Source organism: Lynx rufus, unplaced genomic scaffold, assembly GCF_022079265.1.
Source record: "Lynx rufus isolate CCGP_SWC_20201006 ecotype Redwood Valley unplaced genomic scaffold, mLynRuf1.p SCAF_13, whole genome shotgun sequence".
Classification (NCBI taxonomy): Eukaryota; Metazoa; Chordata; class Mammalia; order Carnivora; family Felidae; genus Lynx; species Lynx rufus.
In genome coordinates this window covers 23,689,451-23,920,859 of record NW_025814827.1, presented here as the reverse complement: position 1 = coordinate 23,920,859, position 231,409 = coordinate 23,689,451, and the positions used below count along the sequence as shown (strand labels likewise).

The window sequence follows — 231,409 nt, the reverse complement described above, 5'->3', positions numbered from 1 at the left end:
GGGGCGCCTGGGTGGCTCAGTCGGTTGAGCGTCCAACTTCTGTTCAGGTCATGATCTCACGGTTTGTGAGTTTGAGCCCTGTGTCAGGCTCTGTGCTGACAGCTTGGAGCTTGGAGCCTGCTTCGGATTCTGTGTCTCCCTCTGTATCTCTCTCTCTGCCCCTACCCCACTTGCACTCTGTCTCTGTCTCTCAAAAATGAATAAACGTTAAAAAAAATTAAAAAAAAAATTCCAACCAAAATCCCTATAGGATTCTTCAAAGGACATGACAGGCCTATCTTAAAATTCATATGGAAGATAAGAGCTAAGAAGAGAAGATGTTTCTGAAGAACTGAGGAAGAGGGACTTACCTTCACAGCCATCAAGACTTACGGTGCAGCCATGAGAACTACACCATTGCGGTAGTGCTGCCAGAATAGACAAATACAACAAAGGGAAAACGAAGAAAGCACAGAAACAGGCCCATCCATATCAGAGAAGTTAATCTATGACAATGAATGCTGTTGGCACAGTTAATCCTGTGGGAAAAAATCAAATTAAATACCTTCCATACCATGTATCAAAATCAGTTACAGATTGAAGATCTAATTGGAATCTTCTTTAACAAACTTTAACACTTTTAGAACAATATCTTTATAACCTTGAGATAGCAAAAGATCTCTTAAGCAGGATACCAAAGTACAAACCACAAAGTATAAAAAAAGGCTGGTAAATTCTATATATCAACATTAAAATTTTCTCTGCCTTGAAAGGTACCTTAAAAGTTGAATAGATAGGTATAAAATGGAAAAATATATTTGAATACATATAACTGACAAAGTATTATTATCCAGAATATATTAAAATGACAATGAGTTATAAAAAGACAAACACTAAAAAAATGATCAAAATTTTTCAGGAGATAAAACTCAAGTGGCCAACAAACCTAAGGAAATATAATGTTACCACTAAGCAAAGAAATTCAATTTAAAATTACAATTTCATAGGCATGAGATTAGCAAAAATTAAAGAACTGGACAGTTCTAAGTACTGGTGAAATTGTCAAACAAAATGAAATCTCACATAGTGTTGGCAATATAAATTGGTGCAACTGCTTTAAAATGCTACCTGATAATATCTAGTAAAGTCAAAGAAGCACCTATCTGGAGTTCTGGTTCTGGCAAGCTGGAAGGTCTCAGCTAGTATGAAGTCCTCCTACTATAAATATTTTCAATTTAGATTAATTTTTCAAATAAAATTCATAACTAGGCTGGCAATTTAAAAAGGGACAGCTTTATATATCAAAACAAGAGGAATTTGAAAGCTAGAACAAGAAACAACTTGCCTAAACTAATATATGAAGACATAAAAAGTCTGAACAGTTGTTATAACCATTAAAGAAACTGGATCAGTACTAGAGTTAAAAATCTTGTTACCAAAAAAAAAAAAAAAAAAAAAAAAAAATCAGCCTCCAGAAGATCTTGTTGGAAGATTCTATCAACCTTTCAAGGAAAACACCAGTCCAATCTTATATAAACTCTTTCAGAGAACAAAAGTAGCAGGAACAATGCCCAAATCAGTTCAGTGTATAACCACACACCCAATCTTATAACTATGACCCAAACCAGCTGAGAAAGGCATCCCACTCAGAAACATGGGTCTAAGAATCTTAAGACATTGTGAAGCCAAATCAAGCAATGCTTACAAAAAATAATCCATCACGAACATGGACTTTATCCCAGAAATCCAAGGGTGCCTTAATATTAAAACATTAATAGATTAAATGACAGAGTAGATGGAACCGAGAAATGAAGAAAGGATAAGACCTTTAAAAAGAAAAAAGTTTTAAGTTTATTAAAATATATTAAAGAAGACTTAAATGAAAAAAAAAAACCCACTATGCTATGTTTATAGACAGGAAGACTCAAAATACAAATTGATCTGTATCTTCTGTGCAGCAGCAATTAATATCCCAATATAGGTTTGCAAGAAACATGACAAGCTAATTCTACAGGTGATATTGAAGAGCAAAGACCCACAGACAGCCAAGATACTTCTGAAGAATAAGCAAAGGGAAACTGCCTTACCAGACATCAAGAATTATTATGGAGCAATATTTAGGACAGGATGTTATTCATGCTGGGAGACTAATGGATACCAATAGTGCATCCAGAAATAGAATCATAAATGTATGAGAACTTCATCTATGACACAGGTGGCAGTGTAGATCACTGGGAATGGCTATGAAATAGAAGACTTCAGGACAATTGGTCATCCCCATGCTAGATCTCCACTTCCTACCACATACAAAATTTAACTTACGATGGATTACAGACTTCAATATGAAAGATAAAACTTTTAAAACCTTCAGAAGAATATACAGAAAAATATCCAAATGATCTCAGGATAAGAAAATACTTCTTGGGGCACATGGGTGGCCCAGTGAGTTAAGCACCAACTTCCGCTCAGGTCATGATCTCACGGTTCATGAGTTGGAGCCCTGCTTTGGGCTCTGTGCTGACAGCTCATAGTCTGGAGCCTGCTTCAGATTCTGTGTCTCCCTCTCTCTCTGTCCTTCCCCTGCTCACACTCTGTCTCTGCCTCTCAAACATGAATAAACATTAAAAAAAAAACAGAAAATACTTATTTATCAAGACAAAAAAGCATTATTCATAAAAGATTGGTAAGCATGAGAACATTAAAATTAAGAACTTCTGCTAACAAAAAGATACCTTAAAGAAAAATTAAATTAGCAGCTAGAAGAAGATACAGATGTCCCAGGAAACAAAAACATTTGAATAAAATCTTTGAATTGTACTTTAGTATTCAAACCTTAGCTAACTCTTAATTTTTTTAATGTTTTTATTTATTTGGAGGAAGGAGGCAGAGAGAGAGAGAGCGGGGAAGAGGATCTGAAGCAGGTTTTGCTCTGACAGCAGTGAGCCTAATGTAGGATTCGACCTACCAACCAAGGTCATGACCTGATCCAAAGTTGGATGCTCAATCAACTGAGCCACCTTGGTGCTCCAAACTCTAGCTAAGTTTTATATGAAAATCAGGAACCAAATAGATTCTGAAAATCTAGGTATTCTTCATTATTTGAACTTAGGCTATCTGAATTTAAAAAGTGCATAAATACTGATAACAAAGAATGTTTTATTTGTAACATATACAACCAACCAAAGGTTAATATCTAGAATATTTGAAAAGCTAACTCCTACATAACAAACAAAAAAACCCAAATACCTCAATGGCACAACTAGAATTTTATAGAAGAGAAAAATCTTAGTGGTAAATAAACATATGAAAAATGCTCAACCTCATTAATAATCAGAAAAATTCACCTTAAGGCCGCAAAGAGTAACAATTTTATGTTCATCAGATTGGCAAAAGTTTGGCAAGACCAGTTATTGGTGAAGGTAGGATTCTATGCAGTGCTGGGACAAGTACAATTGGTACAATCACCTGGAAAAGTACTCTACCATTATCTTGCAAAACTGTACATGTTCATTTCTACAAATCAGAAATTCCAAAACTAGAAACTGTATATGCCCTGTTGAAAACCTTGCACCTACACACCAGGAAACATGAGAATGTCCATTGTAGCAATGTTCAGAATAACAAAAAACAGGAAACAATTACACATCAAAAGTAGAATAGATAAGCAAATTGTGCTAAACTTATATAATTGCATGGTTGAACAGCTTTTTTGAGAAATAAGTCACATGCCATACAATTCATCCATTTAAAGTATGTGAGTCAATGGTTTTTGCATATTCATATAACATTAGCTTTTTTTTAGTTGTGGTAAAATATATAAAACATAAAATTACTTAAAAAAATGTTTTTGATGTTTATTTTTTGAGAGAGAGAGAGAAACAGAGCATGAGTGGGGTAGGGGCAGAGAGAGAGGGAGACACAGAATCTGAAGCAGGCTCCAGGCTCTGAGCCGTCATGACAGCACAGCGCATAACGTGGGGCTTGAACTCACGGACCGGAAGATCATGACCTGAGCCGAAGTCAGATGCTTAACCAACTAAGACACCCAGGTACCCCTAAAACTAACTACTTTAACCATTTTAAAAAAGATTTTAAGTAAGCTCTACACCCTGTGTGGGGGTTGAACTCATGACCCTGAGATCAAGAGTCACATGCTGTACTGAGGCAGCCAGATGTCCCCACTTTAACCATTTTTAAGTATACAATTTGGTAACATTAATTACATTCACAGTGTAGTGTAACCATCACCACTGTCTATTCTAAAACCTTTCATCACTTCAAACAGAAACTGTAACAGCTAAGCAATAACTCCCCATTTTTGCCTTTCCCAGTCTCCAGTCACCTCTAATCTACTGTCTCTATGAATTTGCCTATTCTAGATATTTCATGTAAGTAGAAACTTAGAATATTTGTCCCTTTGTGTCTGGCTTATTTCATTTAGCATAACATCCTGAAGGCTCATCCATACTGTAATATGTATCTGAACTTCATTCAGATGAACCTAGAGGGTGTTATAAGTAAAATAAGTCAGACTAAGAAAGACAAATACCATATAATTTCCCTTATATGTGGAATCTAGGAAAGAAAGAAAGAAGAAAGAAAAAAGAGAAAGAAAAAGGAAGGAAGGAAGGAAGGAAGGAAGGAAGGAAGGAAGGAAGGAAGGAAGGAAGGAAAACTCAAATACAGAGAACAAACTGGTGGTTACTAGAAAGGTGGGCATGGGGGATGGATAAAATAGGTAAAGGGGATTAGGAGGTACAAATTTGCAGCTCTAAAGTAAACAAGTCACAGAGATGAAAACCAAAGTATAGGAAATAAAGCTAATAATACTGTATTAGGCTGTATGGTGACAGATGGTAACTACACTTACGGTGAACACTGGGTAAAGAATTGTTGAATCACTATGTTGTACACCTGAAACTAATATAGCATTGTCAAATACATTTAAATAACAAAAATGTTTTTAAAAGAACTTCATTTCTTTTTATGGCTGAAAAATATTCCATTGTATGGATATATCACATTTTGTTTTTCCATTTATCTGTTGATGAACAATTGGGTTGTTTCCAACTTATGGCTATTGTAAATAATGCTGCAATGAACACTGATATATAAGTATCTGTTCAAGTGCTTGCTTTCAGTTTCTGTGGACAGATACTCTGGAGTGGAATTGCTGGGTCATATGGTAATTCTATGTTTAGGTTTTTGAGGAACCGCCTAACTGTTTTTTATAGCCCTTGTAGCATTTTACATTCCCACTGTTAACATGTGAGGGTTCCAACTTCCCCACATCTTTGCCAACAAATATTTTTTCCTCATTCTGTGGCTTGCCTTTTCATTCTTTTGACAGTGTCCTTCTGAGAGCAAAGGGTTTCAACTTTAATCAAGTACAACTTACCAATTTTGTCTTTCATGGATCTACTGTTGGTGTTGTCTAAAAAGTCCTTGCCAATTTCAAAGTCACCTAGATTTTTTCCTATGTTATCTTCTAGAAGTTTTGTAGTTTTGTGTTTTGTATTTAGATCGCTCATCCATCTTGAGTTAATTTTTGTGAACAGCAAAAAGTCGGAACACTTTTGGGTGTTCAATTGGGTGTCTAATTGTTGCAGCACCATTTGATGAAAAGACTATCCTTTTTTTTTAAATTTCTTTTAATTTTTACTTATTTTTGAGAGAGAGACACAGTGTAAGCAGGGAAGAGGCAGAGACACAGAGGGAGACACAGAATCTGAAGCTGGCTCCAGGCTTCAAGCTGTCAGCACAGAGCCCAATGTGGGGCTCAAACTCACAAGCCATGAGATCATACCCTGAGCTGAAGTCAGACACTCAACCAACTGGGCTACCCAGGCGCACCAAAGCTATCCTTTCTTCATTAAATTTCCTTTGCTTCTTTTTCTTTTTCTTTTTTTTTAATTTTTTTTTCAACGTTTTTTATTTATTTTTGGGACAGAGAGAGACAGAGCATGAACGGGGGAGGGGCAGAGAGAGAGGGAGACACAGAATCGGAAACAGGCTCCAGGCTCCGAGCCATCAGCCCAGAGCCTGACGCGGGGCTCGAACTCACGGACCGCGAGATCGTGACCTGGCTGAAGTCGGACGCTTAACCGACTGCGCCACCCAGGCGCCCCAACCTTTGCTTCTTTTTCAAAGATGAGATAACCATATTTGTATGAGTCTATTTCTGGGGTCTCTGTTCTGTTCCATTGATTTATTTGTGTTTCACCAATACCACATTATCTTGACTACAGTAGCTTTATAGTAATTCTTGAAGCTGAGTAGTGTAAGTTCTTTGACTTTGTTCTCCTTCAGTATTGTATTGGCTATTCTGGATCTTCTGTCTTTCCATATAAATTTTGGATTTTTTTTTTAAGTTTATTTATTTATTTTTAGGAGGGGAGGGGCAAAGAGAGTGGGAGAGACAGAATCCCAAGCAGGCTCTGTGCTCTGAGCACAGAGCCCGACATGGGGCTCAATTTCATGAACTGTGAGATCATGACCTGAGCCAAAATCAAGAGTCAGATGCTTAACCAACTAAGCCATCCAGGCGCCCTTTTCTATATAAATTTTGGAATCAGTTTGTTGACATCTACAAAATAACCTGCTGGGATTTTGATTGCATTGCATTAAATCTACAGGTCAAACTGAGAAGAATGGACATCCTAACAATATTGAGTTTTTCTCTCCATGAACATGAAATATCTCGTCATTTATTTAGATCTTCTTTGATTTCTTTCATCAGAGTTTCGTTGTTTCCTCTCACATAGATATTATAAATATACCTAAGTATTTTCTCTTTCTTTGCTTTTTTGTGGGGAGGAGGGTACTAATGTAAATAGTGTTGCATTTTTAATTTCAACTTCCAATTATAGGAAAGCAATTGACTTCTGTATAGGTTGTATCTACAACCTTGTTATAATGACTTAGTAGTTCCAGGGTTAATTTGTTTGTTTTTTCAATGATTATTTGGGATTTCCTACATAAAAATTATGCATCTATAAACAAAGACAGTTTTACTTTTTCCTTCCCAATCTGTATATAACCTTCCCCTAACCCTTCTTCTCACATTGCATTAACTACGACTTCTAGTCAATGTGGAATAGAAATGGCAAGAGGAGGGACACCTCAGTGGCTCAGTCAGTTAAGCATCCAACTTTGGCTCAGGTCATGATCTTGAAGTTCTTGAGTTCGAACCCCAAGTCAGCCTCTGTGCTAACAGCTCAGAGCCTGGAGCCTGCTTCAGATTCTATGTCTCCCTCTCCCTCTCTCTCTGCCCCTTCCCCACTCACACCGTGCCTCTCTCTCTCTCTCTCTCTCTCTCAAAAAATAAATATAAAAAAAAAAAGAATTGGCAAGAGGAGACAACCTTGCCTAGTTTCTGATCCTAGGGGAAAAGTATCTCACTTCTCATCATTAAGTATCATGCGATCTGTATTTTTTTTTTTTTTTAGCCGTTGTTTTTCATATTAAGGAAGTTCTGGGAGCTTTTTATCCTAGTTTTCTGGGAGCTCTATTCCTAGTTTTCCTGGGAGCTTTTTATCATGAATGAAGGTTGAATTTTGTTCAATGCTTTTTCTGTATCTATTGATACGATTACATGATTGTTTTCTTTAGCCTGTTGATTTAATGGATTACAGTAGTTTTTTTGAATGTTGAACCAGACCTGTATACCTGGAAAAAATCCCACTTGGTCATAATGGATCATTCTCCCTATACATTGTTAAATTCAATCTATTAATATTTTGTTGAAGACTTTTGCCTCTATTTTTATGAAAGATATCGGTCTGTAATTCCTTTCTTGTAATGTCTTTGGTTTTGTTATTAGGGTAATACTGGCCTAACAGAATGAATAAGGAAGTATTCTCTGTGCTTCCATTTTCTGGAAGACATACAGAGAATTGGTATCATTTCTTTCTCAAATGCTTGGTAGAATTCACAGGGAAACCATCTAGGCCATGATAATAAAGACTACAGTAGAAATAAATTAAATGGAGACTAGAAAAACAATAGAGAAAAGGGGGAAAAAGTTGGTTCTTTGAAAAGATCAACAAAATTGACAAATCTTTAGCTAGACTGACCAAGAGAAAAAGAAAAAAGACTCACACACTAAAATTAGGAGTATAAGAGGGGACATCACCATTGACTTTACAGAAATAAAAAAGATAATAAATACTATGAAGAATTATATGCCAATAAAGTAGATAACTTAGATGAAATGAATAAATTCCTAGGAAGACATAAACTAATGAAACTGACTCAAGAAGATATACATATTCTTTTTTTTAAGGTTATTAATTTTGAGAGAGAGTGTGCATGCAAGCAGAGGAGGGGCAGAGAGAGAGAGAGTGAGAGAGGTTCTACACTCTCAGTGCGCAACCAAATGTAGGGCTCAAACCCACGAAACACGAGACAATGACCTGAGCCAAAATCAAGAGCCAGACCCCAAACCAACTGAACCACTCAGGTGTCCCTACATATTCCGAATATATGTAGAAAAAGCAAAGAGACTGAATTAGTAATTTTGAAATTTCCAACAGAGAAAAGCCAAGGCCGAAAGGCTTCATGAGTTAATTCTACTTAACATTTAAAGAATTAATACCAATTCTTCACAAATACTTCCAAAAAATAAGAGGGAATACTTTCTAACTCATTCTATAGGGCCAATATTACTCTGATACCAAAACTAATTAAAGACATAAAAAGAAAACTGCAGACAAACATTTCTCATAAATACGGAGGTAAAAATTCTCCGCAAAATATTAGCAAATCAAATCCATCAACATGTAAAAAGGATTATATACCATGGCCAGATGGGATTTAACCTAAGAAAGTTCATTGAACATCTGAAATATCAATATAATATACCATATTAATAAAACAAAGGGAAAACCCCACATGATCATCTTTATGGATACAGAAAAAAAATTTGGTGAAATCCAACACCCTTTCATGATAAAACTATCAAACAAAGTAGGAATAGGCAGAAACCTCAAACTGATAAAGGGTACTTATGAAAAGATACCATCAAGAAAGTGAAAAAAAAAGAACAATCCACAGAATGGGAGAAAATATATGCAAATCACATGTCTGATAAAAGATATATAACCAGAACATATTTAAAAAAACAAAAACTTTTACAGATCAACAATGAGAAGACAACCCAATTAAAAAGAGACATTAAGAAAACAATCCCATTTACAACTGCATCATAAAGAATAAAATACCTAGAAATAAATTTAACCAAGGAGGTGAAAGGCCTGCACTCTGAAAACTATAACACATTGAAGGAAGAAGCTGAAGATGACACAAATAAATAGAAAGATGTGTTATGCTCATGGATTGGAAGAAATAATATTTTTTAAATGTTTATACTGCCCAAAGTAATCTACAGATTTGATGTAATCTCTATCAAAATATTCATAGTATTTTGCACAGAACTAGAACAAAAAAATCCTAAAATATTTATGGAACCACAATAGACTCCCAATAGCCAAAGCAATCTTGAGAAAGGCAAAGCTGGAGGTATCTATAATCCCAGATTTCAAACTGTACTACAAAGCTATTGTAATCAAAACAGTGCAGTATTGACACAAGAATAGACACATCGATCAATGGAATAGAATTGAAAGCCCAGAAATAAACCCATATTTATAAGGCCAACTAGTCTAGGACAAAGGAGGCAAGAATGTACACTTGGGGAAAAAAAATCTCTTCAATAAATGGTGTTGGGAAAACCAGACAGCTACATGCAAAAGAATAAAACTGGGCCACTTTCTTACAGCATGCTCAAAAATAAACTCAAAATGGATTAAAGACCTAAATTTAAGACCTGAAACCATAAGACTCCTATAAGAAAAATAGGCAATAAACTCTCAGACATTAGCCTTAGCAATATTTTTCTGGATCCATCTCCTTAGGCAAGGCAAACAAGAGCAAAAACAAACAATTGAGACTACATCATACTAAAAAACTTTTGCACAACAAACCATCAACAAAATGAAAACACAACTTTCTGAATGGGAGAAGATATTCGTAAATGCTATATCCAATAAGGAGCTAGTATTCAAAGAATATATAGAACTTCTACAACTCAACACTAAAAAAACAATTCAATTTAAAAATGGGCAGAGGACCCAAAGAGACATTTTTCTAAAGAAGACATACAGATGACCAACAGACACGTGTAAAGAAGCTTAACATCACTAGTCATCAGGGAAAGACAAATCAAAACCACAAGGAGCACCTCACACTAGTCAAAATGGCTAGTATCAAAAAGACAAGAAAAAACAAGTGTTGCCAAGATGTGGAGAAAAGGGAAAACTTATGCACTGTTGGTGGGAATATAAATTGGTGCAACCTCTATGGAAAACAGTACATGGAGGTTCCTCAAAAAATTAAAAATAGAAATACCACAAAATCCAGTAATTCCACTACTAGGTATTTACTCAAAGGAAACAAAAATACTAGTTCAAAAATAATATTCACCCCTATGTTTATTGCAGCATTATTTACATGAGTCAAGATATGGAAGCAACCTAGGTATCCATCAATAGTGAATGGATAAAGGAGATGTGGTGTATATACACAATGGAATATTACTCAAGATGTGGTGTATATACACAATGGAATATTACTCAGCCATAAAAAGAATGAAATCTTGCCATTCATGATAACATGGGTAGACCTAGAGAGTAGCGTGACAAGTAAAATAAGTCAGAGAAAGAGAAATACTATATGATCTCACTCACATGTGGAATCTAAAACACAAAACAAACAGAAACAAACTCATAAATTCAAAGAACTGATGTTTGCCAGAGAAGAGGGGTGTCAGGGGATAGATGAAACAGGTAAAGAGAATTACAAGGTACAAGCATCTGGTTATAAAATAAGTTAGTCACAGGATGAAAGTACAACATAGGGAATATAGTCAATAATATTGTAATATCTTTGTATGGCAACAGATGATAACTAAATTTGTGGTGAACATTTCATAATGTATAGGATGGTCAAATCACTATGTTGTACACCTGGAAAAAAATGGAAAGGATTTGAATAGAAATATCTCCAAAGGAGATATAAAAATGGCCAATAAGTACATTAAAAAATGCTTATCATTAGTCATTAGAGAAATGCACACCAAAATCACAATGGGCTACTACTTCACATTCACTGGAATGGCTATAATAAAAACAAAAAAGACAGACATTAACAAGTGATGGCAAAGATACGGAGAAATTGGAACCCTCATACATTACTGGTAAAAACGTCAAATGGTTCAGCTGCTTTGGAAAACAGTTTGGCTGTTCCTCAAAATGCTAAACATAAAGTTACCACATGACCTACCAATTCTATACATAGGTATATACCCAAGAGAAATGAAAACATGTCTATACAAAATGTACACAGATATGCATAGCAGCATTATCCATAATATCCAAAATGTGGAATCAACCTAAATGTCCATCAACTGACAAATAAAGAAAATGCGGCACATCCATAGAGTAGGATGTTATTTGGCCATAAAAAAAAATAAGGTACTGATATATGTTACAACATGGATGAACCTTGAAACCATTATGCTAAATGAAAGAAGGAGTCACAAAACACCACATATCTCATTTACGTGAAAAGTCCAGAACAAGCAAATCCAGAGAAGGCAAAATAGATTAGCAGTTTCCAGGGTCTGGCATTATGGGAGGAGGGGGAATAATGTCAGCTAATGTGCATGGGGTTTTTGGGGGGGATTTTGAAAATGTTCTAAAGTTAGATTGGGTGATAATTAACTCTGTGTATGTACTAAAAACCATCAAATTGTATACTTTAAAAAGGTGAATTTATCATAAATTAAATATATCTCAATGAAGCTGTTTTGAAAAATGTAGAGAGAATGGGTGCATCACCCAGCTTCAATCATTATCAACTCATGGCCAATCTTGTTTCATCTATACCCTGATGCTGCCACCCTACTACCACTCCCACACTGGATTATTTTTAAAGTACCCAGATATTATTTCTTCTTCAAATATTCAGTATTTTTTCACTAATATCCAGTAGTATCTTTCCAAAAGATAAGGAGTCTTTAAAAACAATATGGTACCATTATCACATCTAAAAAATTTAAAATATCTTAATTTAATATAATCAAATATCCTATATTCTAATGTCCCTCAGTTCTCTCATAAATGTGATGTTTTAGACAGCTGCTTTGTGCAAATCAAGATGTACCACGCATTGTATTTCATTATTTGTCTCTTATGTTTCTGTGTATCCATAAACTCTCCCTCTTTTATTTTTCTTGCAATTATTGAAGAAGTGGGTTGTCGTGTAGAGTTTCCCACATTCTGGATTTTGCTGATTGCATTCCTGTGATGTCATTTAACATGGTCACTATTATATAGTGATTCACTTCTAGATGCCTGCTGCCAGGTACACTATAAATGTGAATTAATTCATAGTGCATCAACATAGTTGCCACTCCTGCAGTGCTTACTAAGCACCATGTCCTTTGTAGCATCCTTAACACAAATTATCCTATTTAATCTGTATAACAACCCAGTGTGGTATGTATTACTGTCCCCAGTCTAGAGATAAAGAAAATGAAGCTTAGAGAGGTTTAAAAAAATTGATCACAGTCAACCAGGCAGTAAATATTTGGGTTCAAACCCAGGTCTGTCTGATGTTATAACCCATACTTCTATCCATTATGTGATAATATCCCCATCCTTTGCCTGCGGCTGTAGTTGTTGTTTGCTTTTATTAACTCTGAGAAGCAGACCTTCAGTCCATTCAAAGAATTCACTTTTACCTTTCATTTGTAACATGTAGGATGGTTTCAGCTTGAAGTAACAGAAAAATCCATCTCAAACTGACTCATCAATACGGATATTTATTATCTCATATAACAAGAAATCTACAAGCGGGGCAGCACCAGTTCTGATTGATTTACTGACTAAACAACAACATCACAGACCCAGGGTCATTCTGACTCTTTACTGTGTCATCATCGGTGTGCTGGCTTCCTAAAGGGCCACTTTCAGATAACATGTCCAGATGCAACAACATCAGTGGAGATGGTGGCATGTTTCCCTGTATGTCCCTGTTGAAGAGCAAGAAAATCTTTCCCAGAAGGCTTTCACAGACCTCTCCTCAGTCTCACATACCAGAACTGGTTTGCATGCCCACCCCAACCTCTCACTGGCCAGTCAAAAGGATCTTGCCCGTGATAGTTTAGGAGTGTACCTCTGAGATGGTAATAGGGTCACCTTCCCTAATAGGTAAACACAGCTATACAGACTTCTGTAAAGAAGGAAGAGACGTGAATGGATGTTGAGTATCTGCTATATGTTCCTAATGAGGTATACTACATATTCCATTGTGAATAATGAAAATATTTCATTATAACTGCCACACAGAATTTTTTACTTTGTGTCAAGTGACATTTACTGTTGACGTATCAGCTTCCTCACCTACACAAAGACATTAGATAAGATCATATGTAAGGTCCCTTCCAGCTCTACCTGTTTCAATTTTACATTTGCATTTTCTAAAAAGTTGAAAGTTAAACCTACAAGATATGGTCCAAAAATGATGATGGGTTTCAGCTGATAAGTCATAGGTATGACTGACATCCATTTTTCCCTTAAAAAGTTTTAGATGTAGATATTAAAGAACTAAACAAACTGGAACTGATCATATCTTTCCATTAAGTTTCAACATTAAAAAGAGAAAGGTTCATTGTTGTACCTTTCTGCCCCATCCATTAACATCTACTAGCTTCTAGCCCTCATGGTACAGAGATTGATTAGAAGTTCTTTTTCACAACTTACTGTCTTTAATTTGGTGTCAGCATCCTCCTGGAGCTGGTGCATGGCTCTGGGACTGTCACAGAGCTCTAATATCTTTGCTTTGGCTGCCAACTATGACTTTAACTTAAGAAACCATTTCTATGCCTGCTTCCTGTCGCAGTCTTCATCTGAAGTAATGCTCCATTCATTTTATCACACGCAGACGTTTTCCTTGTGGGGAACCACAAGAAACCAAAAGAGAAAGATGGTACATCACTGAGTATCTTTCATATATCGAACCTTTTCTACTCTTTCTTCCAATCTGAATAAAACTGTTTTATTATTTTCAGCTTATGCCTATCATCAACTTTCTCTGGGGAAACTGTTGGCTTGATCTGTAAGTAGTCCTGTTCTTATTTAACAGAGGCTATGACTTATGATAAATGCACAACATAAAAAAGTCAAAGATATCATGTCACATAGGATATGTGGAATAACAAATGACAAGAAAACTTGGGAACATGATTTCAGCTGATTTGGTCATGCCTCCATTTCATTTCACTCTTTCTAGACCAGATGTGTCATTCTGGTGAGGAGGCAGTCCATTACCACAGTTGATAGTGGAAATCCCACTGGTCTCTCAGTCAGTATCCCCTGTATGTCAATGTTCATCATGCTAGTTCCAAGAGCCTTAGAGAATTAACTTTGTTTTCTGATTCAGCCCACCTTCTGGAGGAAGGCATGGCCCATTCCTTTGAAATGTACAAAGGAAAGACAGGGCTAACCCTCTTCTGGGGCAGGGTGGAAGGAGAGAAGATAGGCTTAATGATCTACCAGGTGACCTTGAGTAAGTCATATCACTTCTCTGTGCCTCTAAGAAATCGGGGGAAAATCCTCATTCTGTATCTCACAGATTGTTGCCAAAATCAAGTAAGAACATTGAGTAGGAAAGTATTTTCACAAATGCAAAGTTGTGTTATTATTTTCAAATATGGAATTTCCTCTGTGGTTTTGTTTTTTGGTGGTTTGGTTTTGGGGTTTTTTGTTTTGGGGAGGGTTTTGGTTTTTTCTTTTTTCCACATGATAACTGCACAAGTCATGCTAGATCATGATGCTGTTTCACCTCGATTCACCCTTTGCCTATTTCAGGCAAATTACACCAGCAATGCTGCATCCATCCCTTTGGTTTATTTCCCTTCCACCACAACCCTAAGATGCAAATCTCATCATAATGTAAAATACTGCATAGCAGCCACTTACAAAACTCAACATACTTTTACAGTTGAGATAAATGCTATATACAAGAGTTGCAGTAGAAGTATGCAAAAAGCATTCAAAAAGGAGAGACAGCACATCTAATTAGAGAAAGCTTCTGGAAGATAACCCCATTATGCCATATATTTGAGTAATATCTGTCTTTGTCCTATGTCACCCCACCCCACCCGACTTTCATGCTTCAGAGACAAGACTGTATTTTCTCTATCTTTGTAGCGCCCAAGAACCTGGCAGACAGCACATTTCAGTACGTTCCGGAAGTTAACGGGCTAAAAGGCTGACAATAACAAGCTGAGCGGGTTTTAACATTTACCCAGCCCAATGAGGCTCACCTGTTTTTAACTTAGTATTGTAGGTAGGACTTTCCAGGCGAGAAGTGTGCCCGGGAACCCCTGTAACCCCCAAGGAAGGGACCTTTATTACGGGTGTGTTAAGTGCCTAACAGAGGTGCTTTCGTACACGCACCTAATATGGGTTTAGTCCTCACAACACCTGTTTAGGTTTTAAGCCTATTTTACAGATGAGGTTGCCAAGACTCGATAGGCATAGTTTCTAGTCTCACATCTAGTAAAAGCCACTGCGCCTGCATGGGCTCTCCAACAACCTAACCCCAAAACTTTAAATCAGCCTTGCTAAACCCCACTGTCTTACCTTAAGCCGTCCCTGCAGGCATCTACCCTAGCTACTCCTCCTTCCCGGGTCCCCGCCCTAGGCCCCAGTAAAGCCTGTACAAACTCATGCTTTCGCGTAAAGATGCTCACTCACCCAACTGCTCCTCACAGGCTTGAAAAGCCTTTGCCACCCACCCTATCCGTAGCCCCGAGCTTCTCAAAAGAGGCTGCACAGCTTTCTCCCAAGGCTGAGGTCCTCGGCGCCTGCGGAGCTGGGACGGGGTCCGGACGTAGATTCCGGGAGAGGACACCTGCAGGGGAGGACCCGGCAGGGGGTCCCGCCTCCGCGCGGCCGCGGCGCGCCGCCTAGAACTACGCTTCCCAGGCTGCTCCGCTGCCGCCGCGCGCCCCAGCGCCGCGCCCGGCCGGGAGCCGCCTGTTGATCGCCGCGCTCGCCCGGGCCACGGCGCCGCCCCTGCACGGTCGGCCCCGCTACCTCGGGGCAGACGGACTTACGGCCCGCACCGCCGGCTCCGGGATGGGCGCACGTAAGGGTGAGCGCGCTGCGGGGGTGAGGGCCGGCCGGGGCCAGGCGTGGTCTGCAGACCCCGGCCCACAGCTCGTGGGCGGCCGCGCCCTCCCCGCGGGGCTTGAGGATGCTCCGCTGCGTCCGCGCTCGGCGGGGCGGGCGCGCGGAACCCGGGCCGCTTCTAGCCTCCGCGGCCGGGCGGGTAGTGCGGGGCGGCGGGGGGCGGCGGGGGGCGGCGCGGGCCAGAGGCGCCCGCCGGGGTGTGTGTCCCATGCTCCGCACTGCGGCTCCGCAGCCTCGGCAGCCCGGCGGGCCGCTGCAGTGAGGGCGCGGTCTCCCGTCTTCGCGCTGCGGGGCTGGGTTTTTCCAAGCTGGGCTTTGTTCCCCACTTTCTTCTCTCCGGTGAACGTTAGACAAGCTCCTGGAGCGTTGTGCCTGTCACTGCATCGTTAAAGCGGGAGATGGGGAAGGGTGGATTCTAGCTGGCATCTTTTTTTAAGATCCCTGGAGCTGTCACCCGCCGGGCGTTTCAGCCTCCGGGAAAGCGGCAATCGGAGCGGCCTGATGCTGCAGGTCCTCAAGACCTTCATTTTTTTTTTTCCTGGTTAAAGTAGTGGTAGCATGTGCTCCCTGAGTCTTCCTAAATTTTCCCTGTTGATCTGCAGAAAGGAAGATTGATTTTAAAATAATAATATTAATAAAAGGCTTCTAATGGGAATTTATACTTAAAGCATTCAAAGGTGGGAAGGTGATGCAGGCAAAATGCAAATGAGCAATGAAGGAGGCCGTGAATGCAAGGGCTTCATCTTACCCATTAAACGGCCGAATCACAAGGCACTTGGGAAGGGAATGCAAAAGAACATCGCAGGAGGTATTTTTTAATCCGGGTTCCTGTCCTAGCTGTACCATTAAGGAGCTGAGCAAGCCCCTTCACCTCTCTGAGTCTCTTTCTCCGTGTAAAATGGGGCGTTTGGGCCCATCATTTCCAAACATCTGTTCTTCCTAGATGCTCCTATGAGGGAACTGAAGGGATGAGGTCGCTTCTGTTCAACACCATTACAAAAAGCCTGATTGTGACAGAACAAGTGACTTTACCCTAGTGAAGAGGAAAGATTTTTTTTTTTCAGGGCTTAGGAATCCAATTTAAACACAAAATAAAACTGATTTCCTCTCTCTACTCTCTTCAGTCGAACCCAATAAATATGTATCACAGCCACTTTAATGTTTGTAAATTACTGTAAATTGGTAGGCAACTTGTGTTTCTTTGCTTTTGTTTTTAATTTGCTGAAGGCGAAGTCATGAGATCTGCGGGTAAAGGGAGAAGGTCTTGCGAGGCTAGTTAAATGTGGTCAACAAGGAGGTGGGGGGGGGAAGCCCCAGTAAGAAGTAACCAGAGAGCAAATGCACTGAGGAAAGAGAGGACAAGGACTGATGGGTCATTGTTTGAATAATACACAACAAAGGGAATAAGAGAACCAGAAAACCGGCGCTGTGCAAACTCTTCCATAACTGATTCAGGCAAGGACTCCTCCATGGTTTCAGAACCTTTGAGAGGTTGTTAGAGAATAGGATTATCTCACCACAAATTACCTAGAGAAAAAGTGGCCATCCAATGGAAAAATGAGGTTATCACCTCAGCCTAGTGCTCAAGCACACCAGCACCTATTATGAGTCTCCTGTGGGGATGCAATAACGTCATGATTTCACCTATGCAGTGTTCCATAAAGACTGGAAAGGTGACTGTTGGGAGAACAGGGAGTATTGCAGATTACAATACTCAAGTGATGTAACAACCACTTGACATTTGTGAACTTTGGATCCTAGATCAGAAAAAAAAAAAAAAAGCTATAAAAGATGACTTGGAGACAACTGGAAGAATTTTAACTTAACATGGGCTGCATATTAAATAATATTATGGAATTACTTTTCATTTTCTTAAGTGCAGTAGTGGTACTGTGGTTATGTAAGACTCTGTCCTTAGTCGTTTGAAGTACAGGTATTAGAGGAAACGTGTCATGATATCTGCAACTTTGAGCTAATTCAAGGGCGAAAAGTGAAAAGTGTAAGGGTGAGGGAGGAAGCTCAGGAATGTAGCAAAATGATGGCAGTGCATCTAAGAAAATGGTATCCTCGTATTTATTATACTGTTCTTTTATACTTTCTGTAAGTTTGAACTTTGTAAATTAAAAAAGTGGGAGAGATTAATAAAATTGGAAAGTCAATAAAGAGAAAGGATTGTGGAGAACTGTGCGGTTAGTGATACCTAGCCGCAGTGAATCCGTGGCTTTGAGTTTCCGAGATTAAAATCCTGTTGGAGGTGTGAGTAGGCTCAGGGGAAGTCCCCTTTTTTGGTTTTTCTTGGCTCCTATCAATCATTTATTCTGATGATACTACATCCCCTAACTCCAACCTCAAAGTATTGATAATTCCCAAACCTTTGAAATGCTAGCCCTACTCAAGAACCATCCTGAAAGCACCGTTCTTTCCTCTCTACATTCAAGATTTGTGTCCGTATAGAAGGAAGTTCCAGGGGTTGTTTTTATTTTGAGTTAGGGGAGTGTTGAGGAAAGAACAGATCCAGCCTTTTGATAGAACAGAAGTTGTTCTGTCAAATGAGAGGGTTTCCTCTCATTCTCTTTATTAGTAAATTGCATACCACCAAATTGTTTCTTATAGACCATAAGTGAGTGGTTCAAAGAGGCTCATAGAAGGCATGTGCAGAAGAGACCTCCTGTCGTCCATGCAGGCAAACAGAATGAACTCTGAAGAAACAACACAATTTTATACAGAGCCTTTTGCTGCAAAGATACTTTTGCTATGCCTGGAATATACATACTTCTACGTTTATGTTTTGCCCTCCTGTTCTGGCCTCAAGGCTACCCCATCTCTTTAAGTAGGTTGCCAGGTTTCCCCTATTGAAAGCTGGGTAGAGTGCTAATGAGAAGGTCAGCTCTAGGACGGTGGGTAATAGGAGCTCATGAAACAGGGTACAAGGCCAGTCGTGCCAAGCCTGGAGTTGAGTAGGGAGCAAATATGAGGCACCGGCCCTGAGAGGCCTCTCATCAGGGCAGTTGAAGGTGTCTAGAGTCTAGTAAGCTGGGCTGCTGTTCAGCCAGTATGTACAGAGACAGCCATCCCTGATATTTAGAACTGACAACCATTCTGACTGGGCAGTGCTCATTCCATACCATTTGCTAAGTATTTTGCATATCATATTGATAAGCAGTCATGAGTTGAGGTGCACATAGTACCTATAAGTCATAACAAAACATTGATCAAAACCTAGCTGGAATACAGATGCCAGAGTAAGAGACAAAATAGGTCAAAGACTACATAAGCAGGCAGAAGCTGGGAGGGCATGTGAATCAAAAGACAGAAAGTAGAGAACCCATAGTGTCAGTCAGGAAGTGAGAAGCCATCAATTCCTGAAGGCAAGGCAAGGGAATATGGCCAGAACCAATAGGCAGTTAAAAACTAAAAAGGCACATATACCCAAGTGCAGTGCAAGAAGTCAGGAAATAGAAACTCCTTAGAAAACAGAATCGGGCCAAAGGGATAAGGCAGCAGCAGGAAGCAGGACCTGCCAAGAGAATTACAAACCAGGTAGCAGTGTGGCAGAGAGTCTAAGACTTCCATGTGAAAGAGCTTCTGCCCCAGCCAGGAAGCTTCTTGGCTGCTGTCTGCCCATGTGGAAACCTATCTCCTTCTTTGGCCAGGCTATACATGGTGGCTTGCTACACCTGGCAACGCTGACCTGGAACTCTTAGAAGCTGCTGCCTTTCTATATTTAACAGATCCTGACAAGTATAACAGAGGGAACAAATACCCCAAATAAAAGACTATTCCCAGACCAAGGGCAAAAATGAAATGGCTTTGACTGAGGGCTTGCATGTGCTAGGCACCGTGCCGCTACGCACATTATCCTATTGTCACCTCCACCTTCTGAAATAAGTACTATTCTTTGCCTGTCTTGCGGAGGAAAGAACAGAGGCTTGGAAAAGCTTCTCTTGCACACAGACCTGTAGCCATCACACCCAGGGCTGGTTGACTCCAAGGCCCTTGCTTTAAGTCTTATGAACCTGGAGGGGATGGCTCACCGGTAGGCACATGGTCTTAAAAGGAGACTGTTTTCAAGCACAATTTGAGCTATGGGAAATTTTGTGTGGTAAGTTTGGGAAGTTAACAACACATAGTCTCAGAGACAAAGTCTTCAGTCTGGTGAGATCTGTTTCTCATTCCCCTTTCAGCTTGTTCCCTTCAATTGCCTTGTCTCTTTTTTGCCTGAAATTCCTCCGCATCCTACCGCATTCTCTGTCCTTCATCCCCTGAAAGTATTTCCCAGAATATGACAGGAGCCATTTGCTTGTTAAGGAAGAAAGAAAAGAAAGAAAGAAAAAGAAGGAAAAGAGAAATAGACATGACTGGGCCATCTTCAAATAGCTAGATTTTAAAACACAAGCTATGTGGTTATTTAAAAAAAAATGTTTATTTTTTTTTGAGAGAGAGACAGAGATAGAGCGTGAGTGGGCAAGGGGCAGAGAGAGGGAGACACAGAATCCGAAGCAGGCTCCAAGCTCTAAGCTGTCAGCACAGAGCCCAGATGAGGGGCGTCAACCCACAAACTGTGAGATTATGACCCAAGCTGAAGTCGGACACTTAACTGACTGAGCCACCCGGGTGCCCATAGACTATGTGTTTTGTACACATTTTTGCATTTGCCTACAGCTAGAAAGGAATTAAATATATAGGAATAACTCATGTCTTGTTGGAAGATACATTGATATGCCGATTTTGTTCTAATTTACTATCAGAAAATGTAGATTTGACCCTTGTGCATGTTGGTTCACTGGTTATTTTTAAACTATTATGAAATATTGAAGATTTATAATAAAGAATAGCAACTTCTCACTTCCCCACCCCTACTTGGGAATAAATCATCACCAGTATAGTTGAAGCCTGAGTCCCCCTTCTCCAGCCCCCTCCCTGGCCCCCTCCTCTCCCAGTGCGGCGTCTGTCCTTTCTATGAGCCTTCCTAGAGATGTATACTCCAAAGTAACTTAACGGCACAGTTTTGCCCATTTAAAAACTTTTCACTGTGTTTTTAAGAGTATTTTTTTGCGTAGTCTTTTGTAAAAATTCGCCTTTGGTTTGGACGGGGTTTAATAAATCGGACTGCTTGTTTTGGCTTTGGCTCCAAGTCTTTGTGTGTAGGCAGGGCCAGAGGCTGGGCGCTTGGTGTGGTATCTGCTTTTCCTCTCATACCGCTGTTGTACAAATAAGGTAGTGGACAAAGAAGCAAAGAAAGCCGCACTCCTTGTTTTCCTCCCCAGGGCTTGTGTCTTTGGGTAATAGAAGAGTGATTGGAAGACCCAGGTCATTTGTCCTTCAGCTCTAGTCCTTCCTCCGTTTTCCGTTCTCCTAACTGACTTGGTGTGCGTGCCCACCTGGACTCTGGGAAGGCTTGCTTGGCACTCGCTTCATTCTAGCGTGTACATTTGTATCTTGTTGCACATTGAGTGCTTGCCATGGGACAGACGCTGTGCCGGAGAGGAGGCTGAAGCAGCGCTTTGCAGACTTTCCACTGTGGCATCGCCAACGGGAGGAGTGACCAGATGTGAGCCTTTGTGGGGCCCAGCACAGAGCTGAAGCAGGCCAGACAATCATGAGCCAGAGATCTGCAACTTGCCTTTTACAATTCTGTGAATGCTGCATTCTTCTCCGCAGTATACCTATGTGTTTTATTAAATGATAGTAACTAGCTTTCCCCCAGATCTTTAAGTCACAGTTGTGCTCCAGGAGGATGCACTATTTTTTCTCTCTTCTGGCTTTGACACCCCTTCATTAAATGCAGTGTATGCGGTTTGTTTTAAGGGTACCATTCTATTTATTAACACGTTACTGTAGCTAATTAATTAACATCTCTTGCCCTGCCAAACTGTGAGCTTGGTTGGAGCACAGGATATCATTTGTTTTGTTCAGTGCTCTTGTCCCAGCGGTATCTGAAAAAGGTGAGCGTTCAGTACTTATTTGTTAAATGAATATACAAACCTGAGCTTGAGAAGCATAAGAATATAAAGAATTATGATGTTGTCCCTGTCCTCTGGGAGTTTGTGGTAAGAGTTGGAGAGAAAACCATATATGTGACAAACATGAAAAGATAATGAGAGAGCAAGGGATGAATACCAAATTGGTGACATAGTGTGAATTTAGGAAGAGGAGTGATTCCTGTGGTCTTAGGTGGTCTCAGTTCCATGGCACAGAGTAGAGGCATGTAGTGGAATGAACTCTGAACCAGTGGGTCACTTCACCTCTCTGAGCTCACTTCCTTCATTTGCATTTGTTGGATGCCTACTCTGGGTCAAGACTTGTGTTGAGAGCCAGGATTATAACACTGAACAAAACTGGTATAGTTCCCACCCTCACAGAGATTAGCAAGGAAGACAGAGGTAAAACAAGCAGTGGTAATGAAGTCAAGAGGAGCTGTGATCAAGGGTGTATGCCATGGGAGAGGAAAGTGACCCCGACCTTGTCTTGGTGTCTGAACAAGGCCTTCCGGAGAAATTGAAGCTTACATGAGGCGAGAAGATGAACAAGACAGCATTTAACTGAGAGTGGGGTGGGGTAACTAGTGCTCTGAGCAGAGGGAGCAACATAAGGCATGATCCAGGAATTGGAGGTGGTCCAGGAGGCTGGAGCCAGGAAGGGATGGGGAGTGCAGTGCAGGATGAGGCTGATGAGGATGACAGAGGCCAGACTCTGAATTTGATCCTTATCCACAAGGCAATGGGAAGCCATTGGAGAATTTTAAGCAATAAGGCAGAGTTTTTTAAAAAGATCATTTGTATGGAGAAAGGATCAAAGGGTTAAGACTGGATGTGGCAGGGCAGACAAGTGAAATAGGTGGATTCTAACATGTTCAGGTAAGGACAGGGTTTGGTGATGGATGAGTGAGGAGAAGACAAGAAAAAGAACGTGTCAAAGATGGCTCCCTAGTTTCTTGGCACCAACTGGAAATTCTAGAGGAGGAGAAGCTGTTTGGTAGGTCAAATGATGAGAGTACTCAGTGGTGCTTGAGACAGCCAAGGAAAGATGTTGGCTTGGCAGTTGGAAATATTTGGACCTAGGCCTCAGGAAGAAAGTCTAGGACAAATATATGGATTTGGGGGTCTTTAAGATATGGATTATAGTTAAAACTTTGGAGGTGTTGAGTTCCCTCAGGGAGATTCGTAGGAGAGAAGTTCTAAAACAGGACCTGAATATGCCAGTAGTTAAGATGGAGGAAAAGGAATTGCCAAAAGAGACCAAGACGGAGTGACCGGGGAAGTAGGAGAAAAACCATCTATGTTGCTGGACTGGATGCTCTTTAAGGCTTCAGTCGGCTCTGACATTCTGTGGTCCTGCAGAGCTGGGATTTGAGCCAGGTCTCAAAAGCAGAGCACATGGATAGGCCATGAGCATAGAGCAGGGCATTCCAAGGAATATTACTGTATCAGCCAAGGTTTCAACAAGAAACAGAGGACACACTCAAACTGAACAGTTTGAAGAAGTTTTAATAAAGAGGCTATTTACAAAGATGCAGAGCGGGTTTAGGGAATTCAGTAAGACAGAAATCTGGCACTAGTCACAACAGGGACCCTTCACCACCCCCAGGCCTGAAGTCAGCTAGATGGGAGAGCAGCTGTGTATAGAAAGGACCTTCTGGACCAACCTCCTTGTTCCCTGCTCTCTGGTTTCTTTGTAGAGCCTCCTGTTGGCCAAACATAAACCAGAGAGCAAGAGAGCCCATTCATGCAGTAAATACATTATATTCCTGGGGCACAGAGCAAGGTGGGGAGTGGATGTGGAGGGGCAAACAAGATACTCAAACAATTATCTTGAAAAATGGAAATGTATGGGTAAGAAAGTGTATTAGGTTCCTATTGCTGCTGTCACAAATTCAGTGGCTTAAAACAACAAGAATTTAGTATGTTACAGTTTTGGAGGTTGGAAATCCAAAACAGGTTTCGCTGGGATAACATCAAGGTGTCAGCAGGTCTGCCCTCTCTTCTGAAAGCTCTAGAAAATAATCCATTTCCTTGCCTTTCCCAGCTCCTAGAGGGCAGTCACATTTCTTGGCTTTCACCCCCTTCCTCTCTCTTCAAAGCCAGCATCACCCTGACCCTCTGCTTCTATCATCATGTCTTCTCTGGCTCTTCTGCTTTCCTTTTCCATCTTTTAAGAGCCCCTGTGATTACATTGGGCTCACCCAGATAATCCAGGATAATCTCCCTATTTTAAGATCCTTGATTTAACCCACATGGTCCCTTTTGCCATGTAAAGTAACATATTCTTGGTCCTGAGGATTAGCATCTGGACATCTGTAGGGTGTCATTATTCTGCCTATCACAGAGAGCGAATAAGCCTTTTTGGCTGGAGTAGAGTAACTCCCTGGAGAAAGTAATGAAGACAGAAAACAGAAAGTGCATATTGAAGCCAAATTATGGGAGTTTTGGATGCTAGACTGTCTGAATTTTCATTCTGTAGACAAGAGGGGGCCATTGTTAAGTCCTTGCCCAGAGAAGTGGCTTGTTAGCAGTGTGAAGAAAGATGATCTGATTGTCTGATTGTGGTGCGCTGGTGGCTTAGAAGGAAGAACAGAAACCTTTCAAGATGTGATTAGAGTAATCCAGGCCCAAAGGACAAAGGTCCAAAACAAGAGTGACAGGAAGGCGTGGTGTGAAAAGTTCTGTTGCAGTAAGAGTCTACAGGAGATGCTAACCAAGTGGACATGAAAAGAAGGGGGAGACAGGCGCCTGGGTGGCTCAGTCAGTTAAGTGTCTGACTTTGGCTCTGGTCATGATCTCGCGGTTTGTGAGTTTGAGCCCTATGTTGGGCTTTGTGCTGACAGCTCAGAACCTGGATCCTGCTTCAGATTCTGTGTCTCCCCCTCTCTCTGCCCCTCCTGTCTCTCTCTCTCTCTCTCTCTCTCTCTCTCTCGTAAATAAACATTTTAGAAAGGTGGGGAAGAATCTGAGGGTGGTCCAAGTTTTTAATGTGAATGACTGATAGATTAATGGTATGATCTAGAAAATCAGGAGAGCAAGTCAGTTTCACAGGAAGATGTGAAATTGGGAGGATAGTTGTAGAATCCTGGAATAGAAACAAATAGAATCTTATCAGCTCTAAGATACCACTGACTGTAAAACATCAATATTTTGTGTACCACTAAGGAAAAAATGCTGTCAATTAAAATATGATGCATTTTCTTAAAAGTATAATTTTGACTTTATTGAAAGAGCAGCTTTAGACTTACACGTAGACTTTTTTGACATCTTTTAATTTACATATACCAAATTGCATATATTTATCTTTTAAAATTGCATATATTTAAAGTGTGCAGTTTGCTAAGTTTTAACATGCATGCACCTGTGAAACCATCACCACAATCAAGGTAGTGAACAAACATATGTATAGCTCAAAATTTTCCTCATACCCCTTATGGATCCTCCCCTCTGCCCCTTGCTACCTCTCTCTCTTCCATTCCCAAGCAGCTATTAATTTACTTTTCTGTCATATAGATTAGTTTACACTCTCTAGCATTTTAGTAAGTGGAGTCATACCATATGCATTCTTTTGGGTCTGGCTTCTTTCATTCAGCATAATTATTTTGATGTTCCTCCATGTTCTAGTGTGTTTCAGTAGTTCATTCCTTTTTACTTCTGATAGATTCCATTATGTAGATATACCACGATTTGTTTATGCATTGACCTACGAATGATCATTCAGTTTATTTACAGCTTTTGGTTTGAAATAAAGCTTCTATGAATACATTTTTTAAGTTATAGATCACCCTGGGCATAAAAAGGGAAAGTGCAAGTGAAACAAATTGGTTAGTATTCTTAAAAGTTCTTCACCTTTAGAGTTCAACCTTTGGGCCACTTTTTGATTCAGTCATTAATGTCTGTTTTTTTTCCACACAGTATCTCCTCTGTGCCATTTAGAGTAGTAATTGTTTTGGGGCGCTCAGACGGCTAAGCAGCCTACTGTGGCTCAGGTCATGACCTCATGGTTTGTGAGTTCGATCCCCACATTGGGCTCTGAGCAGCTGTCAGTGTGGAACCTGCTTGAGATTCTCTCTTTCTTCCCCTCGCTCTCTGCCCCTCCCCCACTTATGCATTCTCTCAGGATGGATAAATAAACTTAAAAAAAAAAAAGAGTGGTAATTTTTTTAAAAACCTATAAAAGAACTAAAAGGCATTAATGCTGGGTCCTTAACCCTGCTCTGTAATTATGTAGAGCTAGCTTAACCTGGGCCTTCCTTTGGGAGGGTTGCTAAACATGCCTGAATCACCACCTCTCTCACTCCTTCTCCATTAGGTTTAAAAAGAGTGGTGTACTATTTTTTAAAGCCCTGTGGATTTTTTTTTTTCCAAATCCCTGACACTCATTCTTCTAGTTTTGAAGCTGGTACTTTTGATATTTATGCATTCGTAGGCAATGTCAAGTACATCTTGACTGCTGCTGGGCCAACAGTAATCGTAGGATCATCCATTGTAAAACACATCTCAATTTCAGAATGTTAAATGTGGAAAACTATGTAACTTTAAGTAGGATTGTTCAACCAGTTCATTTGATGGTTAAGGCTCTGGCAGATTTAGATCTATGCCCAGTGTCACATGATAAATAAGCGGTTGCAGAGACCAGAACAAAGTGCATATGATCCAATTGTTCTCTGACTTTAGTGGGATAGTTTTTGCGGGAGGGTTTTGTTTGTTTGTTTCACTGGACTATAGCAATGGAAGCTTAAAAGAAGTCTGGCTAGGGATGGCTGGGTGGCTCAGTCAGTTAAGTGTCTGACTCTTAATTTCGGAGTCATGAGATCAAGCCCCACATTGGTCTCTGCATTGGGCGTGGAACCCGCTTAAGATTCTGTCTCTCTCCCTCTCCCTCTGCCCCTACTGGCACAGTGCCTGTGCTCTCCCGTGCTCTCTCTCTCTTTCTCTCAAAAAAAAAAAAAAAAAAAAAAAAATCTGGCTAATGAGAGAGTTATGTTGTATATGGAAAAGACACCCAAGTAGAAAACCACAAACTTGAATGTGGTGAGCAGTTGAATTAATAAGACAGGGGAGCAACATTCTAATAGCCCTTTAGTGGCTCACTTTCACCCAGTCTCTTCCCATGCCAACCCATTCTTCATTCTTACCTTTTGAATTACTTTCTATAAAAAAACAGCACTTCTCAGATCATTCCTTTACTTTAAAAATTTGTGGTGGAGGGGTGCCTGGGTGGCTCAGTCAGTTGAGCATCCAACTCTTGATTTTGGCTCAGGTTATGATTTCATGGTCCGTGAGTTTGAGCCTTGAGTGCACCGTGCTGACAGTGCAGAGCCTGCTTGGTATTCTTTCACCCCCTCTCCTTCTGCCCCTACCCCCTCATGTTCTCTCTCTCTCTCTCAAATATAAACATTTTTTAAATAAAAAATAAATAATAAATAATAAAAATAAAAATGTATGGTGGCTCCCCATCTCCGACAGAATAAAGCCCAATGTCCTTGGCAAGACTCATAGGGAAGGCCCTGCCCAAGTGTCCCTGTCTTGCCTTTATTTTCTTCCTCTCCCCATAGCACATCAACCCTTCACCAACATACCACCTACCTTCTTATCTTTGTGCCTTTGTTTATGCTGCTCTTTTCTCTGGAATAATCCTTCCCGACCCACACCCATCTATGGTCTTTTTCTTCAGGGCTCAAATGCAACCCCTTTTTCACAGTTTCCCCTCAACTCTCCACCTCTCTTACCTGATGATTACTTCCTCTTGTGTTTTTAATTTTTTTTTAATGTTTATTTTTGAGAGAAAGAGAAAGAGAGAGTGAGCAGGGGAGGAGCAGAGAGAGATGGAGACACAGAATCCAAAGCAGGCTCTGGGCTCTGTGCTGGTATTACAGAGCCCAACATGGGGCTCGAACTCACGAGCTACAAGATCATGACCTGAACCAAAGTCGGATGTTCAACCGACTAAGCCACCCAGGTGCCTCCCTCTTGTGTTTTTAAACCTATTTAATCCTTCTGTTATAACATTTATCAAGTGGTGTTATCTCTATTCAGGTGTCTCACTGAGCTGTGATCTTCTTGAAGGAAGGATCACATCTTGCTTATCTTTGTGTTGCTGCTGTCTAGACCCGTGCCTGACAAATGGTAGGCATACAGCAAATATTAATTGCCTTGAAAGATCTGATTGAGGTTAATACTGTCTAAGGAGAAACACAATCAGCTAAGTAAGCACCTTGCTATTTCCTAAATGCAATATTATCTTTCTAGAGGAGAGATGAAAAATCCTCTGCAGGAAAGATGGGATTGAGTAAAAATTTCATTTTGAGTGAAAGTTTAGGAGTGAGGTGGTATAAAAGAGTGGGTTGGAAGGAGAATGGACTAGAGGTATAACGAGATAGGGAGCATGACTAAGGAAACAAAAAGGAAATGGGACTAGGGGCTGCTGGGTGGCTCAGTCAGTTAAGCATCAGACTCTTGATTTCAGCTTAGTTCTTGATCTCAGGGTTGTGAGTTCAAGCCCATGTTGGGCTCTGCACTGGAAGTGAAGCCTACTTAAAAAAAAAAAAAGAAAAAGAAAAAGAAATGGGACTATGGGACTAGAAAGAGAACAGAAGATGAGGGAAGAAGAAAAGAGAAACATGGAGAGAGTATGTAGTCAGGATTTTAGAATCTTACTTAGATGAATTGCAGGGAGTTAATGAACAATGCTTTCTCACACGGACATTCCAGACTCTTTCCTGAATGAGCCCCATTTTGTATTCCTCACATCACTCTCTCCCTGAAAAGACACAAGTATGCTTCTTACAACGGCTTTACAATTCATGCATTGTTTTTCACTGTTTTCTATGGAAAGCTGGAGGAGGCAGAGTAGTGTGGTAGAAAGGCTCTCTACTCCACTGGGAACCAGGACGCCTGGCACATGCCAGCTCTGGAGCCTCGAGCAAGGCACTTAGCCACCTTTGCCTCAGAATCTTCATCTGTAAAATGGGATATTAATATCTGTCCAGGATTCCTTTCTAGACTGCTTGGAAAGATCTAAATAAGTGAAAGAATGCATATGAAAACCCTTTGTAAGCTGTCTGGTTGCTCTGCGGAGGGAGGTGATATTACCTTTTCTTTGAATTATTCGTCCAATAAAGACTCCGTTGGCAGATAGCAGAGCCCTGTCTCCTGTCAATAAGTCCAGTTCATGGATTAAAATAACAGTGTCTCTTTCTTATTTGTAGTATTCTGAAGTCCTGGGAAGCTGGTCTGTTTAAATGTTCATGACCCATGAGAAGGGCATATAAGAAACCATGGCACTCCCTTTTCAAAAAGAGCTGGAGAAATACAAGAACATCGATGAAGATGAGCTTCTTGGCAAACTCTCAGAAGAGGAACTGAAACAGTTGGAAAATGTTCTTGATGACCTAGATCCCAAGGTTAGTGACCTGGAACTGAAGCAGCGTGGGTCATGATAGTATGGGATAAATGGTGTGGCTTGGTCATTAAACAATGGTAGAGAGATCCCTTAGCTCCAAATGCAAATTCTGGGTTCTTCCCCTGATTGGTTCTGGGTGATTCACTCTGACAAATTCATAAAGAACCTCAGTAGCCACATCTGTATAATACGGCAAACATATTTCTCAAAAACCAATTTAATGTAAATAGTAAAAAATATTTTCCATTTCTTAAGAAAGGAACAGTCTGACTTAGGGAGGAAGAAAAGAAAGAGGGAAAGGGAACAAATCTTACCAAAGTTCTATTGTGAGGTCATACAGTCTACTGGGCACAGAAGCCATTGGAGTAAATTATATTATTCCCATTCAGGAGCACCTGGGTGGCTCAGTCAGTTGAGTGTCTGACTTGATTTCGGCTCAGGTCATGATCCCACGGTCATGGGATCAAGCCCTGTGTCAGGCTCCATGCTGAGTGTGGAGCCTGCTTGGGATATTCTCTCTCTCTCTCTCTCTCTCTCTCTTTCTCATTCTCTGCCCCCTGCCCCTCCCTTTGCCCCTCCCCCACTTGTGCATGCTTTCTCTCTCTCTCTCAAATAAATAAAATTTAAAAAATTAAAAATTACAAAAATTAAAAAATTTTATTCCCATTTCATATATGAGGGGGACAAACTAGGAGAGGTAATTGATATAAAATCCCATATTAGTAAACACCAGAGGTGGTATTTAAACCAAGTCTTTACCCCCAAATGCAGATCTGTTTTATATCTTATTTATAAAAACTGCATAAATAACTTGAAACCTTTGGTGATCTTACAGCAATGGATAGATTTGAGTTATTGTAACAACAATATCATGTAAATTTAAGTGGAGCTTCTAATATTTTTATCAGCTCTTGAAATGCTAAGTAGCTTGTTACAGTGTTTGTTTAGCAAACACTTTCTTCAGCCCTGATAGTGTTATCTTAAACTTAGAATCAGAGGCATCCAAAATAGTGGTTTTTACTATAAATAAAAATGTCGCTAAAAATTATTTATATGATATTTTGATAGGCCAGACATTGGATATTTTATTTACTTAAAAATTTTTTTTTAGTTTTGAAACTTAAGGAATCCCTAAGCTTCATCAAGCAAGTATCAGCATCTACCCTATTTGCTCACGTGCTTGGATGTTTTCCTAGGAGAAAGGCTAGAGATAGGAGAGGATAGCCATGTTGGCTCCTCATTTGTCTCCATATGCCTGCCTAGGAGCACATTGGGTACAGAGCTGGCCAAACCTAAGTGTGATCTGTGAGGAAGGAGGCCACGAAGGGTGGCTGGACTTTTGCCACCACATTCTAGAAAGCAGCTACAGAAGATTCAGAGGCTGCTCGAGCCGTTTATGTTCTGCCTGCACTCACTGGGAGCCTTCCTCTCAGCACAGGATGTTAGAGCAAGTAGGGCCTCAGAGACATGCCAGAGACCTCGGTCCTCAGTTCACGTATACGTCTCTGCACAGGTGCCCTGCCTCCCCAGTATCAGCAGGGCTGGGGTGGGGGGCGGGTAACAGAGCATCAGTAGGGCAAACACCTTCCTTCCTGCTCACACCTCTGTGTCATCAGAGCGCCCTGCTACCGGCTGGATTGCGACAGAAAGACCAGACACAGAAAGCAGCCACTGGCCCATTTGATCGTGAGCACCTCCTTATGTACCTGGAGAAGGAGGCTTTGGAACAGAAAGACAGGGAAGACTTTGTGCCCTTTACTGGAGAAAAGAAAGGTAAGGACCACAGGTACCACATCCTGGGACAAAGGGACTCCGGATACCTTGTCACAGGGGGTCCAGCAAGGGAACTGACCTGGAAGTGGGAAGGAAGCCCAAGAACTGGATTCTTTATTAAAAGAATCATGGCTGGTAGAGACATGTCAGTGTATATTTGTCCAATCCTGTAGAATGTGCACCACCATGAGCGAACCCTAATGTAATGTATGGACTTTGGGTGATAATGATGTCAATGTAGGTTCTTCAGTTATAACAAACGTACCACTCTGCTGCAGGATGTCGATGGGGGAGGGTTTGTAAGTGTGGGACAAGGAGTATATTGGAACTCTCTGTACTGTGCTCTGTGAACCTAAAACTCCTCCAAAAAAATGTTTACTCAGCAAAAAAAATACGGCAGAATATATAGGCTAAATAAATGAATACTTAGAGTGTGATGGTACTCAAGTTAGTTCTATGAAAAATATCTTCAACCCCAAAGAAAAAGCTTTGGCAGTATGAGGTAGTGTCGTGCCTCAAAGGTTTATAGGCATTAGTGTGTTTCTCTTAGCCCAGTGCTTCACCAGCTGCAGACGTCCCCTCAAGGCTTTTCTACTCCATGTCTAGGATAGTGGTGGCACCAGACCCCTAACCTGAGATGCTACCGTTAGAGACCAGTGCAGTCAACCATTCCCTCAGCCAGGATTTACCAGACACCAGGTGCTGGGGCCACAGTGAATAAGACCCTACCTTGCCCTCCAGGAGCTTGTGGTCTAGTGAGAAGAGCATTGTGATCGTCCTGGTGAGGCTCTGAGGAGCAAAGGGATGTTTCTCCAAGACAAGGAAAACCCATCCTCCTTAGCTCTTAACCCTGGGCTCCCATTTGGAGGAAAAATGGGTCCCAATAGCCTGTGCAGTTTCCACAGCTGCAGACAGTGACTTGGGCCCACGGATACTAATGGAATCATTGGTAACCTCATGGCAACTACAGTCTTTTTAAAATGCAAATCAGATCATGTCACTCCCCTGCTTCAAGTCTCAAATCCTTACTGTGGTCCTCAGAATCCTGGGAGAGCTCACCTTGCCCACCTCTCTAATCTCATTTCCCCTTCTCTTGCTAAGTCTTAGCCCCATTGTCGTTGTTCATTTCCCCAAATCTGCCAAGTTCCTTTCCCATCCCAGGGTCTTCTCATGGCCCCTTCCTTCTGACCCACATTCCCATTTCTCACATTCTAAACATCTCAGCTTAAATGTCAGGTCCTTGGGCTTTCCCTGACCTTCCCTTCTTTCTGCCATGACACTCATTTATTGCTTTCACAGCACTATCTCAGTGTTGTTCATCATTTTGTCTATTTACTTTGGGTTTGTGTGTTTCCCACATTAGATGAGATCCCTACAGTGGGACTTTGTCTCTCTTGCATCCCAGCATAGAAACTGGCACTGGGGAGGCACTTGATAAACAGGGGTTCGAATGAATGCCACCTCAGAGCTGCTGTTCGGGGTCGTGGGGGGCAGGAGCATAGCTCCTCAGTTGGCATGAGTCAGAGCAACATCTGGCAGTCCTCTGAATTGTGCACATTTGATGCATCAGGCACCACTGATAACGTCAATTTATTAAGAAAGTGAAGTTGGACAGTGACAAATTGGGCAAATAACTAAGGAATACCATAGAAATATGTAGCTGTTTCTAAGGCAGTGTAGCTGCTGTTGGATCGATTTCATTGTGAAAGAAACAATGTCAAATCTTCAATAAAATCCCAATTAACATCCAGTATTAGGATAGTGACAGAATAATAAGAGGAAAGTTGTGGTTGCTTCTTCTCAGAGTACAGGTCTGGGGGAGCAGCAATGGTAAAGTATCTCTCAATCCAGATTAATTTCCAGATGTTTCACATGGGAGTTAGGAGTCCAGGAGCAGTCTGAGTAGTAAATGGTAATACAGAAGGGGCACACAAATTGCATAGTGCTTAGGAGAAGGTTGAGAAGCAACACAGTTGGACAAAATGAGCAGAGAGCAAGTTTTCCAAACAGAGCGGAGGGATCAGAGCAGAGTCTGCAGCGCCCCTGGAAGGACCAGCAGATGACCTGGTCCCAGCTAACCAACTGGGAGCAGTGGAGGCAATCATGAAAGCCTCAGAAGAGGGGCTGTACAACTTCAGTTCTGAATACCGTGTGCCCTGGGCCCTGAGGTTCCTGGGCCACATTTAACTTTCTGTGATGGTTTTATTCACTTAGAACATGATGTGTGATTGCCCCGCCCCTAAAAATGGATATGCAGCAGCAGTTGTCCTAAATTTTGACAACTGGGGGCCACCTGTGTACCTGGTGTTTTGGGTAATCCTAAACACTACCAGGAAGGAGAAATGTAGAAGCCTATTTGACTCTGGAATCAAGATCATCTGAGCCGCAAGGAAAATGCTTTGGGCTGCAGATACTATGAAAAATAAGTCTGGGATGCACCCCAGCATCTGAGATGTTATTGATTGGTTATTTTCTTTTTCATTTTCTATCTTCTAGTCATTCTCCTTGTATTTTTCATCATTCTCCAGTGTATTTTCCTTCTTTCTGGGAAATGTGGCAGTTTATGTGATGCTGAGGCAGGAAGCAGGTTGATGGTCAATAGTAGAGACCTTGACCTCAGATTGACCACAAGCAGTGGTGTCTCTCTAGGGTGCCCAGCTCTACCTAGTCCCTGTTAACATATGCAAGCATTTGAAGATCTGGTAAACTATCAGGAAGTCTGTAGCCCCTGCAACCAGGGACATCTCTTGGAGAGGATTCATGAAGGAGAGTTACTGACTTTGGGTTTGACCTTTACCTTTCCAATGGGAGTAGGGAAGAGTGGCTAGCCATGGAGACCTAGAAACAGTGTTGGTCCCCATTGGCTGAAGCTGGAGCCAGCTGTCTGTTCTACCCAAGGGGACAGAGGAGAGGGCAATTGAAGGGTGTGTCTTTAGGGAACTCCAAAGATCAAAATGGAGGAGAACAATGTCAAAGATCATGCCAAGAAGTAAGAGCAGCTCCAAAAAAGAAACCACAAATCAAAAGCTGGAAGGAATTGGAAAAAAGTGCAAGTAGGTCTGGAGTATTGCTATGGCAGATCTGGAATGTCCTGGGTTTCCCTTTATGAGTCATTGCACATGTGGGATGTGGGTGCATTGACCTGGCTAAGTGTTAGGAGCAGGTAACATGCGATTCTCCCACTGATGTGATCGTCAGTCCAGAGGTTGAGGCTGGTGAGGTAGGGCATAGATATCGACATATTCAGAAGTAAGTCAGGGTCAAAATAAATGGAATCTGGCTGACAGGATGAAGCAGGAGATGCTGGCAGAGTATGTGCATATGGGAAGCACAGAGTACCTTGCTGTTCACAGACCACCATAGTTCTAAAAATGTCAACCCTGATTTCTCCCTTTAAATCTGACTTCCTTTGGTATGTTCTAGAGAGGTGGCTGTGTCCCCAGTTCACTACACTAGTCCAAGTGACCCTAGATACAGCATCCTAGTAGTCAACAATATCAGTCTAGGGGGCAAAACTCTGGAAGAGCACCAGTTTGTTCCTCAGGAACCTCCAATTTGCAAGGTCCAAAGCAAGAACACAAATAGAAGTCCATGTGCCATTTTTTATATTTAAAAGCTAACCAACTGTTGGGGCGCCTGGGTGGCTCAGTTGATTAAGTGTCTGACTTCAGCTCAGGTCATGATTTTGCAGTTTGTGGGTTCGAGCCCCACATCAGGTTCTGTGCTGACAGCTCAGAGCCTGGAGCCTGCTTCAGATTCTGTGTCTCTGTCTCTGCCCTTCCCATGCTCATGCTCTGTCTGTCTCTCAATAATAAATAAACGTTAAAAAATTTTTTGAAAAAAAACTAACAAACTATTAAAATATGTTTTATACTGTGGGGTACCTGGGTCTTTCAGTTGGTTAGGCATCCAGCTCTTGATTTCAGCACAGGTTATGATCTCACAGTTCATGAGATTGGGCTCCGTGCTGACAGTGGAGAGCCTGTTTGGGATTCTCTTTCTCCCTCTCTCTCTGCCCTTGCCTGCTTTCATGCTCTTTCTCTCTCTCTCAAATAAACAAACTTAAAAAAATATATATGTTTGGGTCACCGGGTGGCTCAGTTAGTTAAGCATCTGACTACTGATTTCAGTTCAGGTCGCGATCTCATGGTTCATGGGATCAAGCCCTGTGTCAGGCTCTATGCTGATAGCACAGAGCCTGCTTGGATTTTCTCTCTCCCTGTGTCTTCCCCTCCCCTGTTCATGTATGCTCTCTTTCTCTCTCTCAAAATAAATAAATAAATAAATAAATAAATAATACACACACACACACACACACACACACACACACACACACACTCCTACAAATACACCTAGAAAGCCAGGATTCTTGGACTTCTAAAAGTTTCATGCAAGCATATGAGTCTGTCTTACGCTGCTGGGCTTCACCATACATATTTGACACCCAGCCTACATACCCAAGCTTCATCTATACTCATCCACAAATAGCCTCCTCTTGGCCTAGAGTGACATGGGGAAGGGATTCATGCAGGCCTTGGAAGCAGGTTTAGGTGTCTTTGGGCAGAGAATTCCAGGGTTCTAGATGCGTGGAGCATGGTCTAGCAGGTAGCCTGGATTCTGGATGGTAATGTCTCTTTGACCCCATGACTCCTTCCTCGATATGGGGAGGAGGGAGATTGCAGGAGAGGAAGACCAGAGTGGGGCCCTGTAAAGTGTGGGGCTTGTGGCAGGACCTCTCTTGTCCAGGTCTAAGGGCAATGGTGGCGATCAATGGTAGAGAGGTAAAAACTACCGTTTCCCTGTCTGTTTAAAGACTGTTGTCTCCTCACATCTTTGTGTTGCCAAACACAGGATTCCTCCTCTGACATTTCTTCCCTCTGATAGTGGATTAATGCTACTGCCATCCCAGCAATTAAGGAATCCCAGTTGGGCATGCAACTTTTAGTGGCCAGAGCTGCATTGTCTGGTCAGTCCTTTTACCCTACCCTGGTCAGCAACACACAATGGTTTTTGTTTTTCTTCTGATTTAAAGGGAGAGTCTTCATCCCCAAAGAAAAGCCAGTAGAAACTCGTAAAGAAGAAAAAGTGACCCTTGACCCAGAACTAGAAGAAGCTTTGGCCAGCGCCTCTGACACCGAACTCTATGATCTTGCAGGTTAGTCCTCAACTCTGGGAACCTTGCCTGTCTGGCTCTGTGACCTCCAGGCACTCACCGGCACCCCAGCAGCAGCGTTTGAGCTTCTCTATAAGTACTGATAAGGATTGCAATACCAGGTTGTCTTCTGTTATTATATGGCTGTAAGACTCAATGCAAGTGACTTAACCTCTCTGAGCAAACCTTACTTTGCTGTATGTGTCTCAGCTATAAAATTTAGAGTCCTATCTCAGATGTAAACTGTCCCAATAATACCTATGTTACAAAATTCAAGAGTTTGAGAAACCAAAGGGAATAAATCTAAAGGAGCACTGAGAATTTAAACAACAAAATAATAGCCCTCACTCTTTCTAAGGAGCTTTCATATTTGCATTTTATCACATTTTATCCTCATAAAATATTCATGAAGCTCTTGCCCTTCCCCACAGTCACCATTCCATTCTGATTGCCACTAAGAGGTTTGTTAGCCCCACAATGGAGCAGGAGTTATTTACCATTACATCCACGCAGGAAGTAAAGCCAATCAGCCTGATCTCCTCATCTTTTTCTAGTTTTCTTAACGATAGCAACAAAATAGTAAATGTTGTTATGATTTGAATTGATTATACATGCAGATAGGCAAAACACAAATAGTATAGAAGAATGGGAAGTCAAGATGGCAGTAGATTAGGGGTCAGCTAACTGCGACCTGCCTCCTGTTTTGGTAAATAAACTATTACTGGAACATAACAACAACAACAAAAGGCTATGTACTGAAAGTAAGTTTCTGTGGCACCTGGGTGGATCAGTCGGTTTAGCACCCAACTCTTGATTCTGGCTCATGGTCGTAATGTCACGTTTCGTGGAATTGAGCCCCGCATCCTGCTGTGTGCTAACAGCACAGAGCCTGCTTGGGATTCTCTGTCTCCCTGTCTCTCTGCCCCTCCCCCAATCACTTTCTCTCTCTTTCTCTCTCTCTCTCTCTCTCTCTCTCTCAAAAATAAATACATAAATGTTAAAAAAAAGAGAAAGTTTCTTACCCTAATTAAGCCTCCTCCCATTTCTAATATATCCTTCAAGAAAGATTCTATGCATATACCAGCATATTTGTGCATTAATGGGATGTGTTTTTTTTCCAAGTGGGATGTAAATATGGATTATTAGGGTTATTAGGTCACCACAGGATAAAGGTGCTTTCAGAAACAGTCCACAAGCTTTGGCAAAAATTCTCACATCTTTATTCCACTGAAAGACATTTGTAATAATAATCCTCCCTCCCAGGAGAACCAGCCATGCCATCTCAGCTACATTTCCATTCCTTCTGTGATAGTCATCAATATTAAGTTCATATATTTGAACCTGTCTCAGAAATCACTGCAGGAGTTAAGGCATCTGCATCATGCAGTTAAGAAGGTGCTTTGCAGTGACCTTTTTTCTTAGCCCTGTGGTTGCTGTGGAGGGATCTTGTTATGGTTACTGCTCCTCTCAAGGGTTGTCTCATGGACATGCCCAAAGGGAGAATGCATGGCTGGGCTCGAATTCCCAGGAAATGCTGAAGAAAGGAGAAAGAGAAAAACACCAACCATTTGAAAAAATCTAGATTCTGAAATTCATATAATAATAATACCAGGGGAATAATCCAGAAAGAAAACTGTGTTATTATCTCTACTCAGCCTCACTCCATCGTCAGGTGCTCCCTCAGAGCTCACGAAGCCCACCTGGGGGTGGGTGACAGCATCTTCTCTAGGGTGGATCTTTCTGGAAGATCAAGAGCAGCCCCGTGAGTGGATGGGCTGACAGCCAGTGAGGTTTAGATAACAATGAGTATCAATGGCCTGCACATGTTATGATGGCAGGTAGACAATGGCAGGGGAGCAGCAGCTGACCGCCAAGGCAGCATTTCTCAGAGCGTCTGTACCTCAGCTTGACCACCAGCTCTGCTGGTCTAGAGATTTCATCTTGTCTATGCACATAAGGGCCATCAGTTTGGGGCGGATCCACTAGCCAGATTCCCAGGAAACAGATAAAATAAAAATTGAAACTTGGCAAGGGGAGCCAAATTATAATTAGAAATTGCTCAGTGAAGGGGCGTCTGGGTGGCTCAGTGGGTTAAGCATCCAACTTCGGTTCAGGTCATGATCTCATAGTTTGTGAGTTTGAGCCCTGCATCGGGCTTTGTGTTGACAGCTCAGAGCTTAGAGCCTGCTTCGGATTCTGTGTCAACCTCTCTCTCTGCCTCTCCCCTGCTCACACTGTCTCTTTCTCTCAAAAATAAATAAACTTAAAAAAAAAAATCTAAAAAAAAAAAAAAAAGTTGCTCAGTGCATATAGGGCCAAAGCAAGATATATTTGGATGACCTAAGTGGCCTGTGTCTATCAAATAGGGCATCTTCTGCTCAATGTCTCTCCTCATCAGGGAAATACACACCAAAACCACACTCAGATATCACCTCACGCCAGTCAGAGTGGCCAAAATGAACAAATCAGGAGACTATAGATGCTGGAGAGGATGTGGAGAAACGGGAACCCTCTTGCACTGTTGGTGGGAATGCAAATTGGTGCAGCCACTCTGGAAAACAGTGTGGAGGTTCCTCAAAAAATTAAAAATAGACCTACCCTATGACCCAGCAATAGCACTGCTAGGAATTTACCCAAGGGATACAGGAGTACTGATGCATAGGGGCACTTGTACCCCAATGTTTATAGCAGCGCTCTCAACAATAGCCAAATTGTGGAAAGAGCCTAAATGTCCATCACCTGATGAATGGATAAAGAAATTGTGGTTTATATATACAATGGAGTACTACGTGGCAATGAGAAAGAATGAAATATGGCCCTTTGTAGCAACATGGATGGAACTAGAAAGTGTTATGCTAAGTGAAATAAGCCATACAGAGAAAGACAGATACCATATGGTTTCACTCTTATATGGATCCTGAGAAACTTAACAGAAACCCATGGGGGAGGGGAAGGAAAAAAAAAAAAAGAGGTTAGAGTGGAAGAGAGCCAAAGCATAAGAGACTCTTAAAAACTGAGAACAAACTGAGGGTTGATGGGGGGTGGGAGGGAGGGGAGGGGAGGTGATGTGTATTGAGGAGGGCACCTTTTGGGATGAGCACTGGGTGTTGTATGGAAACCAATTTGACAATAAACTTCATATATTGAAAAAAAAAAGAAAAAAAATTAAAAAAATTAAAAAAAAAATAGGGCATCTTCTCCTTAGGCAGTGCCAGAAACACAGCAACAAATTCTTATTTCTTTAACAAGAATGTGTAAAGCACTTAGAACATTGTCTGATGCATGGGAAGTCATTTAATCTTTGTAACACTTGAAGAATAATTATTATCCCTATTTTACAGATGAGGAAACTGATGTTCAGGGGCATTTAGTAACTTCCCAAGTCACACAGGTAGTTTGTGATAGAACCAGGATTCTAACTCTAGGTGACTGCTCCTGAGTGCCACTCTTAACCCTGGACTTGTTGGCTCTACACCTTTGCCCTTTATTGGGCTGCTGCTGGCTGCCTCCCTCCTCCTGATGTGTCGATTACGGTACAGCTGATGAGGAGCTCTGAGATGCTCCTCCACTACCTATTGACAGAAGACTTGTCCTGGGATTCTTCTCCAGGTGGCCAGTCTCATCTGCACAGTTTCATCGGAAGATGGGGCAGTTGTGTTTCAGCCTGCCCAGAGCTCGTTCTCGCCCAGTGCTGTTTCTTGCGTCCTGTGCTGCCTCCTGGTGCAAGCTTCACATAATACAGGAGACTGAAAATCTCAGTATGCTTATGTGGCCTTTTATTGCTGACATCTCTTTTATTTACCACCCTAGGATGCTGTAAACTGGAGAGGAAAACTGTTGGTCCTGAGAAAGGGGTGGCTTACATTGAAAGAGGCCCATGATCTTTCTGTTATTTGCCTCTGGGAGAGTACATGCTGTAATCTATATAACGTTAGATCTTAAAATATCCTTAGACTCAGTCCCACCTTCACATTTTACAGATGAGAAAACAGAAAGGTTGAGTCTACTTAACTAGGAGGTCTAAGCAAGTTTTCAGTAATTTGGGGGCATAACTGGACCATTGTCCCCAGATGCTAAATGATTCTACCTGTATAGCCCCAGAAAGACATCTGAAGATTGCTGGTGGCCTTGGAAAGAGATTTTTTTAATATATAAACTTATTTAACACTGTATGTGTCCCACACGCTATGCAAGGCTGGGGGGGCTCTGGACACTTACCTTTATGATACGAAGAATTGTTCTTCAAGGAAAATTAACATTGTGGACATCCTAATGTGCCTTCCCAAACTTAATGTATATTCACTGTTAATCTTTGTTTTTAGCTGTTCTTGGAGTACACAATTTACTCAACAATCCAAAGTTTGATGAAGAAACGGCCAGCACTAAAGGTGGCAAAGTGCCCGTGAGAAGTAAGTTGATGTGGAGTCTGTGGTGTGTGAAAATTGAGAGCTTCAGGTGGTGTTGATAAGAGGGATGCCTGTTGAATCCAGAGTTCCATCCTGTAGGCTTTGAAGGTAGATTCTGTCAACACACTAAGGATCACTGGGCTCTGGGCATTCAAACCAGAATAGGGAAGCCAATAATCAAAGTTTTTGCAGCATAATGGATCAATCAGTGTGTTTTGCCCAGAATACACTCTTTTGGTGGGTCTACTCACCCAAAATATAAAATTGCTGATAAAAAGGTTGCATAGTCAACATAGATTGCAGAGTTTCATGTTCCTGATGATGCTTTTTAATCAATAATAGAATTTTCAGTAAGTTCCCTTTTCTATTAGGTATCTTTGTTTTCTCAATAATAGACACAGGTGATTAGAATTTGAATTCCTACTTCCCCCTGAGAATGTGAAAGACACACTGGCATGGACTTAGCTGGCACAGAAAGTTCAAGACCACAATTCTCTGTGTCAGCATTTCCAAGAAAAGCGTACAGTTTATTAGACTTTCGTATTTACTCATTCATTAGTTATCTACTGAATACCTTATGTGTCAGGAATGTTCTAGGTATGAAGATAAAAAATGGTCTCTGCCTAAAGGAACTTATCTGTCCATGGGAGGGACGGACCAACAATCAAGTAATTTTGCTACAGTGTGAACCAGGTGCTGTAAAAACTTGGAGAAGATTACAGATTTTTCTTAGGTGAAGTGTATTTTATTCTCTTTGAAGGAGACTTAGCAGGTACTTTCTAGTCTGAGCAGCATATTTACAGACCATCATTGATACTGAGCTATTTATCCAAACAATGAGCAGTATTTTTTTTTCATTTTTGCCTATTCATATAGATGAAAAATGTTTATCCTTTTTAACTTCAGTATCAAAGGGTAACATTCTGACAACATGTTTGTTTTTAAAAATCTGGCGCATAATCTTCTGGGCTTTTATGCACAGACATATCATTAACTTTTTTTAAGGCTTTTTTTTTTTTTTTTTTTTTTAGAATTTTAGGTACACAGCAAAACTGAGCAGAAGGCACACAGATTTCCCATATACTCCCTGTCTTCAATTCATGCATAGCTTCCTCCATGACCAACATCCCCCACCAGAGTGGTACATAGGTTACACTTCATGAACCTATAGTGACACATCATTATCACCCTAAGTCTGTTGTTTACATTAGCGTTAACTCTTGGGGTTACATTCTATGGGTTTGGACAAATGTATAATGACATGGATCCACCATTATGATATCATGCAGCGTAGTTTCATCTATGCTTTCTTCTAGGGGGTTTATTGTTTTGCATTTTACATTTAGGTGAAAATTTTTGAGTTAATTTTTGTGAAGGGTCTAAGGTCTGTGTCTAGACTCTTTTTTTATGCATTGTTTGTGTATGGTTGTCCAGTTCTAGCACCATTTACTGAAAAGACTCTTCTCCATTGCATTTTTTGCTCCTTTATTGAAAATCAGTTGACTGTATTTATGTGGATCTATTTCTGGGCTCTCTACTCTGTTATATTGATCTGTTTGTCTATTCTTTCGCCAATACCACACTCTTTTGATTACTGTAGTTTTGTAGTAAGTCTTAAAGTTGAGTAGTGTCAGTCCTCCAACTTTGTTCTTTTTCAGTATTGTGTTGGTTTTTCTTGGTCTTTTGCCTCTTCCTGTAAACTTTAAAATCAGTTTGTTGATGTATACAAAATAACTTGCTGAGATTTCATTGAATCTATACCTCAAGTTGAGAAGAACTGACATCTTGACAATATTGGTTCTCTTGCAGTTATCCCTCCATTTAGTTCTTTTTGATTTCTTTCAATAAAGTTTTGTAGTTTTCTTCATCTAGATCTTGTACAGATTTTTTATACGTACAAATGAAATACCTAAGTATTTCATTTTTCATTAACTTTTTTTCAAATTGTGGTTCTCTTCTTTTATCAGTACATGTCGGTTTGCCCCCTTCTTTTAATGAATAGATCACATCTTATTATGAGAGATTATGCTGTAACTTAACCATTTTCATATTGATAGGCTTTGTGTTTATCATATTTTGCTGCCACAAGTAATATGTCAGTCAACATCCTTGAAAAATACCTTTATGTATTTGTGCTTTTTTTTCTCTGTAGATTAGACTCCTAGATACAGAATTACTGGGTCATAGAGTACCCACATTTTACATGTTGATAAGTAAGGCCAAATTACTCTCAAAAAGTTTGTACCAGTTTACGTTCTCACCATCAATGTAAGAGGATGTGTTTGACTTCACAGTTGTTGCCAATTCTACGTGTTATCTTTTACATTTTTGTGCTAGTCAAATAGTGTTCCATTTTTTAACTTTACAATTTAATTACTTTTTATATTTTTGGTTGAGTGACAGATTCTTCTGATCATATTATTTGTTCATTTTTAATTGGATTGTCTACTAATTTGTAGGAGCCCTGTGTATATTGGGATAGTAACAGTTTGTATGTTAAATATATACTGCAAATGTTTTCTGTTAACTGCTTTTGAGAATTGTTCCATTCTGCCTTTCTGTCCCTTTCTCTTCCCATACCTTCCTCAAAATTAAAGCTCCAAATGGAAATCAGAGAAGGATGAGGTATGGTCAAGAGGCCAGAAGGGGCACCTGGCTGGCTCAATTGGTAGAGCAACTCTTGATCTCAAGGTCATGAGTTTGAACCCCACATTGGGTATGGAGCCTACTTAAAAGGAATAAATAAATAATATTAAAAAAAAAGAGGCCAAAGGAATAGTATGGTTTTGGAAATGAAGAAACTTATTTCTTTTTTGAATCTCAGCTCCTGTAGCTTGATGATTATAGTCTGAAAGTGGTCCATATACAGCAGCAATAACTGCTTGTGGATTTGGTGGGGCGGGGGGGGGGGGTAGGTTGGAATTTACTATAAGGCCTTCTGAACTTTTGGTTCCATGTAGCATCAGCCACTGAGACTTCTTTGCATTGCAGTTGAGAAACATCAGTGTTTGAAACTGTGACTCAGAACTGTACCATTCCCATGTTTGTTTAGTTGAGAATCATCAGCTTTACTATCACTGATATTAGAGTATTATTGGAATCGGAGCATGGGAAGGAAAGGTCGTTTTGGGGGAAGTCATCTCTGATTTTGGCAGGAGAGCCCTTACACTTTCTTTTTAAAATTAAAACTTGTGTGTTAGATGTGGTCAAAGGTGAGAAGGTCAAGCCAGTATTTGAGGAACCACCCAATCCCACCAATGTGGAACTGAGTCTGCAGCAGATGAAAGCCAATGACCCCGGCCTGCAAGATGTCAACCTCAACAACATTAAGGTATTGCGTTATGATTATTGTCAGTCACTTGATTTATCATGAGGTTAAAAAATGTAATGGAGATAACTGCCAGTTTTCACACCTGTTTCCAATCCTCTGTAGTCACTGACTTTGAGGCAAGCTATCCTACTCAAAAGAAGAAATTTTTAAAAAGTGACTTCTAGAATTTTTTGCAAAGAATCACAGTATTTGCGTTAAACAAAGAATGTTGGTTATCTACTGCTGGGTAATAAAGTACTCCAAAACTTAGAGGCTTAAAACAATAAACATTTGTTAGTTCGCACAGTTTTTGAGTATCAGGAATCAGGACTTAGCTGGATAGTTGTGGCTCAGGGTCTCAAGTGAGGCTGTAGTAAAACTGTCATCAAGGGCTGCCATCAGCAGAATGCTTGACTGAGGTAGAGGGGTACACTTCCAGGATGGCATACTCATGTGGCTGTTGGCAGGAGGCCTCAGTTTCTCACCACATGGGCCTCTCCATAGGGCTGCCTGTGTGGCCTCACATCATGACAGTCTTCTTCTCCCAGAGGGAGTGGCTGAAGAGAAAAAGAAAGAACAAGCAGGAAACCACAGTGCCTTTTATGGCCTATTCTCTGAAGTCACACATTGTCACTTCTGCCTTATTCTGTTTGGTAGTTAGTCATGTTACTCTCAAAGGGAGGGGAAGGAAGTGTGTGTATGTGTGTGTGTGAGTGAGAGAGAGATGAGAGAGAGATGGAGAGAGAACATTGCCTGGTATCCATTCTATTCATGTTGGGCCAACATCTGCCATTTAATAATAACTGACTTGTGTTGAGTATTCACTGTGAGCCTTATCCTTTGCTAAATACTTGGAATTCATTACAGGAGTTCCATTCTATCTGCGGTTTTGCTTTCCATGGTTTGCAGTTAACCGCAGTCAACCGCCACAGTGCAGAAGTAGGTGATCCTCCTGACAGACTGTCAGAAGGTCATTAGTAGCCTAACCCTCTATCACAGTGCTTATGTCATTCACCTCACCTCATTCCATAGGCATTTTATCATCTCACATCACAAGAAGAAGGGTGAGTATAGCTATCTTTTGAGAGAGAGGGAGGGACCACATTCATGTAACTTTTATTACAATATATTGTTAAAATTGTTGTTTTATTATTGGCTACTGTTGTCAATCTCTTACTGTGCCTAAGTTATAAATTAAACTTTATCATAGGTATGTGTGTATGTATAGGAAAAAACATAATATAAGTGTTCAGTGCTATCCGTGGTTACAGGCATACACTCAAGGTCTTGGGACATATCCCCCATGGATAAGGGGAACTTACTGTATCTCATTTAATCTGTAGTGGCACTTAAGGAGATTAAATTGCTCACGGCCATGGAGCTAGTCTGTAATGAACCCAGGATTCATATCAACCTCTAGTCTACCCTGTATTGCCTGCCTCCCAGTGATTGGGGCTGTGCTAAGTGCTGTGAAAGATGGAGTAAGATTCATTTTGTCTTAATTCTGAAAAACTTATATTAGGAGAAAAATACTAAATCAATAACTACAACATGATGTGGTAAGCCCCCAAAAGTTGTGGAATTGCAGATAAGGAAATTTTTTATCTTGCCTAGGAAAGCCAGTGAACAAAGGAGGTGATATTCAGCTGCCTCTTGAAAAATGAGTAGGAATTAATCAGAGAAAAGGACAGAATTTCCAGGCGAAGGGAAAAGCAGACATAAGAGTATGGAGGAGAGAAAGACCATGGTGTATTAAAAGAATGGCACATAGATCAATCTGGCTAGAATATAGAGAATGAAAGAGAAAAGGAGTGGAGTTTGGTATGTGCATAATTTCTTGGTCAGAGTGAACAGAACAGCAAGGCCAGAATGTCATGTTGTGTTAGATTCCCTTGTTAGATACTAAGTGGTGCTGTCGGCCCAGGATGACTTGGCTGCTGGAGGATGGGTAATGAGTATTTTAGAAGGGATGTCACACGTTTAGCCATCTAAACACATAAGGTATTTAAAAGCTGTGGGTCTTGAGTTGGGGTGGGGGAGCTACAGAATGGTCTATCAACTCTCTGTGCCTTCCCCCATTTTAGAACATTCCAATTCCAACCCTGAAGGAATTTGCAAAGGCTCTGGAAACCAACACTCACGTAAAGAAGTTCAGCCTGGCTGCAACCCGCAGCAATGACCCTGTGGCAATTGTGAGTAAAATTTCAGAAATATTACATGAAAATATTTAATTTGTTAGAAACTATTTTTAATGTGTTCTATAAATTAACAGTTTTTAGGTCTGGTAATTTTCTACACAGTTAAAGACATTAGTTATAATAAGACAATAAAACAGAACCCATCTGTCAGGCACTTTGAATTAACTAAAATTTTGTTAGCAGTACACTTTGAGGAGAAAGAAATAAGATTAGATTAGGCATTTAACTACATAAATATTAGCTTTTGCTCTGTACTTAGTACAAATTTTCTGAAGCTTTTGCATCTCTATTAACATAATGTCACAGTCAATGGATATTGGAAGACTCCCAAATCCTACAGGAACTGAGCATGTATAAAAGTATTAAAGTGTATTTCATTTTAATCTTTGAAATGGATTAGTATGTTTCAAAAATATTTTAAACAACTAGATCTTAAAACATTTTTTGTTAACCAGAATACGAAAAAAGTAACCAGCCAAAAGCCCTGTTTTAGATAATTCCATGCATTTTAGATAATTCAGCTAAATAAGGAAGGCCCTTGGCCCAAGTAAATACTACAACTGTTGCCACCATCAATGTTATTGCTATAAATAGCTAACATTTCTTCAGCAATTAGTAAACACCAGCAGTAAGCTCTATGCATTACACACGTCAGCTCACCTAATCCTCACTATAATACTATAAGGTATGTGCTGTTATTAGTTCCCACTGTAACAAATGAGCAATCTGAGGCTCAGCAAGGTTGAATATCTTTTCCAGGGTAACACAGCCAGTAAGTGGCACCACCGGGTCCTCCCGATTCTATAGCCAGGATGCTTTATTTTTTTTTTTTTAATATTTTTTTTTTCAACGTTTATTTATTTTTTGGGACAGAGAGAGACAGAGCATGAACGGGGGAGGGGCAGAGAGAGAGGGAGACACAGAATCGGAAACAGGCTCCAGGCTCTGAGCCATCAGCCCAGAGCCCGACGCGGGGCTCGAACTCACGGACCGCGAGATCGTGACCTGGCTGAAGTCGGACGCTTAACCGACTGCGCCACCCAGGCGCCCCTAGCCAGGATGCTTTAACCATCAAGCTATGCTGTTTTTATACACAATGCCTCAGCTTTCATACTTTTGCTAAAGTATATCGGTTTTGGAGAGCCTGAACATCAGCCTGTAATTCTGCACCATCTAATGCTCAGCCTTTGAGTCAAGCTAGAAAAACAAGTTTTCTTGACGTGATGATGTGATTTAAAGCAACATGTCTGGGGGCGCCTGGATGGTTTGGTCGATAAAGCATCCGACTTCGGCTCAGGTCATGATCTCACTGTCCGTGAGTTCGAGCCCCGCGTCGGGCTCTGTGCTGACAGCTCAGAGCCTGGAGCCTGTTTCAGATTCTGTGTCTCCCTTTCTCTGACCCTCCCCCGTTCATGCTCTGTCTCTCTCTGTCTCAAAAATAAATAAATGTTAAAAAAAAATTAAAAAAAAAAAAGCAACATGTCTGTTGGAAGATCTAAAATAGCATTAAAAACGGAAAGTAAAATGAAAGTAATGGCTACCTATTGCAGTGTTAGCACAGAGTAGATGTTTGGACACTTGTTAAATGGATGAATACCATGCCCTCCAACCTCTCAGCAATAGAAAATATTTCTGTGATGACCACAGCAAATATAAAATAAGCACTCATGTAAGAGGAACTAAGCTACAGAATTGATGTTTTCACCAGCAGTAATTATATCTCAATTTGTGGGTTGAAAGAAGTTTCCAATTTGAAACCTTATCATTAAAATAGTAAAATAGCAGAACTAGATCATTGGTAAAGGTGAAATCAGTTATTTAAGGACTTTTATCGGTATATGATTTTATGTAGTCTCTGTCGTTCAGTAGATAGGTTCTCAATAAAGCAAAATATTCCCAGTACCTTTTGTATGCAAGTGACTAGGGTATGAATAAAGAAATGATTTGTCACTTCAGTGTATTGCATGACAGTAAAACTGCAGGGATGAAAATAGGTTATAGTCCACTGTCAACCCTACTAGCAAATAATGTAACTCTTCCACTCAGTCAAATAGATAACTTGCTAAGTGGTCTAAATAAAATCCAAATAATAATCATCTCTTTGATACTGTTTTTAGTGCAACAGCTGTGTGTTGAAAGCATACCGTGTGACTCTGGCTCATCACACAATTGTAAGGAATAGTTGCAGTTCTTCAGGGTGTGAAAACATAAGCCTCTCTGGCCTTATTCCTAGATGGCTTTATATTGTCCAGCCCTCACCTGGCTGCCCCCATGGCTCTCCTTTCAGTCATGCCAGAGTGGAGAAAGCTACTTTTCAACCTACTGTAGATTGAAAATTGGCTGATTACCCCATAGGCAATAGAGATCTTCAAACTTTGATTATCCCTAGCAACTGCCTTCAAAGAATTAAAGATGGGAATGCCTGGCTGGCTCAGTCAGTAGAGCATGCAACTCTAGATTTGGGGGTTGTGAGTTTGAGCCCACTTTGGGTTGAGAGATTACCTTAAAAAAAGAGAGAGGAAAAAAATAATGAAAGATCAGTGTTAAAGCAAAGAGTTTTAGGAGACTTCTTTGAAAGATTCAGGAACAGATTCAATGAAGTACTTGTGGGATTACTGTAAAGGTAGGCAAATTATGTGTATGTGAGATGGCATTATCCCCACTTTGCAGATGAGGCACCTGAGGCTCATAGATGTTGAGTAATTTAACTAAGACTACACATCATGTAGACAAGCCAGGAAGTGAATTTAAGTGACCTGTAATTAGGTTCAGTTCACCATGCCCCAAGTACTTACATGCAACCACATCTCTAGCAGGGAGCAGAAAAAGTCCACATACATTAAAAAATGCTCTTTTAGACAGTACTGTCCATAACAAAATGAGATAGCCACAAATGTAAGCCACATGTATAAATATAAAAATTTTCTGGTAGCCACATTAAAAAAAAGACATAGGTGGAATTCATTTTAATAATATATTTTATTTGAACCAATATATCCCAAATATGATCATTTCAAAATGTAATGTGAAAATGTAATAAGGTATTTTACATTATTTTTTTCATACCGCATCTTTGAAATCTAGTGCGTGTTTTATATTTACAGCATGTCTCAATTCAGACCAGCCGTTTTTCAAGGGCTCAATAGCCACATGTGCCTTGAGGCTACCCTTTGGATGAGGCAGGTTTGGACAATGCAGGAAATTGGATTTCCCTACAATCCTGTGAAGTACAGAAAGCAAAACCTTCTCTTTAAAAATGTATTTCTACTGTAATTATTTATATAACATTTAAGAAATCTGGTCTTTGTTTTACCGATGTTATCCCCAGCACATGTAATAGATGCTTAAATATTTGCTGAACTGAAATTAACTTGGGCCTATAGCCCAGGGTTATGTTTGGCTGTGTCTCCCTTGTTTTGTTCAGTATGAGAAAAGTGTTTTCTCAAGTTTAAAAGAAATTGGCAAGGTCCTGGCTACTTGCCAGGAAGTCCTGCAACTTTTTTTATAAAGGCCTAATTGCTCCGACATTTTGTTATTCTAATAATGAGCGTAAATCCTGAAGCCTGGGGCGTCCATGAGGAAAAGCCTGATGCATTTCCTTCTGATGCTGTAATTAAAATGTGTGCGTTTAATTCTAATTAAGGACCTAGCAGGGAATAAATACACTTTAATTTATGTGGTGTACAATAAGGTTAGTCCAAATCTTTGAGCTTTCTTTGCAGTTAAAGCAAGTGCTTGTCTAATACACAGGATTCTTCTAGTCTGGTGCTTCTCAGCTCAGGGTAATTTTGCTCTCCGGGGGACATTTGGCAGTGTCTGAAGATATTTTTGGTTGTCATGACTGGGAAGGGTACTATTGGCATTTAACGGGTCTCAGAAGCTGCTAAACATGCTGCAATACACAGGACAACCTCCCACAACAAAGAATTCTCTGGCCTCAACTGTCATTGGTGCCAAGGTTGAGAAATCCTGTTCTGATCCCAAGTTAGATTCCTTCTCTTCCTTCTTCCTGTGTTTTCCACCATAAAAATAATTAAAATAATATAGAAGTTCCTGGTTCCATTCCCCAGAGCAATCGGTATTACCAGTTTGTTTTTCATTCTTCTAGTTGTTGTCTTTATAACTTTAATTAAAGTGGTTGTCAACCCTGGTGAACATTAATCACCTGGAGAGCTTTAAAAAAATTTAGCAGTCCAGGCTACATACAGCCTGAGATTCCGATTTACTTCATCTGGGGTGAGGCCCAAGCATTGGTATACATTTTGAAGCTTCTAGATCATTGTAATGTACAGCCAGAGTAGAAAACCACTGATATGCACACTTTTTTGTTTTTGATATATCATCTTAGATGATCTTTTGTTTCTCCATTAGAAAAGCTGATGGCAGTTCTGTACTTTGCCTTCATCCCTTTTCCTTTTTCTGCCTCAAGTTGTAGTTATTCCATTATGTTCACACATTTCAGCTTTATGTGTGTTTTATGCCATTATATTCTATGTTTTGTTAAGAGATTGATTGCAGAAATTTAAAACTTACCACCAGTATTTACAATTACCTAAATATGTAAATATAGAAGTCTCTTTCTCATGGCCCTTACAGTCTAGTGACTAATGCTGGTCTGAGTCTTGTTACTTTGTTAAGTAACTTATTTTCTCTTGCTAGAAACTTTTCTGAAATTTCACTTGTATGTGACCACTTATGAGACTTTTTACTCATTTTGCTGAGCATCCAGTGCATTCTTTTTTTTTTTTTTTAATGTTTGTTTTTGAGAGAGAGAAGAGAGCTAGAGTGAAGGAGGGGCAGAGAAAGAGGGAGAAACAGAGAATCCCAAGCAGGCTCTGCACCAGCAGTGCAGAGCCTGACGTGGGGCTCAAACTCACAGACTGTGAGATCATGGTCTGCACTGAAATCAAGAGATGCTTAACTGACTAAGCCACCTAGGTGCCCCCGGTGGGTTCTTTCATATACAAATTCATAGTTCTCTTCAACTCTAGGAAATTTTTTCCTATTATTTTATAATTTCTTCCCCTCTGATGTCTTTTTTTTTTCTTTTGTCCTTCTGAAACTCCTACTAGATAAATGTTGAACTTCTGTATCTTTCCCTGTATCTTTTAACATTTCTTTCCTATTTTCTCTATCTTTGTCTTTTTACTCGACATTCTGGGGAATATCCCAGATTTATGTTCTCACTTACCAACTTGGTCTTCAGCCGTGTTCATTTTGTAATTCTGGATGTCCTTTACTTGTCTTTATTTTAATGTAATATTTAAATTTTTCAACACATTTTCATGTACATATTCTTCTTTTTCCCCCCATAATAGCCAGTACTTATTTTATTAATAGAGTACGTTTTCTTTCTTTTTTGGGGAGAGGGAAGAGGGACAATAACAATTAAAATGTTTATATTTGTTTCTGTTCCCTTGAAAGATCTCTGCTCCCTCTGGGGCATGCTGTGCTATTGGTTGACTTGGCTTTTCTCTTCCATGATGTTGGTTTTCCTAGTATGTCTGGCAATCACTGGTTGCCAGATTTCTGAATAGAGAATGAGGTTGTTTTGTGTAAACCAGGGTCATTTCCTCCATAGTTGTGTAGATCTGTTTCATCAAGAGACCTCTCCCTTAAAAGGGAGACCCTTTTGGGGCACCTGGGTGGCTCAGTCGGTTGGGTGTCCGACTTCAGCTCAGGTCATGATCTCACAGTCCATGGGTTCGAGCCCCGCATCGGGCTCTGTGCTGACAGCTCGGAGCCTGGAGCCTGCTTCGGATTCTGTGTCTCCCTCTCTCTGCCACTCCCTTGCTCATGTTCTGTCTCTCTCTCTCTCAAAAATAAATAAAAACATCAAAAAAAATTTTTAAAGGGAGATGCTTTCTATTTCTCCATTTGTCACCATCCAACAGGCTATGTATTTTCTTTATTGATGTATCAACTGCCCTCCTGCTCAAATATAAGCTCTCTTTTGACAGGGATTTTTATTTCCTCTGCTGCCAGCACACTGTAGAAACCCAATAAATAGTCTTTTTTGAATAAGTGAATGAATGAATGAATGAATGAATGAATGTATGAGTGCTTTTGTAAGCAGGCAGGTGAATTTTCTAGCAGCCTTCTCTTGAAGGGTATATACGGGGAGCTGACAGGTGGCTTGGGAGTCCCCCACAACTCTACAGTTAGGAGGGGCTTCACTCTGGGAGGGGTACATTGCAGTATATTTCATCCCTGGACATGGCTGCTTCTCCTCTCTGTTTCTCCCACATGGTATCAGGTGGTAGGTCTGAAGGTGCCCTGTTTCTGTGTGGCTTCTGTCTCAGGGAAGCTATGGGGAGGGGCAATGTGCTCTCCATCTGCTCTGGTTATTCCATTTGTTCTGAAGGCAGTTCTTTGATGCAATGCCCCAGTCAGGACTTACCTCTGGCATCTCAGGCAACAACTTTTTTTGTGTTCATTTCTCCATCAATCTTTATTTTTTTTCCTGTGCGTGAGCAATTTTTCAAGGGAATGGCCCTCTGTTTTGTTTGTTTCTTGTACTATGAGAGTTCCAGTCACTCAAAGATTTTATCTTTTCTTTATGATAATGGGAAACATTGGGCACAAGGGGAACAGGCAGGTGCATGCATTTGTTGTTTTGAACTGAGAGTCTCCAGTGGGTTTGCCACTCTGAGTGGTGATTATATTCCAAAAGTTATCTTTGAGGAATTCTGATTTATAGATGACCTGAAATAATATCAGTAGTGCCCATATGCTAGTCAACAGTAAAGTTTTTTTTTAATCTATTCATAGCAAAGGGGACAAAATAAAACAATTCGGAGATCATGTCCTTTCTTTGTTTTTCCTAATGTTAAAATGCTTTTTCTCAGAGAAAAAACCGCAAAACAAAACTGACAATGATAACAGATGGTAGTGGGATTTTTTTCAATGTCCATACCTTACAAAGTTGGTAATCCTGTGTCAGGATTTTTTGGTTTTATTTTTTGTTTTACAGGTATGTAAAATTCACAGGTCTGGTCTGAATTATTTTAAATTACTATCTTTGTTATTTGGAGGTGAAAGTTTGATTTGACTCACTTTTTCTTTAAATACGTAAAAAACATCTGTGTTTCATTTGGCGGTGGGGAGTTCAGTAAGTAAATCTTTAGCAGCATTAATGGTTATTTCTTTTTTCATAATAAGGCTTTTGCAGATATGCTGAAAGTAAACAAGACCTTGAAAAGCCTAAACATCGAATCCAATTTTATCACTGGGACTGGAATCCTGGCCCTGGTAGAAGCACTGAGAGAAAATGACACCTTGACAGAGATCAAGATCGACAACCAGGTGTGACTCACAGGGTGCATGTGAAAGGGGGGTGCTGCAGGGGACTGAGTTAAAAGCCAAAGTCCTGTGACTCGATTTGATGTTCTGGTTTTCCTGTAAGTTGTAATAGCTTCTGGCCTGTGGAGGGCGTGTGGGAGAGCATGACAATAACTAAACCATGCACAGTGAGGCAGCCTGAGACCTAAGGAGCCAGCTCTCCCCTAGGCTAGTCAGGCACCAGGGGAGAGAGGAGGTGGGGCCAGAGGTGTTGACAGCTGCCTTGTGCAGCCATCATCACCCATGTCCCTAGCAGGAATCTCAGCTCAGAATGTCCCAGCCCACCTGAGACTGTGGCTACAAGGAGAAAGCAGACGGGCCATGCCCAGAGACAGACTCTTTGCTCTTGGTCGAAGGCTGCCAGAGCTGGAGAAAAAGGACTCCTGCAGTCTGGGGCAGGCCACAGAGCCTGTTTAGAGGAATCCGGGTTCTAGAAGATGATCTGGCTTCGAGTAGCAGGCCACACCCACGATGTGATCACAGTCCCAGCTCTGTTGCAGTGTTTTTTAGGTTCCCGTCAGCAACCAAAGCAAGCTGCTTTTCTCCAGGACCACATCTTCCTTACCCTGAAGGCCTCTTTTCCCAGAATCAGCCAGCAGTGTTTCAAGTTGCTCTGCTGGCTTTGGCTGGCTCCTGCTGTCAGACAGCAAATCTAGGTTCTCGGCCTAATGCTTTTGCCTTGCCACTTTTGCTATGGGGAACTGTCTGCCATGGGACTCAGTGAATCTGAGGGGTCTGGACACTGTCTAGTGTGAAGAAAGGGCCCTGCGATGTCCCAGAGAGAGGGGAGAGCACAGACCCTTGTGCAATGAGTATTCTCCTGGGGGGTGATGGGAGGGGCAGTGGGAGAGTACCCCCTGCATGTCTGGAAATTCCCGATCTAAACCCTCCAACATCTGATAGAGCCCCAGGCTCTCACCCAGGACTTTTGCTTAAGCCTGGAAACCCCCACCAGGCCCCATGAACAGCTCTACTCTCCTTTTTTGCTGTCAGGACACATGGGCTGCTTCAGTGCATGTCCTCTGCCCCTCACCTCCTCTCAAGGCTTGTTGCCAGGGGAGCAGGGGAACCGTGCAGAAGACAGATATTCCTTTACTCACCCTCCCCAGACAGGGTACATCACCAAAGTAGCTTTCCCAAATGAAAGTATGCAAAGGGGATATGCATACCCAGCCGTACACACTCAGGAAGCTCAGTGCTGTGTATCCTGGTGTGTATCCAGAGACATGAAGGGAGTGGGGGAGTACGAAATAAAGAAAGGGGCATCAGGGAGTAAGAGGTTAGGAAAATGAGCCAGAGAGAAATATAAAGTGAAAGAAAAGAAGTGATCCTCAGGAATATTTATCAAATGAACTACTATAAGGAAGAAGTTAAGTGGGCTCTTAGTAAATTCTTTCCAGGACATCTATGAAAGAAATGGATACCTTATTCCAAAGTATATTTATCTTCTTGTATAATGTGAAACCCCACATCTGAAGTAATGTTCCAGATACTCTGTTCCTAGTTCCTTGTAAGATACCACCTAGTTAGGATTGCCAGATAGAATGTAGTTAAATTTGAATTTCAGATAAGCAACAAATAATTTTTAGTAGAAGTATGTATCATGAAATACTTGAGACATACTAGCCTAAAAATATGTTTATTTTTATTTATTAAAATTATTTATTATCAATCAAAATTCAAATTTAACTAGGTGTCCTATATTTTTATTTGATAAATCTAGCAATCCTACACCTAATGAATGAAATGGAATCCTGTACGTTGAGAAAGAGCAGCTTTTTTTTTTCTTAATGTTTATTCATTTTGGAGAGGGCAGGGGACAGAGGATCCAAAGCAGTCTCCACCATGATAGCAGCAACCCCAAGCCTGATAAGGGGCTCAAACCCATGAGATCATGACCTGAGCTCACATGAGATCAAACCTGTGAGATTGTGACCTGAGCTGAAGTTGGTCGCTCAACCAAGTAAGCCACCAAAGCACCCCAGAGCAGCTTTTATAATGCATGTGAATACAACCCTGAAATACAAAACCTGAATTTGCTCTCTTAAATCCCCTTTATTAATTTTTTTAGATAAAGTCCTTATTTTATTTTATTTTATTTTATTTTATTTTATTTTATTTATTTTATTGTTTTACTTTATTTTATTTTATATGTTTTTATTTATTTTTGAGAGAGAGAGCGTGAGCCAAGGAGGGGCAGAGAGAGACTGAGACACAGAATCTGAAGCAGGCTCCAGGCTCTGAGCTGTCAGCACAGAGCCCGACGTGGGGCTCAAACCCACATACCGTGAGATCATGAACTGAGCCAAAGTCAGACGCTTAACTGACTGAGCCACCCAGGTGCCCTATAAAGTCTTTTTTTTTAATTATTTATTGGGGCTCCCAGGTGGCTCAGTTGTGTAAGCGTCCCAACTACAGCCTAGGTCGTGATCTCATAGTTCGTGAGTTCAAGCCCCATGTTGGGATCTGTGCTGACAGCTCGGAGCCTGGAGCCTGCTTCAGATTCTGTGTCTCCCTCTCTTTCTGCTCCTCCCCCGTTCACACTCAGTCTCTATCAAAAATAAATAAACATCAAAAAAAATTTTTTTCAATTATTTATTTTGAGAGAAAGAATGAGTGAGGGAGGGGCAGAGTGAGGGTTGATGGGGGGTGGGGGAGAGGGGAAAATGGGTGACAGGTATTGAGGAGAGGGTACTTGTTGGAATGAGCACTGGATGTCGTATGTAAGGGATGAACCATGGGAATCTACCCCAAGAACCAAGAGCACACTTTATACACTCTATGTTAGCCAATTTGACAATAAATTATATTTTAAAAAATTATTTTTTGAGAGAGAGAGAGAGAGCGAGAGAATGAGTGGGGGAGGGTCACAGTGGGAGGGAGAGGGAGAATCTCAAGAAGGCTCCACACTGTCACCACAGAGCCCTATGCAGGCTCTGTGTGAGTGAGATCTCACAAAGTGTGAGTGAGATCATGACCTGAGCTGAAATCAAGAGTCAGATGCTTAATCGACTGAGCCACCCAGGTGCTCCACTTAAATCCCCTTTAAATTATCAACCTTCTCATCCTTCCTCAGTCATCTAGAATGGAACTATGTAATTTTTCAACCTTATTCCCCAATATGCCTCCAAAATAGCTGCTTTTTACTTGCGACAAGAAAGAGCATTGAGAAAAAAGAAAGAGGATTGAGACTTTGTAGAGCAACGAAAAATGCTTTGCTTTATTCCAAGAAAGAGGAAATTCAGAGTCAGACTTGTCTTCCATCCAAATTTTTTTTATTGACTGATAGGCTATTAGAAATAGACCTCGGTTTCTTCATCTATATAACAAAGGGTTTGAAGTAATCTGTAAGTTTCCTCAAGCAGGACCCATAGCCAAGACCAATTTAGCATCCTTGCACCAGGCACCTGCACCAAAATGAAGGCCTGCTGAGAATCCATCACTGGGGCAGGCTGCCGTGGCTAGGCTCCAGGTGGATATGTAATGATTTAATCAGATGCCCCCTGTGAGAAGAACAATCAGTGATGCATATTAATGAAACAGATGGGTGACTGCTAAATAAATTTGAGTAAAAAAGGTCATTTAAAAAAGACAACAGAAGAAATGTATGCTTAACTTTTATTTCTTTTTTTCTTTGTATTTAGTGACTTATAAAGGGGAAATATATACAAATTATAAGAAATTTTGGCCTCCATTTGTTACCCTGGGTTTATATAACGCAAAAGACCTCAAAACGACTCAGGCTGACAAAGAAAGATGACCTGTGTTACATTACTTTCTCCCCTTTTTTATATGCTCCTTCCCCATGTAATTTTCTGCAGCTCCTACATCCTTTATATAGCCACCAGTGTGCCCATGTTGACAGGAAAGTACTGCATGTTACCCAAGCGCAGGACTCCAAAGGCTTGAGATTTGTGAGGGGGAGTAAAGGGACTTTTAGCTCGTCCCTCCCCGCCAGCCACATCCATCCACCCTTCTGCCCTTAGATAGCACCACTTGGCCCCTTCCAGGGGTATAAGGCATAGCAATGGCAGCCCCAACCTTAGCTCAGGTCTCAATACATCCCCACTGTTCTAAAACGTGTCATGAGCTAAAGTTGTTCATGGAACTGAGGTCAGGATCTCTTTTTTGCTGTCTGTCCCTCCCATTAGCTTAGAATGCTAATCTCTACACCGTGGATGCCCAGAGTTGTTATTGTCTGACTGGAAATACCACATTTTGTTAATTTCTTGGGGAGAGACTGGTTTGACAGGTTGCTGGATGAAGAGAAAGAAAAGGAGCAGTTGGATCTGAGGACTCCTAGGACACAAAAGTTCCTCCCTAAACTTTTCTCCTTCATCTACTCAATATTTAAAATTTCCGAATCTAAAAGGTATATTTTTAAAATATAATAAAGCAATCAAAATTGCATGATGCTGGCACAGAAATAGACTTGGCAGAGCAATGGATTCCAGAAGCCCATCTAAGTACGCCTGAGAATTTTGCAGCAAAGTAGTATTTCAACTCAGTGAGAAAAGGATAAAGTAAAAGATAATTTGGAATAATATTACTTTGGGACTCTATCTTAATTCTTATACTAAAATTCATTCCAGGTGAAATGAAGATTTAGATATGAAAATATATGAAGTCATAAAACAAATGGAGAAATCAGAAGGATTTCTGGTAGAAGAAATCAGAAGAGCCTTCCCAAACATGATATAAAATCTAGGAGATTGGTAAATTTAGCCATATGAAAATTAGGAAAGGTCTTTATAGTAATGAAAAGGAAAGTCAAAAGACAAACTGAGCAAAGTATTTTCACAACACATTTGACAAAAGGTTCATTTCCTAATATATGAGAAACTTACAAATCAATAAAGAAACAAACACAGGAACCATAAGCTGGTAAAAGAAAAAATATACAAATGACAGAGATTGGTAGTTTCCAAAAAGAGAAATACAGATGCATAAGAAAATTAATTGTTCTGATTCATAATTTGAGAAATGCAAATTAAAGCAATTAAATAAATACAAGTAGAATATAAATCTTCACCTGTTAGAGTGACAAAGATGAAAAAGATTCGTAACATCCCATGTTGGCCAGGGTGGGAAAAACAGTAAATCTCAAACACTGTTAGTAGGAGTAAAAATTGTCATATTTTTGAGGATAAGTCATGAACATATCAAAATTTGAAACATGCTTACTCTTGCGCACAGCTCTAATTTTCCCTACAGGCACACTTGCAGAAATGCCATAGGATAGACTATGTGTGCGAGGGAAGTTCACTGCAGCATTGTTTGGAATAGTAGAAATGGAAAGCAATGTAAAAGTAAGTAGGACCTAGCTAAATAAGTTATTCTCCATCACCACAATGGAGTACTGGAGAGCTGTTTATAAGTATGAGAGACATGTATATTTACCCGTGAAAAGGTGTCCTTAATGTTAAATGAAAAATAAAAACACATTTCAGAACAATATGCTGGTATAATCCATTTATGTGAAAAAAAGAATAGATGTACATGTGGTTATGTAGACATACGAATGCATAGAAAATGTTTTAAAAGAATGTATATCATATGCCAAACAGGCTTTCTCTATGGGGAATGGAAATACTGGGGGAAGGGGGCTTTTGTTTTTTATACACTTTTTGTGTGCTTTTTCTAAATAAGCCTACACTTTTTACTTAAAACTTTTAATAAATATATTATGGAAAAATTAAATTTTATTTTTATTAATTGTTAAATTTTGATTAATTTTAAATACCTGTATTTACATGCCCCCATATTTTAAAAAAAGTTCTAGTTTTAATTTTTTTTTAATTCTGTATTTCAACTTAACAAACACACACTAAAAACCAAGAACCCTCTTTCCACCAAACTTAAAAAACTTGGGGATTTTTCTACAGCCCAATAACCCCTTCAGCATTTGATAATTCTCCTGGCCGTGGTTCAAACCACAATGAAGTTTCTCTGGGATCGCCCAGTGAGACTCTGCTAAGAAAGAATAGCCATCCAGCAGATGATCTTTGATTAGTTTTGGATATAGATCCCAGAATAAAAAATTCAGCAACTGGATTGATTGCTGTAAGATAGTTTCACTATTTAAAAACACTCTTTATTTAAACCACAGAAACTGGGGTAAATTGGAAACACCGAATATTAGCTTTGCTTTAATTTTACGTGCGGAATCAACTTTTCCTTCATAAGTAATTTGCTTAGTCTTTTCAGTTTAGCATGCCAGCAGATTGGGCTGTCTGTTGGATTTTGCTTCTAGACAAGGAGCCGGTCTCAAGTGACTGCAAGGGAGAAAATCTCAAGTGACTTTATTCCTTTCAAAGTGAGACTTTACCCCTTTACTCTTTTGTCCACCAAGTAGCTATGCATCTTTCCCATGCAAGTAACTGTTTCCTTGTCCTTCTTGGTCGTCCTGTATATGTGTCCGCACCTGCAACCAGAGGCAGCAGTTGGGAACAGCTGTGGAGATGGAAATTGCCCAGATGCTCGAGGAGAATTCAAGGATCCTCAAGTTTGGATATCAGTTTACCAAGCAAGGGCCTCGAACAAGGGTGGCAGCCGCAATCACCAAGAATAATGACCTGGGTAATGCAGCCCTATCGTGTGCTGTTAGTGATTAGAAGAGCATGATGACCGTTTCTTTCTCCACTTCAGATACAATATGGCACAGACATCGTTCCACTGGCCTTTGGTGTCAGCCCCTGATCAAAGGAACATTGCTACATTATCCTAGGAATTCTCATCAGCTTCATAGTGTCTCAGTTTTATAGTAGCATTCTCTCAAAAACTCTTTGTTCTTTTCTTCCAGACAACCTTTGAGTTTTGCTTGGTTTCCTTTATGTGTTTGGTTTGCCTTTACTTAGTTCTTACATGTAATCACCCTGTGTTGTTATCTGCACCAGAAGATGGATGCAGTGATGTGGAGATTCCCAGTTCACTTATGTTTGACTTCTGACTATGCTTTGCACTTGGGTTCAAATGTCTGATACTTTGGTGATTGCCATGTGAAGTAACCTAATGGAACTATGTTATAAAGGTTAAACTTAGAAGTAGCTCTTTCAGTTAGTCCCTCTTTCATTTTTCCTGCTGCCTACTCTTTGCCAAGGATCCATGCCATTTCTTCTGTTAGGATGAGAGGGGGCATATGTCAACCAGAGCACAGAAGAATGGGACAGATTGGGAAAGCTCGGTCTGGGCACGGCTCAGTCACCTGAAGCAGCATGGCAAAAGGACATCCAGGGAGCAGACAGTCACCTGACAAGCAGTCAGCCAATAGCGAAACTCAGTCCTCAGTTTGAGTTTCAGGGACAGAATGCGAGACCTTGGACAGGAGAACTGGGCCCAACATTCCACTAAGTAGAGTGCTGGCCACGGGTTGGATTCAGATGGCAGATAAGACGGAAACCAAGGGTTAGAACCAGAAGGGGGCAGGTGAAGATTAGTGTCCATTTCCCTGCCCAGACATGCTTAACCAAGATGCTGAGTCCCAGCTGTGGCATGGTGTGTGGCCTCCAGAGGCTGGCCAGGCATATGGCAGTGCTTACCCTTGGGATGTAGAAGATGGGAGCTGGTGGGGGGTGGAGGGGGGCAGGGAGGGCGGGCAGCCCATTAAACAGGGCTTTGGGGAAGGGTGAAGGCACCTAGGAAGGGCACATGGAGACCACAGCTGATCAACATGAGACTAAAGAGAAACAGGCAAAACAAGAGGCTTGATGTAAATGGAGAAGCGATTTTGAGCCCAAGAGTGGTAGCTGTAGGCAATAGCTTTTGTCTAATTTTCTGTGGACTGGGCTATTTAAAGTTGAGAGTTGGGGCAGGACCACAGCCACGGCACCTTTTTGCCAAATCCGGGAAGGTTAGAGTAACCCTCTTCCTATGCACCAGACAAGCCAGCCGGTGAAGAGGTGAGAGGGGGAAATGGCTTGCAGAAACTGGAAATGGCCAGTCGAGGCAACAGTTTTGATACTAAACACCCGCTTAAGGGAACCTTAATCTCTGAGTTTACCTGCCATCTGAATCACCCCTTCCTTGGAGGTGGATAATTGGGAGTTTTTATTTAAAACAGGTTTAGAAACTTTGAACATCTGTTTGCAACTCCTCCTGGTCTTCATGCCATAAGCAGAATTCATAGATTGTGAATATGTCATCCTGAGGAGTTAAAGCCAGCTGGGGATCAGGTTGCACAGAGGTCGAGATGTGCTAGAGATAAGTGACCGTGGAAACCTCCAGAAGTTCACTGTTCTGTGGGTCTATTCTGGACCTTCTACTCCATAGAAATTTCTAGCATCCCAGTTCCCAAATGTCAGACATAACTTGATTTAAATGTATGTTCCACAAGACTCTAGATTATTATATCATTTCCATTTATATCATTTATTGGATAATTGAGTATTGAAACTTAAGATCACTACACCCTTACATGTGTGGGATTGCTATTCTGTGTGATGAATGTTGTTTGTCAGGAATTTAAGGATGATTCCTTCAATTTATCTTTTAAATTTTGTCTTTCTTTTTTTCCTTTATTTCTTACCTAGTTCGTAAAAAGCGAGTTGAAGGAGACCGAAGGTAAACTTCCACGAGAGGAGGCAAAGGTTCATCATGGCTGCCAATTAAAAATAAGCAAGCAAAAACTATTCTCCTTCCCCATCAGGACCATTTTATCAAAGGTTGTTCATTTCCGTTAACCACACAGCTCATAGTCTGTTGTTCTTTTTTAGCACTACTTATTTATCTTGGATTTTTTAATGTATACAGTTGTGTCATGTGCTCATGGGCCCCTCTGGCGACTTGCACCAGTGGACTTAAGCAGATCTTAGTGCATAACAGCAATGGAAAATGATTTAACCACTTTCATATTGGGTTGTCTGGCTTTCTTACATGAACTTTTTTTTTTTTTAATCACTGAAAGGAATTTAGTATATAAGTGTATTTGTAACTGTGATTACGATAGAGGCCTATCTCTGTTTACATGCATAGCTTTGAGTTAGGCTAAATACAACAGAAGTGTTCTTCTGACCACATAAGAAGTTAGTATTGCCAATCTTTCACTGGGTGAGAACATGTGACTGACTGAGCACAAATTCTCCCCTACCTCCAGAAAAATCACCAAACTCACATGCCCCACTGTTTGAAGAAGTGCACTAAACGCACGTGTCCTACTGTTTGAAGATCAGTGGTGTCATCTTCATAAAAGCAAGGCAGCATTGTGATACTTTAACACAGCATTAGCAAATAAGTGTGAAATATTAACCCATGAATAGTCTTCAAAGCAGACTTACAGGCAGCAAAGTTAATTAGCACACCTACCTTTATTGATGATTCAACATAAATTCGATCTTTAACATGACTCTACTAGATAACTTTTTACAAAGCTGTTTTAAACTTTTCCAGACATGGTGGGAAATTTTTAAATTTTAGTAAGAGGGCGGCTTTTAACACAGTACATTCCAAAATAAAACAATAATAATTGCACCTTAGAGTTGTCTGATACAGATGATTGCATCATTTTGGCAAATTTTAGAAGCATTTATTGCTTTATCTTTAGTATAGCAATATCACAGAATGACCTGTGAACGTTCAAGTTAATTTTACAGACATTTGTCCATATGGTATGATCCTTCCAGACATTTGCAAACATCAGGAAAAAATGTGAATTGTCACTTTTCCAGATGTTTGTCATCTCAAGGACAAAGCCTGTGAAAGTACAGCTGGGATGATTGTGTGGTTGTGTGCATTAACTTTTCATCTAGCAGTGCAACAGTGTGATCCCAAGTGAAGGAAATGTGTGTCTATAGCCTTTGGCTCAAGTTCACGTGCCTTTGATGACACTCAGTGCCTGAGGCTGTACCTGGTGGCATTCTGACCCTGCCTTGGGCACTTCACCCTCTCTTCTCTCCTCCTTTCCTTCCAACTCTTTCTCTTTTTTTCTTCTTTTCTCTGAAATTCTGAGCCATGTAAAGGTGACATCCCTTGGTTGGTGACACCTGGAGCTGAGGACATTGGTGACTCAGGCAGAAGATGGACCCAAGTCAGAATTTGTTTAGTAATTGAGTGTTCCTGAGTTGCTTGATAGTAGTAAAACAAGTTAATGGGAAAACAATGTGTGTATTATCCTAGTTAGCTTGTAAAACACATGGAATCTAGTCAGGAGAGCTAACCTTCATAAAATTGGACATTTACCTGTCTTAGAAGTATCTGCATCCGTATCTCTAAAATCCTTTGAAACATTTCACTTTCTTGACAATATTTTACATTTTTTGAGGAAACAATGAGCAGAACATGTTGACGCATTTGGAATCCTAAAAATCCTTTAATTAATAGCTTTTGACTATCTCTCCATAGTAAATACCATTTGATGGTTTTCAGTTTTATTTTTACTTCCCTCTTACTCACTTAGGTGTGGTATGTTGGAGCCAACTCATACAGGCTTACCAATTATTAAATTTTCAAGAATTTTGCACACTTGTTAAATATAGCCATTATTAAAAATTAAATGGCATGCACCTACAATTAGTTAAATTATTTTAAAAACCAAAGTAATACTCAAAAATACCTTTTACTGTTTTCTCTGCTCTCAAGATTATTCATATCTACTGTGTCTGTGTGGCAGAAATACTGTATAATGATGTGCTTTTGCGCGTCTTTTCCCATCTCAGAAGTTCACAACTTCTTGTTGACAGTTTGAAATTGTCCGTGGTGGGAGTACTTATACTATGGAAATGAGCAAATGTTACAGATCAGATGTTTCCCACCCCTTGGTTGCTGGTTGGCAAACATTCATCAGTATGCCCAGAGTTCTTTTTCTGTATATATATGTTTCGGTTACCATGTTGCCACAGGGAAGAATCTTTCTCTTAAGCGTCTTTATCCTATCTGTTTAGATTTGTTGCAGATATATTATAAGTGCTGAATCCCTGACATGCCCTTCAAGTAAGACTTTTTCCTTTTCTCATTCACTCTCTTTCTTGCCTTCACCGCTAAGAAATCTTGTATTCTACAGTGTTCACTAAAGCTCCAAAGTGCTGTGGATCGGGGGCTAAAGCAGTTCCTGACAAGCCTTAGCAGAAAGCAATGAAAAAAAAGTCAGAATTTGATGCTGCGGCTGTTGAGAGTATTAAAGCAAGATAGTGGGATATTACCAAAATTTAGCCCTGTTTTTAGCTTGTGAAATAGTTGGGTCACATGTAATAGAGTTTATAAAATCAAATATTTATGATAAACAGTTTATCTTATCATTACCTGTGTTTTTAAAATAACTTGAAAGGTGACATTTCCATGAGTATTCACATATTAAAGATAACTATTAGAAGATAAACTTACACTTTTGGGAGCCTGTGAATCATTTCATTAGCCCAGGACTTCATTTCTCCATTTGCCCAAAATGTGTAAGTAGAAGCTTTTTCATAATCCTGAGCATGACTAATCCCTTACCATCCATCGTGGTGGGGCATAATGTATATAAAATATTTTTATATGTGTGCATTTTGCCAAATACTATGTTGAGATATTTGGCAACATCTGGACAACTGATTGAAGAGAGATAATTCTCTCCGCACACCACCCCCTTTCCCTTTTTAGACTTGTACAGGCCCATGCTAGTATCAAATCACTCATCAGGACTTGCAGGCCCCTATCACCAACACCCATCACAGCGTATGTGGAAGATAACTTTTAGGAGAGAATTTTGGAAGTCTAGAGACCATATGATTAGTCCAGCACTACATCTCCCCCTGTGCCCAAAGCATGTAACGGAAGCTATTTTATCCTCATTAGCATGATTAAATCCCTTTCATCTTGGTAGGGCATAATGTAAATAAACGTGTGCATGTGTGTGTGAGTGTGTGTGGCCACCTATCTAAATATGTAACGAGGTATGTGGCTACATCTGGACCACTGATTGAAGGGAGATTCTCTCTCCCCAGCTCCATTTCCCTTGTCCGTTTTAGCATTGCTGCAGGCCCAGAGTCAATGCAAATCACTCCCTGGAGTTTGCAGCTTGGGTCACCAAACACTAAATCTCACAGCACGTATGAAAGATCACTCTTAGGAAATAAATATTAGAAGCCGGGAAATCATTTTATTGTTCCGGCACCAAAACCCGTTATATGCCTGAAGTGTGTAAGTGGAAGCACTTTTCGTCTTCATCAACATGATTAAGCCCCTTCCTTCCATCTGGGTAGGGTAAGCTGTATATAAATATTTTGTACATAAAAATCGCCAAATACTGTAAGTGGTATTTGGCTGAAGCTGGACGCCTGATTGAAGGGAGATGCTGTCTCCCAGTCCCTCTTCCCTTACCCCTCTTGGAGCTGCCGTGGGCCTAGGTTACATAATCACTATCCTGGGGGGGGGGGCACGTGTGGCTCACCCATCTTAGAGCACGCAGCCCATCTCCATTAAAAACTCCAAAATCATCCCAATGCCTATACTCCTCAAAACAATTTCCCTAAGGGAAGCCTGGTACACCAAACCAAAAGAATAGCTGCTTCTCTTCCAGACAGAAGCGTGGCCCCTGGCAGGGCACCAGCATTAGGGAAACCAGTGTGCTCTGAAGAACTACCATGAGAACATATCAGACACTCGAACTTGAAACCAGCGTGCTTTAAACATAAAATAGCCCTTTAAATTTACAAGAGTTTGCAGATGTTTGCTTTTTTGAGGGATATGAGGTACTTGGCCCTCTCCCAGGCCCTGTAAAGGAGACAGAGGAAGTATAAGAATTCTGGGTTAATATAATTTGCTAGGTGTTTCTGGGTTTGGGGGGTAGAGTGCCTTTTTGCAAAGTGGATACCATCTTTAGTTCAAGTATTGATAGTATCAACAGAAATGGGCAGGGGGCAGTAAGTTGGGAATACTGGGTTCTGTGGTATGTCGTTACCTCTGCTGAGTTGGATATATTTCTGGCGTCAGCTTTTAAGTCATGATCCTGAAACTCCCTTCTGCTCTTCCACTGATGATGCAATAATTGCCATTTTCATGTTAATGAGCAGAGAAGGAAAAAGAAATGTCTTAGCTCCACCTTCCAGTAGCAGGTTCCCTTCATTGCTCCTCATTTCAAATATCCATGCCACGTACCAGGCCATCTCCAAAACTAAAGGCTTGGGACACATACAAAGGAAAGGTGTGAGATGCTTGGCAGCATCAGGCTGCACCCAATGGATAGAAATCATGTGATCAGGCCTCCTGGTAACAAGCTTGAGAGAGAAAAGTACCCTAAACCTCAGGACGTGTTTATTGTTTTCTTGCTCCCAACTCTAGATTAGATTGAATTTTGTTTTGTGGTTCAGAGGTTATTAAGTGGAGGGACTAAGTGAGGTGGGGAAGGAAGGTGGTAATTAAAGGTCCTAATTTGCTTAAGGGGAGAAGCAAGTTCTGCTCAACTTATCTCCTTCCCGTCTGCCCATAGCAGCAATGACGAAATACCCAGTAGATGGATGGAGGGAGTGTTTCAAAGTTTAAACTTGTAACCTGGCTCTGGGTACTGTTCTAGGAAAGCCATCCACTTACCAGAAGTTATCCCAGTTTTGTGATGCATCATTGATTTGGGAGAGGGTGAAGGGGGCCTGGACTTTTCTCTGACATCTTCCATGGCTGTCATTTTGAGCACACTGGCTCTGCTTGTTGGTATGGTGGCAGGGCACCGTACTAACAGACTTGGAGACTGACTCCTAATCCCATCACCAACACTTAGCAGGTATATGATCATGGGCAATTCATTCAATTGCCTGACAATTATAGACTATATAGGGGGAAGAGCACTGGATTTGGAGTCAAGGAACCTGGACACTTGGCTCCACACTTTCTTAGCTGGGTGACTTTGGGGCAAGCCACTTAGTCTCTCAAGCCTAAGATTCTTCAGCTATATTATAGTGGGAATAATATCTTCACTAACTACCTCACAGAGTTGTGGTGAGAATATAATCAGATAATGGGATGAAAACACTATCCTGGAAAGGGCGATACAAAAGCGGGAGATCATTTTTATCATCTATTCACTAATGGTTTCCACTGCCTCTTAAATCTGTTTTATTTTCTTCTGACCATTGAGTGTGAGGAATCACAGCATGGGTATGACGTAGGGGATTGGAATTATTTTATTTCTAACACAGAGGTGGGAGAGTTAGTTGATGGGTGGGTGGGTGTTACATACCAGTGATGTGTGTGATAGAGCATTTTCTTGGGTCGTTTTGACAGTACCCTAGGACATGGTCAGGACCCTTGCAGTGAGTCTAAGGCTGGACACAAGTAGGGGAGCAAACAGTGATTAAGAATTGAGGGGAAGGTTTGGGGCACTGCTGCCCTCCAGCCAGGCTGTCACCGCAGGGGAGGCTATGACTTGAGGTGTGACAGGGGACCTAGGAAGAAAAGATTGTCTGTAAGGTTCCAGCAGCTGCGTGACAGGCTTAAGCCCTGATAGTGAAGGGGAGAAAGTGTCACCTGTGAGATCAGCTCTCCCTGGCAGCAACTGCCTTGTTATCACCAGCAACCTTAGCTCTAGTCAGTATTCTTGTGCTAAGATACTGAAACATGGCCGCACAGGACTTTCATAAGCACGTGGAAGCATGGACTCTCTCATCAACCTTTGTGTCTTCAGTAGCATCTAGTGAGGTGCTTTGTATATAACAGGTGCTTTATAAATGTTGCTTGAATTGAATTGTCCTCCGCCCCACAAGAATTATGCTCCATTCGCCATCATGTGATGTTTCGAAAACAGTACTGATTCAGATATCAGCTGTGTGTCACTTTGGGCAAGACTTTCCATCTTTCTTCTATCTTGTCTTCACTTCATCTGTAAAATGAAGTGGGTGGATTAGATGCTCTCTAAGATCCCTTCCAGCTCCCAAAGGTTACAAGAATCCTGTGATTCTGAAGTTCCCATTGCCTCTGAACGTGTGTGAATAATGCCTCCATTGCAACTCCATCTGTCTTCAAAAGGCTTTGTCCAGAACATTCCACAGACAGTTACCTGTCCCTCTTCAGCGGTTTTTACTGTTTTCAGAATAGTTCTGGAGGAGCAGCCTTTTCTGAAAGGAGATTTTTAAATGTATAGTATTTTCTCCTCAAAATTGGTGAAGAGGAGAAGGAAATGCAAAGAAGGAAACTGAGCACAGTAAACACAGCATATCTTTCATAGGCTTTTATTTAAAGTGTAAGTGTGTGTGTGTGTGTGTGTGTGTGTGTGTGTGTGTGTGTTTCTGAGCACATATTGACTGGATGACAAAGAGAAGCCAATCAGAAATACACTGTGCAATTGAGAGAAGCTGGCCCAGGATTTAAAATTTCCCATGGTTGATCTAAATGCAAATAGATAGGACTTGGCCATGTGGTGAAATGAGATGAATAGAAAATGTGCTTCTTATGGAAATTTTATTTTAGTACCAAACATTGCCAGTGACAATCTTTAGTTAAGAAAGAAATTATTCTGACCTAAAATTCTTATCTCTGCCATTTTGGTTTTTAAAAAACCCACTAAATTCGTGGAATAATATTTATATTTCAGTTAAACCTTTATCTTAATTTTGTTTCATCTATTCCAGGAAAACAAGCAGCATTTTTCATTGCATTTAAAAATGTAAAATACTTGCATGCCACCAGTCTGTAATATCTTACCAGTTTGGATGCCTGTAATGTGTGACTTTATGTGTATCTGTATTATTTTAAAGAGAACAAAGGAAATAATGCTTTGTAAACTATTTAGACTTATATTGGCAACATTTATTTGGCTAAGCAGTTATTGAAAAATTCATATAGTTTCACTTTTCATTTTGAAACTTTTCAATCAAAGGTAGATATTATATTCATTAAGGAATTAAAGACTAATTTGCCTTTTAAATGTGAAACTGAACATTGTGGGAAATAAGCGTGTGATAAAGCAAAATGTATGAAGTGTGAAATCCTTTCACCCCGATAATTAGTAAGAATCCAGGTTAACACAAATAGGTTGCAGCGTTTGACCCTTTGGGATTAGCCAGCCAGACCTAATGCTAAGGTAAACATATACTGTTTTAACTCATCAAGATCTTTCTGCTTTCAAAGATATAATGTATTCATTGATGTCCAGAATGAAGCTTCCAAGTGAAAATGTACAGAACATTAGGAATTAATAAACTTTCCTTTTAAAATGAAAGTAAAGACTGATTTGATCTGGCTAATTTTTAGACGTCTTTTTAAAATGAACAGTCATCACCATGTTCTCATATTAAATGAGTCCATTTGCAGAAAGGACTATAAAGTGTCTTTATTATGAAGAAGATAAGAAATAGATAAACAATGAGAAGTAGCCAGAGGGAGAAAGGAGAACTCATTATTAAAACAAATATGCACACATTTGGCTAAACAGTTGAAATTTGTTAGAATAAATGGGAGCAGGAATATAGATAATCCCAATGGGTTCATTGTTTTACCTTGAATTTTTTATATTAACTTTGGGTTTAGTTTTTTTCAGCTATGCTGGGATTGATAACACAAAACACTAAAAATAACAAAGTTATACTATAAAGGTTTGCCCTGGAAAAACAAGAAAACCCTTTTCCTGCCCTCCTTCTGAACTCTACCTTCTTTGACGCATAGAGGAAAAGTCCAAGGAGAAGCACAGAAGACCTATGTCTAATTTCTGTATTTGCTGTTCCACACCTTCTCATGCACAAGGAAGTATAGTAATTATTTTGTATAAAGGATTCCTTCACGCTGTGGGGCTGTAATGAATAGGAGTTACAAGTATGCACTTTGAAGTCAGACTTGACTAGTTCAAATCTCACTTCTGTGAGTTGTGTGAATTTCTGCAAATCTCCTACCTCAGTTTCTTCACCTGTAAAATAGGAATCATAATCATACTTGACAGTAGTAACAGTGGTACTGTTGTAGGATTAATGTGTAAAACACTTAGGACAGTGCCTGACATATAGAAGGCACGTAGGTATTACTATGCTAAATTGTAACTTAAATAAATACCCACGGATATTAATGCCAACAAAGTGGTCCATTTTATGCTGACAATGTCAGGAATTTAAGCAGGAATACATCTTACTTTTTTGTGTGTTTCTACTGTCCATTCCTTCTGGCAAACAGGCCCTCCCTCAGCACTCCAGTAATTGAATATAAACAAGATAGAGCTGACTCAGAAGTTACTCCTGGTATGCCCTCTCATTTAGCTCTGCTCTTTGTGATTTCCTTGATGTTTCAACTTGTTTGTACCTGCTCTGCTTTTTGGGTGCCTTCCTTTGCATTTGGCAGTCTGGCTTCTGAAGCAACTCCTTGACTTTTGGGTCTGTTTTGTGCTGGACTTGACTCTGTTATAGACCTCCCTCTCTCTGATTATTCAGCCTTACCCGCCCCCCAGCCCCCCAAGGCTATGAGAAATGGTGCCTCATGCCTCCTCTACCCCAGTATTTACCCATACCCTAGTCCCACCAGCCAGGGAACATGACCAGATGCCCACAGCCTCCAGCAAGTGTCCCAAATGTCACAGGACCTCAGTAGGAATTAGATATATGTGTGTTTGAACGAGATTGGGCTCTGTGTGGATCCCAACCAACATAAGGAGATGATATAGGAAAATTAGGCAGTTTCATGACTCGAAATATATGTGTGTGAGGGTGGAGTTCTCCAAATTGTAGACCACTGAACTTACCAAAATTTTAGAAAAATATGTCATCTGCTTTAGTGGTTTTTGAGCACTTAGAAGTGAAACAGTGGTCTATAAAATGAAGCACAGATTCATTTAGAGTAAATGATAGGAAATCATGAGAGTCCAGGGAAAAGAACACACTATATTTTTCAGCAAGACATTTGACAAAGTCTCACAGCATCCTTGAGAAATGTGGGTTGCATAACAGTGCAATTAAATAGTTAAATGACTGGTTTAAACAATCTTTTTTGACTCTTGATGATAAATGCTGATGAGTGGAAGAATTTCAACCAGAAGGGCTTAGTAGGCACCACAGGGCTCTTTCCTTGACATGTTTTGATCAGCAGTTTAACAGTAATTTGGATATAATACTGATAGAATACCAATCGAGTCTTCAACCAATGGGGCACTGGGAGGGACAAGGAATACTTTGAGAGGTTCAGAAATATCTGACAAGCCAGTATAAGCCTGTATGAAATCAAGTAAAATATAATACAAGTACCAGTATAGTTGTCTACCTTTAAGACAGAAAAAATAAACTGCAAAAGATAGAATGGGAAAAATATGACTTAACTGCCATCTGTGTGGATAAAGATTTGGGGGTTGACTAAAAGCTTAACTGTGAATAAGAAGTAGAATGTCCTGCCTAAAAAGCTAAGTCTACCTTAAGTCACATTAAAAAAAGAATCTTGGTATTTGGTCCCAAATCTCCTATTTGTCCTGGGCTTTGTGCCTCAACTTTTGGAATGTCTACTTCAATATTATTTCCATTCTCCTTGAACTTTAGCATGGTAAGTGTTTATGTGTTTATAAGGGTTGTTCTTATATCTAATCAGTCAACAGTGTCACTGATATAAACAAAATATGTAATTTATATTTGCTATTATTATATGAATATTCATTTCCAGAAACAGACAGGTGTTCTAGATATAATATAGGTGAGAAATCTCTATATTATTTATTTGTTGAAATTCTATCAAAGTATAAATGTATACTAATTCCTGGATAAATAAAATGTATAATAATTGCTGATTGTGAAAGGTTTATTTTATGTTCAAAACTAAGTTAAAAATCAATTCAAAATTATTAAAAATTTATTAAGAACTTTCACGTAGGTAGGGTAGGGGCATCTGGGTGACTCGGTTGAGTGTCCAACTTCCGTTCAACTCAATCTCATGGTTCCTGAGTTCCAGCCCCACATCCGGCTCTCTGCTGTCAGCCTGTCAGCACAGAGCCTGCTTTGGATCCTCTGTCCCCCTGTCTATGCCCCTCCCCTGCTTGTGCCCTCCCAAAATAAATAAATATTATTAAAAAAAATTTTTTAAAGAAATTTCAAGTAGGTAAATAAACAGAAATTAGTTGACAATAACTACAAATATAAAGAGAGAATGCATTAGCTAGATAACTTAGGAAGAACAGCATATTTTTTTTAGTCAACAAATGTTTATAAAAATTTAAATAATACAGGGGCATGTGGGTGGCTCAGTCAGTTAAGCGTCCAACTTCAGCTCAGGTCATGATCTCATGGTTCATGGATTGGAGCCCCGCATCAGGCTCTGTGCTGACAACTCAGAGCCTGGAGGCTGCTTCAGATTCTATGTCTCCCTCTGTCTCTGCCCCTTCCCTGCTCATGCTCTCTCTCTCTCAAAAATTAACATTAAAAGAACTTTTTAAAAAATAATATAAGAATAGGTAGAAGTTACATCATATCATAACTGTTCTTTGTAGAAGTGTTTGGTATAACTTGCATTTATAATTTAAAACCAGAATTTAATTCTTATTTAATTCCTTTTAGGGCCTGGATCTTCTTTATCCTCTTAAATCAGCTGAATTTGACTCTACAGTGTCTGTAGGAGTCTAACAGCTGACAGTACTGGGAAAAAATTGTTCCTATACTACAATGTTAAACTTTACAATTTTAGAACTGACATTTTAGGTAATAATATTAAAATAATAATTTAACTTTTGGCATAAAATTTGAGATTTATTTGTGTATTCTAGAAGTTTATTCTTTGATACTGATATTTGTCAGCAACCTTGGCTTCAACCGAAAATTTTAGTTCTCAGTTCTTTGGTATTTGGCTGAAGTATGTATTCAGTGCATCCCAGTGAAGGCATAATAGGGTATGAAAATAGGAGAAACAGCAATATTAATTCCAGATGGCATTAGGGAAGTTTGAGTGATAAAGAGGCATTTGAGAGGACAATGAAACATGAGGAGGCTTCTAACAGACAGAGGTGGGTGATAGTTAAGGACATTTCAAGCTGAAGAGTTTGCTTGAATCCTTTCTATGAAATTGTATGTCCCAACCATGGTGTTTGTCTTCTCTGATTCCTACCTCCCACTTTAATCAACTCCAAGCTCCCAGAATGAAATCCTTACCTTTTACTTTCAAGTTTATTTGTAAACGTATGAATATTTACATCTTTAGCTTAAGATTTCTCATCTCTCCTATAAAATACATGTTTAAAAAAAATACTTAAGTGTATCAAGGAAACTATTTCCTAATGGAGCCCTTTGATAACAAGAGAATTGCTGCTGACATTGATTTGCATATGCTGATTCAGCGTGACATGCTTTATGAGTTATTCTGGCTAGAAGTTTAAAGAAAACAGTAATTAGGGCTTATACTACATTAAGAAGAGTTACAGTGTCATTTTATCAATCATGTTTACTCTGACCAAACCCTGAAAACTAATAGGAACCATATTCTGTCCTTTATTCAGATATTTTACCTAACAGTCTCAGATTTGTTCTCTGCAGTATGCTGACCTTACTGTTTTCCATTATGCAGAGTTGGATTAACTGTGTGGGGGAGGGGTGCCATACTACTTCCATTTCTATTGCCTTGCACTGAATGGACCCTGTAGCAGTCCACTCTGGCTAAGTCAGTCTCCAGTGGCAAGCAAACCTAAATGTCAATTTACTTCTTGTCACATTACATGTCAGTACCTGTGTTTGGCCGAGACACTGATCTATGTAACTTCTCATTCTACAACCCCGGCAGAAGGATCAGCCTCTGTTTGGGACATGTCATTTTCTTGGTGGAGAGAAAGAGGAAGCATGCTAATGGGAAATACCAGTGACTCTTGAATTCCACTCAGAGCTGTCCTGTTGTCTCTTCCATTCACATTTCATTGGCCAAAACAAGGCCCATCCATGTTTGTAAACTTTGGGATTACAATATGACAACATCTGTATGAAGAAAGACGGAAAAACACGTTACTAGATCATAGCCAAGCCTGACAATGTCTACAGGGAGGCACTGCACGTCACATAGCAGTGGGTACGGCTGTTCTGTCCTTTAGAGGAGAGCAAATATTTGGCAACAATATTTCAATCCACCACAGACCTTCAGTGGATTTATCTTTTCACTTACTTATGTCAATCTAATTTTCAGGTTTTTCCTTTTTTTTTTTCCTCTTTAAGAATTGTGTCTTTCTAACTTGTAAGCTACTAATGGCAACCCATAAAGTATAGTCTTAGCTCTGCCTCCATTTCAGGATGAACTTTACTATGTCTTGTCCTATGGAGCCAACTCTCTCAAAGCTGGTGTTTATACCTGCATCACGTCACTGGCCAGCACTTAGAGGCAAACCCTCTTGTTCTGTGTCCCAAAATGAGAAGAGGAGGGGGAGGGAAGGATTCAATATTCTTTTTTTTTCTTACAAATATTTATTGAATGTCTATTGAATGTGCCGTGTCATACACTGTTGGAGATGTTAAGGATACAGGAGTAAACAGCACAAAGTCCTCCAGGAGCTCATATGAAGTATACAAGCAAGATGATATCAGGGAGTGAGAAGTGCTATGAAGACAGTAAGGAAAGGGGAGAAAGGCAAGGTAAGGTGATCAGAGGAGGCCTTTCAGAGGTGAACCTTGAGTACAACCTTCATAAAAATGAGGGCATGAGCCATGGGTATTTGGGAGGAAAAGTATCCTCCTGTGTAGTGCAAAGAAAGACACTGAGGTGGGAATATACTTGGCAGGATGGACAAACCTCAGGGAATGGATTGTAGCAAAAGTGGAAGCAGCTAGGAAGGTTCAATTTTTCACAGTTTTATTCAATATTAGGGTATTGTTCTTAACACCTTTGGTCCCACGTGTAGTATTTAGTACACATGGGTTTAGGAGATTCATGTCTGTAAACCTTGTGGTTATAATACATTAATATTTGTCTGAAGAATGGAGCAAACTCCAGCACCAAATCACATTATTTTAGAAAAAGCAACTAAAATAGTATTTAGATATTTGTTAGGAAAACTTTAAAATGAATAGCTAGCAGGGCACCTGGGTGGCTTGGTTGAGCCTCGACTCTTGATTTCAGCTCAGGTCATGATCTCACAGTCATGAGCTTGAGCCCCTTATTGGGCTCTGGGCTGAGTGTGGAATCTGCTTACGACTCCTTCTCTCTTGGGGCACCTGGATGACTAAGTCACTTAAGCATCTGACTTCTGCTCAGGTCCTGATCTCATCACAGTCTGTGAGTTCAAGCCCCGCGTCTGGCTGTGCTGACAGCTCTAAGCCAGGAGACTGCTTTGTATTCTGTGTGTGTGTGTGTGTGTGTGTGTGTGTGTGTGTGTGTGTGTGTCTGCCCCTTCCTTGCTCGCATTCTGTCTCCTTCTCTAAAAAATAACATTAAAAAAAAAAGATTCATTCTCTCTCCATCCCTCCCTGCTCCCCACTCATGCACATGCTCTCTGTCTCTCAAAAATAAATAATTAAATGGAATGAATAGCTAGTTAAAAGAGAAAATACATTGAATACATTGACACCCCGTATTGGAAGATCAGTAAGAGAATGTGTCGTAGATTAAGTCAGTCAGACACCGAATTAAAAGCCCTTTCTGCCTTAAAAAAAAGAAAAAAAAAGTAAAAGAAGTCGTATTGCAGGCGAAACTCTTTTTTGTTTTAAGTTTATTTATTTACTTTGAGAGAGAGTGCCAGAGAGCACAAGCAGGTGAGGGACAGAGAGAAGGAGAGACAGAATTTCAAACAGGCCCCACACCATCAGTGCAGAGCCCAACGTGGGGCCCAGCTTGGGCCGAAATCATGAACCGTGAGATCATGACCTGAGCCAAGATCAAGAGTTGGATGTTTACCGGACTGATCCGCCTAGGCGTCCCATGAGGAAAAGCCTTCTTAAAACAAACCATATCTGGATGGCTGTAGCCCTCTGTTTTGCTTGTTCAGGAATTCCATTTTGTCACTTTCCCCAGGAGCAATACCCCAGAGGTGTTGCAGGAATTCTCAACAGACTTGATGGTAAGTCGAAATACCTATATGTTAATTTATAATGACATATAGAACTATCAAATGGATCCAGATCAAATAAGTCACCTCATCCAGTTAGAGTACAATCTTCTTGGACTGTTAGAGAATTTTATTCATATACCATGGATATGGTCACAGATCACCTTACTTTAAAGAAGTTGATGAGAATCACTCTTGGCCTTTCGGCTAAGATGAAGCGTAAAGAATTTGATGAGATTTACGAGACACATCAGTCTGATCAACAATGGAAAGCATGCTAGAATTTGAGTCAGAATATCTGTGCTTCATTTCTTTCTTTTTTTTTCTTTTATAATTTATTGTCAAGTTAGCTAACATACAGTGTATACAGTGTGCTCTTGGCTTCAGGAGTAGATTCCTGTGATTCATCATTTACATACAACACCCAGTGCTCATCCCAACAAGTGCCCTCCTTAATGCCCATCACCTATTTTCCCCTCCCCCTTTCCCCCACCCCACCAACCCTCAGTTTGTTCTCTGATTCTAAGAGCCTCTTATGATTTGCCTTCCTCTATGTTTGTGACTATTTTTTTCTCTTTCCCTTCCCCCATGGTCTTATGTTAAGCTTCTTAAATTCCACAAGAGTGAAAACATACGATATCTGTCTTTCTCTGACATATTTCACTTAGCATAATACCCTCCAGTTCCATCCATGTTGTTGCAAATGGCAAGATTTCATTCTTTTTCACTGCTGGGCAGTATTCCATTGTATATATGCATACTACATCTTCTTTATCCATTCATCACTTGATGGACATCTGGGCTGTTTCCATAATTTGGCTATTATTGATATCTGTGCTTTATTTCTGGCTCTCCAATTGTTGGTTGTGTGCTCTTGTGAAAATTACTTAACTGTTCTGAGTCTTAGTTTTCTCATCTGTAGAAATGGAGTATACTCATATATTCTTTGTAGAGTTATCTTGAGAATTGGATGAAATATTAGTGCTGCTACAGTGCTTGGTGTGGATTAAGTACACAAGAAATGTATTAGTTGAATCTGAATTCTGTAGGAAGTTGCTCTCAGAAAGCTGTTATCTCCAAGAATATTTGAGAAATCGATAAACACTAAGATGCTATAGAGAATACGATGTAATGGCCACAAGGTGTAATGTTGATGGTCCTCTAAGAATATTCGCAATTTATGGGGCGCCTGGGTGGCTCAGTTGGTTAAACGTCCGACTTCGGCTCAGGTCATGATCTCACGGTCCGTGGGTTCGAGCCCCGCGTCGGGCTCTGTGCTGACAGCTCAGAGCCTGGAGCCTGTTTCAAATTCTGTGTCTCCCTCTCTCTGACCCTCCCCCATTCATGCTCTGTCTCTTTCTGTCTCAAAAATAAATAAACATTAAAAAAAAATTAAAAAAAAAAAGAATATTCGCAATTTAGGAGGGTTTTTTTTTTTCTTAAAAACTCCAAATCATCAGTGATCTTCATTTCAGGGATTAATGTGTACTATTGTACAAAATTCCAGGGTGTTTACCTAGGGTGCTTCCTGCTCTCAAGGGCAGAAGTAAATGACAGGAAAGGTTTAACCATTAGTTGGTTTCCACAATAGGTTTGGCTGGAATGTACCTCAAGTAGGCACTTCATCCTCTTCCTGGCTACTTTTTTTTTTTTACGTTTATTTTTGTTTTGAGAGAGAGAGATAGAGAGCAAGCAGGGAGGAGTAGAGAGAGGGAGACAGAATCCTAAGCAGGCTCCACACTATCAGTGCAGAGCCTGATGCGGGCTCAAACTCACAAACCATGAGATCATGACCTGAGCAGAAACCAAGTCAGACGCTTAACCGACTGAGCAGGTACCCCTGGCTGCATTCTTGAAAGAAGGCGTATCAAAACTAAGCATTACTCCTGGGAATGGTTTAGTCATGAAGAGCAGGCCAGAAAAACTACCAATGAGTGACTAAGGGAATGAATGGAAGGCCATTGCCGTTCTCTCTCCACAGAGCCCTGCATAAAAGACAGTCATTTCCTAACACACAGAACTGTCTTCTGAGGTATTGCTACTCTCTTCGTCTTCCCCTCCAGGCTACCCATACGCCCCAACACCCTCCTTTGAGCAGCACTTGCTTTTTTCTCCCACTTCTATTAGCTGAGCTTCACCATCTGGTGTAGAGCTTGAGGCTGATATGGGAAGGTAGGTTGGAGCCAAAACTGCTTGGGAATATTGGGGCTATAGCTGCGACATCATCCCTGGTTGTATGCTTAAGGAAATTACTAGGGTCACAACGCCCTTGAGATGACATGTGCTTGGTTTATGCCCCTCTCTTCCTTCGCCTTTGTTTACTTTTCTATCAGTTTTTCATGATGAGTTTATAGGGCTCTGTGTCGCGTGCTGGCATTAGCAAGCAAGGGCAAAATATAAGCCCTGCCTCACGTGCCTCTTTAGTCAAAGCAAAGTGGAACTCTATACCAAGGAGACTCTAGTTGCTGTTTATAGCTCCCAGAGGGTCAAGGGGAGATATTCCCACTAGTGAAGATTGTTGTCCCCGGCTGGACGAAGACTTGCTATCCGCAGCCACTTCCAACGTCCTGCAGATTGTAAAAACCAGGATCAGCGCTGAGCGTCGCTCTCCTCGCTCGAACTACAGCTCCCAGGATGCCCCGCGACCGGGGAGTGCGCACGCGCGTCCGTAGCGGAGGGGGAAACTGGCCGCACGGACAGAGCCGTCGGATTGGGGCAGCAGCCGGCGAGTGGATCCGGCAACTCCCAAGAATCAGACGCAGGCGGACCGGCGGGTGCCGGGTGCTGGAAAACGAAGGGCAGGCTTTCCCCGCGGGTCTGTGAAGGTCAGCAGCTCCAGCGGGTGCCAGTCAGGTACGCTCGGCCCGGTGCTTTCCAGGAAGTCCGTCTGCAGGCGCAGACAGGGAGTCGCACCGGCCATGGTGGCTGAGGAGGGAGAGGTTTCTGTCTTCCAGACGCCAGCCCTGGCCTCCTTACCTCCTGGTCTCTCCGGGAGTGGGGAGGCGTTGGGTGCTGTTTTGGGGGCGAACGGGCCCGGTCTGGGGCCGTGGGGCACGCTGGGCGTCGCCCGGAGGCGCGTTAACCCCCGGCTGCTGATGAATCACTCGGGGGCCCAGCCTTCTCGGGTTCGGGACCGGCCCCTTCCTCTCCCGCCGGAGCCCGCGCCTGTCGAAGCTGTGCGAACTCGCCGTGCCTACTCGCCCCTTCCACTCCACCCAGGCGTAGCTGGGGGGACGATCCTCGTAAAAGGGTGTTCTCACCCAGACTCCTGCAAAGGCTTCTGCTAGTTGAAAGTTAGAAAGAAAGAAAAGAAAAAAACCTTAGGTCACACCCTTGGGGGGGGGGGGCACTAAAATCTGGCTGGTCTTGCATTCATCGGTTTTGATCTATCTCCTTTGCCTTAAAATAAATTCCTGGCTCCTGCGCAGCACAGCTGGATCCGGCTGTGAAGTTTGTGTGTTGATGTGTTTTGAGGACGTGACTGGGTCGTTGTATTTTTGCTTATGAGGTTGGTGTCTTTCCTGTGCAAGCCTTCAATCTAATTACAAACAAATGGGAAACAGCCACTTTTTTTTTTTTTTTTAATGTTAAGAATTTCATTTCCAACTTGCCGTTGGCTTCTCTTAAAACCAAAAGTCGTCTGGTAATGAACACTGCAGTAAAATTTATCCCGGGAGGTCATACTTGAACAGGAAATAAGCCTGTGGAGATTTAAGTTAGTTATGTGCAGTCTCCCTTGGGTTGTAACATTTTCATGCAGCTCATGTTTCTTTCTCTGAGAATCCTTCAGATTAATTTTTTGGCAGATTAGGTTGATTAATTAATTGGCCTGTGAAAAAAATATATCGGGCTTCGAAAAATAGTTTTGTCTAGCCTCATTTACTTTTGCTAGTCTCTTCCTCCTAGTCTTTGGCACATTTTACCCTACCACTTCTTTCAGACTCCACAGTGCTTTTATTATAATATTTAAAATCCCCTTTCCAACTCATTTCTAGCGAAGAAACAAAAAGATAATTAAAATGTAAGATCCAGTATATTCTAAATCTTTTAGCCTGCTTGCTCTCCAACCACTCAGGATTCCTAATTTGCTCTTTATTTTACTTTTTTAAGTAATCTCTGCACCTCACTTGGGGCTCAAACTCACTACCCGAAGGTCAAGAATTGCATGCTGTACCTACTGAGCCAGCCAGGTGTCTGGAGTTTGCTCAACTTTAAAATGATGTTATCGGACCAGGTGACCCCAAGATTATTCTAGCCCTAAATGTCTCTGATTTTTAGAATTCATTTATTCTCTTCATTCAGGAAGTATTGGCCACATTTGTCATTCCAAGCCCTGTGGTAGGCCTGAAGGAACAAAAATGATTTCCTTAGGATGTTACTGTCCCAGTGCTCAATTTCTTTTTTCTTTTTTCTTTTTATTTTACATTTATTTATTTTTGAGAGAGAGAGTGTGAGCTGGGGAGGGGCAAAGAGAGGGGGACAGAGGATTGGAAGCTGGCTCTGTGCTGACAGCAGAGAGCCTGATGCAGCTCTGAGTCACAAACCATAAGATCATGACCTGATCTGAAGTCTGATGCCTAACCTACTGAGCCATCCAGATGCCCTCTTTTTTTTTTTTTTTTTTAAGATTTTTTTATGTAATCTCTACACCCAACATGGGCCCAAACTTACAACCCCAAGATAAAGAGTTGCATAATCTTCCAACTGATCCAGCCAGGCGCCCCTCAGTTTCTTTTAATCATATTTTTTGACTAATTTAGAAGTTTTGTGGTATATCCTCCAGGCCAAATTATTTTGCAATTAAAAACTTCACCTAAAGTTAAATACATACATAAAGTTAAATACGTAAATACATACATAAAGTTAAATACGTGCAGGTCACATCCCATTACAATGATTGGTTTTCACTCTATTCAGAGACTTTTCAAGTCTCAGCTACTGGTCCATTTAAATAAAGCGTAGGTTCCCTACAACAGAAAGGACTTGAAGGGTGTAGGGTGGTGCTCTCAGACTTTAATATGCATAAATGACCCGGGATCTTGTAGGTTTAAAGAGGGTCCCTGCATGTCACATAAGGAATGCTGTAGTCTCTCACACTGTATATATTTATTTATTAATGTTTTATTCTTGAAAGAGAGGGCGTGAGTGGGGGAGGGGCAGAGAGAGAGAGAGAGAGAGAGAGAGAGAGAGAGAGAGAGAGAGAACAGAGGACTGAAAGCGGGCTCTGCGCCGACAGCAGCAAGCCCGATGTGGGGGCTTGAACTCACAAACTCTGAGATCATGAACGGAGTCAGAGTTGGACACTCAACCGACTGAGCTACCCAGGTGCCCCTCTTACACTTTAAATATCAAGGATGGGACGTTTTATGACTGGTCCTGATTACTGTGATACTAGATACATAGCAATGGCTTTTCTCAGTTCTCAAAATTTTTAAAAATAATCCTCTTCATTCTAACAAAAATAATTGCCTTCACAAGTTTTTTCTATTCTTTCTCCTTTTTTCCTCCTCTCTTCTTCTTTTCTCTTTGCTGTGTACTTTGAGCTTTTTTTCCCCTCTCATCCTCGTCCATCCTCAGCTGTTTTCATTCCCATTAATTCAGTATTTCACTAATTCAACAAATACATGTTTTGACCCATCCTGTACAGGGCGCTGTCATAGGCTTCTGGTGAATACAGACATATAAGACCTGGGTTTTGTCTGGGAGCTTACTCTCTCTGATACTGGGCACGTGTACTTGTTTATAGTTCAGAGCACTGTATGAGCCCTGTGTAGGGAATAAAAGCCTGCAGTGGGTGTTAAGGAGAGATCTTTTACAGTTGTGGAGGTGGGGAACAAATGAAATCACCTTTTTTTCAACTCACTTCCCATCACTGTCCCTAGGCTATAGTCTCTGTACTATTTGGTTGTGTGACAAATGTACATAGAATACAGTAAGATTTTGTAAATTTATTTATTTGGATTCTGGGGTGAGCTGGCTATATGAAAATCATTTACAGCAATAGCAGGGGAGTGAGAGGCAATAAGGGATAAAAATACACCTGGAAAGAGACCAAAAGAGGGAGGGGAAAAGATGAAGAAAAAGAGACCAAGGAGGACCTAGTAAAACAATAGGAGAAAATGGTTCTGTGGCTTTTCAAGTGTCAGTCCGATGTACTAATGTAATAGCTCTTGTTATTTAGGCTCTGTTATCTTTTAAAGATCAAATTAGCTGGGAAACTATTCATCAAGCTTTTCAATTGCTCTTAAATTTAAATATGTGTGGACTCTGTCTTGATTAAAATAGTTGAGGGCAATACTTGAGGCTGTCATAATGGCTAAAGCACTGTTCTGTCAGTGACTTTCCTTGAAGACATTTGATTTACATGTCTCACTTATACTCATTTAAAAAAAATTTTAGGGGTGTCTGGGTGGCTGAGTTGGTTGAGCATCTGAGTCATGATCTCATGGTTCATGGGTTCAAGCCCCGCATCAGGCTGTGTGCTGACATCTCAGAGCCTGGAGCTGCTTCAGATTCTGTGTCTGCCTCTCTCTCTGCCCCTCCCCTGTTCATGCTTTGTCTCTCTCTCAAATAAAAATATTAAAATTAAAAAAAAATATATATATATATATAAAAGTATTTTATTCTTTTAAGTAATCTCCACACCCAACGTGGGTCCTGAACCCACAACCCCTGAGATCAAGAGTCGCAGGCTCCACTGCCAGCCAGCTGCCCCATTTATTCTCATTTTTATCTCAGATTCACACAACTATAAGATCTTATTGAGAGGAAAATGCTATAGAAAACAGAAAAGTCTGCTTGACCTCTAACAGTCCATTAGGTACATATTGAAATTGTGAAGAACCAAACTAGATTTGCTATTTATGAAAAATGAAACATGAACATGTATACTATATGTATCTGCCTGTATGTGTCTGTAATCCGTTGTTATTGGCAGTAATAGAGATGTGAATAATCCAGAGTGGCAAATAATTGAAAATGTATGTGTCTATTCTGTCGTATTCTAGAATTTTACTTGAAACAAAATCATTAGCTTTTTTCTTGAAGCAGAGTGCTACTTTGTATTTTTATTGAGGTATAATTAACATTCAGTAAAATGCTGAACATTCCTATGTTACGTGTCCAGTTCGAGGAGTTCTAAAGTTTTATACACTGTAACTTCAGCCAAAATAAGATAGAAAACATTTTCATCACTATAGAAATTTTCCTCATGATCCTTTCCAGTTTCCCTCACCTACCCTCCTCCAGTGGAGGCAACCACTTTTGGCTGTATTTCTGATGCCATAGATTTGTTTTGCTTAGTCTTGGACTTGACATAAATGGTCATACAGTATATGCTTTTTGTGTGTGTCTGGCTTCTTTAATGTAATATAATTTTTTTTGTTTTTTTGAAAGGGGACTTGGGAGAGAGCGAGTGAATAGGGGACAGGGGAGGGGGAGAGAGAGGGAGGGATACAGAGAATCTCAAGCAGGCTCCGCACTGGCTGCACAGAGCCAGAGCCAGACATGGGGCTCCATCTCATGAACTGTAAGACCGTGACCTGAGCCAAGATCAAGCTCAACCAACTGAACCACCCAGGCGCCCCTGTAATATAATGTTTTTGAGATTCATCTTTGTTGTGTATATCGGTGCTTGGTTCTTTTTTATTGAAGACTAGTATTCCATTGTACGAATACACCCTAATTTCTTTATCTGTTCTGTTCTTGATGGATGGTTGGGTTTTTTTTTCCAGGATTGGGTTATTAGAAATAAAGTTGTTGTGAATATTTCCTTTATAAGTCTCTTATGGATAGATGTTTCCATTTCTTTTGATAAACACCTAAGAGTGGAATTACTGAGTCATAGGGTAGCTGTATGCTGAACTTTATTAAAAAACCACCACACAGTTGTCCAAGGTGGTTTATATATGACTTCCAGTTTCTTCACATTTTTTATGTTGCCTAATTTTAATGCTGTCAGCCTTTTTTGTTTTACCACACTAGAAGCTGTAAAATGGCACCTCAGTATGGTTTTAATTTGTATTTTTTTTTGATTAAAAATATTGAATGCTTTACTGTGTAGCAATTGGTTTTACTTCTCTTGTGAAGTATCAGTTAAAGTTTTTGCCTATTTTTTTTCCAATGGATGGTTCATCTTTTTTATTGCTGTTTGTAGGAGTTATTTATATATTCTAAAAATTTTTTTAATGTTTATTTACTTTTGAGAGAGAGACAGAGCATGAACAGGGGAAGGTCAGAGAGAAGGAGACACAGAAATCTGAAGCAGGCTTCACGTTCCGAGCTGTCAGCACAGAGCCTGATGAGGGGCTTGAACTCATGGACCATGAGATCATGACCTGAGCTGAAGTCGGATGCTTAACCAACTGAGCCACCCAGGCGCCCCCATAGGAGTTCTTTATACATTCTGAGTATAAGCCCTTTGTTAGATATGTATTTTTTACCCAGTCTGTGCCTTTTCTGTTTATTTTCTTGATGATGATGTGATAAGCAGAAATTTTTACTTTTTATAAATTTTTACCATTTTATCAGTTTTTAATTTTATGGTTAGTGTTTTTGTGCCTAGCTCCAGGGTTGCAGAGATATTCTCAGTTTTATTCTAAAAGCATTCTTGTTCTAGATTTTACATCTAGGTCTGTGATCTGTCGCAGATTAATTTTTGTGTCAAGATGGGAGGTAGGGGTTTAGGTTCATTTTCCCTCCGTACAGGTATCTAGTTGTTCTAGCAATGTAGGTTTAAAATTTTTTTTTCCTTTCTCCATTAGATCAACTTGGTATTTTAACCGAAAATTAATAGAGCTACTTTGTATTTTGGTTGTGCTTTTATTTTTAGTTTCTTAAGCATGGGCCCTGTATCTTTAAACACAAAAGGTAAATACAAAAAAAGACTTTTATGCACCTCTTTGAGACTGTAGCTACATTGAGATTGATCCAGGGCTGGTTACCATATATTTTCTGATGGAGGAACGTTAATAATGAATTTGAATTTGAAATGGCTTTCCTGCAGTTGAAGTAATGGATGCAGTGTTAGTTTCAGTATTGCTTGTACCCTATCCATAAGCCAGGCTGATACTGGGCGGGGGGGGGGGGGGGGGGGGGGGGGGGGGGGCGCGGGGGGGGGCAGGGAAGGAAGGAGATTCAAGCTCGGAGAGATCATCTGGTACTCTATTAGAGCAAGCTGTAGAGACCTTAATATTTTCTTGTTTATTGATTGGTCAAAATAGATGTAAATATATATAATCCACGTGTTTTGGTTTCCATCTTTCTACTACACTACTCCAGTCCAGTCCTTCGTGACAAACAGTTCCTGAATGTGTCCTGGAATAATTTCTAAGGAGACAGGTTGGTTATTGTTTCTACCAGATTTTATTGACTGATAACACAAAGCAGTATTATTTTTTTTATTCTTTAATGCTTATTTTTGAGAGAGAGAGAGACAGACTGCGAGTAGGGGAGGAGCAGAGAGAGGTGGAGACACAGGCTCTGAGCTGTCAGCACCGAGCCCCATGTGGGGCTCAAAACTCACCAGTGGTGTGATAATGACCTGAGCCGAAGTCGGACGGTTAACCGACTGAGACACCCAGGTGCCCTGAAAGCAGTATTATTATTATTTTTCTTATTTTTTATTTTTGAAAGAAGTATTATTTTTTAAAGACATCACCTCAACTATATTACTCCAGTGTAACTGTTTTAATTTTTCCTCATTTCCTTCCAGGTTTTGTTCATCCATTTACATATTTTTATATGGTTGTAATCATAGTGTATCTGTTCTTTTCTGTTCAGACATTGAGTGATAATCAGTAAACACTTTGCCACATGTGTGTCATCCTTGTTAGTAAAGACACAGCTGGAGACAGAGACTATACCAGTTGGAGAACTTAGCAGTGGGGAATCTTGAACCCAAGCTTAAGTAAAATAGAAGCAAAGTTAAGATTTTCAAAGACATGTTACCCCTCTATGGAAATATAGGACAACTCTGGTTTCCTTATTTTCTCTCTTTAATATGTAACAGCTTTATTGAAATTCACATCCCATATAAGTCACTCATTGCAAGAGTACCGGTCAGTGAATTTTAGTATATTCACAGAGTTGAGCAATCATCGCCACAATCCATTTTAGAACATTTTCATCACACCAAAAAGAAACCCCCTACCCATTAGCAGTTGCTACCCGCTTTCCCCAGTCCCCACCAACCTAGGCAACCATTAATCTGTTTCTGTCTGTATGGATTTGCCTATTCTGGATATTTCATAACGATGAAATCATACAGTATAGTCTTTTGTGACTGATTTCTTTTGCCTTTATACTCTTAATAATTTGAGAATATTGAAATACGGACAAGCAAGTTTCCTTCACAGATGTGCACGCTTTTTGACCTGTAAAGGTATACACTCCCTCAGGTACATATGCTCAAACACCTACACCTACTCATTAAAAAACACAAACACACCAAGACAAACATACAGACTAAGGTAACTGATAGAGATAACCCTTTCCAAATAAACAGTTTCATATCAGAACATATCTAAGCACTAATACCACTACAAGTACATCTAGGTGAACACAGTTCCTGAAGTGTGTAAGAGAAGACGGTTGAAAATGTGGCAAGCTGGGAGAAAATGAGGGCTCACACAAGACAAGAGACATTAGAATGTGATGGCAAGTTGAATTTATTTAACGTGTACAGAAGCAACAGTCTGACATTTATTTAATATGTATATAGGCATACAAGTAAGAGTCTTGGAGCTCCTTAGTCTATTGCATAGCAGTCCCTTTGAGCAGGATGTTATTAATTGTAATTATAAGGTAAAGGATTTCCATATGGAAAACTATAACGAACAGAATATTTTGGTTCTCTGGGTGTGGTGTTACCATTTTAATGAGTCGTTAAGGAATATTTCTTTGATATGCATACAGTGAAAAGAGATGAGTCCCCTCAAATGTATACATTATAAGTCTGTCATCTATTCAGGCAGCTCTTTCCCTGGAGCAGGCATGGCACAATTTGAAATAACCCCAAGATTTGTTTTTGGTCTTGGTGGGTAATTATTAACCCAAGTTAGTATTCTTAAAGAATTCTTTTGTTTCCTTGTTTGTTTCCTCTTTAATATAGCCACTGGGGTATTATACCTGCTTAGTGGGAGAGTGGGAGTAGGTGGGGGTGGGATGGCAGTGGGGCAGAATGCTTAATTAGATTAGGAAATGTCAATAAATATGTGATTATTTGACAGTCAGGCACCCATTTTCACCTCGGCAAGGCCTTGTTAGTTATCAGCACACCCTTTACACCTGCCTTTCCTTTGCCATTTTGTTTGAGCCCCCATTATTACTTCTTATCAAACCATCTCTAACTTTCCTAAGACATCAGACTGCGTTCCCGGGTGAACTCCTGGGTATAGTTTGCTCTCCAGAGTGTAGTACTCATCCCTGCATTCAGCCCCTTAGCCTTCCCCCTGCCATATCCTCTTCTTCCCCCTCCCCCCCCCCCCCCAACTGCCAAAACCTTAGCTCTGGTGTATATTTCCTTTTGAGTAGGATACCAGGGAAGGCTCTTCAAAGAAATGTTGTTTGAACTGGTCTCTGAAAGATGCGAAAGGATTTGAACACGAGAAAAGGGGAGAAAGGTATTTCAGGTGTAACGAACATTGTGATCTGAGGGTTGGAGGCAGAAAAGCATGGAACTGTACTTCTTTCACCAGAAAACAGGGTGTGTGAAGATCACTCCTTCCCCTTTACTTTTCTTCCACTCCTTTCCCTGGCTCCCTTCTCATTCCTCCCCCACCCCCAGCATGTACTTTGATCTCTTTGCTTAGTATATACTTCTCTTCTATCTAGCTAAATCTATCCTTCCCTGACCACCCACAGTGATCTCTGAACTTCTCTAGTACTAATTACCAGCCCCATTCTTTTGTCAGTTAATTTTATATTGCTCTGATTTAAAAAAAAAAAAAAAAGCTTTGTGTGCATGTCTCATTTTCAAATAGAGTGTGTTAGTCAAGATTCTTAGGTCTCAGGGAACACAACCCACTTAAAGCTAGCCTTTCACAAGGTATGGTGGCAGGGCTGGGAGTTGTAGTGGATTGTTATTGTAAGATAACTGAGCTCCCTTATAGGTAGCTGGGTTCTCAGCTGGAACCCAGAGCAGGCCCTTGGAAAGCCCCTGTGCTCCCTCCTCTGTCTACAGTGTACATGGATTCTCCTCAGCCTCGTTCTGTGCCTGTGCTCCATTATAGGACGTTGATTTGGATTTTTATGAATACTTTGCGTTACAATATTACCTATCTTTTTTTTTTTTTTTGTAAGTAATCTCTACACCCAACGTAGGGCTCAAACTCATGACCCTGAGATTAAGGGTCTCACACTCTTCCAACTGAGCCAGCCAGGCGCCCCATAATATTACCTCTCTTGATTACTGAGTTTTTTGGCACTCTTAAATCTTGCACCTGAGGCAAGTGCCCTTCTCTGTCTCCCTAGCCCCAGTCTGTTGCATCCTCTCCTTTATGGGCTGGCTTTCTCTGCTTTCGAGGCTTGTGCTTACCCCTTAGCTTCAGCTTAAATGTGGCTTAAACTCACTATGATGCTGCTCCTAGACTGATGACATGTGATCTCTCAGTTTAGATTTTGTTTCTTAGCTTTCCATATTCCTGGTGAAGAATTGGATTTGATCTTTCCTACTTGGGCTAGGGATCCCCCCCTGTGCCAAATATCTGGGAGGGAGGAGGCATTGATGGCTGCTTAGGCTGTATATTAAACAGGGCCTAGGGTAAAGGTTGTCCCACACAAGGGGGCTTAGGTTTGGACATCCTCGAATGTGCTTGCTTTGGTACCTGAGATCAGAGGGAAGTGAGTATGCCTTAACTTTTTTGTACCTGCACTGCATCCAGGGATTAACAGCTGAGAGGTGCCTGTGTCTCTTATTTAGTACCCGTTTATTGCTATGATTCTCTGACCATTTGACCATTAGGATTAACTTTGGGCATAACAGACTAATCAGAACAATATTTTTAATGTTTAAAATAAATTACTGAAATGTGTTTTATCATCACTTGGATGATTTCTAATTTTAGAACAAATTAACTATTTTTTAAACATTTTTGAAACTTATTTTCTGGTTCAGAAAGAAAGGGAAAATAGAATGTTGATAATCAATTGAGCAAAAAGTGATAATCAGCCTTTGTTGACTGACCACTGGTCCAAATAGGGTATGGTTAAATCAGTTACTCTCATCATCGATTTCAAAGCTTACTGATCCCCCCCCCTTATTTTATTATACATTTATTATCTATTATGTTGCAGGCCCAATGATGGTCTGATAATATAAAAATAAGTGCCTGTCTTCAAAGTCCTCATAGCCTGTAAAGGAAACAGATATGACATAGCTGATTATAGTATAGTGAGATAAATCTTGGTAGAAGTGGGGCAAGGTGGTGACTTAGCACCTCCGTTCTACTGTTGTCTTTGTGTATATCTATCTTTCACATTGTTTTTTTTTTTTTTTTAGTTTATGTATTGATTTTGAGAGAGAGCATGCATGCTTGAGCAGGGGAGGGGCAGAGAGAGAGGGATAGAGAGAATCCCAAGCAGGCTACATGCTCAGCTCAGAGCCCTGGCCCGATCGATCTCATGAGCAGGCTTGATCTCACAATGATGAGATCATGACCTGAGCTGAGTTAATGAATGACCTGAGCAGAAATCAAGAGTGGGATGCTTACCCGACTAAGCCACCCAGGCGCCCCCATCTCTCACTTTTTTATATTCTCTTTTTTAGTCTTTATCTCTCTCATCCAGTCTCTGCAATCAACTGTATTGTATGGATCACAGCATAGTAATATCTCATATACCTAGTATGAGCTATGAAGTATTTCTTAAAAATGAACTTTGAGAATAATTAATAATGACTTTGTTAGCTAACAGCAAACCCTTGCTCTATGTCAAGAACTGTTCTAAGTGATTTATATGTATCCATTTAATGAATCAATATATCAGCCTCATGAGATAGGTACTGTTATTATTTTTGTTTTGCATATGAGAAAACAGAAGGACAAAAGATAGTTGACTCTGTTGTCCAAGGTTATAAACTGACATCATTGTAGGAAGGTTGAAATATTTTTTTAATTTATTTTTTAAAAATTTGTAATGTAGAGAGAGAAAGGGAGAGAGAGAGAGCACACATGCACATGTGTGCATGCAAGTGGGGGAAAGGCAGAGAGAGAGGGAGACACAGAATCTGAAGCAGGCTCCAGGCTCTGAGTTGTCACCACAGAGCCTGATGAGGGGCTTGAACCCAGGAACCACAAGATTATGACCTGAGCTGAAGTCGGAGGCTTAACCCACTGAACCACCCACACACCCATTAAATCTATTTTAAATGTCATTGTTTAAAAGTTTATTTATCTTGAGAGAGAGTGAGTGTGATCAGGGGAGGGAGAGAGAGAATCCCAAGCAGGCCCCCTACTGTCAACATGGAGCCTAATGCAGACCTCTGTCCCATGAACCCTGAGATCATGCCCTTAGCCAAAATCAAGATTCAGAAGCTTAACTGACTAGGCCACCCAGGTGCCCCTAAGTGTCATTTTTTGTAAAAAGTATTATAAAGTTTTTTCTTTCTTTCTTTCTTTCTTTCTTTCTTTCTTTCTTTCTTTCTTTCTCTTTCTTTCTTTTTCTTTCTTTCTTTCTCTCTCTCTCTCCCCCTCCCTACCTCTCTCCCTCATTTCTTTCTTTCTTTCTTCCTTCCTTCCTTCCTTCCTTCCTTCCTTCCTCCTTTCCTTTCCTTTCCTTTCCTTTCCTTTCCTTTCCTTTCCTTTCCTTTCCTTTCCTTTCCTTTCCTTCTTTCCATTCCATTCCATTCCATTCCATTCCATTCCATTCCATTCCATTCCATTCCATTCCATCATGGTAAGTGTACTGTTTAATCCCCACCATCCATTTCAGCCATCCCCCCACCCACCACCCCTCTGGTAACCATCTGTTCCCACCAACATCCTAGAATTTGTATTCTCCACCTGGGAGATTTCATTGCTGCAAATGGCAAGATTTCATTCTTTTTTATGGTTGAATAATATTCCATTGTGTATATATACCACATCTTTAACCTTTAATCTATTGATGGATACTTGGGCTGCTTCCATAGTTTGGCTATTGTAAATAATGCCGCAATAAACATAGAGGTGCATGTATCCCTTTGAATTAGTATGTTTGTATTCTTTGGGTAAATACCCAAATTCCTGGATCATAAGGTAGTTCTATTTGTAACTTTTTGAAGGACCTCTGTACTGTTTTCCACCGTGGCTGTACCAGTTTGCATTCCTACCAACATTGCACGAGGAATCCTTTTTCTTCACATCCTCTCCAACACTTGTTTCTTGTCTTTTTGATTCTAGCCATTCTGACAGGGGTGAGGTGATACCTCATTGTAGTTTTGATTTGCATTTCCCTGATGAGGAGTGATGTTGAGCATCTTTTCATGTGTCTTTTGGCCATCTGTGTGTCCTCTTTGAAGAAATGTTTGTTCATATCTTCTGCCCATTTTTATTTGGATTATTTGTTTTTTGAGTGTTGTATGAATTCTTTTTATATTTTGGATACTAACCCTTTATCATATATATGTTTTGCAAATCTCTTCTTTCATTCTGTAGGTTGCCTTTTAGTTTTGTTGATTGTTTCCTTTGCTGTGCAGGAGCTTTTTATTTTGATAGAGTCTCAATGGTTTATTTTTACTTTTATTTCCCTTGCCTCTGGAGACATATCTAGAAAAATGTTGCTATGGCCAGTGTCAGAGAAATTACTGACTGTGCTCTCCCCAAGGACTTTTATGGTTTCAGGTCTCACATTTAGGTCTTTAGTCCATTTTGAGTTTATTTTTGTGTATGTGAAAGAAAGTCCACTTTCATTCTTTCGCATGTAGCTGTCCAGTTTTCCCAGCACCATTTGTTGATGACTATCTTAAATGGAGTCCTTCAAATTTAATTTAACCAAAATCATTTGGAGGGTATAGAATTTATTTTTACAAATTTTTTTAATGTTTATTTATTTTTGAGAGGGAGAGAGAGAGTGAGCACAAGCAGGGGAGGGGCAGAAAGAGAGGGAGACACAAGATCTGAGGTAGGCTCCATGCTCCCAGCTGTCAGCACAGAGCTGGACAGGGGGCTCGAACTCATGAACTGTGAGATCATGCCTTGAGCCGAAGTCTGGGGCTTAACCTACTGAGCCACCCAGGTGCCCCCATGGAAGTTAGAATTCATTGTATGCATTTGGTATTATTCTGTCCTATTGACTTGCCTTCTGAGGTTGTTGACTTTTATAGGCTGTTGGTAATTGCATTAAATAGTTTCACACTTTTGTGTTTTATAGTTTGGTCTTCCCTTTTGCGTCCACCTGTGGCTTCTTGTTGCCAATTACTGTCACTTCAGTAATTTGCTTCTGTTAATGTGTAGTGTGTTGTAACATAAAAGTAAAACCATGGTAGAAAGTGTTTTATAGAGGCAGTGTGATACAGTGTAAAAAGCATGGGTGTTAGGGTCATGTTTAAATCTCACATCCACTGTTGAGAAAGAAGTTATACATCCTGGGGCAGGCTCTTTATTGTCTCAGCCTCCGTTTCTTCATTTATGAAATGGGGATAGTGATAGTTTGCAGAGTTTTTATGAGGATATGTATATGGTAAAGTACCTGGCATATAATAGGTATGCAAATGAAGTTGATTCTTTCCCCCCCACTACCCCCATTATATTGGAATATGGCATATGGCCTCCTCGTTAATATGAGAAACTCAGGTAAATGAAAGAAATGTGTTAAGATGTAAGATAAAGACAGTCTTATTCTCTCACTTAAAAATATTATTTTTTCAGTTGGTATGATAAGTGTTAATTTGAGAAAAATTATCCTCAACTTTCGTTTTGGGTCCTCTCAGCAACATCCTCTTCTTCCCTGCATTAAATTGCCTTTACTTCTATGTGACTCTCTCAATTTCCCTTGTTTGCTCTTAAAGGAAAACTTTCCATCAGCCCCTTTTAAAAGAACCTGTTCCAGGGCAAACCTTATGACCCTGAGGGCAGTAAACCAGGCTTCTTGGCCAATAGCAATAATTTCTAAAACTTCCCTTCTTTCATCAGTTCTGCTTTTTTCAGCTATCATCAGTCTTAAAATATTAGTTTTTCATTTCATCCCCACTCTCTTCCATTTCTCCTTTCCCAGCAACTGTTCCCACTAGTTGCATGGTCCTCATTATTTCAGTAGTTTTATGTGGTTTAGTTTTTATTATATGTATTTTTCAAAGGTTGTCTTTTTGTAGTTTTAATTATGTATAGGGAACTCTCTTATCTTAATATCATGAAAAATTTCAGTTTTTTGTACCAGAGGTTTTTTTGCCTTCTGTCTTGAAACCCCAGTAAAAACCTGTAATATTATGTGGATGCTTCACCACATAGAAATATTCCAGGTCAAGTCACCAAATTTGTTTTAAACAATTTTATTGAGGCTTAATTAATATGCCATAAAATTCATCCATTTTAAGTGTACAATTCAGTAATACCAAATGACTTTTCCTATCAAAAACTCTTCAGTGCTATCTTTGGTCTAGAAGATGATAGTTGCCCTCTTCCCGTTTTGTTCCCAAGATCACTTATGTGGGATGTGTGGCTGTTGTTCCTGGTTGCCATGTGGTTACTTACAAGTATCCATGTGTTGGTTATTGCTTCGATTATTCATTCTGAATAATATAGTAACTTGTTAAGATCGAGGTTATCTACACTTGGGACTCAAGGTCAAGGTTGAGGGGGTAGTGCCATTTTCTTGAAGAATGTTTCCTTTTTGCCTATTGACTGGTGTAAGTTACTCTCAATGTTCTTCACCTGAAGATAATTATACCCTCACTCCAGGGCCTGCAATCCCCTTGAATGGTTCTGTAGGCTCCATCTTCCCCTTGAGACATCAAGACACATTATGCATATTGTAGGCATGTGCCTTTTAAACCATTGTAACTGCTTTCCATGTTAGTCTGAAAATTAATTTAATTGCCGTAGCAGAGCTTAGTATGACCCTAGTCTCCTGAAATTAATTAGAGTAAAACTGGTAGTATCTTTAAGAGTCACAAGTGTGCTGTTTCTGTGAAGGTGTATGAAATGTCTTCACCATTATAGGCGTGAGACGTAGTCTAGAGGAGTGTGCATTCATACCAGTCAGGGCACCAGACACCTGGTGCAAATATTGGCAAACATTGAGGCTAAATGCCGTGCATCCTGAGCATTGTTGACCTTCAGAAAAGAGACCAAGTAGGGTTGGAAGAGCTAGGAAGTGATTTGGAGAGGGTGGACTTGAGCTAGTCTTGGAAGGGTGTGCAGAGTTTGGATAGAATGTAAAAGTGAAATTTGAGGATGGGGTAGGGAGGATTGTTGAAGAGAAGTACAGACCGTTGTGGGAAGCAAGTGAGGCAAACGGGTGTAGTGAACTTAGGAGACTTGTGAGACTCTAAGGAAGCCAGCCAGATTAGAGCAGAGGATTCCTAGTAATTCTTTTTTTTTTTTTAATGTTTATTTATTTTAGAGAGAGAGAGAGAGAGTGGGAACAAAGGAGCGGCAGAGAGAGAGGCAGACACAGAATCTGAAGCAGGCTCCAGGCTCCGAGCTGTCAGCATAGAGCCCGACTCAGGGCTCGAACCCACAAACTGTGAGATCATGACCTGAGCCGAAGTCGGATGTTCAACCGAGTGAGCCACCCAGGCTCCCCAAGGATTCCTAGTAATTCTTAGTGAAAGTAGGAAGGTAGAGTTTTATCAAAATCACCTGAGAAACTGTCAAAATACAAACACCTAACAAATCAAAGATTCTAAGCAAAGGAATGAAATGTAAAAGCACTATTACAGGAAGCCTAGTCAGGTGACTGTAAGCAAGCTCATTAGAGCAGGAAAACAAGAGCTTAGAGTTAGGCAGGGAGTTTGCTTGTCCCTGGGAGAGAAGGCTTGGTAAAGCATTGTTTTTACTTCCTTTCATTATGAGGCTCCAGAAATTTCAGTAGGTACTGGAATCGTTCCTGGGAAGGGGCAGGGTTCAGAAACACAAGGCTTTGAAGACCTGCGCATAACTTCAGAGAAGTTGAAGTTATTTCTCTTGATGTTTCTTTAGGGAAAAGGAAAAAACATCCTAAAACTGGCCTCAATCCCAGTTTCAGAGTTTTCAATTAGAGGGCCTTTGGTCCCAAGCTGTGAAACTTGGGGGGAATATTGGTCTCATAGATTGTTAGGTTTTTTCTTAAGTAACATTCTGAAATTCTTTTAGTAGGACTTTGATGGCTAATGCTTCTTGTTGTTTTGCTTTTACACCAAAGTGGAACTTTGCATTTATTTTTATTTTTTTATTTTTTAAAATTATTTCTATTATTTTTTTAATGTTTGTTTATTTTTGAGGGAGAGAGCGCAAGCAGGGGAGGGGCAGGGAAAGAGGCAGACACAGAATCTGAAGCAGGCTCCACAGGCTCTGAGCTGCCAGTACAGAGCCAGATGCAGGGCTCCAACTCAGGAACCATGAGATCATGAGCCACAGTCAGATGCATAACTGACTGAACCACCCAGGCACCGCTGCACTTATTTTTAAAAGTTGAATGATCTTAAACTCTTAGATCTGGAAGGATTTTAAGAGTCATTTGTTAACCCTTACAGTCACTCATTGTAAAAGAAAAGTGGATCATATTTGAGGAATGGATGTACATGAATAATGGGGTTGGTTGACCTGTCTAAAATTCCTTAGGATATCACCATCTGCAACTAAAGCCTATATGAAGACTGCTTCCCACACATCTCTTTCCTAAATTCCAAATATACTTTCCTAACCTATTTTCCTTACTCTAAAGTCTTTTTGGTAATATCTTCCAGTACTGTCTGCTCTTGAGTATCTTGGTTTTAAAATTTAATTAAGGGGCGCCTGGGTGGCGCAGTCGGTTAAGCGTCCGACTTCAGCCAGGTCACGATCTCGCGGTCCGGGAGTTCGAGCCCCGCATCAGGCTCTGGGCGGATGGCTCAGAGCCTGGAGCCTGTTTCCGATTCTGTGTCTCCCTCTCTCTCTGCCCCTCCCCCGTTCATGCTCTGTCTCTCTCTGTCCCAAAAATAAAATAAACATTGAAAAAAAAAATTAAAAAAAAAATTTAATTAAAATAGTGACAATAGTTAGATACTTTTGAATTTTAAAAAGTGGGAGAAGGGGGTGCCTGGATGGCTCAGTCCATTAAGCATCCGACTCTTGATTTCAGCTCAGGTCATGATCTCATAATGCATGAGTTTGAGCCCTGTGTCAGGATCCATGCTGGCCGAACAGAGCCTGCTTGGGATTCTCTCTCTCCCTCTCTTTGCCCCTCCCATGCTTGCTCTCTCTCTCTCTCTCTCTCTCTCTCTCTCAAAATAAATAAATAAACTTGAAAAATTAAAAAAAATAGGGGCGCCTGGGTGGCGCAGTCGGTTAAGCGTCCGACTTCAGCCAGGTCACGATCTCGCGGTCCGTGAGTTCGAGCCCCGCGTCAGGCTCTGGGCGGATGGCTCGGAGCCTGGAGCCTGTTTCCGATTCTGTGTCTCCCTTTCTCTCTGCCCCTCCCCCGTTCATGCTCTGTCTCTCTCTGTCCCAAAAATAAATAAACGTTGAAAAAAAAAAATTAAAAAAAAAAAAATTAAAAAAAATAAATTTAAAAAGAGAAAATGAAATAAAGAACAAGCAGAAATGAATACTACTCTAGTGTTTTTACTGTATTAATAAAATTTATAATTTGCAACTAAAATATTTTTGCATCTATTCCTGTGATTTATGATGTTTTGGGAATACATGTTTTTATGAAACATTTCTATTTTATTACAAGAAAATAGGAAATAAAAATTTGCTTTATTTGGTGACTTTTCAGGAAAACATTTATTAATATGGTCATTCCACTTTAACTTTTTCTCTGTTACACAACAACACTGGCCCATGTTTGACTTCATTATTTACTTTTTTCATTGTTTAATCTATCTGTTCTGGTTTTTCAAGTCCCTTTCCTGAAATATTTTACTTTGTTTTTGTGCTTATCTGGCATGATTCAGCTTTCATATATTTCCTTCCTACTTGTAACATTGTTCATCTTGGCAGTGATGAGAGCACGTTGCTATTTTTTTCCAAGATTGAGTTCAATAGGGTTTCCTTAAGGTAATAGATTATTAGAGCTAGGAGAGACCAGAGACTATTGAGGCCTATGGTTAAACTGAACAGGCTTCATCCTCTTGCCACTTGTCCTCTGTTGGTAATGGCTGCCCAAGGACTGAGGCCGAGTCTGCGTTCCCTGGGGAAAAGGCTATTTGATTTGCTGTGTCCGTTGTGGATGGGTCCATTGTCAGAACTGGGACCATATTTTAGTTATTCTTCATGTACCCAAGCAAATTGAGACTTGCTCATAGTCACAGAGCTCTTAAGTCCATAGATCTACAGACTTCCAGTTCAGTGCTAGGAGCTAAGTGCTAGGTGTTTTCTCCTTAAGAATTCTGGTATTCTGGATTCTTTGTTGTCGTTTTTCTTCCTTGAGTAATAATTGAATTCTATCCGCTACTTAAGTTTGTTCTAGTTTGTTATATCTTCAGGAAAGATTGAGAAATATTCATCAGACAGTCTAAAGGTAGGATTTTCCTTATGCTAGCAGAGAAAAGGGACTTGAGTTACCTAGTCTACCTAAAATTGAGAATTTTCTTTTCATTTGTTTTTAAGACTGAAGGCTTTTCCATTAAAATTTTAAAACTTGCTACTGTATTATCCCCATTCTAATCCAACCAGACCCACCTTCTCCCAAAAGGGAGAAAAGTAGAATTTTATTTCGAAAGAATGAATTTTATTTGAAGATCAGTTGTTGGTTCAAAACAAAATCTGGTCAGGAAGGATTAAAACACTAGTAGAATGAGACAGAATAGGGAGATACTTTAAGAACTTTTTTTTTTTCAACGTTTTTTATTTATTTTTGGGACAGAGAGAGACAGAGCATGAACGGGGGAGGGGCAGAGAGAGAGGGAGACACAGAATCGGAAACAGGCTCCAAGCTCCGAGCCATCAGCCCAGGTCCTGACGCAGGGCTCCAACTCACGGACCGCGAGATCGTGACCTGGCTGAAGTCGGACGCTTAACCGACTGCGCCACCCAGGCGCCCCAAGAACTTTTTATTTTAGGCGTTTGTCTACTGAATTGCTTGCCATTTTGACCAAAGTAGTGCGTTATTTTGCAGTTACAAATACAAATAACAGTAAACAACACAAATAACAATAGTAGCTATATACTGTATATACATTAGTACTTTTTTAATAGTCATTGATTTGGAAAATCTTCATATAAAAAATATTTTCCACATCTTGTGGGTTTATTTTGGTGATCTAGATTAGTTCTTGTAATCCCTTAAAACACTTTCTCCCATATTTTACCAAAATCTTACATTTTTACAGTCTCTAAAATTCTGGGATAGCATTCATACAAAATATTTTGATGCCTTATTAACTGTTAATCAGCAGATGTGCAAGTATTGCCAGCAACCATCACGTACATCTTCATGTAGGCACATTTTGTTGAAAATAGTTGATTTCTCCCAGGATAGTTTCCTCATTTGGAAGTATATTTTTCCATATAAACATGTTTTCAATTTAACAGCAATTTGCTTCTTAATCTTTATTGTGGCACAATTGTTGATATATAGCACTGCTAGAGGATAGAGTTCTGCGTACCCGTGGTTGGAAAAAGGGAGTGAAGAAAGAGACGTACCAGTGATGGGTTCTTTTCGGTATGCCACTCAGGCGATACTCTGATGGAAGGTGGCAGGAGAGGCCGAGGGAGAATCAGATTTACTTTTGCTGTATGTCCAACTTTGCTGGTCACTACTTTTGAAAATTGAGAGAGAATAACAGTGTAACAAAAGAAAATTAAAAGTATTAAGTATGTACCTACATTTAACATTAAATCTACAATTGAGTATTACAGTTTCTGTGCCCTGTTTGTGCCATCTTTGATTCTTGTGATGTCTTAAATTGCCATTTGAGAAGCATTTATAAAGCGGGGAGAAAAACAAGTATGTAATAGGCACTTAATAAATGCATACAAATATATATTTATTTAAAAATGTGGAAATTGGTAAGGTTGAAAAAGGAGAGCTTTTCAGAATGAAGGGAAAAAAGAATCTGATCTGAAGCCCAGGAAATTCAGAAGGGATGAAACTGAAGAAAGATGTTACCATTCACCTTTTGTTCACTGCATGAAATTCAGATTGCTCTCAGCATGATTCCTTTTAGACCTAGCCTCGTTTATTTTAGGGTTTTGTATATAGTTCAATGCTTACTAACTCTGTCGATTAAGAAAATTCTTGAAAGAGGAACAATGAGTCATAGTGATACTTCCCTTTGGGAGAGAAAGAGAAAGAAAGCCCTCAGATTGGTCTCTCCATTATATACTTGGAATGGATTCAGCATTTTGATTGATAGCTGAGCACTGTTAAGCTTCCCCTAGCTACCTCGTATCATATTTGGTTCTGTCCACAGTATGACTGGTAGAAGACTCTGGGTTAACCAGCAAAGATAAAGAGCTCTGTAACCTTATTACCCTAAGAGACTTGTTCATATGATGTCATTTCTATTTTAAGATTTTTGACTTTACAACAATTTTTAGAAAAGCTCCAGCATTTCCTAGCCTATCCAATTTATTAAATAAACAAACCAAGGAAAAGGAGAAGACTGAAAAATATTTGGTCCTGAGAAACTGAGTATGCTAAGGGTGTGGCTGTTTTGGCATTCATCAGTGGTGCACACAGAGTGGGTTCCTCTCTGGCTTGGCCTTTTATCCCTGATGCCACAACACCACCAAGAAGAATGAAAAGAGAGGAGGTAGGCTAGGACTGGGAGCTGGTTTGGCTGCTTTGAGCCAGAGAAGGAAGTAGGGTACATGGGAGCCACAGAGTCTCTCAGTAATATTATTGAAAGATTGTTTTTGAAGTGTTGTGAGTAACCTGTGAAGTATTTTCTTGTAATAGTCACAAATTATCTGGCTGCTTTCTACTTTGAGGATGCCCTCAGTCACCTTCCAATTAAATCTCTTCTTTTTTCTGGCCCTAACAAGTATATCTGGGATGCCTCCAGACTTCAGATTTTATTTTCTTTCTTTGTGCTTTTGGGATCTATAGATCTCATTTTAAAAATTTTGAGGTGGCATCAGTAGCAGTGGCAGGAAATATGGGGCTACTTAGCTAATCTCATATGTGGGTTGGTTCATTTCCGTGGAATTTTTACACAGAATAATCAACCACCATTTTCTTAAGTTTCTGTGTGCAAAGCAACTACCTCTCTCCAAGGTGGGTACATCTAGGTCAACAGTAGCATCCCAAGAACGCTACAAAATTATTTAAATGTACTGTCTTTTAGGCTTCATTGTATAGAAGATATAGTGAACAGAAGGATGAATTTAGCATCCATTTTTCCCTTTGAAAAAAGCCTTATTTGCTATAAAAGTAATACATATTATGTACAACTAAAATAAAATGGTTTTTACTTTTTAGAAGGTAAATACTGTGTGCATAGTGCTTTGGATGCAGTGGACAGGAAGTACATGTTTGGGTTATAATTAGTGTTATCTAGAATTCATAAGCTCATAAAAGGGAAATGATCTTATGAGAGAGACTCTTAAACTCTCTTGCAGTTGAAGAGTCTGCTGCACACTGTCCCTGACAAATATTCATACTTAGCCTCTGCTTTAATAATGCCAAGAAAAATAGATGACTTTCTTTACTCCAGTCTTCTCCATCAAAGAGACTGTTCCTCAAAACAGCAGAGATGAAACTCAAGTCTAATATTAAATGAGAGAGCATTTTAGATGCCTTAAATGTTAAAATCTCCAGGTGGAATTAAGTTACTTTAAAATTGTTTCCGAATTTATTCTGAAGCCAGGTTCAAACAAAAAAGAAAATGCAATGTTGATTTTATTTTATTTTTTTTTAAGTAGGCTTCACACCCAGCATGGAACCCAACATGAGGCTTGAACTCATGACCCTGAGATCAAGACCTGACCTGAGATCAAGAGTCGGATGCTTAACCGACTGAGCCACCCAGGCACTCTAATTTGACTATTTTTTTAACCAAAGCAAGTTGAAGTAGATACTTATGAATTATTGGATGATGAGCCATATCCAGTTCCAATGATTACATGGGTATTTATCTAGAGGGAGTATTTTGATCCTAACTACTATTATCTGCTATGTATCAACATTGAAATACTTTTATTTAAAAATAAACACATGTAAGGACTAGAAGTTTTCTTTAGCATGAAAGGATAATGAGACTATCAGTCAGTAGTCAATATCTGAACTGAGAAGACAAAGCTAAACAATACTTACTATGATGAGGGAAAACTTTGTTGGCTAGGTATAGTCTATCTGAGCAGATGAGACCAATCTTTTATTTATATAGGGTTTTTGGGAAGTGTGGAATTTCAGGCCTGGCAAACTTTTCCCAGGCCATAATGACATCATCTGTAGAGACATGATTTGGTTGGCATTCAGGAGTGTTTACTAGAGTGAGTCTCTTTCTGATTGGCTGACGTTCAGAAGTGAGAGACTGATGGTGATTGATTGGCTTACAAAGGCAAATTGTTTTTTGGTTTTGTTTTTTATGACTACTTGTTACCATGGCTAAAGAAAAATCAGTCTGTTCTATGAGGGGACTTTAATTCTCAACATCAGATACATAGTTACTTGCGCAAAGCAGGTGTATATTGAAATATTTTGAGGTATAACTTAGAGTAAAGGAAGAAAATTTTAAGTGGACAGCTTAATAAATTTTATTCATGTATATATACTTGCATGTATATCACCCAGTTTAAGATATAGCATTTTCATCACCTCAGAATGTTTTCCAGTGTCCCTACCTAACCTATATCCCCCAGTAGCTATTCTGATTTCCATCCCCATCGATTAGTTTTGCCTGTTCTTGAATTTCATATACATAAAAGCGCACAGTATATATTATCTCATGTCCAGTTTTTTATATTCCTTTTGACATATTACATGTGAGAGTCATTCATGTGTTTGCACATGTCCAGTACTTTATTATTGTGTAGTGTTCTGTTTGTGACTGTACCACAATTCATTTGTATACACAAATAGTAATGGACATTTGCATCATTTCCAGTTTGGGAATATTATGAATAAAGCTGCACTGAACATATTTGTACATCTTATTTTATTAACAAACACTAATGTCTCTTGGGCATATGAAATTGCTATATCATTATGATTTGAGTATGTTTAGTTCTAGTAGATACTGTCAAATTGTTTTCTGAAGTGGTTGAATTGATTTGCATTCCACTAGCAATTTATGAGAGTTTCAGTTGCTTCATGTCCTTGTCAACACTTGGTATTGTCATCATTTTTATTTTAGCCATGCTTGAGGGGTGTGTGTGTGTGTGTGTGTGTGTTTATTTATCTAAAAATTTTTTTTAATGTTTATTCATTTTTCAGAGACAGAGAGACAGAGTGTGAGTGGGGAAGGCCAGAGAGAGGGAGACACAGAATCTGAAGCAGGCTCTGGGCTCTGAGCTGTCAGCACAGAGCCCACCAAGGGGCTTGAACTCATGGACCGTGAGATCATGACCTGAGCTGCAGTCAGATGCTTAACTGACTGAGCCACCCAGGAGCTCCTATATTTATTTTTAAAAAGACAAATTCTGGGGGCACCCGGCTAGCTCAATTGGAGGAAAATGCAACTCTTCATCTCAGGATCATGAGTTTGAGCCCCACGTTGGGTGTAGAGATTACTTAAGTAAATAAAACTTAAAAAAAAAAAGGCAAATTTTGAAGAAAACAAACCTAGGCTTAGTAATTTAACATGAGAAACTTAAGAATATGGAGTTACCCATGTTAATCGAGGTTTAAGCTTCCTATTAATTCTTAGTGTAAAGAAGAAATAAACATTCTTGATTTTTTTAGTTTCTTAAATAGCTTCCTAATTTAGAAAAATCTGATCTAGGAAGAATCATCCTAAAACAAAGTTACTATCGTATAGAGTTAAGAAGTTAGTTTCAATAATCTTGGATGACTCCAGGTTAATGTAAATAACTTTTTTACTGTTAGCCTTGAAAATAATTATGTTGAGTATTTTTTAGTACTTAGCATGTTCCACAACCTGTTCTCTGTTGATGATGCAGTAGTGAACAAAAAGTCCTTGCTTGAATAGAATTTAGATTTTAGTGACAGTACAGACAATGAATCAATAAATATGTAATGTCAGGTAATGATATAGAGGGAAATATGGGGTAAGAAGAGATTGCCTAGTACAGCATTATGGGAGCCTGTGGGGTTGGAGCAGAGGAGGGGCAGAGAGAGAGGGAGAGACACAGAATCTGAAGCAGGCTCCAGGCTCAGCTGTCAGCACAGAGCCTGATGTGGGGCTTGAACTCACAAGCCATGAAATCATGACTTGAGCTGAAATTGGACGCTTAACTGACTGAGCAGGTTATTTAGCTGTATCAAGGAAGACTGTTGTAAGCAGAAGGAGCATTAAGTGCAAAGGCCCTGAGGTAGGCGTGTGCCCAGTTTGTTGGACGAAGAACAAGAACATCAAGTGCTGTGAGCAAGGGATAGAATGGTTGGAGATGAGTTGGGGCTTGCAGGGAGATCATGTAGGGCCTTGTGGGCCACTTGGCTTTTATTCTGAGATGAGATACCATTAAAAGATTGGGAGCAGTAGAATTAATCTGATCCCACTAGTTATGTTCACACAAAAACCTGTACACGAATGTTCATCGACACTTTATTTGTAATAGTAAAAAGTTGGAATCATTCTCGAAGTTTTTCAACATCCTAATGGTTACACTGAGGTATGTATATACCATGGAATACAATGAAAGGAATGAACTACTGATACAGAAACTTGGATGAATCTCTAGAGATTTATGTTTAATGATAAACCAATTCCTAAAGATTGCATTTTATATGATTCTATGTATATAACATTCTTGAAATGAAAACATTTTAGAAATAGAGGGCAGATCAGGAGTTTGCCAGGAGTTAGAGAAGAAGGTGGTTTGGTCACAAAAGGGCAACAGGAGGAATGCTTGTTTTGAAACTTTTAAGTATCTTGACTGTGGTGGTGGATATACAAATCTACAAGGTGATAAAATTATATGGACCCCCCCCACACACACACACGAGTACCAGTAAAACTGGGGAAATCAGAATAAGATCAGCAGATTATATAAATGTCAATGTGCTCATTGTTGTATACATTAGTTGGGCAAAATGTTATCACTGAGGGCAACTGGAAAAAGTGTACAAGAGATCTCTGTCCTATTTTACTATTTCTTACAGCTCACCTGTGAATCTATAATTATCTCAATAAAAAACTTCGGTTAAAAAGGACAAGATTGTTCTGGCACCTTTGCAGAAGATAGACTATAGGTTGTATGGCCATTAGAGTGGGAGCATGGTTCCCAGTTAGGCTGTTGCAGTAGGCCAGGTAAGAAGTAATGACTTGAACCAGAATGGAGGCAGTGAAGATAGTATGACATAATACTTTAAAGTTAGAACCAAGAGGATTTGCTTGATGGATCAGATGTGGAATGTAAGAGTAGTCACAGTAAACACCCAAGATTTTTGGCCCAACCAACTGGAAGAATGGAGTTGTTGTTTATTAAATGGTGAAAAATACAGTAAGAGCAAGTACAGGGAAGAAAATTAGGAGTCTGTTTTGTACATTTATGTTTGAGATACGTGGTAGTCATCCAAGTAGAGCTGTTATATAGCCTGTCTGGCATTCAGGATTCGATCAGGAGGTCCAGATTGAGAATATAAATCCAAGAATTGTCAATGTGTGAAATCACCTGGGGATTGAGTATAAAGAGAGGCTGTCCAAAGAACTAAGTCCTGGGGATACTCCAACACTTAAAGATAGGAAAAATGAGGAAGAACCATCAGAGGAGAATGAGATGGCATAGCCAAAGAAGTAAAGAAATAAAGGAGGACCAAGAGAAAATAATGTCCCCAGGGCCAACTGAGGAAAGTGTTTTAAGACAAAAGGAGTGATCTATTGACAAATGCCAACAGGTCCCATAAGATGCAGGGTAAGAATTTACAATTGGATTTGACATTGTGCAGGTTATTGCTAACCAGATCAGTTTGGGTGGGGTGAATGCTGGGGACAAAAACTAGATTGGAGAAGGTTTGAGAGAATAAGAGGGAGGGGGCTAGGGACACTGAAATTTTCTTTCAAGAAGTTTTCTGTAAAGAGGAACCAAGAAATAGGGTAGTGTCTGGAAGGGGTTATGAAGTCACTTTGGGGGATATATTACAGCCTGTATGCTCATGGGCATGATCCAGGAAAGAAAGGTCACAGTTACCGGAGCAGTCATCTATAGAGAAGCAGGGATGGGATGTGGTCACAAGAGGTGAGATTGACTTTAGATAAGAGTATGGACAGTTCATCTGTAGAAGCAAAAGGGAAGGTACAGTATATGGATATAGATGTAGGTAGGGTGGTAGATGTAGCAGTGGAAGCTTAGATGTCTGCCCTCTTACAATTGTTTCTATAAATCTCAGTGAAATATTAAGATTGAGTCTTTGAGAGTGAGTGATAAATATTAAAGGTTTGAGGGAAAAGAGGCAAATAGTCATGTAAGAGAGCAGGAGAGTGACTGGACTAGGGACATGCCAAGGATTGCTAGGCATGTTAGTGGTGATAAATTTTAAATATGACCAGTCAGTATGTATGTTTTTCTCCCACTTGCTCTGCCACCCGGGTGCAGGGGAGGAGTAGGAAGAGAGTTTTACCCAGGTTTGGGGTTTTGCCAGAGGAGTTCAGAGACAGGTAGGCTCAAGGTTGTTAAAAGTTGTGGAGGGGTATAATTATTGGTAATGAGAAGGACTAAGTTACAACCATAGGGATGTCAAACTGAGGCAGGGCGAAGACTGGACCATCAGGAGAGAGAAGGTCGAGGAACTCAGAGTTGAGGTGTTGGAAGGGTCAGCTGTGTAGATCTTAAAATCGCGGGTTGCTGGGTGCCAAATTCATGACCGTCTCTTCTTTAGCAGTTTGACTCTAAGCATGGAAAATATTGGAAAGGAAATAATTTAGAGTAATTGTATAATGTTTTTTTAAGAATCATGACAAATTATTTGCTTCTTTCGTTTTTTAGATTTAGCTCTTTGCAGAAGATGATACCAGAAATGGTATTAACCAAAACACGTGCTTTGGTTTAGCATACAAATATGTTAAAGACCGTAGCCAACAGTTGTTTTATTTAGTAATTTGTAGTTGGCTTATTTATGTTATTTGTTCAGTTCATTGGTGGACATTCAAAAATTTGTCCAAAAATTATTCAACAGTTGTCATATTAGAGCAGTTCACAATGTGGATCTCAAAACCATCCTGAAAATACTAGCCAAGAAACTTTGTTTTAAAACCAGACTGAGAAATAGAGGTGACATAGAGCCATATTAAACTCTTCAGAAAAAAACAGGTATGGAACAAAAAATTAATACTAAGTATTAACTGAAAATAACATGTGAGTCATTCCTGAGTACATCTCTCTCTCTCTTTTTTTTTTTTTTTTAAAGAATAACTACTTTTAGGGTGCCTCGGTGGCTCCATCGGTTAAGCACTGACTTTGGCTCAGGTCATGATCTCGAGGTTCGTGAGTTTGAGCCCTGCGTTGGGTTCTGTGCTGACAGCTTGGAGCCTAGAGCCTGCTTCGGATTCTGTGTCTCCCTCTCTCGCTGCTCCTTACCCACTCATGCTTTGTCTCTCTCTGTCTCTCAAAAGTAAATAAACATTAAAGAATACTGTTTTTTTTTTAATGTTCATTTATTTATTTTGAGAGAGAGAGAGCACACGCACAAGTTGGGGAGGAGCAGGGAAGGAGGGAGAGAGAGAATCCCAAGCAGGCTCCACACTGTCAGTGCAGAGCCTGATGCAGGGCTCCATCTCATGAACTGTGAGAGTGATCATGACCTGAGCTGAAATCAAGTCGGATGTTTAAACAACTGAGCCACCCAGGTGCTCCTCCCTTTGTATATCTTGTCCTTACCTCTGATAACGAATCTGTGAAAAGTCCTTTTAGTTTGCTTACAAAATATGTCACACATTTATCCATTTCTCTCCATCTCCACAGCTACAACCCTACAACCATTGCTTCTCACCTAAATAGTAGAGGCCTAGAGTGGGAGAGCTTGTAGGGAGGGACCTTTTGGTCCTGACTCAAAAGTCACCTTTCAGAATGGTCTTTTTTTTTTTAAGTTTATTCATTTTTGAGAGAGAGAGAGAAAGAGCACAAGCAGGAGAGGGCCAGAGAAACGGGGGGGGGGGGGCGGGGAGAGAGAGAGAGAGAGAGAGAGAAAATCACAAGCAGACTTCACACTCCACGCTGAGCCTGATGCAGGACTCGATTCCACGACCCTGGGATCATGACCTGAGCCAAAATCGAGTCACGCTTAGCCAGCTGAGCCACCCAAGCATCCCTAGAACAGTCTTTCTGAACCATTTGAAAGTAACCTTCCTGACCCTCGTCTCACCCATAGCATTGTCCTTGGTTTTTAACTTGTAGTATCTATTGTATCTGATATTATGTTGTTCCTTTGTCATTTTTTGTCTATGTGCCACCTTCCAAGTAAATTAGAGCAAGGAACTTATCTGTCTTGTATATTGTGAATGCCTGTCGTTTGGAACAAGTCAATTCCAGGTACAGGGGATGCTCAAAAGTATTTGTTGAATGAACAGTAAATGTATTGGAAAACAAATATTCATATGGGATCTTGAGAGAAAAATTTCTGATCTGGTAGGTAACCTAGTTCAGTATCCAGGGGTCCTAGAAGAAGCCACTGAGGAAAAAATGCACAGTCTTGAGCCTGGTACATCTGAAGAGTGAGGCTTGGTGCCTCCTGAGGAGGAAACTCGTTTCTTTACCCAAAAGGAAATTTTAAAAATTTTACTTCTAATTTATTTATATTTTTTTAGTTTGTTTATTTTGAGAGCATGAGCAGGGGAGGGGCAAAGAGAGAAGGAGAGAGAATCCGAATCAGGCTCTGCACCATCAGCTTAGAGTCCGATGCAGGGCTCAAACCCATAAACTGTGAGATTATGACCTGAGCCAAAATAAAGAGTTGGAAGCCTAACTGACTGAGCCACCCAGGTGCCCCCTCCCCAATTTTTAAAAATATTTAATTAATTATTATTATTTTTTAAAGTAGGCTCCATGCCCAACGTGGGGCTTGAACTCATGACCCTGAGATCAAGAGTCACATGCTCTACCAACTGAGCCAGCCAGGCACCCCAAGAAAATCAAATTTTTAGAGCTCTGATGACTGACAATCAGATATGTTTTGTTTTGTTTTAACTGGGGTAATTAGACTGTGGAGAACTTTGAATAACAAGCCAAAATGGGTTGACATGAGGAAAGAGAAGGTGAATAATACAGAGGCTCCATAGGATTAGCAGAAGTATCAAAGACTAACTATCAGTGCTTTTTTTTTTTAAATATTTTTTTTAACGTTTATTTATTTTTGAGACAGAGAGAGACAGAGCATGAATGGGGGAGGGTCAGAGAGAGGGAGACACAGAATCTGAAACAGGCTCCAGGTTCTGAGCTGTCAGCACAGAGCCCGACGCGGGGCTCGAACTCAGGGACCGCGAGATCATGACCTGAGCCGAAGTCGGCCGCTGAACCGACTGAGCCACCCAGGCGCCCCTATCAGTGCTTTTTTAATTGCAATAAGGGGAATAGAGTTAGGGAGAAAGAAGGACACTAGATATCTGGGGGGAGGAAGGGGGAACTACCAAAAACGGGAAAGAGAGCCTGATGTATGATCCAATTCAGTCAAATTTGACTTAACTACATGCACCAGGTACTGTCCCTGGTGATGGCAAACCAGTAAGGAGGGAGATATAGGAGAGAATGTCTGCTTTTTAAGGGTCTTATTGTGTCTAGCAAGGGAGACAGACAAATGATGACTTATAATATGGGGTCATTGTTGGTTTGACATGAGATGGTTATCTTTAGGAGTTACTGGCCAGCCAGTCCATGTGTAAGATTTCACATGGTGATCCTCAGCTTTGCTTTTGTAGAAACCGGATTCTAGTAGGTGCCTAATATCTTAAAAAGTGACCCATGCTGGGGCGCCTGGGTGGCTCAGTCGGTTAAGCGTCCGACTTTGGCTCAGGTCATGATCTCACGGTTCGTGGGTTCGAGCCCCACATCAGGCTCTGTGCTGACAGCTCAGAGCCCGGAGCCTGTTTCAGATTCTGTGTCTCCCTCTCTCTATGCCCCTCCCCAACTCATGTTCTGTCTCCCTCTGTCTCAAAAATAAATAAACATTAAAAAAAATTAAAAAAAAAAAAGTGACCCATGCTAACCATGAACATACAAGAGTGGTGCATAAGCCAAAATATCAGTTTATTAATTTACAGTGAGGAAAGCTATGTGAACAGCCAAGTTTTAATTAGAAGATTACTTAGCATGGAGAAGAATAAAGGGAAGTAATGGGGTGATGTAAATGTCAAGTGATATCAAGCTTTGGTTGTCTGATGCTTCTCCATACCAGGACTGTACCTGCAGTGGGAGCTAGTCACTTTGCTGGTCAGGACACCATGCCTCCCTTGTGATTAATGAACATGGTCACAATTGTTTGATGAACTGCATTTTCTTACATCTGCATGCTTACTGCCTTCTTTAGTTATGTTACTGCCATTCTGTAGTAATTTATTCTATCTGCTTCTTTGGGAAACAATCTCTTACCATTGTATGTTGATGTTATCAGCTATACCCTTAAGTTTTGAAGATACTTAGGCATAATCTGTGGTTATAATGGAGGTATATACAAGGATAGTGGCAACATAAATAAGGAAACCATTAATACCAACAGTTAGCAAGGATGAACAACTTGAATTGTCATGCACTGAATCTTCTAGGAATATAAATTGATACAACCACTTTGAAAACAGTTTAACATTACCTAGTAAAGTTGAGTATTACCATACCCTTTCCCTAGCAATTCCATTCCTAGGTTTTAATAACTTGGAGAAACTCTTGCACATGTATACCAGGAAATAGGTAACAAGATTGTTTATAGCAGAAAAATAGAAGGGGACAACTACAAGTTCAGTCAAATGTTCATTTATACAATGACACACTCTACAAAAATGAAAATGGAAGTGCAGCTCTAAAACAGTATTCAGTGAAACAAGCAAGTCACCAAAAAATACATGCTGTATGAGTCCATTTGTATAAAATTCAAAAAAAGAACAGATCTAAAACCGTTAAGGACATGTCATGTAAGGTAAAACCAAAGAGGAAAGCAAAAGAAAGGTTAATTCTTTGGTTAATAATGGTTAAAAGAATGGTTAATTCAAAATTCAATCCAGTCGCTACTTTTTTGGGAGAAGGAGATGCAATTGGAAAGGGGAATATGCAAGTCCTTGTAATGTTCTCTTTCTGAAGCTGGATAGTGCATTCATGGGTATTCATCCTGTCATATTGTCCACAGTGTCCACTAGTGCCTTACTAGTAGGATGACTGTTAAACTTATGGCCCCTACTGGAACACCTTTGAGAGTAAAGGGAGGGGATGCTCAAAATAATTAAAATAATATTTCTTTGGAAATATTTACTAAGAAATTTGTAACCCCCAAAATAAATATATTAAACCACATTAAAAACTTTTTTATAATGATTGTCTAGACATTAAAAAAATAGCATAAGCTAAATAATTACTCTTGGTATGTGTTCATATACTTTTATCAGTTTCTTAACAGTTATCTGTCTCAAATACCATGTCATTGGTATTTTTATGAAGTGAATATTTTTTTAATGTTTATTTATTTTTGAGAGAGAGAGAGAGACACAGCATGAGCAGGGGAGGGGCAGAGAGAGCAGGAAACACAGAATATGAAGCAGGCTCCAGGCTCTGAGCTGTCAGCACAGAGCCCGATGCAGGGCTCTAACTCACAAACCATGAGATCATAACCTGAGGCAAAGTTGGACGCTTAACCAACTGAATTACCCAGGCACTCCTATGAAGGGAATATTTTTTCAAAATGTTCTTATTTTTTAATTTTTCCACCTAAAATTGCCTGCCACCTTCAAGGTTGTATTTGTTGGCTAATATATTTGAAAATGCTTATACCTTCTATTGAATCTTCTCTGCAGAGTGTTTTTTTCTTTTTTTTTTTTTGAGAGAGAGAGAGTGCGTGTGTGTGTGTGTGTGTGTGTGTGTGTGTGTGTGTGTCTTAAGCAGGTTCTATGCTGAGCGTGGAGCCCAACTTGGGGCTCAATCCCACAGCCCTGAGATCATGACCTGAGTCAAATGTTCAACCAATTGAGCCACCCAGCCACCCCCGAGTGTATTACTTTTAATTAAGAAGATACATTCTCAAGATACTTTGTGAGCTTAGTATCTTAAAGTTGGAAGTATACAGTGGAGGTTTACCAAACTTAGTAATGACAACAATGATGATAATATGTTCAAAAAAAAAAAAAAAAAACACGGAAAAAATCCGGAATAATTGCTAAGCCAAGACAGATGAGATGCCAAGTAGAACAGGTATAAGCCAAACCTGTCTTGGGCAGTTACACAAAATGCCTGCAGTTTAACATCTGCATAAGCACAGTTCTGTTAATTTGCTTGTTATTGGACCCAGGTGGCTGCTAGTCAGGGCACTAGCTGACAGACCCCTGTGGTGAATGTTCCTTTCTTCTTAAGAGATGAAAACACGTAAAAGGATCCATAAACTGTTACTGGTTTGAGAAGGAAAATATATTAGTTTAAATATTAAGTTGGAAAACCTTGGGAGAGAGGAGTAGTAAAGGGAATACATCCACATTTTGAAGTACTGAGTGTTTTGCAGCTGAGTAAAATCGAGCAAAATCTCTAAGACTAAGGATTATTTCTTGTTCACATAGGAACATTTTATGAAACAAATGATCCACATTTATGGCTAGAACTTAACAAATACTTTATTTCTACTTTGCATGTTTTGTGGAATTTATTCAAAGTATCTTTTCCTTAAAAAAAAAAAAAAAAAAAAGGTTAGAGTGGGAGAGAGCCAAAGCAATAAGAGACTCTTAAAAACTGAGAACAAACAGAGTTGATGGGGGGTGGGAGGGAGGGGAGGGTGGGTGATGGGTATTGAGGAGGGCATCTTTTGGGATGAGCACTGGGTGTTGTATGGAAACCAATTTGACAATAAATTTCATATATTGAAAAAAAAAACAAAGTATCTTTTCCTATGGAACAGTTCTGTATCTGGAAAGAGGCTGCTTATTGAGTTTTACCTCATTTGGGAAAGATTCACATGGTGAGGAAATGACAAAGGTCCTTTCCTATAATGAGACTTTGCTGACCACCTTTGCCAGTCAGTGGGTGACGTATCCCAGCATGGTTTTAAAGAAACATTTTCAGAAAGCTGTACTTTTTCCTGTAAAAACACTTTTTCAAAAAAATTTTTTGTGCCTTTTCAAAACCTATTTTTTTCCAGTGGCAAGTGGCTACTCCTCAATGGGGAGTGTATTAATATCCCCCTTTATTAATAGTGAGTCAGAAGATAATGTTCTCCTACACAATTTACAGTAAAACAAATGTGTCTTAAACATATTGTGCTTAAGCAAAGTTCTCTGGTAGCAATAATTTGAAAGTCACTGATGAGAAAATTTTTATTTTGGCACACATAATGAGTTATTTCCTCCTAAAACTAAGTTATCAGAAATTCTAAATTCTATCAAATGGTTCTTTTAATACATTTGAATAAGAGGTAAGGACACTGAATGATTCATAGACCAGGGTAATGTGTGATGGATAGAGACTATATGACACATAGAAATTACATTTCACTTAATAATAGATCTAAGTAGGTGGAGATGACTTAATATTTTAAATGTGTTTGTTTCTTCTCTCCATAGCTTTAAGAAAAAGTAGAAATCACTCCTGACTGTACTGAATAGCAAAAATTAAGTGACTTTTCCTGTACTGCAAATCATGGCACTACCATTCCGGAAGGACTTAGAAAAGTACAAGGACCTGGATGAAGATGAGCTCCTTGGAAATCTATCAGAAGTAGAACTGAAACAACTGGAAACTGTTCTCGATGATCTTGACCCTGAGGTAGGTGCTAATGAAATAACTTTTCAAACCCTTTGAAACTAAGTAACTTACTTGAGCAGTTAGCTTTTTCATGACTTTTCTCAGATACCCCTACATTTTCTCTTTATCCAAATTAATTTTTTGCCTCTTCTTAGTTCCCTCACTTCTGCCCCCACCTCTCCACTCACATGCCAATATATCCTAAACCATTTTCACCAACACCCTTATTTTCAAACATCTGAAATTTCCTGTCCTGTACGAAATCTTTTCTCTTTGGGCAGGGAGCAATGTTTTTGGTAAAATGAAGCAGATAATTAGGTCTTTGATTTATGTCAACCTCTGTGCCTCTTCAGAGCTTCTATACTATGATGGCCCTTGTGTAGAGTGTCTCTAGAAGGTTCTTTGTGACTTTAAATCCTTTTTTTTTTTTTTTTTTGAGAGAGACAGAATGTGAATGGGGGATGGGCAGACAGAGAAGGAGACACAGAATCTGAAACAGGCTCCAGGCTCTGAGCTGTCAGCATAGAGCCCAATGCGGGGCTTGAACTTGGGAATGGAGAGATCATGACCTGAGCCAAAGTCAGACACTTAACCGACTGAGCCACCCAGGCGCCCTGTGACCTTAAATCTAATTGTTACCATTCTAAAAGCTGCTGACCAAATTGAGTAAGTTTCTAGTCATTAGTAGAGTAGACCTAAGTAGATTCTCAGCAGTACTGCAGTCCATATGGAACAGACCTGAATATATGTATATACGTTTTAATTTGCAAAGCAGGGGGCGCCTGGGTGGCTTGGTCGGTTAAGCGTCCGACTTCGGCTCAGGTCATGATCTCACGGTCCGTGAGTTCGAGCCCCGCATCGGGCTCTGTGCTGACAGCTCAGAGCCTGGAGCCTGCTTCAGATTCTGTGTCTCCCTCTCTCTGCCCCTCCCCTGTTCATGCTCTGTCTCTGTCTCAAAAATAAATAAACGTTAAAAAAAAAACAAAAAAAAACTTGCAAAGTGGGTGTTATTTGTCTTATAAATTACACAAGGCTAAGGTAGAGTCCCTTAACACCTGAATTGTTATTCTCTGGTATGTACGGGGGGGGGGGGGGGGTGGGCGGGGAGTCCTTGAGGGGAGACCCCTAAGGTTATGGCTACTTACCCTGAAGGTAAGGGTCATTTGCTAGGTTTCTTCTCTTTACTACATGCTCCTTTATGCTGAGACATTGATTTTTAGTGTCTTTTAAGAATTGAGATAGAGTTTGTTTTATAAAACTATTCTTGTTACTACAACACATTTATTTCCTGCTGGAATGTTTTTGAATTTTTATTGAAAATTATCCTTTTTTCAGCATTACTTCAGCACTTCATTAATGTGTCTATACCGTAGATCAAAACCCTTAACTGTAATTGTTATCACAAGGAAAAGTTTGTGGTACTCATAAGTCTGGGGATAACCGAGGATAACAGTGCTGTTTTGATCCTGTCACAGCAGTCTCTTCTACAAACAGTTCAACCTATTTAGACCTGTTTCAATCAAGTGGTTGTATAAGTGGCAGGAGCCTAAGAGCTCATCTAGTCCAGAGTTCCTTAACCTTGACACTACTGACATTTGAAGCTGGATAATTCTTTGCTATGGGGGCTGTCCTGTGCATTGTTAAGTTGTTCAGCATCCTGGCCTCTACTCACTACATGCCAATAGCACATCCCCCTGTTTACAAATGTACCTGGGATTTTTTTTTTTTTTTTAATTAGCTCTGGTAAGATTACAGACATGGAGGAAAAAAGAGTGTATTTCTTATAGTCCCCAAGAGGGAACATGAGAAAACACCTGGTTTTGTCAGGAAGCAGAAGCAGCAAGGAGCAAGTATGGCCCAGAACCATTCTTGTGGTTTCGGAGGGAAGAAATGGGTGAGACAGGATTGGCAAGTTTGAGCAAATTTAGGATTGGATAATTTGAGTAATTTCAGTGGTCTCTGGACCACAGGAGTAGTCTCCAGTTGTCCAGTTACCTGGTCCTGGGTGATTTAGGGCAGGAGCAATAATGGTTTGCTGAGTGAGAGATAAAGGAGGTGGTTGGGATATGGGCTTCGGATTGGTTGGTTTTCATTTGGAAAGCCCAGTGCTGGGTGGAGGGCCGAGGAAGTTGTTTGCTATCCTTAGGAATTAGCCAGCCCCCATGATGGCAAAGCATCTTAAAATACAGAAAATAGAAAACATGATTAATGCTTCCTCCCCTTAGTCATGACAACCAAAAATGTTTGCAGACATTGCCACTTGTCCCCTGTGGGAGCACCTTGGTTGAGAAACATTGATCTAGCACTTGCCCTGTGTTTTATAGATAGAAAACAAAAGTTAGGTGACTTGATTCAGTTACTACAATTAAGGAAAGAACTGAGACTAGATCCCTCACTGCCTGATGGCTCCCTGGCAGAGTCTAGTGACCTTTCTGCTAAACTGCAGTGAGTACCCTATTAATACTTGCACTATGCTATACATGTGAAAACTGATGGTTTCTATTTTCTTACGTGCAAAACCATGAGGCCTGCTTCGTTTATGGGGAGGTTTGAGTTCAAACCTCTGGGTGTATTTTGCCGGTTCCTCAGCCCCAGTTGCAACTCCCCCAACCTCAGATACTGTTAGTTGAGACTGGAAGAACGATGTTTATTGACAGCATGCCGCTTGTGGGTAAAGTTTTGGGCAAGAGTGCCAGTGAAAGATGAGGTATGAAAAGAGTGCAAGGGTAGTAGTGTCCACTTCTGGCAGAGAAAAGCCGCTGTAACTTACAAATCTCAGAAGATAAGAGAAGGGCAGATAGAGGTTGTATATGGTTCCTTGTTACATTTTGGAGGGCTGTTTTACTTTCCATATGCTGCATTCAGTATATTTATTTGCCAACCTACTGCATTTTCTCAAAACATCTATCTCTACAAGACAGCCAGCCAGCCTAGGCAAAAGCTAATTTTTTTTAAAATTATTTCCAAGGCTTGGAGTATATATCATTACAACAAAATTGTACTGTGAGGAAGAAACATACTTTTTAGTGGCAGTCATTTTAATGAGATCTTTACCTGTTATAAAATAATTATGATCTAGTAACTTGAGTAAAGTATACTCCTAATAAAGCATGGTTGATGAGTTTATAGCCTCCAAAGCCAGTTACCTGTCACTTATTTTGTGTTCAAAAATGTATTTAAGGAGCCAGGATTCCAGCTAATGTATCATTTAAAACCTATGTTTCGGGGCACCTGGGTGGGTCAATTCGTTGAGCATCCGAGAGGTTGGCTCAGGTCACGATCTCACTGTGAGTTCGAGCCCTGCGTTGGCTTTGTGCAGACAGCTCAGAGCCTGGAGCCTGCTTCGGAATCTGTCTCCCTCTTTCTCTCTGCCCCTCTCCCACTTGTGCTGTTTGTCTGTCTGTCTGTCTGTCTGTCTGTCTGTCTTTCTCTCTCTAAAAAATAAACATTAAAAAATTACAAAAAAAAAAAAACCAAACAACCTATGTTTCACATGATTTTGACCTGGCAGGTGGAATAGTGCAACTCCATTACTACCCCCATGAAAGAGCAGTAGGTATTATTGATGGTGATGGGAAGTAACTTTGATTAATTTGCCTTAATGAGCATTTTTCTTTAAAAGTGTTCTCAAATCTTTATTCAGTAAATATTTGGGGAGCAACCAATAGATTCCGGTACTATGCTAGGCTTAAGGTTATAAGAGTAAGCAAAACAAATGTGGTCTTTGCCCTCATGATGCAGATTGGTAGGAGTGGGGGAGGTAGGCATTAATCAAATAATCGTACCATATTAGTATAAGAGCATATAATGGGAGGTTAAGAAAAGCCTCTTTGGGGGAATGGAGCTGCATCTTAAAAATGACTAGCAAAAAATGGTGGACAGAGCATTCTAGAGAAGGTCTTTGGTAGAACGAAGTGTGTGGCAGGCACAGGGGAGGAACTAGGGCTAGTGTGGCTAGAATGAGGAGGGTATGTGAGGTGAGGCTAAGGTAAGAGATAATGGAATGGGAATGAGGGATGATGTGATCCAGGGAAACCATTCGGGAAGTTAGTATAATATTCCCTGCCAGCTTGATCATAGCTTGGACCAAAGTAATGTTGTTGGAGACAGAGAGAAGTAAATAGACAAATGAGTTTTTTAGGAAGTAAAAATGGGTAGGATTCTTCATGCATAGTTCTCAATTTCCGAGTTGGTGGTAGAAGTCTTGTTTCTTTATTATCTTCTTGTAGACAATTTTGCATTACAAAACGCATTCTTAGTGCAGGGTTAGGAACAGACCTCCTTTGTATTTCATATTTATAGATGACCTTTCTGTATAATGCATACCATTACATGAGGAGACCACAAAGGTGAATTTTATGAAAATTATTATGGATCTCAGCAAATGGCCACAGTTGAAGTGCTGTATTTTCTAGTTATAAAATGTATATTCCCTATTATCTATATAAGATCTCCCTTTATAATGAAAATTATCTTATAACATCCATGAGATTCAGCATTATGGAAGGTGTTGGCAAAAGAAGGCTGGCCCTTTTGTGTGACTTACTGGGCTGCCTTCCATTTCTAAAGCAAAGAATATCTAGGAACAGTGAGACAAGGCAGTATCACCTCTTTGCCTTTCTTTCTTCTTTTTTATTATTATTATTATTTTTTTTTTGAGGGCAAGAGAGAGCATGAACAGGGGAGGGGTAGAGAGAGAGGGAGACACAGAAACAGAAGCTTCCTCCAGGCTCTTAGCTGTCAGCACAGAGCCCAACGTGGGGCTGGAACTCACAGACCAAGAGATCATGATCATGACCTGGGTTGAAGTCAGACACTTAACTGACTGAGCCACGTAGGCACCCCCCTTTTTTTTTATCAGAATTTTTTAAATGTTTATTTATTTTTGAGACAGCACAAGCGGGGGCGGGGGCAGAGAGTGAGAGGGAGACACAGAATCTGAAGTAGTCTTCAGGCTCTGAGCTGTCAGCACAAAGCCCGAAGCGGGGCTCGAACTCACAAACTGCAAGATCATGACCTGAGCTGAAGTCAGAGGCTTAACTGACTGAGCTACCCAGGTGCCCCACCTCTTGCCTTTCGATGAGCAAAAGGATGGAGCTCACATTGTCTAATCGCCACTTGCTATTCCTGGACTTAGTGAAAATTCAGAGTAGGAACTACAAGAGACAACTTTAATCCATGACCTTGCACCCCTTCCCCACTCTCAGTCCCTCCATGCTCTCAAAAAGATTGTACCCACATGGAACCCCAGAGATATAGCTCTTGTTAGGAGGACATCCATGTGCCTTGGTGCGTGAGTAGCAATGACGGTGGTTGCTGCAGTACATCCTAGTGCTGATGTACATCTATCCATACATTTAACCTTTCACATTAATGTTCTGATATCCTACTGTATGGAATGCATGTGTTTATATGAAAAAGCCTTTACCACGAAATAGAAGTCGTTATGAAGGAATATGATGTATATATCATTTAGAATTCTTTTGTAATAGAATTATTTTCTGTATATGCTTATATGCTGAGCAGTTGTTAATCATTAAGAAAACTATTTTTTATTACCATGCAGGACATTTAAAAAGTAAGGAGTGTTTCCTTCTAGTAGAACTTTCTGAAGAAAATGTTTATGTGCTTATTTTAATAATGGAAGTGAATTCTACCTAATAAAGAAAACTTTGTGTACAACACTTTTACGTTGCTGCCCTAAAATGAAACATTTAATGCCAGTATCACATTCTGGTCTATAAGTCTTTCTTAAATGGGTGATCTGTGGAAGCATATAATGTTGGCATTCTTGGTGGTCATAATGGCTGATTCATTCTCTTTGGCAGAATGCCCTTCTGCCTGCAGGGTTCCGGCAGAAGAACCAGACGTCAAAGTCCGCCACAGGGCCATTTGATAGAGAACACCTCCTTTCATACCTGGAGAAGGAGGCATTGGAGCATAAGGACAGGGAAGACTATGTGCCCTACACTGGAGAAAAAAAAGGTAAACTTTGAAGTCATTATTCGATAGCATTTGATTTTTCTTTTTATAGGTAAGGTAGGTCTGGAGAAATAATGTTTTTAGAGATGCATCTGACACTGTTGACTTAGAAACTTGTCAGGTAATCTGGCACTTCATTTGCATTTTTCATCAACTTGGCCAGTAAGTTCCTTCTGAATGATTTCTGAGATTTTATTATACAGTGATTTTATATAACACTCTAGTGTGCTGAGGTAAACATTTTAATTCACTAGTATATTTCAGAATGGAAATGATGTCAAAGCAGTGCTCTGTTCTAACTCCTGTCTTTAAGGAGAACTGTCATAAAATAATTCAGGCCATATTTTCAAAGACTCTTTTTAAAGGAGTCTTCCTTAGTAATTCATAGTTATAATTCCTACAACCTTCCTTAGTAATTCATAGTTATAATTGTCAGTGCTTCATAACCATTACTTTCAGGAGAGTTTTCTAGTTTTCTTAGTAATTCATAGTTATAATTCCTACAGCCTTCCTTAGTAATTCATAGTTATAATTGTCAGTGCTTCATAACCATTACTTTCAGGAGAGTTTTCTAGTCCAGGCCCCTCCCATTGCAGAGTTTGACCTTAGGTAGCCTCAGTGGAGACTGAGTATAGCCATATATTTTAAAGTTCTATATATAACACAACATGAAGTAGATTAAGCTACTCAGCTTTCAGTGCGTGTTGGCCTGCAGAGCCAGAGTCTGCTTGCACCCTTGTTGAGGAGATCATGTGTGGAATACTGGCGAATGGTGGCAGCGGTTGCAGGATCTGCAGATTACCTCTTCCAGGCACTGTTTTTACACCTGAATCCTTAGTAATCCAGACAGGAAGAAGGTTAGAGCATAGTGCTTTCTTCTAGTTAGGCTTTAGCTTTTTACTTGGGAAGGAAGCCCTTCTCAGGAATTTGGCCACAGCTCTGTCACGTGGCTACCCCTTAGTGGCAAGGGAAACTTGAAAATTCATTTTAGCATTCTAGCCTCTGTAACAGAGGAAGGCTAGTGAATGATTTTTGAGTGGGTAATTCACGAGGTCTTCATTAAACCTTTTTAAAATTATCTGTCATCCCCAACTCATTTGCTCTTTCACTAGTTTATCTAGTTCAGCCCTTTATCTCTAGTTCAGCATCGTTATCTTAGCTGCTTGTATTAGAGTTCTCTAGAGAAACAGAAACAGAACCAAAAGGCTCTGTGTTGGGGAGGGGGTGAGATTTATTTTAAGGTATTGGCACGTGTGGTTATGGAGGCTTATTAAGTTTGAAATCTGCAGGATAGGCCGACAGCCTAGAGACCTAGGGAAGAGTTGCAGTTCAAGTCCAAGGGCAGTCTGCCAGCAGAATTCCTTCTTGCTCAGAGACGATCAGTCTTTGTTCTGTTAAGCCCTTCAGCTGATTGGATGAGGCTCACCACATATGGCTTTACTCAAAGTCCACTGATTTAAATGTCAGTCTCATTCAAAAACACCTTCACAGAAACACCCAGGATAATATTTGACCAATTATCTGGGCACCATGCCCAGCCAAATTGGCTCATAACATTAACCATCACACTACTGTTAGAGATGGGAATGTCTTGTCCTCAAATGTTTAGGGCCAGAAAAAGGATTGAAAACCAATACATAGTTTTAAAGTATGGAGAATCACAGAGATGAACAAAAATGTCAGTTCCTTTGTGTTTATAACAGAAAAGACTACTGGTTATGCTTTCATCCAGACAGCCATACCTATAACGTCACAGTGTTTATAGCTTCAATCCTATTTATACAGGAGAGTATGAGTCTATGAGAATAAACATTGGTTGATCACATTTTACTGTTATGTGTGTTTTAGATGGACTCAAATGGAGGTAGAAATGGAGGGAGAGATATGGGAAGAGAGATGGCAGAAAAAAATAAGGAATTTGAGGACAAAAAGAGAAAATAAGAGATGTGAAAGAGCCGTGTTTGTCCTAAATTGACCCAGGAAGCTTCCCAGTATGCTCTTGTTTCATAATCTCCAGTTGCCTAGGGAAAGATCTTGGAGGATTAGAGGGAGTAGGAAAGAAGGTAGAGAAGAATTGTGGAAAACAAGAAAATATCAGAGGGGAGAAATGCTAGAGGCGAGGAATATGGGTGGCAAGGAAAAAAAAATGATGTATCTTCCTTCAGCTGGAGTGTATAATAATTTTGTTTCTTTTTATAACTTATTTATTTATTTTTGGTTTTTTTTTTTATGTTTGCTTTTGAGAGAGAGAGAGACAGAGCATGAGTGGGGGAGGGTTAGAGAGAGAGACACACACCCAGAATCCGAAGCAGGCTCCAGGCTCTGAGGTGTCAGCACAGAGCCAGACACAGGCTCCAGCCACAGACTGCGAGATCATGACCTGAACTGAGGCGGATGCTTAACTGACTGAGCCACCTAGGTGCCCCTATTTTATTTTTTTAAGTTTATTTATTTTATTTTGAGAGAGAGAGAGATTGTCCCAAACAGGCTTTGCGCTGTCAGCACAGAGCCGGATGTGTGACTTGAACTTATAAACCATGAGATCATGACCTGAGCAGAAATCAAGAAGAGTTGGATGCTTACCTGACTGAGCCACCCAGGTGCCCCTAAAATTGTATATATTTTTTAAGATTTTATTATTATTTTTTTAATGTTTATTTATTTTGAGAGATTGAGCAAAGGAGGGGCAGAGAGAGGGAGACTGAGCAGCCAAAGCTTACAGTGCAGAGCCCTGTGTGGGGCTTTAACTCACAAACCGTGAGATCATGACCTGAGCTAAAGTCGGATGCTCACCCAACAGAGCCACCCAGGCACCCCATTTTCTAACTTCTAAAAATTTTTATCTCATTTATTACACTTTGGATGGGTATGAAGTAAACAGAAGTAGTTGAGTTAAAAAGCAGGTAATTTTGCATTCATAGTCAGTTTTTATAATACATTCACTATTTTTACTGCTTCTTGTAGCTTTGTTGAATACTATTTATGGGCAGCTATGATGCAATGACTAAGACTAGCATTTTTAAAAATAATGAACTTTTTCCTGAAGCGTAACATGCTTACAGAAAATGCACAAATCAGAAGGTTATAGCTTGGTTGATTATATAGTGAGCACTGCCATGTAGTCGCTACCCGGCTTCTTCCCACTTTTCTCTTTGTTTTTGGAGGTAACCACCATCCTAGCTTCTTTCTATCTTTGTTTCTGCACATGTGCAAGTAAGGTGGGGGAGGAGGGAGAGGGAGGGACAGAATCCAAAGGAGGCTCCATACTCAGCATGGAGCCCACCACAGGACTCAGTCTCACAACTGTGAGATCATGACCTGAGCTGAAATCAAGAGTCGGACACTTAACCGACTGAGCCACCCAGGTGCCCCAACCATCCTAGCTTCTAATACAATAAATTAGTTATGCCTGTTTTGAAATTTATGTAAAAGGCATCATACAGGCTGAATATCTGCTTTGCCTCATTCATGCAGTTTTTGTGTGGACCAGATTTGTTAATGGGTATAGTGAAATCACCATAAAAATCCTTTATGGTGTAGTCATTTTATTTTATTTTTTTTTAAGACTGTGAGTGGGGGGAGGGGCAGAGAGAGAGAGAGAAAGAATATGAATCCTAAGCGGGCACCATGTTGTTAGCATGGAGCCCAATGTGGGACTGCAACTCATAACAGTGAGATCATAAACTGAGCTGAAATCAAGAGTTGGATGCTTAACCAGCTGAGCCACCCAGGTGCCTCTGTGGTGGTGTAGTCATTTTAAAGGATCGTAAGTGTGATGTTATTACCAAACAAGGGACTTTAATTTCTGTCATGGAGAAGTGGTCCAGAACCACAGAAATGAGGTTTGAATTTCAGGAATCCATGTGATGGAAGCAAATACTACCACCCTAGACTGGGTGGGTCAAGTCTTAGAAGCCATGTTACAGTGTCGTAGACCTGGAGAAGCACAAATTAGTCTTCAACAACTGGGAGACTTTCGTTGTAGAGCTCTACTTTGAAATACTGTAGAGCTAAAAGCCAGCTCATGTTCTCTAATCTACCCTAGGCTCTCATCCTTAAATCAGTTAGCTTTAGTTATCCTTAGTCACTAATATGCCTTCCTTTCTTTGGGTCTCATCCTCAAGATCTTGATCACATTCTAGAAGATCCTGAGAATAATTCATCTACATCTTATTAGCATACCTTCCAACTGAGCTAAATGTGAATCGCCTTCTTAGCTCTGAACATCCCAAAGCTTTTCTTTCTTTTTAAGGTGTATGTTTTTTTAAGATTTTTAAGATGCCTCTCCTATGACTTTTTATCCTAAATACCTAGATTGAGTCCCAAATTTCTTAATAGCTTATTTCATAGGAGATAGATTTTCAGATTGAGGATGCTTTTAGGCAGTAGAGGTTCTCCTGGTTCTTTATTTTAAAAAAGTTTGCAAACCTGTTAAGGCAAGCATTTTACTTTTTTGTGTACTTGGACTAGTTAGAACATGTAAAATCTGCCATTAATCTCTAAACTTAAAAAAAAAATTTTTTTTACACTGAGATGCTATGTTGCAGAATTCAGTGCCCAATGACAGTATTAGCTGTCTTTGCCAGTGCATGTTATAGCAATGTCCATTAGTTCCAAGTTATGTGCCAAAATCACACAGTGATCTCACATTGTAATTATTGTCAAAGATTGAAAAAGATGACCACTCATTTTTTTAAGCAAAAAATTGGGAACCACTAAAAGGATTATCCAATCATTAAAGTTGACTGCTTCTCCTATTCTGAGACTAATTAAATGATTAATTATACTTGTTCACTGAAAGACACGCCCTCTTTGTGGAGGTAAAATTACACAGAATTGGTGTGACCAAAGGGAATCAACGTAAAACTGAAAATTGGACATTTCAGGATTTTTTCTTTGGACAGAAACTGTATACTCATGCCAAATTTTGTTTTTCTAGATCATCTCAAAATGGTTTGTTTTTTGGTTTTTGTTTGTTTTTGTTTTGTGTTTTGTGTGTGTGTGTGTGTGTGTGTGTGTTTTGAGAGAGAGAGCAAGCACAGGTGGGATAGGGGCAGAGAGAGAGGGAGAGAGGGATAATCCCAAGCAGGCTCCATACTGTCAGTGCAGAGCTCACTGCAGGGCTTGAATTCACAAACTGTGAGATAATGACCCGAGCCAAAATCAAGAGTCTGAGACTTAACCAACTGAGCCACCCAGGCACCCCTCAAAATGTTTTAAAAAGACATCACAGACTAAAAAGGATTCTTGAGAGTGGTTATATATAGATAAATGAGTAATTTTATTTTGTGATCTGGGAAATGTTTAAAATTGTACATTTTACAAATTGAAAGTGTATGCCAACGTCTGAGAAGAAGAAATTAATCCTGGATGCATTTTGGGGAACATTTTGTGTCCTACACTAGTAAATGTTCTGCTTTTAATAGTGTAGTTTTTTTTTTTTTTTAATGTTTGTTTATTTTTGAGAGAGAGAGTGTGAGTGGGGGAGGAGCAGAGAGAGAGGGAGACACAGAATCTGAAGCAGGCTCCAGGCTCTGAGCTGTCAGCACAGAGCCCGATGCGAGGCTCAAACTCAGGAACCGTGAGATCATGACCTGAGCTGAAGTCCGATGCTTACCGACTGAGCCACCCGGCGCCCCAATAGTGTAGTTTTATTAATAGCAAAACGAAGGTATTAAGCAGCTAGTAAGGGATAGCTGACAAAAGATGTATTAAGGATTGTTTTTAAGTGCATCATTACAGTAGAATTCACAGTATGCATATATGCATCTGTTAAATTCATCTAAATCTAATAAGCTCGTGCTAGGTATGATACGGTAACAAGTAATCTTGGCAAGTATTAAAGAAAATGCCTTTCTTACGAGTCTACTGTGTTCAAAATGTTGAGAAACTAAGCACCTAAGAAAATTTAAACAACATTCCAATATTCATTCCTTTTACTTAAAAACATAATATTAAAATGTTTGGAAGCTTTTTACCTCTTTTTCCTTGAAATTCTACAAAACACGTAACTGTGGTAGAGACCAAGACAAGGGTGAAGGAGAGTGTTCATCCTATTCTTTCTCATTCCTGAGAACAGTGAAAATGCAGAGTGCTGGCTATATAGCTGATTAGCATTTCCCATTATATTTTTACGTATCTTGAATATTCTGTCTCCAGGATAGATAAGGCATAGATCTTCGCCATGAATTTGGCTCCTGGAGAACTAATTTGCCCTACTCTTTAATATTTCTTACCGACTCTCATTTTGCTTTTCTTTGCCAGGAGTCTTCCTCTGCATTTCTAGTATCACCCTTCACCCTTACCTAGCTTGAGTTTTGTCCCCCAAGTGTCCCTTATTTTACAGATGAACCAGAGCCATGCTGCACCTTGTATACTACATTCAGGTGCACCGGAGAATTCCCTTTGAGCCACTGACTCACCCAGATGGGGCTCCTCCATTCCTCACAGAGCCTCCTGTTCTCCCTGTTGGCTCTTAGGGAAGAGCCATCTACGCTTTTTGTTGTTTTTCCTTCCCCTCCCTGAGAAAGGAATGCCCTTGGGTTTTAGTGTCACAAATCCCACCGGGCCCTACCTTTCCCTGCTTGTTACTAAAGGTGAATTTAACCTTATTGTTTTAAACTAAAAACTTCTCATACGCTTTCCAAGTTCTTTATTCATAATTATATCAGCTTTCCGGGAAACTTATTGTAGTTACTCTTACACTAAAAGAGGCTTCCCTCACCTTGCTGCATACATGATTTCTTTGGAGAAAAGGCAGACCTCATCCCTTTATAAACCAAAAAGATCATGATTATAACCTGCCTGAATCAACAGGCTTACGTAACTGCCAGTGGGTAATTCGTTGCCACTAATTTGAAGATAAAGATGGGCTCTTACTTTTGTATGCATGTCTTATAAATCTAAACTTCCCTTATATGCACATATATAAAGTGGTCATCACCGACACTGTATAAAGTTCTCTTCCCCACCAATGAAGCTGGTATTTGAAATGGGCTGCTTAAGTTTAGTAACACAGACTGGTGTCTCCTTTTCAGACCAAGCACTCTGTCTTTTTGAATGATTTACTCATTATTCCTTTGGGGTCAGGAGTTAGCCAGATGGATCGTTCGTCGCTCATATTAAGACCTCGTTTTATGGAAACTTTCCTCTGGGTAACCATACCCAGGGAATGCATATTCCTTTCCCTCCAACATTTAGTGTATAATTTACATACTATATAGAATACTGTAATTAATTGTTCCAGAATCATATACTATGCAGCTCTGTTACTAGTTTTTGTTCATTTAGGGATTGGTAAGTCCTCCTGATGAAATGACCATTTTGTCACTATGACGTGATCTTCCTTACCCCTGGTAAAGTATTCTTTACTCTGGTATTCTTTTACCCCTGGTAAAGTATTCTTTACTCTGAAATCTACATTGTCTTATATTAATATAGCCAATCTTACTTTCTTTTCGTTAGTGCTAGTATGGAATATCTTTTCTGTTGTCTCATCAGTTCTTTGTTCCCTTTTTCCTCCTTTCCCCCCCATATCTTCCATGTCTCTGCTTAACTTTTTGAATATATGGAATATAATTATAATAACAGTTTTAATATCCTTACTTGCTAATTTTACATCTGTCATTAATAAGTCAGTTATATTGGATTATTTTTCCTAGCTTATGGATGGAATTTTCCTGCTTCTTACATTCTGGTTATTTTTTTAATTGGATTTAGACATTATGAATTTTAACTTGTCGGGTGCTGGATATTTTGGTTTCCCTGTAAATATTCTTGAATTTCTTTCTGGGACATGATTAAGTCACTTGGAAACAGTTTGATTTTTAGGGACTTGTTTTTAAGATTTGTTGGATGAGACTGGAGCAGTATTCATTCAGTCTAGGGCTAAATTTTTCTCCACTGAAGGAACTTCTGAGCTGCTTACCCAATGCTCTATGAATGATGAGGTTTTATAGTCTGGTTGCTGGGAACACGTCTTACTCTCAGCCCTGCATGAGAACAGGCACTATTATCTGTACTTTTTTCAGGTGTTTTTTCCTTGGCCCCAAGTAGTTCCATCACACACATGTGCTGAGTACTGCTCTGCTGGGTATGAAAAGGCAGCCCTCTGCAGAGCTCCAGAGCTCCAGTTCTGTGCAACTCTCTCCTCTCTGGGATTCTTTCTTGCACATGCACAGCCACTTTGGTCTTTCTGGACCTCAGCTCTGTCTCCTCGGTTCAGAACGTTCTCCCAGCCCTGCCTGGGTTCCCGCTCCCTGTGCTGCAGCTAGACACTTTCTCCAGGCAGGAAGCTGAGCAGTCACAGGGCTTCCTTTGTTTCTTATCTCTCTGGGATCGCTTCCCTTGGTTGTGTGATGATTATTAGTATCTTGAAAACTTCTTTCACATATCTTGTCCATTTTGGGGTTTCAGGCATGTGGGTAAATCCTGTCTTTATTATTTCATTTTGGCCACAGATGGAAGTCTCTAGAATTCTATCTCCCCAAAATAAAGATCTCTTACTTTCCATACAGTGTCTTTCTAGCTCATTATCTAGTGTATACAAACTCACTAAACATTTGTTGAATAAATGAGCATTTATTGCAGTATTGAGTAAGTTCATGTGTCTTTGGGTGAAACTAAAAATGCCTTTCCAGGATCTGCCCTTCATTCTTGAGTTTGGTTGATTTGAAGTTTATGTGCATCTGATCAAAAGGTGGCCTAATTGCCTGGAATCTGTTCTGGAACTGGTAGCTTTTAAACAAACACTAAAATTAGCTAGCTAGGGGCCTTTCACCTCTGTAGAAATGAAATAAATAGGAGCCATCTCTGTTTCTTTTTATTATACCTTATATATACTCAGCAAGGCTGGGAGCTATGACTAAGATAATTTCTTTACATTTGTGGTAGCTGTAACTTGCTATCACAGCAAAAGAGAAGAGATGAGGACTAGTGAAGAAAGGTCCCGGCAATAAAATTGTTAACATGGTTAACAGTATCTCTTACTGATGGGTGACAAAAACAAGGGTCTTGGCAAGATCGTCCCTTTTTTTTTTTTCCCTCTTGGCACAAACATGAGTTTGGGTAAGTGCCATGCATTTAAATCACTATTACATGAATTCTTATCTTGGTTTCTTCTATTTCCTTAGCTGTCATTTGTAGTTACATAAACATTACTGAACTGTTCTAACATTAGCAACCAAGAGTCATAGCTCTGTTTTTGTTTGTTTTGTTTCATTTGGGGGTTGGGGGGGCATGTCATTTCATACTTGTCTGAGAGATGTTTTCTGACCTAGTCATTGTTTATTGTCTTATTTTGCCTCAGTATAAAGAATTGTCATTTCAGTTTTTTAAAAATTGCAGTTTTAGACTTTGTTACGTTAAATAAAGAAATTAAAGTCACTTAGATAGAGTTATAAGTTAGGGCTTTTTTGACCATATTTCAAGGAGAGGAAAAACAATTAGATTAGTCCAGGGTAACTCATACTAATCTTTTCAGAACTATAATCATCCAGATTAGTGGTTATCAATTTAAATAAGTAATTATCAGAATCGCTTAGGGAACTTTCTCAGAAATACCATGCATAACCAGTTTCCATTCCCTGAAGTTTAAGAACCACTGATAAAGATACTTGGAGCTTTATGTTTTTTAATCTTATTGGGTTGTTAGTTTGTCTTGGAAAACTGTCTCTATCTCTCTCTGTCTCTCTGTCTCTGTCTCTCTCTCTCTCTCTCTCACACACACACACACACACACACACACACACACATGCACACACACATACATGCACACACATGCAAGAAATTCCAGGGGAAATAAGAATAAAGAATTAATGTGTTGGGGCGCCTGGGTGCCTCAGTTGGTTGAGCGTCCGACTTCAGCTCAGGTCATGGTCTCACGGTTCGTGGGTTCGAGCCCCACATCGGGCTCTGTGCTGGCAGCTCAGAATCTGGAGCCTGCTTCAGATTCTGTGTTTCCCTCTCTTTGCTCCTCCCCCACTCATGCTCTATCTCTCTCTCAAAAATAAATAAACATTAAAAAAAATTAAAAAAGAATTAACGTGTCTATTATGTTTATTATATACCAGTTCCTTTATATATATTAAATCATTTTATCAGAATGAGATGGAGAATTCTTTAAAGAAATAATCCATGATTTGAAAAAACACAAAGGAATCAAGATAACCATAATAAAGTAGAATACTAATAAGTTTAAAATTTTTTTTAAAAGCAGTATCAAATTTGTTGTGCATTTCCTTACTCTGCAAAAAACACCACCATACAAAATACCTATCATTTCACTCATCTTGCACGATTTTGGGGCGCAAACCAAACTAACCATTATAAAGATCTATTATATTTGTCAGCATCTCATGGTCATTAAGATTTTTAACTTAAGTCTAACTGATGAAAGACTAAATTAGGACACATGTTAAGAAAGGCATTTCCTGTTTTATGGGATCGAAGCAGTGTGCTAATGTATTTCTCAGAAAACAGCTGATTTTGATTAAGAAGTACAAACCTGCTGTATGACTCAGTACGTCTCAGAAAATTATCTTTTTTCCTTTACGTTTTAGGGGGTGAATATAAGTTTACTCAGGCAGACAGAAAACCTATATTTAATACATTTTTTGAATGTCTTTATTAAGTATGCATCATAAAATTTCCCATTTGGAGTATACAGTTTAATGACTTCTGGTGTATTTGCAGAGTTGTGCAACTATCACCACAGTCTTCAGGTTAGGACATTTTCATCACCCAAAAAGAAACCATGTATGTATCCATGAGTAGTCAGTCTTCATTCCTCACTCTATTCCCAGCCCTAGGAAACCACTTATCTACTTAATTTCTCTGGTGCTTATACTACCATATCTAAAAATCCTTTGCCTAACTCGAGGTCATGGAGATTTAGTCTTACTGCTTTTTTTTTTTTTTTTTTGGAAAGAGAGAGGGAGAGAGAGAGAATGAACCCACACAAGTGGGGGAGGGGGCGGGAGGGAGGGAGAGAATCTTAAGCAAGCATGATGCTCAGTGCAGAGCCCAACACGGGACTCGATCTCATGACTCTGAGATCATGATCTGAGCTGAAATCAAGAGTCACATGCTTAACTGACTGAGCCACCCAGGTACCCTTCTTATCACTGTTTCTATGATTGTTAGAGTTTTAGGTCTTACATCTAGGTCTGTAATCCACTTTGAATTAATATGGTAATTAACATATGGTAAGTATGACATAGGGGATTGACTTCATTATTTTGCAAGTAGTTATCCAGTTCTCCCAGCATCATTTACAGTTCTTTCTCCATTGAATTGCCTTGGTACCCTTACAGACTTCAATTGACCATTAACAAAAAGGGTTTATTTCTGGACACTCAACTTCTATTCCATTGATCCAGATGTCTTTCCTTATGCACCATAACACTGTTGATTACAGTAGTTTTATATTAAGTTTTGAAATTGGGATGTGTAAGTCCTTCAGTTTTGTCCTTCAGTTTTGTTCTTCTCTTTCAAGGTTACTTGGCAGTCCTAGGTCTCTTGGATTTCCATATGAATTTTAGCATCACCTTGTCATTTTCTGTAAAAAAGTCAGCTGAGATTTTGAAAGGGAGTGTTTAAGTCTATAAATTAATTTGGGGGGATCTCCTTAGGTTTTGTACTCATAATATTAAACTTCATTTCTGCCTAGCTTATTTTCTTATGAAGTTAAATTTCCTTACTGTTACTTTTCTATAATGAGATTTTGTAAAAATGCATTAAAATACAAGTCTTACAGGGTTAATGTTAAGCTAACCATGAAGGAATATGAAGTACTTAATTTTTATACTGTTAAAAACAATATCGTATAGACTAAATACCTCTACAACAAAAATCTCTATATACAGAGAATTTATTATAAAGAGGAGCACCAGCTGAGGTACCAAACTGTTTCAGAGCTGTATAAAATAGAAAAATTGTATATCACAGGAAAATTTCCATAAGCCCTCAAAATTTTGTTGTTTAGCTTTGTTGTTTTTTTTATGATGAGATTAATTTTGTATTTATAAGTTTGGCAAAAGTTTATGGGAAAATTAGATATGAATAATGCCTCTATGGAATGTAGATGAGGATTACAAAAATAAACATTTTAGATTTTTATAATGCTTTAAATTCCGTTGGTCCCTAGAATAAGACATGGGCAGCTATTTGATAGTTTGTGTAGTTTTGTTTCATAAGTGAATACCATAATCCAGTGGTTCTCAACCTTGACTGCTATGCATTAAGGTCCCTAGAGAGTTTATAAAAATCCAGATGTCTCACACACCAGACCAATTAAACCAGAATCTCTGGGACTTGGACATCACAATTTTTTAAAGTTCCACAGGTGAATCCAGTGTGCAGCCAATCTTTAGAAGCCCCTCCCATAGACAGTTGAAAATGTAGTGAGACTAAGCTCAGGAAAATGTAATTATCCTGAAATGGCAATTAAAGGCATGAATGGTATGCTACTTTAAGTATACTATCAACCACTGAGAAAAGTGCTATGGAATTATCAGGATGTAATGATTTGGATTTGCCTTTGTCTGTGAACCAATAATAAAAGATTGTCTAATCAGAATTCCAAAATTTGGTACTAACATGATCAGTTATGGATGCCATTATATATTTGAGGTATTTGTTTGAGGGGAAAAGTCTACTGTTAAAAAGTTAATTTGAAAGCTACCAGTTTAGGGGCGCCTGGATGGCTCAGTCAGTTAAGTGTCTGACTTCAGCTCAGGTCACGATCTTGTGGTTCGTGAGTTTGAGCCCGCATCGGGCTCTGTGCTGACCGCTCAGAGCCTGGAGCCTGTTTCGTATTCTGTGTCTCCCTCTCTCTGCCCTTTGTCTGCTTACACTCTGTCTCTAGCTCTCTCTCAGAAATAAACGTTAAAAAAAATTTTTTTTAAGTGAAAGCCACCAGTTTATTGGAAGAAACACTTTAGTATTAACTCTGCTGTGTAAGTTATTTAAGTTAGACTTTATAAAATGAGGTGATTGAACTGGAGGTGGTCACCAAATTATTTATTCAATAGATTGTCTTGCCCACTTTGTGCCAGGCAAGGATACAGGGATAAAGAGAACATAAACCATGCCCCTGAAAAGCTCACAGAAGGCAGACAAATATGCAGAATGTGTCTGTGTAGCTATAGCGAAATGTTCAGGGAATCCAGGGAGCACAGAGGTGTACTTCAGCTGGTCCAATATTGGAATACAGTCTGTAGTTGCCTATTAAGTAACAATGCAAAAATCCCTTCATTCTTACTGGCACAACCTGTCTCTGAAATAGACTGAAAATGCCACCTTTGCAACTGGACATACGACCATTGCTGGTCGGTGACACCAGAGGAGAAATCTGGACAATTTTCCTTATAAACATTATAAAAAGTTTTCTTTATAAAAATTGACAATTGTGCCCTTCCTTCCTGTCCTGACCTTGTTGCTTGAGGGCTTGATACTTAGTGTTACAAAGGTTGTCTTGAGACTGATGGCCTGAGAACAAAGGCTTCTATGTTGATTAAAGCCAAAGAAAAAAATGGAAAGAGCCTAGATCCTTGATGTCAGTACTGAGCTGCTGAACCATCCCTATAGCCACCTACATGTGGAGTTACTGAAATGATAAAAATACTTATTGTTGGAACTCTTGCTGTTTAAAGTGGTCTGTAGTTCAGTATCGGCATCACCTGGGAGTTAACTCTCATCCCATATCAGACTTGTGGGTCAGAATCTGTACTTTAAAGATCACCATGTGAGTGAGGTGCACATTAAAGCTTGAGAAGCACCAGTTTAAACCCCTTTTAATTGGGTATTCTGTTATATGCAGTTAAAAACATCTTTACTGGGGTGCCTGGGTGGCTCACTTGGTTAAGCATCTGACTCTTGATCTCAGCTCAAATCAAGATCTCATAGTTCATGAATTCAAGCCCCGAGTTGGGCTCTGCACTGATGGTGTGGAGCCTGCCTGGGATTCTGTCTTTACCTCCTTCTCTGCCCCTCCCCTGTTCTCTCTCTCTCTCTCTCAAAATAAACAAACTTTAAAAAAAAAAAAAAATAAACAAACTTTAAAAAGCAAACAAAAAAACATCCTTACTGATACAAATACACTATAAATTGGCCAAATACAATTTTTTAAATAAGAAAATACTTGACCAGAAAGACTTCTAAGATGTATAAAGTTGTAAGAGACTATTATTCTTACATACCAACCCAAACAAGCAGTCTAAGCTCATTGTTACAGGTTTTTTTTTAATGTTTATTTATTTATTTTGAGAGAAAAGAGCACATGCATGTATGTGAGCAGGGGAGGGAGGGGCAGAGAGAGGTAGAGAGAGAGAGAGAATCCCAGGCAGGCTCCATGCTATCAGCACAGAGCCCAACTCGGGGCTCAGCTCAGTCTCACGAACTGTGAGATCCTGACCTTAGCTGAAATCAAAAGTCAGACACAACTGACTGAGCCACCCAGGTGCCCCTAAGTGCATTTATTATAGTTTTTAAAAAGCTATCGGAGAGCTTGAGGACACAAAACATAAATGATTCTAGAAAGTGACAAACCCTTCTTGAGATTGATGACCCACTTCTCTCTTTTCTGAATGAAATGTAGGGAAAAACAGAAAACTACCATAGAAAGGAGTAAGGAGAAATCAGCCTAACTTTTAACAAACTTTTAATGACTGTGTATGGATTGGATGATAGATTAGAATCCAGAGAAGCCTTAGAGCAGTGCTGTCCACTAGAACTTTCTGCCATGATGGAAATGTTCAGTGTCTGTGTTAACCAGTGTGTAGCTCCATCTAACTAAATGCAGCTATCAAGTATTTGAACTGTGACTGTGGAACTGAATTTCTAATTTTAATTAATTTAAATTTAAATAGTCACATGTGGCTAGTGGCTACCGTATTGGATAGTGCAGCACCCCCAGTTCTTTCCTGCAGCTCTTCATTTAGTGCCAGGGACACTACAAGAACAGACGCAATAAAGTAGAGCAGAGAGAAAATTCCTGAGGCATAGGTTTTCAGCTGGGAGAGACTGAGGGAGAGGCAGGAGGGGTGGGACAAATCCCTTTAAGGCCAACCCCAACTTCACAGAGTATAAAGCAGATAAGACGAGAGGGCCTGAGAGATCTGCCAAGGCCCCAAAATTAGGGGATGGGACTGGAAAACAAAGAGAGCTCCGTAGTCATCCAGAAAGCTGATGGCCTAGGCCACATATCAAGAGAAATCTCTCAAAGTTCACCATTCAAAAAGGGAAGATGCTCAGGACATCTCCAGAACCTCACCGTGGTTATAATATAAGGTCTTGCTGAAGAGAAAGTCCTGATCCTATATTCAAAATGTTTGAGGCCAATGAGGAATTGAATCAAACTAAAGTTGCAACAAAGGCCAGATTTTCCTTCAGTTTCTGCCATACTTTTACACAAAAATGCTTAGCTTGGAGTCAAAGATCATAAGACACATAGCCCCATACTCAAGAAAATAACAGTCAATAGAAGACTCAGACATGATCCAGATACTGGTGTTATCAGCTAGGGACTTTAAAAATAACTGTAACAAATGCCAAAAAATCTGAGGGACAAGGTAGACAGCACACATGAACAAATGAGGAATTTCAGCAGACACGTGGAAACTATTTTTTTTTAAAAAGAACTAAATGGAAATGCTAAACATAAAAAACATACAATATCAGAAATTAAGATCCTTTAGATGGGCTTAGCAGAAAATAGCTGAACAGTTTTGGCCAGAGTCCTGGGAGCAGTCTATTGTGGTGGGATTCCTTATGGGTACACTAATTGATGTGTACCTTGAAGAAGTACACAACACTCACTGATTCTAAACCCACATTCTTTTGATAGAGCACTGCATAGATCCATCAGGCCACATATTCTTTCATATTTCTCTGGTAGTTTCTTTGGCACATCTGTGAATCTATGCATAGGCCTTTTCCAGATCACTTAGTAAGACTTTTCACTTGTCCTGGGAGAGAAACTGGAGGCAATCTTAGTAACTCAGGCTCTGCCATGTGAGTACATCTTATTTGATCAGCAGTTGTGTCATTATCACTTCTCATTCTCTTCATGTTTTCAATCTTGCGTTGGACATATGGTAATAAAATACTGATTTTCACATAATAGTTTCTTATCAGGTAACCCTTGTTAGTTTCCATCGAGGCTTAGATGAACAGTGACCTAAAGTTTCACAAAACCACTTAGAACATACAGGAATTTCTTTGCAATTAGATCTTGAATTTCTGGAATCAAAATTGCCTCTGCCATCCCCTAAGTGACTGTAACAGCTTGTTGCTTATGAATAAAAAAGTGGAGGGGCGCCTGGATGGCTCAGTCAGTTAAGCGTCTGACTCTTGGTTTTAGCTCAGGTCATGATCTCACAGTTTTTGATTTTGAGCCCCACGCCAGACTCTCTGCTGTCAGCACAGAACCTGCTTTGGATCTCTGTCCCCCTGTCTCTGCCCATCCTTTGCTTGTTCTGTCTCTCTTAAATAAATAAGAACTTAAAAAAATAATAATTAAAAAAAGTGGATTTTGCAGGGTCTTTTAAATCTCTCTAAAGTTTTATAGATTCTTAAAATTTATTCCTATATTCATCTTTTAGTTCGCTATTTATTTAGTAATTCATAATTACTCCAAAAAGATCCTATTTTTAATTTCACAAATAGAATTCCTCAGGTGTGTTTTTTTTTTTTCTTCATTTCAACTTGTACAGCCAAATATTGCCCTGGAAACTTATAATACATATTGAAGATGAAATGTTATTGTAATTGTTTATCTTGTTGACTTTTTCCTTCAGCTTCAATTGTACTTTTCATAATTTTTGTTAGAAGAGTAAATTTTTAATAAGTTAGTTCATAGCAGTAGTATTGGAATTAACAAACTGCTTTATTTTACAGGGAAAATATTTATCCCTAAACAGAAGCCTGTACAGACTTTCACAGAAGAAAAAGTATCTCTTGACCCAGAATTAGAAGAAGCTTTGACAAGTGCTTCTGATACAGAATTGTGTGACCTTGCAGGTATCCCTTAAAACACATTTGTGAATGAGTGTGGAGGGGAGGGGAGTACCAGCACATCCCTGTATACGTCATACAGATGCTTCCTTTGCCTAGCAAAGTGCTGTTGAATCAGTGACCACATATTTGGCTTTGTTTTGTAGACTATAAATGTGACATAAAGGATTTCAGTTTTTAAAATACTGTCAGTGGTGAACTTTTTATGTTAATGGAATGTATTGTATTATTTGACATCTTTTCCCATGTTACCATATTTGAAAGTCTTTATAAAAATCTTTCATCAGCTGGTGCTCAGCTAGAAGCTGTCCTATCTAAGCATTGAAAAAGAGTCTCCAGCATCAACTGCTGTCCCATTTTATCAGAAGACCTTGAGATGAGGGGCGTCTGGCTGGCTGAGTCGGTAGAGCATGCGACTCTTGATCTTGGGATTGTGAGTTTGAACCTCACATGGAGTGTAGAGATTACTAAAAATAAATAATAAACTTTGAAGAAAAAGAGGACCCCAAGATGAATAACCAGAAAGCATTTATACTCACCACTTTCCCATCTTTTCTGAAGTATATACGGAACACTCCAAACCACCCTGTTGTTTTCATCATTGCCAGTTTCTTATCTGGACAAGTATCTCCCCCACCAGCCTCAGCACACACCCATTTTCCTTGGTAGAAAAATATGACATATGGGGATATCTTAGCACCAACTAACCCCAAGAGCTAACATGTGTGAAAGAAGAGTGATGGTTCTTATGGAATGACCCAGGACGGGGACAATCGAAGTGTAGTCTACAGCCAGAGCAGGTGTCTTATTCCTTGGGGTGCTCAGGACTGAGGTGTTTGTAAATGGTGCTTTCATCAGGGTGGAGTGGGCTGGGGGCATACTGTAGCTTCTGCCATGTTTGTGCAAAAAGGGTATCAAAACCAAAAACCAAATTTATCTCTCCTGTCATTTTTGAGGGATGCTAGTTAATCTCACAGATGAGAGTTCAACTATACTTTTGGTATTTTACCCTTAACTAAAATATGAATGTAAATGAACATGAAAGTTAACAAATGTAAAAATAACGGTTAGGTTGAAAATCTATCTTTTGCACTGTTCCTAAAACCTTGTGCGAAGTATTAGCAGCAAACACAGATCATTTCAACATTCTCTCTTGGTTACCAAATGGAGCTAAGCATAGATTAACATTTAAGATTAGTCTGGCTCCAGTTGTAGGTCTGAATTCGGAAATGTGGGAGATCTAAATTCCAAAATGAAGAGGAAAATAAAAGAGTATTAATGAGAAAGGGATTGTAGGTGATTTTTTAATCACATTGTCTCCTTTTTTGGGCGCTGCAAAATCTGTATTTTAATTGAGTAGAAAAATGTTCAGAAAACGTTAAAATCAAATTTTTGGTTGAAAAACCAATTCTTTATGGTTAAAACTGATGGAAATAAAAACTTTCTTTTTCTGTATTTATAGCTATCCTTGGGATGCACAATTTGATAACGAATGCACAGTTATGTAATATAGTGGGAAGTAGTAATGGTGTCGACCAAGAACATTTCTCAAGTGAGTACTTGTACTATGTTGTGAATTTGAACCCTTTGTTAAATGTACTGTATTTTGTTATCTTCATGTATCAACTTCAGTATATACATACCAAATGTTACACATAAGTACTTGAAACCTAAGATTCCAGTTAGATGGTATTGACATAGAAGACTATTGAAAATAGAGTATTAAATATTCTTAATGTGTCAGCAAATGTAATAGGAACTACTCTCACCTCACTAAATAATACTAATGGGACGTGCCTGGGTGGTTCAGTCAGTTAAACATCAGACTTCGGCTCAGATCATGATCTCACGGTTCGTGAGTTCAAGCCCTGCGTCAGACTTCATGCTGACAGCTTAGAGCCTGGAGAATGCTTTGGATTCTGTGTCTCCCTCGCTCTTTGCCTCTCTCCCACTCTATCTCTCTCTCTTAAAATAATAAACACTAGAAAAAAAAATTAAAAATAAATATATAAATAATACTAGTGGTAAACACTATGAAAGCTAATCACACTTTGGCTTTTGTTGAGATTTTATTTTCAGTGTTACTGATTTTCAAGAAAACCACAACAATGTTAACAAAGAAACTATGTTATAAAAATCAGATTCAGGAGAAACCATCTGAATCTGAAACTTTTATTTTTTTATTTTTTATTATTTTTTTTAATGTTTATTTTTGAGAGACAGAGTGTGAGCAGGGGAGGGGCAGAGAGCGACAGGAAGTCACAGAATCCACAGCAGGCTCTAGGCTCTGAGCTGTCAGCACAGAGTCCAACACAGGGCTCAAACTCAACAAGCTGTGCGATCATGACCTGAGCCAAAGTCAGATGCTTAATCGACTGAGCCACCCAGGCCCCCGAATCTGAACCTTTTAATCTGTTACAGTATTAAATAGCCAAAAGCAAGGCTTTTTAAAAAATAGTTTATAGGATGCTTTAAAATGACCAAAGTAATACATATCTTTGTACCACATTTGAGCAATACCTAAGTGTATGACATAAGTAAAAATGTCACTGTTCAGGGGCTCCTGGCTCAGTCCATTAGGCATCCGACTTTGGCTCAAGACATGATCTCACACTTCATGAGTTCGAGCCCCACATCAGACTGTGTGTTGACAGCTCAGAGCCTGGAGTCTCCTTCAGATTCTGTGACTCCCTCTGTCTCTGCCCTCCCCCACTCACACTCTGTCTCGCTCTCGCTCTCACTCTTGCTCTCTCAAAAATAAACATTGAAAAAAAAAAAAGTGTCTTTGTTCATAGCCATCATGCCTTCCGCTCTCCCCACCCCTAACCTTAATTGTTAACAGTTTGGTGTATGTCTTTCTAGACTTCTATGTTTATACAAAGACATACACACACACACACACACACACACACGGTTTACATAGTCTTGTTTTTTACAAAAATGGGATCATACTGTAGATATTTCTTGGAACTTGATTTTTCTTTTTTTTTAAGTTTATTATTATTTTTTTAATTTATTATTATTTTTAATATTTATTCCTTTTGGAGAGACAGAGACAGAGCATGAGTGGGGGAGGGGCAGAGAGAGTGGAGACAGAATCTGAAGCAAGCTGCAGGCTCTGACCTGTCAGCACAGAGCCTGACATGGGGCTTGAACCCATGAACCATGAGATCACAACCTGAGCTGAAGTCAGACGCTTAACCGACTGAGCCACCCAGGCGCCCCCCTCTTAACTTAACAGTTCCCCTCCTCAACCTCTCTTCCCCTTTCTTCATGGTATCCATTTCTTTAAGAAACTGGGTTGTCATGTCAAATTTTCCACATTCTCAGTTTGACTGATTGCAACCTTGTAGTATCACTTTTTTTTTTTTTAATTTTAATCACCTGGTGCTCATCACAAGTGCAGTTCTTAATCCCCATCACCTATTTCACCCATCCCCCCCACCCACCTCTTCTCTGGTACCCTTCAGTTCTGTATAGTTGAGTCTGTTTCTTAGTTTCTCTCTCTCTTTTTCCTTTAGCTTGTTTGTTTTGTTTTTTAAATTCCATGGAGGAGTGTAATCATGTAGTATTTGTCTTTGTCTTATTGACTTACTTCACTTAGCATTATACTCTCTAGCTCCACCCAAGTCATTGCAAATGGCAAGATTTCATTCATTTTTATGGCTGAATAATATTCCATTTTATATATATATATATATATACACACACACACACACACATACATATGTACATATATATGTATATAAAAAGATGTGTGTGTATGTGTGTGTATATATATACACACACATACATATGTACATATATATGTATATAAAAGGTGTGTGTGTGTGTGTGTGTATACATATATATATATGTATATATATACATACACACACCACATCTTTTTATCCATTCATCACTTGATGGATATTTGAGCTGCCTCTATATCTTGCCTATTGTGAATAATGCTGCTATAAATATTGAGGTACATGTATCCCTTTGAATTAGTGTTTTTGTATTCTTTGAGTAAATACCCAGTAGTGCGATTGCTGGGCCGTAGAGTAGCTCTATTTTTAACTTTTTTGAGGAAACTCCATACTGTTTTCCACTGTTGCTGCACCAGTCTGCATTCCCACCAACAAAGCAAGAGGATTCCTTTTTCTCCATATCCTCACCAACACTTGTTGTTTCTCATGTTTTTGGTATTAGCCATTCTCACAGGTGTGAGGTGATATCTCATAGTATTTTTGATTTGCATTTCCCTGATTATTAGTGATGATGAGCATCTTTTCATGTGTCTGTTGGCCATCTCTATGTTTTCTTTGGAGAAATGTCTTTTCATGTCTTCTGCCCATTTTTTGATTGGATTGTTTGGGTTTAGGGTATTGAGCTCTATGAGTTCTTTATATATTTTGGATACTAACCCTTCATCAGATATGTCATTTGCAAATATCTTTTCCCATTCTATAGGTTGCCTTTTTAGTTTTGTTGATTGTTTCCTTCTCTGTGCAGGAGCTTTTTGTTTTGATATAGCCCAATAGTTTATTTTTGCTTTTGTTTCCTTTGCGTCTGGGGACCTATCTAGAAAAAGGTTGGTGTAGCCAGTGTCAGAGAAATTACTGCCAGTGCTCATTCTAGGATTTTTATGGTTTCAGTTCTCACATCTAGATCTTTAATCTGTTTTGAATTTATTTTTGCTATGTTGTAAAAAGGTGGTCCAATTTCATTCTTTTGTGTGTTTGCTGTTCAATTTTCCCAGCACCGTTTGTTGAAGAGACTTTTTCCTGTTGGATATTCTTTCTTGCTTTGTTGAAGATTAATTGACCATAAACTTAAGGGTTTATTTCTGGGTTTTCTACTGTCTTTGTTGATTTATGTGTCTATTTTTATGCCAATACATACTGTTTTGATTACTAAAGCTTTGTAATATACCTTGAAGTCTGGAATTGTGATTCCTCCAGCTTTGGTTTTCTTTTTCAAGATTGCTTTGGTTATCCTGGGTCTTTTATGGTTCCATTCATATTTTAGAATTGTTTGTTCTAGTTCTGTGAAAAATGCTCTTGGTATTTTGATAGAGATTGTATTAAAGGTGTAGATTGCTTTGGGTAGTATAGACGTTTTAGCAATATTTGTTCTTCCAATCCATGAACCTGGAATGTCTTTGCCTTTCTTTGTGTTGTCTTCACTTTCTTTCATCAGTGTTTTATAGTTTTCAGAGTACAGATCTTTTACCTCTTTGGTTAGGTTTATTCCTAGGTATCTTATTATTTTGGGTACAATTGTAAATGGGATTGTCATCTTTATCTCTCTGCTGTTTCCTTATTGGTGTGTAGAAATACAACCAATACGTTCATTATGTATCCTGTGACTTTACTGAATTTGTTTATCAGTTCTAGCAATTTTTTGGTGGAGTCTTTTGGGTTTTCTAAATAAAGTGTCCTGTCGTCTGAAAATAGTGAAAGTTATACTTCTTCCTTGTGATTTGGTTGCCTTTTATTTCTTTTTGTTGTCTGATTGCTGTGGTTAGGACCTGCAGCACTCTGTTGAATAAAAATGGTGAGAGTGAGGGGTGCCTGGGTGGCTCACTTGGTTAAGCTTTCAACTCTTGGTTTTGGCTCAGGTCATGATCTCACGGTTCATGAGTTCAATCCCTGCATCTGTCTCTGTGCTGGCAGCACAGAGCCTGCTTGGCATGCTCTGTCTCCTTCTCACTGTCCCTTCCCTGCTCGCATTCTCTCTCTCAAAAACGAATGAACTTAAAAAAAAAGAAAGGTAAAATGATGAGAATGGACATCCTTGTCTTGTTCCTGACCTTAGTGGAAAAGCTCTCAGTTTTTCCTCATTGAAGATGTTAGCTGTGGGTTTTTCATCAATGGCCTTTGTTATGTTGAGGTATATTCCCTGTAAACTTACTTTGTTGAGGGTTTTTATCATGAATGGATGTTGTACTTTGTCAAATGCTTTTTCTGTGTCTGTTGAAATGAACATATGCTTCTTATCCTTTCTCTTATTGATACATCACATTGTATCACATTGATTTGTGAATATTGAACCACCCAACAACCCAGGAATAAGTTCACTTGATCATGGTGAATGATTTTTTTAGTGTATTGTAGGATTCAGTTTGCTAGTATTTTGCTGAGGATTTTTGCATCTATGTTCATCAGAGATTTGAACTACAGTTCTCTTTTTTTGTGGTGTCTTTATCTGACTTGGGTATCTGGGTAATGCTGGCCTCAGAACAAATGTGGAAGTGTTCCTTTTCTATATTTTGGAATGGTTTAAAAAGAATAGGTATTAATTCTTCAAATGTTTGGTAAAATTGACATGTGAGGCCATCTGGTCCTGGACTTTTATTTCTTGGAGTTTTTTGATTACTGACTTAATTTCTTTGCTGATAATCACTGTGTTCAAATATTTCCATTTTTAACAGTTTCAGTTTTGGTAATTTATATATGTTGACGAGTATATCCATTTCTTCTAGGTTGTCCAGTTTGTTGGCTTAAATAGTTGGCTTAAATAGTTTTTCATAATAATCTGTTATAGCTGTTTGTATTTCTGTAGTGTTTGTTATTTCTTCTCTCTCATTTGTGATTTTATTTGTGTCTTTTCTCTTTTTTTTTCTTGATAATTCTGGCTAGAAGTTTATCAGGGTTTTTTTGTTTGTTTTTTTGTTGTTGTTTTTTGTTTTTTTTTTCCCCAAGGAAGCAGTTCCTGGTTTTATTGATCTGTTGTATTGTGGGGTTTTTTTGTTTGTTTTTATATCATTTATTCTTGCTCTTAACATTATGATTTCCTTCCTTCTGCTGGTTTTAGGTTTTGTTTGTTCTTTTTCTAGCTTCTTTAGGTGTAAGGTTAGGTTGTTTGAGATTTTTCTTATTTCTTGTAGTAGGCCTGTATTGCTAGAAACTTCCCTCTTAGAACCAATTTTGCTGCATTGCAAAGGCTTTGAACCCTTGTATTTTCATTTTCATTTGTTTCCATGCACTTTTTAATTTCATATTTTATTTCCTGGTTGACCCATTCATTGTTTGGTAGCATGTTATTTACCTCCATGTGTCTATGGTCTTTCCAGATTTTGTCTTGTGGTTGATTACTAGTTTCCTAGTGTTGTGGTCAGAAAAGATGCATGGTATGACTTCAGTCTTTTTTAATTTGTTGAGGCTTGTTTTGTGGCCTACTATATGATCTGTTCTGCAGAATGTTCTATGTGCACTTGAAAAGAACGTGTATTCTACTGTTTTAGGATAGAATGTTCTGAATAATCTGTCTGGTCCAGACAAATCAATTGTTTTCTTGATGATTGTCTGTTTAGATGATCTGTCCATTGATGTAAGTGGGGTGTTAAAGTCCCCTACTATGGTTGCATGATTACTGATTAGTTCCCTTATGTTTGTTAATAACTATTTTATGTATATGGGTGCTTCCATTTTGGGTGCATAAATATTTACAATTGTCCTATCTTGTTGGATTATTCCCTTTATTATTATATAGTGTCCTTCTTTGTCTCTTGTTACAGTCTTTGTTTTAAAGTCTATTTTGTCCAATATTAGCACTGCTACTCCAGCTTTCTTTTATCATCCATTTGCATGATCGATGGTTCTCCATCCCCTCACTTTGAATCTGCAGGTGTCATTAAGTCTAGAATTATTCTCTTATAAGCAGCATATAGATGGGTCTTGTTTTTTTAATCCATGCTGTTATCCTGTGTCTTTTGATTGGAGCATTTAGTACATTTACAATCAAAGTAATTATAGGTACATATTTATTACCATTTTCTTACTTGTTTTGTGGTTGTTTCTGCAGATTTTCTCTGATCTTTTCTTTCATGGTTTGTTGGCTTTCTTTAGTGATATATTTGGATTTCTTTGTCTTTACTCTTTGCATATCTATTAGTTTGGTTTTTTTTTTTTAGTTTATTTACTTTGCAAGACAGAGGGAGAGAAAATTTCAAGCAGGCTCCATGCTGTCAATGTGGAGCCTGATGCAGAACTCAACCCACAAACCATGAGATTATGACCTGAGCTGAAATCAAGAATTGGACACTTAACAAACTGTGCCACCCAGACACCCCAGTTTGTAGTTTCTGATTTCTGGTTATCATTAGGTTTGTATATAATGTCTTCTGCATATAGCAGTTTATATTAAGCTGGTAGTGAAGTTTGAACCCATTCTTCTGTCTTCCCCATGTTTTATGTATATGGTATCGTATTTTATATCCTTTTACTTTGTGAATTCCTTGACTCATTTTTTACAGAAATCTTCATTTTTACTGCTTCTGTGTTTCCTACCTTCATATTGTCACTTTTGGTCTTTCTTTTCCACTCAAAGAGCCCCCTTTAATATATCTTGCTGGGAAGGTTTAGTGGTCATGAACTCCTTTAAGTGTTTGTCTGGGAAACTTTATTTCTCCTATTCTTAACATTTTTTAATATATTTATTTTTGAGAGAGAGAGAGAGCGCACAAGCTGGGAAGGGGCAGAGAGAGAGGGAGACAGAGGATCTGACATGGGCTCCACACTGTCAGCACAGATCATAATGTGGGGCTTCAACTCACGAACCACGAGATCACCACCTGTGCCAAAATAACGGTTGGACGCTTAACCAACTAAGCCACCCAGGCACCCCTCTCCTTGTATTCTGAATGATAGCCTTGCTGGATTGAGTATTCTTGGCTACAGGTTTTTCCCATTCAGTACTTTGAATATATCATGGCACTCCCTTCTGGCTTGGATAGTTTCTGCTGAAAAATTCTGATAGCCTTATCGGGTTTCTTTTGTATTGTAACTGTCTTCTTTTGTCTTGCTGTTTTTAATGGTTTTTCTTTATCACTATTTTTTTCCATTTTAATTACAATGTGTCTTGGTGTGGAAATTCTTTGGTGATTTTGTTGAGGGATCTCAGTTCCTCCTGATGTGGATATGTGTTTCCTTCTCCATATTAGGGAAGTTTTCAGCTATCATTTCTTCAGATAAATTCTCTGCCTCTTTTTCTCTCTTCTACTTCTGGGACTCCTATAATATGAATGTTACTATGTTTGATGGAGTCACTGCATTCCCTACATCTATTTTCGTTTTGCATAAGCATAATTATTTTTTCTTTCTTTTGTTCAGTTTGATTACTCTCCATTACTTTGTCTTCTAGGTCATTAATTCATTCCTCTGCTTCTTCCATCCTGTTCTTTCCTTCAGGCCTGTCTTTCATTTCTTTTTTTGAGCCCTTTATCTCTGGTGTGTTATTCCCTTTCTCTGTGGTAATGGTCTCACTGATGTCCTCCACTGTTTTCTCAAACCCAGTGAGTATTATGGTCATTACTTTAAAGTCTCCATCAGACATGTTACTTGTATCTGTTTTGGTTAGATCTCTGGCCATGTTCTTGCCCTGTTCTTTCATTTGGGACAGATTCCTCTGTCTTCTCATTTTGTCTAAGTGTCTCTGCCTGTTTCTCTGTATTAGGAAAGTCAGCTGTGTGTCCTTTTCTTAAGGGTAATGGTTTTATGAAGAGGTCCATGAATGCTGCTTCTCTGGGACACAATCTGAGATGAGGCAACTAACCTCCCCACTGTATGTCCCAGGCGCTCTTCAGATTGTTGTTTCCACGCTGTATGTCCACAGGCTGTTCGCCTGTCTTCTCTCCAGCAGCCTCAATATCCTCCGAGGTCTCCCACAGCCAAGCACACTGACCTTTAAAACTCCAGGCCTTAAGCCCCACTGGTTGCAAGAACTCATGAAATTCGGGCCCACTCACCTTCCAAGCCAGTTGCTTGTGGGACCCATTTATCCTGTGCTCCTTCCTGAGTGCTAGTCTGCCTCTCATCCTTCTCCCTGATTACAGCTCCCTCCCTACCACAGAGGCCACAAATCCATTTCTCTCCCCAACTGTGTCTTCACCCTTCCTACCTTCTTCAGTCTGCCTCTTTTCTACCTTTACTTGTGATTTGTTCTGCTAGTCTTCAGGTTGATTTCTGGGGTATTTAGGATGATCTGAGAGTTACCCAATTGTACTTATTGGATGAGGCGAACCTAGGGTCCTCCTACTCCATCACCATCTTCCCCTTGTGGTATCATTTTACATATTTCTCTGTCTTCTATGTTTCTGAAAACTATTATTTTCTAGAGGCGTATGTGCAGCTTTTTGGTTTTTGTTTTTTGGGGCAAGAGTGCTTCCTAAGTGGTAATTGAATCGTATATCAAGTCTGGTCATTCCTCTTTGGGGAATGTGCCAAAAGTCATCATTGTGTTCACATGTTAGCAGCCTGATCCATCCCTTTTTAAAAAATTTTTAAGTAGGCTCCACACCCAGTGTGGAACCCAGCATGGGGCTTGAATTCACAACCCTGAGATCAGGACCTGAGTTGAGATCAAGGTCGGATGCTTAACCAACTGAGCCACTCAGGTGCCTCCTGATCCATCCATTTTAAAGTCTCCCATGAGCCTTTCTTAATAGTTTCAGCATTCCATTTATTGGATCCATTACTTTATTCAGAAGTAAAGCTTTTTAAACACATACATTCTGTGGAATTAAGAAAGAAATATTTTGGTTTTATAAAGTTTAGAATTGAGATAGAACTTAATTTTCTTTATGGTAAGAAATCTTTTTTCTCCAGCCCCCTTGATCTATAGTCTTGGAGAAGATTACCTTGCTGAACTTATGTGAGAGGGAGCCCATTCTGTCCTTTTAGCAGAGCTCTGATAGGAAGCTGGTCCTTGTATTGAACCATATTCTGCCTCCTGGCAACCTACACCTGTTCTAACCCAGCCTTTCAGAACAACTTGAAATTCTCTCTTCTCCTTCTACAGGATAAATGTGAAAACAATGTGCATACTTCCTTTTAATATATATGTCTAGTCTAGATACACCCAGATGTTTCAACTCTCCTCAGGAAAATAATTTTCAGACCATCATCTAAGTTGATCTCCTCAGGATGCTATGTGTATATGTGTGTGGTATTTTGAAAGAAGAAGGGAATTTATTCAGTATACTTTGTCTTAAGATGAGTTTTGCTACCAAAAGCTAGAGGAAGGCAGAAAGGAAGAACTAAGCCAGACAGTGACCTTGTCAATCTTTCTATGTCATTTGACTCTTTGTGAATCTGATGCTGTAGGTTTTCTCCCCAGAAAATTTATCCATAGAAGTTTGCCTGTTACACGTGTTCATAGACCTTTACACACACATCAAAGTGCACTTAGATCTCATTAGAAGATTCAAGGCTTTTATGTCCTCTTTCAACTTTGCATAGTTGTATTTTGGCTATGTGCGTGGGTATAGTATACATGATGAAGGATTGGGGGATAGAAGTGAAGGAGGGCAGTAATTTGGGGGATTTCTGTCTCAGTAGCTCTTCTATATACCGTTGCTTCTCTGTCTCCCCATTCCCTGTTCCTGCTCGTCCTCCCCCTTTCCCCAGGTGTAGTACTCCCCATAAGAGAAAGAGGTCATGGGGCGCCTGGGTGGCGCAGTCGGTTAAGCGTCCGACTTCAGCCAGGTCACGATCTCGCGGTCCGTGGGTTCGAGCCCCGCGTCAGGCTCTGGGCTGATGGCTCGGAGCCTGGAGCCTGTTTCCGATTCTGTGTCTCCCTCTCTCTCTGCCCCTCCCCCGTTCATGTTCTGTCTCTCTCTGTCCCAAAAATAAATAAAAAGTTGAAAAAAAAAAGAGAAAGAGATCATGTATCCTTCCTTCCTTTACTCTTTTCACCGAGGCTATGTTTCTTCAAGTCTGTGATTCTTACTGCTTTTACAGTAATTACTAATTAAATCTCAGAGAAAACAATACAAGAGGATAACATTTTATTTGAGTGCTTTAAATATGTGTCAACACATAACGGATCATTTAGAAATTGTGGGGGGACCTTTCTGGTTAGTTCTATTGAACGTGCATGTATGTATGTGTGTGTGATCAAGTTCATATATGAATTCACTGTAATAGTATCAGCCAATAAGACACTTACTCTTTTCATTTATTACTACAGATGTGGTGAAAGGTGAAAAGATTCTTCCAGTATTTGATGAGCCACCAAATCCAACCAATGTTGAAGAGACTTTAAAGAGAATTAAAGAAAATGATGTTCGTCTTGTTGAAGTCAATTTGAATAATATAAAGGTAGGTATGCTAAGCAACTAATAAAGTTTTTAATTGCTTTGAGTCAGCTGTAGGATGAGAGTTTGGGCAGTTTTGATATAGTGTAATTCTTTCTACTTAAAGGTAAAGTTTTTGGTCCTAACAGTATGCTTAGATTCCTAGAGCTTAAGGTGTAATATTTTTCTGACTTGCTTTTTAAAGAGTAGCATGTAAACCTGTAAACCCTACAGACTGTCAGCATAAATCTCTCTGGCTCTCAGAGTAAAAAGAGTTTTTTAGTCTTTTGGGTTCTTTTTTTTTTTTTTTTTTTAATCAGGTTTCTTGAGGTATAATTGATATATAGTGAAACTCTCGCTATTTCATGTACAGGTCCAGTGAGTTTGACAAATACATAAGTTGTAAGATCACCACCACCACAGATGTAGAACATGTTACTCCCCTTTGTCATCATTTTCTGCCCCCAGCTCTAGCCCCTGACAGCAACTGATATGTTTTCTTTCCCTATCATTTTGCCTCCTCCAGAATGCATTACAAATGAAATCATATAGTATGTAGTCTTTTGAGTCTGGCTTCTTTCACTTAGCATAATGCATTTGAGATTCATCTCTGTGATTGGATGTATCAGTTTGTTGAGCAGTATTCTGTTGTGTGGATGTGCTGCAGTTTGTTTATCCATTCACCAGTTGATAGACCTGTGGATTCTCTCTGGTTTGGGATGATTATAATAAAGCCATTAAATACATAATGAACATGCGAACATGTCTTGAGTAGACACCTAGAAGTAGGCTTTCTGGGATCTTACTGAGTTGTTAAAAATGTAGCTCTTCCTTGGAGTAAAGGAGAAATGAGGTAGGAGGGCCTAGGGATAATTGAATTAAATTTATGAAGAGTAAATTCAAATTATCTCTAGAGTAATGGTCATTGTATAAGAGCTACATTAAGAATTCCTTTTTATTTTATTATTTTTTTAATTCCTCGTTTTATGTCTTTTGAGGGCTGTGGGAGCATCTGGTAATTATAAGAAGCTAGAGAATAAGACCTTTCTATTCCTTTAGCAGCTATTCCTTCCTCTGAGCAAAAAAAGGAAAGCCTTGGAAAAAGCTAACATTTCTAGTTGATCACTAATTTTAATTTAAAAAAAATCCTCACATTCTAAATCAACAGTAATGGTCAAAAAATAACCAGGCTACAGGGAATTGTAGTCTTGGTACTAAAGGGAGAAATTAGTGCCTTCTAGAAGTCTATCTTTCCACATTTCAGGTAGTGTAAGATTAATCTCACTTAATGCCTTGTAGCTTAAACTAAGTGACCTCTGTCTCTCTCTCTGTAGAAAAGTGGATCCATTTTGAATACTAAGGTGTTGACTTCCTATAATCCAAATAGTTAAGTGTAGAATAATGGAAATTTCTTGAAATGCTAGAGAAATAATGATATATACTCTGCTCTAGATCAACCGTTTGTGCAGATGTACCATAAGAGAGAAATCACATAGATATGAAGGAGGTTGTTTGTTTTCATTTGTAGACTAAATGCTATGTGTATATAATTTGAGTACATTTAACTTAAAAAAAAAAGTACAAATATATTTGATTAATAGACTGAATTTCTTGAAAACTAAAATGTAATATTTCACATATTGTCTTTCAAGAATATTCCAATTCCAACTCTAAAAGATTTTGCAAAAGCTTTGGAAACCAACACACATGTGAAATATTTCAGTCTTGCAGCCACCCGGAGCAATGACCCTGTTGCTGCTGTAAGTAAGCTACTATTGATAATATTGAAATGATGGCTATATACAGGCGTATGTTACAGAGATGGCTAAACTGATTTTATGAACATGACTTACTCTTTTTTCAGTTGATATTTAGCTATTAAGCAGTACATAATCTATTTTATGCATTTGTTCCTGTATTTCTTTTCTTTTTTTTAAATAATTTGATTTATTTAATTTCATTTTTTATTTTTTAAAGTTTACATCCAAATTAGTTAGCATATGGTGCAACAATGATTTCAGGAATAGACTCCTTAGTGCCCCTTATCCATTTAGCCCATCCCTCCATCTCACAACTCCTCCAGTGACCCTCAGTTTGTTCTCCATATTTATGAGTCTCTTTTTTGTCCCCTTCCCTGTTTTTATATTATTTTTGTTTCCCTTCCCTTATGTTCATCTGTTTTGTCTCTTAAAGTCCTCATATGAGTGAAGTCATATGATTTTTGTCATTCTCTAATTTCACTTAGCATAGTACGCTCCAGTTCCATCCATGTAGTTGCAAATGGCAAGATTTCATTCTTATTGATTGCCGAGTAACACTCCAAAGAAAATGTGGTATCTTCTTTATCCATTCATCCATCGATGGACATTTGGGCTCTTTCCATACTTTGGCTATTGTTGATAGTGCTGCTATAAACATGGGGGTGCATGTGTCCCTTTGAAACAGCACACCTGTATCCCGTGGATAAATGCCTAGTAGTGCAATTGCTGGGTCGTAGGGTAGTTGTATTTTTATTTTTTGAGTAACCTCCATACTGTTTTCCAGAGTGGCTGCACCAGCTTGCATTCCCACCTGTATTTCTTTTCTATAATTTTTCAATTTTATTTTATTTTTTATTCTTAGAGTGCAAACAGGCAAGCGGGGGGGAGAGAGAGAGAGAGAAAGAGAGAGAATCTTAAGCAGGCTCCATGCTCAGTACAGAGCCCAACATGGTGCTCCATCCCACGACCCTGGGATCATGACCTGAGCTGAAATCAAGAGTCAGATGCTCAACCAACTAAGTCACCCAGCCGCCCCAATTTTCTATAATTTTTAAAAACATAAATGAAGTCATGCAATATATGCTGTTTTGCAACTTAATTTTTCACTCAACAGTATATCTTAGAGATCTTTTCATATCACTGCATAAAGTTCTAGACCTTTCTTTTGACATCTGCAGAGGATTTCATTCATGGATCTACAGTGTTGGATTTCATCAACTGCTTTCAATGTGTCTATTGAGATGATCATGTGGTTTTTGTCCTTTACTCTATTAATCTGGTATATTATATTGATGAACTTTTGCATATTAAATCAACCTTGCATTCCTGGGTTAAGGTATGAACCTTTTTCTTCACTTGGCTTTGAGGCCATCACTCCCTTTGATTCTCCTCCCTCCTCATTGAACATCCCTTCTCTGGTCCCTATGCTGGTTGCTCCTTATCTCCCCAACCTCTAAGGATTGGAATGACCCAGGGCTCAGTCCTGGGCCCTTTTCTTTTCTCTGTCTACACTCACTTTCTAGTTGATGTCACTCTGTTTCTTTGCTGTGTATTTTCTATATATGCTGCTGACTTCCAGTGTTATTATCCCCTGTTGGTGCCTCTGTCCCTAACTCCATACTCATGTCCACCTACTTACTTAGCAGTTTGCTTGGATGTCTAACAGACATCCCAAATAGTCCCAAACTGAACTCCTGACTTCCCTCCCACACATGCTCCTTTCCCACTCATTCCTGTCTCACTAAATGACAACTTCAGTCTTTCATTTGCTTAAGACAGAAAGAAGTGGAGTCATCCTTGACTTCCCTTTCTCACCACCTTAAATGTATATCCAGCCTTGTCTTCAAAATATTCCAGAATCCAACTACTTCTCACCCCTTCCTCAACTACCACCTTGGTCAGTCTTAGTCACCATCTTCTCTCACCTGGATTGTTGCAATAGTTTCCTCACTGAGCTGCCCACATCCATCTTTCCCATCTCAAAGCCAGCTTTTTTATGTAGTGTCAAAAGTGAAATAGATACCTGTCCCAAGTTCTGTCTGCCACCTCTTGCCTGTTGTTTTAACTTGCCTTTAAGTTCTGCTTATCTGTGAGCTTTTCTGGCCTTCTGCCTTAGGCATCCCTTCTGGTCTCTGCCCTGAAAAGCAATCCACAATTTATCCTCCTTTGGTGACACAGTAACCTAACTGCAGTAGGACCTAAGTAAGAAAAGTTGTTCCAAAGAGACCTCGATGAAGTTAGTCCTACCCAGAAACTGAGAGAAACTGAGAGACACAGGGGAAAGAAGCAAGGAGTAGGGTGTGAATGAACATAACAGTGTGAACAGCAGCAGAGAATATTACCAACAGTGACAAATCTAAATATTGTGACAGGGTACTTGTGAAAAGTAGATACATGTGAAGCCTGTGAGGTAGTGTGTCAAGATAAAACAACCTAACGAGAAACATCAAAGCTGTTCTGTTAATTCGTGTTATTTGTTTATAGTAGGTATAATATGTGATAGACGCTGTCAATTTTTATCTTCAAATACTTTCTTTAATTTCTAGGCTTTTGCAGATATGCTGAGAGTGAACAAAAATTTGAAGAGCTTAAATATGGAGTCCAACTTTATTACAGGAGCTGGGATTCTAGCACTGATTGATGCTTTGAGAGATAATGAAACCCTGGCAGAGCTCAAGATTGACAATCAGGTCAGTGTTCTACAGCGATAACTGGGATCTCCAGCCCACTCTGCTGTGTAGGGGCTGGGGGTTTAGGAGGCAGGTGGGAGGAAGGCTTTGGGGCAGTCTTGTGGGAAGGTGGTGGCCTGAAAGGAGATGAAGACATTTGAAGCATCCAGAATGTTAACTTAGTATTTTTAGTATGGGTTTTGAGCATATTTATAGAGTTGTGCAGCCATCACCACTAATTCCAGAACATTTTCATCACCCCTCCCACCGGCCCCTGGCAATCACTAATTCACTTTCTGTCTCTACACATTTACCTATTTTGGACAATTCATATAAATGGAATTATATAGTATATGGTCTTTTGTGTCTACTGTCTTTCACTTAGCAAAATATTCTGCAGGTTCATCCATGTTGTAATATGTATCAGTAGTTAATCTTTATGGCTGAATAATCTATTTGGGTTATTTCTACCTTTTGAACGTTAGGAATATTGATACGAACATTCGTATACAGGTTTTTATATGAACATGGGTTTTCATTTCTCATGGACATATACCTAGGTGTGGAATTGCGAGGTCAAGTGGTAACTCTGTGTTTAACTTTCTGAGGAATGGCCATGTTGTTTTCCACAGCGACTGCACCATTTTACATTTGTGCCAGCATGTGTGAGGTTCCCAGTTTTTCCACATTCTTGCCAACACTGGTTATTGTCTTTTTGATTATAGTCATCCTGTAATAATGGGTATGAAGTGGTATCTTGTTTTGGTAATCTTCATTTTTTGATGTCTGTATGATCATATACTGAACTTAAAGATTTGTTTATCTTATTTATGTATATTGTAAGAATTGGGAAAACTTAAAAAGACCAACAGAATCAGCATGTACCTGAATATCTTAGTCTTGATTTACCTCGAAAAATATTTTAAATTAGTTTATTAATACTGTTCTTTATTTTTAATTATTCCAGAGGCAGCAGTTGGGGACAGCTGTGGAATTGGAAATCGCCAACATGCTTGAGGAAAATACAAATATCCTTAAATTTGGTTATCAGTTTACACAGCAGGGACCCCGAACCAGGGCAGCTAATGCTATAACAAAAAACAATGACTTAGGTAAGACATATGCATTTCAAATCAAATTTCTGAATTATATCATTAAGCTACTGTATTAGAGGAACATTTTTTTACTTTAAAAAAAAATGTTAACACAGATTACTTGGCCTTTGTTTTTTAAATCTGCACAAATTACTTGGCCTTTGTTTTTTAAATCTGCACAAGCCTTTTTATATTGATTGAAGTAGAGTTCAGTTTAAGCGCAGTTGTAGTGATTATTGGGTTAGTGGGTCTGCTTACAAATATTTCACAGCTTTAAGTGAACGGTTTTCTACGAGAAACATAATAAGTGCTACCTGTAACAAATATTTTGTTCTCTGTTACAAGCCACCTCCTGATTAAAGATTTCAACATGACAGGAAAGTTTTTTGCCCTTTTTATCAAACAGGCCTAGACAGAAATCCAGTTTTACATGATAAAATATGGAGTAATTCTAGTTTTGATACAAGTTTTATAGTGTGTGGCACACAAGTGTTGGCTGTCCTTACCAGTCTCCCTGACACAGCCATTACCGGGCAGGTTGTCCTCTCGCAGTGCACATCAGTCAACGTCAGACGTTGCTCTTTTTTTTTTCCTGGTTCCCACTGAAATACTGCTGAGGCTTGTGCTTCTGTTTGATGCAAGTGTTCTGGCCAAGGCTGAATTAAAGAATATGATGCTTATAATTTTGTTTCTACATGTTTCCAAAAATTGAACCTTTTGTGTTTGTCACTGAAAGATTTTTTAAAGAGGTACTTAGACAAGAGATAAAATAACATTTCCTAAACCAAATAGCACTTCAAAGTGAGGCAGTTCTTTTAAGCTTCAACCATATTTGAGTTTGCATTCTTTAAATGCAGAAAATGTTACAGCCTCCTTCCCTCAACCCAAATTACTTTGAAGAGTATTAGTCCAAACCCTTTCTGTCCTTCAATGACTTAGTTTCCCATAGAAGATTTTAGCCTCTTGCATTTTAGGAAATTGGTGTGTTTGGTATACTGTTGATTCTCAGTGTAATTTGCAAAGTCACACTAATTACATCAAGAATCAACAATATACCGGGGCGCCTGGGTGGCGCAGTCGGTTAAGCGTCCAACTTCAGCCAGGTCACGATCTCGCAGTCCGGGAGTTCGAGCCCCGCGTCAGGCTCTGGGCGGATGGCTCGGAGCCTGGAGCCTGTTTCCGATTCTGTGTCTCCCTCTCTCTCTGCCCCTCCCCCGTTCATGCTCTGTCTCTCTCTGTCCCAAAAATAAATAAAAACGTTGAAAAAAAATTAATAAAAAAAAAAGAATCAACAATATACCAAAAGATGAGAGAACACATAAAAACTATTTCCTAGGCTGCTTTCAGTTGACATTGTGCACCAAAAGATGAGAGAACACATAAAAACTATTTCCTAGGCTGCTTTCAGTTGACATTGTGCAGGTGAGTAGGTGCCGGGGGCCACGTGTAATAGAGATGAGGAGGTCATGTTGAAGGTGTGGTCTGACGTGAAGCAGAACTGAGAGAAAGCAGACAGCTTTGTGTTGGTAGCTCTCTAGACCCCCACCTCATGCTGTTGCATTCTGATCCAAGCCAGATTTTTAGACATGAAATGAGAATAAGGACATTCCTGGAGTGGGGGAATTGCACGGATAAAAACCCAGATTTGGGATCAAGCGAGTTATTTACATACTGAGGACAGCTTGTAGAGTTTGAAAACTGACTCTCGTTGCAGGATGCTGCCTTGAGAATAATTCAATAAGTACTTGCTGCTTAAAGCTAACAGAATAAAAAAGTGATGTCAGCAGATTAAGAGGGAATGCTAGTAGAAGGCACTAAAATTACATGGGAAGAAACTTCATTTCTTTGGATTTTTTGTGGGAGGCATTTGAGAGCCATTATAGGCCACCAAATACATGATTAAAATGATACTTCAAAAAATAACTATTTACTCTTCCAGAGATAGGATATGAGGTTAGAACTTATTTGCAATTGATGGATCATAGAGTATTGAGAACCTGTATTAGTGGAGTAGGTTTTGGAAAGAAATTGCCAAAGAATTGTTAATAGGGCCAAATTTATAAGCCTCTTGTCTAGAGGCTGAGCCGAGGATCTGCTTGTAACAAGTAGGCGCCAAGGAAGAGTCGGAAATGGCTCTTGGGCCCATCTTGCACTTTATGTGCTCCTAGCACCCGCAGCTTTTTTTTAGAGCCCTGCGTTGATTGCTGCCCACAGATCAAGGCTGCCAGCATAAAGACATGTGCTCTGATATGCAATCTAATTATGTAGCCACCAGAAAGAGATGCCAAAGAACAAAACTTGAAACATACACACAATCTCTTGGGCATATTGTTTTTCTTCATCTTGCAAATCGGGCTGTATCAGATCTTTAGTGTTGATTTTAATAATCTTTTCTTCTCATTATTTTCTGTTCATCCAAATACTCTTACCTGCTCCCATCTCTCCAGCTAAGAAGTGTCCTAGCTGTAGCAGCAAAGAGATTATATGGTATATGTTGCAATATATGATTGAACTTTGAGTCTCCTATTACTGTCCTTACACTAGCTAACCACATAATTAATTTTCTTCCTTTCTTGTTTGCTCCACTTTGTCTTAGATCTTGTTTACAACATCTATTTTTTAATAACATGCATTTTATTTTATTTTACATTATTTTGAGAGAGAGCAAGCATGTGAGTGGGTGGGGGGAGGGGCAGAGAGAGAGAATCTGAAGCAGGCTCCACACTCATCAAGGAGCCACATACAGGGCTTGATCCCATGATCTGGGGATCATGACCTGAGTCAAATTCAAGAGTCAGATGCTCAACCAACTGGGTAACCCAAGAGCCCCTATAACATGCATTTTAACATCATGAATGGTCTGCCAATAACATCCAAACCCTGCTGCAATTCAAATTTTTCTTGGAAATGTTCTACCCTAAAGAGTTAATCTGATTTACCTTTCAATATTTCTGTTTTTCAGAGATATATATATATGAATTAGGTTTGTATTTGAGGACTCAAGTCTCTATTTGATTTTTTCCCTTAGTATTTCAGTAAACACAGGAAACCTGCTTTTCATTAACATGAACTAAAATTAGAGCCCGGGGTGTACTTAATTATTTAAGTATAAAAATGTTCATGGGAACTTGATACTTTTTATTTTATCTCCTGGTTTTTACTTTCTAGCTAGCACCCAGCCAGTAGCTAGACAAGCTTTTATGCACATCACTTGCATGTCTGCCTGAGGACTCTTATCCTACTGTTACTGAGTACAGCCTAATGGTTTGGGGTCATCAGTCTGTGAAGAGGCTGGGAACTCCTGAGATATATGCGCCTTTCTGTACACCATCCACTGAATTAGTTGACCACTTTGGTGGCCAAAGTTTATTATGGTACCCTCATGTGACCTTATACCACATTACCAGGATCTGAGACTTTCATTACTTTGTATTTGTTGTTTTGTCAGAGCCTGGTTCATTTTGTAGGAGACCCTAGAAAGAAAATTTGGGAAATAGTAGCAAGTCATTTACCTTTAAAATGACAAAAATGTTTGGGGCACCTTGATGGCTAGTTGGTTAAGGCATCCAACTCTTGATCTCAACTCAGGTCATGATCTCATGGTTTGGGAGTTCGAGCCCCTCATTGGGCTCTGTGCTAATGGTGCGGAGCCTGCTTGGGATTCTGTCTCTCCTTCTCTCTGCCCTTCCTCTGCTTGTGCTCTCTCTCTAAATAAACAAACAACTTAAAAAAAATGTTTTTGGTATATTCTTTCACAAACTAAGGAGATACATTGTAATGCCTAATCAGGAGAGCATGCAAATATTTGTTGCTTTTAATACTTTCTAATCCCAGCTTCCTGAATGTCATTTCAAAATTCAACACAGTAATTTATAATTCATCGTTTTAACAGAGGTGTCAATTTTTTTAAATAACAAATGGGTGCAATGACTTAAAGGTGATTGATGACCATGATTTTAGATTTCTGATGCTACTGTGTAAGCACAGGGGAGCTGAGGACACGTCTTTGTTCTCATTTTGAAGCCCCTCAGTGCTTAACAAGTAAATGGACGTTACATGTCAGTACAACTATAACTGGAATCTGCAGCAGCTTGTTTGTTACAAGCAAGTTAACCCTGTACAAAGTAACAGGGATTTCTAACATCCTCTCTTTTTTTCTCACAGTTCGCAAAAGACGAGTTGAAGGAGACCACCAGTAAATCCACCGAGATACAATCTTTGGGAGACTTTAAAAGGTCACCAAGGGCTCATGTTGGTGATGTCAGATGTAAAATTTTCCTGGATAGAAGGGAAAAGACTGGAAATCTTTTTTTTTTTTAACTACATGTATCTTTTTTCTAGTTTACATTGTTATCAGTTTCAAATTGCAAAATCAATAGTAGGTGATATTTTGTATTTTATAACATTATTTCTTTCTGCTAAAATCAGTTTTAATTTAGCTTAAATGGTTTGTAAGGAGTCATGAGTTTAAAAATGCAATTGTAAAAAAAGTTTAGGAAATCATTTACGTAGCTAGTATGAACATTTTAAGGACCGATCTTTTTTAAATCAAAAAGGGACATTACTGCCATTAGAATTGCTATTGTACCTGTTAGGTACAAGACATTCACAGCTTTCCTTACTCCATCACATGGAGCCCTTTCCTGTTTTAGAATACATGAACTTGGCAAGAGTGTGCTTTTTGCTTCTATCAAGAAAGCAAGATACCAGAGTTTTAAAACGACTCCAAATCTGGTCATCGGCTGAGAAATAAAAGCCGGTCTGTTGGGGAGAGAAAGGGGCCTTCTGCACATTCCTGGTTACCGCACTTGTCCACTGTGTCACCAACACCTGGACTTGTTTCAACAAAGTCATCAGCTTGGCCAGGTTAGTACTTTGTTAAAAAGGACAGTTATGGCTAAATTCACTATAGTTTTTTATTTCAATAATGTGGGCATTACTAAATTTTTGTGAAAGCTCATAGTAAAAAGCATCGAAGTAGACAAGCTGTTTTCTTCCCTGTAAAAGGCATACATATAGTCAACTCTTGGTTATTTAGGATAATAAAAAAGAAGGCGGTTATTAAACATATGACATCGAAGATAACAAACATGATGGAATTTAAGTCTGAGGCACATGCCAAATAGTCACTTAAACTGATGCTTACTGTAAATTAGAAACTGGCATGTGTATAAATTGTGGCACAGTATCGTGAAAGTTTGTGTGTGCACTGCAGAATTACAACAACAATACTGAATTGGCATTCCACGAATTTTCCAACCAGTAGGGAAAACTGTTCTTCATCCATCTACTTTTTTTAAAAATTTTTTTTTTCAACGTTTATTTATTTTTGGGACAGAGAGAGACAGAGCATGAACGGGGGAGGGGCAGAGAGAGGGAGACACAGAATCGGAAACAGGCTTCAGGCTCTGAGCCATCAGCCCAGAGCCTGACGCGGGGCTCGAACTCACGGACCGCGAGATCGTGACCTGGCTGAAGTCGGACGCTTAACCGACTGCGCCACCCAGGCGCCCCTCATCCATCTACTTTTATATTCCCTTTCATCATCTGGCTTTTTTGTCCATATTGTGTAAAAGGAATCTCTCACAAGAGAAGTTTCTTCGTACTGCTCACGGTATTCAAACGAGCACTTGCACAGTGTACCATGGTGGGATGTGGACCTGTTCAGGGCAGCGCCTGGAGCAGACGATGGCAGAGTTGGCCCAGCTACAGAGGGCAGGCAGGAAAAAATCTGAGTAATACTGACCCCCGAAATTGAGGCCTGACTGTCCTCTATCACTTACACGGAGTAAAGGGAAGAATCCCAGTTAAAAGTAGGGATAGATGTGTTGATTCTTTTAAAAAGAATTTTTGAAATTGAATTATAAAACGTCACTCCTTTGGCTTGGGCTGGACAGTTTACTTATTGAGCTAGGCAGCTTCTTGTGTGTGATCTGGTATTAACCCTTCTCAACAGGCAAAAGCTTCCCTCAGAAGAAGTGGGTGTCTTTGTTTTTCTGAATCAATATCCAGTGTTTTAAAGGGGCCAAAGATCGACTTTGCACTATTCCCTTTGAGTTAGAGACCACTGATTTTTTTTTTCCAAGTTAGCAAGCATTTCTCTGTGTGTGTGTGTGTGTGTGTCCCCTTTTCATATGCAACTTTGGAAATGTACTTGACTTTAGAGACTGCACCCTTCCAGCAGGATGGGGAGTCAGCACGGAGCAGGCACCCAGGGCTTCCTTGCTTGCTTTAAGTCAATGAACTGATAAGTATGTTACCCCTTCTATCATCAGGTTTTTTTTAATAGACATAAGCGAGACCCTACATAGTGTGTGTATGGTACTTACGGGTAATCTCTTTTTCACTGATTATTTACCTAAGTATGAAGAAGTTAAGTGTTTAGCTTATACCATTCCAGTTCTCAGCTGTGACTGCATTATATAATTGAAGAAAAGATTTCATCAATATCTTTAAAGCTGAACATTCATCCAACTGAATACAGAAAATCTTTTCAAGAGTTGTAACTACAAGGGAGAAAACTGGTGTTTACTTTGATCTTTAAAACTCCAGCACCTCTTAACCATTTAGTAACATTCAGTATTTCTATATATAGCTCTAAAGCGTTGTAACAGATTAGGGTTCTCACATAGTCTTGATGTTTAAACCAAAGATTTTTCTAAGACCATACATTCTGTAGGCTAACCAATTTAAACTTACCTGGTTATCTAATCAAAGAATATTCTTTGCATTTTTAAATTGCTGTTTAAAGGCTTTTAATTGCCCATTTTGAAAAATTTTATATTTGTCTGAAGATCTCATTTTTCAAGTATGTCTACATGAAATTGTATTGAAAAACATCAATATTAATAACTAATGCTGATATTATTAAAGTGGATTTTGGTGCTATAAACTTGTAGCTAAAATCTAGTAGAAGTCTTAAGTATAGGTGAAATACATTCCTAAAGGTGCCTGTCATTTAAAAGACCAAATATACATTTTGTGTTTTAAAAAACTCACCGATTGTTAGAGATTTCAAGGAGAATTATCTTGGTCATTAAATTGCAAATTCTTGTTATTTGAATGAAGTAACCCACATACTCGCTTTGTGTAATAGATGCACTCTGGAAAAGTTACATGTAAATAGAACTTTGTAAATGGTTTTTCCAGTGACAGTATCTGATGTATCTTCATTTAAAAAGGGGATTCCACGGTATAATAAAAATTATAAAAGAAAAAATGTTTTCATAAAATGTTAGTCATGTTCTGTTGTACATTATATTTAATCCTTGCCGTTAAAATAAGATGAAAAGAGGGGCACCTGGGTGGCTCAGTCAGTTAAGCGTCCGACTTCAGCTCAGGTCATGGTCTCACGGTGCGTGAGTTCAAGCCCCGTGTCAGCTCTGTGCTGACAGCTCAGAGCCTGGAGCCTGCTTCGGATTGTCTCCTTCTCTCTCTGCCCCTCTCTTGCTCGCTGTCGCTCGCTCTCTCTCTCTCTCTCAAAAATAAAAACACTAAAAAAAAATAAGTAAGATGAAAAGATTCACAAGGTTTCATAAAATCTTCTCTATTTTTGGCTCTGTGTTCCCAGGGCACGCAGGTCTCACTTTCCCCTTGGAGTCAGGAGCCACAGCACCTCCCACACGTCTGAGGACTGTGCTTTCTCTGGAATCACAGTAGCTTCCACCCTCTGCAGGTTTAGTCCTGTGCTCATGCTCCTCCATGACAGTGCCACTTCACTTAAAAAAATTTTTTTCTAGTATTATTGAGATATGATTAACATATAACTTTGTATTACTTTAAGATACACAACATGATTTATGTATATATTGCAAAATATGTACCCCAAATTTAGTTAACATCCATCACCTCATATCGTTTTAAAGAAATTATTTTTCCTTGTGATGTGAACTATTAAGATCTAGTCTCTTAGCAACTTTCAGATATGCAGTACAGTACTGTCACCTGCAGGCACCATGCTGCACATTCCATCCTCCAGACCTACTCATCTTATAACTGGGAGTTTGTAGCTTTCACCACCTTCACCCATCCTCCACCCCCTACCCCCACGCCCTGGCAACCACCAGGCGATTGTTTCTCTGAGTTCAGTTTTTTTAGATAGTCCTATAAATGAGATCATACGGTATTTTCTCTGCCTTAGTTAGCATAATGCCCCTAATACTATTCAAAAGCGAAGTGGCCGCAACTAAAGACCGGGCACCCGCGAGAACCAAACATGTGGACCTACCGGAACAACTGTTGCTCTCAAAGCTGTGAGCTCTTGGGTCTAACCATCTTTAGAAGCGCCTTTATCAGCTCTCACTGAGCATTCATGTTTTTCGGTCATTCTCACCACAAGACAGACTTACCAAAGAAACTTCATTATTTTTAAATTGAGAAAATGTATTGATAAGCAACGATTTTTATATTCTTATACCTTTTTAATTTGGTCTTATATTCTTCTGCATAATTCCACTTAAGTCTGATACTCCAATTTACCCACCTCTGGGCCCAGCCAGGAGGATGAGGTGGGGCAGAGCAGCCGAAATGCACAAAAACCTAAGACCCAGAGCAAACAGTTACCAAAACAAGTTTCTTCCTTGGGAAAAATGGATCTTCTAAAGTCACAGGCTTGCTTTTGAACATTTTTTATTCACAACTAGGATTATGCAAAAGCAACTCGATTTATCATTTCAATCAAAACAAGTCATTTAATCATTGCTTTAAAACAAACTCTTGATGGGGCACCTGGGTGACTCAGTAAATATTTTATCAGTAAATATACTGATAAATTTTACAAAATATTATTAAACTTGGTTAGTAATAGTCAAGTTTCTTTTGAAAACTGTACTGTAGGCATTTAGAACTTAGACTTCATACTGAAATAATTTCAATAAAGTTTATCAAATATTCTATACACTTGGACTGTGTGAAAAAAATCCCTTCAGTTCCTATGTTCTAAAGTTCATTTCTTACATGCCTTTTCAGAAACAAGCTTATTATTTTCCCAGTTATTCTATCCCACTCTATTATATTAAACCATAAACTGTCAATACTTGACCATTTCTACCCATAAAAATAGTAATTTCATGTGCTTGAAATACCATCAGTTCTCAGTCTGGTCTGTCCATAAAAGTGAATTGAGTTGACAAATGTGAAGAAACAGGGTCCTATGATACATCACATTTTGGACCTGATGGGAGCCAATTCTAATAAACTACAAATTATTTTTACAGCAAAGACCTTAATTACCAGTCACCCAAATCTACCAAGCAAAAGAGGAAATCAGTGAAATGTGTTGTAAAGGGTTTGAGGAATCTTTTAGGGGTAAGTGGCAAATTAACATTTTCAGAGCTCTGGAACCTTTGCGAACGAGCACCGTCCCCTTACATCTTTAATATTGGCTGGCCTTGGGAGAATGGCCTTTGGGCTCATTTTCTCCTTCAGGAGGTCTTGCTGCCTGTCCTCTCGGCCAGGTAAGGAGGCTCGGGCACTTGCCCTGGCAGGTGACTCAGCTCCCGTGAGTCTGAGTGGCCATGGAGAGACAGTGCCCTTAGGCCTAGCGCAGTGGCCTCTGCTCTTTTAGGGACCAAATAGTGAGGGCGGCCGACCACTCGTGGGTCCAAAATCACCAAACATCTTTTGTCCTTCAAATGTGAAGCTTTCCTTTATATCTGCAAGGGTTGAGGGCCTAGAGATCCCAGCCCTGGGCCTGTTTGCAGACTTAGAAGAGCCTCGGGGCCAACCCTTGCGAGAAGTAGCTGGCCTTAGGATTAAACCGTGCTGGTGCTTAGTGTTCTGAATGAGTCTCTAATACGTTTTTTAAAATAACATCCAATTAGTATCAACTTGCGGAGGTAGAGAAATAAAAACTATGTAAATCATGAAGGATTTACATGGTCAAGTCCAAATCCCACTGAGTTGAGGAGACGGACTTCAGAAAGTCAAGTAACTTGCCCAAGATAAGACCTTTGGCTTGTTCATTCAGTAAATACTTATCAGGTACCCATTATATTCCAGCTGGTGTGCCAGTCACAAAGCCAGGAGTCAAATCTAGTATTTTGTTTCCCACTGCTCTTTTCTCTAAATTTTATGGTGACTGTTTATCTCAGGTATTTTGGGTGTCTTTCTCCAGAAGGCCACTAATGTATCTGCTTAACCTTGTGATTGCTCCATATAAAAGCTCATGACCCTTGTCTCAAAAATGCTTATTTTTTTACTTGGGAGGAAAAATCTTTGGATAGAGGTCTCAAAGTTCTTTCGACCCCACCTTTCAGGTCCAAATGGAAATAAGAGTACCCACCTTTCACGTTGTTCTGAGGACTAGAACTGGTAGGACCAGTTCAGCACTAGGCAAAGCACCCAGTGTCCAATGAGCCCTCCGATGCTGTACCTGCTCTGACAAGATCCAGGGCGAGGTGGTCAGTGGTGGTGCCATGCCGGTGGAGATGACAAAAGCACAGAAGAGGCCTGAACACAGCTAGGCAGGACAGGAGGACATATGGGAAGATGCGATACCTGACCTGAACGAACCTAAGCCCACCTCTGGGCCCAGCCAGGAGGATGAGGTGGGGCAGAGCAGCCGAAATGCACAAAAACCTAAGACCCAGAGCAAACAGTTACCAAAACAAGTTTCTTCCTTGGGAAAAATGGATCTTCTAAAGTCACAGGCTTGCTTTTGAACATTTTTTATTCACAACTAGGATTATGCAAAAGCAACTCGATTTATCATTTCAATCAAAACAAGTCATTTAATCATTGCTTTAAAACAAACTCTTGATGGGGCATCTGGGTGGCTCAGTGAAGCATCCGACCTCAGCTTGTTGTGATTTTGTGGTTCATGAGTTTGAGCTCCCCGTTAGGCTCTGTGCGGACAGCTTGGAGCCTGGAGCCTGCTTCCTGCTTCGGAGTCTGTGTCTCCCTCTCTCTCTGCCCCTCCCTTGCTCATGCTCTGTCTCTCCCAAAAATAAACATTAAAAAAATTATTAAAAAAATAAACTGTGGAAAATAATATGCAGCTGACAATGTTGGGGTTAGGGGTGCCCAAACCCTGCACAGTCGAAAATCCAAATACAACTTTTGACCCACAGAAACTTAACTACTAATAGCCTACTCTTTACCAGAAGCCTTATTGATAACAGTTAATACATATCTTGCATGTTTAATGTATTATATACTATGCTCATAATAAAGTAAGCTAAAGAAAATGCTATTAAGAAAGCTACAAGGAAGAGAAAATACATTATATCAAAAAACCGTGTGTAAATGGACCAGCGCAGTTCAGATCTGTGTTCAAGGGTCAACTGTACACAATGAGCACACACTTCATACTTGAGTCATGTTCTTCCTCTTTAACCTCTGCTCTTCTTTTTCTGGAGGGCTCACCTCCTAAACAGATACGAGATAAGATGTAAAATTCAGTATCAACCATTTCTAGAAATTTTGTCCAAAGTAGTTCTCAGCTATCGTCAACAAAATACTAGCAAACTGGATTCAGCAAACTGAATCCAACAATACATTTAAAAAATAGGGACACCTGGATGGCTCGGTCGGTTAAGCATCTGACTTCAGCTCAGATCATGATCTCGCAGTCTGTGAGTTCGAGCCCACGTTGGGCTGTGTGCTGACAGCTCAGAGTCCAGAGCTTGCTTCGGATTCTGTGTCTCCCTCTCTCTCTGTCCTTCCCCAGCTCACATTCTGTCTCTCAAAAATAAACAAACATTGGAGCGCCTGGGTGGCTCAGTCGGTTAAATGCCTGACTTCAGCTCAGGTCCCCAAATCAGGCTCTGTGCTAATAGCTCAGAGCCTAGAGCCTGCTTCACGTTCTGTGTCTCCCTCTCTCTCTGTTCCTCCCCTGCTCACACTGTCTCTCTCTCTCTCAAAAATAAAGATTAAAATAAATATTTAAAAAATTTTTAATAAAAATAAAAAATAAAATCATTCACTAAACCATGACCAAGTGGGATTTATTCCTGGGTTGCAAGGGTGGTATGCTGCAGTATTTGCAATTTAATATAGCACATCAATAAGAGAAAGGATACGAATCATATGATCATTTCAATAGATGCAGAAAAAGCATCTGACAAAGTACAACATCCATTCATGGTAAAAGCCTTCAATAAAATGGGTTTAGAGGGAACATACCTCAACATAATAAAGGCCATCTATGAAAAACCTACAGCTAACATCATCCTTAATGGGGAAAAACTGAGCGCCTTTCCTCTGAGGTCAGGAACAAGACAAAGATGTCCACTCTCACCACTTTTATTTAACACAGTACTCTAAGTCCTAGCCATAGTAATTAGACAACATAAAGAAATAAAAGGCAACCAAATCAGGAAGAGGTGAATGTTTCACTATTTGCAGATGACACGAAATTGTATATAGAAAACCCAAGGGACGTCTGGGTGGCTTTGTCGTTTGATCGTCCAACTTCGGCTCAGGTCATGATCTCACAGATTGTGAGTCTGAGCCCCGCAACGGGCTCACTGCTGTCAGCGCAGAGCCCGCTTTGGATCCTCTGTCCCCCTCTTTTGCTGCCCCTCCCCAATTTACACTCTCTCTCAAAACTAAATAAACATTACAAAACCTGAAAGACTCCACCAAAAAATTACTAGAACTGATAACGTGAGTTCAGCAATGTCACAGGATACAAAATCAATGTACAGAAATCTGTTGCGTTTCTAAACAGCAATAATGAAGCAGGAGAAAGATTAAAACAACCCCATTTACAATTGTACTCAAAATAATGGGATACCTAAGAATAAACCTGACCAAAGAGGTGAATGACCTGTACTCTAAAAACTATAAAACACGGATGAAAGAAAGAGAACACAAAGGGAAAGACATTTCATGCTCCTATACTGGAAGAAGAAATACTGTTAAAATGTCTATACCACCCAAAGCAATCTAAATCTTTAATGCAATCTCTATCAAAATACCAACAGCATTTTTCACAGAACCAGAACAATCGTAAAAGTGTATGGAGCCACAAAGGACCCAGAAGCCAAAGCAATCTTGAAAAAGAAAAACAAATCTGGAGGTATCATAATTCCAGACTTCAAGTTATACAGCTGTAGTAATCAAAACAGTATGTACTGGCACAAAAATAGACACACAGATCAAAAGAACAGAATAGAAAACCCAGAGATAAACCCCTAAGTATACAGTCACTTAATCTTCAACAAGACAGGAAAAAATACCCAGCGGAAAAAAGTCTCTTCAAAAAGTGGTGTTGGGAAAACTGAATAGCCACATGCAAAAGAATGAAATTGGACCACCTTCTCACACCATACACAAAAGTGAATTCAAAACAGATTAAAGACCTAAATATGAGACCTGAAACCATAAAAATCCTGGAAGACAGCACAGGCAGTAATTTCTCTGACATCCACCACAGCAACTTTTTTCTAGATAGGTCCTCTGAGGCCAGAGAAACAACAGCAAAAATAAACTATTGGGTCTACATCAAAATAAAAAAAGCTGCACAATGAAGGAAACAACAAAACAAAAAGGCAAACTACAGAATGGGAGATGATATTTGCAAATGACACATCTGATAAAGAGTATCCAAAATATATAAAGAATTTATAAAATTCAATACCAAAAAATCCAATTAAAAATGGGCAGAGGACATGAACAGACTTTTCTCCAAAGGAGACCTACAGATGGCCAACAGACATGAAAAGATACTCATCATCATTAATCATCAGGGAAATGCAAATCAAAAGGACTATGAGATATCACCTCATACCTGTAGAGTGACTAAAATCAGAAACATAAAAAACAAGTTCTGGCAAGGATGTGGACAAAAAGGAACCCTCTTGCACTGTGGATGGGATTGCAAACTGGTGCAGCCACTGTGGAAAACAATATAGAGGTTCCTCAAAAAGTTAAGAACAGAATTACCCTATGATCCAGCAATTGCACTACTGGGTATTTACCCAAAGAATACAAAAACAGTAATTCAAAGGGATACATGCACCCTGATGTTTATAGCAGTATTACATACAATAGCCAAGATAGGGAAGCAGCCCCCCAAGTGTCCATCGCTAGAAGAATGGATAAAGAAGATGTGGTATATACAATGGAACATTATTCAGCATAAAAGTGAATGAAATCTTGCCATTTGCAATGTCATGGATGGAGCTAGAGAGTATAATGCTAAGTGAAACAAATCAGAGAGAGATAAACACCATATTTCACTCGTGTAAAACTTAAGAAACAAATGAACAAAGTGGGGGGGAAGAAACCAAGAAACAGATTCTTAACTCTAGAAAACAAACTGAGGGGAGGTGGGGAGGTGGGTGATGGGGATTAAGGAGGGCACTCACCGTGATGAGCCCTGGGTATCACACGGAAGTGTCGAATCACTGTATTGTACATCTGAAACTAACTTAACACTGTATGTTAACTAACTGGAATTAAAATAAAAATTTCCAAAAAAAGTAGTCTTGAGCTGATGGGGGAGCCAGTCCTTCATATTAGAAGGTGACCGCCCAGCAGCGACCCATCTCCACAGACACTGTCTCCAGCTGGTCAGGCCATACGAACCCCGGGCTGCCCCCGGGCAGTGGTCAGGGCAGGAGGGACACTCCCTCCTCACTCTGTACTGACATTCCAATCATACTACTTGAAATATGTTTTCCTGCTTCCTCAATATTTCACTTTCCCTATCTAAAAGTATTTTAAAGCCTATGGATTTTTAAAAATGACTGCTTGCATTTTATGTGCTTTCTCAGTATGCTTTTAAAGTTTTAAATCTATTTTTTACATGAAAAACGAATGCTTCCCTTGGACAGGTGACCAGCGCTTAACTGACATGCTCAACATTTGTGTTACTGAAATGTTTACTCCCACCTGTGACTCCAGACCCGGAGTGAAGCATGTTAAGTGTTCAGAAAACAGTGAATTAATATGGCATATGGGCAGGGGCACCTGACTGGCTCAGTCGGTTAAGCGTCCAACTTCAGCTCAGGTCATGATCTCACCGTTCATGAGTTTAAGGCCCACATTGGGCTTTGTGCTGACAGCTCAGAGCCTGGAGCCTGCTTCAGATTCTGTGTCTCCCTTGCTTTCTGCCCCTCCCCCACTCACGTTCTGTCTCTCCTTCAAAAATAAACATTAAAAAAAATTTTTTTTAATATGGCATATGGGCAATAATTCCCATTTTGCCCTTATATATTTACTTGGTAAATATGATTCCCTTGTATATTTAAGACTGAAATTTTATTTGCACTTATAAGTAGAAAAGGAAATAATTAAAGGGAAAATATTTTAATAACATGGAAATGGAATAACCCTCAACTACTCATACACCCAAACAATAAGAACGCCCAGTTACCACGATGAACATGATGGACGTCTTGCTCCACCACACAGAGCTATCGGTCCCTCTCCCATTGAGTGTGGTGGTGACTCAGGGCCCCACACATTTCCTCACAGGCCTTTCTACCTACCTAGAACGCCCGCCTGGTCAGTGTGTCCCATAAGCTAACACTTTCTTCACCACCAGTGAGGGATCTCCTTCTCTGAGCAGTCTTCCAATATGCACCTGATCACAGGGGTCAGACCCTCCTCTGGGCCACTCCTGGTCCTGTCACTACATTAATCTCCCAGAGTCTCAGTGAAGTATACAAACATCTGTCTGTGCCCCAGGGCTGTGAACAAATTTTTAGTCCAGGAATTGGCTCCTGGGTTCAGGACAAACCCCCTTAGAATTGAACAAATTTGGTTCTATCTCATCACTGGTGACCTTCCTTGCTCTCAGTAATCTTTGAGCCTTTTCTTCTTCTGATCCCCATCACTGTCTGAAAAAGAGATTCTAGCTCATTCCTCTGAAAGTAAAGGAACTCGAACTCCAGACGTGGGAATGAACTTCAAAGATGAAGACCTGTTTATTCCTGAGCTTTTCTTCTGAATATTGTTGCTTCCCACTTACATTTTCCCTTGAAGAGCCAACAACATTTTTAAAGTTTTGATGAGAAAAAGTGTATATAACTTGCAGACATGCTGAAATGACAGATATGAGAAGTTTTGTTCTCAGATTCATCACTTTTAAACACCCAAGAGGTTTTATGATCACATTAAGAAACTACAATGTTTAAATAATGGGTCAATTATACAAGCAGCAAACTCTTTATTACACATTTTCCCTCCATAAGAACAAGAATTATTTAATTGATTTTTTTTTATTTTGGGGGTGCCTTACCTTCCCAGCTAAGCTTTTCTGTAGGAAAGTGACCCTAACAAACACAAAATAAAAACAAAAGGCCTTTGTACCGTTGTCCTAAGTAAGTAACAGCAGGAGAGAGAGTAAAAGGCCATCAGTCTCTGTGGCCCTCAGATGAGGAAATGTTACCTCCATGCCCAGCTTACCTCAAAGGTCCCCTTGGTTATGGTTTTTCACAGCTTTGATGCCTTCCTCTTCCTCATGGACACTATTGGGGTCCTGGTAGGGGACACCCAGCCCCTGCTGGTTCTGCCCCTCCCACAGATGGACTGTCTGCTGAGTAGAAGCCCTCAAACGTTCCTTTTTCTGTAAAGAAGCAAATCAACCATTTAACTTAAAAATATGAACTACCTCTGTGCTCACTTGAACCTACATTTACTACAATTCTTGTCTTTAGAATATAGTTGTCTCCATCCCACACCTGTTACCACACAGCGATCACTCTCTTTAGTTCTAAGCCGTGAAGGTAACACAGGGTGAAGAGGCTGAGGGCTCTCTCACACCAGCGGCTGATCAGAACTGGCACAGGCACGGCCCTGGGAGCTGCAGCGTCCCCTTGTGCTGCCCGTCAGTCAGAGTCTGGAGAGCAGCAACCAGCCTGAAGAACCTCATCCTTGACCGCCTGAGGGCGGCCGTTTCTGTTAATCCCTGAGACAGACAACCCAACTTGCTCAGGCTCCATCAAACTACAATGGTGCTCAGATATTCCTGTCAGGGCCCCTCACCCCAGAGAGCTCCCCGTCGCTCCTGATGACAGGATGGGGAGGTGCTGGCAGGGGAGGGTCCCTGAGCCCCAAAGTAGAACTTTCACACCCTTCACACCCTTCTCTGCCTGGCGATCCACACACTGGTGTTCACAAGACAGAGCCTAGTTGAGTGAGTCAGGAATGTCCTTTTGACCTTCCCAGCACTTCATATCTCACAAAGTTTTATGATAACCTGTCATAAAACCTGTCAGATTTCTCCCTGAAATCTCATGAACTGGAGAGAGAACACCTGAGTGTCTGATTTGCTACATCTCACCAGAAGCCACTGATATTTACTAGGGTTAACCACACACTTAGGTTTAAGTTGGCTCCCTGATAACTATAAGAAATAAAATGGTTGTGGCAATACAAAATTGTGAATTAATATTCTGGAGAGTAAGCCTGTAATACCCCCCAAAAAAATCCCAGCATTGAGCTTAGCAAACGTACCTTAATCATTTCAGTGCGCTGGCACTCAGGATCACAACCAGCCATTGGTAAGATTCTAATCTTCTGCGTCCTTGAGCATCTATTAGCAAGCAGCAGGGTCATCTTTCTATGTGTGACACTGTCTGTAGAGTGAGGTCTGCTGGGAGATGGACAAGAATGCCCCACTGTTGACTAAGAACATCGCAGGTGATCAAACCGAGAGCACAAACAGCTGTGACGATGACCCCTTCCCCTTTAGCAGATGAAGGACACTGGGCCTCAGGTCCTGGCGCTCTGAGGCTTCCTCCTTCTCTTGTTCCTCCCTCTGTCCCTTCTCCCCGGGGGGATGCCGAGGGGCTGAAGCACCAAGTGGAGAAAAAAGGAGAGCAGGCGGCAGGGTCAAGGGCTTTTACAAAGAAATCCCTGACGACAAGCAGTAAGAGAAGGGATATGAAATCTCAGGTCTGTGAGGGTGGTGCAGAGGCCACAAGTCCTGACTCAAGAACTAAAAGTCCCTTTATCTGAAATACAATTAGAAGGAAGGGCAAGGCAAGGAGGCCTCACGATAGCCCAGAGGAACAGCTGGTGCAGAAAACATTCCTGGCTCAAGGGAGGCAGATTGGTGGTACATCAGAAAGAAAGAATGATCCTAACTTAGGAGAGTCTCTGAGGCTGTCGAGAGATGGGACATAAGGAGTGTGGAACACGGGGCACAACGGGGGAAAAAAGCACGCTGTAGAATTGTTTGTCTTTTACACCACTGGAGAAAAGCTCATTAAGAGGTTGGATCCGAACAACGTTTATTATGCCAGGTCTCCACACTGCATGCCATCTAATGTATCATTTGACTTAACTGACACACCATTCTGTGAAGTAGATATTATCTCCAATTTACAGATAAGGACACTAAAAATTAGTGAGATTGAGACTCTTCTTCAAGCTTGCACAGAAGTCAGACACTGTTAATGTCTAAACCTCAGTGCTGTTAATCTTTAAAACAGAGCAAAAGATTTGAGTATAATTTACATATCATAAAATTCACTCATTTTAATACACAAGTAAATAACTTTTTAGAAAAAAATTGTTAATGTTTGTTTTTGAGAGAGAGCGGAAGCGTGCGCGCGCGAGAGACAGAGAGAGAGAGACAGAGACAGCGCGAGCGAGCGGGGGAGGGGCAGAGAGAGAGGGAGACACACAATCTGAAGCAGGCTCCAGCCTCTAAGCTGAGCCCAATGGGGGACAGGGCGGGGCGCTGGAAGCCATGAACCCCGAACCCCGAACTCCGAGATCATGACCTGAGCCGAAGTCGGTGCTTAACCAACTGAGGCACCCAGGCGCCGCGTAAACGACTTTTTAAATTACAAGTGGTAGAGGGGCGCCTGGGTGACTCAGTCGGTTAAGCACCGACTTCGGCTCAGGTCATGATCTCGCGGTCCGTGAGTTCGAGCCCCATGTCGGGCTCTGTGCTGACAGCTCAGAGCCTGGAGCCTGTTTCCGATTCTGTGTCTCCCTCTCTCTCTGACCCTCCCCTGTTCATGCTCTGTCTCTCTCTGTCTCAAAAATAAATAAACGTTAAAAAAAAATTTTTTTTTTTAAATAAATTACAACTGGTGTAACCATTACAACAATCCGATTTTAGGACATTTCCGTGACCCCAAGAAAGAAATCCTGTGAGCACTGTTCATCTGTTAAGTGCCCCACTTCAAGGAGAGCTGCAAGACGGACAACAGCGCTATGACCTTCAGAGACAACGTGCGCGAAGGAGCGGAGGAGGAAAAGCGCCCAACAAGGCAGCCGCAGAACAGGGGTGCAGCGCCTATCCGCTTGGGGTCAGGCCGCAGCCTGTCCAGCCCCTCCCCCGCCTCTGCCACGTGCACACGCCAACGACACGCTCACAATCGGCCCGCCTCCCAGCTGTGTTCCTCTCACGGGAAAGGGCACTGACCGGTGGAGCTGCGTAGACCAGTCCTCTAGGCCTCCTACCGGGTGCACTGACCAAGGTGAATTCATTCACTGGTCTCCCGGCTTACATACTGGTCTCGTGGTGGTTTCGATAGCATGAACTGGCTCCCTGAGAAACAGCAACTTGTAGCAAAAGTGAAAAACAGCATGGGAACCGAGCACGTCCCCTAGTGAGCTGCACCCCGAAATTATGTCAGTCAGGGCTGAGTCAGGCCTTCTGCACGGCCTCTCGGCCTGGCTGCTCTTTAACAGCCAGTACCAACACATCAGTATGAAGGTTACCTGAAGGTGAGCTTGGCTTTGAAGACGGCTTGTCCCTGTAGACCTGTGTCTTCTCGAACGAACAGGTGGTTGTAATTGCCCTGCAGGGGGGCCTTGTAGACATCAAACACTTCATTGCCCAGATGCAGGGAAAGGCTGGAAAGGAGACACCGGTCAGTGCTGGGGTGGACATGTTAACGAATCCTACAATTCCCATTCTCCCCTATAGGCTTTACTTAAAATGCTGTGCAACTGTGCACTGAGCTCCTGAGAAAAACAGAGATGCCGTAAATAACTCATGCCCTTTTATTTTTTTTAAATTTTTTTTAATGTTTTTATTTATTTTTGAGACAGAGAGAGTCAGAGCATGAGCAGGGGAAGGGCAGAGAGAGAGGGAGACACAGAATCCGAAGCAGGCTCCAGGCTCTGCGCTGTCAGCACAAAGCCTGATGCGGGGCTCGAACTCACGAGCTGTGAGATCATGACCTGAGCCAAAGCCAGATGCGTAACTGACTGAGCCACCCAGGCGCCCCAACTTATGCCCTTTTAAAGCAAAAGGTGGTAAAACTCCTTCTCCTTCCCATTTGAGACATAATAGTTTTGTCACTTTCCCAATCTCTACCATGTCATTAGTGAAACAGAAACATTTTTCCCAAAATACCAATTTATACTGTCCAGTAGCACCTGGCGCATGGGAGCGAGCATTGGGCGCTTACTCGGATAAGGCAGATACCATGAATCTGATCACATCTTGGGCCCATTTCTAAAGTGTCCTCCCAGAGGCCTAGATTTTGTTAATTCTTTAGTGAAAGAGGACCCCAAAGTAAGGTCCCACATGGAGAACTCCACGCCTCCCAGGCCTCCCTCCGGGTCTGTCAATGCTCTTCAGGCGTTATGGGCTCACCTTCCATCTGACCACTTGACTATCCGAGTATTGCTTTCTTTAATTTCATTTCCTTCCTCATCCCGGCGTTTCCTCCATCTTATAGTATTTTCCACCTGGTTCAAAATACAAGGGCATTACAAAACGAGTGTAACTAAACTGCATGTTCTTCATTTCCTCAAGTGACTTATAATCATGTGCCAAGAATTTATATGTAGTGATAAAAGAAGCTTCCAAAATAGCTGATGAAGAAACACTGAAACACTCCTACTACGAATACCTAGGGATATTGGTTAAACTAACCATTTTGTTTAAATCTTTCCTAAGCTTGGGGCTCCCAGGTGGCTCAGTTGGTTAAGAGTCAGACTTCAGCTCAGGTCATGATCTTGTGGTTTGTGGTCTGTGCAGACAAGCTCAGAGCCTGGAGCCTGCTTCAGACTCTGTGTCTCCCTCTCTCTCTGCCCTCCCCTGCTTGTGCTCTCTCTCTCTCTCGAAAATAAAAATAAAAATAAAAAAATTTTTTAATCTTTCCTAAGCTCTAGTTTCTAACAGTGGAGGTAAAAGCCAAGGATAATGCAGGACGGAGGTATTACCAGACACACCAAAATTTCAAAGAAAGGATGAGGCTTTGAGTCTACATGAGATGGGCAGTTAACATAGAGATCTCTGCCTACTGTTAAGTCCACTTGAAGGGCTATGAACCCAGTGAAGGGAGGACCAGTAAGCCTGGCCTAGTAAGACAAGGAAGCTCTGGGCATTATGTTAAAAAAAAAAAAAAAAGTAAATAAAAGAATATACACTTAAGATACTCTTAACAATTAAAACTGGAGACTTGTGCTTTGCCCTGTTTGTTTTTTGTTTTTTGGGGTTTTTTTAGTTCAAATTTGTCCTACCCATATAGTAGGGAACCCCAAATCATGAAGGTAGCATAAAAATTGGTTCTGCCTCTGGCAATAGCTCATGACCCCCTGTGTGAGCAGTAGAGTGTACAGCCATCCCAGGCCTTCTCAAGAGGAAACATCTCAAGACAAGGCACCTCTTTGTACATAGTCTGAATTTCCAGAAAGAGCCTGAGAGACTTCTATTGTGGGAAGTCTACTGTAACATGTAGAGGCAGTTCCATATACCTATGTTTATACAAAATGAAGTAACTAGGGGCGCCTGGGTGGCTCAGTCAGTTGAGCATCCGACTTCAGCTCAGGTCATGATCTCACAGCTCGTGAGTTCGAGCCCCGCATCGGGCTCTGTGCTGACAGCTCAGAGCCTGGAGCCTGCTTCGGATTCTGTGCCTCCCCCTTTCTCTCTGCCCCAACCCACTTGCATTCTGTCTCTGTCTCTCTCAAAAATAAATAAACATTATTAAAAAATGAACTAATAATTTTCAAGAATTTTTATCTTTACTTCCATTGAAAAATTACAACTGCAAAAAAAAAAAAAAAAAGGTTAGAAAAGTGACAATTACAGGGACTATGAGGCTATGTAACTTCTCCCCTAGAAACATTCTGAAGAGACATTTCAGACCTTGGTCTGAACGGTTGTTTGTTGACTGAAGAGTAAACATAAAACATAATTTCATAATCTCAAGTCTCAAATCATTATCTCTGTTTTATGAAAAACTTAAAAAAAAAAAAGGAAACAAGTACAGAATGGTACCTTCAATTTTAACATGGTTCTATCTTCCTCATCAAGCACTTTCACACCTTCAAATTCGTCTTCATAATACTGAGGATCAAAAGGTCTAAAAATGGTTTTTTAATCTCAGGTTAGCCATATCTAGTAATGAATATTGTTAATGCTGTAAAATAATAATAATCTTTACAACATGCACCAAGGTGTTTTTAAAAAGTCACAGTAGACAAGTCACTTCCTGTAAAACTTCAAGCAAGTATGCAAATTAGTGTACTTTCTTGAAATTTGATTTTAACACATCTGAAATAAAATCCAAATGTGACTAATAATTCGAAGTCTTATCTGAAGAATTACATTTTCTGAAATATAAATAACATATGGTCCATCTTTCACCATTTTTAAAGGAAAGTATCATGTTTAATTGCATAAGAGCTTACACTCATGAGGCTTCATGAAAAATACCCAATACTATGTTGTTGTCCAAGATCATGGTCTTTTCTAGTCACAGTGGCTTTTGCACTGAACATTTATGATTTCTCTAGCAAACTTTCTCAACCTCATTTTTCAGCTTTACACTAGTGAAAAACACCTGCATCATCCTTTCAGATGAGGAATCTCTAATCTTTATGATTAGCCAACTCATAAGAAAAAACATTTATATTCCACTTATTTTTATTTAATATCTTGAAAAAAAACTTTAATCAGTCCTCTTACTTGGATTCTATGCTGAGAAATCTGGGTAGTTTAACAAAGTACAATTCATTTCCCAAATCAGAGTTGACATTGGGGATTTCTATTTCTATTCTGCCTTCAGAAATCGGCTCTTCCTCCTGTTGGTCCTGAGGCACTCCACGTTCTTCCTAAGAGGAGAATCAGAATGTGAGAGCTTGAAGTGAAATCAGAAATGCTCTAGCTGAGGGCACCTGGATGGCTCAGTTGGTTAAGCATCCAATTTCAGCTCAGGTCATGATCTCATGGTGTGTGAGTTCAAGCTCCGTGTTGGGTTCTGTGCTGACAGCTCAGAGCCTGAAGCCTGCTTTGGATTCTGTCTCCCTCTCTCTCTGCCCCTCCCCCTCTTGTGCGTGTGCGCATGTGTGTGCATGCTCTCTCTCTCTCTCTGTCTCTCAAAAATAAATGTTAAAAGAATTTTATAAAAAAAATAGAAAGAAATGCTCCGGCTCTCCCATAGTAGGCAGATGCAGGTGTGACAGGAAGTAAATTCAGGCACCACTTTAGGAATAAAGTAGTCAGTAACCCCTCCAGGTCTCTCCCTAAAATTTCATCCTCTCCGCCAACAATACCACCATCGGAAACAAGACCTGTAAGCCTGCATTACCAGAAAAAAATACTTATTTTGTTGGCATATCTAATTTGCATAAGACATTAAACAAAAGAACTGTGAAATTGTACAACCCCTCAGTACTATGTAACTATTAAAATCAGAGAAGAGGGCACCTGGGTGGCTTATAAGCATCTGATTTTGGCTCAAGTCATGATCTCACGGTTTGTGAGTTCAAGTCCCACTACAGGTGAGTTCGTACCCTGTTTCTCTCTTCCTCTCTCTGCCCCTCATGGGATTCTCTCTCTCTCCTTCTCTCAAGAGAAAGAAAGAAAGAAAGAAAGAAAGAAAGAAAGAAAGAAAGAAAGAAAGAAAGAAAATCAGAGAAGTCAAATAGCACATGCTTTTTTGGCACAGATTTGGGTTCAGAAAAACTTAAGCCAAAGGTTTTCAAATTATGAGTTTTCAGAGTTTAGCCCCTAAAGTTTAGCATCAACCTCTTCTGAGCAGTTCCTTCGGTGCCTTCTAATATCCACAAATTCCCAACACAGCTGAGAAAGTCACCCATTTATCAGATGTTTCAGACTGCTACTCAATTATCAATGTCCTCTCCCCATAGCAGTCAGACCCGTCAAGCTTTGAAGCTTGTTTAACTTTCAACACTGGAACCTGTTGAGGTTATTGAGTGTACTTACATGAGGCTGCCCTGGAATGGATTGTTCATTGTCCCCATCGCTGTCTGAAGAAATGTCACCTATGTCTCCAAACAGATCCATGGTCCTACTATAACCTTCAATGTTGGGAGAAAATGTACAGCATTAATTTCTCTGACTGAAGTTTTTCACACAGCTCTTACCTCATCACTCTGACGTTTTCCCAAGATTCATAAACCAAATCTCCTCTCCACTCAACCAACCTCAGACTGGCTCCCTGAGCCTAGCCCTCAGGAGCCCGTCAAGTGTCTCTGGATAGGGAAGGTGGTCAAGTTGGTTGGTGGAAGGCAAAGCTGCTGTGACAGCCAGCTTTCAAGATACTTTCTGGTGGTTCCTGCCTCCGGTATTCCTGCCCTTGCATAGTCTCCTCCAACACGTATCATGGCTGGTCTATCCGATCGATAGAATACAACCTCACTTCCAAGGCTAGGGCACAACATTGTGGCTTTTCTGCCTTGCTCTTTCTCTCCTGCTCTAGGTCACCCGCTCTAGAGGAAGCCAGCTGCCATGAAGATACTCAAGCTGCTACGGAGAGGCTCACGTGGCAACAAACTGAGGCCTCCTGCCAACAGCACAAGAGTGAACCATGTTGGAAACAGATCCTTCAGTTCCAGGCAAGCCTTTAGATAGTGTGTTCTCAGCCAATGTCTTGATTGCAATCTCATCACAGACCCTGAGCCACAACGACCCTGCTAAACCAATCGTGACCCTCAGAAATGGTGAAATATTAAATGTTTATTATTTTAATCTGGCCTTCCCAGGGGATGGAGTTGGAGAAGGTGAGGCATGGTATGCAGGTAACACAAGGTATGTCTAATCCAACACTCATCTCCCTAAGCCTTTGGATTCCCTCCACATAATGCCAGGGAAGCTTTATTGCAAGTAGGTCACCAGTGAGTTTGTTTTAGTTAACCAACCAGCTACAGAGCCGTGTCTCACTATATGCTATATGCGCTAACACATCAAATCCAGAGTACCTAAGTGTACCCAAACCAGTTTGGCCCATGCTAGTGTTATAGTCTGTCCTTCATCTCACATTCTTAGAATATACTTCCACACATATTCCCTAGGCTTCTCCCTGTATCAGCAAAATCTTGCCGTTCTTTTGGGAAGCTAGTTCTTCCTCATTTGGGAGTTCGTGCTTTCTTCGTCAGAGTCTGAGGAGGTCGTAGCGCTGGGTCTGCTGGTAACAAGTGGGTCAGACAGCATGCAAAGGGTGAGCCTTGAGGAGAATACAAACTGCCCCAGGTGACATTATTACAACATTTTCAAGCAAGGAAAGACCAGTTTCTTCAGACCTAGGGAAGCAAACTTCTCACAAGCAAGGGAGTCTCAGAGTGATGAGGAAATCGAGCTTTTCAGCTTCATCCAAACAGACACCCCGCTCCTAGTTTCTTTCTCTATCCAATGTCCTTTCACATGAGAGATATCAAGAAGCTGTGGATTCAATTAATGTTTTAATTCTGCAATTGCACAATTAAATGTTGTCTAACATCCTGCTACCTCGGCCTTCTGATTATGAGGTAGAAGATTCTTTTAGGGCTGTAATGAACTCACTGGTTCTCTGACCATGACCTGAGCTGAATATTTAAAAACCTAAGCTTGTAATTTTCTTCTGTAAGTCCTCCAGAGCACTCAGAAGCATCCATGCCACACCACAGTCCAAATAATCATCACTACTGCCTAACAAAGTGTAGCAGCCATTAAAGCCCTCAAACATAGGAGATAATCTGATGCATCATGCCACCACACCATGGATTACCACCAATCCCATTGCCTGTCGGTGAGAAGCTCAGACCTGCATTTAAACCCAAACTAACCTACCAATCGCCTCTTTGAGGATTTGTTTCCTGGACTACCCGGTCAGGTCCAAGTGGGGCAAGAGAAAACACACCAGTTATCTATACAGAATTTTTTAAAAATTGTACTGAGGCGCCTGGGTGGTTCAGTCGGTTGAGCATCCAACTTCAGCTCAGGTCATGATCTCATAGTTCATGAGTTCGGGCCCCGCATCGGGCTCTGTGCTAACAGCTCAGAGCTGGAGACTGCTTCAGATTGTGCCCTCATCTCTCTCTGCCTCTCCCCTGCTTGCTGTCTTCCTCAAAAATAAGCATTAAAAAATTTTTTTTAAATTGTACTTAGGTTAGCACTTTTGGAAATGAGGGAACAAAGAGAAGAGGTGAAATTATTAAACTTAAAAACTTACAGTATGGAGCTGAAACTCATACCTGAGGAAGAAAAGTGTCCAGCTGGCACTAATGCCTCTGGGAGGGGCAGGTACAATAAAGCTGATTCTCCAAGTGTTGGTAAAGCTGCAAATTGGACAGAGCTGCTGTGGGAAGGAACTGCCTCTGCTGAGACTGAAGTGTTTGTGGGTCTCTTAGGAAAGCTGCAACTTGACAGGAAGCCTCTAGAAAATTCCATAAACAAACAGGAAGGAGCAATCTCTTATTTGTTATCCAGTCTTCCAGTCTCCCTGCAGCGCCCCCTAACAGGGGGCAACTGGCAAAGATGAAATGTGATTACAGAAACTTGGCACCAGCATCACTAAGCTTGCAAGATAAGAGAATAACGGACACACATGCCTACTAGTTTAAAAAAAAAAAAAAAAAGTAGGGGCGCCTGAGCGGCTCAGTCCATTTAGCGTCTGACACTTGGTTTTGGCTCAGGTTGTGATCTTGCGGCTCATGCGATTAAGCCCCATGTTGGGCTCTGTGCTGACAGCTTGGATCCTGCCTGGGATTCTCTTCCCCTCTTTCTGCCCCTCCCCTGCTCACTTGTTCTCTCAAATAAGTAACTTAAAAAAAGAAAAACAGGCATACGAGTTTCAACTTGGTAAGACAAGAAACAGCATGAGACTGAAGGTTTTGGTGTTAGGAAAGTGGCACAATGGTGATTTAGGACCTTCTCTTTCAATGTCACTTTTCTATGGTCCAATTTCGGGATAAGCCTCCCAGAGCCACCACGCCCAGATTGTACCAACAGCACGAGAAGTAGGGTGGAATCCATTCATAAGTGAAAGAGCAGTGTATGTAGAAGAACACCACAGAAAAGACATATGTGCGTGCTAAATTTAAAACATACCTGCAAATTCCTTGCCATTCCATCGACTCAAATTTCCCTCCGATTAGTGACTCACTTGTAATGAACAGAATGTGTTGGACTTCAATGTGACTTTCCATGCTAGCCACAAAACCTAAAAAAGGTAATACAGCTTGTCCCTGGTTCCCTCTCTTGGGTGCTTGTCTTTGGATCCCAAGCATCATGCTGTGACAAACGAGGGCCAGGACAGGGATGCAACAAGTGACACATTCACCGTGGGTGAAATAAGGGTGCCAGAATCTCAGTCATCAAGTTAAACTGCAGCACAATGTTTTTAAAACTCCGTGTGAAAAACCCATGAAAATATTAAAATTTTAAGTAAAGCGAGGATCCATCCAGCTCTGTACTTGTGCAACTCGTTTCACTTGCCTTACCCTAATTCCAGTCATCAGATGCTGTTTACAAAAATGACATCTTGTTCATCATGGATTTTTGCATTAGTTCCAATTTTTTAAAATGTTGTATCACGATATTATTTACCTTGATTACTATAGTGGGCTGAACAGGGATCCCCCCCCAATCCCCACAAAGTTCATATCTACCCAGAACTTCCCAATGTGAGTTTATGTGGCAATAGGGTCTTTGCAGATATAGTTAGTTAAGATGAAGTCCACTGACTTGGGGTTGGTCCTAAACCCAGTGACTGGTATCCTTATAAGGAGAGGAAGACCTGGACACATACAGAGACACAGAGCAAACACAACGGGAAATGTGCCAGGTGAAGACCAAGGAAAGACTGGAGTTACACTGCCAAATGCCAGGGACTGCCAGGAGCCCCCAGAAGCTGGGACAAAGGAAGGAAGATTCTTCCCTAGAGCCTTTAGATGGAGGCTGGCCCTGTCAATATTTTGACTTAGGATTTCTAGGCTCCAGAACTGGAAAAGAACACATTTTTGCAGTTTTAAGCTACCCAGTTTGTGGTACTGTGTTAGAGAAGCCCACAAACTCGAACAATCACAGAGGCTCTTTCCGTGCCTTTAAAACTCTGCACCCCAGAAGCATGCCTCACTTGCCTCACCCGGCCCTGACCAGGACGCTTCTTCATGAGGGGGTGGGGAGGGAAAGAGCAGCAGGAGTTCACTGAAACCTCAGGCCTCCTATGAAGGTTATACAAAAATCAACTCACTTTCAGAAAAGTAGATTTCCTGAGCAGAGACTGGCTTTAAAATTTTTTTTTATTACAATTAAAATTACACAAAAGCAAATCAATTCATTTCAATCAAAATAACTCATGTTTACATCATATTTAATAAACTGTACAAAAAATACATAAAATGTTTTCACATTTTTCTTCAATCATCATCTTCTTCCTCTTCATCACTGATCACGTACTTCTTATGCTTTTTATTTGCTTTATCATCATCTTCTGCTTTTCTCTTTCCAGAAGGTTCCCCTTCCTACACAAAGAAAATTTTTAAAAATCTAGTAGTCAATAGAGAATATTTACAAGAAGGTTTATCAAAAGTAGCTCTGAACTGAATGATCCTCTGAAAACACAAAACAATTTTTAGAATAAGAACATTCGCCAGATGCATAAAGCCAGTGGTGAAGGTCATGGCCAGTTTTCAAATCTACTAAGTTCTAGAAGCATTCAAAAATGACAACTAACCGGCGTTAATTACAAACTAACTATAAAATAACCCAACTTCAGGGCTGTAAGGAAGAGCTAAGCAATTATCACCAATCTCTTGGAAGGAAGGTCTTGTACATGGAGAAGGGCATGCAGAAAACTGGAAACTAGGTTTGCACTGGAAAGGATCAAGGCTCTCCCAAAGAAGTCTGCCTGTATAGCCACTTGTCCTGTTGTATATTTTTACAACGATCTGGTGATTAAACTTTTCTCTGCTTCCTCAGCAATTCACCTCTTCATTACCTAAAATTCAGTATTTCAATGACCATCAATTTTGTAAACTAATGATTTGTTTTGGATATACTAAAAACTCACATCATAAAGGTTTTTTTAAAAATATTTGAATTAAAAGCTTATTACACAAGTTTGCATTACTTAAAATCATGTACAATGCTGGGACACCTGGGTGGCTCAGTAGGTTAAGTGTTCGACTCTGGATTTCGGCTCAGGTCAGGATCTCATGGTTTGTGGGATCGAGCCTTGTGTTGGGCTCTGTGCTGACAGTGAAGAGCCTGCTTGGGATTCTCTCTCTCCCTCTCTCTCTGTCCCTCCCTCGAGTGCACACTCTCTCTCTCTCCCTCTTTCTGCCCCTACCCTGCTTGCATGTGCTCTCTCAAAATAAATAAACTTAAAAAAAGTAAATTAAAAAAAAAATTAAAAATCATGTATGATGTTCTAATAGAAACAATTCAGGAAGTTATCTAAAAACAATTTTTACAGATAGAATTCAAATATATCAATAGCTAAATTATCCAGAATATGACACTCCAGAATTGCTTAACTAGCTTCCTCAAAGATGAAACAGAGTGAATATTCTGAGGCTGAGGTTGCGAAAGGCCAGTGAATGGTAAACACGTGGGACTCTGCCACACTGACCCAAGCTACAGAAAACCCCTGCGCCATGTATACACGCAAATGACAAAACTACTCTTGTCACACTGAAACGAGGTTTGCTGACACAGCTATAAGTGCAAGTCCATACAGACACAACGACAGGCTGCCCATGGTTTTGAAGGAGCTGTCTTCCAACAATTTATCTTCAAGACTAATTATAATTACTAAGTGTTTTTAAGGCTAATTTTTTTCACACTAATAAACCAGCTCTCAGAGTTTATTTAACCAAAAACATATCTAAGAATATACATAAATAAGAGTGTCTTACAGACTTCAACTGTATTACTAAGCTGTAATCATCAAGGCAGTATGGTACTGGCACAAGAACAGACACTCAGATCAATGGAACAGAACAGAGAACCCAGAAATGGACCCACAAACATAGGGCCAACTCATCTTTGACAAAGTAGGAAAGACTATTCAACAGAATAAAGACAGTCTCTTCAGCAAGTGGTGCTGGGAAAACTGGACAGCGACATGCAGAAGAATGAACCTGGACCACTTTCTTACACCATACACAAAAATAAACTCAAAATGGATGAAAGTCCTACATGTAAGATAGGAAGCCATCAAAATCCTTGAGAAGAAAGCAGGCAAAAACCTCTTTGACCTTGGCCACAGCAACTTCTTACTCAACACGTCTTCAGATGCAAGAGAAACAAAAGCAAAAATGAACTATTGAGACCTCATCAAAATAAAAAGCTTCTGCACAGCAAAGGAAACACTCAGCAAAACAAAAAGGCAACCGACAGAATGGGAGAAGATATTCGCAAATGACATATCAGATAAAGGGTTAATATCCAAAATCGATAAAGAACTTATCAAACTCAACACCCAAAAAACAAATAATCCAGTGAAGAAATGGGCAAAAGACATGAATAGATACTTCTCCAAGGAGGACATCCAGATGGCCAACTGACACACACACACAAAAAAAATGCTCAATATCACTCATCATCCAGGAAATATAAATCAAAACCACAACAAGATACCACCTCACACCTGTCTGAATGGCTAACATTAACAACTCAGGCAACAACAGATGTTGGCGAGGATGCAGAGAAAGAGGATCTCTTTTGCATTGTTGGTGGGAATGCAAGCTGGTGCAGCCACTCTGGAAAACAGTATGGAGGTTCCTCAAAAAATTAAAAATAGAACTACTCTATGACACAGCAACTGCACTACTAGGTATTCATCAAAGGGACACAGGTGTGCTGTTTCAAAGAGAAACATGCACCCCAATGTTTATAGCAACACTATCAACAATAGCCAAAGTATGGAAAGAGCCCAAATGTCCATAGATCGATGAATGGATAAAGAAGATGTGGTGTGTGTGTGTGTGTGTGTGTATATATATATATATATACACACACACATATACACACATATATATACATACATACATACACAATGGAGTATTACCCGGCAATCAAAAAGAATGAAATCTTGCCATTTGCAACTATGTGGATGGAACTAGAGGGTATTATGCTAAGTGAAATTAGAGAAAGACAAATATCATATGACTTCACTCATATGAGGACTTTAAGATACAAAACAGATAAACATAAAGGAAGGGAAGCAAAAATAATATAAAAACAGGGAGGGGGACAAAAACATAAGAGACTCTTAAATATGGAGAACAAACAGAGGGTTATTGGGAGGGGGGATGGGCTAAATGGGTAAGAGGCATTAAGGAATCTACTCCTGAAATCACTGTTGCACTATATGCTAACTTGGATGTAAATTAAAAAAATAAATTAAATAAAAATTAAAAAAAAAAAGTGTCTGAAAGTATGAGACCAACACCAAGAATGTCAAAGGCTTCTGGGAAAATATACTCCTAATCCCAATCACAGGAAATCCTACAAAAGAGAGGCAGCTGGGGCTATGCTGTTCCAAGTCACCTAGGGTCCCATAGACAGAGGGCAAGGGCCTCTAACAGGTAAGGCAGGGATGCCAATGTGGAGAATGAAGGTTCCATGAGAGAAGCAGGGAGAGGAACCAGACCACTGGGTACCATACTCTAATCCTTCTCAGCAGGTCACCTGCTCCATCTGAAGAGAAGGCTAACAACAGGCTGTGATCCTTTCTCTTCCACTGTCTTTGTGTTTCTTTCCACTTGGGTTTGTCCCTTTTCCACAGGTTCTCCTCTTACCCATTTTTCTACCTTTCAAGTTATTTAGGTTTTCTCAAGTTGTAACCACTTCCAAAAATAAGGGAGGGGAAAAAGCTATTTTTCTCTTTTTTTGTAACTCTGACCCTGTTGGGGAAGGAAACTAATGTTTCCTATTCAAATACTACATGTCACTGTGCTATCCACCTTTGTATGTTATGGTCTTACAACAACCGTGCAAGCTAGCAAACATAAATCCCGTTGCAGAGATGAGGGAACAGATGCAGAAACGTGAGATGACTTGTTCAAGGCCGTGGAAGTGGCCAAGATTCTACAGTCCAGTTCATTCCAATCCAGACTCATGCCCTCTCCCCCATATCCTCTGCTGATAATGGCAGTTCCCTGGGAACTTAGAATCTGCAGATCCCCCTGCATTTCAAAGACACACCCAGGCTCATGGCATCGGGATGGGGTTTGGTGCACAAACAGGGAGAGGGACCTAGAGCACGTGTGAGCCTTACTCCTCTCCCTGACTGTAATCCACAGCCAGAACTTGAGCTGGGGTAGTGAGGACAAAGTGGCCAGGGGATGGGAGGTCCAGGCAGAGGAAATAATTTGTTGTCACAAAAGGGGAAGGGAGGGATATAGGAAGACACCTAACAGAGAGTATGTGGACGAGGGAGGTAGAGGGCAGTTCCTGTAACAGACAGCCAGGAGGCATTCACAAGAGGCATTTTTAAGTCAGGCACTTACAGGTTTTCCCAGCCTAAAAGAAGGCTATTTCATGGATCACATTTAATAATCTCATTTCTGAGAATACTAGAAATAAACAGAAGTTCCATGGCAATTCTCAATTTTCATTCACAGTTTCTGCTTGCCAGGAAATAAAACAGCATCTGCTTAGATGAGGATTCCCGTTTGCCAACAATGCAACACACTGGAAAAGCATCATTAAGATCCTCTATCTAGAGGTGCCTGGGTAGCTCAGTCAGTTAAGCATCCAACTTCGGCTCAGGTCATGATATCACGGCTCATGAGTTCGAGCCCTGCTTCAGGCTATGTGCTGACCGCTAGGAGTCTGAAGCCTGCTTCGGATTCTGTGTCTCCCTCTCTCTCTGCCCCTCCCCCACCTTGTGCTGTCTCTCAAGAATAAACAAACATTAAAAAAGTAATAACATAAAAAAATAAAAGAAAAACCTGACATTCTCAATTTTCACAAGGTTATATGTAATTGAATTCTTTGAAGAATGAACAGGATTTTGGAGGAAAAAAAATAACCTAGACCCAAGTAGTATGAGAAAGCTGCTTTCACAGAATGATCCCATCACATAATATCTGTCATTATTAAAAAATAAACGGAAAAATTAATTAACCGATTCTAAGAAAATTCATAACATGAAGTCAGAATTCATACTTTCAGGTAATCTAAAAAGACCTAGTTCCAAGAGTATAGGTTAAAGTGATCCCAGGTAGCTGATACTCAATGCACCTGGAAGAGGCAAATCTAAATCATCTTTGTAGGAACCCATCAATCTAGGCCTCAAAATTCCCATCGAGCTGAGCTAAGTAAATCAATCATTTAATCACAGAATACATGAGAGAAGTCAGTCATCAAGAAATAGAGCCAGAAAATAGGCAATAAAATTACACACAAAAGATTTCAGACACTGGAATTATCAGACATAAAAGACTATATACAGCTTTAAAACATTTTAAGACATAAAAAGGAGAAATTGGAAATACAAGTTGGGGAAGGAGTTTTTACAACACTCAATTTGAGAAAGACACTAAACTTCTACAGATGAAAACTAAAACAACTAAATTAAAACCGGAGTGACAGAGATTGACAACTTGAGATGTAGTGAACTAGAAGGCAGCTCTGAAGAGATGCCCCAGAGTGCAGAGATGAAGACACGGGAAACATGAAAGATGGTTTGAGGGTTGTGGAGGACACAGGAGTAACATGCATTTAATTTAATTTAAATGCATTTAATTTAATTTAAACAATGCATTTAATCAGGGCTTCAGAAAGAAAGGACAGCAAGAAAAGTACAGAAGAATTGATGACTGAGAAATTTTCAGTACTGATGATGAATTCACATTCAGAACAAATCCCAATCAGAAAAATAAAAGGAGGGGCCACTGAGTGGTCCAGTCAATTTAGCATCCGACTCTCGATTTTGGCTCAGGTCACAATCTCACAGTTAGTGAAGCTGAACCAGCAGTTGGGTCCATGCTGTCAACAGAGCCTGCTTGGGATTCTCTCTCTCTGCCTCTGCCCTTCTCTCTCTCTCTCAAAATAAATACACTTTAAAAAAAAAAAGGAAAAAGAAAAAGTAAAAACCAAATAGATACCTCAGTACAATTCAAAAACACCAATGATAAAGATCTAAAAAGGCTCAGCTAAAAGAAGTCCTGGGGATGGAATGTACAGCATGGTGACTCTACTTAACAATGCAGTATTATATATTTGAGAGTTGCTAAAAGCACAGACCTTAAAAGTTCTCATCACAAGAACAAAAATTTGTTAACTATGTGTGGTAATAAATGTTAACTAAACTTACTGTAGTGAACATTTTGCAATACATACGTGTACTGACTGAATCACTGTATTGTACAATACCTAAAACTAATGTTACATGTCACTTATATCTCAAAAAAAGACTTAAAATTTTCAGCACCTGTACTCTTACAATTTGAAAAGGTTACTGTTAAAAGTATGAATTAAGATATTTTAAAATTACTTTGGAATAATTATTACTTCAATAGAAATTTAACTTATTGAACTATTCAATACTATTCAAATAGTACTTCATCTAAAGAAAAAGAAAAGAGGTTTTCCTGCCATAAGAACTGTTTCCATTAATTAAAAAAAATGTATAGCCAACTAATCTTTGACAAAGCAAAAGAGAATACCCAATGGAATAAAGACAGTCTCTTCAGCATGTGGTGCTGAGAAAACTGGACAGTGACATGCAGAAAAATAAACCTAAACCACTTTCTTTTTTTTTTTTTTAATTTTTAAAAATATTTATTTATTTTTGACAGAGAGAGAGAGAGAGACAGAGCATAAGCGGGGGAGGGAGAGAGATGGAGACACAGAATCTGAAGCAGGCTCCAGGTTCCGAGCTGTCAGCACAGAGCCCAATGTGGGGCTTCAACTCACAGGCCGCGAGATCATGACCTGAGCCGAAATTGGATGCTCAACTGACTGAGCCACCCAGGCGCCCCTACCTAAACTACTTTCTTACACCATACACAAAAGTAAACTCAAAATGGGTGAAAGACCTAAATGTAGGACAGGAAGCCATCAAAATCCTTGAGAAGAAAGCAGGCAAAAACCTCTTTGACCTTGGCCACAGCAACTTCTTACTCAACACGTCTTCAGACGCAAGAGAAACAAAAGCAAAAGTGAACTATTGAGACCTCATCAAAATAAAAAGCTTCTGCACAGCAAAGGAAACACTCAGCAAAACAAAAAGGTAACCGACAGAATGGGAGAAGATATTCGCAAATGACATATCAGATAAAGGGTTAATATCCAAAATTGATAAAGAACTTGTCAAACTCAACACCCAAAGCACAAATAATCCAGTGAAGAAATGGGCAAAAGACATGAATAGATACTTCTCCAAAGATGATAGCCAGACGGCCAACCAACACATGAAAAAATGCTCAACATCACTCATCATCAGGGAAATACAAACCAAAACCACAATGAGATACCACCTCACACCTGTCTGAATGGCTAACATTAACAACTCAGGCAACAACAGATGTTGGCGAGGATGCGGAGAAAGAGCATCTCTTTTGCACTGTTGGTGGGAATGCAAGCTGGTGCAGCCACTCTGGAAAACAGTATGGAGGTTCCTCAAAAAATTAAAAATAGAACTACTTTATGACCCAACAACTGCTCTACTATGTATTTATCCAAGGGATACAGATGCGCTGTTTCGAAGGGACACATGCACCCCCATGTTTATAGCAGCACTATCAACAATAGCCAAAGTATGGAAAGAGCCCAAATGCCCATCGATGGATGAATGGATAAAGAAGATGTAGTATATATATACAATGGAGTATTACTCGGCAATCACAAAGAATGAAATCTTGCTATCTGCAGCTACATGGATGGAACTAGAAGGTATTATACTAAGTGAAATTAGAGAAAAACAAGTAACATATGACTTCACTCATATGAGGACTTTAAGATACAAAACAGATGAACATAAGGGAAGGGAAGGAAAAATAATATAAAAACAGGGAAGGGACAAAACATGAGACTCTTAAATATGGAGAACAAACAGAGGGTTACTGGAGGGATTGTGGGAGGGGGGATGGGCTAAATGGGTAAGAGGAATTAAGGAATCTACTCCTGAAATCATTGTTGCACCATATGCTAACTAACTTTGATGTAAATTAAAATTTTTAAAAATGTATTGAAAATAGACAAAAGAAAGAAGAGATAAATAAACCTTCTGATCTACCCACACTGAATGATATCTAGTTTCTAGTCAAGTCTTGCCATCTCAGGGCCCCGCACACTTTCTCACAGGCCTTTTCATCCACCTAGAATGCCCGCCTGGCTGATGTGCCCCACAAACTAACACTTTCTTCAACATCAGCGAGGGGTCTTCCTCTCTGAGCCACCTTCCAACACGCACCTGATCACAGGGCTCAGACCCTCTGGGTCACTCCTGGTCCTGTCACTACATTTATTTCTCAGTGAAGTGTACAGCCACATCTGTCTGTGTTTCTGGGCTGTGAGTTCTTCTTCATTCCAGTAGTGGACTCAAGCATACAGGGTAACGCCCTACAATTGAACAAATTTGGTTTTACCTCATCACTGGTCAGTTTTTTTGCTTTGAGTAATCTTTGAGCCTTGTCTTCTTCTGATCCCTCATCACTGTCTGATGAATAGATTCTGGCTCGTTCCTCTGAAAGCAAAGGAATGATTTGTAAGTGATTTTCAGACAGTGATTTGTTCATTTCTGAGTTCTTCTGATGAATATCTTTCATTCCTTCTGTATATTTTTGCAAGAAACAAATCATTAAAATTTTTTGGATTTAAAAATAAATGTAAGATTTAATATGTTGAAATGAAGCACTTATCCTCTCATAATACAAGAATGGTTCATCTGACCACTATTAAGTATTAAAAAAGCTGTGGGCAAGGTCACTAAAGACACAAACACTATTATTCTTCCAGAATAACCTATGGACGCCTGAGTCATTCTTTCCTGGGAGATAACTAAATTCCAAAATAAGCTTTGAAAATCAAATCAAGGGATGGAGTCCTGGTCCTGAGAAGACCATTTGTTGCCAGATGGCCATTTCAAAGGGAGATGGAGAGGAGTAACAGTCTGCGCTAATGCCCCAGCCCAGGTGAACCTCAGGATGGAATCAAGAGCAGCTGACTTTAGACCAACCCCCTTGTCTGAGAACCCAGAGCCTACCCTGGAACTGAACTGAATGCTACTGAACTTGTCAGGTAGGTTTTCAATCTCTGGTGAACCGAAAGCATCCTCAATTTTTTTGTTTTTATTTAGTATTCATGTGGTTTATTTCTGTAACTAATCTTTTTTGTGGGAAATTAGCACTAACAAAAAAATCGCCTCTGTACTGTAGTCCCAAAATAATTAATAGGTAGGAAAGAAGGATGAAATAGCTCACCAGAACAAATGCAGTCACTGCAAGGAAAGGAAAAAGGTGTTTTATAGGATGACAGAGGGGAAATTTTAGTGCTCTTAAAATCTGTCACTCAATAAGGACAAAACTAGGATGTATGGTCACCCACGGTGTATCTTACATTGTACAGTGGTTCCCAAAGCTCTCTCGGGCTAACCTAGGGGGGATTAGAGTCTCATTTTACAGAAAGGGAACACGATATTCAGAGATATGAAGTCATTTGCCTAAAGCTGACGACTAATAAGAATAACAACAATGGTTTTAGGTTTCATTTCTTTAGTACTTGAATGTGCCAGGTGCTGGGCAAAGTACTGTGTATGTATTACATCATTCAATTCTCAAAACCTCCTATTGTAAATACTATTATTAATAGGTTGGCTTTTTCCTAATGAGGTTAATAGAAGGTAGGTATTATAACTTTTGAGAAGTCATCAATCCAACAGAAAAGTGGCAGAAGTGAGACTAGAGCCGGTTCAGATCGGGAACCCAGGCCAAGTCTTCTACCTCGGGTTCAGTCTGCTTTCCAGCAGCTTGCCTTGCCGTGGGCTGTGGGGAAATCTCTGGATGCAGTACTGGGACTGAGACAGATGCCTCAGAAGTCAGATGAGCCTGGTTCAAGAACCGTCCACTTACTAACTATGCATCTTTGGGCAAGTTACTCGACCTCTCAAAGTTTCTGTTCCTTCAGTAAGAACAAGGCAGCAGTTCCCACCCCTTCAGGTTCACCTGGAAGAATTCTGCAATGTCTAGTTCAGTAACTCTTGAAATGTATCACTCATTCCACGGATTCCTTAAAGATGAAATGTCCAGTGACTGGGCATTCAGAGTAGGCCAAATGCAAAGATAAGTTCCTGAACCCTGAAATTATGAAATTTAACTTCTGCACACTCACCTCGAATGCCCCCTTTATATCGGTTTTTAATGGCAGCCAAGCTGATGGACTCCTCGCCTTCCTCCTCCTCGTCATATCGATCAGGTTCTAGGTAACTAGCACTCAGTCCCCGCTGGTGCTGCTTCTCTCTCATTCGGCGCTGCTGAGACTCCCTACGAATAGAAGCCCTCAAACGTTCTTCTTCTTTCTGTAAAGAAGCAAATAAAATAGCGAACTTTGAAAAATGAACTAGTTTACTGCCCACCTGAAACTACTTTTACTCTAAAGAATATGTGAATGCCCAGCCCAGGATAACACCTAGTTGTCTCCATTCTACACCTGTTACCACACAGCGATCACTCTCTTTAGTTCTAAGCCGTGAAGGTAACACAGGGTGAAGAGGCTGAGGGCTCTCTCGCACCAGCAGCCGATCAGAACTGGCAGAGGCACGGCCCTGGGAGCTGCAGCGTCCCCTTGTGCTGCCCGTCAGTCAGAGTCTGGAGAGCAGCAACCAGCCTGAAGAACCTCATCCTTGACCAGTGGACGCCTGAGGGCGGCCGTTTCTGTTAATCCCTGAGACAGACAACCCAACTTGCTCAGGCTCCATCAAACTACAATGGTGCTCACATATTCCTGTCAGGGCCCCGCACCCCAGAGAGCTCCCCGTCGCTCCTGATGACAGGATGGGGAGGTGCTGGCAGGGGAGGGTCCCTGAGCCCCAAGTAGAACTTTCACACCCTTCACACCCTTCTCTGCCTGGCGATCCACACACTGGTGTTCACAAGACAGAGACACAATATGAGAGATTATGGCATTTCTTTGAATTTCTAATTTAATTGCTCCATATTACTGCATACAACTATACGTTGGTAAACATTCTATGCAGCAAATTTTTCATTAAGGTTGTACTATTGTATTCAGTATAACAGGGATTAAGAACCAACCAGTTCATTCCTTGTGCATTTTCATGGAAACTGGGGAAGTGGAAGACGGTTAGGGGGGATCTTGTAAGGTAATCCAGAGGGCTCTTCCAATCATGCTGAGACTAGAGTCTGAAGGTTCCTCCAGCTGCGCTGGCTTGAGCAGAAAAGGTGGGGTAGTGGAGCAAGAAGTCAGGCCCCAAAGCCAGTGTACCTACACCCCATTAGGTTAGGCACTGCTATGAATCTGGTTTAGTTAACCTGCCTCCTTGAACAAAATATAAGGGGCCCTGGGCCAGATCATCAGCAGAGTCTGACAGAAGTCTGATAATGAGATCGGTAAGAAAGGCCCTGAGGCAACCAGAGTGTCTTAGCCTCACTGTGCCCTGGTGCACCAAAGAACAAAACCACACGAAGCAGGAAGGGCAATGGGAGAGATCTAGCAGATATCAGAGAAGATAGAGAAGAGAAAGCATGAAACTATATTGCTGCATTCGGCTTCTTAAAGCAAGCGCTGCACAAAAGGCCACAGGGGTTGATACAAGCATTATACTCCCATCATTTACAAACAATGCCCCAGAATTGACTTTGTAGCTAACTGGATTTGAAAACCTAGTAGGTAGAACATTATAAACGGACCTTAAAAACCACCAGCTACTCTGCTTGATTCTCCTTGAGGCATATTCCCACTTAAACTTCTGGTCTATTATTATTCTATTTTAGACTACATCTCTGGCATTTCCACTAACTTTTGACATCGATTTACTAAATCATCTTTGAAATTATATGCAAAAGTTCAGATCCTTTCAGTGATCAGTTTGTTACTAAACCCTGAGGACCTGGTCAGAGAAAACCCAAACCCTTGTGTCTGTTTTATGACCATCACCACATCACTCTTGTTTGCCAAATGCTTAGGAAATTGATCCAGCTTCCTGTTCATGTCAGCTGGAAAGAAAAAAAGGTACTCAAAGAAGAGATGAGAAACAAAGTTTTGGGAAATACTATTCTTAATATATAGCTATACCTCATTTTATTGCACTTTGAAGGTTTACGGCAACCCTGTGCTGAGCAAGTCTATAGGCATAATTTTTCTTACGGCATTTATTTGCTCACCTTGTGTTTCTGTGTCACATTTTGGTAATTCTTGCAACTTTTCAAACTTTTTCATTATTATATTTGTTATGGTGATCTCTGATGAGTGGTTATGACTTGCTAAAAAGTTTAGATGATGGTTTGCATATTTTAGCAAAAAATATGTTTAAGTTAAGGTATCTACATATTTTTGTAGGTATAATGCTATTGCACATTTAATAGACTACAGTATGATATAAAAAAGATTTTAAAAAGGCGGGGGGGGGGGCGACTGGGTGACTCAGTTAAGCATCTGACTTCAGCTCAGGTCATGATCTCACAGTTCGTGAGTTCAAGCCCCGCATCAGGCTCTGTGCTGTCAGCTCAGAGCCTGGAGCCTGCTTTGAATTCTGTGTCTCCCTCTATCTCTGCCCCTCCCCTGTTCATGCTCTGTCTCTCTCTCTCTCTCTCTCTCTCTCTCTCTCTCTCTCTCTCAAAAATAAATAAACATTAAAAAATTGTTTTTAAATAGACAATATGATGTAAACATAATTTTTACATGCACTGGGAAACAAAAAAAACGATTTGATTTGCTTTATTGCAGAGGTCTGGAACCAAACCCGCAGTCTCTCTGAGGTATGCCTGTACCCAAAATCCCAGGATAGAGCTTAGCAAAAAAGTACCTTAATCATTTCAGTGCGCTGGCACTCAGGATCACGACCAGCCATTGGTAAGATTCTAATCTTCTGTGTCTTTGAACATCTATCCGCAAGTGACAGGGTCATCTTCCTATGTGTGGCGCTGTCTGTAGAGTGAGGTCTGCAAGAAATTAACAAAAATGCCTGTTTACCAAATACATCTGTGAGCCAGTCACATCAACATCACAAAAACAACAGACCAGAAACCATTCTTATCTTCTAGGGAAAAATAGGCAGGGACACTAAACTGCACACGTCAGGTGAGAGGATTCCAAAATTTCTCCATTCTGTGGCTCACTGAAACATTCTTATCTCAAAAGAAAGTAAGAAACAAAAGCTGGAGTAAAAAAGGCTTGACAAGGCATTATCACCCTCCAGAATCCGTAAATACATAAACTCAAGGAGATTTGCTGAGCACAGTGCTTTGCGTTTTACAAGTTATATGATTTCACTGTCACAGCTACTCTATGAAAATAATGATTTTATGTATTAGGAAATTGAGGCAGAGAAGTTGAGAAAATTGCACAAGGTTGCATATGTGGAAATGGAACTGAAATATAGGTCTGATTCTGAAGCCTAGACTTTTGACCATTGCAGTTTTCAAAAAGCTAAGTTGCAATCAAGATTATTGTGTCCTCTCTAAAGATAAACATTACCCAAGGAGGATGATCTGCTTAGAATCAAGAAAAGAAAAATGCGAACATTTCACCGTAGTGCCTACACAGTCTAAAGAAGGGGAATGTTCTCACCAGCTGACCTGAGTACTCTGGGCTGCATGGGGGACACACCCCCAGAGTGGTCTGGACACAGCAGCCTAAAGAACAGGAGGACCCCAGCCTTGACGCCCAACTCGTTGCCTTTCCTCTGACCACATGTACACTACCAACCTCCAGTTATCAGTTAGTCTTCCAGATCAATTTTATTGGGGGGGGGGGGAAAGACACTGACCAGCAAGTATTCTAGACCCCCTGGAAGCTATAGTAACCACTGGAATAAATTAACATTCTGATTTACATAACAGTCTCCTGTAAGTTCGATTAGCATGACTTGGTTCCCTGTGAAAGGAACTTTTAGTGTACCTGACAAAATAGCGTTTGAATCTTCAGAGTTGAGACCCAGACCTTAGTCTTTGGTGAACTATACAGAAGGTTATATTCAATCAGGAGTCAAGTAATTTGGACAATATCTATATTCACTGCTTTTACCGTAATAAATATTGTAGTTGATAATAGTTACCTGAATGTGAGTTTGGTTTTAAAAACAGCTTGTCCCTGTAGACCAGTACCTTGTCTTATAAAAAGATGGTTGTGATCTCCCTGCAGTGGAGCTTTGTAAACATCAAACACTTCGTTGCCTAAATGCAGAGACATGCTGAAAAGAAGAAACACTTCATATATTTAAGTCATAAAGCTTTCATTCTACGATTTTATTTTACTTAAAATGTGATACAACTGCTACTTTCAGAAGGAAAGAGTAAAGAAGCCAGGATGACGTGAAAAACAACCTACAAAGAAGCAAAACATGTTGTTTTCATGTTTACCAACGAAGTACGTTCCGAAGGAAAACATACTATGACTTTTACTCAGCCTCTACTACTTTCCCAGTGGAAGGCAGCTTTTCTGACACATCATCTTATTCTGAGCAGCATGCAATGGGGAGGGGAGCTGGTCTAACATTTCCAAACAACCATACTATAGCCAGCAAGGATGATCACATCTTTGGCCTACTTTTAATGTGTTTCACCAGCCCCCTCGACCTTCAACTACCTATTTATTTCTCTCAGGATTTCTGTGCAATGCCAAGGCTTAGCAATGGAAATTCTTTAATACGAGGTATCCAAAAAATAAAGTTTTATTCTAAAGTTTGATCCCTCCTAGTCGCATTCTAGGTGTTTCAGACTCACCTTCCATCTGACCACTTGACTATCCGAGCATTGCTTTCTTTAATTTCATTTCCTTCCTCATCCCGGCGTGTCCTCCATCTTATAGTATTTTCCACCTGTTTTAAAACACAAGTGCCTTAGAGTACTGTACTTTCTGCTTCCTTTCTCCTCAAGAGACATAGAATTGTAGAATAAGCATACACACATAGTGACAGAAAAACAGACAACATTGAAACCCTTTTGTTTTAATCACCTAGAGATGCTGGATACGTTATCAACAGGAAAAACAATTAGCTTAAGTGAATTTCTCAACTCCTAGAGCTGGAATCACAAAGGGGACTGAATGCCAGAGCATTTGAGCTAATGCTAAGTCTGTCATAACCCTGGATGTGTTAAGATACAATAAGAGCTATCAGGACAAGAGATAAAGACTTGAGGCCACAGAAGGTAGCAATTTAGACCTGAAGCTCCCTCTATAAAGCAGGTTCTTTCACACAGCTAAAAAACCAAATAAATATGGGACCAAAAACCTAGGGAAATAGAGAAGCTCCCTAAATATGGGTAAGGAAAAAGCAGCACCCTGGAAAGATTAAAACCCTAGTTTTTGAGCAGGTTTAGAGTCTAACGTTATCTTTTTTTTTTTTCAACGTTTATTTATTTTTGGGACAGAGAGAGACAGAGCATGAACGGGGGAGGGGCAGAGAGAGAGGGAGACACAGAATCGGAAACAGGCTCCAGGCTCTGAGTCATCAGCCCAGAGCCCGACGTGGGGCTCAAACTCACGGACTGCGAGATCGTGACCTGGCTGAAGTCGGACGCTTAACCGACTGCGCCACCCAGGCGCCCCTAACGTTATCTTATCTTAATTGCATGTAGGGGAAATGGCAGGCAGATGTGGAAAATATTCAAGAGCTTCCTAAAATGAAAACCACTGCTATTGAAATTAAACTCAATGGGACTACCAGGAAATCATAGCACATTAAATGCATGTAGTTTATCACTGCTGCATCCTGGAAAGCCACTGAAATGAGAGTGAAAAAATTTAAAAACACATACTCACAAAGATAAAGAGAATATGAATCAAGATGGCAACAAAAAGAAGTCAGTATTTTGAAAACTGATCTAAGCCCATGCTTCCCTATGCCTATTCCCTCACCATCAACCTGAAAAGCAGCTGCTCCCATTCCCACTTAGACTTTCTGGATGTCCACTGTTAGCTGTGACTGTCTTTGCAACACGGTCCTAATGGTTCCCTTCCAGTTTTTCCACTTTCCTTTTTATTCTTCTCTATATAAACAACTATGCGGGTGCCTGGCCGGCTCAATCGGAAGAGCAAGCGACCCTGGATCTTGGGACCATGAGTTCGAGCCCCAGGTTGGTGTAGAGATTACTAAAAAAAATAAACCTGGGGCGCCTGGGTGGCTCAATCAGTTGGGCGTCTGACTTCGGCTCAGGTTATGATCTTGCAGCTTGTGAGTTCGAGCCCTGCATCGGGCTCTATGGGATAGCCCAGAGTCCGGATCCTGCTTTGAATTGTGTTTCCCTCTCTCTCTGCCCCTCCCCGACTCATGCTCTCTCTCTCCTTCAAAAATAAATAAACATTAAAAAATAAATAAACTTAAAACAACTACGAAGCGGGCTGATGAAAGAACTCAATATTCATGAATGAAATACAATGACATATCTGAGATTGTTTAAAAGTCTGGGTAAGGTGGGGTAAGGAATACAGATGAAACAAAATTGTCCAACCACTGAGTGAAGGTTACATCAGAGTTCATTATACAGTTCTCATTATATTTGTAATGTGTTTAAAAATTTCCTTAATAAAGACATAAAAACAAAACAATCTATCCCTATTCCTACCCTCCCTCTCAAGCAAAAAAACATACACACATATATGGGCCATTATTAACTGAGAAGCCATTGTGAAAAATGTTTTCTGTTATAGAAGGTGATTCAAATTAGAATGAAGCTATGATAGAATACACTGCTAGGTCCTACCCTATCAGGATGAAAAACACAGTAAAATACCTTTAAAGATGGATGACCTCATAGAAATATATAAACCATACCTGGTTCCTTACTCTTTATTTTAAGGTTATTTTTTTTTAGTAATCTCTATACCCAACACGGGGCTCAAAGCCACAACCCCAAAATCAAGAGTCGCACACTCTTCCGAGTAAGCCAGTCAGACACCCCACCCCAATTCCTGTTCTTTGAAGAATTACACCACCAACCAACTCTTTAAAAATGTTCAGGCTAGTCTCCAGAACATCACTCAAGAAACAAAGGGTCCAACTTTCTTATACCATGCACAAAAATAAATTCAAAATGAATGAAACACCTAAACGTGAGACAGGAAACCATAGAAATCCTAGAGGAGAACAAAGGCAACAACCTCTTTGATCTCAGCTGTAGCAACTTCTTATTAATAGACAGTCACTGGAGGCAAGGGAAACAAAAGCAAAAATGAACTATTGGAACTTTATCAAGATAAAAAGCTTCTGCACAGCAAAGGAGGCAGTCAACAAAACTAAAAAAGCACCCATGGAATGGGAGAAGATATTTGCAAATGATGTATCAAATAAAGGGTTAGTATCCAAAATCTATAAAGAACTTATCAAACACCCAAGAAACAAATAACCCAGTGAAGAAATGGTCAGAAGACATGAATACACATTTTTCCAAAAACGACATCCAGATGGCTAACAGACACACGAAAAGATGTTCAACATCACTCATCATGAGGGAAATACAAATCAAAACCACAATGAGATACCACCTCACACCTGTAAGAATGGCTAAAAATAACAACACGAGAAACAACAGGTGTTGGCGAGGATGTGGAGAACAGGGAACCCTTTTGCACTGTTGGTAGGAATTCAAACTGGTATTGCCACTCTGGAGAACAGTATGGAGGCTCCTCAAAAAATTAAAAATAGGGGCATCTGGGTGGCTCAGTTGGTTAAGCATCTGACTTTGGCTCAGGTCATGATCTCACAGTTCCTGAGTTCAAGCCCCTTCCTGGGCTTTCTGCTGTCAGCATGGAGCCCACTTTGGATCCTCTGTCTCCCTCTCTCTGCCCATCCCCCACTCACAATGCTCTATCTCTCAAAAATAAACAGAAAAAAATTTTTTTTTAAAGTTAACAATAGAAGTACGCTATGACCCAGCAATTTGCACTATTAGGTATTTACCCAAAAGATACAAAATTACAGAGTCAAAGGGATACATGCATCCTGATCTTTTTAGCAGCATTATCTGATCTTTATAGCAGCATTATCAACAATAGCCAAACTATGGAAAGAGTCCAAATGTCCATCAACTGATGAATAAAGATGTGGTGTGTGTGTGTGTGTGTGTGTGTGTGTGTGTGTGTATATAGATATAGATATAGATATAGATATAGATATCTACAATGGAATATACTCAGCCATCAAAAAGAATGAAATACTGCCACTTGCAATGATGTGGATGAAGTTAGAGCGTATTATGCTAAGTGAAGTCAGTCAAAGACAAATACCATATTTCTCTGACATGTGAAATTTAATAAACAAAAAAGAGGAAAGAGAGAGAGGGAAAAAACCACAAAAGATTCTTTTTTTTTTTCTGGGTTTCATGACCTCTTTATTTCAACAGCAGTCAAAATAGGTAAGAGACTTTTAAAAAGAGAACAAAATAATCACCAAAACTAAAAGGTAACCGACAGAATGGGAGAAGATATTTGCAAATCACATATCAGATAAAGGTTTAGTATTCAAAATCTATAAAGAACTTGTCAAACTCAACACCCAAAAAACAAATTAATCCAGGGAAGAAATGGGCAAAAGACATGAACAGACACTTCTCCAAAGGTGACAGCCAGACGGCCGACACATGAAAAAATGCTCAACATCACTCATCATCAGGGAAATACAAATCAAAACCTCAATGAGGTACCACCTCATACCTGTCAAAATGGGAAAAATTAACAACTCAGGAAACAACAAAGGTTGGCAAGGATGCAGAGAAAGGGGAACACTTTTGCACTGTTGGTGGGAATGCAAACTGGTGCAGCCACTCTGGAAAACAGTATGAGGATCCTCAAAAAATTTAAAATAGAACTACTTTACGATCCAGCAATTGCACTACTAAGGATTTATCCAAAGGATAAAAAAAAAATGCTGATTTGAAGGGGCACATACACCCCAATGTTTACAGCAGCACAATGAACAACAACCAAATTATGGAAAGAGCCCAAATGGCCATAGACTGATGAATGGATACAGGAGATGTGGTGTACACACGCGCACACACACGCGCGCGCGCGCGCACACACACACACACACACACACACACACACACACACACACTGGAATATTACCTGGCAATCAAAAAGAATGAAATCTTCCCATTTGCAACATGGATGAAACTAGAGTGTATTATGTTAAGTGGAATAAGAGAGAGATAAATATCATATGATTTCTTTTAATATTTAGATATGAGTCTTACCCTTTTTAATTTTTTTTTTTTTTTTGAGAGAGAGAGGGAGAGAGAGAGACAGAGCACGAGAGAGGGAGGGACAGAGACAGAGGGAGACACAGAATCTGAAGCAGGCTCCAGACTCTGAGCTGTCAGCACAGAGCCCAATGTGGGGTTTGAACTCACAAACCGCAAGATCATGACCTGACCTGGAGTCCGCCGCTTAACTGACTAAGCCACCCAGGTGCCCCAAATATGATATGATTTCACTCATATGAGGAATTTAAGAAACAAAATAGATGAACACAGGGGAAGGGAAGGAAAAATAAGATAAAAAGAGGGAGGGAGGTGAACTATAAGAGACTCTTAAATAGGACTAAGGGTTGCTGGAGGAGTACTGGGTGGGGGGACAGGCTAAATGGGTGATGGGCATTAACGAGGGCACTTGGCACTTGTTGATATGAGTACTGGGTATTATATGTAATGATCAATCACTATATTCTATTCCTGAAATTATTATACTATATGCTAAATTGGATTTAAAGAGAATTTAAATAAATAAATAAGACAGCGAACAAACTGAGGGTTGATGGTGGGAGGGGGGTGACGGATGAGCTAGATGGGTGATGGAGGGCACTTGTGATGAGCACTGGGTGTTATTTGTAAATGATGAATCACTGAATTCTACTCCTAAAACCAATATTGCACTATATGTTAACTAACTGAAATTTGAATAAATATTTGAAAAAATAATGTAGCAAAAAAGAAAGCATCCAGGGTTATTTTCCATCACGCACCATTAAAAAATAGTTACACACCAACCTTTTGTACTCTAAGCCTCAAAGTTTTAGAGTAAAATACTCATTTATAATCTTTGATGCCTATACTGGAGTCTGACACTCTATGGCCTGAAAATAGATATATTGATATTTGCTGTACCCTAATAGAAGGGGAAATGCAAAAAATCAATAAGGAGTTAATAACAAACTACCACATTAATTTATATAAATGATGAGAAATAATGAAAAGTGGTAAAATAATGTTAGAGGCACTAAAACAAGCATGAAAAATTCATAGTCCTAACCTTATATCAATAGATACACAATCTCAAAGGAAAAATATTAACAGATGAGCTAATGGGGGAAGGGAAGAGGCAAGAAAAAGGACAGCAAAGTAAGTAAATAAATAACAGTCTAAAAACTATACCTATTAATTGTGCGACCCAGAGCAAGTTATTGGTGTCTATTTCCATTTTCTCATTTGATTTATATTTCCATTAAGAGGAAGGAATAAAAAAAAAAAAAAAAAAAAAGGACTGGTGAAATCTCACTGAAAAGCTCTGGAAGTCCATGCATTTTGGATAGAAATAACTTGTATAAGGTTCTTTAGATGCTTGTAGATTTATCACACTTGAAGAGATGGAATTATTGTAAAAATTCAGCCCCTGAATTCTAAGAATGCCGGACTGCCACTTACCATTCAAACAGCATATGCAATATCCACTGAAAAATGAGGTATTTACATAGGCAATCTTTTGGATTTATGAATTAAAAAAGGATAGCTCCAGTGACAGTACTGTAAGTTCAACTGCTTCTAATTCTTTGATACAACTCAATTTTAAAGGATCTGCTTAAACCACACCCTCCTTGATTAAAGATTAGAGGCCCTCCGTGGAGAGACAAAGTATATCAAAGAGAAACATTAATAGGAATGTAGCATAATAAAAATCTCTCCTAATAGTCAACAAGAGTAACCAGAAGGTATTAGTAATAAATTCTTTTTGTATATGATTTATTTATCCATAGATCAAAGAGCCTGAAGGACATCCTCCTGCAGGACGTTGCTAGAACTTAACCCACAGTACATATGGAGGTAGTCATTCTAACCACCAAACCACAATGCTACTTACTTTGAAGGAAGAAGCTAATTAATTTAAGCATCAAAAACATACAAGAGTGAAAACAATGATGGAAAAGTGCCACCTTTACAGAGAAAAAGCTATATATTTCCTTCCTAAAAATATTCTGAAAAGACAATTTATTTATGAAAAGAAAAACATAAATTATTCTGAAAAGCTCAAGTCTCAAGTGAATATCCCCAGGTTTTACTTTAGAAAAGGAAAAACTAAATGAGTAAAACATGGAAAAGTACCTTTAATTTTAACCTGGTTCGACCTTCTTCGTCTAGCATTTCCTCATCTTCAAATTCATCTTCGTAATACTGAGGATCAAAAGGTCTACAAATTGTTTTTAAAATAAAGTTATTAATTATATTTTATAAGGAACATTACAGCTATCTAATAACATCTCTATTAACATCCTCCATTATACTAAAAATCATAATATAATGAAAAATCATAATGGTCAAATAAATACCTTCATGTTCAATTTCAAGGAAGTATTCAAATTACTGCCCCTTCTTGAAATTTGGTGCTAATACATACTGCTTAAAAAGCAAGGCTAAATATTCAAAATATTCTTTACTTTTATATGTCTTCCAAAGAACAGGGCATACCTGCTCTAGCTTTCTACATCATTTTACTAGGGAAAAAAAATGAACCAAGCTTATATGTTACTTAGTGAATAATATCCATCAACACTGTTTAACTGTCCCAAACCATTAGTTTTTCTACATCCACAATGGCAGCTAAAGTGGACACGTTTAGTATCTCTAGCACATTTCACCACTCCCAATTTCAGCTTTTTCAGGGCTGCACTAGTTGAAAAACACCCAAAGGCTTGCAATTTCTATTAACTCATAAGAACGTATCAACTGCTAAAAACAATTACAAACATTAAAAGTCTCCTTTAACATCAGTCCATACTTTTTCTATCACAAGATATGCTTATTTTTTCAGAGACACATGATCGATATTCCATTTTGTGATTAGCCAACTAATGTAAAATCAGAAAAATATCAACATTCCACATATTTCTATCCAACATCTAGAAACGCCTTTTTTCTTTCTTTCTTTCTTTTTTTTTTTTTAAGAAACGCTTTTAACTGATCCCCTTACCTGGGCTCTACACTGAGAAAGTTGGGCAGTTTAACAAAATACAAGTCATTTCCTAAATCAGTGTTTACTTTGGGTATTTCTACTTCTATTCTGGTCTCAGGAATTGGCTCCTCCTCCTGTTGATCCTGAGGCAATCCATTTTCATCCTAGTAAAAGAAATAGAATTTTAGAGCTTGATAGAACCTTAGAAATGGTCTAGTCTAGCTCAACTTCCACACTTTAATGACTTAGGTAGACAAGAAGGCTATTGGGACTCTGGAGCTAAAACAGCCCTCAGTCCCCATCCCTACCCATCCAGCCCCCACCAAAAACTGCAAGGGAAACAAGATCAGTTCGGAAACATCAATGTAAGAAAAGATGTCTTAAAAAAAAAAAAAAAAATTTCTTTTGTGATAAATCTGTCTTCCACATATTCACCAACAGGAATCACTCTTTCAATTAAAATGAGAGAAGATTATCAACAGTACACACTTCTTGGCATGAACAAGAAAGACATTTAAATCAGTTTTTCCAGTCACAGATCGCTGCAGTCTCCTCTCTTACAGCATGGCACCAACCTCATGCCAGGCACTTACTTTTTGTTTATATCCAGTTTCCCCCGTGGTAACACTTTGTAAAAACTATATGGCAACCAGGAGATTGACCTTGATATAATCAATACAGAACATTTCCATCATTACAAAGATTCATATCACCTTTTTATAGCTACATCCACTTTTGTCCTTACCCTCATCCCTTCTAAATCTCAGGCAACCACTAAGCTCTTCTCCATTTCTGTAAGTTTGTCATTTCAAGAATACTATGTAAGTGGAATCATAGAGTGCGTAACTTTTTGGGATTGGCTTTTTCTCACACTGCATACCCTGGACTTTCATCCAAGTTCTTGTGTGTATCAATACTTCAACCTTTTCATTGCTGAATGGCATTCCCGCGGATGAATGTACCAGGGTGGTTACTCCTACTCCCCTTTATAAACATGTGTTCCCTACATAACTAAGAAAGTTATCTGTTCATTGTACTTTTATATTGCAAAAGAGTTAGCAACTTCCTCTTCTCGGCATAAAAGAGATCCTTAATCTCTGAAACACTTACTTAGCCTTCAATAAGGGCACAGTTCACCCTGGCAATTTTACTTACAACAGGCTGTCCTGGAGTAGGTGGTTTATCTTCACCATCACTTCCTGAAGATATATCATCTGCACCTCCAAATAGATCCATGGTTCCACTGTTATCTGTAATATAGAGGAAAAATTCACAGTATTAATATACATTACAAAAGTTCTTCAAAGTTATCCCTTCCACATAGTCCCAAGGTTTCTGGACCAGGCACCAGGAAACTACACAAACACAACTCTGAACCTGGCTCTCAAAGATGTGACCAGAGTACCTATGGAGGGGGAAGGGGGCAAATTCAGTCAAAGGCAAGGCTGTAGAGGAAACATTTATTTTCCCTTCATTTTCTGCAACCTGTTCTTCTGTTTTCCTTTATTCTCCAGGAGCCCAAATGTCCTCCTACAGTCTAGATACTCACATTTGGGGCTCAAGCCCTCAATACAGGCCTATTCTCTACACAGTCCCTCAAGTTTTAAAAATGCAGGCCCCTGTCTATCCAGGCCCCTCTCATCAGAGGCAGAACTTCAGGTAAGTTTGGTAAAACAACAACAATAATCTGTAATAAGCCAATAAACAAAAGGTAGAGGAAGGGGTGAAAGAAAGATAGGAGGGTAGTCAGAAAGTAGACTGCTTGAAACTGAGATTATAGAGCAGTTACAATCATTGGCAATGATATAGTCTACGATAAAACCATGAGAGAGCTACTGAGACAAAGGGGAGAAAAAAAATCCCTGAAAAAAAGGAGAGGCAACACACTAGAATGGCCCCAATCCAGAACACTGACAACACTAAATGCTGGCAAAAATATGGAGCAACAGGAACTCTCAATCATCGTTCACAGGAATGCAAATGCGACAGCTACTTTAGAAGACAGCCTGGCAGTTTCTTAGAAAGGTAAACAAACTCTCACCATATGCTCTAACAATCATGCTCCTTGGTATTTACCCAAAGGAGTTGCAAACTTATGTCCACACTAAAACCTGCAAACAAATGTTTACAGCAGCTTTATTCATATTTGCCAAAACTTGGAAGTAACCAAGATGTCCTTAAGTAGGTGAATGAATAAACTGATACATCTAAAGGAATATTACTCAGTCCTAAAAAAAAAAAGTGGTCAAGCCATAAAAGACATGGAGGAAATGCACATTACTAAGTAAAAGAAGCCAATCAGAAAAGGCTACGTTCTATATAACTCCAATTATATGACATTCTGGAAAAGGCAAAACTATGGAATCAATAAAAAGATCAGCAATTGCCAGACGTTAGGTGCAAGGAGAGATGAATAGGTAGAACATGAGGGGTTTTAGGACAGTGAAACTAACTCCTCGATATGATACCATAATGATGGATACAGGTAACTCACATTTGTCCAAACACACAAAATGTACAACACCAAGAGTGAACCAGAGTGAACCGTAATATAAACTATGGGCTTTGGATAATGACGTATCAGTGTAGGTTCACCAATTGTAATACATGTACCGCTCTGGTGGGGGATGCTGATAATGAGGTAGATTATGCATGTGTGAGGGCAGGAGGTATGTGGGAAATCTCTGTATCTTCCCCCAATTCCAGAGTGAACCCTAAACTGCTCTAAAACACAAACAGCTCTAAAAAAATAAAGCCATAACAATTAAAAAAAAAAAAAAAAAAAAAAGGGAGGCAAGGAAGATCCAGGTTCTGCCAAGTTCATCTGTATGATAAAATCAAAATGAAATACCACCCAACTCATGTCCCTTCTGATTCATTTTCTTCCTAGTTCTTAACACCATCTGACATAGTGTATGTTTAATTTACTTCGTGTCATTATCAGTCTCCCTAACCTACCCTGACCCTACCAGAATGTTGATCATTGCTACATTCCCAGCACCCAGAACAGTACTAGTACACAGTAGGTTCTCAATAAACAACCGAGCTAAATAAAAGAATGAATATATCGAATTCTGATACCAACCCTCTAAGACAGCTAGCATCATCTCCCTTTTACAGATCAGAAAACTGAAGGGTAGTAAATAACTGATTTGACCAAACTTCATACAGCTGGAAAGTGGAGCCACAGAGATTCTAACTTGGATCATCTGATTCCAAAGTCCAGGCACATAACCACTAGCTACAGATCCAAAAATCTTTAAGTAAATCCCACAACTTCCTGTTCTGCCAGCTCTCTCCTTTTCTCTCTAGTTGACCCTCTATTTGCTTTACTTATAGTGTTACTTACAATAATGTATATAAGGTATTTAACATTAATGCCTAATTACCATTTAGCACAATGGTTGTGTGTAATGAAACTATCAAATTTATGTTTGTGGAAACTTTTACACTAACATCTGTATTGTACAGCAATCTGCCATTTGAAACAGTCACCCATAGAGATGAACAGGCAGATCTTTTATCCTTTTAACAAACCTACCTTACTTAATCCTGGGTTTTTATGACTTCTTCATCTAACCCATAGCTTTAAAGAATCAAGTCCTTCTTGTGTTATTAACCTACTAAGGAATTAAGAACTAGCTGTCCTGAAACTATCAGTATTCAAACTAAAGAAATGGACGTTGCCACCTCAATCAGAGCCTCAGCCTCCTAACAACAGATTTATCTAACTCTAAATGAAGAAGCAGAGGGGTGGGGTTGGCTCTATCAGTAGAGCATGCGATGCTTGATCTCAGGGTCATGTGTTCAAGCCCCACGCTGGGCATAGAGCTTAGGTTAAAAAAAAAAAAGAAGAAAAAAAGCAGCAGCAACAGGTTCTTCTCCAACTGATTAAGCATAAATGATTTCTCATATCTGTACAACTTCCCTGTGTACACTAAGTATATCCACACTCTTTTCCATGGATCTTGCAGTCTGGGGTAAATGTCCAGAGTCGACAGCGCACTGCAGTTAAATGAAGAAAGAGAGACAGAAATATATATATGTAAAAGAAGTAACTGGAATACCTTTTGGTACCTCAGTGTCACTATCTGCTTCTGAATCAGAGGCAATTGCATTCTTGCGTTTCATCCGTAAAACTTCATCTTCACTGTCACTGCCCCTTGCAGACTCTGTAAGGGTAGAATTAGAAGTTCTTCATAATCACAGTCATATCTTAACCTTGAATTCTGTGCTTTAAAAGCAACACTGGGGATAAACTGTGGTGCACCCATACAATGGAAAACTACTCAGTAATAAATAAGAATGAACTACTGATACATGTTAACAATTTAGATAAATCTCAAATGCATCCTGCTAGGTGAAAGAAATCTAAATTAAAGAAAAAAGGCTACATACTACATCTGATTCCATTTTACTAATGACATTCTCCCAAAGACAAAAGTGCAGTGAGAAAACAGATCAGTAATTGTCAGGGGACAGTGGTGGAGAAAGGATGTGACTATAAAAGGGACAGAATGAGGGAGTTTTTTAGGTTAACAGAACTGTTCTGCGTCCTGACTGTGGGATGGTTACACAAAGATATTTATGTGTTAACACTACTAGAACTGTACATACACATACAAACTGTAGTTAATTTAAAAATAACATTAATTCAAGGAACATTTTCTATAAGCAGAAAAACCTGATAGAATGAAAAAAGTGGTACTGAAACTTATGACCAAATTTATATAGGACTCATTACAAAAAAAGAAAAACAGAGGTAAAAACATTGCAATCAATGGAAGAGACAAATACAGTTGAACAACATGGAGGTTAGGGACACTGCCCCCCCCCACACACACACACAACACAGTCAAAAATCCACAAATAATGTCTGACTCCCCCAAAACAACTACTGATACCCTATTGTTGACTGGAAGCCTTCCTGACAACATAAACAGTTAACACATATTTGGTATGTTACACACTCTGTATTCTTACAACAAAGCTAGAAAAAAGAAAATATTAAGAAAATCATAAAATACATTTATAATAATGTACTATATTTAATGAAAAACTTGCATATAAGGAGACCCACAGAGTTCAAACCCATGTTGTTCAAGAGTCAACTGTATGTCACTATCTCTGGATGGTACAACTATTTCCCTAATTGTCAACTTGAAGAAAACCACGTCGATCTAGGTAAGAGTTAAGCAGAATAACCAGCTATAAGATTCCCCACCATAACCCTAGCCTTAGGTTAGTCTGCTATTATTGGGGAAGTAATGCATGAACTTTAATGATTCCGCTACCAGTACAAATAACTCTACCCAAAACTAGTTATTGAATACTTATTGCAGTCCTGTAGTCTAGACAGACCTTTATCCATCTCTCGAAATTCTTTGGCCTCCTCCTAAATAATGCCAAAATGTGGTCTTGAATGCTATCCTGTGAGTATGTATTAGAGGATTAAAGGCCCTCTCCCCCATATCTAAGCTAAGATGACAGGATCAATATGTGAGTATAATCAATCACCTATGGAAATGAAACAATCTAGGTATTACTTAAGAATTCTAACCTAACCAAGGTGACTTTTACAATGCAAAGAAACAAGATCTCCAAATTTCAATATTCTATATGAAGAATGTGTTAACTTGAGAAGAACAGTATACATAACTATTATAAAAGGGAGTCAGTAGCCAAAGTTAGGCTATGTGTTTCCTGCAGCTTTAAGAAATAAGTATTCTGACCCAAGCACATCTCTCTAGAGGATGCATGTGTCAAGCTACCATAGCTCACTGAGATCATCCAGCCACGTTTTCATCTTCTGGATGTTATACTCCCCAGGCAACCTCCTGATATTACCATTTGGTATCCAATGTTGATTTTCCCCAACAGCAAGTATACAATGACAAGAGAGAAATAACTGATCCTCTCAAAATCAATAATTTAGCAACTCAATGTTTATAAATTAGTTTCTTATACTATCAGTATAAGTGACTAGTTTGAATGAACTCCTTGGAGCCTAATTACCTCTGGATGATCAAATTTTGGATCTCAAAAACCTTGAGCTGGAGTATGAGATTTACAAGTCAGTACAACTACCCTATGGAGATTTTCAATGGCATTGCTTTTTTTCCCCAGGCAAATCTATTCTCACCTGAGGCATGCTTCTCAGTTACCAACAGAAATGGAACCAACTCCATTCATTACCTAGCTACTTAAGCACCATATATCTTTCCTGAAGACTGTCCTCTTTCTTTTCTTGATCTATCATCAATTAACAAATGATGGTAGATAAAAATAAATGGATTATTAGGGGGAAAAATTTAAAGCAAAACGTATACTTAGAAAGGGCTGAAATGGAGGAACAGAAGAGAAAAACAGGTACTAAAGGTGGGCATGGATACTGCACCACTGCTGTATATGGACGCTTCTACTAAACCATTTTGGTTCTCATAAATGCATTACCTGATTTCTGGTCCTGTTCCTCTTCATCATCTGAATGCCTGTGTTCTTCATCTGAGGCCTGTGGCCTTTCATCATCAGAATTTTGCATTTTCTCCTCATCAGACATCTGTGGCCGTTCTTCATCATCAGAATTCTGTTTCTCATCATCATTATCAGAAGCTGCTGGCCGTTCATCATCAGAATTAGCCTTCTCCTCTTCTGACAGTTGTCTCTCATCATCTGAAAGCTGAGGCCTGTCCTCATCATCTGTGTTTTGCATTTTCTCATCATCATCAGAATTCTGCAGCTTATCTTCATCAGATCCTTGTGCCCTCTCTTCATCATCGGAATTTTGTATCTTTTCATCATCTGACTGGTCGCTTTTATCTTCTCTGTCCCATTTTTCATCATCTGAATGTGCTTTTTCAGAACCTTCTGCTTCTGAATGATGGCTCCCTCCATCTGATCTATGACCTTCATCTTCATCATCATTATGAGCTTCTGATCCACTGTGCTGATCTACATCTGAGGGGTCATTGTCTTCATGGTCAGAACGCTCAGAAGCTTCTGACCTATTGTCTGATCTTTCAGAGTGATTATCACTCCCACTGTGATGTGAAGCTCCCTCATCCTCACTGTCATCTCCAAACAGTTCCTTATTACTTGGCTTTCCTGAATCACCTCTTTCATCTTGCTCACTTTCACTTCCAGAGGCATTACTGCCAGAAGCAACATTCTCTTGATCAGAATCCGAGTCTGATCCAGAATCCGAATCTATGAGATCATATAAACACAGAATGATGTCAGTGAAAAAGGCAAGGTAAAGAGCACCAAAAGTCAATCCCAACATAAAAGGAATGAGAAAACATGTCAAAAACCATCAGAATCAACTTTCTCTCTACTCAGGAAACTAACCAAAAGCTGCAGCAACCAGGGGAATGCTTAACAAGAAAAACCAGGTGAACTCAATAAAACTTTGTGATGTTTTAATTTATCCTGTTGCTCCACTCCAACCCCAACTCCCCAGCTCAATAATGCCTTAAAGATAGCCCAAATTTCTGGTACGTGGACCACTACTAGAGGGAGCAGAAGGGACCTCATTCACAAAGAATCATGGTTGTTAGTTTTGATCTGCCTAGTGGATCACTGGACTGGCTCAAAGGGCTGACTTTATCTCACTTAGAAGTCTCTCAAAGGCAGCTACCTGGGAATGTTTGCCAAAAACATTTACAGGCAAATGTATTAGTTGCCACTGCCTGGGATAATGGATAGTAGTTGTGGCAAGTAATTAACTAAGAAGCTTTGGGGCAAGTAATTAAGAGGAAAGGCTGGAGAATTACATCATTCAGGGAGTAAGGGCTTTTACAAGCTCTCACATGTTCCTAGAGATCTGGAAGGCCACATACTTGCCCAGGGCTGTGCACATGCCCAGGAAAGAATTTAGAGGGTACTAAGCTCTCACTTCCAGTTGACCTTCAGGTTCTGTGCTTAAAGCAAAAGATGAAGGCAAAAACAGGTTGTAAACTGCCAGGTTGAGAGTTGAAAGCCTGCCCAACACAGAGACCCAACTGCGAAGACTGGGAGGTTTTTTTTTTTGTTTTGTCTTATTTTGTTTTTTTGTTTTTGGTTCTAGGCATTTAAGGATATCTCTGTCTAATCACAAGCTGACCACTATGTTAAAGGGCAGAGATTTTAGTGGCCACACACAACAAAGATTGTGGGCTTTACTAAACTAGTTCAAAAGAATCACTAAACAATAACTACTACAACAAACAGCAACAACAAATCCTGAGGAAGGGAGAGAATTTGATTTCTTGAGTTACCACATTATAATACTCAAAATGACAAGTTATCAACAAAAAACTATAAAGAAATACAAAGAACCAAGGAAGTACGGCCCATATGTATGAAAAAAGGCTAGAAACTATCCCAGAAGAAGCCCAATGAAAATGATGTTTTACCAAATAGAGAATATCAATAAAAAGACATATTTTTTTTAACATATTATTTAAAAAGAGCCAAAAAGAAATTCTGGAGTTGAAAAATACAATAAATGAAGTGAAAATTCATTAGGGAGCTAAAGAACAGATGTAAGCAGGAAGAAGGCAGAATCAGTAAACTTTAGAAGAAGTCAATGAAGATTAAGTGAGGAACAGAAGAGAAAAAAATTAAGAAAAATAAAATCTAAAAGATTTGTGGGATACCATCAAGTGTACCAACATATACATAATGGGAGTCCCAGAAGAAGAAAGGGCAGAAAGATTATTTGAAGAAATAATGGTCAAACACATCCCAAATGTGATCAAAGACATTCGAGAAACTTAGTGAATGCCAAATAGGATAAGATTAGAGATCCACACCTACACACGGCATTATCAAACAGTTAAAGACAAAGGCAAAAAAAAAAAAAAAAAAAGAATGCTGAAAGCAGCAAGAGAAGCAATTTGTTCCACACAAGGAATTCTCGATAACAATGATTTCTTGTCAGAAACCATGGAAACGAGAAGGCAGTGGGTTAACATACCCAAAATACTGGAACAAAGACTGTCAACCAAGAATTATATTCCCAGCAAAACTAGACTTCAGAATGAAAGCGTGATAGAAGTGACAGAAGAAAAAAATACAGAAATCAGACTTCTTCAAAAAGAAAAACTTCTATACAAAAGACATTATCAAGAAACTGAAAAAACAACAAAAAGAATAGGACAAAATATTTGCAAACCATGTATCTGCTAAGTGTCTAGTACCCAGATATCCAGATACATAAACAATGTTTACTACTCAACAAAAAGACTACACAATTAAAAAGTGGACAAAGGACTTGAAATGACATTTGTCCAAAGTTATACATACCAATGGCCAATGAGCACATGAGAAGTCTATTCCACATCATTAGCCATTAGGAAATGCAAAATGAATTCACAATGAGATACCACTTGACACCAACAGAGATGGCTACATTAAAAAAAAAGAAAAATGTACAATAAGTGTTACTGAGGATGTGAAAAAAAATGAAACCCTAGAATATTGCTGGTAGTAATGTAAAATGGTCTGGTCCCTCTGGAAAATGGTGTAATTCCTCAAAAGTTAAACAAAGAATTACCATATGACTCAGCAATTCCACCCCTACGTATATACTCAAAAGAATTGAAAACAGGCATTCAAATACTTGTACACAAATGTTCATAGCAGGGGCACCTGGGTGGCTCAGTCAGTAAGTGCCTGACTTCAGGTCAGGTCATGATCACATGGTTTGTGAGTTTGAGTGCCGGCATCATCCGGCCCTGCACCGACAGCTGAGCCTAGAGCCTGCTTTGGATCTTCTGCCCCCTCTCCCTATCCCTCCCCAACTTGTGCACTTGCTTGCTCTTTCTCAAAAATAAATAAATAAACTTAAATACAGTTCATAGCAGCACTACTCAAAAGCCAAAAGATGGAAATGTAAAGGTGCTAAATACCCAATTGCTCACTTTAAAACCATTAATTTTAGGGGCACCTGGGTGGTTCAGTCAGTTAAGCATCTGACTTAGGTTCGGGTCATGATCTAACAGTTCATGAGTTTGAGCCCCACATCGAACTCTTTGGATCCTCTGTACCCCTCTGTCTCTCTGCCCCTCCCCCACCTGCACTCTCCCTCTGTCTCTCAAAATAAATAAACTTTAAAAAAAAATTTAAAAAATGGTTAATTTTACATGAATTTCACATCAATAAAAAACAAACTGGCAAAACTGAGACATTCCCAGACAAACAAAAACAGAGTTTATTGCTACTAGGCCTGCCTCCTAAACGAAGCCTGTCCAGCTTAAATGAAATGACAGCAGTTTGAATCCACGTGAGGAAATAAAGAATAAGGAAACTAAATAGGTAATTATAAAAGTTAACATCAATGTATTTCTAGGAACTCCTTTCTTGATTAGATTTCAAACACAGTAACATAAAACAGTAATTATAAAACCACATCACTGGGAAGTCAATGTATAAAGATGTAATTTGTGACAATAACAACAAAGGCAAGAGAGGATGAACTATGTAGAAAAAAATGTTCCCGTACTGCTAAAATTGATATTAATCCAAACTAGATTATTATAATTCAAGATGTTAACTGTAATCACCAGAATAACCGCTAAGAAAAAAACTAAAAACTATACAGAAAAATAAACAAGAAGAAAATCAATAGTACCCTAAAAGAAAATCAGTCTTAAAAAAAGAGACTGGGCGCCTGGGCGGCTCAGTCAGGTAAGCCTCCAATCTTGATTTTGGCTCAGGTCATGGTCTCACAGTTTCTGGGACTGAGCCCCACATCAGGCTCTACACTGATGGTGTGGAGCCTGCTTTGGATCCTCTGTCTCCCTCTCTCTGCCCCTCCCTCCCCTCTCAAAATAAATAAATAAAAACTTTTAAAAAGGGGGGGAGAGCAATATACGAATTGAGGAACAAAAAAGATATGACATATAGAAAACAAATAGCAAAATGGCAAAAGTGCTTCCTTATCAATAATTATTTTAAACAGAAATGATTAACTTCTCCAATGAAAAGGCAGGAATTGGCAAAATGAATTTCTATTTGTTTAATTTTTTACTTTTTTGCAAATTATTTGTAAGAGTCTCACTTTATTATTTTTTAATATGAAATTTATTATCAAATTGGTTTCTATACAACACCCAGTGCTCATCCCAACAGGTGCCCTCCTCAATGCCCATCACCCACTTTCCCCTCCCTCCCACCCCCCCATCAACCCTCAGTTTATTCTCAGTTTTTAAGAGTCTCTTATGGTTTGCCTCCTTCCCTCTCTGTAACTTTTTCCCCCTCCCCCTCCCCCATGGTCTTCTGTTAAGTTTCTCAGGATCCACATAAGAGTGAAAACATATGGTATCTGTCTTTCCCTGTATGACTTATTTCACTTAGCATAACACTCTCCAGTTCCATCCACGTTGCTACAAAAGGCCGTATTTCATTCTTTCTCATTGACAAGTAGTATTCCATTGTATAAACCACATCTTCTTTATCCATTCATCAGTTGATGGACATTTAGGCTCTTTCCATAATTCGGCTATTGTTGAAAGTGCCGCTATAAACATTGGGGTACAAGTGCCCCTATGCATCGGCAACTGCATACTCAAATAGGTTGAAAGTGAAAAGATGGAAAAAGACACTCCATGTAAATAGTAACGAAAAGAGAGCTATAGTGGTTATACTAATATTAAACAAAATAAATCTTACGACAAAATTGTTACAAGATAAAAAAGGACATTATGAAAAAGGGCCCATCTGACATGAAGATATAATAGTTGTAAACATATATGCACCTAAAAACAAAAACTGACAGAACTGAAGGGAGAAATAGTCCAAAAACAACAGTTGGAAACTTCAATAGTCCACTTACAATAACAGCCAGAACTAGGCAGAAGATCAATGAGGAAACAGAGAACTTAAATAATACTATAAACCAACCACACATATAGACATCAATAGAACACTCCACTACCATCATTCTTCCCAAGTGCACACTGAACACTCTCCAGGTTAGAGCATATGTTACGATCCAAAACAAATTTCAGTACATTTAAGAAGGTTGAAAACATGTGAAGTATCTTTACTGACAACAATGGAATGAAAATGAATTCAGTAACAGAGGCAAATCTCGAAAATTCACAAGTGGATATTAAACAATGCACTCAAACAATCACGGGCTCAAAGAAGAAATCACAAAGGAAATTACAAATATTTTCCGATGAATGAAAATGAAAATACAAGATGCCAAAAGATAAGGGATGTAGAGAAAGCAGTGCTGAAAGGGAAATCTGTAGCTGTAAACACCTACATTAAAAAAAGAGAAATCTTGGAGCATCTGGGTGGCTCAAACATCCAATTTGGGCTCAGGTCATGATCTCGCAGTTCATGAGTTTGAGCCCCACACTGGGTTCTGTGCTGACAGCTCAGAGCTTGGAGCCTGCTTCAGATTCTGTGTCTCCCTCTCTCTCTCTGTCCCTCCCCTGCTCATACTCTGTCTCTCTCTCTCAGAAATAAACATTTTTTAAAAAATTTAAAAAAAAAGAGAAATCTCAGGGGAGCCTGGCTGGCTCAGTAGTAGAGTGTCTGAATCTTGATCTCAAAGTCGTGAGTTCAAGCCCCATGATGGGCATAGAGCTTACTGGGGAAAAAATAAAAAATAAATCCAACAGGGGCGCCTGGGTGGCTCATTCAGTTGAGCGTCCGACTTTGGCTCAGGTCATGATCTCACAGTTTGTGAGTTTGAGCCCCACATTGGGCTCTGTGCTGACAGCTCAGAACCTGGAGCCTGCTGCGGATTCTGTGTCTCCCTCTCTCTCTACCCCTTCCCCACTCACACTCTATCTCTGTCTCAAAAATAAATAAATATTAGAAAAATTAAAACAAAACAAAACAAAACCAACAAACACCCAGGACCAGAAGATGGCTTCACTCATGAATCCTATCAAATGTTTAAAGAATTAATGCTTATTCTTCTCAAACTCTTTGAAGCAAAGGGAACAGTTCCTAATCCATTCTATGAGGCCAGCATTATCCTGATACCAAAACCAAAGATGTCATGAATAAAGAAAACTACAGACCAATAAGCCTTATGAATACAAATGCAAAAATACTAAACAAAATACTAGCAAACTGAACCCAACAGCATATTAAAAGGATATGACAAAGTGGGAGCTATCCTAGGAATAAATGGTGGTTCAAGATTATTGTGACCATATTAACCAAATAAAGCAAGCATTTTTTTTTTTTTAATTTTAGAGAGAAAGAAGGAGCAAGCCCAAGCAGGGGAGACACCGGCAGAAGGAAAGAAGGGGAGAGAGCGGGGGAGAGAGAGAGAGAGAGAGAGAGAGAATATCTTAAGCAGGCTCAGCACAGAGCCCAACATGGGGCTTAATCCCACAACCCTGGGATCATGACCTGAGCAGAAATCAAGAGTCAGATGCTCAACCAACTAAGCCACCCAGGCACCCCAAGAAAAGTGAGCATTTTTAAAAAATGTTTGTTTATTTTTGAGAGAGAGCACAGGCGAGGGAGAGGCAGAGAGAGAGAGAGAAGGAGACGGAGAATCCAAAGCAGGCTCCAGGCCCTGAGCTATGAGCACAGAGCCCTATGTGGGGCTAGAACCAACACACCATGAGATCATGACCTAAGCCAAAGTCAGATGCTTAGCCAACTGAGCCACCCAGGTGCCCCCAAAAGTGAGCATTTTAATTGATGGAGAAAAGACATTTGACAAAATCCAACACCCTTACATGATAAAACTACTCAACAAACTAGGGATAAAAGGGAATTTTCTCAACCTGAAAAAGGGCATCTACAAAAACCCACAGCTAATATATGTAATTGTGATGGCACGGATGCTTTCTCCCGACTAGCATATCCATTCTTACCACTTGGATACAACATTGTACAGAAAGTTGTAGCTGTGGCAATTAGGCAAGAAAAAGAAATAAAAACATCCAAATTGCAAAAGAGGTGAAACTATATTTGCACATGACAAGATCTCTTATGTAGAAAATCCTAAAGAATGCACACACAAAAAACTAATTACAGCTAGTAGAGTCAGCAAGGTTGCAAGATAGAAGATACACATACAAAAATCAGTTATATTTCTATACACTAGCAATGAACAATTCAAAAATGAAATTAAGATAACAACTTCACCTGAGATAGTATTCAAAAGACTAAAATACTTAGGAGTAAATTGAACTCAGGAGGTGCAAGATTTTTACAATTAAAGCTACAAAACACTGTTGAAATAAGACACCTGACACAATTATACATAAAAGAAATGTTGAGCCTAGGTAGAGATTTTACCCATTGTTACGGCAAGGTATTTGTCAGGTGTAGTTATTTTCCACAACTGTCTTACTAATGAAATATGCTAGGCTTAACAGGAATTGCCCTGTCACATCCATACTACCTTCAAGACCAAAGCAATCTTCAAGGACAGATTTGTAAGTCAATCCTACAGCGTCCTATTATCTAACCGTAACATGGAAGAAAACAGCAACAGACTCACACAAAAGTAAAACATGAAGCCCAGAAAAGCAACCATCTCCACACATCACTTCTCCATACACTGGGTTAGCAACAGGAAAGCAATGCAGGGTACATCTTACTAAACTATTGTTTCTTTCTATCCAACTACTTACAAATATGTATTAAGCATCCACATAAGCCTCTGGGGCGGGGAGACAACCTTTTCATCATTCTGTCCCTGACACCCACCAAAGTAGCTAGAACATAATAGGGGATCAATTAATACTTATTGAATGAATGAACAACTTCATGACAGTGAGTCATGGAAAGTTCACATAGAACTGTGCCTTGAAAGGTAAATGGGATACAGACAAATAAAAATAAGGGGGAAAAGAAAACACAAGCAAAGGTAATGGAACAAGAGTTAGTATACAGGACTCTATATTTCCAGACTCATCCCAACTGGAACCTCCTGAATACCCATCTCAGTGGAGCCCTCACACTAGATTTCCACCTGGTGCTCACTTCACTACACTCAAAAATATAAATAAACTGGAATTAGAGAAAAAAAGAACCACAACAATAATGCATTTTGCTAAGGAAAAAAAGTAGATAACGTTACTTTGAGCCTGGGGGCTTTCAAGAATTCTGAACTTGGTCTTGGGGCCCTTGTCACTTCAAATAACTCTTATTCATATTTCAAACTCAAACATCCACAGTCCTTGTGCCAGAAGTACTTCCATGCACCACTAATCGTTCATTTAATCAACAAGTCCTTTCTTCTCTCCAAACACAGATCCCATATGCTCTCCATCTAATACCATAGACTCAAGAAATTGCAGTTTCTGCACAGGTTCTCACAAGACACATCGTCTCCGGTGCATAACGCCTATGTAAAGCCCTACCCCTGTATCCTGCCAGTCCTCCTCACCCAGACATCTCAAACTCCGCATCACGCCACTCTGATTTCAATCAAGAGGGCTTTCTGAGCCCCTCTGCAAATTCGTCCATCTCATACCCATATTCCCGAGCACCTACTCTCCATTCATTCACAAACAGATCTTACTCTGCGCTCACTTGTGCAAAACAGGACAGAGCAGGACCCCCAGGTCCTTACCCGGGCCGCGCAGGCTCTCCTGCGCCGACACCTCTGCCCCGCGCCTTCACCCCACCGGCTCCCAAGCACCGCATGCTCCACGGACACCAAGAACCCCGAGCCTCACACTCCGTGTTCGTTTCTCCGATTCCCGCCCAGGGAGGCTGGTACCGCCAGGAGTGCAGGGGGCGCTGAGGCAGGCGTGGAGGAAGCGCCACCACTGGTCCGTAGCACCTCAGGGTTCGCAGACCCGGAACCGTACCGCCTTCGGGCTCCTGCAGCAGAAGCCCCTACACGCACCGCTCCCCTGAAGCCCAACCGATCCCACCTTTACGCTCAGCATCGCTATCAGCGTCGCTCCCGAAGAGATCCTCCATATCCGCCATCGACCCGCACGTCCGCCACTGCCTCGGCTGGGGGCGCCTCCGCGGCTGTCTTTACGGCAAGGAACCAACGAAACGCGACAGTGTCGCAAAGATTCGCTGAAAGCCTCCTTTCCTTCTGTGACCTGGTATTTGCCTGCTCATTGACTCTCCCCTGTCCACTGTGAGCATAAGCCCCGCCCTTTAGTCGATATCCGTTCCTATTTGCGAGCACTCTCACCGAGGGTGGGGCGTCTCCCGTCTGGGTGTCCGCGGCGTGGGCGGTTCTTGAGTCGCTGGGCGGAAGGGCCTAGACCGAGTTAAACCTGCCACGAATCAGGCCTGAAGTCCTTTGTTTCAGATTGACGAGCGGTTCCCAAATTGTTGAAAACTCCACAGAGCATTTCGTGTAGGTTATATCTGTTGCTATTTAACGTATTAGCAATTAAAGCAATTCAAATATTAAATTTAAATTCAAAATGTGTAAATAACAAACAGGCTAACATAAATAGTATTTTAAAATTTTAAATGACTGTAATCTTTTCAAAACCAAAAAATTGGAAGAGTGGAATTGTTTTACAGCTTTGAAAAGATCTTTAATGTCTGGCTTAGAAGACAGCTTAATTCTCATACCTGCTTCTACATTCAGTCTACTGAGAAATGTTTTGGTTGAAGGCATGTGAAGAAAATCTAGCCTCGTACAGACAGGACCTCTCAGACCCCTTGAAAGGGTCTTCTTCAGACCGCTTTTTGACAACTACAGTTTCAGAGCAGTGTATCTCAAACAAATTTTACATCCTAACCCACTATACACTTACTGTATAAAATGAAATATTTCACAAAACAATACTTCTTTACCACTAAGATGCTGCCTGAGATTTCCTACTCTCCTTTATTCTATTTCAGCTTTTGTTTTGTTTTGGTTTTAATGCCAGCAAGCAGTGAACCCACTAAATTGCTTTCATGATTTACTAGTGGATTACAGCATGCAACTGGAAAAACACTATTCAGAGGGTTCCACTGTGTTCATTTTGCTGACAAAAAGTTTTATTTTGGTAGGAAATGTGGCTATAATTGTACATTATAAAATCAGACAGTAAGAATTTTCATAATAGGTTACTGCTAGGTAAACCCTCTTGCTTCACTGAAGCTTAAAGAAAGAATGACTTGAATATGTTACAGATTAGGTCTTTTTTTAGAAAGCTTATATTTTGGTTTTTTAAAAAAATGTACATCTTGTGCTAAATTATTACCTGATTTAGTTCAGATAAGGGTTTTGTCTCATAAGGGTTTTGATCTTGGACAAGCAATATGGATTTTTAATTTGGAGATTATGAGATATGTTTTTGTTGCAGATAAGAGTGCCTGACAGGGTTCAAGTGGATATGGTATCAATTCTAGAGCTGTTGTGTTTAAAATGGAAAGTGTAAGACTAGGTAGACGGAATCACTTTAAAACTTTTGGGTATACTGGAAAAATAAGTATTCGATTTGTGATTCATTTTCATTCAGAGTACTATCTTTGAAAAGTGCACTTACTCAGTCTTGAATTACAGTGCCTATATTCGTGACTAATAAATAGACTTTGTGTTGATTTCATTTGAATAAAAATGCAAAACAAATAACTTCTGGCTTTTTACTTTTTTTGTTTTTGTTCTACTTTATACTGATCATTGTTCTATTCATTGCCTTTCCTCATACAAAATATAATACATTCAACTAGATTTCAGCCAAATCAATCACAATCATTGATGTACTGCTTGCCTAAGGTTACACCCAGGTCACTTTCATTGATGTTTAGAGTATTTAAGATGATCTTTTCACTTCAGAGAAGTTCATCCTATTGGGTTTGTGTTTTCAAAACATTTTTTTTTTTACTTTAGTTATTTTGAGAGAGAGAGCATGCTCACATGTGTGGGGGAGGGGCAGAGAGAGGGAGAGAGAGAATCCTAAGCAGGCTCTGCAGTGTCAGTGTGAGCCTGACATGGGGCTCAAACCCATGAACCATGAGATCATTACCTGAGCCGAAATCAAGAGTCAGATGCTTAACCAACTGAACCACCCAGGTGTCCCTGTGTTTGATTCATTTAATTTTGGGTGTTAAGATTATCTCTTGATTTGCTCACAGGGATGGGGAATTTTATCTATCAAATGTGTGATTAAATAAAACAACTACAGAGCAGCTTTACCTTGTTACCAAATTTTTGAGAGGTTGTCTCTTTTTCCCCATTTTCTGCCTTCATAAGGTGAAGATAGATCCTCAGAATTGTGACCTTTGATACACCGGCAACATCTCCAGAGAGGTTCAACTAGACTGATTATATAACACAGCACAATTACTGTATTATTACAAGTATTTTTACAAAATAACAAGAATACCTTTAAGATTTATAAACTCTATGTTCACATCAAGTTGAAACAGTATAAGAGAAAGAGGGGGAGAGAAGCCCAGGAGCACAAGCAGCAGTGAGGGAGGGGCAGAGGGAGAGGAAGAAAGAATCTTTTTTTTTTTTTTTTAATGTTTTATTATTTTTGAGAGAGCAAGAGCTAGAGGCAGAGAGAGAGGGAGACAGAGGATCCCAAGTCGGCTTTGCACCGACAGCCGAGAGCCCAATGTGGGGCTCAAACTCACGAACCTGAGTCGAAGTCAGTTAACCAACAGCCACCCAGGTGCCCCCTCTTTTTGTAATGTTCATTTAGTTAGTTAGAGAGAGAGAGAGAGAGAGCAAGCAGGGGAGAGGCAGAGAGAGGGAAACAGAAAATCCCATCATGGGCTCAATCCCATGAACTATGAAATCATGACCTGAGCCACCCAGACGCGTTATGGGGAGAGAGAATCTTAAGCAGTCTTCATGCCCAGCACGCAGCCAGAGAGGGGCTTGATCTTAGAGTCTGGAAGCTTAACCAACTGAGCCACCCAGGTGCCCCGGAGCTAACCTTTAAAAGGAACAGGCTGATGGGGCACCTGAGTGGCTCAGTCCATTAAGCGTCCGACTTGGGCTCAGACCATGATCTCATGGTTTGTGAGTTCAAGCCCGGTGTCAGGCTCTGTGCTGAGCGCTCAGAGCCTGGAGCCTGCTTCAGATTCTGTGTCTCCCTTTCTCTCTCTGCCCCTCTCTCACTCATGCTCTGTCTCTCTCTGAAGAATAAATAAACATTAGAAATAAATAAATAAAATAAAAAGAACCGTTTGGTCTGAACTAGAGAAGAAGAGAGAAGTCCTGCAGTTTCGGTCCCTAGCCATGAGTCAACAGTGGGGCAGCTCATTTCTTGGAAGCTATGGAGCACTCACTCATAGTCTGCCTTTATTAGATTCTTTGCTGAATTGGATCTCTGCAACGGGTGGTATAGGGATATAAAAATAATAGCAAACATGGTATATGCAACATGTGTGTGTGTGTGTGTATACACAAGTTTGAGGGAAAATAGTGTAAAACATCTGAAGAATTTAAGTTTCAGAAGTAAATTATAAACTATATACAGGTCCTGAAGAATGGAAAGCCAGAAAATGACCAACATGAATGGCAGTCTGTCAGGAAAGGTTTCTTAGTACTATGTTCTAAATGTCTGTGTCCCCTCAAAATTCATACTGAAATCCCAATGCCAAAGTAATGATACTAGAAGGCGGGAAGTTTGGGAAGTGATTAGGTCATGAGGGTGGAGCCCACACGAATAGAATTCAAATTCTTATAAAAGAGACATTACAGAACTCCCTAGCCCTTTCCAACATGGGAGGACACAGCAAGAAAGTCCTGGCTGTGAACCAGGAGGAAGGAAGAGGACCCTTACCAGAATGCTGTCATCCTGGCACTTTGATCTTAGGCCCCCCAACCTCCAGAACAGTAAGAAACAAATTATGTATATATAGTTATATATGTGTATATAGTTATGTATGAGCTGCCTAGTCTATGGTATTTTATCAAAGCTGTCCAAGTAGACTAAGACAGGTTGATTCAAGCTAGACTATTGAAGTAATGGGAAGGAACCCATTTTTCGAAACATAAAATTGAGCAGAACGTAAAATTCAACCAAGCAAAACTTATGTTATTTTACTTAAATCTATTCCCTGATTCACACGAAGTTTCAGAACACTATGGATAAAGAGAACATTTTAAAAGCTTCTAGAGAGGGAAAAATCAGCTGACATAGAAAGGATCTGGAATTGGGGCACCTAAGTGGCTCAGTCATTTGAGAGTCTGACTCTTGATTTTGGCTCAGTCCTGATCCCAGGGTTGTGGTATTGAGCCATTCATTGGGCTCTGAAGTGAACGCAGAGCCTGCTTAAGATTCTCTCTCTCCCCCCTCAGTCCGCCTCCTCTCCCCCACTCACATTCTCTCCCTCTCTCTCTCAAATTAAAAAAAAAAATTAAATTAAATAAAAACTTTAAAAGATCTGGAATTAACAATGGATTTATCAACAACAATTCTGAAAGTTAGAAAACAAAATCCTTAAGGAAAATGGTTCATTCTAGAATTCTGTATCTAACCAACCTATCATTAAGTACAAGGAAAGAATAATAATATTCTGTGTAAGCCAGCATCTATATAAGGAGACCTAAGGCTGCCATACCATGAAGATGCCCAAACTAGACACACAGACCAAATGGAGAGGTCCTCAACTACATAAAAAGAGATATCTGAAAAGAGAGAGAAATATCTAACCAGCCTTCAGCTGCTGTAAACCTCCTGTGGTTCCAGCTCCATCTGAAGACAAGCTCAGTCAGAGACCCCAGGTCACAAATGCCCAGCTGAGACTTTCTGAAATTCTTATCTCACAGAATCCAGAAAACAATGAGTGGGTGTTGTGGCAGAATGCCACAAGTTTTGAGGTAGTTTGTTATATAGCAATAGCAATTGGAAGAGTTACTAAAGTACTTGACAGTCTATGAAATGTGACCCACCAAAATGAAGAACTAAATCAAGGAAGAGAAAAGCTTTAGAGGAAAAGGAACCCCAAGATTGGAAAGACGCAAAAGGAATCCCTATGATCCTAGAAGGCTGCTGGTCCAGAATGCTCCCAGAGAGAGCAGTCTGAGAAGGACGCACAGCTAATGGAATACCTGCTGCAGTCACTCATCCAATAGGGATTTAAGTGCCTTCTCCAAGCCAGAAACTATTGTGGGCACGGGAGATACAACAGAACACAAAATAGACCAAGCATCTGTTCTCAGAAACTTGCATTTTGGTGGAAGATGAGACACAATAAAAGAATATACTAATAAATTCGTAAATATATACACTTAGTTTTGTATATTCATATCTGATGTGTTTGAATATTTTGAATGGGTATTTTCCTGTAATTAGAGTATTAAAAAATTTGTACCTGACACATTAAAACTAAGCAAACAGAGGAGAGCCAGGGTGTCTCAGTCAGTTAAGCGTCTGACTTCAGCTCAGGTCGTGATCTCACAGTTCGTGGGTTTGAGCCCTGTGTCGGGCTCTGTGCTGACGGCTCAGAGCCTGGAGCCTGCTTCAGATTCTGTGTCTCCTTCTCTCTCTGGCCCTCCCCTTCTTGCACTCTGTCTCTCTCTCTCTCTCAAAAATAAATAAACACTTAAATTAAAAAAAAAAAAAACAACTAAGCAAACAGAAAACCAAGGAAATTATTACCTCCAAGGAAATAGGAAATGTAGCCCTCCAAAGGCTACAGAATGCTATGTGGCTCAGCTGGTAATAATAAGAGATAACACATAATACCTACACCTGCTAGGAGCTGTTGTGAGTGCTTTTTATATGGATCCATTGTCCTTTATCCAAAACTCTTGGAGCCACATATGTTTCAAGATTCGGATATTTTCCCAGATTTTAGAAAGGGAATACAGCACATATATATTTATTCCTCAACACATCTAATTAGGTCTGAAGACGATATATCCCAAATCAAAATTAAATTTCTATGGCAAAATGTACAAAAATCCAAACTAAGAGTGATAAAACTTTAAATAGCTTTAGGTCATTTCCCAGCAGCATTTGCTACCAAATGTTATGTACTTTTTATTTTAGAGCTTTTGGATTTCAGAATTGTGGCTAAGGGCTTCTGGGCCAGAACTAACTTATTCTTTCCTAATATATTCCTATATTATACATAAGGAACCTGAAGGAAACACAGAGAACCTAAGTGGTTTTTCACTAGGTTACACAGCTAATAAGACTTGCTTGGTCATAATTATGTAAACACTGAGTATTTTAAGTGTAGTAGTACTATTTGACTTTTAAAATGTCACACACAGTCATAATTTTAGGAATAGTTTACCATTTGATATGGAAAGATCCAAGACACATGAGTTCCGGGGGAAAAACATTCTGAATATGGTGTATATAAAGCTACCATCACATTTGAAATGTGTGTGTGTACCAATATAAATGGATACACTGTCTCTGTAAGACTGCAACAAAAGCTGGAAACCAAGGAAAGGAGCTAGGGGACTGGAGGAGGGAAGAGAAGAAAAACCTCACTCACTGTGTACTTCCTGACACATTTGAGTTTTATACCCAGTGACTGTGTTCAAAATTCAATTAAATTTAATAGTAAGAAGATAGATACCAAAACGTCAATACTGCTTCGTTAACTCAGGATGCTCAGGTTTTTATTTTACAGCAGTCCCCTCCTCTCCTTGGTTTCACTTCCCAAGGTTTCAGGTACCCACAGTCAAGTCACCGCATCCAAAAGTAAATGATCTCCCTCCTAACGCGTCCTCCAAAGGTAACGAGTAGCCCAATACTAAGTCACAGTGCCTACATCCTTTACCTCACTTCATCTCACCATGAAGGCATTTTATCATCTCACAGCATTGCAACAGGAAGAATGAGTACAGCACAGTAAGATACTCGAGAGAGAGGCCATACGCACATAACTTTTATTACACTACATTGCTATAATGGTTCTATTAGTTATTTCTTTTGTATTAACATTTTTTATTGTTGTCAGAAGAGTGAGACTTGTTTTAGAATCTATACCCACACACAAAATTCTATATTAATTAACATGACAGATCAGAAACCAAAACAGCAAAACGAGTAAACAAGCTAAAGGTTACAAATAGTCATCCTGCAGGAAAAACCTGTCATAAATAATAAAAAAGCACGAAACAAAACTTCATATTTGAATTCTACAGTTACTAATAATGCTAGCTATTAGTTATTTTGTTCATCTCTTACTGTGGCTAATTTCTATGTTAAACTTTATCATAGATATATGTACAGGAAAAAAACATAGTGTATATATATATTTATATATAGCATATTTATATATATATATAGCATATATATATATAAATATATATATATATATAGCATTCACTGGGAGGCAGATAAGGGGACTAGTGTATTTTATTCTTTTCTATGTTTTCCAAGTGTCCTACAATAAACATGCATTAGTTTTAGAATAATTGGGGAAAATTTTTCTTTAGGGAGTACATTCTTTATTCAACTATGTTTTTTTTACTACGTTGGCATCCAGAATCCTATGACTATAGAAGTCTTCAGATTCTGAAGAATAAGTAAATCTTGGGTTCTTAGACTAATAAATTTTTTTATGCTTATTTATTTTTGAGAGAGAGAGAGAGAGACAGAGTGTGAGCAGGGGAGGGGAAGAGAGAGAGGGAGACACAGATTCCGAAGCAGGCTCCAGGCTCCAAGCCGTCAGCACAGAGCTGACCCAGGGCTCAATTGGGTCCTTAGACTAATAAATGACAGTTGTTATTGTCATAATCCACGGTGGGCCTGAAGTAATTTTTTTTAAATGTTTATTTTTGAGACATAGAGTAGGTGCATGCACGAGCAGGGGAGGGGCAGAGAGAAAGTGAGGCAGAAGATCCCAAGGGGCTCTGCGCTGACAGAAGAGAGTTGGAAAGGGACTAGAACCCACGAACCCCAAGATCATGACCTGGGCTGAAGCCAGATGCTTAAACGACTGAGCCACCCAGGTGCCCCTCAAGTAACTTTTTAATAGAAGCTCTGTTTACTCAGTTGGAGTGATAGAAGTTATTTGAGGAGCAACTTTGGTTCACATCATGATCTCACAGTTTACTGCATCAAGCCCTAGATGCCCTACCACAATTAGTGAGATAGAGCCCCAAATCCGGTTCAGTGCTGACAGTGTGAAGCTTGTTTGGGATTCTCTCTCCCTCTGTCTCTGCCCTCCCCCACTCACATGTTTTCTCTCTCTCTCTCTCTCTCTCTCTCTGTCTCTCAAAATAAAATAAATAAATAAATTTATTTATAAAAGTTTTTTTTCTTTTTTTTAATTTTTTAACGTTTATTTATTTTTGAGACAGAGAGAGACAGAGCATGAACAGGGGAGGGGCAGAGAGAGAGGGAGACACAGAATCCAAAACAGGCTGCAGGCTCTGAGCGGTCAGCACAGAGCCCGACGCGGGGCTCGAACTCACGGGCCGCGAGATCATGACCTGAGCCGAAGTCGGACGCTTAACCGACCAAGCCACCCAGGCGCCCCTAAAAGTTTTTTAATGTAAACCTAATTACCTCATGGGAGAGTTTTCAGGCTGTCAAGAAAAAGACAGAAATCTACATCTCATAATAAAATTTAAGCTGCTTTCCAAAATGATAGGAAACCCTTTTCTCAAATCTCTTTCCTTTCACCATCTTTATTGTTTTTCCTCTCACTGTCTTTAAACGAACTTACTTTAGATCCAAGTGTCAACTGCAAAACACTAGTTGATAATTGTTCCCTATGCAAATGAGAGTTTGGACAGCAAACGTGGGCTTGGAAAATGTCTCAGCACACTTCCTATGAAAAGTTGCACTTGAGGAAAAAAAAATAAAAGAAGTAATGAGTCAGGTGAAGAACCATTTCTTAGCACTGAAGCAAAGGTTGTCCTTTTGAAACTTATCCTCTTGAATCTAGGGTTAGGTTTAGAGAGTGGCTTCCTTGAATAGGTAGGATTTAGGTTTCCCTCTGAAGCCTGAGGGTTACCAGGGAGCTATGTCCTTAAAAGACCTACCCAGCCAGCACAGGACGTCGGTGTAGTAGACACTAAAAGAGCCGGAACATCAACCACCCAGGGAAGGAATTAGAAGGAACAAAGAAAGGGGAGGCCGCAGAAAGGGGAGGCGGGGCGCTGTGCTTGTGGGTGTTAATGGAGGAAGCTAAGTAAAGTGATACGTAGCAAGGATACCAAAGGAACAAAATGGGAAGTATGAGGCAGGAGAAAAAAGAAGGAAAAACAGATGAAAGAGACAAAGGGAAAGGAGAAAAAAACAACAACACATTTTTATAAAAGAACATAATAAAATAGTACTAAGGTGGGGGAATATTGAGACAAAAGTGGGAACGCCCTCCCAACGTTAGAACCAAAGAGACAGACAAAAAAGTTAGATTTACAAACTGCCCTGCCAACCGATATTTTTACAAATATTTTTACAAAGGAAGCAGTAAAACAAATTCGGCTCAAACCCAAAGCAAAACTGAAAAATGTCACTTTACAGTAAAGCTACTCTAATAAAATCTCTTCACTAGATTTCCTTATTCAGTTGGTTTTTTTAGAATCATCAGCCTAAGTGCAGCGATATCATCTCCCTGTAAGGGTGGCAACTCCTCGCTCTGGCGCTCAACGTATTTTATCTTATCCACAGAGGGATTGCTACAAAGAGATTGCTACACTGTGTTTCACGCTTGCAATTGCAAAAAAAAAAAAAAAGCATTCCCGTATTAAAACCCTTAGTGGTAATGTGGCAGAAGGCCACAAGATGGTGATGGTATACCCTGGAGAGATCTCATTCATCAGCAAAACCAGCAGCACGCGCGCACACCCCCACCCCCAACAGTTTTTCCTTAGCAAAAAAATTGACTTGGGGAGTGAGGGTGGTGTGAAGGAGAGAAGAGATTTGAAAAACACTAACTTTAGATAATAATAAAAACACTTCCTTTAACAAAACTTAGAAGAAACCATTTGGTTTCTCTTGTTTTCTCTTAAGACTGACTGGTAAACACCAAGAAAATGTTTTTTTTTTGTACCTGATTATTATGTATCTATTGTTAAAGTCATACATTTGAATTAAGTAGCAAATTTTAATTTTTTTCTTAGGCTCCATAAGATGAAATTTTCTTAGAGTCCAGGAAAGATTTTATCTCCTTGACTGAAGTTTATTTCCTTACTCATTGAGGAAATGACAGGCAGGGTTAATCCTATAAATGGGTGTGACATTTTAGGTTAATAGTGACTCATACTGATATATGGATACCTTTCATTTCCAGTACATAAACACACATGTATATACTTTCTATCTGACATTTTACACAGAAACAAAATTTGGAAGGAGAAATAGGATAGAATCCTGGGTCTAAAATACCAAAGAAGAAACTAAAGGGAAAATAATGTAAAGGTTATTCAAGAGCCATGAGATATTGTTTCCAAAAACAATAGTAGTCATTAGAAGTATTCTTTTCTAGATGCTCAAGTCGCTCCTCATCAGGGAAATACAAATCAAAACCACACTCAGATATCACCTCACGCCAGTCAGAGTGGCCAAAATGAACAAATCAGGAGACTATAGATGCTGGAGAGGATGTGGAGAAATGGGAACCCTCTTGCACTGTTGGTGGGAATGCAAATTGGTGCAGCCACTCTGGAAAACAATGTGGAGGTTCCTCAAAAAATTAAAAATAGACCTACCCTATGACCCAGCAATAGCACTGCTAGGAATTTACCCAAGGGATACAAGAGTACTGATGCATAGGAGCACTTGTACCCCAATGTTTATAGCAGCACTCTCAACAATAGCCAAATTATGG

At 39.8% G+C, this 231,409-nt stretch overlaps 3 protein-coding genes, 1 long non-coding RNA gene and 1 other non-coding gene across 9 annotated transcripts in view; 2 read left to right on the top strand and 3 right to left on the bottom strand.

Moving 5' to 3' along the window:
• Positions 1 to 29,484: 29,484 nt before the first annotated feature.
• TMOD2 (tropomodulin 2) lies at positions 29,485 to 65,116 on the top strand. The gene is made up of 9 exons (XM_047075108.1): positions 29,485 to 29,625; positions 31,241 to 31,397; positions 36,430 to 36,552; positions 40,872 to 40,958; positions 44,156 to 44,286; positions 46,350 to 46,457; positions 53,625 to 53,768; positions 60,239 to 60,383; positions 62,333 to 65,116. Exons 1-9 carry the CDS (start codon positions 29,500 to 29,502, stop codon positions 62,365 to 62,367), a joined length of 1,056 nt encoding a protein of 351 aa, XP_046931064.1. The 5' UTR covers positions 29,485 to 29,499; the 3' UTR covers positions 62,368 to 65,116.
• A 13,900-nt stretch (positions 65,117 to 79,016) lies between these two features.
• Positions 79,017 to 159,033, top strand: TMOD3 (tropomodulin 3). 3 transcript variants are annotated; one of them, XM_047075106.1, is made up of 11 exons: positions 79,017 to 79,530; positions 113,579 to 113,780; positions 119,588 to 119,744; positions 136,638 to 136,760; positions 138,217 to 138,306; positions 148,707 to 148,837; positions 150,465 to 150,572; positions 153,119 to 153,262; positions 154,209 to 154,353; positions 158,500 to 158,570; positions 158,988 to 159,033. In XM_047075106.1, the coding sequence occupies exons 2-10, from the start codon at positions 113,655 to 113,657 to the stop codon at positions 158,532 to 158,534; spliced, it is 1,059 nt and encodes a 352-aa protein (XP_046931062.1). In that variant the 5' UTR covers positions 79,017 to 79,530; positions 113,579 to 113,654; the 3' UTR covers positions 158,535 to 158,570; positions 158,988 to 159,033. The 3 variants fall into 3 exon arrangements, with proteins under 3 accessions (XP_046931062.1, XP_046931061.1, XP_046931063.1); XM_047075105.1 differs by having other exon boundaries at positions 79,019 to 79,530; positions 158,500 to 159,033; XM_047075107.1 differs by lacking the exon at positions 79,017 to 79,530 and having other exon boundaries at positions 113,677 to 113,780; positions 119,588 to 119,743; positions 136,636 to 136,760; positions 158,500 to 159,033.
• On the bottom strand, positions 108,883 to 108,955 carry TRNAK-CUU (transfer RNA lysine (anticodon CUU)). The gene has a single exon. It is a non-coding gene; the product is annotated as a tRNA-Lys (tRNA).
• A 3,701-nt stretch (positions 159,034 to 162,734) lies between the features above and the next one.
• Positions 162,735 to 164,964, bottom strand: LOC124508586 (uncharacterized). The gene is made up of 2 exons (XR_006961288.1): positions 164,858 to 164,964; positions 162,735 to 162,817 (listed from the first exon to the last, which is right to left on the bottom strand). It is a non-coding gene; the product is annotated as an uncharacterized LOC124508586 (long non-coding RNA).
• Positions 164,965 to 182,706: 17,742 nt separating this feature from the next.
• Positions 182,707 to 231,409, bottom strand: part of LEO1 (LEO1 homolog, Paf1/RNA polymerase II complex component) — a 65,383-nt gene continuing 16,680 nt past the window's right edge. Inside the window, exons 1-12 of one of the 3 annotated variants that reach the window (XM_047075103.1) lie at positions 220,624 to 220,743; positions 211,229 to 211,981; positions 208,843 to 208,947; positions 205,931 to 206,025; positions 204,794 to 204,939; positions 203,929 to 204,013; positions 197,338 to 197,432; positions 196,671 to 196,805; positions 195,420 to 195,555; positions 192,767 to 192,953; positions 191,026 to 191,123; positions 182,707 to 182,946 (exon numbers count right to left, since the gene is read on the bottom strand). In XM_047075103.1, coding sequence (XP_046931059.1) covers positions 182,842 to 182,946; positions 191,026 to 191,123; positions 192,767 to 192,953; positions 195,420 to 195,555; positions 196,671 to 196,805; positions 197,338 to 197,432; positions 203,929 to 204,013; positions 204,794 to 204,939; positions 205,931 to 206,025; positions 208,843 to 208,947; positions 211,229 to 211,981; positions 220,624 to 220,681 — 1,998 coding nt within the window. In that variant the 5' untranslated portion in view covers positions 220,682 to 220,743 and the 3' untranslated portion in view covers positions 182,707 to 182,841. Of the gene's footprint in view, positions 182,947 to 191,025; positions 191,124 to 192,766; positions 192,954 to 195,419; positions 195,556 to 196,670; positions 196,806 to 197,337; positions 197,433 to 203,928; positions 204,014 to 204,793; positions 204,940 to 205,930; positions 206,026 to 208,842; positions 208,948 to 211,228; positions 211,982 to 214,060; positions 214,091 to 220,623; positions 220,744 to 231,409 lie in introns of those variants that run through there. The other 2 variants (XM_047075104.1, XM_047075102.1) reach the window with 2 other exon arrangements.

Coding starts and splice junctions, on each gene's coding strand:
- TMOD2 (XM_047075108.1), top strand. CDS start 29,500: ATGGCACTCCCTTTTCAAAAAGAGCTGGAGAAATACAAGAACATCGAT. Junction 31,398..36,429: donor CTTTACTGGAGAAAAGAAAG/GTAAGGACCACA, acceptor TCTGATTTAAAG/GGAGAGTCTTCATCCCCAAA. Junction 53,769..60,238: donor AGATCAAGATCGACAACCAG/GTGTGACTCACA, acceptor ACCTGCAACCAG/AGGCAGCAGTTGGGAACAGC.
- TMOD3 (XM_047075106.1), top strand. CDS start 113,655: ATGGCACTACCATTCCGGAAGGACTTAGAAAAGTACAAGGACCTGGAT. Junction 138,307..148,706: donor CGACCAAGAACATTTCTCAA/GTGAGTACTTGT, acceptor TTATTACTACAG/ATGTGGTGAAAGGTGAAAAG. Junction 148,838..150,464: donor TCAATTTGAATAATATAAAG/GTAGGTATGCTA, acceptor TTGTCTTTCAAG/AATATTCCAATTCCAACTCT.